The sequence below is a fragment of the Tyto alba genome, unplaced genomic scaffold, assembly GCF_018691265.1.
Source record: "Tyto alba isolate M040663 unplaced genomic scaffold, T.alba_DEE_v4.0 Super-Scaffold_19, whole genome shotgun sequence".
NCBI classification, from domain to species: domain Eukaryota; kingdom Metazoa; phylum Chordata; class Aves; order Strigiformes; family Tytonidae; genus Tyto; species Tyto alba.
In genome coordinates this window covers 6,943,703-7,205,968 of record NW_024881281.1, presented here as the reverse complement: position 1 = coordinate 7,205,968, position 262,266 = coordinate 6,943,703, and the positions used below count along the sequence as shown (strand labels likewise).

The 262,266-nt window shown below is 43.5% G+C and overlaps 16 protein-coding genes, 3 long non-coding RNA genes and 4 other non-coding genes across 32 annotated transcripts; 14 read left to right on the top strand and 9 right to left on the bottom strand.

Moving 5' to 3' along the window:
* The first annotated feature begins 1,315 nt into the window (after positions 1-1,315).
* LOC104366894 (myeloperoxidase) lies at positions 1,316-21,048 on the top strand. The gene is made up of 13 exons (XM_009973895.3): positions 1,316-1,376; positions 2,961-3,054; positions 3,968-4,143; positions 5,360-5,483; positions 6,881-7,010; positions 8,136-8,342; positions 9,352-9,667; positions 12,136-12,296; positions 14,116-14,362; positions 14,760-14,930; positions 17,152-17,389; positions 18,932-19,155; positions 20,224-21,048. Exons 1-13 carry the CDS (start codon positions 1,316-1,318, stop codon positions 20,256-20,258), a joined length of 2,184 nt encoding a protein of 727 aa, XP_009972197.3. The 3' UTR covers positions 20,259-21,048.
* A 4,866-nt stretch (positions 21,049-25,914) lies between these two features.
* Positions 25,915-32,118, top strand: LOC104366893 (1-acyl-sn-glycerol-3-phosphate acyltransferase alpha). The gene is made up of 6 exons (XM_009973894.3): positions 25,915-26,265; positions 27,608-27,741; positions 28,201-28,376; positions 28,652-28,747; positions 29,248-29,320; positions 31,626-32,118. The coding sequence occupies exons 1-6, from the start codon at positions 26,081-26,083 to the stop codon at positions 31,769-31,771; spliced, it is 810 nt and encodes a 269-aa protein (XP_009972196.1). The 5' UTR covers positions 25,915-26,080; the 3' UTR covers positions 31,772-32,118.
* Positions 32,119-32,418: 300 nt separating this feature from the next.
* Positions 32,419-48,257, bottom strand: LOC104366892 (myeloperoxidase). Its single transcript, XM_033003947.2, has 13 exons — positions 48,239-48,257; positions 47,560-47,656; positions 46,511-46,686; positions 45,751-45,874; positions 43,770-43,899; positions 41,713-41,913; positions 41,302-41,617; positions 39,978-40,138; positions 39,358-39,610; positions 36,994-37,164; positions 35,920-36,157; positions 35,192-35,409; positions 32,419-33,835 (listed from the first exon to the last, which is right to left on the bottom strand). Exons 1-13 carry the CDS (start codon positions 48,255-48,257, stop codon positions 33,795-33,797), a joined length of 2,145 nt encoding a protein of 714 aa, XP_032859838.2. The 3' UTR covers positions 32,419-33,794.
* Positions 48,258-56,662: 8,405 nt separating this feature from the next.
* On the bottom strand, positions 56,663-56,734 carry TRNAE-CUC. Its single transcript has one exon. It is a non-coding gene; the product is annotated as a tRNA-Glu (tRNA).
* Positions 56,735-62,717: 5,983 nt separating this feature from the next.
* LOC104366891 (merlin) lies at positions 62,718-87,775 on the bottom strand. 4 transcript variants are annotated; one of them, XM_042791676.1, is made up of 20 exons: positions 87,575-87,775; positions 86,455-86,552; positions 83,203-83,451; positions 81,643-81,760; positions 79,754-79,879; positions 79,266-79,388; positions 75,515-75,598; positions 74,647-74,715; positions 74,347-74,429; positions 73,031-73,106; positions 72,451-72,588; positions 70,644-70,718; positions 69,747-69,860; positions 69,186-69,308; positions 68,346-68,563; positions 67,357-67,459; positions 66,510-66,637; positions 65,753-65,903; positions 64,859-65,068; positions 62,718-63,860 (listed from the first exon to the last, which is right to left on the bottom strand). In XM_042791676.1, exons 3-20 carry the CDS (start codon positions 83,208-83,210, stop codon positions 63,825-63,827), a joined length of 1,983 nt encoding a protein of 660 aa, XP_042647610.1. In that variant the 5' UTR covers positions 83,211-83,451; positions 86,455-86,552; positions 87,575-87,775; the 3' UTR covers positions 62,718-63,824. The 4 variants fall into 4 exon arrangements, with proteins under 4 accessions (XP_042647610.1, XP_032859015.1, XP_032859008.1 ...); XM_033003124.2 differs by having other exon boundaries at positions 87,592-87,775; XM_033003117.2 differs by lacking the exon at positions 87,575-87,775 and adding an exon at positions 87,484-87,561.
* Positions 87,776-87,883: 108 nt separating this feature from the next.
* MRPS17 (mitochondrial ribosomal protein S17) lies at positions 87,884-91,418 on the top strand. 2 transcript variants are annotated; one of them, XM_033003619.2, is made up of 3 exons: positions 87,884-87,957; positions 89,264-89,410; positions 90,690-91,418. In XM_033003619.2, exons 2-3 carry the CDS (start codon positions 89,288-89,290, stop codon positions 90,978-90,980), a joined length of 414 nt encoding a protein of 137 aa, XP_032859510.1. In that variant the 5' UTR covers positions 87,884-87,957; positions 89,264-89,287; the 3' UTR covers positions 90,981-91,418. The 2 variants fall into 2 exon arrangements, with proteins under 2 accessions (XP_032859510.1, XP_032859518.1); XM_033003627.2 differs by having other exon boundaries at positions 87,895-87,976.
* Positions 91,419-93,634: 2,216 nt separating this feature from the next.
* On the top strand, positions 93,635-108,585 carry NIPSNAP2 (nipsnap homolog 2). The gene is made up of 10 exons (XM_042791705.1): positions 93,635-93,789; positions 98,134-98,273; positions 98,352-98,397; positions 101,205-101,299; positions 103,277-103,347; positions 103,751-103,891; positions 104,305-104,336; positions 105,562-105,656; positions 106,499-106,582; positions 107,381-108,585. Exons 1-10 carry the CDS (start codon positions 93,704-93,706, stop codon positions 107,443-107,445), a joined length of 855 nt encoding a protein of 284 aa, XP_042647639.1. The 5' UTR covers positions 93,635-93,703; the 3' UTR covers positions 107,446-108,585.
* A 4,077-nt stretch (positions 108,586-112,662) lies between these two features.
* On the bottom strand, positions 112,663-128,028 carry PSPH (phosphoserine phosphatase). 2 transcript variants are annotated; one of them, XM_033003585.2, is made up of 8 exons: positions 127,907-128,028; positions 124,300-124,426; positions 123,875-123,985; positions 117,701-117,859; positions 116,877-117,011; positions 115,126-115,271; positions 114,190-114,338; positions 112,663-112,849 (listed from the first exon to the last, which is right to left on the bottom strand). In XM_033003585.2, the coding sequence occupies exons 4-8, from the start codon at positions 117,838-117,840 to the stop codon at positions 112,739-112,741; spliced, it is 681 nt and encodes a 226-aa protein (XP_032859476.1). In that variant the 5' UTR covers positions 117,841-117,859; positions 123,875-123,985; positions 124,300-124,426; positions 127,907-128,028; the 3' UTR covers positions 112,663-112,738. The 2 variants fall into 2 exon arrangements, with proteins under 2 accessions (XP_032859476.1, XP_009970377.1); XM_009972075.2 differs by lacking the exons at positions 124,300-124,426; positions 127,907-128,028 and having other exon boundaries at positions 123,875-124,099.
* Positions 128,029-128,149: 121 nt separating this feature from the next.
* CCT6A (chaperonin containing TCP1 subunit 6A) lies at positions 128,150-135,782 on the top strand. Its single transcript, XM_033003300.2, has 14 exons — positions 128,150-128,369; positions 128,656-128,719; positions 130,250-130,384; positions 131,012-131,185; positions 131,346-131,449; positions 132,131-132,241; positions 132,794-132,953; positions 133,205-133,287; positions 133,697-133,793; positions 134,204-134,351; positions 134,664-134,797; positions 134,911-135,013; positions 135,164-135,236; positions 135,423-135,782. The coding sequence occupies exons 1-14, from the start codon at positions 128,236-128,238 to the stop codon at positions 135,493-135,495; spliced, it is 1,593 nt and encodes a 530-aa protein (XP_032859191.2). The 5' UTR covers positions 128,150-128,235; the 3' UTR covers positions 135,496-135,782.
* On the top strand, positions 130,748-130,879 carry LOC116964599. The gene has a single exon (XR_004408816.1). It is a non-coding gene; the product is annotated as a small nucleolar RNA SNORA22 (small nucleolar RNA).
* On the top strand, positions 131,873-132,006 carry LOC116964596. The gene has a single exon (XR_004408815.1). It is a non-coding gene; the product is annotated as a small nucleolar RNA SNORA15 (small nucleolar RNA).
* Positions 135,783-136,751: 969 nt separating the features above from the next.
* Positions 136,752-144,164, top strand: SUMF2 (sulfatase modifying factor 2). 2 transcript variants are annotated; one of them, XM_033003502.2, is made up of 9 exons: positions 136,752-136,874; positions 137,240-137,396; positions 140,109-140,223; positions 140,807-140,851; positions 141,066-141,216; positions 141,735-141,790; positions 142,224-142,308; positions 143,410-143,575; positions 143,940-144,164. In XM_033003502.2, the coding sequence occupies exons 1-9, from the start codon at positions 136,817-136,819 to the stop codon at positions 144,043-144,045; spliced, it is 939 nt and encodes a 312-aa protein (XP_032859393.2). In that variant the 5' UTR covers positions 136,752-136,816; the 3' UTR covers positions 144,046-144,164. The 2 variants fall into 2 exon arrangements, with proteins under 2 accessions (XP_032859393.2, XP_032859401.1); XM_033003510.1 differs by lacking the exon at positions 136,752-136,874 and adding an exon at positions 136,887-137,144.
* Positions 143,995-152,846, bottom strand: PHKG1 (phosphorylase kinase catalytic subunit gamma 1). 3 transcript variants are annotated; one of them, XM_042791689.1, is made up of 11 exons: positions 152,467-152,846; positions 149,818-149,951; positions 149,343-149,518; positions 148,956-149,010; positions 148,269-148,334; positions 147,894-148,057; positions 147,206-147,296; positions 146,108-146,261; positions 145,891-146,016; positions 144,981-145,272; positions 143,995-144,077 (listed from the first exon to the last, which is right to left on the bottom strand). In XM_042791689.1, exons 2-10 carry the CDS (start codon positions 149,898-149,900, stop codon positions 145,021-145,023), a joined length of 1,167 nt encoding a protein of 388 aa, XP_042647623.1. In that variant the 5' UTR covers positions 149,901-149,951; positions 152,467-152,846; the 3' UTR covers positions 143,995-144,077; positions 144,981-145,020. The 3 variants fall into 3 exon arrangements, with proteins under 3 accessions (XP_042647623.1, XP_042647624.1, XP_042647622.1); XM_042791690.1 differs by lacking the exon at positions 143,995-144,077 and adding an exon at positions 150,485-150,696 and having other exon boundaries at positions 144,957-145,272; XM_042791688.1 differs by lacking the exon at positions 143,995-144,077 and having other exon boundaries at positions 144,957-145,272.
* A 1,404-nt stretch (positions 152,847-154,250) lies between these two features.
* On the bottom strand, positions 154,251-156,768 carry CHCHD2 (coiled-coil-helix-coiled-coil-helix domain containing 2). The gene is made up of 4 exons (XM_033003596.2): positions 156,590-156,768; positions 155,815-156,061; positions 155,028-155,193; positions 154,251-154,487 (listed from the first exon to the last, which is right to left on the bottom strand). Exons 1-4 carry the CDS (start codon positions 156,637-156,639, stop codon positions 154,477-154,479), a joined length of 474 nt encoding a protein of 157 aa, XP_032859487.1. The 5' UTR covers positions 156,640-156,768; the 3' UTR covers positions 154,251-154,476.
* Positions 156,769-160,248: 3,480 nt separating this feature from the next.
* Positions 160,249-174,624, top strand: VKORC1L1 (vitamin K epoxide reductase complex subunit 1 like 1). Its single transcript, XM_033003641.2, has 3 exons — positions 160,249-160,477; positions 171,864-171,973; positions 172,683-174,624. Exons 1-3 carry the CDS (start codon positions 160,284-160,286, stop codon positions 172,907-172,909), a joined length of 531 nt encoding a protein of 176 aa, XP_032859532.2. The 5' UTR covers positions 160,249-160,283; the 3' UTR covers positions 172,910-174,624.
* A 6,226-nt stretch (positions 174,625-180,850) lies between these two features.
* On the bottom strand, positions 180,851-193,012 carry GUSB (glucuronidase beta). The gene is made up of 12 exons (XM_033003165.2): positions 192,759-193,012; positions 190,810-190,998; positions 190,172-190,353; positions 189,506-189,648; positions 188,808-188,995; positions 187,723-187,875; positions 186,614-186,792; positions 186,074-186,220; positions 184,803-184,887; positions 183,076-183,252; positions 182,365-182,500; positions 180,851-181,073 (listed from the first exon to the last, which is right to left on the bottom strand). Exons 1-12 carry the CDS (start codon positions 192,975-192,977, stop codon positions 180,916-180,918), a joined length of 1,956 nt encoding a protein of 651 aa, XP_032859056.2. The 5' UTR covers positions 192,978-193,012; the 3' UTR covers positions 180,851-180,915.
* A 1,627-nt stretch (positions 193,013-194,639) lies between these two features.
* LOC116964270 (argininosuccinate lyase) lies at positions 194,640-217,215 on the bottom strand. 2 transcript variants are annotated; one of them, XM_042791684.1, is made up of 17 exons: positions 217,209-217,215; positions 217,031-217,093; positions 201,807-202,001; positions 200,773-200,856; positions 200,389-200,445; positions 199,723-199,820; positions 198,993-199,070; positions 198,712-198,789; positions 198,245-198,297; positions 197,756-197,818; positions 197,431-197,545; positions 196,685-196,769; positions 196,454-196,513; positions 196,093-196,176; positions 195,746-195,826; positions 195,392-195,498; positions 194,640-194,882 (listed from the first exon to the last, which is right to left on the bottom strand). In XM_042791684.1, the coding sequence occupies exons 2-17, from the start codon at positions 217,040-217,042 to the stop codon at positions 194,732-194,734; spliced, it is 1,401 nt and encodes a 466-aa protein (XP_042647618.1). In that variant the 5' UTR covers positions 217,043-217,093; positions 217,209-217,215; the 3' UTR covers positions 194,640-194,731. The 2 variants fall into 2 exon arrangements, with proteins under 2 accessions (XP_042647618.1, XP_042647617.1); XM_042791683.1 differs by lacking the exons at positions 217,031-217,093; positions 217,209-217,215 and adding exons at positions 204,051-204,113; positions 204,225-204,258.
* Positions 196,458-199,732, top strand: LOC116964319. Its single transcript, XR_004408702.1, has 3 exons — positions 196,458-196,529; positions 196,679-196,780; positions 199,628-199,732. It is a non-coding gene; the product is annotated as an uncharacterized LOC116964319 (long non-coding RNA).
* On the top strand, positions 200,445-204,032 carry LOC116964322. Its single transcript, XR_004408703.2, has 3 exons — positions 200,445-200,551; positions 203,256-203,329; positions 203,925-204,032. It is a non-coding gene; the product is annotated as an uncharacterized LOC116964322 (long non-coding RNA).
* Positions 208,626-217,249, bottom strand: LOC116964386 (argininosuccinate lyase). The gene is made up of 17 exons (XM_033003938.2): positions 217,209-217,249; positions 217,031-217,093; positions 215,373-215,567; positions 214,464-214,547; positions 214,080-214,136; positions 213,414-213,511; positions 212,684-212,761; positions 212,403-212,480; positions 212,206-212,258; positions 211,778-211,840; positions 211,468-211,582; positions 210,732-210,816; positions 210,501-210,560; positions 210,140-210,223; positions 209,861-209,941; positions 209,381-209,487; positions 208,626-208,871 (listed from the first exon to the last, which is right to left on the bottom strand). The coding sequence occupies exons 2-17, from the start codon at positions 217,040-217,042 to the stop codon at positions 208,721-208,723; spliced, it is 1,401 nt and encodes a 466-aa protein (XP_032859829.2). The 5' UTR covers positions 217,043-217,093; positions 217,209-217,249; the 3' UTR covers positions 208,626-208,720.
* On the top strand, positions 210,505-213,423 carry LOC122153352. Its single transcript, XR_006165249.1, has 3 exons — positions 210,505-210,576; positions 210,726-210,827; positions 213,319-213,423. It is a non-coding gene; the product is annotated as an uncharacterized LOC122153352 (long non-coding RNA).
* Positions 217,250-221,677: 4,428 nt separating the features above from the next.
* Positions 221,678-221,748, top strand: TRNAG-GCC. The gene has a single exon. It is a non-coding gene; the product is annotated as a tRNA-Gly (tRNA).
* A 156-nt stretch (positions 221,749-221,904) lies between these two features.
* Positions 221,905-254,803, top strand: LOC104365776 (CGRP receptor component). The gene is made up of 6 exons (XM_033003610.2): positions 221,905-222,003; positions 225,561-225,597; positions 228,921-229,019; positions 232,233-232,327; positions 245,208-245,265; positions 253,520-254,803. Exons 1-6 carry the CDS (start codon positions 221,996-221,998, stop codon positions 253,661-253,663), a joined length of 441 nt encoding a protein of 146 aa, XP_032859501.1. The 5' UTR covers positions 221,905-221,995; the 3' UTR covers positions 253,664-254,803.
* Positions 254,804-262,266: the final 7,463 nt, after the last annotated feature.

The window sequence follows — 262,266 nt, the reverse complement described above, 5'->3', positions numbered from 1 at the left end:
GGTGAGATGGGGAGTGCTGAGCAGAGCAGACACTCTTTAGAGCTGGTGCCTCCATAGGTGCGTATGAAGACATCTTTTCAACCTTTAAGAGCAGCAAAGGATGAAGAGCACCATGGGGGAAGGAACCCTGTCACTGTAAGACATCCCCAGAAGGAGCCAAGACACAAACTATGGCCGCCTTACATCTCCCCCTCCTCAAAAAAAAAAAAAAAAACTGGGGAAGGTCTGCTTGAGCATCAGGCTGTGTGTCCAGATGGGTACACAGGAGCTTCCTTGCTAGAGAGCTGGGGTGGGAGGTGGGTGCTGCGCTGCCTTGGCCTCATGCACCCATGGGGGAGTTTCCAAGCCCCGTGAGTCAGCCCCGTTGGGGCACCCGCTGCAGATAACGCCCTGCTGCAGATAAAAGCGCAGGCGTGGAGCTGGCTGCCGTGAGGACAGCAGAGGATCACAGGTGAGAGCCTGGCCCGTTGCACGCTTGCTTTTGCTTTTGTGGAGCGCTTGTTTCTGTACCATGAGTGGGGAGGCTGGCGGACTGGGGAGCTGGGGCTGTGTTTGGAGCATCCAGCTGAGGTCTGTGCTTCCCATTCCTTGTGTGACCTTGCTCCAGGGCTGGCAGAGTCACCCTCTGTTTGGCACCAGCTGGTGCTTAGGGAGGATGTGGCTGGACCACATTGCTGCTGTCACCAGGGAGTCCTCCACAGGGAATGGGTTTAGGGTGGCATTTTAGGGTGGCTTCTGGGCTGCCTTTGCCAACAGCTCCGTGGTGGGTGCTAAGAACTGTGCAGTAGGCGCAGCCCACAGCTGTGAGCTCATTCTCATAGATCTAACTGATTTGGAGCAGCCTTGGGAGGTGAGGGGGTCAGCTTTGAGGAAAAACATCCCAAATTTCTATGTGTAGAGGACCTCCCATTCTGTCCTGGCTGATCCCTCTTCCCCTCCAGCTTTTGTAACCCCATGCACCAGCTCTCCCTGCACGCTCAGTGATGCTGCTCAGGCTCCCCAGCAAGCTGTCTGCCTGCAGCACTGGCAGCATGTTCTGTCCCCTGCTCCCTTTTGTGTTGCTCCCGTAGTCCCAAAGCAGTGTGTTCCCACCCGTGCCTGAGGTCCCTGGGACAGGAGGCAGCTCCCCTTCCATGTGCCACTGCAAGGACCTCCCAAGCAGCACACTTGCTCTTGGGGAGCGTTGCATTGGGAAGGGGACACTTCACAAGCTCCCTTAACACGTGCCATCAGCAGTGTGGACACTGACCTTTCCAATGCATGGTGAGATCCACAAATTCTTGGTTTTCTTCTCTTCTTGCATTTATTTGCAGGGATGAAGGCAGAAATCTTCCTGGGGTTGCTGGTGATCCAGGCATCTGTATCTTATTCCTATGGTATTGTCCTTTTTTTTTGCAAATCAAGGGCTTTTCTGAATAGGAAAGATAAAGTTAAGTCTAGAAGAGCCTGAATTATTCTATTGTAAGCAGCAAAGTCCTGAAGAGGTGTCAGAAGGAGCACAGTCAGTTTGTATCTACTGTGGCAGCAATCCTGGCTGTTTCACATCTTTCATCAGTTAATGTTCTATCTGATTTCTTCAAATCACGTTAAAGGAGAGGTCAGTTCTCAGAACTGCTCCATCCCCACAGTACAACGGTCTCCCTCCCTCCACATTGTGCAAAGCAGCGATCACAGCCTCTCCCGGAGAGCGCGGTTGAGCCCTGGCGGCTACAGTGCCAGCAGCAGGCAGTTCCCTCACTGCATTCATGCTATTTTTTATGGAGGCTGAAAACTGAACTCCTCTCTTCTCGGGGGGGCTGGTTCCTGCTCTCAAAGTGAGGAATGAATTATTGTTTCTTTCTGAAGTGAACTCACTTCAGCTGCTGCAGCGTTTGGTGAATCGGAGCTACCAGGGGCTGTGGAGTTTGGGGATGGGGCAGTCACTCTGGTCTTGTCAGTCCTGAATCACTGCTCCAAAACATATAGAGAGCTCTGCCTGTTAATTTACAATCCTTATGGAAAGCATATGCCTGGCCTTTCATTTGTCTCAAATGGTGGTCCAGGCAACAATTTTTCTTGCCAAGATTGTCAAAGAGGTGAACTCTGGTTTGATCAGGGAAGATATTTTAAAGAATATGGGGAAAAAATTGAGTTATTTATTCCCTTCATGCTGATTTCTGAAGTTTTCATCTTCCCTAGAAGCTGTAGGAAAATAGTTGAAATCAGAGAAACCGACCAGGGGCTGTCCCATCCTGTTCTGTGACCCACAACCAGCAGATAATGGGTACACAACTCATTTTTGGGAGCTTCCCGTAGCAGAAGGGTGAGCAGTGAGGGTGGCAGGAGATTGCAGAACAGACTGGAGAAAGCAGTGGGGAAATCAGACTGTATCCTTCTGCCTTGAGGTGTAGAAGGATATATATGTGCTTTGGCCAGTTGGTGCCATGTGGAAGGACCCAAACTCGCTGTTGCCATGTTGGCAACGTGGCTATAACCAACCTAGGATAAAATGTGAGGGAGTAAAGACAGTGATGAGAGAAAACAGCAGATGAGCTCTTAACTGTGGGCTTTCAATGCTTGTCATGGCAGCCAGTAAGTATCTGTACAGGCTCTCTGAAGGCAACTATGGCTGGAGGCATAGAAATAAGATGAATCACATTAATTGGGGTTGAAAAATATCTTGAAGAAATAGCAACTGCTCTCCTGTGAAATGGCAGGAGGGATGATGCCTACATCTCTCATGGTGGCTATTTAAAGCCTCCATTGATGGAGATAATATTGGAGTGAGTCTCAGACTCCCCTGAGGAATATATATACATACAGGTACCTCTCTAGAGAGCAAGCAGCAGCAATTACTTCTGGCACTGCTGTGTTAATATCCCTGGGTGCTAGAAGCATGAAGAGAACCCCACTGCAGCACAGGGATGCTCCTGGATGGGAGATAGCACTCTCACCTCTGCTCTTTCCTTTCCCATACCAAGATCTGCTGAAGGGGCTGGCGGACACATCCCTCCTGAGCAGTGTGGATGAGGCCAAGCAGCTGGTGGATGCAGCCTACAAGCACACACGCAGCCGGTGAGTCGGGGCTGGGCTCAGCTGCTGGGGTATGCTGCATTCCTGCCTGCGTGGCAGCAGCACCAGCTTCTACTCCTCAATCTGGCAGAGTGGACAAGGGTGCGAGGCACTCCGAGGCCACAGGGGGCTATAATCCAGAATTTTGCCTGCCTTCACCCTGTTTTTACACCATGTCTTCAGTCTGCTGGGTCACTGTAAGTTGTAACTTTGACCTCCATGCATGCCGTTCCTCCCAGCTCAGTATTGCTTGGCTCTGTTTCCTCCCTATCCCAGGGATACTCTGAGGAGAACTGGAGACAGCACAGGCTCCTTCTGGTTTCTAATTGTTCCCTCTTATGGAGGGAGCAAATTGCTGTAGGCTGCAGTGAGGACATTTTATGGGATCTGATAGGGGAGCCCAGTTTTTCCCACCATTTTTTGGGAGCATACAACTTCCCGGCAGCCCATACATATCCTCCATCAGTAGCCATCCTCTGATACCCCTTGCTGGCTTAGGGACCCTTGCATCTGAGAGGAGGATCCAGCAGCATTAAGACAGGGTAACTTGGAGACATTTGGGAGCTCTGAGTGGAGACTGGCACCTGCAGACATTGATGAGCTGGATAACAGCTGAGTGAGGTTTGGTTGCCTCAAGGATGTAAAAACCTACGATTTGTCTTCTGGCAGGTGGAGCTGATCAATTTAAGAGGTTCCCTGCCTACAATTCACTCTGCTCCTCTGCTAAGGGTGGCAGAAGCAGCTTTGGTCTCTTCCAGCTACTGTGCAGGGAGGAAGATGACTCTGCCCTTGTCTGCAATTCAGACTAGTATGTGCTAGGAGAGCTGGAGTGCTTGTTGCTCAGGTGTGTAACTTGCAGGACTCTTGGCTTTGCCTCATTTCAGTCCTGCAGATTTTGGTTTATCCTCCCTTGCAGCATAAAGGAGCGCCTGCAGAATGATGCCTTGGCCCCAGTAGAGCTTCTGGGATATTTCAAACAGCCAGTGGCAGGGACTCGGGCAGCTGTTCGGGCTGCAGATTACATGGAAACCACCCTGACCCTCCTCAAGGAGAAGCTGCAAAGGGCTGTGAGGGGAGACTTCAATGTCACAGGTAGGCATCTCACTTTGCTGGGAAGAAACCGGAGGAGGAAGACCTGGGGCTTGGTCACTGGGGTGTTGTGGGGCTTGGGAGGAGGGAATGAAAGGGGGTTATGATGGGCCATGACTCACATCCCTCCCACAGGACTCCAGTGAGGCAAAGCTGAGTTATTTTTCTGTGCTCTCTTTCCCATCTTAAAAAATTATTTGGGGGTTTATCAGTTAATGAAAGTGCTTTGTGTACTTCCCTGTTTCCTTCTGCGATACAGCAGTTCTTGTACCAATGGGTCAAAGCTTGTAAGACTTTGCTAGATAATATTTTTTTGCTTGAGAAGGGAATGAGCAAACACAGCAGATGTGACTCACAATAGCTCAACTCCAAGGTACATGGTTTTCCTGCCAGACTTCAGCTAGCAATAGTTCGAGTCACTGCCAGATTGTTCTGCATCAGGAACAGGATGCTGTGAGAAAGGCACAAATAGAGAATGAGAACAGCAATGTGAAAGGACATTTTGGGATGTGTCTTGAAGGAACAATGTTCTCCATGGGGTGGCAGTCCTGACCTCCCAACAAGACCAGTTTGCTGAGAGCAGAAGGCAAATTATGGGCTGTAAGAGAAACAGGTCAGGGAGGGTTCCTGCCATAAAGAGGTGAACTCATGGGGATCCTCGAGATTACAGCAAAGCACTAGCAGGACAAGACACACGTCATGGGGTGCTCCAGCATCCCTCCGGAGACTTGCCAGACCACCCCTCATCTGCTTCTTCTCCAGGCAGTTCTGAACAACAGTGATATACACTGGTGGTCACTTCACAGGGGGAAAACATTGTGTAACACACCACTAGGATAACTGTAGCTGCTAGCAATTTATGGTAGAGATAAAAATAGAGAGGAAGGGAAGGAAAAAGGATTGCTAATGCTAGAAAATCATTCTGCTGCTGCACAGGCCTAACATGTAATAATAAATGAGATTTGACCACAACTTTGTTGGGTTTAATGCTTTCCAAATCAGAAAAAGCAATCTGCTGCTCTGGAAAGCAACCTCAGCACATCTTTAAGCAGGAAGACCTTAAATGACAGCCTTTTGTGCTCTTCTGGGTGATACTGTGATAAGAGATAATTTCAAGGGTATAAGAAGGAAAACTTTTTCCTGAGCCTGGGAGGCACTGCAAACCCAGCGGGGCCAGGATGTTCCTGCGTGTTTATTCTCTGTTGTTGTTACCTGGCAGACTTGCTGACACCAGCTCAGCTGGGGATGATTTTTAAGGCAAGCGGATGTGACCAGCAGGATAAGAAAATAAATTGTGATGCTTCTCACCACTACCGAACGATCACTGGCGAGTGCAACAACAGGTGAGGGGGCTGTGTCAAGAGGAGAATGGATGGATGGGTCCTCCATCAGTAGAGCTAGACCCATGTCCCCAAGGATGATCCATGTAAGGTGCCTTCTTTAGGGTTTTACAACCTGGAGTGTTGTTCCCTAGATGTGTGGAGCTTTTAATTACTGTCTTGCTTTGAGGATTCTTAGTGTTGCACATGCACTACCTCTTTGGCAAAATGTGAATAGATCTGTATTGGGGACTGACTCTCCAGTCCAAGGTCTCTGTCATCAAGCTGCATCTTTCTTCTTTCTCCTGGGATTTGTCTGGCTTTGCCCCTTTGCAGGGTCTGGGAGGTCTTCCTGACCCAAACCCATGCTGGGACATGATCTGGCAGCCTCCCTGCCCCACATTGTGCATAGCAGAAAATCTGGTCACGTGGGCTGGGAGACAGCACCGTCTGTATGTCCTGTGGTTGGACAAATGGAGGGGCATGACTGTAATGTGAGAGACAAGGGAAGCTGTGCTAAACAGTGGAGTGTTTTAAAAGGGACAGTATAGAAGCATTTCTCATCCTTCCCCTGTTACCAAGAACCTGGTAGACAGAGCATCTCCTGGGAGCACCTCAGGCAGAGGAAGGAATTCAGATAGCTCTGCCTGCCTAGGGGAAGCTTTAGCCTTCAGATATCTGTATAAGAAGTAGGGAGAGAGCTACCTGGCTCAGTCCATTTTCAGACAACAGTGTCTTCATCCAGGAGGGGGGATCTGGGCTCTGGGATAAGGACAGGTTCATCTCACCTGAACCAGACCCTGAAGCCCTGGAGAAGGTAGGCTCAGCTGTGCTCTGTGTCCCTCCTTTGCTTGGTCCAGTGTTACACCCACGGTGTATGACAGGCAACCAGAGAACATGTTAGACATGCACTCCAAAATTAAATATGTTATTAGTCTAATAAGGGCTTTAATGGTCTAATCAAACTATAATAAACACTTAGTTCCATTACAGCATAGTAACACTCACAATCCAAATCACCTAATTTCTATCAAAGATCACCGGTAACACCATTAAATTAACAGACATAAGTCTCTGCCGCTTTTCTCTGACAGTAAGATTTCACCTTTGTTTTCCGCTCACAGTCTGAGGACAAGGGCCCTTCTTCAGGCTGGATGACACAAGGAGTCACCAGTAACATGAGTTCTTGCCTGAGAGAAGCTGAGGCTTGGTGTGTATTATTATTATTGTTGTTATTATTATTAAACCTGAGGCTTATTGATAGCACCAAACCCATAGGGCTACAGCAGCTCCCTGACCATTGTACATCACTCTGTGGTCCCATTCCAAGGTCACTGACTTTCTCCACATCCATAAGCTCTTGTCTCTGCCATGATCCTAATGATACTAATAGTTTGCTGTTCTTTCATTCGCTCTGACAGGAGAAACCCATCACTAGGAACTTCAAACAGAGCCCTGGTCAGATGGTTGCCAGCAGAATATGAGGATGGTGTGTCAGTCCCCCGTGGGTGGACAGAAGGAAAGCGTTTCTTCGGATTCCCCCTTCCACTGGTAACGTTTGTAACAGTCATCTGAAAATACAGTATCAGGGTCTAGGGATTGCCAGTCCTTGGGTAGACCACAGGCGTCAAAGTGCACATCCACCAACTGGCGTGGTGGTGATTAGGAGGAGGAAGTTAAATTCATCAACTTCAGGTTGATCATATAAGAATTTCCAGGGTGATCTAACAGAAATGCTTTCTAACTCTCATGCTTTCAGGAAAAGCAAAGGAAAATTAATCTGATCACCGCAGAAGAGCAGGATAATGAAAGAATTACATAATGTGTTCTTTTAAATTAAGTGCATTTAATCAAAATTAATTTACTCACCTTTTTTGATTTGGTTCGTGGAAGCTGGTTGCCTTCTGAAAAAGCAGTATGCCAGAGGATGAAGTGAACAAGTGAATCCCCAGAATAAGAAATGTCCAGCTAGAAATTCTGTGTGGGAGTCTGTAGGTGAGGTGATCGGTGGGGTGCATGTGGCTCTCGTGGTGCCTGGACAAACCAGGAACACTGTGATGTGGGTTCTGGTCTCTTGGGTTTGGTGCAACAGCAGCACTAATGAGGATCTCTGTGATTTTCTGGGTTGTGTGCCTTATGTTCACGCTTTCACTGTACTTCCTAACTCTGCTCTACAGCACAGTGTCAGGGCTTGAGCAGAGTTTCGACCACTTTTTCTGTAGTAATATATGAAGGAAGAACTGGTGCAGGAATTGTGATGGATGGGGAAGGGACGAGAAGGGAAGAGGAATTTGGGAGAGTGTCCAGAAGGAGTTAATTCACAGAAGTTCCCAAAGAATATTTTTTTCCACATTTCTATTTCAGAGTGGTCTTATAAAATATTTTGCCTCCCTTTTCCAGGCTATTCAGTATGGCTCTTCCTTAGCTGCTTCTATATGTCCATCAAACAATACACTTGGTCTAGAAGCTCGGAACCCTAGTTAGAGCCAGAACAATGCAATGCACAGCAACGGGGGCACTCAGTAATGCCTTCCAACTTAGATGGAGACTTGGTTTTTTTTTTTCTGTGAAGTATAAGGAACGCCTTGTGAATTTTTGCTGATGACCCTACGAACTGATGCACCCGTTCATACAAGTCACTTCCTAACTCACATGTTCTGCCTTCATCCCCTGCAGGTTCGAAAGGTGTCGAACGAAATTGCTCGCTTCCCCCCTGAGCAGCTCAGGATGGACCAGCAGAGATCACGCATGTTCATGCAGTGGGGCCAGTTTATTGACCACGACCTGGATTTCATTCCACACACCCCAGCCAGAGTCACTTTCAGTGGCAAGGTGGACTGTGCCACCAGCTGTGTCAAGGAGCCCCCCTGCTTTCCCATCAAGGTATAGCCAGCCACCATCTTACAGGGAATAGGGGGAGAGGGTATCTACTTTCCAACCAGGAGATGTTGGTGGCTCTCCCAGTCCTTGGCTATGGAGGGACATCTTCCCAGAGCAGGCCAAAGGGGTCAGCCTGTTCTCATTAAGGTGGTGGTGCTGTGTTCCAGGGACTGTCCCCAGATGACAGGCACAGGCACAGCCTGTCTTTCCCCTGTTTCCAACTATTTACTCATCTCCCTCAACAATATGGCTTTGCTTTGGAGGTATGGTACAAAGGCAACATGGGTGATGCCTGGATTATAGCAAATGTGTCAGAGGCAGGAGCTTATGGGTGTCAATACCCCAGCAAATCCATGCCCATTTGATGGTAAAATGTTCCGTAGTGCATGGGGCAAGGAAGTGATGAGCATCTCTCAACAGCAGGTAAGGCATTAACATGGCAGTCATGTTGCAGTCTTCACCCCAGTAAATGCTTAATGAGTACATGTCCACCCTGCAGCCCTGTTCTTCTGCCTTTGAAGATGTACTGCAGCTCTGGCTTTCTCCTGTACCTGTATTTCCTTTCAAGGAAAACTGTGAAGGGATGGAGCATGACTGAGTATTTGCCTGACATGTATTTGAGAATGCAGGCAGGGTCACAAGTTTTGGATGACAGCTGTCCACGAGGTTGATATAGACACTAGACTCCAACATGAGATAGAAACATCTGAGCTTTAAAGATTCAATCTAGTATGTATATGTTTGGGGGAAACACTTTAGGTACCCATAGGACTTTATGGAAATTTAGGCCTCTCTAGGCTTTCGTGCACATTTGAGACTTGGACTCCTAAAATAGGGTGAGATTGACATCTGAAATGCTTCATATCTGGAATTTATGACTGATATCATCACTATCTAGCATGGGGACTGTCTTTGAAATTACTCCTGCCTGACTTTTCTTACGGCTGTAGTATCACAGTGTAGTTTCTGCACCCCTGAACTGGTGATCAATTGTTCTTCTATCTTTCTGCAGATCCCACCCCATGATCCACGAATTAAAAACACGAAAGATTGCCTTCCTTTCTTCCGCTCAGCTTCTGCTTGTACCAGCAGCAGACCAATTCGAGATCAGATCAATGCCCTCACCTCCTTTCTTGATGGCAGCATGGTGTACGGCAGTGAAGTGCCTTTGGCCAATAAACTGAGGGATCAGACCAGCCAGCTGGGCTTGATGGCTGTTAACCAGAATTTCACTGACAGGGGGAAGGAGTATATGCCCTTTAACAGCAGACAGAAGGACCCCTGTCTTATAGTCAGCAGGGGAGCTAAAGTCCCTTGCTTTCTTGCAGGTAAGTTGGGTGCTGGCATCCATAACCCTGAAATCCATAACAAACAATTCCACCAGCTCCAGTTCCTTTCTTTAAATGTTTGTTTTTCTTATTTAAGTAGAAAATGGAGCATAGGAAAACATCATGAAAGACTGAGACAGGCTGTGCTAGGCAGGAGAAAGGTCTTCATCATCTCCAAGTCTTCTTTGTGACTGTATGCTTGGAGTGAAGCTGTCCCTTCTGTGCTCAGCAGCTCTGGTGTAGGGCCCAGAGAGTACACGGTGCTGCTGGAGGTGACCTGGGAATCGGTGCCGTGATGGAGCTGAGCAAATGCAGCAATAGCAGAATGGCCTGAAGGCAAGAGCTTGTCCATACTTGCCATTTGGTGGCTGTCTCTCTTCCACAGGGATGGTTATAGGTGTGTTGGTGCTGGGCTGGGTCACCTCTGTAAAAAGTTTGCCTGTGCTGCTGCACATTAGTGCATCTGATGCACTGTGAGAGGAGTTTAGATCCCAGATGAACTGAGAATGAGACTAGCCACAGACCAAGGTGACCTTTTAAGATGTGTCCCCACCACTGAGAAGGCTGGGAGTGCACTGGCAGCACATCAGCCAGAACATCAGCACAGTCCTTCAGTCTGTCAGGACAGCATCCTGCTCTGTTTATCATTTGTGACACTTTTGGTACCCTTTTGACCACTTCTTCAATGCAAAATAACTCATTTTGACCTGGGCAAAGCCTCCCAAAGCCATGTCTCTCATCCAGCCAAAACACTGCACAGCCACCACAACCTTCCCATCTGCTGTCTTCTCCTCCCTCCAGAACACAGAGACAAAACAAATGACCTCCTGGAGTCCTAAGCATTGCTCCTTTCTCCTTGGCCCCTGTTGGTGAGGGCCAAGATGTTGCCATGAGTGTGCAAGACCCCAGGGAACATTTCTGATACACCTTGTGAATTCATGTCTTGCTCCTTGGTCTTTTTCTTTCAGAGAGCAGGACCTGCTGGCTAACTCCTGCTGGCTCTGGACACACTGGGCTGCTCATGGCACTGCCAGAGAAAGCTTGAGATATCCTAGATCAAATATCAATAGATGTCATCAGCTGTGGAGCTGATTTCTATTTCCTTGGCCCCCTACATATCTGGCCCAAGCACCCCTGGACAACATCACCATGGTCCTTGAATATCATCAGGACCTGATGGTGAGACTGGTGGGAGAGCTCTGCTTGGTGTCATCCTCCAGCATGCTCTTTTTAAGCTCTTGATGCTTTATTTCCTTCAGCCTCCCAGACCTCTGTCTGTCCCATCTGTTGTCCCATGTCTTCAGCAGCTTCCCCAGTTCTGTATAGGCCTCTCCTTCATGAGGACCATGCAGGACCCATGGCCAAAGGCAGATGCTTCCCAGGGTGGGCTCCCAGCCCCCAAGACTCAGCAGCTAGGGGCTGCTGGAGCAGTTTCTGTTCCATAGATGAGTAAATAGCCATCAATTAATTTATAACGAACAGTTCAGGCTGGCTCGGAAGCTCCTTTGAAAATTCAATGTCTTATTTGTGACTTTTTCTGTCTCTGAGAACTGGGAAAATTTTATGTGTATAGTTGCCAAACAGGGTTCAGCTATTTCCTATTAGAGCTCTGTTGGAAGCCCTGGATGGATGTATTCTGCTTAAGGAAACCTCACAGTGCTACTTTTGTTTCTTCTGCAGTCTCTTACAGACAGCCTTTGACAGTAAATGAAAAGGGTTCTGTGCTGAATGCAAGATCAAATCCCTCTATTTACTATGGGACTAAATGCAACATATTTACTTTTCTCTGAGTGCCTCTTTATAATCTCATCACCTGCTTGCTCTTGGATTTCCTGCCCTAGGTGTTTGAAGAAGGATTTAATGTGTCATTGTGATGCCATCTGTAATTTATCCTGTCAAGTTGTGACTCATTTTGTTTTTTTTACTCACCAGAGAGCTTAACTGTAACTGTCATCTTGCTTTCAGCTGGTTTGAAGGATGGCTTCTGACTTTCAGAGCCTTCTTGGCCATCCTGACTTCCCTCTGCCCATTTTCATTTCTCTTTTGAGCTGTGAGACTGTCTCTCTGGTATGGGAGCCTGGAGAACACCTTCCTGTATTTCGCTTCTTAAGTTAAAGCTCCTAGCCTTTATTTAAAACAAACAAACAAACAAAAAACCCCAAACAAACAAACAAAAAAGAAATAACAAAAAAAAAAAAACCTTCCCCATCTCTCAGTGATGCTGAGCACAGCTATGGCTTTTGTTGCCTCAGCAGAAATTTGTCTGGTGCTCTCCAGCCCTTGGGGCCCAGACCCCGGGTTCCTTCTTCTCTTGTGTGCTTCTTACCCATCTTCTTCACAATGTAGATATTGAGACATCTAAAAGTTTCTCTGCTTCCTAATGGGGTGTTTGCCTCCTTCTGGTGGGAAGCAGCCAAGCACACGCAGATCACTGTCAGTACACATCTGCTCGTTTGTGATACTCCTAGGTGATACTCGAGCAAGCGAGATGCTGGAGCTGGCGTGCATGCACACACTCTTTTTGCGGGAGCACAACCGCCTGGCTAGAGAGTTGAAGAAACTAAATCCCCACTGGAATGGAGAGAAGCTCTACCAGGAGGCACGAAAGATTCTGGGCGCCATGATCCAGGTACCAGCCACCATGTTGCATGTCCTGGCTCTGCTGCCTTGTCTTGCAGTCTCACAGAATTAATACAGTGGGCTTTGTCTGTGTGGAATGTCCAAAGGGTGCAGTATTTTGGGGTGCGAATGAGCAAAATCTTTCTACCAGCCCCTTTTGTCCAAAGCAAAATCAAATGGAGATACGTGAAATAACAATAACAGGGGGATCCCCTGAATCTTTATATGCCTCTACTGTTAAATTTCCAAATTGCTTGATGGGTTTTTAACTGCACATTTTTGTTTGAGAAACATGGGGACAGAAAAGTCAGAGGAGAAGTTTTTCTAACCAGTGTTTGGTAGAGGATAAAAATAGTACTGAAGATCTGGATTAAAATTCCACTGGGCCGTGGGTCTCCTCCTCTCAAGAAGCCCCATGCACTGCTGGGTGCAACCAGCCATGGCATTACTCTGTCCTTACTGCTTTGGGGCAAAGAGTCCCTTGGGACTGTGCCACAGACTTTGCCCTGAATGAGATCCTAGGATCACAGAAATATTTCTGTGCTTGGAAGAGACCTCCCAAGATCTCTTGTCTAGCCTCCAGTTTGGAGCAGGACCAGTTTCAAAGACAGATGAGTTTTCATAGCCAGTAGAAAAGGCCAGCTCCTATGAGAAGACATGGGGTTCCCAAAGTCAGTGCTTAGTCATACCTAATTGGAAACCTGTCTTCTGAGTTGGCTCAACAAACAAACAAAAAGCAAGAATATCAAGAGATTTAAGGTTTTTAAACTGTCAATTTAAATATTATGGTATTATTTAATAAACATGTTGGGTAAGCCAATGTGGAGAGACCCAAACAATTATAGTAAAAGCATTGTCTCCATCATGTTTAGATCAATCGTTCCATCTTCTTGCAATTTTCAGACAATTAAGACATTTTCACCCACTGACACAACATTTATTTTTTTTTAAATTTTATTTTAAAATGTGTAGCCTCCTCAATATCCCAAAGAGGCATGAGACCAGGGTTGGAAGTCTCTACTATGGGAGGACTCACCCAGCGGCCTGTGGGTGGTGATATCACCTGTGCCAACACTGTTGACTTTTTCATTGTCATTTGAAGTATGTAGGGTGGGAGGGAGGAGGAAATGCAGTTCTATCTGACTGATGGGAAAGGCCTCTACCTATAGGATAAGGAGGGAATATCTGGGAGGATTTGGCAGGCTTTCATCTTGCTCTGACCTGTCAAGCTGTTGAGGCAGGGAGTAGCTTGTCTGGGGACACCTGAGTGCCAAGTCCTTAGCACCAACAGGCAGAGGATGAGAGTGGGTCAGACACGAGAAATGTCTGTGCTTCCTGATGTTCCTGGAGCAGTTATGTCCACTTTGGATTTTCATGCAAATTACTGCATGTTCATGCAAATCTCATCGCTGCTGGAGAGTATAGAGATCCCACCATGCATGGCTGGAAAAAGCAGGAGCCCAGGCGGTGGCCTGCAGTGCCTGTGTCTTTGACTGGAGCTGCAACAACTGTGGCATGGTACAATGGATCAGTGCAGAAGAGGCCTTGAACCAAGGCCACGGAGTTGAAGAAACAAAAATGTCACTTGACAGTGCTAGAAAGGATTGTCACTGGACTGCCAGAGGAGCTGGGTGAAGGTCTGATAAGGTGGAAGAAAGGTTGGCCCTGGAGAGTCTCTCTGCTCCCCATCTGTGCTAACAAAATTTTCTACATAAATCCCGTCAAAGTTCAGTGTGACAGCTCCTGTAGTTTGAGGCAAACAATAACTTTGCTTCCAAATAAAATGATGGCCAAGCAACTAATGAATCACTTTCCCTGTTTTCCCCTAGATTATAACCTACAGGGACTACCTGCCCCTTCTGTTGGGAACCAGTTTTCAGAGACTGATTCCTCGCTACAGGGGCTACAATGAGTCTGTGGATCCTCGAATATCAAATGTCTTCACCCTGGCTTTTCGTTTTGCTCATGCTTCAGTTCCCCCGACTGTTGACCGCTTAAATCAAAATTACAAGCCCATGGGTCCCAAACTTCAACTCAGAAATGCCTTCTTTGCTGTCTGGAGGATTGTTAAAGAAGGTAAAGCTTTTCTTGCACCTCTGCAGTGTAAGTTTATTTCATTCAGCCTTTTATGCTCTCTCCAGATGAGCTCCTGCTTCAGACAAACTTAAAGCAGTTTGTATTAAGTGTATTGAATGATCTTTACTACCAGCCAGAGTTTTTCCCAACATAGCTGTTCTCTGCAGTCAAATGCAGCCCATCTTATTATGAAGCATGCAGTCTGACTGCTTAATTGCTGTAGATTAAGAATGTTATTCAAAGTATTTTCTTCTTAATTCTTTAAGTGCAGGAAAATGGATTCTCTTGTAGTAGAAGCTTATAATTAAATATAAGCTGTGTTCAGCTCTCCTGAGGCTCTTACACACACACACTTGCCACCCTGCACTGCTCACAAAGCCCTGTGTAACCATTGCAGGTGGTATTGACCCCTTCCTCCGGAGCCTGATGGCTAATCAAGCTAAGCTGATGACACAGCAGCAAATGCTCGTGGATGATCTCCGGGATCGGATGTTTGAGCAAGTTGAAAGGATTGGGTTTGATTTAGCTTCACTTAACATGCAGCGCGGCAGAGATCATGGTCTCCCTGGTAAGTTAGCTGTGGGAGCAGAGCTTCCAAAGGAAAACAAGTGAAAACCAGGCACTCTTGTGATTGAACATTGAGAAAAATCTCTAGCTCGTGCTTGGCTAAAATTACTCTTTCCCAAACCTTTTTACCATTTCTGTACAGCCATAGGTAAGTGGATAGGAGGTTGAGTAATGAAGTCGGAGCCTGGCTGGAGCTGGTGGAGGTACACAGCCAGAAGAGCATGGGACATTGCACAGACCAGAGTCAAGTGTTCAGTAAATGACTCTTTTGTATTGTTGTTCAAATTACAACATTGGGAAAGTAGTTCAGCAACAAGTCTGCAGGACTGGAATTAGGGCCAGAAGTCCACTGTGGTTTCTCTTCAAGCATCTGTAGTGGTCCAGCCCAGCCACACGTGACTGGAAGGGCAGATCGCAATATTTGATGAAAATCTTGTCATCATTTCTCTATAAAGACTGTGTCTCAGGAGAAAAAGCATGTCAGAACCACTCTCGGAGCTCTGCAAGATGCAGAAAGGGTGTAATGACATTGCAAGATAGTCTTGGGAAATAGATTGTTGATAAGACTTTAGAAATGGCTCATGGGCGTGTCATTGCTTAACAGTGTTATTAGGCTGATGTAAGTGCCTGAAGCTGCTGTGTCAGTAATGTCCTGGGAGATGCAATAATACTCACTTTGGAACTGTGATGAAAAGCATGCTGGATTCACAGGTTTTAAGCCCAGAGAGGCTTTGCAATACATCCAGGTGTGTGGTCAGGTCACAGGTTTGCTCTGTCTTTGCTGCAGGAGAAGGTTATGATTTTTCCATGCTTTATCTGGGAACACTATTGTGCAGAACTTCATCTGAACCACAAATCCTGAATTTATAGCTTGGACTGCTGATCTGCTGCAGTGGAACTGACATGTATTTCTAGTGTGGATTTGTGTTTAGCTCCTAGCCTTTGGGTCTCAGCCCACCCTCGAGTGCTACCATACTCTTTGATTTTTAGACAACCTATGAAGGTGATGATGGTATAGCAAGATCAAAAAAAACCTTCCTAATTGTTTTTCGGATAAAGCAAATTTTCAGTCTCCTTGAATTGTTTGGTAGTGGTATCATCCAGATACCATATGCTATATCTTTTTCTCTGAATTCTCCCCATTTTTTAGACATCTTGCTCAGAGCAGAGATGCATGCTGCAGCCTCATCTCATCTCTGCATCTTACAGTTCACTGAGTTGGCAGGTAGGAGATCACATTAGTGCTTCATAGACTTTTCCTCTACATAAGCAGTCATTTATAAGACACTGAGCCGCAAATTGACTTTTGCTGGGTACATGCCCTGTCCACCAAGATGCAGAATTATGTACCCATTGTGGTCCAGTGGATTTTCAGCTGTTTACAGTACAAAAAATTTAGTCCAGCTGGCAAAGTCCAGTGGCCCTCCTCTACCTGAAATAACCTGGGCTATGTAGAGATCTCTTTGCAGTTTGAGATGGCTTGTCCCTGTGGCTAGATGGGGACACAAGTGAGACCAGCTGTGAGGAATTACTTGACCACTATCCTGTTGTACAGAAGGATCAGCATCTTGTCCAGATTCAATTTCAGTGAAGACAACATCAAGTTTTGTGAGGACATCTCTCCTGTGGTTCTGTCTGAAGGTATCTGAGACTGTATGCTCCCTGAGCTCCTTTAGGGTTCCTGGGTCACAGTGAAGATGAGGCAGCCATTAGGCATGCCCAGACCCTTCATCTGAGCACCCACAGCACACGCAGGATCAGGTGCCCGAACATAGGTCTCCTTTGCCATTTGATATCCCCTGGGGTTGCTCCTCTGGTTCTCTGCTGCAGCTTCAGCAGAGCATGGGTCTCCGGTAGTTCCTTGGTCACATCACCAGGAGGTTGTTTCAGACACACTGTGGCTCTGTGCACAAGCGCTTGTATTGCTGCTGAGTGGAACAGCAAAATGGCACTGGAAGGTGGTACAGCAACTTGTCCTAGCAGAGGTCACTTGCAAAGACATGGCCCTTCCACAAAAAGCATTGAAATTCCAGGCAGGATGAACTGGCTCTGTAGGAGTGGAAAGTCAATGGCATTAAGAGAAAAATAGAAAAATTTAGAGAAATATTTTAAATGCATTGGGACCCTACCTGTGCCCCAGCTTTAGGAAAGAGGAAAAAATCTTACCAGGAGGGGGGAAACACATTACTGATCTGTCTGCTCTGATACCCAACTACTTGCAGGTTATAACTCCTGGAGACAATTCTGTGGGCTCTCACAACCTTCCGGATTGAAGACACTTGCTCAAGTGTTGAGGAATCATGGTCTGGCAAAGAAGTTCATACGACTGTATGGGACACCAAAGAATATTGACATTTGGATTGGGGCACTCTCAGAGCCCTTTGTGAATGGAGGCAGAGTTGGGCCTCTCATGGCTTGTCTCATTGGCACCCAGTTCAGAAACATTCGTGATGGGGACAGGTGAGAGAGGAGCTGGGTATTCAAACCCCAAAGGAGAGGGAGACCAGAGTTGGTGTGTATTTCTTTACGCAGATTTGAAAACTGCTTCAGTTGTTTGTTGCTTTTTTTTCATTACTCCTCCAAATACTTCTTTCTCTTTGTGGTGGTGTTCTTATTCCCTGTCTAGATGATGGTTGAGATCTTAGGCTAAGATCCCTTCCCAGACAAGTATTTTCCCTCTCAACCCATTCACTGCCAATCACTACTTGTGCAAATTGGATTGCCCTTCTCCATGCTGATGTTTCACACCCACTGTGAATGTTTGAGCTCTTTTCCTCCTTCAGATAAGTGGTTTCAAGGAGGCCCATATTACTGTGTGTTCAAACAGCAGCTCACGCCAGCAAAAGGAAACATACAAATACCTTAACAGAAAAACAGGTACAGCTCTAAAACTCTGAAAACCATAATGGATTGACTTCACTAATTAGAAAAAAAAAGCTGTCAGGTTTAATCACCCTAAATGGCTTGCACAAACAGAAGATGCTCAGCATCTGTTCACATGGTGGCTCATGCTTTATGTAGTTTTGAAAATTTGCCTGCAGACCAAGGGATGTTGCTGAAGGACTAACACACTTTCAGGCTTTGCAGGGAGTTAAAGAGATTAATTGTTCTCTCTTGTTAAGTCACATCAACCCAAGCTGCTTCACTGGCACTGGTAGCACCCCTGTCCCCTCTCTGTGGGACTACTCCTTCTGGGCTGCTGTGCTCTGCAAACGGCAAACATCTGTCCACCTTTCTATCTCCTGGGTTTGCCATACACAGCTTTGCACCATTGCAATGTCTTAATTCACTTCTTAGGGGTCTTAGAGATAATTTTCCATTATTTCTTCTTTCCACCCCGGTTCTGAGTAGGAACCTTGTGGTCTGACATGTAGCAGTATTCGGTCTTCACTCACACAAGAATATGGGTTGGGGTTTGCTTGACAGCTGAAATCATTTGAGCAGTGTTGTGCTTTCAAAATACATGAAGGTCCCTGTACTTGCTAGAAATACTGCCTGAAACTGGGATTACAACCAGTGTTTCCAGGAAACTTTTCTGCCTAGAAAGACTTACTATGAGGTCAAAACCCAGTATTGGGAGCTTAAAGGCAAACAGTCTACTTGCACATCTAGAAACCATATTCTTATGGCAGGATGCAAGAACCCTTTTCTTTTAAGAGAGTAATTATAGGGCTGATTCTAGCATGGCAATTATGTGGATGTAACCACTGTCTCTGTACAGTATGTGCAGACTTTTCTATTTGAAAGAGGATGCCTGTGTCTCATTTGAGGGAACACAGGTCAAAGCTTTAATTCAATTGCATCTTTATTATATGTCCATGGCAGAAAAGTAAGTTAAATTATCCAGCTGGTGAGTCAGGGCTCTTGATTTAAACAACAGAAATTTAAATTTGTTCTTGGCAAAATAAATGTGTTATTGGTGTTAATGGGAAATAATGCTGCAGGAGTCTTGAATGTGAAGAAGCCAGAAGGCAAAAATCTGTTGTCATCTTTCTCCTGCAGGTTTTGGTGGGAGAACAAAGGGGTTTTCACTCCTCAGCAGCGCTCTTCACTGGCCAAAATCTCCTTGTCACGAATAATATGTGACAACACCAACATCTCTGAAGTACCAAGACGTATCTTCCAGACTAACAGATATCCATGTAGCTTTGTGAGCTGCAGCCAGATCCCAAAGTTGGACCTCAGAGCCTGGAGGTCGAAGAGGACCAAGGAAGTTACAGAGCAAGGTATAAGCTTCAAACAGCAAACAGTTCCTGCCTGCAAATATGTGAGATGACCAGACCTCGAGGCTCTGAAACAGAGCGGCCTAACACAGGTCTGAATATATGTGCTAGGTACATATCTAGTACATGTTTAGATACTCCATTTCAGCAGGTCCACTGTGAGTAGCTCCTCCAGCATGCAGATTTTCCAGCATCAGCATTGCAAGATGAAGCTAAGTGCACTGCTCTGGGATTTTTCTGATTAACAGATTTTTCAGTTTAGCTTTTCACTGTTGTTGCCCATGCTTTTCTGCATGGGAAGTGATGCCCAGACTGGGGAGGCTGGTCTGTCTTTCTAGGTTGTTGGTCTGTCTTTTGCACAGCTCTGAGCAGGCTGTTAGCACATCCTGGTCAGACCAAAAGCAGCTTTGCACTTAGAGATTCCCACTTTATGGAAGAGGTTGTGGTGTTTGATTTCTGCTGGAAAGTTTTTGCCTATATTTACAATATTTCCCTCAGCTGCCTTCAGGATTTGTAAAATTCTTGAGGTTTAATGCTTTTCTTCCAAAATGTTCTCTGATAATCCCTCTGATAATAGATGTAGGAAAGAATGTCTCTGACCTGGGAAAGGTAGGCTACTTCAGTGCCTCAGAGCCATGCCTTTTCCTAAAAAACATCATCTTTCCCTTTCTCTGACGGTCAGGCCCTGTCATGCTCTCATGACAATATCCAGGCTGTGAGAAGGAACAAATCTCTGCAACTAGCAGTAAACATTAAGAGCACAGAAAACTCAATTTGCGGTCAGCTCCTGATTTCCATGAGGATGATTAATTATATTCTCCTCAGGACTATGGGATTATCAGCTTGAAAGTGTGGCAGGGTACAACCTCATGGTGCCAGAAAAAGTGAGACCTGTAGGATCTTGTAGTCAAGGAGGGATCCCTGGAGGTCTTCAGCATAATCAGAACTAATACGAGAGTTATCTGTCCCTCTTTTCCAGCTTAAGCTGTGGAAATAAATCACACAATATAACAAGGAGCTATGGCATATCCTTTTCTCATTTGTTAACACATGGCTTTTTATGTCCTGTAGAAGCAGTATCTGGTGACTTCAATGCTGAACAGTGAGGATTCCCCAGAAGTCCAGACTTGGGAAGCTGCTGAGAAGGATTATTATTTGTTACTGTGTTTATGCTTTTACTGTCTGAAATATTTGGGCATGGTTGCTGTCATTTGCTCAATTTAGTTTGCATGAAGTCTTTCCAGTGAGATGGAGTAAAGCAACAAAAGAACCTCATTAAAAGATGTCCCAGATCTGTGCAAATCACTCAGAATCAGAAAACAAAATGAGTTACCCAGAGACTGGCTCCCAATCAAACCAGCTTCTGGCTTAGGCAATTTCACATACACTGTATTTCAGTAAGTTTCACTGTCTAAGACATGTTTTGGACCCTCCTTTCAAAGTTACCAACCTACACAGAAAGAGATTGAGGCATTAGAATGATTGCCTATTCTTGCTCTCCAATGTTTTTTGTTTTAAAAAATTATGTACTTCAGTTTCCAGAGAAATTTTACGGTGCCCTTGAGTGAAGCGGAAACAGCTGTCATGAACCCCAAATACACTTGTTTAAAATGCCATTTCAAGTTTTACTTGCATATGGAATGAAGAAATTGCCCACATGGAAGAAAGCTATTTTCTCATCATATTTTGTCCTTAGTCCAGAATGCTTAAGGCATCATCTAGTGTGACAGAAATCTGTGACAAATTATTCCTGTGGGCTAGCATGAGCCAGAGTGACCTACCCCTGGGCTGTGGAGCTGATGGGATCTGTCCTGGCAAAGACAAGAACAGTCTTAATGTACAAGAAAGTAAAAGCTAGTCTAGTTTTACTTTTACTCCAACGTTGTCCCCTCCATATCTTTTCTTGAAAGGGATCAAAACCATTTTCTCTTTCCTCTGTAGTATGCTGTGTTAATGTTGTTGATCAATAAATTGCGATTTTGAGCTGAGGCTAAAATGTTCCTTGCACTTCATAAAAGGTGCAATAACCACAGGTGAGTGGAATAGGAATATTGTACAAAGTCAATTCAAGAACCCGTGTATTTTTAACAAAGAAGGTATTTCTTGCTGAAGTCTCTGACCCATACTCCTGTGTCACATGGCACTATGAAACATTCCTCAGAGAAAGGGCCAGCACAGGATGTAGTTCCAACAAACACATGATAGTAATCTCTTCCTTATCACCCCCAAAGGGGCAGGAGCCTCTGTGAGATCCTCAGAGAAAAAGAAGAGGTATAGATACCTACTTCTGCTAGTACCAGGCCAGGGTGGAGGGGCAATGCCCAGGCTGAGTAACATCCTGGGTATGTAGGCTGATGTACATAATCCTGGACACGTTTTGAAGGCAGAAAACATGCAAACATGCCCTCGAGTGTGTTGAAGCCCACTGTTTCTTGGGTAAGTCTCTGGTGCTGAGAGCTACAAGGGAGTCAACAGATTTGATGGGTGTGAGGTGCCTGACTACATGGGGGATGTCTCAGTCTCTGTAGCTTTAGTTTTCTAGAATTAGTTGTCCAGCTATGACACCTGTACCTCCAGCATTTGTTCAGCCCCTTGGGGACAGAGGAGGTCTCATTCATGTCCTTTTGACTTCAGCAATTAACTTAAGGGGGAGAAAATGACTGGCTCAAAATCCCCCACAATCTTTCTGTGTGCATTAAGCACAGACGACCTATTTTTCCAATTTTAGCCAAGCTCATGGCTAAAATTTAGAAAATTTAATCTGTCTTGTCAAGTCAATCAAACTACTTAATCAAACCCGTGAAATGCATGTACAGCAGGATGGGGACTGTTGCCATGGGCTGCCTGGAGCCTGCCTGCGTGGGCCACTGGAACCACTGAGATGGGGAATTCAGCCTGCAGGAGCAAGAATGGGATTGTTTGCCCTGCTCAGCCCCTGCTGATAATTTCAGAAACGCAGCTCTCCCCTGGTTCTGTTGGGGCCTCTCATTCACTTTCCTTCCCACCTGCAGCCTTGCCCAGCTGTTTCAGCTCTGAGAATGGATGTTCATCCTCAGTCCAACTTGCTTAGGACCTTCTCCCAGGGATCACTGTGCTTCATTTGAGTGGAGGCCTACCGAAGTGGTCAGTGGGCTAGAGCACATGATGTACAAAGAAAGGCTGGATTTGCTCAGTGGGGAAATGGGGTGATTTCAGTCTTTGACTTCCTAACAAGTAGCTATGAAGTCAGACACTTCTCAGAGGCACACAGTGAAAGGGTAAGAGTAACAGACATGGGTTACAACAAGGGAAATTCCCATTAGACAAAGGAAAACATTATTCTCCATGACAGTGGTGCAATGCAGACACAGGAACCAGAGAGCTAGTGGGAACTCCATCATTGGAGATTCTCCAAACTTGCTAGACAAGACCCTGAGCAAGCTAATCTGGATTTGGAGTTAACCCTGCTCTGAGTAGCTGGTTGCACTGCAGACCTCCAGGGGTCCCTTCCCACCTCAATTTTTCTGTGGTTTACAGTGATAAACTGTTTTATTTTCCAGCCCACAATTCACCTGGCTGTACTTTGCACCATCCCCATGGATGCAAGTCCTATAGCACAAGCTATTCTAGACTGTTGCATCACATTTCTGTCAGGGCTGTCTGCATGCCACAGAAATCTTCATGAGTAAGGACGCATTTTCCTGCAGAAAATCTTCTTCTGTCATGAAAATTTCCAGCTATGTCTTTGCTCATAATTAGGTATCCAAAGCTGCTCTGTGCCTTGCAAAACTGAGTGATGAATGGATTTATCATGGAGCTGCAGCCAGAGCATGGTAAATACAGTTTCCTCAGTCCTGATGACCTGTCTCTTATATATTTACCCTGGAATCCCTCTGATGTTTTAAATAACAATGTTAATGCCTCTATTTAACTGGATACTAACTGCATGCACTACAAGTTGCCTTTAGTACTGTTCTCGTTTTGAAGACTAAGGGGCTGATGTGGTCCTTGGCACTCAGCAGTCCCAACACTCTGATAGCTTGTTCCAGTCTGTTTCAGTAGAGCTATTTGTGCCAGCAGTTTCCAGTGGGAATTGTTCTAATTTCAGAATCTAGTCCTTTTGTTCAGTCCTGAAATCACTGCTTTCACATTTAGAAGTCAATTGTAATCTTTAACTTAAGCAACTCTTCTCTCTCACACATTGCTGTATTGAAAACAGTCTGTTCTCTTCTGAGCCTTCATTTGCTTACTATGACCAAGTCAATTTTCTTAGTCTTTTCCCATTAGATTAGATCACCTTCCCTGCCTCCACGTCACTCTTCTGACCAATGTCTGGCTTAGCAGAATTGGTGAGTAGGAGAGTTATTAAAGCTGCATGATGAAAACTTGTGATATCAGCAAGCCCCTCTTTTCCCTATCTAAGATTCATTTAAATTGAGCCAAGGTCTGAAAAGGGTGCAAAGACCCAGGGGCAAAAGGGAGTCAACTAATCATGGCTACATTTAGTCTGGAAACTGGGAGCTTCATTAGAGCTGCAGTTTCTGAAAATACCTTGCAGGTTAGGCAAGACCCAACTGCTTTTGAAATGGAGGCATGATGGATCTAGGTGCAAGGGATCCTTCCAGCAGAATAAATTTATAGCTGAGGATTTTGGTATCTGTGGTTTTGGAGATTGAATGTTTTGTTAGATCTGAGCTGACTATCTCTCCATGGTGAGTTGGGAATGGCATAATTTTTATTATTGCTTTATGTCCTTACCTTTTCCCATGTTCATCACAGATACTTACCAGTTGTTGAAAGTCCCAAATAACCATTAGTCCATCTTCAAACTCTTATGTGTCTGACATTTTCTTGAGACTGTGTCTGTTCTCATTGCTCTAAGTGTGCAGAGTTACCTTTCTGCAGGCAACATCTTGGTGATGCCCAATCAATATTGGTTATTCCTCAGTTTGGTGGTGCCATGGAGAACCATTCCTTTCACAGCTCACCACGCTGAGGGTCTAACAGATCCTCACACTTGTAAATCTGCTTATGTGGGTCTTCTCTGGCTATGCTTTGGTTTTACCATCTGGACACCAACATTTGTGCTGGACACATTTTTCTGTCTTTTCCTCAGGTTCAGGATCTTGTGTTCTTGTAGATCAGCTGTATTTTAGGGTTGTTGTGTTCCTTTGGGCAAGTCACCAACTTGTTAAAGCTTAGTACCAGTTCAGTGGTGCACTTTATAGTGCAGAAGCATGATTTCCTTACAACCTTGATCAAGGTATCTGAAAACTGCTGTCAGTGACTTAAAATAAAGCTTTTCAGTGGTTTGTGGTGAGTTTCTATTTGCATACTTCCCTGTCCCTAGACATTCTGGGTGAGTTTTCACGTGCAGAGCTGTGTAAGATGTTCCTCTTGCATTAGGAGCCTGACAACAGCAGGCTTGATTTGACAACTACAGCTGTCCTTGCAGGAGAGCCATTCCAAGTGCCTTTCACTGGCATTACCTTTTAGGAACCTCTCTCCTGGTAGGTCAGGGTGAACTAGTTGCACATCAGACCAACATTCATCCATTTGTGAAAGGCCATAATTGATACTGATGAGATATTAAGAAGGTTAACAGGCATTGTGAAGCTAACTGTCTGCTGGATCAGACCTTGGATAAGCACAAAGCAACCATGGCTAGTCTCCAAAAGCACCAGTAAAGAGGGATCACGGTGTCTGGGTCCAGTGTGCACACATAAGGTGCTTGTCTTTTCCATGTGAGGAGGCTGTAGACAAAGCTCTTTGCTTTGGCTGCCTCTCCTGTGGTTGCAGGGAAGCCTTGGGAGAGCTGAGCAGCAAGGCCTGGAGTCACTTCTCTCCAGTTTTTGCCATGAAAGACAGGATAGAAAGGGTCCTTGGCTAAGCCAAGGGAACAGGGGGCACAGGCAATGGCTTTCGTTGTTATTATGCCTTTCCTCAGTTTCTTTATGAAATATTACTGAGGCTTGTCCATTTTACTGTTCTCAGGGATTCAAGCTTGTTCTTTAGGTTACAAGTGACAGTCAATGTCATTTTATGGGTCCTCAGACTATTCCCTTTTGAGAATCTGCAGCTTTCAGTCCTGGCTGGAACTTAATATTGTTACTCCTCTTAAGTTACAGCTGCTTGAGCAAGGCCTGTCATGCAAGTGATAAATCATGAAGGTTTTCAGATTAGTCACTGTATTTATTGCAAAGATTCTTTTCATGCAGTAGTTTTAACCTGATTTACACCTTATGCAGATGTTGTCTAAACATGTGCTTGCCTCTGGCCTTGAAAACATCAGGAATAGCTGCTCTTGCTTTGTTTATCTTTTTGTCTAGCCATGTGGCACTTCTGTCACTTTTCCCACTTTACTTGAGGAATGTCCAGTTGCTCAGCTTGGTCCCTCCCATGACTAGATGTATGGGGCAGGAGCTGGCTACTAGGATCACTGGTTTTCTCTATTTCTTCTCAATAATACTAATTTCTGATTTTCTGGACATGTTGCAGACAGCTCACTTGTTGGTGAAGTTCAATGCTTGCAGAGTGAGACAGCCTGGCATCTGTACTGTCCAACAGATCCCACTCCCTCACATTAAAGATTTTCTTAAAAGTTGTCAGGGTTCCTACACACAGAGCGCCCTGAAGGGGGGCTGTCTCTCCAAGCAGTCATTGCTCTACTGGCCCAGAGCCACACACACCCTGCCTTGCTATTGCGTGTTTGCTCCTGCTTGCCAGCCAGCTCCTACACACAGCGCTGCTGGAGTGCCCTTGCCAAACAGGCTTTCCACGGTTAGTTCAGCTCCAAGCAGCAAACACAGCCTTTCTGAAGCACTGCTCCCAAATCTTATTCCAGCTTTGTCCCACCCACGTGTAGCTGATCAAGAGAATCTGAACTCTCTTCCACAACATCAGGTGCTCAGGACTCATTTGTTCTTCTGGCTGACTCTGCACTGGAAGGATGGAGCTTTTCCTCCTTCACTACCCTTTTACTTTTCTGTTCATCATATTTCTAGTCTTTTACCAGGTGAAACCTGCATTCAGGTATTTCTGCAAGATGACCTTCTATAAGTTGTGGCTCCTCACCCTAAGCATTCTGGTTATTATGGCCAGTATTCCTCGTGGACGTAACTTGGAAAACATGAAGTAAGTTGTCTGTGGCTTCTTTCTGCTCTGGGCATTGATAGAGTCAATTCGCGCTCTGTTTTGGAGGGTCCTGGGAACTGCACTGCAGTGGGGAGGAATTATTTGTATATTGATGTGGAGACTTGACAGGCCCTGTAATTCAGAGAAGACATGTGGCTTTCAGTATTGTGTTTTAGTTGCTAATGAAATGTGGAAAGAAAGGATGTTAAAGGTCACCTAAATTTGACAAACTAGGTAATGACAGCAAACTCGATGTAATGCACAGGTGAAGTAACTTGCTGGTTTTAGTAAATGTCTCCTATCTGGTCTTCAGAGCTGTATTTCCTTATTCCATGTGGCTAATCATTCCCTTTCTAAGTTGTGTTGAGAAAGCCTCTGCAGGTGCCCTTCTCCTTCTCAACTTTATTCTGAACCAGTGCCCACGTGAACAGACACAAGCCGACATTATCAGGGTGCACTGCTGGCACCAGGATTGTCACTGGTGTCCCCATCACTGCAATTACAGCCCAGTGCCCCCAGGTCTGGCAGTCTCTGAGCCTGTCTATTTGCTGCCCATCTCCTCTCTCCATCTGTTACTGCCTCTGCAACGAGCTGCCGGACTCACTTGGAGACTGTGCAGCTGGGTGTAGACGTGATTAGCAGTAGTGGGCATTAGTAACTCGGAGTGTGGGTTGAGCGGTGGATAGAAGCTGACTGCTACACAGCAACATAGTGCTTGTAGCCTCCTGAAGTGCTGCAGTGAAAGGATTTACTACTTCATTTTTGGATGCTGCAGTGGGAGTTCGTATCTCCTAACTGACCATCAGGCTTTTTCTTTAATAAATTTTCTTCAGGTCTTGACTTTTGTGCCTGAGTTTTATTCTTTTCTTTATTTTACAGCATCTGTTAAAATTTGGCTACCAGAATTGCAGTCTAATGTCACCTAGACACAAAATCATCTCTCTTTCCACAGTCTGAGCAATAACAGAGTTAGGTGCATGTTTATTGCAGCCTGTATTCATGACTTAGCAAGGCGGGCAGGGAAGTAGAGTACAAACAGGTACTATTAATTTGGCCATTGCCTAATATTTGCCTGATCCATGGAATTGTTGTAGCTGTAGGCCATTGGTCTAATCTCGCTTGAAAAGAATCTGCTAGGTGTATTTGTCTTCTCTAATGAAATGATGAACTGAAGAGACATACTATCTGCTCTTCTTCAAGTCATGGGTCAAATCTGGGTCTGCAGAGAAACAGGCTACTCTGCGGGAGCAGTCTGTGAGATGGGCTGGTTTGGAAGAATAGTGTTTGGTCCCTTTACCCAATTTCAGTGTCTCTTTGGCTAATGCCTACTCCCCTTTTCCAGGTTTTTGCGCATGTCACTCCTGCCACTCAAATACATTTTTGGTATCAAGATAGTGGTGAAGGGAAAGGAGAACCTCAGGACTAAGAAACCTTGTGTCCTCGTGTTGAATCACCAGACCTCCCTTGACATTATCGGTATGTGGTGATCCTGCCTCCTGCTCCTGGCCCCAGTTGTCTGTAGGGGAGGGTAGTAAAAAATCCCAAGTACCACAGATAAAGGGTCTGGTATGGCTGCTACATAGCCCCGAGCCAGGGCTGATCTCAAAGGTATTAGAGCCAGTGTTGTTCCCCGGGCTATTAGAGGTATTTTCAAGATGAGTCAGCTTCATCCTTTCCAAGAGAATGGGGATGAGAGTATCAGTTGAACACAGTCCTGTCATAGCTGCTCTCATCCAGTGTTGGCTATAGTCCTCCTCTAAGTGAGCAGTTGGTCTGGAGACCCCCAGAATCCCTTTCCCAGCATGTTGCTGATCCTATGAAGCTGGATGGGTGTGGCAGGCATGGCATCTCCCAGAGCAGAGGGCTGTAGCCCAGAATCTGTAGGAAACCTCAATATAGATGACAATTCATTCTGTCCTTGTTCTCCCCTTCCAGTGATGATGGAGATGTTACCAAATCGCTGTGTGCCTATTGCAAAGAGGGAAATCCTATACATGGGCACTTTCGGTCTAGCATGCTGGCTTGCAGGACTCATTTTCATTGACCGCAAGAAGAGGGAAGAGTCTATCACTACTTTGACAGAGGTGGCACACTCTCTGCACAAAGAAAATGTGAGTGGGGAGAAGTCTGGTGAGGAACCACTGTAAAACAAGAACCTTGATGTGGTTGGAAAAGGATCTTTGTCTCTGGGCTGGGCACTGAACAGAACAAAGAGCATCTTTGGTGGGTTGAATGTGTTGTGTGTCCATAAAGTAGTTAAGTGAAGGAAGAAGTTGCCTCTGCATGGTCAGGAGCAGGCAGATCAGTCCCAGGGGAGTATGCCTGTGCAGTGGCTTAGAATAGTAATCAGAGGTCCCTTTATCTCAGTGTCTTCTCTCTCCTGCAGTTTTGCGTCTTGATCTTCCCTGAAGGAACTCGCAATCATGGTGGATCTATGTTACCCTTCAAACGTGGGGCCTTCCAGCTGGCTGTGAAAGCCCAGGTGAGACCCACCTTCCTCTTGCCCCTTGGGGTGTGGTTTGTCTACCACAGTCCACCAGCAACTGGGTCTATGTGAGTCCTGGTCCCTGGCTTCCTTTTGGATTGAGCACACATCCAGGAGCCCATGAGGAGCTTGCAGGTGGCACAGGAGGGGACTGTTTCTGGGACAAGTGGAAAACCTTCATGACTCAGCTTGGTAAAAAAGTGGAGGGGCCTTGACAAGAGCCCTGGACCTGCCCGGGGAGGGTAGTTTCTGCTGAACAGACCTCTGTACATAGTAATTTGGCAATCCATGCATTGCTGTCCTACATACAGAGATGAAAATGCAAAAACCAACCGTGAGAAGATTGGGTGATACAGTTAAATGATCTAAATATCAAAATACCTATGAGTGTCTACTGTGATGCAGACTGGGTGCAGGATTCACCTAAGAACACCAGTTCCATTCTAGGGGAAGAATGGAGAAATTTGTAGATTCACTGTAGACTGCCTTCCCTCCAGGTGCCCATTATTCCTGTAGTGATCTCTTCCTACCGTGACTTCTACAACCAGAAGGAGAAGAGATTTACACCAGGTGAGGATGACTTGGGGCAAAGAACGGACTGGGTGTTAATGTGAGCTCAGTCCTTGGAGGGAGCCAGGAGGTAGGTGGACAGAGGACCACGTGCAATGTGGAGACAGCAGTCAGACAACAGCAATTTCTGCCTTCTCATGAGGGGAGGGAATGGGAGATTTCAGGCATTACTTTGCCTCTCCCCTTGGATTTCTCACAGCTTGTCCAATACTCATTTGAGGGAACCTGAAGAAGCAGCAGAGTCCTGGGCCTGGTCAAGCCCCTGGCCCTGCCATGCTGTCCTTGGAGCTGCAGGTGCATGGAGAGTTGGAAAACAAAAACAAACACTGAGCTCTCAGCAAAAGTCACCTTGAGAGTGTGTCTTCTCCCAGTGACCATGGTTCATTCATTTATTGTGACAAAAATTTCTGCTGGACACTGATAAAATTTTATGGGGAAAAAATGATTCAAGTTTTGGGCTTCAGAAGGAAAATGCAGAAAAAAATGTTTCAAATTCCAACAGAGAAAAGTAACTCATCCTGTTTCTTCATCTCCTTTGCTGACACCCACTCCAAAATGGGCTTCTGCCACTTACCACCTTCCCCCAGGCCAGCCCCTCTGTTTCCTAAGGAGAAGATTTGCATCTGAAGTTCTCATTCCTCCAGTTGTCAGTGCCTGGGTGTAGCCTGCTCCAAGGCAGACACCTGGAAGAGAGAGTCGGTGCAAATGTTAAATGTTGCATTGTATGTTTCCACTAATCTTTCCCAGTCTATCCTCTGGGAAACACACAAAAGCCTTTTGTTACTGGAAGCTTCCTCCCCATCACATCCCTGCTCCGTTGGGCAATGAAGATACAACACTGCTCTGGGAAATCAGAGAATAACACAGTGGGGAGGAATCTCTGAGGCAGCTGAACCTTTTGCTTTAAGCAAGGCCATCTCTAAAGATAGTTGAGTTTGCTCTGTGCCTTGTCCAGCCAAGTTTGGAGTGACTCCAAGGAAGGAGATTCCACAACCTCCCTGAGTTTTTTAGGAAAGACTATTTGAAGTTGCATGTACATTTGCCTTTATAGTAACTTCAGCCTGGGAGTTTGTGGTTAGCTGACCTCTAAGCCCTTTTCAAAATTGCTGTTAAACAGCTAGGACCTTCCCTGCTGGAGAAAGAACCACAGTTAGCTTTCCCTATACCTTCCCGCTTTTCCCACCTGCAAGTTTTGCCAGGGCTGAGTCTGAAGATGTGCTACACGTGGCCAAGATTTCTGCACATTGAGCAGACTGAGCCTCAGGTCAGGACAGCTCGCCATGTCCACAAGTGGCTCTGGGCATGCTGATGAGCTTCGGGAAAGTCCAACTCTGTGTCCAGTGTGTGCACACTGTCATGCATGGAGCAAGTCTGGTGCTTGCTTGGAAGTCTGTTATTCCTGAACAGACCTGTATTTTCAGCACAGCCCCATCATCACTCATTTTTTTCTGTAGGACCAAGTGAAGCACAGTAGACTGCTGAGATACCAGGCCTATCTTTGGACGTAAAATGTGCAAGCAGAGAGCATGCCCTCTTGTTTTGTGAAGCTCTTCTCTATGTTTCTGTTTTGAGAAACTCTTCTCTATGCTTGTTTTGCCTTCCTTGCACGTCTCTGCTAGCAACACTTCCTAGCACATGTGTAAAGGCATGCAAGAGAGTTAGAAAATAACACAGACACAGCCCAGATACTCAGGTGAGTGTCTGTGCAGGCAGCATTTTGTCTCCATTGGCCAGAACAAGGGCCATTGGGTGCAAGACCAGAAGAGCATGATGACGGCTCCCCTATATGCACCAGACCATTGATTAGACACTTCCCAAGAGAAGTATGACACACGCCTTGGCCGGAGTCCTGGGTACAATTTCTCTCATCCAAAAGCATGTTACTGGGAGGAGGGACTCTGTTGATTTTGATATACATAGAGCATGGCCAGTTTGGATGTGATGTATTATAGACATCTCATTCTCTTTGCCGTGATCTAGACAGACCCTGAGGTCTTTCCACTGTAAAAACATATTTTACATGAATCATTGTGTTGGATATATTTGAGAAGAGTCTCACCTGTTTCTGTATTTATTATTTTTGCAGTCTCTGTGAATGGGAAAATCTTGGTTTGGGTTTTTGCTCTGTGCCTCTGGGACATGACTGAGTTGCTACACCACTGTTGGCATGTGAAAGAGGGCATTACCCCTAATTTCTGTCTTGTGCATTAGTTTGCACCAACCCCTTTTTATATTTTCTCCCACTCTTCTACACCACTCACATATTTTCTTCCCCCTCTCTGACCCTCCTATCTCATTCTTCCAGGAAAAAGCATCATCCAGATCCTGCCAGAAGTGGAGACCCTCAATCTGGGCCCAGACGATGTTCCCAAGCTCACTGAGCAGGTCCGTGACTCCATGCTCATCACCTATCATGAGATATCAGGCATGACGAATGGGCCTTCCCAGTAGTGATCCTATCTTCCAGCTCCAGCTGCGTGTGTAGCAGCTGAGGAGGAGGACATGGCAACAACAGGGAGGTCTAGCAGCAAAGACAACTGTGGATGGCAACCCTGACATACCAGTGACAGACAAAACATCCACAGAAGAAAATCTTGTAAGTGGAGCTGGTGAGCTGGTTGCCATATTCCTTCTGCAGAACTGTGCCACCTGTGTGGACAGACACACAGTAGGTAGCTGGACATTTCCTTGTAATTGTAACCATGAGAACTTCTCTCCAGCTGGACCCCAGGCAGAGCTGGACCCTTCCTGTTATCATCACTACATGCTTATAATCACCTTTTCCTATTCAAAACCAACAAAGTGGAGGCATTTATCCCAAGCCTGTGACCATCCTGCTTGCAGAAGTGGCTGTCTTGGGATTTGAGGGCTGCCACATTCCCCTGGAAGCATACTCAGAAGGCACTGACTCCAACCTCTTTCCATGGGAAGGACTTGGGAGGTGCCTCTGCCACAAGAGGGGAAAGCCAGGGCAGCACTGGGAGAGGGGAATTAAAGACCTTATATGTGTCTACAGGGGTTGGGGTTTGGTTTTTCTTAGCCTTCCTTTTAGGCAAAGCAAGATTTTGCTTTCAGTGGTTGGGCAGATCTTGAATATCGGAGGGGAACAAGCCTGGGGACTCCAAAACCAGAGGCGAACAGCAGAAGTGTGTTGCTTAACATCCTTCCCATGCCCTGATAACCTCATGATTTTTAACACAGCCTATATATTTTTCAACTCAAATACACTCTAGGAGCTGCAGCTCCTGTTTTCTGAATCCTGCCTGGTTTTGCCCTATCTTCTATGTGTCAGAGGACAATATCTTGCCTTCCTCTACCCAGGGTCACCACAGCCTTTCCCTGCTCCCCACGCTGGGGGCTCATGGATCAGCATGGTCCCCAAGCACCATCGCTCACCTGCGGCCCCCCGGGCCATGGGTAGGGAGCATGGGGCACTGGACTGGTACGGGCACGACTTGCCAGCACACCCCGCAATGGCAAAGTGCTGATGCTGTAGCTGTGGGATTTTACCAACCATCTTTAGTCCTCATCAGAGGCACCTACTCCACCCCCAAGCTTCACTCATGACTCTACCTTAGACTGCCACCTTCCTGCTTCCAGACCCCTCCTTCCCTCCCAGTTTTGCCAAGGAGAGATAGAAACTTAATATGATTTTTACATGTATTTATTGACTTAATAGGGTCTTGGGAGTGATCATCCCAGCCAGATTATTAATTTTTAGTTCTAATGCTTGTGGTTTACATACCAACAACCTTGTGGTTTGCTTTTTTATGCTGTTACATTTGCTATGACCCCTAGTCAGATAATGTTTTGGACACGTTTGACATACCAGAATTGGTGCCAAATGTAGATGAGTACATACAATGTATTTTATTACTGCTCAGCACACCCAAACAAATACAAGTTCACTATAGCATTTAAATAAAAGATGTCTCTAGTCTTCAAGATGCAGCGGCCATTCTCCAGTGTCTTCAGAGACTGAAATCTCACTGCTAATTAGAAACAGCCTAAACAATTTATGCTCTGGTGCAAACCAAGAAGGATTTAAGGAAAGTTTTGATGACGATTACATGAACTTGTTAATTTCTGAGTAGAAACAAAGGATAAGGAATTTGATTTTGAAATGCAAGCACACCAACCTCCAGATGTGACACCCATTCACGATGAGAAGTAAAAAATCTCCCTTGATTGTGCCTTTAGAGTCATAAAGCATCCAACACCTAGCCAAATCTTGTACACCTCTGAACACTTTTCTAGTGCAACAGACAATAAAATGTCATTACCTTTCCATGTGAAGACTTACATTACCGGAAGATTTTACAAATAAATGATACAAAAAGCACAGTACAGCAAATAAAACAGTAGACATAGTCTTGAGCTCCTCAGGGAAATCATGTGTCGAGGTTCAGACAACAGCAGTTGGCTGAGCATGATGTACAGGCAGCAGTTTCCCAAGAGCAGTTCAGTGCCACCATCAAGAGTTTCCAACGCTGGTCTGATGAGCAGGATTAGAAACTGTCAGTGAAGCAGAGAAAGCCACTGAGAGGCAGAAAGTCTTTCTGGTACACGATATTTTCCCCCACATTTTCATTTGGCTCCATAGCTTAAAATACTCACTGGTGAATGGGTAACTGAGTACCAGGTCACCCCTGCATCCTTGTACCTCCGAGATACCATGGTGCTTCCAGCCTTGTCAAAAGTCATCTCCGATGACCCAATATCAGACAGCCCTTTGGCCAAGTGCTTCTGGGGCAATTTCTTGGCATTAGAAAAGGTTAAACTTTTAGCAGTTACTGTTTAACACCCTGGGATTTCACTGTCTCTGGGTTATGCAAACACAGTTCAGCTTCCTCCCAGCCTGGTGGTAAAAGAGCCACAGAGAGTAGCTCAGCAAATTTTAGTGACCGCAAGACTAAGTTAATAAAAGAAATCAGGAAGCTTCTATTGTTTAGAAAGAAGGCAATCATCAGCTAGACTCAATTCCTAAAGAATGGGGTAAAGTCACCATAATTTAGCCTTTACATCAAGTTCAAATGTCTGTCTTAAACAACAGTGTCTCTTTCAAATACTGTTAATAGAGCTCATACAGGAGCTACATGGAGATGTTTTGTGGCCTGTGCCTTGCACAATGACAGAGTAGGTGATTCCTAGGTATTGTGATCATCTACAAGTGGGTTGCCAGAAGGAAAAAATCCAATCCAGTCCATTCTGCTCAGGTCATACCTGTCTTCTGCAAGTCTCTGCTCTCCCTACATCATTTTCAAGTGGAAGACCCCATATCAAAAGCTTGTCAGTAGGCCACAGGTAGTGTCCACATCTCTTATATGAAGACACTGTCTTTCAGGATATGGCACATCATAATCTCTGACTCTGTGTGTTAAACTACTGGTGTGTCAAACTATACAGTGTCAAAACAACTCCAGATATACCTTTAAATGCTTTAAAGCTTTGGGAGAGCAGGGGCTTGGAGCATCAGAGTAAGAATTTGGAACAGGTTGGCTAATTCTAATTGATTTCTTCAGGGACACCCTTCCTGTGAAGTAAGACTCCAGTTGTCCTGGAAAAAGGTATTTAGAGAAGGACATATTCACAAGGGCCAGAGCAGATGCCCTGGATTTTCAGGGATTTCTTGTCTAGTTGAAGAGGAAGAGGCAGGCTAGTAAGGGATAATGAAGGTGATGGATTGCAAGGAGACTAGGCTAACAGCACATCTACCTCCAGTGGTGTCTGAGTGGGGCTGAATAGATGGTCAAGGTATTTTGGGGGTTGGAATCACTGTGATGACCTTAATTCTTTTATTTCTTTAGGCATGGAAGAGTCTGACCTTGTAGGACATTTATTATTGTTGACGAACCTTAGACAACTGCTTACCTTTTGTGCCACTCTCAGGCTCATCTTTCCAGGGTGAGAGGTCAAGTGTGTCAATCTCATGGCAGTCAACAAAGTTCTCAGGATAACTGTTGACCTTGAACACATCCCTGGGTATCTTTTTGATACGAGTGTTGTCACAGATCACCCTCGACAGAGAGATTTTTCTCAGTGCATGCAACTGCTGCGGAGTAAAAACTCCCAGTTTCTCCCACCAGAATCTGCAATGATATTTTCAGAAGCGACTTATAGTCTCACTAAAGGCGTTTGGTGCTGGTTATTTTCTGAAACGGGAATCTGACCAAAGTGAGTCTCTGCTCAGAGCCACCTTGATTCATCAGGCAGCACCCTTTAGAAAGAGGTGTCTCCAGGGTGGCCAGGTCTGGATTCTCCCATCCATCTGCCATTGCAGAGAGCTTGCCTCTTCCATGAGCATCACCAGGCTGCTGGGATACAGTGACTGATCCTCCCCTTTTGTACCCTGAGACCAAATGTCAGCTCAGGCAGAGACTACTCCATGGCCTGAAGCTGGTGCTCCTCAACCACATGGGTCTGTAGGAATGGGCTACAAAAAAGAGTCTTTTGGAAATTGAGCTACAATCAAGATGTGAGCCTTGCTGGGAGCACTCACTGATGTGTTGAAGATGAGATGGATTAGCGTTGCATGGAATATCAGCATTTTTTCCCATAAAAAAATCTCATGGGGATGGTTTGCTCCGAGAGCTACTTACCTGTCGCCATCACGCAGGTTCCTGAACTGGGTGCCAATGATGCAGGCCAGGAGAGGTCCAACTCTGCCCTGGGGAACAAAGGGCTCTGCAACTGCTCCAATCCAGAGGTCAATATTGTCCGGTGTCCCATACAGCTCCATGAACTTCTTGGCCAGTTTGGAATTGCCTAGAACCTCAGATAATTCATCTACATTTTGAGGCTGGGAGAGCCCACAGAAACGCCTCCAGGCATTGTAACCTGCAAAAGCAGGAACAGCAGCTGATCAGGACCCATGTCTCCCCACCCACTGCTTAGGTTCAGGAACTAAACAGACCCCTTGGCCCATAAGAAATGTCTGCTTCTTCTCATGGCATTAAAGGATCTGGAAGACATTACTGTCTAGACAGTCGCAACAAATGCCATGTTTTCAAAGGTCCTTTTTGTATGCACACACTAAATAATTTGGGTTGTCTTTGCACATGACTACAGATTCATTGCATCCTGTTGGTTAAAACTACCGAGTGCTGAGGGTGAATGCACCAGTCCTTGCAGTTTTGGGAGTCAAAATTTCTAGGATAAAAGTCCTAGAAAAGAGCAACATTTGGTTGTGCTTAACCCAGGAGCACCTATTCTTCTCCAGTGCCTTAGGGCAATCATACCTGTGGATGCAAGCCACTTCTGCTCAGAGCTCTGAGTTGTCTGAAGACACAAAAGAAGCATTGATGGACAAAGAACAAAGCATAGATGGTCTGTTTAGCCCACATGAAAGATTAACTTGATAGTTTGTGTCTGCACCCCACATCCTCTGTCTTTGCAATACACCACTGTTTCTTCCCTTCTTTATTACATTATTCCAACTATCACCTTTGCTTTCCAAGCCTTTTGTCCTTGCCTTAAATCCCTCAGAAAAAGATCTTTATAATACAGAGACCTTTTTTTCCCCTGAGCTTGACTGTCTATCCATCCTTCGCCCTTAAATCAATATTATTTCTTCCCATTGGTGTGGAAAAATATTAGTACATTAGAGAAACTACTATAAACAGCAGAAGAAAAAGAGTATTGTTCACAGGATGTGTGGACTTGTGTCTTCTTACCTGGAAGGCCATGGTCTCTTCCCCGTTGCATGTTCAGGGCTGCTAGATCCAGACCCATTACCTCTGTCTGTTCAAAAAGGTGATTCTGGAGCTCCTCAATGAGCAGTTGATTCTGTTTCATCAGTTTTGCATGATTAGCTAAAATGCCCCGTATCAATGGGTCAATACCACCTGCATTCATTATAAATCAAGAAAAGACTTTTTGTACCAAGTTGTAGCTTCGATGGTTGCTTTTGTACAGCTGAAGCAGTGCTGCATATGATGTCTTTTCTACTCTGGACTCTGGACTTTACATAGCTCCGTATTTCCCTGTCAAAATATGCTAATGCATATGTACATAACTGCATATGTCAGTAGATGAGGCCACTCTTTAGTAACTAGACTCCCCACCCCTCTCCATCACTCAGCTTTTCCTTCTGCAGCCGTAAATCTACCTGTTGTCCACCGGGACCTCCAAGTCCCTTTCTGCAGAACAGCTCCTTAGCCTGTCAGTCCCCAGCATGTACTGACACATGGGGTTCTGTCCAAGGTTTAGGTTTTTCAATTGATTTTGTTTATAATTAACTATTAATTGACAAATACTTATTAAAACATTAAATGCAATGATAGAATAAATTAATATCTGCTTTTCTATGTCTTTTCCATAGCCATTAAGAAGATACTATTAGTAAAACACAGGAAAATTGGATGCATGTATTTTGGAATGTTTGTCGAATCATAGAATGGTTTGGGAGGGACTTTAAAGATCATCTAGTTCCAACCCCCCTGCCATGGGCAGGGACATCTTCCCCCAGACCAGGTTTGCTCAAAGCCCCATCCAACCTGGCCTTGAACCCTTCCAGGGAGGGGGCAGCCACAGCTTCTCTGGGCACCATGGGCCAGCACCTCACCCCCACACAGGGAAGAATTTCTTCCTTATATCTAATCTAAATCTACCCTCTTACAGATTAAAATCATTACCCCTTGTCCTATCCCCACACCCCCTAATAAAGAGTCCCTCCCCACCTTTCCTGTCCCCCCTTTAAGCCCTGGGAGGCCACTCTAAGGTCTCCCCGGAGCCTTCTCTTCTCCAGGCTGAACACCCCCAACTCTCTCAGCCTGGCCTCCCAGGGGAGCTGCTCCAGCCCCCCGATCATCTTCGTGGCCTCCTCTAGACCCACTCAAGCAGGTCCATGTCCTTCTGATGTTGGGGGCCCCAGAGATGAACACATCACTGCAAGGGGGGGTCTTATGAGAGCGAAGTAGAGGTGGAGAATCCCCTCCCTCGACCTACTGGCCACACTCCTCTTGATGCATCCCAGGACACGGGTGGTTTCTGGGCTGCGAGCACACTTTGCTGGCTCACAGTCAGGTTTCCATCCACTAACACCCCCAAGTCCCTCTCCACGGAGCTGCCCTCCAGCCACTCCTTGCCCAGCCTGGATTTGTGCTTGGAATTGCCCTGACCCCTGTGCAGGACCTTGCCCTTGGCCTTGCTGAACTTCATGACATTATTCAGATAACTCATTTTGGAAGAGACATTTGTCTTCCTTGGAAAGATTAATGTCTGCAGATATCAGCTGTATAAGAGCAGGATTCCACAACTCCCTTTAGAGTCGTGAAGAGAGATGGCCACAATCAGGAATCAATCATGCTGTCTTAGCTCAGTTAAACTAGATGCATCATCCTCTAGCATTGCCTATTAATTAAAGGGTGATATAATAGCTTAGGTTGACCTAAATTTTGATTGACTGACATTTGGCACTGTAAGTCTCATGCCTCTTGGAACAGCATGAGCAGTTGTACTATTCGGGTGAATGAGCAATGCTCACACTGTCGGGTCTTGCTAAGCTGAGAGGTGTATGGTAACCTGAAAAAGAGGTTTAACCTGTTACATATTCTGTTTACTTACTGGCATGTTCAGAATACGAATGCAATTATTGTGCAATGAACTGAGGAAGACATCACTGAAAAACTGCAAAAGAAGCTACAGAACTATATGTTCTGATGCAAAATCCTGCTCCAATGTAGCTGCTTCTGCGGGAGCTGGTGCTTGATAATGTTCAATGATCGGAGTGCAACAGCAGGTAATTTTTGGCAGGGCTCCTTTGCCTGGATACAATGCAGAACTAGTGTTAGGCTATGTTTGGTAACAATTCTGCAGGACTGTTCTGCTGCCTCACACTGATTTGTCTGCAACTCCTTAGGTAGACGTGTCATGAGCACCTTCCAAGCTGAATGACACTGTAATTTGTGTGAGGCCAGTTAAATAAATGGAGCTAAGACAGTTTCTGGAGTCTAGGCTCGTGTGTCTTGCCAGCTGACCTCCACCTGAGTGTCTGCTTCACAACCAGACCAGGATTGTTGGCTGCCCCATGTTCTTACCTTCCATTATAATTCTCCACGGAGCACAAAATGTTAAATGAAGAGGGACATGGGAGAATGAACCCAAAGGCTGAAAACTGTCATCCAAACGGGATACAAAAGGCTGTACTGACACATGGCCAACTCGGAAAGCCAGGGAAAAAACATTTGAGACTGTAGGATCCACATTCTCTTTGTAGCCACTGTATGAAGGGATCCACTTGCTGGTCTCCTCTGCAAGCAGAAGTGGGAGGTAATCTCTGTAAGTTATTATCTGAAAAAGCACAAAAGCAGAGCAAGTTGTCAGCAGCTGTAGCAGAAATGCCATCAAAGTCAATTGCAGAGCATGAACATGGACTGTCCATCCAGTAGCAGTGTTCATTAAGATCTTCAGAAAATAAGAGCTGTAGCAATAGCATGAATTTAGCATAATATATCAAAATTATTTAATATAATAAATCTTTGACAAATTGTTAAAATAAAAAAGCTCTGGATACCCATGCTGTCTCATATGAACCATTCTTATTCACAGTTGTCGACTCCCACAAATAAGTCCACAAGGTCTACAAAGCATGGTTTTCCTCCTTTTCCTGGAGGAAAAACCATTCCTAAGCATGCAGAAGATCAACAGTGAGCAGTACCTGGTTTATAGCAACTACAATCTTTCGACTCTCTTGGTAAAGCTTTTCTCCATCCCAATGAGGATTTAATTTCCTCAGCTCTGTAGCCAGGCGGTTGTGTTCTCGTAGAAAGACAGTGTGAAGTGCAGAAAGTCCCAGGTTTTCAGTTACTCGTTTGTCACCTACAAATGAAAATATTTTAGGAACCTTGTAAATTGCTTTTTATTTCAGCAGCAGGTTTTTGTGTTAGGACAGATGAGTAACAACTGATAGTCAGTGTTACTGGTAGTAATGCTCATGGTTAAGCTTTCTAGCAGTCATCATTCATGCCAGGCATTTCTTTTCCAGCACAGACAAAACATTCTCTGCCCAAACCACTTAGCCAAAACCATCAGAGAAGCGGCTTTGGGTAATTTAAACTACAATGCATACGGTCATGAAGCATGTAAATGTCTCATTTTGTGAAAAAGCTCATGTCTGCCTGCCTTTCATACCTCAAGGATACAATCTTCTTTTATATCAGTGATGTGAATGTTTGGTTTCCAAATTTGTCTCAGTTCACCCAAGTTGTAAACATGTCTGAGAGATCTGTGAATGTGCCTTCAGCAGAGGTGCTGAGAGAAAACTGGAGGGCATGAAGCGAAGTCCCTCTGACAGCTGATGGAAGAAGCACTAAATATCTCCTCACTCAGCAAGGACCTCTCCTCGTGTGCAGGGAATGAGAAAATAATGTGCAATGGGAACACTCTCTATTCTTATGACTGACTTTACAAGCTTCACATTTAAAAACTTCTTTTAATGTTGTGCCTATGATGGATCGTTTCTCATTTTAATAAATTCTGTGTTTTGAGTCATTAGTTTGTTTAAGTTTCAGACAATCTTCTTGATTTGTCTTTCGATGTAGGTCAGGATATTTGAAATGCTAAAAATTTAGAATGCAGTTCCAGGGAGAGTTAACTAAACTGTTAAGAGCCTTTAGTTGCTAGTATTGATTGAGTTGAAAACTGAATGGTGAATTCAGTAAGAGGGGAAAAGTCACTGAGAAGTTTTAAACACTGGTGGTTATTCTAGTGAAAATTTATCCTACCTTTGAAAAGACTTTTTAAAGGGATCATGATTTGATGTAACTCTTTTGGGGAAATTAAAACAATCATTTTCCTGTTTAATTAAACAATTATTGTTCAGTTATTATTATTTTTTAATTTGGGGGATGGTCCCCTGTCTTTCACCTTACACAATCATGTCTCGCAGCAACTCATACAAACATAAAGAGACATCAGACACCTGACCGTGATCCTTTTTGACCTTATGACTCACTGAAAACTACTTCACAGATGCACCTTACCTGCTTTAAAACAGGGAATATTCATGCTCTTGTTGGTGAGAATACAAATACTTTTAGTTTTGTTCTCAAAAGGCAGTAATTCCAGCCCTGCATCAGTAAAATTCTGGTTCACAGCCATCAAACCCAGCTGATTTGTCTGATTTCTAATACTCTTTGCCACAGAGTCTTCACTGCCATACACCATGCTGGCATCAATGAATGAGGTGATGGCATTGATCTGCTCACGAGTAAATGTCCTGGGATTGCACACTGACGCTGACTGGATGAACGGCATGCAAGAGTTTGACCTCAGCATCCGTGGGTCATCGGGGGGAAACTAAAACAAGCAAACATAAGCAATGCCTCAGAAAGTCATGTGGTTTTACTTTTACTACTTTAAGATTGCATGGGATGGAATGAAAGTCAGCATACCTTAATCGGGAAGCAAGGGGACTTGAAGGCACAGTCAGTCTCACAGTGAAGTTCCGGGTTCACTCCTGCACCACTGGAAGGGGCTAAGTCTATGTCATGGTTGACCCACTGGCCCCAGTGCATGACGACAAGAGAGAGCTCTTGATCTTGAGTGATGTTCTCATTGGCCGTGTGAGCAATTTCATTTGACACTTTTCGAACCTACAGAAAATCAAAATGAAAGCGAGTGTGACTACATACCACAGTGACTTCACCTCTCAGTATAACACCCACTATGAGATCATGCATAAGATGATCTTAGATAAGCTCGTAAGAGTTAATTATGGCATTAAACAGACCAATGTCACTCCCCAGCTCTATCAAAACAGATGTGATAAGTAGCACTCTCTTGACTCCACAATCATTCAACCAATCCCAGCTTCATGGAAGGCCACCTACGGTTGAAACTAATGTACATGTACACATCCAGAAAGTCAAGAACATGGCTGAGGAACACCCAAGCCTTATGGTTTGTATAAACATCCTGATGTATCTGTGCTGCTGTCTGCCTCACATTTCTGAAAATGTTATGTTGTCCATGCTTTTTTAGTGAGGTATTCATAAAATCATAGAATGGTTAGGATTAGAAGAGACCTTAAAGATCACATAGTTCCAACCCCTCCTGCCATGGGCAGGTATACCTTCCCCCAGATCAGGTTTGCTCAAAGCCCCGTCCAACCTGGCCTTGAACCCTTCCTGGGCAACCTGTGCCAGTGTCTCACCACCCTCACAGCAAAGAATTTCTGCTTTTTATCTAATCTAAATCTACCCTCTTACAGATTAAAATCATTACCCCTTGTCCTATCCCCACACCCCCTAATAAAGAGTCCCTCCCCACCTTTCCTGTCCCCCCTTTAAGCCCTGGGAGGCCGCTCGAAGGTCCCCCCGGAGCCTTCCCTTCTCCAGGCTGAACACCTCCAACTCTCTCAGCCCGGCCTCCCAGGGGAGCTGCTCCAGCCCCCCCAGCATCTCCGTGGCCTCCTCTGAACGCACTCGAGCAGGTCCTTGTCCTTCTGATGTTGGGGGCCCCAGAGATGTACCCAGGACTGCAGGGGGATCTCACAAAAGCAGAGCAGAGGGGGAGAATCTCCTCCCTCGACCTACTGGCCACACTTCTTTTGATGCATCCCAGGGCACGGGTGGTTTCTGGGCTGCGAGCGCACGTTGCTGGCTCACAGTCAGTTTTCCATTCACTAATACCCCCAAGTCCTTCTCTGCAGGGCTGCTCTCCAGCCACTCCTTGCCCAGCCTGGATTTGTGCTGGGGATTGCCCCAACCCATGTGCAGGACCTTGCCCTTGGCCTTGTTGAACTTCATGAGCTTTGCATGGGCCCACCTCTCCAGCCTGTCCAGGTCCCTCTGGATGGCATCCCTGCCCTCCAGTGTGTCCCTGCATCACACAGCTCAGTGTCATTGGCAAACTTGCTGAGGGTGCACTCGATCCCACCTTTGCAGGCATGTCTGCTCCTGTCCCTGCCCCAGGAGAAAGCTGTAGGCACTTCCAGAAGTCTGAGGTCTGCAGTACAGCCTCCCCTTTCAGCAGCTCTATCTGGGTGGAGGCATCAGCCACCACTGGGGAGATGGTACAGACCCCCCAGACAGAACTGCAGTCTTTGCTCTCAGACCAGTACTCACCATCCTGCCCTGAGGGTCAGGTAGGATGAGTGACCTTGGCCTGCAGAGATGGTCACAGCACGGTGCCCCGTTACTGGGTTATGTGAACTTCAAGCATCTCCATTTGGCCAGTGGTATGTCCCTCCTTCAAAGTGGTGCGCTCCCTGCATGCCCTTCCATGCAAATTGCCACACAAAACTGCACAACCTTTTTGCTCATGTCTGTCTCCAACAAAAAGTATCATCCCAAGCCATAGCTCAGAAAACAAGCCTCAAATTAGCCCCTGAGATCAGAGGACAGAATCAAACAATTTACACTCTAGATGTTGCCACTGTTTCATTTCTGATGGATGCAGTGAGGTCAGTGTCCACTCCTGTTATCTGGACAAGAATAACAATTCTCACCAGTGGGAGTGGAAATCCATTGTACAGCTTTCCTTCACTTGCTCCTCTGGGAACAGACACGCCATCTTCATACTCTGCTGGGAGCCAGCGAGCAAACGCATGGTTCGAAGCCCCCAGATGAGATTGCTTTCTGGAACATCACAGGAAGAAAAGCAAACATAGGTATTATTTCAGAAATTAACAGGCTTGTAGAAACTAACATTTTGCAGCCCTTTAATCCACATCTGATTACTTTAGTAGCAGAGGTGATAGACAGAAAACACTGAGAAGTAAATAATACCAAGATTATTACTGCAGAGAAAAATGAACAGCTTTGACATTAATAAAAGACTCTTCATATCATTATATTAATTTTATTTGGCATTTAAATCTCTGTAGCACCTCTGTCTGCACTGCTGCTCCACACAAAATCTGTCTCACAGTAGGGCCATCACCACTGATCAGGGTGGCCATGCCTTCATCCAGCTGAGGGCTGGAAGCTTCCAAGGATGAAGATTCTCCACCTCTGTGAAGCTTCCCTTCAGGAAGTTTTTTCCCCTATATCCAACACAGAACCTCTCAAACTGCAATCTGCAGCTGTGGCCACTTGTTATACTGTCTCATACTGCTCAGAAGAATTTGAATTGGTAAACTCAGCAACACTTGCTCAGAAGACCGATAATGCTGATTTAGCCAATGATCCGTGGCCCTACTACCACAGAAACACAGGTTATTTGGGTGAAACCAGTTATTGAATATCAGCCGGTGCACATCAACTTTCTGTGTTTAAGCTCTTAAATTCACAAAATCTGGGTAATACCTGCCTATACTGAAAAAGGAGTGGTATACCCAGAATTTACAGCAGTGTGCTGTGAAATAAGAGCATGCCCTAGTACAATTGCCACACCATAGCTGAAGCAATTCCATCAAATATTAAGAATCGAGTACCACCATGGCTCTTGTTTTGATTGTTATTACTGTCCTTGCAGGCATATTCTTGAAAAATATTCAAGCACTACCTCATGATGTGTGTCTCAAGCTGAGCAAGACCTTTGGAAAAATGTTAACATATCACAGAGTTCCCTCTCTTCCTAGTGCCTCATTATCTCACTAGCAGCCCACTAGACTAACAAGTCTGAGGACAACCCTACCCTAAGCCTAAAAGTCATCATGGACAGCGCTGTCCCTGGGGAGCTGGAGGATCTGGGGTCTGTGGGTGAAGCTACAGGCTGACTGTAACACTAGCACCATGAGCGTGAGCTCCCTGCACATGTGATGCAGAGCTGTGCTACATCTTCACATCTGGTACATTTGTTTCACACCAGATGCACATCAGATAAAAGTCCTACTCAGACTTGGGGGTTGCAGTTAGCACACCAGTCAGCAAATCCTGCAGAACAGTACAGCAAGCATTGACTTCCAAGTATTAGGCTAGAAATTTTTCCATCTTCTGGTCAGGAAAAAAAGCTAACAAGGAAATAAATGTATGATCCCAGGTTTGAACCAGGAAGGAAGCTATGTGCAAAAAGCCAAACTCATTTTTTCAGATTAAGGATACGCAATACCAGAAGAGATAAGAATTAAAGTCTTATTTATTTCCCATCCTTACACATCACAGCAGTAGCCACACAGATGTGTTGATAGCTGAGTATTTTCATATGAACCAGCCTGGGGAAATTACTATTATCCATACTACAAAAGAGTGGGGGGGTGATTTCCTAGACCCTCAAGCTGAGTGAGATGCTGGCTGTCACAGCCCCAAAATCTGCTTTTCTCAACTTTTAACCTCTCCCTCATCCCACCAAGTCCATTCCTTCATCCAAAGTAGCACACAGAGGGCAACAGGCATAGGTAGAAATGAAACCTCTGTTATAATCACCACTAAAATGAGCATTTCACTCTTCTTGTCCTGTTGAAATGTATTTCCACAAATGACCTTAAGACACATATCCTGGGTCAGAGTACAGACTTGAGACTCTCCTTGTCCACACACAAATCCTACCTGTTGTTGCACTCCCCAGTAATGGTCCGGTAAATGTCATGCTTTGGGCATTTAATTGAACGAATCTGATAGTCACAGCCAGTTTCTTTGGAAATCACCTCCTTCTGTTTTCTGTCTAGTAGGTCTGCAAGAGAAACCATGCAAAATAACATCTGCTCTTACTCATTTTAATTTTAGCTTCTCGGTATTCTAGGTTAACGTTTGAGTCAGCTGAGTCAGATTTGTGGATATATAACATCTGGATCTGAATTTCTAATTTGGTGCCTAAACCCTTTTGTGAATCAGCTCTCACCTCTGGGCTAAGGAAACCGGGTTGGCATAGAACAACTTTCCAGGGGAATATGGGGAGCATCATCACCAGCAACATTTTACCCTAGACTGGGAACAAAATTATGAGCATGTAGAGTGGTACAACCTGGGCAGGTGGGTGTGAGGACCAGAAGTGGTAGATGGGCTTCTGTTCTCAGCAGTCAGATTCTCCTGCCATTCAGTGCTTTTTGTCCCAGATTTATCAACACCTACTTTTAGTCTCCTTTTATCAACAAAGATATGAGATAAGCACTCCCAAAGATGATAAACAAAACAGCTAGTCTGGTCTGCCTCTGAGCATGATTAAAGTCTATTCACCTGGGACTGTTGTGGGGAAGGATTTTATCACCAGTTTATTTGAATCATGGCAGATCTGCTCTGTGACACTCCTGCTGTGGTAGATTTTCTGCTCTTAGCAGTTTGTAAGACATTTTGGTCTAAACCACATTACCTGTTACATTGAATCGCCATTTCCCAGAGAGAAGCAGCTTTATTTTGAGGAGTTTCAAAGTAGTTTCCAAGTAATCAGCAGCACGGACTGCAGATCTGGTTCTCCCTACTGGATCCTTTAAGTGCTTCAGGAAATCCATTGGGTTGGCAACCTTTTCCTCCAGTTTTCTCTTTAAACTGAACATAAAAGAGTCCTATGAAGCACCTTCTCTGTAATCAGACCTCCTCTGTCATGCTAGGCTGGGCTTACTTACACATGACAACAGTGCTGGGTCCCAGACAGGCTCTGCTCACCTAGCACAAGCTGACTGCTCACCAGCTTTGTACAACATCTCAGACAGATTTTGGCAAACAAAACATTGTAATTCCCCTCTTCAAGTTTGCATTATGTCTTTGTCACAATATATTTTGTTATATCATATGAAAAGCTAGATGAGTGGAAAACTAAGTTATTCAGTGGCTGTATAAAATTTTACATTTAGTATGTCACGATATATTCTGTGAAGAGAGAAACAAACTTGGTCCTGTTGCATCTCTTCCCAGTCCCATAGCTCTTTCTTGCATAATGAAAAACTTTCCATAGGGCGGGGCGAAAGACAGTTTTCTCCAAAGCATCCTGCTGCTTTGAATTAGCCTTTTGGGAAAATACACAGAGGGATACGTGGGGTTTGACTTTCCACTGAGACTTATTTGTGACAGGGTGCTCATCTGCACAACTGTGGTCCTTCCGGAAAGAGGCAGAACTTCAGCAGCTGGGACAGGACTCAAGATGTGTCCAGTGTGCCCATACCACTATGGACTACCAAGAGGTGCACTTGGCAGTGTAGGTGAGGAGGCAACAGCTGTGGGTGACAAAGGGTGGCCCTTGAAATGAGACAGGACACTAGAATACTGCCAAACTTGGCAAAAGCATGTCTCCAACTATGACAGGGAGAGCCCTTGAACAAAGGTGTCTCCATGATAAATACACATTGAAAAACAGAAGAAACGCACATATATTTTCTCTTATTTCCTTATAATGTTTGGGACCCTCATGCAAAAAGGACTCACCTTTCTCGGGCATGTAAATATGATGTGTCTACCAGCTGCCTGGCTTCACTAATGATGCTCAGAAGAGATGAGTCTGATAGCACCTCTAAGTCCTCTTCTAAAAAAAGAAGAAAAAGCAGAAATTGAGGATACTTTGTAATGTACACCAGGAGCTACACATCCCACCGCATCACTGGGTGCTGAGGTGCACTGATTCACTTTACACGCAGTTCCTACTGTGTGTTTAGGCTACCTGGACACCTTTATCTGCTTTTCTTGCCCATCTGCTTCATTCCATTACTGAAGTCCTGAAAGTCACAGGACAAGAAGTGATTGTAAAGCAGTAGCTTATCCATTTCACAGAACTGGCTCTGATGGCTTTGGGAGGCTTTTAGTGAGTTATTTTTCACCCTTCTTTTTGAAACTATTCTTCCCTGCAAGAAGGGAAATGCATAGTAGAAACAAAATATATGATCTCTGACTCAGTTTCCCTGTCATAAAATTATGATAATGTGCTTGGAACACCAATTGGTTAAATAGGCAGTTTCCTTAGACAAGTTTGTTAGGTATTGACTTTATTGTTAGTGGCTCAATCTATAGGGTATTTCAAATTTATATTGGAGCTGTATCTAACTAGGAACTCAAACTGATGACTCACATCTTTTCAAGCACATTAGCAGCCAAAGAAGCAGAAACTTACTGTTTGATGAGGAGTCCATTGCCCCAACTAAGCAGAGAGTAATGATGGATCCTAAGAGAGTAATTCTTGGGTTTATGCCTAGAGAGAAATGCAACATAAATCTTCTGAATGAGCAAGGCTTCACTGAAGCATCAGAAGAGACTGACAGGTTTGGTTTTAATATTTCTTTCAGGATCCAGGTATAAAATACAGCATGCCTCTGATCAGGTCTGTAACTGGGATTCTGGCTGGCGAGGGCTGTAGCTGTAGGTGTTGGCCAGACACAGGGACATCCCTGTGGTGTAGGACATTCAGTAAACTGGGCTGAGTAACTGCCAAGGAGGAGGCAGCCAAGTACAGTCCAGGCTTCAGTGATGGAGACTATTGGGAAAATGTGTTGGAAGAGAGCAATGTCCTGGTGTCCTGCCTTCAGGAGGGTCCTTCTCAGGTGGCTGGTGTAAATGAGGTTAGATCCCACAAATCCTCCTCTGGCCCCTCTGTGTTGTTACTGAGCAAAACAAGCTGCTACATCTAGCACTGGTCCTCCAGCCTTCAACCACCTCTATTAGTCTTCTTGATGCTCCCTGAAATTTGTCTCTATTGCTTTTTCAAATTAACATTATAAAAGTGTATCATCTGTTCTCATCAGTGTTATATAAAATGGCACAGTGCCTTCCCCAAAAGGAGATCTTTAGGCAGAAGGTTACAATTAGATATATTTTAAGTAATTTAGTCAACATTTTAACTAACTAGAACAGAAAAGATGGGCAAAATTTGGAAAAACTAATGAACTTCTCGTGGTGGGGCAGGTTATCTTGCATTCACAGTCTGTGGAAATTCTTCAACCATCTTCACAGGAATTGAAGGCTGATTATTCCTTTCAATCTTATGTTGCAGGGTATTGCTACTTGAGGCAGAAAAGCTGCCTTTTCTCACTTCGCAAAATAAATGTATTTCACATATGGGGGGAGAAGTAAGTATGAAGGACTACCAGCTCCTAGTGTTCTACTCTGTCTCACCTCCTTGGCCTCACCCATGGAATGCACCGACATCCACACCAGAAATAGCAAATCAGTCAAATACAAATATAAAATTAAAAAGCACTGATCTTACCTGCCATTTCTGAAGAGCTGGTGGGACTAAGAAACAAGCCAGTCTTTATAGCACCTGCACCAGGGCAGAAATTAGACTGGGCTGACCTGGGTGTGGCCAACAGGGAGAAACTGGGACCAGACTGAGCCAAGAGGAAATATCTGCTAGTTTGCTTTCCTGGATTAAGCAGAAAGGTGAACATGTCTCCATTCCTTCTGAGTAAATGTTGACTTCCTGACAAATCAGTAAAAAGGGAAAAAGAATAAAGGCACACATTTCTTTTCTGCAAATGAAAGAGATCAGCTTAATTTTATGATGATAAAAGATGATAGTGGAATTTGGCTTCTTTTTGCCTGTTGGTTGACATCTCTGATGGGTTGGGGACACAGAAATGTATCATTTTGCCAGCATGCATTCTTGGAGTTTAACAAGGTCCAAATAGAGCATATCTGAATGGCAGACCTGCCAGAACCTATATGCTGAAAAACCAAAGTTTTGTCCCATTTAAAATTGTTCAGTGAGATGATTTGTATAATTAAACAGTAGTCAGATCCTCAGTGATTTAGAAATGCATATAAAATAACTGCTGATCATCGTGGATGACAAAGACTGGACAAAGAACAAGGCAGTTGCACAGAGCAAGCTTGAGTTATCTTTAGTAAAATCATACACATAGTAATATGGACAATCACAAAGTTATATCTGTGCAAATGAGAACAGGCCAGAGGTGCAAAATGGGAAATTCCATTCCGAAATGTCTAGAAAGGAACAAAGTGTTGGGCCAGCCAAGCACTTCAGCATGGACTATGACAATACAATAGGAAAAGGGCAGTACTTCAATGGACAAAGGGGAAGGTCGTAGAAATAATTTAATTCTTTGAACATCAGTCAGGCTGATCACAAAAGAAAATGATGAATTCTTATTGACAGTCAGCCATGTAAATCTCACAAGATTAGGGAACCAATCCTTCCTACCATTTAAATATTTACATAGTTCTTATTAAGCCAAAATAAATAAAAAGAAAATATGATAAATAAACTGCTAACAAACATGTATAATTTTAACTCTGAAAAAAAGAAAAAAAAAGGTCTGTGAAGGTCAGGTTTTCAGAAACTCAGAAACTGACAATACAATGTCAATATTTCTCCTCTAAAGAGAAATTCAAAACCAAAATCAGAAGCTGGCCCCTAGTACCAGAGGTATTCTGACCATCCTGGCAGGCAATCTACCTTGCCCATCCAGCTTTCTGCCTACAAAATGTACTTAAGCAGAAGTCCAGGTACCTGAAGGGTGGTTTTGCTATTTCTTTGGTATTTGTGACATGTACCACTGCAATTACATTAGTGGCTTAGTGAGAGTCTGGTAACCCCCCAGCTGCCATTGGTACAGGGACACCATCTGCCTTCAAGGGTGCACGCTGTCATTTGCAGGTGGCTCAATGCTGCTCCCATGACTGAAGTCACCTGCCATGGAAACACTGCATTAACATTATACATGTCCTACCAATTACTCAAGCCTGGGTGTAAGTGCAGCATCCAGGGCTTTCATGTGTCCACAGGCAAGCTGTCTTATGTAACCTCCAGCTAGGATTTACAGTGTTTTGGTGCAATCTTTTGAGCTTCAAGAGAAGCCAGGGTATCCTGCCCAACAAGGCTGATGTTCATTCAGCAAAGTGTACAAGACATTTGGGCAGCCAGGGCATTAGTTATCTATTAATGAGCTGACCAAGCAGCAGATTTCTCCATCAGATCTCCTCTCTGTCTTGAGTGTTTAGAAGTTCTGTATTTCTTCTCTTTCAGGCTCTTGGTATTACTAACATTACTTCTCAGTATTACTACTCAGGCTGCAGAACTTCACCTGTAAATCCTAGTACAAATCTAGCAACCTGTAGCTACGTGACCACTGATGGTGTTTGCTAAATATATGAATAAGATTAGCTATAGCAACAAAATCATTAAACTTAAGCAACCCAAAAAAGAAAGAGCTCATTATTACATTCCTTATTTCCCATCATAATGTCAAAAAGCAACACCCTCCCCTCCCCTCCCCTTCCCCATTTAACACACCTCTGATTTTTCTGCAAGCTCTTTCAGCACTCGTTTTCACGACAGACACATTTATACTAGTAAAACACAGGTGTGAACCATGATGTCTCAAGGTTAACAGCAATTAAGGACCTAATTTAGGTCCTTAACTGCAAACATACAAAGCTCCTTCTTCACCTGCCAACGGCACATTTTTCCTATATTTCAAACTGCAGATTTATTTACATACTGCTGAGAGCCAACAGCCCATACAAGCCAAACCTGTCCTTGTCCAAAGTGCAGTGTCATGGAAGAACAACTACAGGTTTATGAAATTGTATTCAGTGCATCTTCTGCTCCAGCAGATGAAGGGCAGATAAAGGGTTCGAGTGAGCAGATTAAAACAGAAAAAAGTAAGACATCATAGGTTAGCAGCACAGAAATTGGATGGTGAATGGAGGAGGAAAAGTTCCCAGCAGTTCAGGGGTGATGTTTAATAAAACCAGTTTGTCCAGCTTTAAAAATACAAAGGCTGTAGCACTAAAAAGTAACTTTAACTCTTTATGGAGAGGGCCATCTGGTTCTATGCTCCAGGCCAAACACAGACTCCAGAGAGCAGAGGAGTTTCAGAAGATGGTGCACAGGAGAAAGCTGGTGATGAGAATACTCTGCATAGCTCATAGTCCAGCTTTCTGGAATAGCTCTGATGGACTTATGGTTTCGTCCAGGGTCTGGATACAGGCTAGCTACTGGATGCTCTCGGGGGAATATGTAAGGAGGCAACTCCAAGCAGCAGTGTGGGTTGAAAGCACATGAAAAACTGAGAAACTGTGGGCTAAGAGATTATTTCCTCTTTACTTCATCATACTACAGAGCTGTAGCTGTCCTACACAGAGCACTTTATTTCTGCCCATCAATCTACCCCCATCAGGTAACAGCTCTGGAGGAGGGGAATTGGCACACCAGGAAAGTTTCACTCTCCAGCGTTGGATGGTAACTGGTGAGGTTTGCTAAGAAAAAAACATCAGTCCCCCATCAGGAGCTGGTATCCATCTTGCACATGTGTTTGAGGGCCCCAAGCATGGTCAGCTCACTCCTGACTCTTCTCTCAGTGGGAGCTTTCACAGTACTGGTGTGGGAGTGACAGCAACAGCAAGAGACGCTCAGGAGGTAGCACCACAGGTCTTTCTAGCATCACTGACATGTTCATTACAGGGGTTTCTCCAGCTGCATGATGCCCTGGAGTGAGATTATTACCTCTCTTTGTAAACCTCCTTTAAAGACTCAACAACACCCAAGGCTATGAAGCCATCTTAGTGCAGCCCTCCATCACCTATGAAGACTACTTCATGGCCACAGTGAGGTACTTCAGGAAAGCGCAGAGTGGCTCTGCCCACCATGAAGAAATAGGTGAGCCCAACAGACTGGGCAGTGCCATTGGTGAGTACAGACTGCTTCGTGCCTCTTTCCAGAAAAGATACCCATGGGGTGACCATCCATGGCCTCCTCAGGCTGGACTGTGGGACAGCTCAAGCAATCTTGCTGTTGCTGTCACCTGTAGTGCTCTTGGTGGTCCCTAAGGTTGCAGGGCCTATGCCAGCTCACCATGACTCAGCAGGGTAGGTCATTCAGACTTAACTCTGCCTCAAGCAATAGGCACAATTCCCAGGACAGAAAAGCTGTCGAAGGCCATCTGTGACTTTATAGTACAGGGGTAGGACCCTCCGCACCCACCAGAACAAGCTATTGCACACCCATTCATGGAAAGACCTCAGCTTGCAGGGCCCAAACTTGACTCCTGTCCTGAGCAACAGCTAGCACACCTCTTCCCTATGAATAACTTTCCTTCCACAAGTGCTGGTCCCTTATTGCCCTTCCCATGGACCAAACTCCCTCTCTTCTCCATGAATAAAATCATCATCTCCTCCTCATGAACCAAACTTCTTCCTGCTGCGCCTTTTAGTAAAACCCTTCTTCTATCCCCTCCACTTTTCTTTCATACTGCGTTCCCATGCTCAGATTGGCAACTGAGAAATGGCTTCTCTGGAGTTGGAGTTGGCAGGTCTAGAAGGAGAGCTCAGCTGCCACTTATGGCGAACAGGAGGATGGTTTCTCCATTTTTCCAGTTTATGTTATCTTCCTGCTCTGGAACCAGTTCCCATCTTATCTGGAAATCTGGGACACAGCCATACACCAAAGCAGAAGCAGTTGTCAGGCCCCTAGAAAGTCACTGGGAGAATATATGGCTTCAAAAGCTCCAGAGATTTATTTAAACAAAGAGAGAGTGGAAGAAGCTTTATATACTCACTGTAGTTTTCATTGTACCATACCAGCTTGGCAACATGGGAGTAATTCGCTGCAGTGGACTCTTTTCCCTGGACTACATCTTAAATTCTAGAGAGGCTGAATACATGAATAGATGTAAAAAATTATCACAAATTTTGTGGTTTGATTCAGTGCTTAATGTGAAGGAATGTCTATATGGATAGAGCTTGCAGGGGTTCATTAGTATTCACAATGCATACGTAGTAGTCTCCTCTTGATCATCATATGCCATCACATTACAACCAATGAGAAGTTTAAGCACCGTTTTATGATCAGGACAAGGTGTCTCAATGAATGGTGGCCACTGTGTGTTGGGCCCAGCAAAGCCAGCACTCGAGCAAGGCAGTCACTATTTTCTGAAACTTGGAAGATCAAAGAGTGAAAACTTGGAAGTAGAAGCAGAGTCTGAATATTTCTTTGAAGGAGAATAAGGTCTGTCTCATGACAGACCTCATGGTTTTCTATATTGCATAATACTGAAAAGTGCCCTTTATTACAAGAGAAGAGCTGTCAGTTCTCTGTTGAACTCAGACTTTCTATAAACACATCCTGTTCTTCCTACTAGGCAAGATTGTTTTGTCTGTAAATATCACAAGAATCATAGATGAAAATAGGTGTTCACTGCTGATGACACAAGATTAGATAATAAAAAGTCAACAAAAACCCCCCACAATTCTGGGAAATATTGCAGGAATTCTGGCCAGTGCAACAAACATCTGAGTCCAGTCAGGCTGCAAGAGCTAGTTGGAGGGTACAGTCTCCTCTGGTCTCCTCCAGACCCTTTTGTCTGGGCTCCAGAGCTCTCCAGACCTCACTTTTTGCCCTCCTTCACCCCTTCAGACCTCTCAAGCTCTGGTCCCCTCCAAGCTCCTCTGTTAGGGTACCACTGCTCTCCAGGTCGCTCTGCTCCCCCTCTGGTCCTCTCCAGGTCCCTCCACTAGGATATGGACCCCCTGTCCTTTCCATATGCACTGTGGACCCCACCAGACCCCTCCTTTTGGGGTTCAGTAATGTACAGGCCTATGTGCTCTGGTCTGGTCCCTCCAAGTTCCTCCACTTGCCATCTGAAGGATGTTTGAACACTTACCCTGAAATGAAACCTCACCTCAACAGACCTCTTTGGATACCAAACGCACAGTACTTCATCCTCAGAAAGAGTAAGGAGAAATCGTTCATTCCAGACCATAGACCTCGTCTTCACTAACTGTGCCCATCAGGATGTTAGTGGCTTTCCAGCTCTGAAGTCTGTCCGCTCTTGTGACATACCCTAAGCTGAACCCCACAGGCACTTCAGGAGATCCAGGAAATGTATCTCCCAGCTCTAAACATGAACATGGTGTCTAGAAGAGGGGGAAGGAAACCTGGATAACTTAAAGGGATTAATTTCAGCTTAATCTTTCTCCTGAGTGTCTCCATAATTGACCAAAGACAGTATTCCCCCCACTCACCCCTCTCTTTAGCTCTACCACATTTGCTGGCCTTGCTCTACTCACTATCTCAGGTGTCCAGTGACGGAGCTGGTTTGAGCACCTGGTTTCCAACGCATCAATGCATCCAAGCAGGTGGCCACTCATGCCTGGGCATTCACCCAGGCCTGTGGGACTGTGCCAAAACTGACTCAGTGTCAGGACCATGCTCCTCCCTGGCCAGCGGAGGACAGAAATCAAACCACCCAGCAAGGCAGAGGCCAGGGAAGGTGGCAGTGCACAGACCCTCCTTTGAGCTGGGAGTTGAGCATGGAGGAGCAGTTCCTACACAATGAGGTTTCCATCCAAACTGCTCCCTGCTGATAAATCCTCATTGGAGAGGCGTGGGGTGGCAGTGACATAGAAAAGCTCTTGCACAGCTCTTGGGCATAACTCTGGGAACTTTGGATACCTCAGGATAGGTTACCAGATCCAGCTCCCACCCAAACCAGGGATAGGCAAGTGCTTCTAAGACTGTCTTCCAAAGAGGATATTTTTGCTCCAAAGGAGAGCCCAAGGTCACTGACAGACCTTGCTCAGCAAGTACTTCCTCTCAACAGCCACCTTTTCTTCCTTTCTCCAAATCCCCTCTTCCAAAAGCCAAAAGGCAGGTAGCAACCTGGTGAAAACCACACAAGTTTGCAACATCATGCTGCCAGCTACAGGGCAAAACACTGCCTGGTCTGTGTGTCAGATTGCCTCAGCCAAGTCTGGACCTGTTTTCCCAGAGACAAATGTATGTATATTGGGGGAAGAAGGGTATGGAGGAAGCTGGGATGTTCCCAGACTACGAAAGGAAGTTGGGGATAGTTGTCTAGGGATATGTTTCCTGTTGGATACAAGGAGATGAAATGGGACATAGATTTCCCACCATGTCCACCTCCCATGTCACCACCACTGATGATGTGACTGGTGCCCAGTTCCCTTTCCCAGCACTGCTGGGATGCTGCTTTCCATATCAGCCTTAGCTCTGTGCAAAGCAGGTGGCAGCAGTAGCCATGGTACCCATGCTCTGCAGCTGGGGCTGGGGTGACAGAACCCATCTCCAGGGTGGTATTGGGTCCTGATCTGTCCCCTGGGGCAGGGTGACAGCCACAGGCTGCTGCAGAGATCTATTAGACAAGCTGCTGTGATGGCTGAGTGATGAAGGTGTTGGACTTGAAATCCCCTGGTGTTTCCCCATGCAGGTTCAAATTTTGCTCACAGCAGGAAGTTTTACTGGTCACTCAGGAGGGACAGCAGACCCGGCACCTCTCCTTATCACAATTAGAAATATTCCAAGAGCATGTTCACCCCACGTGGCTGGGTCACCCTACTCCCTACAGCCCATCACAGCCTGGTGGCTGTCTTCCACCTCTGGTATTTTTCTGCTGGGGGGTGCGCAGCCTGATGATAGGGGGAAAAGGAGGCTGCTGCCACCCCCCCACCCCAAAATTCATCCAGCCCTGACCCGAGCTCCTGAACCAGAGGAGTTGCTTGAGGGCAATGCAGCCCCCCAGGAAAATGCTGGGGCCTGCAGTGGCTACAAGAACCTCCTTTCCCTGGCTGGGAATCCAACCCAGGCCGCGGCAGTGAGAGTGCCAAATCCTGACCACTAGACCACCAGGGATGAGATGGTGGTGATGGTGGACCTGTTGGTGGCCACCAACCAAGCCCTGATGGGACAGAGACACTTGGGCCCGACAGCCCAAGGACAGGACCAGATGGGATAGATACCACAGCCTTTCTGGGGGACTTTTCAGGGATGTCTGCTCCTTTCTGAGAGTTGTGGTATTGGGAAGACCCTCTGTGCAAGAGGCCCCCATGTCTGCCAGCCCTGGGAAGTAGTAGGTAGCTATGCTGGGATTCTGATCACCACCAAAGGCAGGTTTGGGGAGGGTAACAATGGCCAATGGTTCAAGAAAAGACTTATCAGTCCCCTGAGGGTTCACCAAGAAGGTTCAGCCCAGCTGATGATGGAGCATGGACCCCATTTGTGCTACTATACATTGCCAGGCTCGTGTGACACATCTCACTGGACACAGGCGACCCAGCTTCATGGACACAATCACCCTGACTCCCAGTGCACAGCCACAGTTTCCCTGTAGTCACCTCAGGAGAAGCAGAACAGTGTAGGTGCAGTCTGATTGTTGTCAGCAGAGCCTTCCCTGTTCAGAGGAAACAGGAGTCTGAGCCCTTGTGCTGATAGAGGCAGTGTGTTTGGAGTCACCATTCCTACTAATTTTACAATAATATTTGCATCTTGTTTTTCTAGGAGAAAACAGACAGTTGGGGCCATTTCTTGAGACTTCATCTGGGGCTGCAAAGCGTACGTGATCCTGGTTTCCAGAGTCCTTCTGAGGGAACAGAGACTTCTGCCTTCATTTACCCCACAGAAGGAAGCAGGATCTCATTAGCCAGTGTGTTCATGGAGATGTGCTGCCAGAGAGGCTGGATGGGAGTCACAGTGGCCAGCAATGCACTGGTATTGCCTGGGCATCCTGCAGCAGTAATGCTTATGAGCCCCCCACCCCAGTCCTGCATACCACACATAGCCTATTTCCTTGGCCCCATACATTTTACTTAAAAGATAAGACTTAGGAATACATTTTACTTAAGAAAAAATAAAAGAAGAAGCTAAGTCAGACTGGGGAAAAACCAAAACCAGACTTCTCCCCCACCACCTGCACTCACCTCCTAGAAAAGAGGATTTCTGATGAATAGGAAGATGTAGAGCGTGGTTCTTACCAGCATGGGCAGCACGACAGGGCGCTTGCAGAGCCCTGGATCCCTGCCCAGGGCAAGGAGCCCAAGGGAGAGCCCAGGGTTCAAGGTGACAATACAGCTGTCACCTGTCCCTGCAGCACCCAGCACAGCGAGGTTCAGACCCAAGGGGAATGAGTGCTGACCCAGCAGATGGCACCCAAGAGGGTGTCCGGTGCTGGCAGGAGCCCTGTCTGCCCCAGGCTGTGTGCAGGGAGGAGAGCCCCTACCCGAGAAACTTGGGCAGGCAGGAGGAAGCACTGCAGGGCTTCTCAGCAGATGGATAAGCCACAACAGATGGAGGCTCTGGGAATATTTCCAGAAGATGGCAGAGGGCCCGGTGCTCCTTGAATGCCCATGTATGGTTGGGAGGAGAACTAAACAGACAGAGAGAAAAATATCTCTGACTTGTAGGGATCAGTGCACACAGAGTGGGGAAACCCCCCTGTGGCTTGCCTTGTCCCATGCAGCTCCCTAAAATGGCCAGTTCAGATCCACTCTCCATATGAGAACAAAACCCAGCATGGTCGCTATGGTCCCCCCTTGCATCCCTTCCGTGACATGGTCTGGGGTTGCAGTGGGACATCTGGCATTCAGGTTCTCTGTCCCCATGACGCCCTGATCTCTGCCCAGGTTTCTCTGCAATGCCTGGTGGATCCCAGCTGCTGGCATCTTTGCCACCACCTTTCCCTGAGGAGTTGCATTGCAGTGAGCAGGAGGGCAAAGGGAGGCAGTGAGCAGCTTTGGAGGATTGCGGAGTAGGACAAGGAGAAGAGCACAGAGGAGGGTCACCCTCCCACAAGAGCTGACCTGGAGCAAAGATGGAGCCATGATGAATGCTCTGGCATATTCCAACACGCTGGCATCTCTGCCATCATGGTCAGGACTGCAGAACACACCTCCAAAAACCTGCACAGGGCCAAGCCCCCCAAGTGAGGGGCAAGACTGGGCCATGCAATGGTCATATGGGATTATGCCATCCCTTGGGCGTGTTGGGTGGGGGAAGAGGGAGATGTGCTGGGCTGAGGCATAGCCACCCTGTGCTTTCGGAAAGATATGCAGTTGTCATGGTTTTGCTTGCCCCTAAAAGCTCTAACAGAGCGTGAGCAATGGCAGCCTTGCGGTTGGGGGGGTATCAGTGTCACTCTGTGGCTTCTTAGGTCTCTATCTGGACCTGTCAGATATTCTGTCATAGACAGTAGCAGTTCCTTCCTCTGCCAACAGATCTGGGCACACCAAAAGAGGTTCACCTGAATGTCCCATAGCAGAACAGTGCGCGTCTGTGATAATAAAGGAAGGGGAGTTGAGTGACTTCCATCCTACTAAATGCAACAAGGTAGTGCTGCAGCCGAAGAGCTGCATGTTGGAGCCCAGAAGTGTGCAGGGCCATGTAGTGAGGTAGCTGTGCATGTGTAAAAACTCCCTTTCTACAGGCGCTGCTCCTTTAAAAGACAAGTCCCAGCCCCAGGAGCAGCCTTGGGGCAGCAGGGACAGCTAAAGGGACTGCTGACAAGTTGGTGAAAGTAAGTGTGAACCTGCTGCTCAGGGGTGGTTTCATTTCCTGTTTTGGTCAGTATAGCGTTCATGACAATAGGTATTTGTGAAAATTTACCTCACCTCACACAAAAGCTATTCCGATATTTCCTAGACCTGTGGCTACCATTTATTCAGCAATTCTGAGACAAAAGTGACATTAAATAACCTCAGTTACGCTTTGGAAAAGCCAAATATTCGCCTTGAAAACTGACTGATACGGCTGACCAACGTCCCTGTAAAAAGCCAGGAACTTAAATCGCTTCCGCGGCGTTTGACGGCTCCCGCCCAGGCTCCTGGACCCGCCCACCTCCCCTCAGCGCGACGCCATTTTCCTGCCCGGGCTCCTGGGAGGGAGGCGCTGGGCTTTGGTGTTCTCCCGGCTGGATCAGGGGGTCAAACAGAGGCAGCTGCAGAAGGAGGGCTGCTTGGAGGTTTAGCGCTGTCCTTCAGCCCCAGCCAGACCCCAGAGGTGGGCACCCGTGGAGGTGACCCTGCTGGTGCCACGGGGCTGCCCGTCCCCAGGATTCACCTCCTCTCATGGGGAGAATCCTCCTGCAGCCCCCAGAGCCCGTCCACCCCCCCGCCGCGCAGCAGCAACGGGCATGGCAGTCGAAGGACATTGGAGTAGAGCAGGCCTGTCAATCATTTCCTTAGAGACGGGCAGAAATTGAAAACACAGATGCTTTCGGGCAGGTATCCAGCGACCTCAGGGAGGCCGGAGCCGCCTTCATCCACCTGGTTCCCGTACAGGCTCCGGCCGCTGTTAGGACCCAGGCTGGTCAGACTAGGGGGTCATAGTAGGTTTCAAAATTCCCTCGGGCTACATAATTCTGAAACGCCACCAAATAATCGAACAGACATTTTATTTATGTTAGAAGCAACCTGATCTCGGAAGGTCACCACCCTCTCGGATCCTGCGTTGCCGGTGGCAGTCGTGGCAGTGCTCCGGTGGTGGGCGCGCGTACCTGGCTCCTTGGCACGGGGGGCTGTGCCTGCACTGCTGGCCAAAATCCCCTCTGGCCAGTGCCCAGGGGGATTCTCTGTGCTCACCATCCTCCTCAGGGACCTGACGCTTCCTTTTGCGCTGGGGAGGCGTACAGGAGGGTCCTGCCTGCTCCTCCGGCAGCATGGGGGACAGTGGTTGGGGGGGGGGACTGCGGCATTCTGCAATGCAGTGACTTCAGCTCCAGCACTGCAGGTGGCTGCAGTGAAGGAGGTGGCTGGCCACGGGGACCTCGGCATGGTTGAGGACCATCCTGATCCTCCAGTGCCCGTGGCAAAACTGTCCATCCCCAGGAACCTCCATCCCTGCCCAGAGGAGGAGACGAAGGCATCGTCTCCTTGCTGGGGCTGGGGTGATGGGGACCACCGGCACTCCAACCATTCACCTCCGCGTGCCCCCATCCTGCTGGGCATAGGCACTGGCCAGCACCGCAGGAGCTGTGCTGCAGGTAATGGCCCACGAAGGCCCCTTCCCCCTCCTCCCAGGCAGCATCCCTGCGGGAGCCGGGGAGCTCTCAGCAAGTTTAACAGGTCTATGCTTTTTTGAAATAGCATTCATAAATATATAACATGGCACCGGAAATGGGGTTCCCAGATGCTTCTGGCAGTCATGGATTAAATCCACCCAGAACGCCATTTTCAGGCTGATGATGACTATGGTGTGGCGGAATCATTAAAGGATTTTTTTTATAGCATGGGGAGCTAGTTCATACCCATGGGAATACTAAGTGTTTGTACAACAATCACTTCTCAGAGCATAGTGCTTGCACATTTTGAATCCCCGTCAAAAATTATGTCAATGTTATGAGTTCAGGCTAATGTGGGAACATAGAAACTGGGAGAGATTCCCAATGTGCAAGGCAAGGTTTCCAAGCCAGATCTTTCTGATTTGTTGTAGAATCCACCTAAGCTGCATGGCAGAGCAACATCGCAGCACCATCTGCTGCTTGCAGGTCCGCAGCCCTGCACCCCCGTCAGGTCAGGTTGGGCTTCAAACTTTCAAAGATGTTGACAACATCACCAGGTAAATACTTCTCTCTTCAGGGTGACAAATCTTGCAATTACTGATTAGAACAAGGTGTCTGTGTTCTTTTCCTTGCTATGAGGAAAAAGACAGGGCTCATGTTTCTCACACTTTCTTCAACTGAAAGACAATCTCACATCCTCAACACAGCTGTAGCTGCCTGTTTGAAGAAGTAGACAATACTGCAAGCAGGTATGAGCATCAAAAACACCAACATATAGAGTTTAATTGCTGCAAATATTTAGGTTTTAAGAAAACTAATGCCCGGGTGGCACTTCTCTTTGCAGTGCCTTCCCAGCAACAGCCCAGTGCATCTGACTTCACCTGTGGTTGTGCAAGCATTTCTCCAGCAGATCCCAGCTCCTCTTGCCCCAGCTGACCTTTCAAACACCCATACAAGTATGCAGGAACATGGTGCTGCACATGGGCAATGCACAGCAAGAACACCTGCAAGACAGCGGGCTGAGAACAGTGCATGCAGATAGGCTTCATTTTTAAGCTGGCAGCTGTGTGACCCTCTCCTTTTCTTCACTGTGATATATACAGGACCAAGTCCAAAGAAATTAATCAATCATGCACATGGAGCAGTTCTCTTCCTCTATGCCCTATACCATGACACAGCTCAGATATGACAGCAAAAGGAAGCCCCAGCACATGTGGCAGAATGAGGGTACAAGCTAAGTTACCTGTGGCAAGACATACACACACACACAAAAAAAAAAAAGAAAAAAAGAAACAGGAAAAGAAGAACCAGGGAAATTCCAGCACTCCTCCCCAACCCCAAATCTGAGAATGCCATGTTCAGAGTTCTTTTGCACTGTTTTCCTCTAGGAGCATTTCCAATCTCATCACTGTCCAGTTTCTGGCCACTGCCACCTACCCAACCTTGGGACCTTGACAGCATCTGCCTCTTCAGTCTGACACCTCTGACAGCTTCTCCATCTCACCCACGAGGCTTTTTCCAGACAGAGCAGAAACAGCCCGGGATAGCCAATAGTTTGCAAGCATCTCAGAGCTGTAAAGAGAACAAACACCCTCTCCTCTCTGCACACCAGAGGCAGAAACTGCTCTCAGGAATGTGACAGCACTGCAGGTTGCTCTTATGTGCACTTTGCCATCTAAGTGTCATGACTGGTAAAGGCCTGAAAACAGAGCTGGCCACAGCTGCTGTCCCCCAGAATGCTCTCTGTCTGTTGCAGATGTGCACAGAAGAGATTTGTATGTTTGTTCTTAGAACCTGCCTTGTTAATAATGTTGTAATATTGACAGAACATGCAGATCAAAGCAGTTACTAGCAAGTGGAAATTGAAGCTTTTATTGAATATATTTTTCTTAATCTTAGCTTTTAGAACAAGATATTTAACATTAACTTTCATTTTTATATCACATCACATGCTCAGCTGTGCTACTACTTTAGCTTCAGCTACATATTGGCTGCTTCCCCAGAAGTCCTCAAACTGAAGATTTATGGTGAAACATACACAAACGTAGACACAAAATTAGAAGATGCAAGCAGGTTTTACTAATGAGGCAGACATTTTGCTGCATGCACCTGTCCATCAGAAACAAGTCCAACTTTAGCAGACACCAATAGCATCTTTTGTCTTTGTCTAATTTGGAAGCTGTGTAACACAGAACTGGGAAACAAGGTATGCAAAGTTTGCTGGAACCACAAAAGAAACAAAGTGCTTGATCTATTCAGAAACTATAGAGAGAACAGAAGCTTTGCATTCTGGACAAAGGATTCCCCCAGGAATGAGAGGTATTTGAACATGTCCACTTCTACGTCTAGGAGTTAAAAGCTGAGATTTCTCACAGAGAAATGCTAATCCATTAAGCGAACCACGAAGTGTTTGGGGAGGAAAAGGAAAATATTTGGCAGACAAACAATAAAATGTTGAGCGGCTCTGTGGGAGTCATGTCCCATGGACCTAACCAAAACCATAATCAGTCCATTGTGTAGGTAAACATCAAGCTCATATACAACTTTTTTTCTCATCCCAAACATCTCCTGGACACTTGCTGCCTAGCGTCCTTTCTACAAAGTGGAATACCACACTGATAAGTCAGTGTGTAAAAACACCTGGAGGAAGAAGGTTTAGAGAAGTATAAAGTGTTTCTTCAAAAGTGCATAAGTAGTAAACAATACTCCTCTGGGTTTGTATGCTTACCATTGTATCCAAAGACACCAGCCATTTTACACTGGCAGTTTTAGTGCTCCCAGCTTACATTAGCTGCTTGGAAGCTGAACGGCATCGCTCTGACTATAGTACCATGTCTCTTATGCTGATACCCGTCAGACAGAGCTGCACAAGTGTCCTCCTATAGGGGCATTTTGCATCAGCCAGAAAGATGGTCACCAGGTTCTACCAGTCTGGTAAGGAAATGAGATGCTTCAAATGTAGATCACATCCGAGTCATGCTGCTGAACCTACAGGCAAATCAAATAGGAAAAATTAGTTTCATCCTGAACTCATACTTCAAGCAAAGTAACTCCCTTTCGTCCAGTTCTTCATTTACTTCCAACTCTGCAGCCTTTTGCAAGATGTCCTGCAATAGCTTTTCCTTCCTTCTTAAGCATATTTGCCTCACCCCTGCTATTTGGATTAAGTTTGTTTTAGAAGTTGCTTGTTACTTGCATTAGAAAGAGCTGCTTCCTCATCTGTTGTTACACTCAGTCGTGTTTCTTCTAGTTCTAAGCACACAACCCTGAAAATTCAGGTCTTGATTGTTATATACTAGAACCTTGAACTGACCCAAAAAATCCCCAATTTTATTCATGTAAAACAGCAAATATATCAAGCTTTCTTTATTCCCAATGCCTTGCACATTTAGCATTGCCTAGAGAAAGCTGATTTCCTTCCCACTGTTCAAGACTGCATGCCCTTACAGTTCTTCTTGAATGCATACTAGATTTTCCATTATAGTAAAATTTAAAAGCAGGTTGTTTTTCCATAAGACCGAGCTCATTAGCCCTTCAGGACTCTGACAGGGAACACACTGGAAGAGAACTGAACTGTTGGAAGTCTAGGCATTTATTGATATCTTCCTCCCTGCCCCTTAAAACCAGAAGACAGGCACAGTATATGTTTTAAGTGCTCTATACCTGGGAGCACATTCTCATTTCCAAGCCTGTATGATACAAATAAAATTTAACATAGATCCTCCTACAGCATACAGGCATCTCTGTTTCATTTACCAAGGCTTACAGCTTTGCATTCCAGATTAGATCATCTGAGAGAAAAAATGGGTGGCCTCAAGTTATAAACAGTGCTGAATAGTGTGCCAATGTAGAGGCTCCAAACTCATGCAACAGCCATGCACTGACTCATCATGTGAGAGGCTGTGACAGTGCCGGACAAAACCGGTCCCTAAAGCCTCTCTAAATGTTCAGTCAACATTTGGGAATTCACTTACAAATCTGATTACCTTTATAATCTGTTTTCTGGTTCCCGTGCCCACAGTGTTGGCAACCAAGGAATCTGCTTGAAAAGATGACTTTTCCACTGGCACTGTGTGTTGAATTTTGTTGGTACAAGGCCAGCTGCTTGTAGTATTTAACGAGTAAGCAGGGAAAGGTCTTTGAAGATTTAGATCCAATGAATCTCCAGTTTCAAAGGTTTTCATCCATGATGGAGTCTTTAAGAGAAAAGAACACATAGAATTTTAATGCCCTCTCTATATCAACACTCATTAAGCCAAAAAGAACATCAGATGCATAGTCAGAAAATAACGGCCATCTTCCCTCATGATTTTTCCAAGCCTCCCTTCTCCCTCTAAAACCATTGACTCAGAGCCATTTTTTCCTACATGTGGAACAACCTGGAAAGACAAAGCGAGCCCTATTCTTGAACTGGTTTGGCTAGAACCAAGGCTGGAGTGTTTATATACATAACAAGAAACTTACTACAAAAATCTGGGTTTAGTTCCTCACTGCTTTAAAAAATACACCAAGACTTTTATGACTTTTAGCAACCACAAAGCACATGAATGAGAATGTGATGCAAACTATGAGGAACCACATTTGAATGTGTTAAGTTCCAACTACTGTTTGCTCCAAGACCTTAAACCCTTACTTGATTTCATAATTTGTAAAATAACATTATTATTTTTTGCTTACAGTACTGGTATCCTGCCCAGGAAAAACTTCTTAGATTTTGTTTTGACATAAATTTTCCTTGTCTGCATTCACACTTTTAGTATTTTACCATCAAGGGTACTAGAGCATGTGCCTTGAACATACAGCAACTACCTTTGGCACACCCACACTATTCTCTTTTATGATTCATGCTGAAAAATGTGGCAGGTATTTAGGGTACATACATTTCCTAAGGAGCGATCCAAGGATCCCAGTACTTCATTCCAATGAGAGTAAAGCCCGGACTGTTTTTCTTCTAGTTTCAAAGCGTGAATTTCAGACTTCAGTTCTTTCAGTCGATCTTCGAATTTTCTGCTCTTTTCTAAGTAATCTAGCCTGTAGTCCACACATCAGAGACAAAGAACTTATTGTCATGACATAGCTCAACAACAGGCGTGTGTGGAAGGAGGAGAGAGGAAGTTCTTTGTTTCATTTTGTGTTTTTGATAGGCAAAATGAAGCCTGGTACACATCAGCCTGACTCCCCTGGCCCAGTGAGAAGGCGGTTCACTTCCACACTTCAGCATTCACACATTTAGTAACGTTTTACTGAGCATTCCCCTCCAGGCCAAGAGAGGCAAAGTCTCTCGATGTATTAGATCAAAGTAATGCCATACTTCAACACTAGAGGGAGGCTTTTGTCCTCTAACGTGCTGTTACTCCGTCAAAATACTTTGCCCCTGACACAACGCTCTCCAAGGCAGAAGGGTTCTGGACTTGTCATGGCTTGATGCAACCAGAACACCCTTCCTCTGTGTAAATAGCTAGTTTTACACAGACGTAATCCACACCAGCTCAGTAAAAGGCCTCCAGCCATATGTACAAGTAGGAGGCTGTCCTGAGTGATGGACTGGGATTCCCAGAGATTTTTTTTTTTTTTTCCTTTCTGTACTTTCCATTATTAACATTTTTATATTTATTTACACCATAAGAATACTGGTACCTCTCTCTCTCTATCTCAAAGGATAGTCTCTTGAGGTCAATGTCCTTCAAATCCAGCTTTATGGATCCTTTGTCAAAGTTGGCATCTCTGGTATCAGTTGGCAAGTATTGCGGGTACTTGACCGTGTGCTGAAAGAGGCAACACAAGCACTACCAGTAAAATCTGATTGATTAATTTTGGGTTTATCTGCTCAGCTTCTGCAAGAATTCCACTCTGAGCCACTTCATAAGTTACCCATGGATTCTGAGACAAATGCTCCTGCAGCCCTTCTCTTCTACCTGAGTGTCCCCAGATGAACTGTTGAAGTCTACAACCCACAGACTCAAGGGCAAAATAGTATCCTGGCTGCAATGTTCCCATCTATTTCAGCAGATAATAGAAATCCATTCTCAGCAAGACTGGAGCAGAAGAGGGAGTTGGGGTACACAGCCTTAGCTCTGCCTTCTTCCTAGAGACAGCTTCATCTGCTTTGCCTAAAGACACTTATGGACGATTCACATGCCAGAACAACACAGCTGGCTCAGTACAACCACCTCCACAAAGTATTACATGAGGCGGCACAGAGTCAGTATTAGGCATGAATGCAGGCAAGACAATCTCTGCTCCCTAAGTCCCAACACCAGTCCTGTTTTCATCTTGCCTTTCTTAACATCCTGACTTGCTGCCCTGAACAAATACAACTTCCACCCTAGCTATGCTGTGTTTAAGTACCAGTTGTTCCTATAGGTGTTTGTCCCCCAGCTGGATGCAGACATGCCACTACTCAGCTTGATGGGGGCTATAAAAATGCAATCAACATCTGACTGTCTCTGAAGATGAAGTGGTGCCCAGCAGAGCAGAAACTTACAGGATAATTAAGCCTGGTTATGTCTAAGAGTTTCTGCTTTGCTTTCCGTTCAGCCTCTCTGGCTTCATGCAGATCTTGTTTCAGATGCTCTGCTTCTTTGGCTCTGTAAGACAAATATTCTGATGTGAACGGTTGATGATTTCCAGTATAAAGCAACACATGGATTTCAGAACTGTGCACCTCACTAGCTTCCAGAAAAAGATCCATTACTGCGAGTGATTCCTTTACCCAAAGACACTTGTGGTAGGATGGTCACATAGAGAACTGGACACAGTGTGACACATGCTTTCAAAGACAAACCTGTACAAACTGATTCAATTAACATGTTTTTCCTACTCTTAATTTCCATGGGCTCAGCTGACCTGCTGATACATATTCTCCAGGCTACCAGAGATCCTCCCTGAGGTAGGGAGAGGTGCAACATATCTGCTTTTTATTTTGGCAAGCTTTTTGGCAGTATCCTAAAACAAGCAGGAGGTCCTTAATAGCAAGGTTAAACATCCTCTGTTGACACTGGTCTGTTCTGCATCTTCAGGCAGCACAGTGTTATGGAACATTCAAACACTTAGAATGGTTTATATTCCACATGAGTTTACCTGGTTTACACTTCTCCAATAATTGAAAGGGACACAAGAGATCATCACTTGGTACTAATGAAAACAGCCTTATAACTCACAGGGTATACAGACTGGTAAATTTAGATAGCTAGGTAGCCAGTGCTCTTTTGATAATGCTAAACTGAAAATACTTCTGCATTATGGATCCTTAATACTAAACATCTCTGAAGCCTTGCATCTGATCCTCTGTAATCTTGACCTGTATCACAACCCCTCGTACCAGGTAGAACAAGACACAAGGCATCTTAGTCACACTGAAGTATTGCTTTGGGAACAATCCTTCCCTCATGGGCTTAGCTCTGAGAAAAGCAGCACTCTTTCTACCCAGGTATCCCACTAGGGACCACACAACCCCACTCAAGTAAATCTAACCTCCGGTCAGACTCCTTCACCAGCTTCACTGCTATTAGCTCTGCCTCCCGCATCTTTTGCTCCATCAGGCGTTTCTCCTCCTTGGTTTTCAGAGCCGTGATCTCCAGCCTCTGTCGCTCTTGCTCAGCTTCTGCCGCGTTCTGGGCCAGCAATTTTGCCTCTTCCTCTGCAATCTGAGCTTTCTCAGCCAGCAACTCTGCTGCTTCCTGAGATCGAAGCTAAGAAGAAACAATTTTCCTTAGTTATCTGGTCTAGTATCTATAAAATCACCCCTGCAGACAGTCAGGAAGGGGACATCTTTCTCCAAAAGATCAAGTGATAAAACATTATTCCTTAAAATAAAAAGTATAGAAAATATAATTTGTAGGTGTTCCTCATCTGTTCCAGAATTCCCTAACTTCCTGACTGCCTCTCACCTCTACAAAGCAAGGAGGCAGATTTGCTTAGAGCTGGACAAAGACATCAACCAAAAATTGAAGCTGGCCCCTTCAGTTGCCAGTGCACCACGCCCCTTTCTCCCAGTTTCAGCTCCAAGGTTGCTTCCTTTCTTCCCTCTTTGCCTGAAGAAAGCTCTGTGAACCAAATACAGGGAGCAAATGGCTCACAGCAAATGGAGGTTATGGTAGATGAGAGTTTTCCCAGGTATTCCAGCACACCCTCTCCACCAGTGGTCAGAAACTCTCCAGCCTGGTCTGAGCCATAATTCCTGGCATCTCACAGAAACCGTAAGAAAAAACAAACAAGCAAACAAAACCCAAACCAAACAAACAAAAACACAGCTTCCAAACCAAGAAAGCCCATCAAGCACAAGAATATTCAGACTAATGTGCTACTACTCACCAGGGCCTCGTTGGCCTGCCTGGCTTCATCTTCCAGCTGGAAGAGACGCCTTTCCAGCTCTTCTTTGGCTCGCTCAGCTTCTTCTCGGAGCTGCTTCTCCCTGGCCAGCCTTTGATTCTCCATCTGGAAACAGAATGAGTAATACCACATTTGTGGGTTTGCAGCAGAATCTCATCTGGGCCTGAGGCAGCACAGTGAATGAATCTAACAGAGAATGGACTGCTCTCTAGCTGGTGGACTGCTATTTACCAGAGATGCAATGTTGAAGCTGCTTGCACTTTGCAGCTCTGAACTCCTCTAACAGGTAACACTGGTTATTTCAGGCTGATGCGAAAACTCTTGATCTGTTATGTACCCCAAATCTCTGCTATCACATTATTCAGTTTCACAAACATCACTTACATCTTCAGATGCTGCATACACACTAGAGCTGTTCCCACATTCAATCCTGTTGCACTTTCTCACTTCCCACACACATATTGATGCATTGAATGGGCAGCAAGGGCACCATCTGGAATAATAATCGGTGTTTCCAACAATAGAGGAGCAGAAAGAATCTACCTTTTTTCTAGCTTTTTCTTCCTTGGCTTGTGCTTTCATTTGCTGGATCTCTATTGAGTCCACTTTCCTTCTCCTCATAAATAGGTCGTGGTTTCCAATGCACAACTGCAAAATCTGCATAAGAAAAGCAAAGCAAATGCAATTTTGACGTACTTGTGCCCCAGCCAAAGGGCCAGAGCACCCCACATTGACCTCACAGGACAGACATTGACAATTCTGAGTTCAGCACAACTGCTCGCAGCTGCTTCCCCTCCAATAAAATCCGCACCCAGGGCAGGCTCATACACAGGTACATAATATTTTAGAAGAGTTCATAACACAATGAGGGGTTCCTTCTGTCTTTCTTCCCCCTCTGGTTCCATCTTCCTGAATAAGAACAAGCAATAGGTTCAGGCCAAGAGTACCCAAAATGTATCTGAGGGCATGGTTACCTGTGACGGCCCCTCGACAAGCTCACTGAGAAATGACTCAACCCCTGTGGTTGTGTTAGGAAGCAATCAGTGACGATACAATTAGCCAGTTGACTAGGTCCCTTCCTTGTCATTTCTCCCAGAAAAGGAGAGGAAGTATCTGGTTAAGAACCCACAGCAGCCAGCCAGGCAGATGCTGCAGTGGCTTTGCACCTTCCCATACGCTACATCCTCCTCTTCCAGCATCTGGATTTCCCTTTGTGATTTGTGCCTTCTTTTACATCTTGCTTTCCACTCATCATTTCTTCTTCCCAGAGAGGACAAACGTATGCACCCTGACTTCCCAGATAGAACAATCCTCAAGAAAACACATACAGAAACTTAATGCTCCCTGGCTTCTCCATAGGTTTTACAAACAATATTTCTCACTCAGGTATCAGTCAGTATTACCAGGCTCAGTTTTAAAGAAGGAAAGCAGGACACTTACCAGTTTGTTCACTTTGAGTTGAGAGGAAAAGAACTTGAAGACTTCTGCTTTTTTGTCAAGAGGTTTAATAGTTAACTATACAGGCAAAAGACAAAAACAAAGGAAACACAGTGAGAAGTATGAAAAACAAAGCTGAAAGTATTAATACTAATGCAAACTTTAGCCCATCTCCACTTGTCTCCAGGGAAGCAGTAATTTAGGCCACAAATGTGAGGAGAGTGATGCAAAAACGTTTTGCTCAAAAGAATCAGAACCAGGGTTGCTGTGACACAGATTCCGCATCTGCTCCCATAGCAGGCTATATTATTAAGATAAAGCCTCCCACAGACCCACCCCAGTCTGGATGGTGGTTTTCATAACAATACTGCCTGGGCATTGCATGGTATAAGAACACTGGAACAAGCAGTGGTTATCAGGAAAGCAGAAGACATTACTAAGAAAATGACTGCTTCTGAGGATTAAAGTCAGAGGGATGTCAAACACCTCTCTGAATACCAGGCATTGCAGGTGCACACAAAATGTATCAAGGGCCTGAAGGACTTGTTCTTCTAACCATCAGATAACAGTCCTGGAGCTCCTGCTTTCTCCCATTTTCAGTCCTTCCAGAGGACATGAAGGGCTTTCATGCTGCTGGGTCAGTACACACTGTTTCACTTCATCTGTTGTGCTCTCTTTGGGTGCACATCAAAATACAGCTCCATTCTTTAAGATCCTGTTTTCTGTGACTCATGGGTTAGCTAGCACTCTATTCCTATAATTCATTTGCAATGCAATGTATAATTTCAGGCCATCTGAGTCACCAAGATCATAATGCCCTACAGCTTGTTTCACCCCGTAGATAACAACTGATTGAATGTATTGCCCTATGAGGAGCACGGCTGCGAATGTGTCACTGAATATAGTGGAGCTTTAATATAGGGCTGCCCAATTTCCCGACAATAGGCAGTTAAAGTAGTGTATTCACAGACTAGAGGGGAAGTTTAATGTCACGAAAGGACCAAAAACTTTTTGAAGGCATAACTCCTATAGGCTGCCCTGCCCAATTTAATGTATGCACATCACACTCTGGACAGCAAATTGCATCCTTAGTGTTTTTCAAAAGGCCCAGAGAAAATGGAACAAGCTGTGCTGTCATTTGGTTGACAAATTCCAGGTATTACTGTACCAATGTAGTTTTTCTGATTATAGCCTTCCACATAGTCACATGATTTGAAATGAGACTAAATTTCACCCACTCCCCGCTGTACTTTCTACAAGTAAAAGATGGGCTCTGAACTCACAGTGAAATTGCAGTGGCTGGGTTGTGCAGAAGACTGAAATCATGCACTGACAAACTGGCAGAATTCAGGCAGAAAACCATGTATACCTCCCTCCATGTCTCCTATTGCCACTGTGCTTCAAACATCATCTACAAGAACAGCTTCTGCATGTGAAAATGGCATTAAGACTTTACAGATCATCTAATGCCCGCTGAGATAACTAAAGCAGCTAGTCACGTTGGCATTCGTAATATCTTTTTCAGAGATAACACACTTGTATTGCAAAGGACAAGCAGCAGGGAAGTAACCAGAATAGAGGGCTCCACAAGTTTGGAGAGCTCAGAGCAGCATCTGGCTCCTAGGGGAACCGAGGTTATGCAGCCCATCTGAAAGGCAGGTCTGTTGTTTTTATTTTTTTAACAAAGCTCCCTAGGATTTTCCCCTTCTCCCCCAAATTATTTAAACAGAGACAGCTTTCAGCCTGTTCCAAGAATCCCAGTCCACACCCATGCCCATATAAAAAGAATAATATATCAAAGCCATCATACCTCTTTCTCACTATAGGAAATGTTTCTGATAGCACTCCACTCAAACGACTTATTTGGAGAGAACCTGTTATTAATGCTGTAGATATGAATACCTTTGGCATCAACTCCAAGTAGGAGATCTGTATGGTTTTTATTTTGCTAAAAAACAACAGATATCAGTAAATGCCATTTAAGGTGACATTAAACAATCACAGACAAGAACCACACATTCTAATATTTATCTGTATTTTTAGGAAACTTATGTTGCCACAAAATATTATGAATGTTGTCACTGCTGGCTAATAAATCCAGTCCTCTAGGTTGACTACAGAAGCTCAAACTTTTAGTCTATTTTTCCTTCTTACTATTGTGTACCCAGAGCTACTCAAGACCTTTGCCAGATGGTAAAACATTAATCTTAAGTTTTATTCACCTACTTATTTAGCAGGCAAGTAAACCAAGTCAGGACACTCAGTACACAGCCCACCATCATCAGAGAAAAGCAGCAGTCAGGAGTCCCAGTTCCAAACTCCCTGGAGGATTTTAAAAGGACAGTACCATTACCTACAGCAATTGAAAACTGCTAAAGTAAAGCACTTACAGCAATTGGAAAATAATTGACACCATACATTTCCAAGTCTTGGGCAATTTTCAGGTAGTTCATCTCAGCTTCATCCCTAGAGAATAAAGCCATGATTATACTGGAAATTTCTTTCCAATGTTTCTCTCCTAGCTGACACCACATTTCCCACTTAAAGACAGGCAATCTGGTCCTTTGTACTTTCTTCAATTTTGTCATCTTAATCTCAACAATAGAAAAAGGGTAATAAAATCAGCATCTCTACAGAATAAAGACAGTAAAGCTGTACCTATTTTGAATCATGCATAGTGTAATCTTTATTAAAATTCAAGTCCAATCTTATCCTTGTGTTAGTTCTGCCACTCTATCATATTATGCCTTGGAGACATACCCTACCATTGTTTTCCATGACATGAGGGGATTTCCTTCAGGAAAGAGTTCATTGAGAAATGAGTCCTGAGCAAATTCTAAACAGAGCTTTTGGGCAGAGGCTAAAGAAGGGTGAGAATCTCTCCACCCACCATTCTTCTGCCTTCATGGTGAGGCATCAATAACTCTTGAGGAAAACATTCAGTAAAAATAGTGCTAAAAAGCATCTAGAACAGCCAAAGAGAAATTGAACCGAAATATTAGGAAAAGTTTCTTCTGGGTACCAACAGCTCCTACTTGTTTCACTGAATTTCCAGGCATGCTGAATGTCTTGCATTGGCTGAACGTCCACATGGACTGGCACCAAAACTTCGTTCTGGATTTGTGATGGCATGTATTTACTGTTTTGGTTCCTTGTTAAGTGCACTGACACCCTTTTGAACCATGATTTTCACAAGATATAAAATATATCAGATTAATTCTTTTTATTCTAGGGAGAGACTGGTGTGATATGGCTACAGAAAGGCAGCTGCTGCACAGGGAAGACACACCAGTAACTCCAGGTAGCTAATGGCCTTAAATTAAAAGTCTAAACTCTCAGGGATAACTGCAAATTCAACACAACTCAAACTTCCTGCAGGAACTTTTCTCTTCTGGCACACGTGAACTCTGATGAGACAGGATTCGTGTTTTAGATATGTTAGGTCATGAACCTCTGCAAGACCCCTCAGCTTCTGTTGACTTCAAAGCAAGTCCAGTTTACAAGCACTTGGAGCCCTACCCAAGACACTTTTTACCCTAGATGAGTGGGTGTCTTTATTCTTAGTTATAAATTAACCTATTAACATTACAGCTTGGAAACCAGTATTTCTTTGCTCACTCTACAAAAAAAAAAATTTTACTGAAGACAGCAAATAACCAGTTACTGAAATGTACGGGGTTTCCAAAAAATGAAATTATTTCAATACCTGGCGATACCCCTATGCTCAGCATACCAAGCCGTGATCTTTTCTTCCCACATCTCTGCTGTCAGCTGATACTGCCTGAGGACCTACAGAGAAAGGAAGGAGCTTGGTTTCCTTTGAAGATACAAATACATGTGCTGCCTCTCCCAAGCAACATGAATGCAGCAATGCCATTCACAACTCGGTCATTTTGCCAAGTTCAAGGCAGATGAAAACATTTTCTAATGCTCTGGTTAATCCCACAACAATATCTGTGTTGCAAGTAGATTCAAAGATTTGATTTTATACAGAATAAAGACTTACCCTTTTGGGTAAAAGTTCATCATGGGCTAGAAAGCCTGGCTCATGAAAATTTGGGTCGTAGTCACCATACTGTCCCAACAAAAGAAAAGATACTTCAGTTTGTTAGATACAGAATGCTGAAGAACTTGTTGCTTACATAGTTTGATGTGATCACTTGAGACAGATACTGTTTTGGTTTCCCCTGTATACAAGGTGTCACATAATAAACAGGCTCCCCTCATCTGAACTGTCCATGGAAGTTACTTCCAGCTTTTCTTCTATGTATGTGGCTCCAATACAGCCACTAAGGTGGCCTATAACCTTAGACTCTAGTCCTAGCCTGTGGCTCCCAGTAACTGCAAATATGAAGGAATGACTTCATACCCTCAGCTGAACCATGCGCTGTGTTCAGGAGCATAAGCTCACCCACTCATATAGCCTACTGTGTATCGGCTGGGCTGCTGCAGCCCTGCTAAGGATTTGTGTTCACGTCCTGCCATCGTATCAGTTTGGCTCTTGGTGCCATGAAGTGAACTATGTTCTGAAAGATATGAAAAACCATCATGTCCTTCCACTGTGAGCTCTGGTATCAGCACCTGCTGTATTCATGGACATTTTTAAAAACAATAGGAAGTAATTCTAGCTGGGAGGAAAATTACATTAAAATGTTAGGTCCAAAGAAACCCCCTAAATCACAGAAACATAGTATATAATACCAAAATCCTTGTAGTGGCATCTAAATGCTTATTTTTTCTAGCTGCGACCATACCTCCCAGGATGACCTACTTTAATAGCAAATTTTAACACTGCTGTGTTTTACATACCACCATGTATGTTGGTTAAAAAAGAAAAAGGATTGATAAAAAAAGAGGGTCTTCTATGCACAAACCTTGGCCTGAACAGCATAAGAAGCCAGTAAAACTGTTGCTTCTGGAGAACAATATATTTCCTCATTCAGTATTTGTTTCTTAACCTAAATCAAAAGAAAAAGGGAGCAAGTTAAAAAAGCTCAAAATCTGGACTTATGTCAGGCTTGAAATGAAATTAGACATGCCCAGACTATAACTTGGCATCAAACATCGCCATTATGAGTAACAGCAACAATAAAATGGCATTCAGAAACACAACAAGCCTTTACTTAACATTACATTTAATAAAAGAAAAACACAAACTTTTGAAAGTTAGTGTCTTCATTCTTAGTTCACAGAAATGCCAGTTGGCTACCTCCACACATTTATATAAGGAGTCCTGAAAAATAATGTTATAAAACACAAATTTTATTGCCTGCACATCATTCCTTTTAGCAATTCTTTTTCTTCCTGTTTTGGAAAAGTTAGCTTTAAAACAATGTAAAACATCAAATTTTCTGCTGGAAGGAACTTCTAGATGTCATCTCGTCAAAGCAGGTCCAACTAGACCAGATTGCTCAGGGCTGTCCAGCTGACTGATATTGCCAAGGACAGAGACATACTGAAAACCATAATAGTACGATCTCAAGCTTTCCAGAGAGAATAAAAGAGACCCCACAAACAGAAGCTGACTAATCAAGCAATTTATTCAATTACAGTGGTCTAAGCAAAACAAAAACATAGGGGCTTAAAAATAAAAGCCCAGTATAAATGGTAAAGATTCCTTTAACATTCTTTTCATTTTAATAATCTATGATGTTACCAAGATCAGAGGTATAATAATTTGTAAGATGTTGCTTGATCTTAAATCAGTTGTGTAATTTTTACATGAAAACCTGAAGAGGGAAGAGGAAATTAATCTTCACAAATCCTCTTCTCAGGTGTAATGTATTTAGGCTACTAACAAGCAGAAGACAAAAAAATTTGCATAACACACAGTCTTAAACATTTCCAAAAAGAAAAATTACTTAAGATAGCACTGAGCTGTCTTTACAAATACACTTTGACACTGTAGGTACTGTGAACTGAAATGAACCATCAATAAAGTTTTTCTTTTAGATTTAGCCTCTGGTGAGCACCATATATGAAGCTCAGTTATAGTACAGGGAAAATTCTTTCTAAACTGTTAAAATGGAAAGAATGAAAAGACTGAAAAGCCTTTTCTTCCAAATTGGAAAGCTCCAGCTTTCATACTCCATGGTGCAAATCATATGCTTCAGCATTTAGAACAACTTAAGATAAATCTCCCATACGTGTCTGGGGTTTCCCAATCAGCTCTTACAGGACATTTGGTTATACTTCTTTATGAAGGAGCAAATTACCTAATCTTTAAACAGACAACATTTAGCTTTGGTCATTTACATTTATTCACACATTTTGCAAAAAGCTGTTATGCCACATTAATTTAAAGGTCTGAATAGTCAGTAGAGCTGAAATCTGTAGGCATCCAGATGTCTGTACATGTTTTTCCTATTAGCATCCAGGTGTGATCTTAAGTTCTTATAGTCAGGAAACTTTGCAAGTTCAAATTTGTTTCAGTCTTGATTTTCTACTTTGGAATGAGAAGAATTTGTTAATTGCATATCTGCTAGTCAAGGCAGGTTCGAGGAGAAAAGAAAAGCGTGAAAAAAAAATCAGGATTAAAAGACTAGGAAAAGAGTTCTGCCCCTCTCATTCCTTTCCAAAATTAGCTTAAGAAACAAAGTGCCAAGTGGTTAAGGGTTCTGGATGAAGTTCTATTTAGTATATTAACCCTTGGAACAACAGCATTTTCCCATTACTCCATTAACACATCCTCCTCAGGGAACAAGTGTATTTACTGTTTGTTTACAGATACAGACTGAATTTATTCCATACATTCAATCTACCTGCACAGACACATACTGCTGAAAGCTACCAGAATAAAGCAACACACCAGAAGGCTGTAACTTGCAGCAGACACCTCAGCAACTCAGGAGAGAAGCTGGATGTCACAGACTTTGGAACAAACAGCTGACCATCCAAAATTCAATGTTTCTATATCTATTGCTACAGCTATGGCATGTTGCTGCAGCTATGGAGCCACAGCATGACTGTTCCTGATTGATGCATCTTTATTTTGATAAGGAAACATGGTACTCCAAGATTTTGCTCCTTCATCTACTTTAATGGAGCTGAAAGAACCCTAACAATATATGGGACAAAAGAAAACTGACAAATAGGAAAGCTGCCTCTACAAAGCTACTAGCATCAATGCATGTGTGGAGTTAACTTTATTGCTTTTACTGGCTTTCATCTCATGGAATTTTTTAAGAACCACCATGGTGTACAAACCAAGCTGTGTTCACAAAGCTAACTCTGCTCTTGAGCACAGTACTGCTGTCCTGCAGCTCCTCAGTAGCTGCCCCTATGGTAGAGCTAAAATGGGTTCTGTTATCGCTTATGAGGACTTGTCAGGGCTGGGGATTTATTCTGCTAGCATGAGAAGCAGGCATCCAGTTCATGGGGTAGGGAAGACAACTCAAACTGGCTTATTTGACTGGCAGAAATCGGTGCGTGCATGTCCGGACATTTCAGAAGACTACCAGTGCCATACCAAAGGAACAGCACTTCTCATCCAGGGCCTATCAGACAATATGATGATGCCTTCAGACTTTGTCTTAAAAGGACCACACATTGTGGTGAATCTTCTGTTTGAGTCATAGCTGTGTATGCTGCTCCACTCCTCTTGAAACTTGCTAGATGAACAAGCCTGTATTTCAGAATGGCTATCAAATTCTGTGATCTTTTTTGCCTACAATCCAAAATGAAGATTTAAGGACAGGTTAGGGAGCTCTTGTTTTCTAGTGATTGTGCCTTCTAGAGTCATACACAACAAGATCTCCCAGTAACCACCAGGACTATTTTTAGGAACTTGCAAGTTTTAGTTTCAGGGATAGGTTGTAGCCACAGGTGTTGTTCCATCTGCAGCTGATATGGGTGAAAAAGCTCATTGTCCTCAGCTGCTTATCACCATTTCTTCCCTCTTCTCTACCTTCACAGCTGTGACCGTAATTGCTTGTGTAGTCACTCCCTCACATAGTGTGTACATCTAATAACAGGTCTCTTCTAATTCTGCTCATTTTGAAAGAACTAGGTTAGGGCATGGTTACTCAAGAGGTTACAGGAGCAGGTTTAAGACAACAATGACAAGGAGCTGTTGAGACTCTCTTTATCCAATTTAGCTGCTGCCAGAGCAGACCAGATGACACAGTCCTCAAGGTAACTTCTGAAGCTGATAAAAATGATGGCTTCACTTTATACTTCTTAGCACTGACCAACTGGGGCAAAAGCCTTACAGTTCTCCAAGCAATGCCAGCCTTGCATGGATTTTTTTTTTTTTTTTAAACACATACTATAGGAGCAAAACAAGTCTAGAATATCCAGATGTGAAATTATTACCCAAACTGCTAGGTGTAGAAGTAATTTTACATGAAACTACAGGTCTCAGCACTTTAACTCCCATTCCTAGCACAAGCAGTGAGAGAACAAAGACATGCAGAAAGCAAACAACGTTCAGCTTACCAGTACACAAAACCACAGCAGTCAAGAGAGAAGTTTATATTTCATAAAAATTAGATCTTTACAGAGACACTGATACAGCTGAAGCCAGCAGAATTATTCTGAGACTAACAGCTGCCAACAAGATCAAAGACAATACAAAAGGACTAGGGTAAATACAGAAGGAATTCATGGTTAAAAACTGTTCCTGACCTGAAGGAAGAATAAATGCTGGGTAATTTCCTGTAATAGTTCCTCTTCTACCTTCTCTGGGTAGAATTTAGCCAAAAAATGAAAGCTAATGGGATCTTCTTTGGGGATTTCTTGATCTAAAACCTGTTTACAGATAAAATAAAATCAGCAGCAAAAATAGCACATAAGGTCTCAAGAATATTCCAGAGGAAAGTCAGAAAGCAGCCACTAATCCACTTAAAGCAGCCTTTCCGTATATTAGGAGGAAGGGCAATGCTGAGCTTAAACCTAATAGCTATCAGTGCATATAGTGGCAATTGGTGTGTGATATCTCAGTCCAAATGTGATAGAAGTAATCAGAGCAAAAAAACACAAAAAACTTTACTCTTAAAAAAATGATACCATTTAAAAGTATGAGTTGTCATGTAATACATTCCTTTAGCTCCTGTCCTAAAAGTAAATCTCTTCATATGTAGAAAATTGCCACACTTATTTTTTGTTTCCTGTACCTTTTTGTCCATCTTTAGCCAGGTGCACATTCCTTTTATTGTATACTGCAAGCCAAAGAACCAAGTCTCCCTTAAACCAAGTGCTCGGCACACCAAGTCAAACAAGTCCTTTCCCTTCCACTTCATCTAAAGGAGAAAGAAAATTAAGGAAAACAGGTATGTCTTGAATTAATTTTCTACATCTTAGTCAAGCAAACTAGTCTACCATTTGCCCTTCTACGAACTCTTATTTCACCTTAAGCTTTTCAATGAAACATGCCCACTGCTCTCTACAGCAAAGGTGCAATAGTTACAATTCTCTACCTCCTCTTCCTCTCCTCCAGAGGAACATTCACAAAGCAGCTGTGGTCATTTAATCACAGCATCAAGCACTTTGAGTACAGGGAACGAGGATTGTACTACTGATTTCCTAGGACACAGCAAGGCTTTATTAATATTTGTAAAAATCCTGTTCAATAATTTATACAAACTGGAGAAACTGAGAGAAGGCCTGGGAAAATCAAAGGAGTGTCAGGGCACAGTGTAGAAATGCCAAACAATGAAAGCAAATCCATCTTTCATATACCTCAGCTATTTCAGTGGCACAAAGCCAAATCTTTATGCTACTCTGATTTAAATGAACAGGAGCCTGTGCTCTAGAGTAATTTAGTAGCCTGGCTCCACAAAGAGCAAACTGATTAAAGGTCACAAAATTCACACACATATGCCTCTTTTTTTTTTTCACTGAAGTGGCTGCACATCTATTTCTTCTATTTGGCTACATTTTAAAAAGATTATTTTGTCTAATTGCATGGTTCAACCACTAAAAACTTTATGCCAAAAAAAATATTTAGGCAATATTTGGATAGAAAGCAGGAAATCATCCCAGCAAGAACAATATTTGGGGAGATGGAAGAGAGAGCAAAGGAAGGAATACATTAAGTTGAATTTGTTAACAAGGACTCTGATCTCTAAATCAGTTTTTCTAAATCCTTTGTTTTCAGAGCTCTGCCTGCAAGTACTATAGATCAGTAAGTCACAGAGTGCATTGCTTCTGACCAATCTATTCTGTCTGAGGGACCTCGTAAATAAAATAATAAATGCCCCACAAGACAGTCAAATCATTAGAATTGCCAGCCCCACTGGACCTGTTTTCTAACTCCTCAAAGTAACTGTGTCTTTTTTTGCTGTTGCTGGATGATTAGGAATTGATCAGGCACAGTTCTGCCTCCTCAATAGTGCAACCCAATTCCTTTAGCAATTGACCACTTGCTATATTTGCTTTCTTTCATATTTTTCTCCAGCCATGATTTCTCTATCCAATTTACTAGACAGTTGTAACTAATAGAAGAAAAGTTAGCTTTTCGATTTGATCATTTCTCTTTTCTGTCCTGAGATACAAAACAGCCATCATAGTAATTAAAGAAATAAACTGGAGTTTACAATTGGTAGATTTGAAGAGAATGTTCCAGATCAACTGAGCACAAAAGTACCACTTTAGAAATTATTTTATATGCAACATCTTAGGACCAACTCTGACCAGACTTCTTTATCCAAGATGGCAGTGTCTTAAAAAGTTGTCACAAAAAAAAAAAAAAAATTGTGGAAAAGTAGGTATACTTACAAACAAGCCCTGCATCATGTGCTGGAATGCGTATGAAGAAAGTAGGCCTATTGCTAATTTAGCTGCGTCACAATCAAATGGATTTCACAGAAACAGCTTTGAATTCTGAATAGTCAGAGTTGTTTAATAGAGGAATGCATCTGAGAGTAAGTAATCCATTGTTTATAAAAATAACAGAACAGTTTTAAGACCATCCATGAACTTATAATACAAACTTTTCAAGTTTACATGTTGCTAATACAAATATCAATCTCCATCTTTCTAGCATTCTGCTCAGGACTCTTACCTCACAGCTGAACTCCATTTCAGCATCCACTGTTACAATTTTAACTTTGAAAGTCTTTGGTTGTTTCTTCTTCAGGCCTCGGATGGACATATTTTTTAGTTTATGAGTATAGCCACACCTGAAATTGAACATGCATTACATTTAAGGCTGGAAATTCAGTAACATTTTCTTGGCTAGATTCCAAAGTAGAATGAGTCCAAACTTGCAGAATAACGTCACCTTTAAATATGCATTTTTGTGTCCAAGACAATAAGAAAGGCTGTTGAAACAAAAAATTTAGTTTGACCTTTAAATTTAGTTTGCTCCTTAAAATAAACTGTCCCGAAACATTATTCCTGTCTTTTCTCAGACCTCAGCAAACACAGGGTTCCTACAGTACTATAAAGAACATAATTCAGGCCTGATATTGCAAGATCCAGGGGACTGCCTCTCACTATGGCTGAAGACATATAGGGAAGCTCAAATCCAGCCCTCATGCTCCATACAATCACCCGTGTCCACACAATTCAGCAGTCTCTTGCCACAAAACTGCAATGGATGAATGTTTAGTTTCATAAAAGTAATACCTGGCTTTTGAATAATGCCAACAGAAAAATGACATTCCTCATACCTTTTACATAGCCAGGCAAAATACATTTTCTCAAAAGTCTCTGCAGCATATTCCAGCAGCAAATGCACCAGTTGAAGCCCCACTTGTAAAACGCACAGCAGAGCGCTACATCATGCGGAACAAAACCTTACGATATCAAATCCAACTCAATCCTTCTCCATCAGTTATGACTTCCTGAGCAACTAACCTATTGAGTTTCTTTACAACATGACACCTTAATTCCCTGAAGTGATGCAAATGCCAAAAATATATGCAGTGAAATTAAGCTAAATTTACCATGTTCTCTTCAGCATACTGATTCCCAATCATTATTTAGAACAGAAACATTCCCGGTAGAGTTCCAGAAAATTCCTTCACAAATATTCTATTCTAAAGGCAATCAACTCCATGCCCTCAAGAAAATTGATGAGACATGCAATTTCCACAGCCACAGGGGTTTTATAGATACCATTCAAATCAAACATTGAAAGTTGGGATTAAATGATAGTGTGAATCTGCACTATGCAGTTCTCAGATGTTTATTCCTGACCACAGGAAATCATCCTGTAAATTTTTCTTCTTTTTACTTTATAAAATTAGCAGCTCAGACTAGCACAATCTAGTTAGTATCTGTAAACTATATAGGTCAAGAGACTGAAGCATTCTTGGTTTCCTACAATATAAGACTATTACAGTGAGGCAGACTTCCAATCTCTTTTTAAGGAATTCCAAATTAAAGTTTAAATGGAAAGGTTCCATTTGTCTGTACCTTCCAGGATTTTATAAAGTATCTTGTCCCCTCTTGCTTCTGCTGAGCTCTAAATTAGTTTGCAAATACACTGATTATTTTCCCACTTACTTTGTACATGCCCCCTCATCCACAGCTAACTAAATAGGAGATAAAATGTATACGGAAGTTTTTATTTTCAAATTGTAGGAAAGTTGAGGCAGAGGACAGATGAGTTAGTTACCAAATCATATGGACATCAGCAGCAGAGTTGAGAACGAGTACTTGAGACAACTCAGAGTGGGGAAGAAAAGCTCAGGGGGAAATTCATCTTTCTGACACCACTGAGACCAGCTGAGGAGTCTCCTCGGTCCAGTTGGCTCTGGTAAAGCGTCTGCTGAAGTCTTGTCCTGTTTGGAGCAACACACTTCAGGAAAGATAGTGGGCTAACTGGAAAGAATCCAAAGGAAAGATCCAAGGGCTAGAAAATCATCTGTGGTAAAATGAAAGCACTGGTTAGTACAGAGAAGGGACAAGTGTGATGACACATTACAATATCTGCTCTTCATTGCCACAATGGTTAGGACAAGGAATAATAGGCTTAACTAAATTGTTGAGCAGGTCTTACACCGAGAAAAAATCACTAAGAACATTATGATGCTGGCAAAGCGTAAGATGGAATTTCTATCTTTCTGAACTTCTATCCAAAACACTGTGATACTATCCGCTCCTTCCTTAAGACCGAAGGGAACTACATGCCCTTAAAGCACTGTCCCCAAGCTGGTCCTTCTGTTGGTACATGCCACTAGTCCTAGGAGAGGCCAGTTCACATTACCGAGAATCAGTGCAAGCCAGGGCACTTCTGGGATAGGCATATCCAGAGCCCAAATCCCATCACCCCCAGGATACCCCCTTGTCCTCGGGGAATATTTTGTTTAGAAGAGTGAAAAAACAGATCTTGCCACAAAGTGTATTTTCTCCATAATTCAGGCAACACCTCAGTGCACACTACTGAGCAAAGCTCAGGTCCCTTCTATTTAACATAGAAAAGTGTTTTCAGAAGGGGAAAGGAATATTTAAAACCAAAAAATGACCATAGTAGTATGGTGTAATGTGACCACAGTAATAATGACAAAGAGAGTGCCATGTGAAGGCATCCAAAAGGGCAGTAATTATTCCAGTAATTTTTTGATCTGTAGTCAGCAAGCTGCAACACAGCTAGCAGCAAAATTATATTTTAACCTGTTATATTCCAAAGGTCTTTTCTGTCCAGTTTTCTTCAAAACCAGAGACTTACTGTAAATAACTGAAGCATGAGAACTACAAATTACTACACAATACTGGAAACAGCCCTTTTATTAGCTCTAGAAAAAACACCAATGATTGAAGACAAAGGACAAAAGTTTCATAATTCATTTCTAATATATAATTTGAAACAGTCAATTGACTTTAACAGGAACTCAGAGTTAGGGCCAGTACAGAGCATTCTCAAAGAGTTTCATATGGAAAACACTGAATAGATAATATTGAACAACTGCAGAAGAATGCAATAATTTTCTCAAAATATGACAAAAACACCAGTGCCCTTCATTTTGACTTTGAAGTTCTTTCTTTTTTTCTTGTATAACCTGCTTGAAATGACAATATAATTTGTTCAACATTTCCAATAGCATTTTTTTTCCTTTCCGGAATTTTTATTCCATGGAAAAGTACATTCTGACTCACAGCGAAAAGACATTTTTGAATATCAAATTTTCCCAAGAAATGTAAACTACATTTTAATCAATAGCACTGGTAAAGAAGTAGAAGAGGTTTTCACACTGAATAGCTTAAATGAATGTCAGATACTCACAACATAAGCAAAAGCACTTAACAGTCAAGTTTTTAGAAAAGTAACTTTTTCAAATAAGGGAAATCTTGCTGAATAAGACAATCTGGGTTTGCAATCTTTTGTTGAAATGCAAAAGCAGTAACAACATTTAACTGTGAATCATGCACAACATGTTTCAAGATAGTTTCTGTCACTGAGCTCCAGTGATTTATTTCTGCAGTTTTCACAGGGATCTAAGGTCCAGACCCAGAAGCAGCAAAATGCGATAGATCAGAGTGTGTCATAACCTTAAGAAATAACACATTAATCCAAAATAGGGCAGGGTGATAAAAGATTCCTGTCCAGACAGAATCTGGGAGCAGATAGTTCAGAAGCTGTGAATGATCTCTTCTCCTGCACCTTATGAAAACCAACAGAAAAATGACAAAAGCTTTGCTTGATAAGGGGAACAGCAGTGCAGTGATGACGAATATATTTTGCAGGAACTAAATGGTGCTGACTCTGCCTTTTACGTTCATGTCCAAGATGAAAGAATTGACATCCACTAGCTCTGACTGGATTATAGTCCTTTCCCCTCTTTGACAGGGAGAAACTGGCACCTGAGCAAAACGTGGGGGTGCAAGGGAAACTGGGAACTACAGGCAATAGCAAGAAGAACTGGCAAGGCGACTCTTGCAAGGACTGATGCTTATCTGTATCACAGTCGTGTTACACCACTGCACACTACTGAAATGGTAGAGAACCCACACATCAGATACCACTTACAGTATTAACTGAAAAGTACAGAAAGAAAATAAAATCAGCATTCCCCCAAAAAGCTCAATAAAATCACCAGAATCCAGTACATTAAAGACAGACTGAAATACATCAAACAAGCTGCAGTTAACCTTCCCGAGAGTACAATTTACTTTCAGTTTAGCAATTCCAAGGTGAGTGGATGGTTTGCAGGCTCTCTACAGGACAAAGATTTCCCTTCACATGGCACTTGCTCTCAGTGTAACCATGCATTAGTTATTAGCATCCAATCACACTTTGGTCAGCCACACACAAGTGAAAATGCATCTGTTTTCACACACACACAGAAAACCAGCAGCACACTGTAAGGTGAGATCTCTCTCTTATACCCGCAGAAGCAGTCCGCCCTCGAGGACCAGTAGAGCACAGGGGCAGCAACTGTACCATCTGCTAGCAAAGTCCTTACACAAGCTGGAAACATAAAACCCTCGGGACTGCAGTCTGGTTTAAAGAAACAAGGTTTGGAAAGTACTTTAAGAGCCACCACTAGAAGATGCTTGAAGCATCAACTACTAAAGTATATTAACATAGATACTACTACAATGTGAAAGTCTCCTGTCATTGCTGAAATATTTACTGTACCTCTTAAATGCAAATTCCTGTGATTCATTATATTTCTCCTGGTTTGTGAATTTTTATACTTAAGCTCAGAAATTAATGCAAGCAATTTGAATGTAGACAATACAGGAAAGTGCTGTGGGCTTTTTACAGTTGTTGACTCGCACTTCTGCCTGTGCTCCCTGCCCTAACCAAGTAACAATTTAAGCAAAGAATTCACAGCTTTTAAATGGGTCAGCAATATAAAGGTTTTTCTTACATCTTAATCTAAAAGTAAGTTATCTAAAGTCACCGGTTGGAATCAAGACTTACCTCACAGATCATTTTCTTAAGAAGAAAAAAATTCTTTTTAATCCAATAATCCGTATTTTTCAGCAGACATCAATATCCAGCCCTCATAAGTTCTGCCACTGAAAATAAAATTCAAGAACAACTGTTATACTTGATCCCCTTTCCTTTGTTTCCTATGAACTGCAGCATGTTAGCGCCCTCTGAAAAATCAAAGAATTGCTTTCCCAGGTGATATGAAAGGCTCTTAACCATTTCCTGCCTGTGCCAGGAAGACTCCTCCCAACTTCTCTCCACTATAATTCAAGCAATAAGGCACTAAAATAAGAGAAACAAATGTCCAAGTCAAGATCCATGGGTAAGAACTGATAATGAAATTGGAAACTATTTCAGCAGTGTGTCTCCAGCCCTACAAAGAATAGCCTGTTCTCACCATGACCAGCCACCTTAAAAAGGGAAACTGCAACCTGTTGCCCTATTAAGTAAATACAATTCCCTACCTGCCCTTTCCTGTGGTGAAAGATGATGGGACAATAATGCCTAAAAAGAATAAGCCTGAAAAGTAGGCAGCAGCCAAAATACCTGCCAGTAGAAAAAGATAAATGAACACATTTAAATAGAAAAAGGGATGGCCTCAGCCTGATGTCATAGAACAGATACCACAGGCTCTGTGAACTAACAGTGTTGTCCCAAAAATCTGGGTTCTTCTACCTAGTGTACCTCAAAGGCAATGGTGAAGTCGAGACTTTTTTTTGTCGTTATTCAGTTTGTAAATTTTTTTTAACACTTCATTTTAGATACAGATTTACAAGAACTAAATTTCTACCAGGGTACAGATAAGCAAGCACAACAGGCCAACTCTCACTTCATACAGGTTATTCGTTTTACATGGAAAACCTTCAATATTTCAAGATTTAGCTCATATATGCAACAGCAGGTGGAAGAGCACATTTCACACCACCACACAGCCAAAGAGACTGTGCTGAGTCAACTTCATCCCATGAAATTCAAGAGCGTAAAATGGTCCCTCAGCTCTCACACCTGTCTCCTTACCTCCTTCCAGCACTGCTAGACTGAGGCCTGCTACAAACTGTATCCACAACACATTGCGGCCAAACATGGCACCCCAATCACTTAATTATACCAGAAAATGAAGCTCACTTCAGCTGTGTGAGCCCACAGGAGCCAGCACAGGGCAGGTCTCCCCACAGACAGTGACCTCTTGAGGAAACAAACAGCTGCTCTCCAATCTCCTACAGCTAGAGGCCCAGGAAATAAATAAAACCTCATTCCCGTCAGCTTTAGTAATACTGCACGCTGAGGCAGCGCACGCCCAAACGTACAACACCCCCTCACCCACTTCTGAAAGAACCAAATTGCCTGCCTGCCCCTTTAAATCCTCCCCAGGAGGCTCCTCCCCTCCCCGCCGCTGGCCCCGCCCCACCGCCGCGCGGCTCTTCCGGCCACGGCCCCGCCCCTTCCGGCCCCGTTTCTTTAAGGCCCTGAGACGCGGCGGCAGTGGGGCTGGTGAGCGGGGCCTGGGCGGGTGAGCGGGGCCTGGGGGGCGGCGGTGGCAATGGGGTGTGCTTTCCGGGCGGCGCCTGACGTCTGAGCTGGGGCCCAGCACCTGACAGACAGGGCCTTCCCTTCGGCCGTGCTGGCAGTGAGGGCTGCGGAGGCCCGGGTCGGGCGGGAGGAAGGCTCTTCATCGGTCTGAGCTTCCTCTTTGCTGTGGCAGACACTCAGCCCAGCAGTCGGGCTCCTGCCTGCCTCGTAGCTCCCATGTGCGTTGTGGGTGTTGCTTATTTCGTGCACGTTTGCCTCTCTCCGGCCTGGCCACTGGCTGGTGGTGGTTAGCCCTGTTTTACAGGAGGGCCCCTCGCACTGACTCCCTCCCGCAGCCCTGTGGCTCCCACAGCTGAATCAAGGATGGTAAAAGCAACCCTGAGCATTGCTTCTTACGGATGTGTCTCTACATCCCTAAACTTTTGACGTGTTCCAACATCAAATCAAGTGTCATTTAGTCTTACAAAATGTATATATGGGGAATGAAGCAGTTGTCGGTTGTGCCTAATAGTACACAGCTGAGTGGAAGAGGAAAATGTTACTGGTCTTCATAAGCTTTAGTATCGGTTCAAGTCTTCTAATGTTTAGCTATCTATTTTGCCTATGACTCTTGTAAGAGTGGTATAGAAAGCTCTCCCTAGTTAAACAAGTAAGGTAATGGAGTATAATTACTTACAGGAAAGAACCAACACAGAAGCTGTAGGTCGTACAACTCTTTGATATGTCATTTATGCTTTGAGAAGCTTATTACCTTTGTTAGGTTTCATCAGCTCAGCTAATAATGAAATACTCGGGGCAAATGACTTTCTGAACAGAAGCTATAGGCTGCTCCCTGTTTGGGTTAACACGTCATGTACAGACCTGATTACCAGGTCTCCAGCAAAAACAGCTGCTGGAATATGAGTTAATTCATAATAACTTCAACAGCCACACATTTCTGTATTGTGTATGTGACAGCTGGTATGATTTGAAGTAATTTTGTTGACTCTGGGGGATCAGGTCTCATCCTCACACTATAAAGTCTATTTTTACTGTCATCCTGAAGTAACTCCCTGGTAATGGGACCACGTTCATATCCCTTCTTATATTGTAAAATAAGGCTGAGGTAGTACAATATACGGAGTCTTGAACTGCTTGTATCTGCCCTGTTTTTCCAGCAAAATAATGTAATTAAGATGTTAGTCTGAAATGGAAATCATAATTTTGGTATTAATCAGAAACTTTATGTTTTTTCATTAAAATAACATGTCTGCTTGCTTGTTCCCAGGCACTGGATGACCATAACCAAACAATGTCTGTACCACGTGGAGCTGTCCATGCAAAATGGATAGTAGGGAAAGTAATAGGAACCAAAATGCAGAAAACTGCCAAAGTGAGAGTGACAAGGCTTGTGCTAGATCCTTACTTACTAAAGGTAAAAACTGATTAATATCTTGTCCTGCATGGTGGTTTTTGTACTTTGTGGATGAATGTTTTATTGATTTGACACTTAGAATTTTTGATAGCTCTTTACAATGCAAAATCCTTAAGGAACTTGCATAATGATTTGGCTGTGAGGTTGACGGCAAAGGATGAAAAGCAGTGTGTTGTGAGGACACTTCACTACAAATTATTTGCTAAATGTATTTCTTTGAAGTGCTTTGTCAATGCACTTCATTTGATCTCAGCTGAGAAGGTAAGTTTTTGTTGTTTCACACTTAGATTTAATTTTTCATATTGATTTGGAGTATGCTTTGTTTTGGAAACTTGACGTTAGTTGCTTTTACAGTAAATTTTGTAGCAGTTTTTCTGTATGCATAATTGTAAGCATGCTTAGTATTTTAGTATTTGAATCTGTACCGTGATGTGCTATACAGGCTTTGTATTTATCACTTCTTGTCAATGTATGTCAAACAGGGAACTTAAAATTAGTATTTTCTCCGTATTTAGACAGGGAAACCATAGTACATGTAGGTAGAATAACTTGTCTTTGATGACCAGAAGATTAAGGAAAGAGTCAGGGTTAGATAACAGATCTTGTGGATCCCAGTCCAATACTTTATCCAGAATAGAACTGGTTAACTTCTTTCTTAAAAGATTCTTAATTCTCCTGTTCCAATAAGAATAAATACTCCATTTTTATATGAAAGAAAAAGAACTGAGCAAGAGAACTCTCAAATTATGAACTGTAAAATACTGATTTCAGGGCTGATGAATTTTAGACATATTAAGATGATAAGAATTAATACCCATTCTTGAAGTCTAGACTGAACAAGAAAGTCATTCATCTTGGAAGAGCCAAGGCAGCTGTCTTGAAAGTGGCACTGGCTGCCGCTTTCTGCCAGTGGAAAGTGGTAATGATAGGAAAGGCAATCTATGTTAAGTCAAGACCTTGTAATTATTACCTGTATCCACATTTTCACTATAAACAGCTTTTTGTACTTGGCTTTTTCTTCCCCGTCCTCTTTTCTACAGGCTTGATTAGCAACATCCTGACCAGAGAGTATGTCAGGGAAGAGTAGTGCAGTGCTTTCTTTGGAAAAACAGTAGGGTGCACAGTTACATTTCTCTTCATGATCCAAACTGAATCTCATCAAATACATATATATAAGACTTCTCTTCAGTGAAATTTAGTTTGTTTTATATTAACTATGTATTTCCCAATTGCTTAATTTTGAAAACTAATGCCAAGGTTTCCTTTTTTCCTTCTACAGTTCTTTAACAAACGAAAAACCTATTTTGCCCACGATCCATTGCAGCAGTGTGTTGTTGGAGACATTGTTCTTCTGAAAGCTTTGCCCGAGCGAAGGAGCAAACATGTGAAACATGAACTGGCTGAAATTGTTTTCAAGGTTGGAAATGTCATAGATCCAATAACAGGAAAGCCCTGTGCAGGAACCAGATTCCTTGAAAATCTGCCAGATTCAGAAAATCTGACCGAGGCAGATACTACCTACCTAAGTGAAAAACTTCAAGAACTTAAAGTTTGTTCAACAGACAAATAGTGGGGAAAAGATTTAAACAGAGGGGTTTTCAACTTGTCTCTGTCAGAGATGTTTGGGGCCCTGCTGTTGTACGTTAAATGTTTCAGTGAAATCTGTAGTCAAAATAAATAGTAAACGTTGCTTATAAGAACAGATGTTACAGATTGATAGGCACCTCAAATCTTTAAATTAAAATAGAGAAAATGTGAGTTTAGTGTTAACGCTTCATTTTGTTGCATGTAGTTTTGCCCCAAACCTTGACAGTTTCAAAAGCTGACTGCTCACTTAGAATGACTTCTGTATTGAGAAAGACAAGAATATAACTGTGTAATATTTAATTTTGGTGCAAGGATCATTATATTATTTGGTTGTTCAGTATTTCAGACAGTCTTTTGTTGTTTGTAGGATTACTTAAGATAATGCTATTAAACCTTTTGAAAGGAAGTGTAGAATTTAAAACCAGCTACCTGCATGTGTTATTTCCTCTTACCGTCTCTCATACCACATGGTAGTATTTTCTGACTTCCAAAATCTCTAGCAAAAACACAGCCACTTGCCTCTATAGTGGCAGTAAGATGAGAATAAAAACTTTGGGTAGCTTAGCATGGTTGCCTTTGTAACATTTCCGAAGGAGGTATTTAGTTCTGGGAGAGATGGATCTCTTTGAACTACCAGCAGGAAATAGAAGCTGATGAGAATACAAAGCCAAAAAAGTAGAAGTAAAGATGGTTAGACTTAGTCTCATCGGAAGAGCTAAAACTGACATATTTTAGGAGAGATACAGGTACTGATTTGCTGCGTACTTTAATATGAAACTAGGAGGCCATAGCAGTTAATGATTAAATATTACTTTATCCTAGTACAACTCTGGGGAACTTTGTGTCCTGTCTTCAGGATATCAAGGAAACTCAGAGTGTGCAGCTGTTACAGCAGCCTTGTGTTGCTGACTTTTCAGACCTAAAGGGGTATCTGCCTCAAAACCCAGCATTCCCTGTCCCTGCATGGAGGGGAGAGTGGTATATTAAAGCTATGAGAAATCTTTTTTGAAGTATCTACTAATGTCATTGGTCTTTAAGATCAGAAGCTACATGAGGTGTATCTGAACAGAGCTCCTCTAACCTAAAATGTCTTACTTCAAGAAACTGAGCCAGCTTACACTAATAAGCTATCAGTTGTGTTCTCTTCCATTGTCAGAGTGGTGTAAATCACGTGCCCTTTAACTTCCTTTACCTGCACAAAATCAGTTTCAGCTGCCTGCAAACTGCTAATAAAGTCCAGTTGAATTTGACAAATTATTTGGGCCAGGAAGAATGAGAAACTTAAATTATCTTCAGTGCTTCAAACTGAAAAATACTGCTCTGAAAGCTAGTCCTCAGGTACTGTCCTGTGTGTCAGATCAGTAAGCTGGGATGTCAGGACACCTTGATTCAAATGTCTCTGTGTAATTCAGTGTGAACATGGTCTCTGGCTTTGAGAAAGTATCTTAAACGTATGGCTGTAGGTTATTTTTGTTGATATGTTTGTTGAAGTGGTTTAGGTTTATGTAAATTACTTAGTAACTGTAGCTGGCTGATTAAGGCCCTTATCAAAGTGGAAGGAAACCTGGGCTCTGACAGCTGCTCAGGTCAATATAAAATGTGAAACTTCATCCCTAGCAGAGATTGAGAGAAATCAGACCCAACCTAGAACATGGCCCTGGGCTGTAGGAAATACACTTAAGTTGTATCCAGGAAGGCACTAAAGGAACTTGACCCTCAGTACTTGGGATATGAATGATCTAATAACAAGACATAAAACGTTTATAAGAAATAGAAAAAGTTTCCTGTTTGGGTAATGGGTTTCACCTACATCCAATTGGGGAAGTATTTCCCTGTATTTCCTGTGATTTTTCTTGAGTAGCTGTGAAAATGTCTTCTTTTTTCTAGGATTGATTCATCATGGAAGGCTGTCAGTTTTATTCAGTTTACAGCTAGGCTCTTGGAGGGTTACTTGAGAACTCAGCATGCTGTCAGATCAAAATGTGATTACATGTACATAGTCTGAAGTGTAACTTGGTTTTAAAAGGATGACAGTTGTAGGCTAAACTCCTTTTTAAAGAGGCACCTCAAAGACTGCTGTTAAAGCACATTGCGTGTGCTAGTGTCTGACTTACTCTCACAAAGTGCTGATACAAAAATCATAAAATGGCAACGGAAACTGTGTAGTGAAATAATCCAAACTTTGTATGTGCTATGTAGAAAGACAAGATTTGCTCATTAACGTGTTTTCTATGTTTATTAGCTAGTTGCTTTTAGAATTGTCCTGTAACTATTAGTCTATAAGTTTATTTTTCATTTAAAGTTATTTAAGGATCTGATGCTAGAACACACCACCAGTTTCACCAAAGTAAATAGTACTGTAGCTGGAACAGCGTGGAAAAAAAAAAATAATTAAGCTGTGTGGGTGAAAAACTTATTTGGGGAATAAGCAGCAAGTTTTTCCACATGATTCAAAACGTGCTTGGGCTCCTTCTCGGTGTTTTGCAGGCGAGACCCTAAACCAGGGCTGGGGTCTCCCCAATAGCTGCGCGGGCGGGGCGGGGAGGGGGGGGTCCGGGCTGGGGCAGGCCGCGCATGCGCACCTGCGGCTTCCCCCCCCGGGGGGGCGTGGCCCGAGGACCACCGCCCCACTCCCCCCCCCGCCCCCGGCGATTGCGCCGCAGCGCTCGGGCCCCCCCGGCCCAGGAGGGAGGCGGCCGGATCAAGATGGCGGCGCGAGTGCTGCTGCGGCGGAGCCTGGCGGGAGCCAGCGCCGTGCCGCGCCTCCCGCCCGGCGGCGGGCTGGCCCTCAGGTGAGCCCTGAGGGGGTGAGGCGGGCGGGAGAGGGAGGCTGGAGACGGAGCCGACGCCCCGCCGCCTAGATTTTTGCCCCCAACACACACCCCCCGGCACTTTCCTGACTGGAAATGGCGCCCCGCTCGCCGGGGCAGCTGACGGGTCGGGCCCGCGGCCCTCCTGTGGGGCGGGGAGTGCGACCCGCTTGGGGTATCCTTCAAGGTCATTGGCCCCAAGGCCAGCCCCTTCCCCTCCCACCCCCAAATCCGGCCCTGCGTGGGGATGGTGGCCGCGCCGCTGCCCAGCCCCGCCGAGGACCGGGTGCCCGCACCCCCCTGCCGCCTATTCCCCGGGCTCCGGCCGCACGGACGCCCCACCCTTGCCCAGGCACCCCGCGGCCACGCGTCGCCGGGTTTCGGGGTGCACAGCCACCCTGCACGCGTGTATTCCCGGTGTTGCAGTAGATGGATGCTCTGCACCCAGATATCCCTCCGGGATCCGGGTGTACAGCTACTCCACATCCCAACTCCACCAAGCAACAGGATGCGTGGCCGCCCTGCATCTGGTGTCAGGGTGCGTGGCTGCACACTCAACACCCTTCTTGGTGCCACTCCACACACACGGTGCCAGGTTGCCCCCCTGCCTAACACCCACGTTTCCCCCGGTGTTGGTGCATGACTGCACGCACCAGCATCTCCCTGCCTTCATTGATGCACAGCTACACATGGACCCCAGCACGTGTGCGCAGCCCTTGGGTGTCAGGGCACATGTACTCATACTTCCCTCAGCAGCTGGGATGTGTGTGCATGTGCATACAGCCCCCAGGTGTCAGAGCACATGCACGGACACATCCATGGAATTTTTGGGTGCCAGCACTTGCGTGCCCACAACTGATGTGTGAGGGGTCAGACGCACACACACCTCCTGGGTGGCAAGAGTGCGCACACACGTAACACAGCTCTCAGGGCACAGATGTGTACACATGTGTCTTGGGTGTAGGAAGCAAGACACACGTGCTTCCTGGGTGTTAGAGACACAGAAGCAGCCAAGCTGGCATGGGTCTACACACATTTTTTTCCTGACTCTTTGAAACGGGGAAAGCTGCTGTCTCAAGTCTCAGAATGAGCAGCAGCCCATGTGCAAGACTAAGGGCATCACTGAAAACAGCTATTTAAAACAGAAATGGGAAGAGTTGTATAGAGAATACGTTGTGAGATTTATGTGCGTGTTTTGGTGGGGTTTTTTAGTTTCAAAAAAACTTTGATATCTGTTTAGACCACAGATCAAAAACTGTAAGTTATAGACAAGTTGTTTTTCTTTCTCTTCCAGGCAGACATGGGTTTCCACAAAACCTAAATATTTGACCTGGTATCTCCCACCCAGTTTATATTTTGTGCTAAAGTAGAAGCTAAGTGGGATATAAGTGTTTTCACCATCATTTTTAATCTAAACAAGCTATTCAGTGTTATCCTTTTGTGTTCACAGCTCAATCTTTGTAGTAAGAAAGCTAAGCCCATAGGTAATGTATGTAGGCTAAGAACTTGCTAGCAAAGTCAAACAGTGCCTTAAAAGATTGCATGAAAACTCTAATAAGTATTGTTCCCAGAAAATAAAAAATTGTGAAATGTGTGATGGTAATTCTTTACAGTGTGTCTACATTTATTCTGTGTGTATATTCACATTTTCATTAGTGGTATTTGGAGTTTGGAACAATTTGGATCCAATATGTGTTTTACTTGAAACAGGTATTATAATATTGTGGGGCATAATGTTAAGAAGTTAGTTAAAAGTAGATCTTTTGGGTGATGAATTAGTTTTGAACTAATTTGTGGTTGATGCTCACAACTGGCAGTCCAGAGACATGAATTTAGTCCCTAGTCTTCCAGAGCTAATCTTGGATACATATTGCCCACACAAATGAACCAGTAATCAGTTCAGGGCTTCTTGATTTGTGATGTCTAGAATGACACCAGTAGTGTAGGACTTCTCTAAGGATATGGATTAAAAATAAGTCCATAGCATCTCAGATTGGGTGCACTGACTCTCTGTTTTAATAAACCTCAGCTGTTACCATTTTTTATTATAAGTAGAGTGTATATTTAGCTAGATAGTCATGATTAGTTAGTCATTGTTCGTGAAGAACTTTACAATTGCTGGGTAAAAGATTTTACATAAATGTAAAGTATTACTCATTTCACTGTATTGAATATTAAATATACATCCAGTTTTAGGTGGAATTTCACATTCAAGTCATGAGAGTACTAATAGCAAAGGAATTTGCTTTTCAGTATTATCCCTGTAACTCCAGCTTACTCTTGCTGCTGATAAAGCTGGTTCACAAGAAAAGCAACATGATTATTTGTCTCTTTCATCTTCAAAGTTTGCTGCAAACAATAATCCTCTTAGAAGAGTGTTCTAAGTATTAGTTTGCTAAGTCTGTTTAATAAAGGGGAGGAAATGGCAGTAGTTTACAGATCTGAATTGCAAAAATGAGCACTGCAGGACTGGGATTGAATTCTGTCTCCTAGAGCCCCATTTGCTGCCCAGTGAGCATTAGTGCTTACTTTAAGGGAGCTTTTTAGAACAACTTGAATTCATTAAGTGGGGTTTACCCCCAGTCATCTGGGACAGCTTGTGTTTCTGTGGCACTTCATGTAGATGTGACAACACAACTGCAGTCACCTGTGGCAGGCCTCCAGCTGTGGAGGAGACATCTGATCAGTAGACAAATCAGAGATACGTCTACTGCAGGCAGCTGTGTACCCTCTATTCTAGCAACAACAGCCTTATCGTGTAATGCCCTTTTAAATGCTTGTATTCGGGAATAGCTGCTTAGCTTTCAGCACAGTAACATGTTTGTGTGTTTGCCTACAGGCAAAGAAGGCACCATTTTCAATAAATACACCAATAAGGTATTTACCAATTATTCCTTAACTCTGAAGGTCATCTCACCTGCAGTTGTTGTTCTGGCTGTTACTGTTTCTTTGCTATGAAATACTTTTCCTTTCCTCCATCCTGCTTCCACAGGGTGAACCAGTTCATTATGTTATTTTCAGACATTGGGACTAAAAGGTTGATTGTTGAAAAACACTGCTAGAGTGAACTACTTCTGTGTAATACAGACAGGCATGTTCATGAAGATATTTTTCCCAAAGGAAGTTGAGATTTTCTTTCTCTGTCGTTTTTTCCTTGAATGATTGTCACAAACTTCTGATGTTTGGAAGACAGCTTTATAGCTGAAGATTAGCAGCTATCTTCTGGATCTTCTAGTCAGTAATTAAGGGTGAAAAGTTGAATTCTGAGGAAGGAAAAGGTTTACATTTCCAGCTATAATGCTGCGGATGTCAGATAAATATTTTAGTATTTTATCAGAAACCCCATATCAGAAAGAGGCAGGTTGAAGGAATTGCTTCTTATGAGAAAGACGAACAAACATTTGAGCTTGGGGTCTTCTGTCATACATTGTAGAGAATCAGTTAAATACATCAGCTTTCTTGTCTTTCTGCAGAGTTTGTGGTGATTGAGGAGTCTTCTGTCAGCTGGAAAAGAGAAGAATAATTCTTTTAACACATCGTTTTTAAAAAAGCACAATTATCAATTGTAATGTTTTGTGTACTCTCTGGTGTAAAGGGAAGTGGTATTATTTTGGAAGTGTACTTGCAGAAACTGTATAAAGGTTAGATAAAAAAAGACAGTGAAGTTGTTCTGTTTCAAAGAAGGAGAAATTGTGAATGTTGTACAAAGCATGTGGATCTGTACCCCTATATAGTTGCCAGAATTTGGAATTGAGATATTTGCATGCTGTTTGTTTCCTGACACTTGTAATTTTTCACAAATTAGACTTGCATTATACTTTTTATCTTGAAAAATGCGCTATTTAACTTCCTTTTTTAGAGCTATAGTTAAGCAACATAGGAATATATGGGAGTTACTTTCCTATTTACACTGTACAAAATTTTCCTTATGTGTAGTCTTTTTCCTCTTTTTCACTCTTGTCTGCATACATCAGGACAGACTCGGCCTTTTTGAGCAAAGGCACTTGCTTAAAAAGATAAATAGGCCACAGAAGCAGCCATCCAACCATTCCCAACCATGTGCACAAAGAATAAAAGTGGATAGCGTATGGTTAGCTGTTCAGCTCTGTATCTAGTAAAATGGTTTGTGAGAGGGTAAATCTCAGTGGGGGAAGAACTGCCTTTGCCTTGCTAGGAAGTGGCTCAGTGGAAAGGTTTAGTAACAGACATGTATGTAACTGTGTTATGATACTGTTTGCATTAAGCTTGATTGCGCCTATCTTCCCTGCTTTGTGGGCATTTTCAAGACGCGCTCAGTGACAGTATGATGTACTTGTTAATATGTAGGGGGCTGGTATCTTCAGCTAGCAGACCTCGTGAAGACAGTTGGTTAAAATCGCTATTTGTTCGCAAAGTTGATCCAAGGAAAGATGCTCACTCCAACCTTCTAGCCAAAAGAGAGACCAGCAGTCTGTATAAACTACAGAGTGAGTGATATTTTTATATTTAACATTATCATTTCTTTATTCTGTTCCTGCATTTCTCACATAATGTTGTTGTTTCAGTTCACAATGTAAAACCAGAATGTCTAGACGCCTACAACAAGCTTTGGTAAGTGTGCGTGTTATGTTTTCACATTTTAGACATGTTGATTTGATCACAAGCTGTTCCAAAAATTGGCAAATATCATAATTATTTAGAAGGGAGGTGGAAAAATTCCGCTTTTACTTTCAGGGTATGGTGTTAAATAGATCATATTATTCTTGGAGAGAGATGATGAAAGATACTTTACTCAGTTCACCCCCTGCTTTCCCTCTTGGGGGTGTCATTTTCCTAAGCAGCAATTTAGGATGTTGCCTTTTGTGAAAACATTGGTGATGTTTCTTGGAACAGCTCTCCTCCTTCCCTTAGTTGTCTTACAATTGCTGGTCCCTGTGAGTAGATCCTGGTATGCCAGCATGTCCCACTCCAGCTGCCAAGTAGTGGTTGTTTGCATACAGGAAGGAAAGGGGGAGATCACCGGTAAGTAAAACTACATGCCAGTATTAAATTGAAGTATAACTTTGAAGAGATTTTAGAAACCCAGGTGTCGACTTTCTCTCAGCTCTTCTCTATCCTTCTACAAAAGTAATGTTACTGAGATCTACTCTTAAAGAGCTATGCAAATCCTTGGATAGGATCTTTGCATTGGGGTGATATCCTCTAAAGGGAGCAGTACTGTTACGGGTTTTCCAAAAAGTTACAGCTTTGTAAAATGTATGAATTAGTAACATTTTAAATCTGCTACTTTAAGAACAAAATTGCAGAAATATTAGACCTGTTCTGCCTATGTAAACACTCCTCTGGAGCCAGAACAACTGCATTTTCAATAACTGTATGTTTAAATTTGAAAATGTAGTGAGCCTCGCATATTTTGAAACAGCAGTGCTTTCTCACTGATAGTGATCATCTTGTCAGTTAAATAAAACATTCTGAACATAATGATACCCTACTGCAACTAATTTTTTAAGTGTGGTGTATTGGTGAGAACACCAGCTGGGCTGGAGGGTGGGGAAGAAGTTTGCAACTCCCAGTTTATGTCCTCAGCTCAGTTACTGGTTGGTTGTACATCTAACATCTCCGTGCCTTCATGTGTTCAGCTTTGAAATGGGGCAAGATAACCCAAAACTGTTTTCCTTGATATACAAAGATAGAAATCCATTGGAATAACATTCAATCATAGAGTATTTTTAGCTTTTTTGCTTAAAAAAGTAAATACACAGAGAAGCACAATTAGCATTCAGCCAGCTTTCCGTTCAAGAGCTTATTATAAACATGTCCAGTTACACAGGATAACGAACCACTTCTCCTTGTTATCTCATGAGCTGCCTAAATGTGGAGGTAAACCAGAGGCATTTATTTTTAAGGAGAGAGACCACAGCTAAGAAAGAAACTGCTGACAGCAATCAGATGAAGTATGTGTAGTTAGATTTATTCTTTCCAAACCAAAGCAAATTTAAGTATTTCAGGGAAGGAGAAAACTTAAAAATGGAGCAATAAAAAACCCTAATCCTCTCTGAACTTCCCTCCTTCCTCTCCCTAAATTAAAGATGAGCAGGTTAATTCCTTATTCTGTATCAAATCAGAATAAGGATTAGTCATCATGTGTCAATAAATAAATAATGTAATTAAGACAATTATGAGAGTACTTCATGAATCACTGTGGTTAAGGACCCCTTCTGAGGAATTAGGAACAGTTATTTTTAAAAAGGAAAAAGATGATATTCATAAGGTATTCTGTGGTTGTTTTCTTCTATAATTTGCAACAAAATATATTTTAGGGTTATTGTAATAATTTAACATTCCTGTTTAAATCTACCTCTCTGGGCTCTCATTATGCTTTGCAGAAACGAACTGATGGTGAAACATCCTTGGAGAGTCAGTCTATCATGTTGTTTACACTATGTAGTGAGAAGTCTTGAGGTACAAATTGGTAATGAGATTTGCTCAAGGTTGTCTAGAAAGTCAGTGGCAGAATCAAGAGGAAAACTTGTATTTAATTACTTTCAGCCCAAGACCAGCCTACTTCCTATGATATGATATTGTGCAGAGACTCATTACCTGTGAGACAAACTGAGTAAGAGGGGTAGTTATTCAGGGAAAAATATTAAAATGCAAAGTTCAGCCAGACTAATTAACTTACTCATCAAAGTCAGTGCAATGAATGCTGTCTTAACCGAGTCAGCAATCGGTAAAACTTATAATGCTAATGTAGGCCACTTCAAAGTTTGAAAAAAATGTTAGAAATACTGGAAATAGTCAAACAGAAATTTCTTGCTGGAGACATTTTTAAGGCAGTTTCACTGTATGCTTTAATGTGTCAGTTGCCTCAAAGACCACTGTCTGAAATTGCAGAGAGTGGTAAGGCTGCACACTATGAAGTACAGTCATCACTTGATCTAGCAAAACACTTGGTTTTATTCATTCAGCTCAACAGAATTAATAGCACTGTAGTTGGTACAGAAGACTGTATTTTTCCTATTTTTGGTGTATTCTACCTCCCTTGATAAAAGTTTTTCCTAAAGCAAATCACCTATGTAGTTAGGCTGCATTTTCTGTAAGTGAGATATCCTGATACTTATTTTCCTAATATGTAGGGTAACCTTTTACGTGATAATGTATTGCATCAAAAGAATTCTACCATGCTGTGTATTTGTCATACAGTCTAAGAAATTATAACACTTACCTTAATTTTTTGTAGTGTTGTAGCTGTCTTTTCCCCTGTATAGCAGATTTTTGTATTTCAGCCTTCTCTTCTGAAAAGTAGAGCTTGTGAATTTACATACCATAATGATAAACGTATGGTGATTTGTTATACATATCAACTGTAGCCTCCCTGAAGGAAATGCAACATAGTGTCTGTATTCCTTGTTTTCAAGTCAAGAGGTGCTGCCAAAGATTCATGAAGAAAAACACTACCCATGTGCACTGGTGGGGACTTGGAACACGTGGTACGGAGAGCAAGATCAGGCTGGTAGGAGATAGAAGTACAACAGACTGTAAAACCATACAAGTGAAACGTGTGCTTGGCAGGTTTCTTCTCTTTAAATCATCTCTGTTGACAGTAAACCTTTTAGCAATGTATACAGTGAGGGTGTGTGTGCATAAATTATCAGTAGCCATATTAACATTTACAGTGCTTGCTCTATGTCTTGTTGAGTTTGACAGTAAAGCATTAATTCCTAAAATTTGTCCTACTGTTAACACACTTCCATGTTTTCCAGGTGGTAGATTAACAGTTTTGGGAAACGCTTGTAAAATGTGGTCCTGTAATATTTTGCAGGCACAGATCATGTTCCCAAATATTTAGGGTAAAGGCAAAGGCTTACAAAGACAGAATTTATCTTGCATTGGCCAGTATAAAAACTTCATTTCGACTTTCATACTGTTAATTGCTGTATGATAATGAAACGCAAATCTTCACGCCATCTGAAAAAATGATTGCATTGTAAACTCCACAATAAGCTTTACTGGAGGAAAGTAAAAGTATTTCTGTTCATGTTCATATAAAGATACTGCCTAACTATGCAGATTGAAAATATATTGGAACTAGAAATTACTGAAGAGCTGATACAGAGGTAACTACAAAAAGTCTAGTGTAGAGAGAAAACCTGAAACATTTCTTGGGCCCTGGGAAATTGAAGGAATGGGAAGCCACGAATACAGAGTGGTGTACTGATACTTGTTATGTAGGTTGTTATGTAGCTCCATTGTTAGAGCTCTGATAGTATCAATGTCATTGCTTCGTTACTGAAAAATATAAACATACTAATTCTTCCTGCATTCACAGCATATTGCAGTATTGACACTGACCAAATGCGAAGAAATAACAGTAGATAAACCAAACAATGTCTGAGAAACAATTCTAAAAGTTGGAGGGAAATTGGGGAATGAAGACAACGGAAGTGAGCATATCTTAGCCAAGTCTCATTCGTTGCTTTTGTAACTTATTAACACAGACTGTATCTGTAATTGCATCCATAGCCTGCCTTGAAAATGTTATTGCAACAGTTCTAGCAGTGTAACAAAGCAGATTATGGGGGTTGGACTTGCTCAGTACTTGTGCCCAGGCTGTGTTAATATTAGGTGGATATATGAAATTTGCCCTGGGGTAAGACAGCAGAAGCAGGTGCACTGGATGAATCTGCTATGATAGTGAAGTGCGTAAACATTAGTCTCCAGTTTGCTTTCCTGGAAAAGGCACAGGACTGCTTTAGAGGAGAGAAAATAGCTTTTGTGACTTTTGAGGTGAAATATTGTTGCCTTGCTATATCAAGTTATTGTAAATAAATCTTGTTATGATTTATTAAAGGGATTTATTATTATTTATTAAAGATAGATTGCTTTGAAAAAACTCAAATGTAGATACTTGTTCTGAAATTATTTTTATGGGGAAAATCCTAGCAAATGTAACAATTCTAGCATGTTTAGATATCTTCTTTTTTTTTTAATGTAATGTTTACATCAGAAATAACATTTGCATCATTTTTATGTCCTACAGAAAGTGCATTTATCTTTGTGTGTGCTTGAGTAATTTACTGGAATAAAAAATCTACACCTCTATTGCTCTTAGATTAAATTGGTATAAAACACATTTTTGGATTTAAGTCATCCTCTGAAATTGTATCTCAATTTCAACAACAGTCACATAAAGTCATCATCTCTTACTAGCATGGCAACAAAAAGTCCTTTTAGAAATGTCTCTGTTATCTCCAGAGCAGATTGCAAAATTTTCCAAGAGAACCCTTTTCAAAAGGCAGATGATTCCATTATTCTTAAAATGTTCAATTGTGTAGTGCTTTCTTAAATTAAAATTTATTTTTAAACCTGTTACCTGATTTCTATTTTTGTCTAATTCTCTAGTATGAAGAGCATTTTGTACTGTGATATTCCGTAAGATTTAGCACTGGTCTCTGACATCCCTGAAAAAGCTTCTTTTTTTTTGTTTCAGTTCATCTGTGGAGATATGAGGGAGGCTATCCTGCTCTCAATGAGGTCATGAGTAAACTCCGCCAAAATAAGGTAAAATGTGTTGATTTTGTGAGAATTATTTCTTCTACGCAGAAGAGAACAAAGAATAGTCAGAGCAAAACCCTGCACATTTGGATACCCACTTTTACTTCAATGTCTCATTGCTTCCTGTACAAACTTAGAACCCTCTGTGGAAAAGGGTTTATTCTCGGAAATACTGATGCTTAATACCTAAATGCTTTATGAAGCACTTACTCTTAGTGCTGTGTAAACATGCTACTTGAAATTTTCAAATATGCTGGGAGAATTCAGATGCCTTTACAATTTAAAGGATTTAAATGTCCCAAAACCCCAACGTAGCGTTAAAAAAAAAAATCTAAGCCACCATATGCTATACTGCTTTTTGTTGTTGAAAGATAATACACAGTTTGACAGCAATCACATTGTTTTTTAGGAATTCACAGAGTTTCGCAAAGAAAGAGGTAACATGCTTCTCTCACGCAAGAACCAGTTATTGTTGGAGTTTAGTTTCTGGAATGAACCTGTTCCCAGAGAGGGGCCTAATATTTATGAACTGAGATCCTATCAACTTAGAGTAAGTTTAAATTTTTAGTTTTTAAGCTCTGTGCTGTTGTAAAACGTTCAAAGCATGTTTATACAATGTAGATGGAAAACAGACCTCATCTTAAATCTGGTTCTTGTCAAAGCTGACGTCTGAGTTGTTGCTCTCAAAGTGTGGGGTCCAAAATGAAGACAGGCCCCAACAAGATACTAATATCTGCAGGGCTGAAAACCCTGTGTTTTCATTTGAAGGAAACTTCAGGCAAATGACTTAAGAAGTAATACAGTAAGTAAACGGTAATTACAGATGATTATAGTATGCTTATCACATGAAGGAAGTCATTTTGTTAATACATAGTGTTTTCTGTATGTAGATGTTGTGAAAACTGTCCACGTATTCTCCCTTTTTTTAATCTACAGTTTTAATAGTCTGTTTTGTTTTTCTAGCCTGGAACAATGATTGAATGGGGAAATTACTGGTAAGCATTGCTTTAACACTGACATTCTCCTATTTGAGAGAAGTATGTTTTAAAATCAAGTGGAAATGGCAGAATGGTACCAAAGCATTTCAGTCAATCAGTTAATGGTCTGCTTCTGTACTTATGCAACTTGTAAGACAGTTCTTTGACCCTTAATTTATCCTTTAAGGAAGGAAAGAGGAATTCAGTGTGCAAACAACATTTTGGGCTCTGTGGTTTGGCTTTCCTTCACATAACCCTTTTCAGAAAGCACTTAGTGAAGAGTGGTGGTTAACTCCTTGAGACTATGCTGGTCTTTCCCAACTTTCACAAGGCCACTAGATGCTGACTTACTCGTAGTTTAAATGGGCTAAATCTTGGCTCTTTTAATCTTCAAAAATTAAGTTGCATCTTGAAAAGCTATTTGTATGTTAATATATAGTTTAAAAGCATTTGAGACAGTCTTCTGTTGAGTATATGCTTCTGATTTTGTCTTACTTAAAACCAGGGTAAGTTTCTTTAAATTTACATTCACCGTCCTTGCAATTCTAATGGTTGATAGTTAAACAATTTGGAGTATTTTCAGGTATTTTGGCAAAGGTAATGACTTGGATTTTAGGCATGTCATTGATGTAATTTATTTAATTATAGTAATTTGAATAAAGTAAATTGAATTTAGAGTTTTTATAAAATAGGCATAACTATAGTGGTAGACAGTCTGTTTAAGAAGATGCAACAGGTTTAGAAAAGGGAGTTCAGAGAAATATTGATCTTATTTACACAACAAATCCTGGAGTGTTGCATAGGACAGCTGCATAGCAAAGGTCTATGTGAATAAAAAAGTTGTATTCCACTACCACAAAATCTGTGGTAAACAAGTGTGGCAAAGATGGTTTGACTGAAACACAAGGATTTAGTTTTAGAACAACCTGCTATAAAAATGACTTGCCAGTTTACACTGTGCCAGCAATTATCTTTATACTGAATCTAACATGGAAGAATGATTAACGCACAGTCTAGTGAAACTGTAGACCTCCAATTTTAACTCATTCTAACAAGATATATAGGTGTATTTTAATTACTTAGTGCAGAAAATCAGTATATTGCAGATATTTGTCTTAATTGCTGAAGTGTACTGCAAATGATGTTTAACATTTCGGCTTCCTTTCAACTCTGTTTTCCTTTAATTATCACTTGTTTCCTACCCAGATCTGCTGTTTTTAATGGCTGCTTTGCTCTTCTGTAGGGCTCGTGCAATTCGTTTCCGACAGGATAATAATGAAGCAGTTGGAGGATTTTTCTCACAAATTGGACAGCTGTATATGGTTCATCACCTTTGGGGTAAAATTGTGTTCCCTGCTTTTTTCCCACTGAATCAGCCCCTAACAGACAGGTGGCTTTGCCCAGGATACAAGGTTTTTACAAAAGGCAAAGAATATCTTAAAAGGGCTATTTTGGTTTACATCGACAGTGTTGATTTTCTTAATTTTTGTGTAGGTAACTTTATTCTTCAAACAAGCAAGCACAAGTGAACATTTCATGTTTTGTTTGGTTTCTGTCAACACTTTCTCATGGCCCTTTCTTACTAGGGACTATCTGTTTGCTTTCAGTAACACAAACACAAGCCATGTCCTGCTGTCTCTTTTCTCCATCCCCTTTCATGCTGAAGTCAGCTTTTTACAGTTTAGTTTCAAGCATTACATACACAGCACCTACAAAAAGGAAAGTCAAGCATTTATGTATGTTACTACATTATGGTATTTTGGCTTTCTCTGTGTGTTATTCTCCACAAATGCTTAGCTGCTTTTCACGTGTTAGAATTGTTTCAACTTGAAGAAACTCATTGTCTAATATTTATTTTAGAAAACATGCAGTATTATCTTCATATCTCAACAATTCAGAGTATTATATTCCAGCATTAGAAATCTGATACCACTGATGTAGAACTGTACTCTGTTACATTATCTGTCTTACCTGTGTCTAAGACATTCTCTCTCTTCCCCAGTTCCTTCTGTTTACGTTGGTTTGGGAGCTTCCCTTTTTGTGGAGAGCTTCTGACTTTTTTCCTTCCCAGTGTTTGCAGCCTTCTAATTACACACTAGAATACTTCTAAGGGAGCTATTCATGTGTAGGAGGAAAAGGAGTTACTTCTAAGCTTTATGCTTGCTGTTTTCCCTCACCAGCTTACAAAGATCTCCAAACCAGAGAAGATATAAGGAATGCTGCATGGCATAAACCTGGATGGGATGAACTAGTCTATTACACAGGTAACCTATTAACTTCATTGGAATGCTGGAGGTAGACTTCTGTGCATGCCATCATTTTTGTTCTTCAGTACATTGCACAATGATAAAATGTTTTGCACCTCTTGTGTGTGTCTGTCTGTATGTCAGATTTGCTACTGTAAGGGAAAGGAGGGACATTTCACTAATCTGTAAAGTGAATTTTGCAATTGATTGTATAAACTCGGGAAAGTTGCCTGATTGCTAAAAAAAAAATGCTACATTAATAGTAAATCCATATACAAGCATCTCTCCTGTAGAACAGATTGGTGTAAATGCTTAAGTTTGTGTTCAAAAATGTAGGGAGCCAATAGTGAAATGTATATTAAATTACTGCCTCCAATATTTCATGAAATACGGGAGCCTTGTTAAATGCATTCCTTTGAAAAGGGAGTTTAGACTTTGGAACTAGAAGCCAGGAGATCTTTGAGATCAAAGATAGCTTTCATAACAAAACTTGCAAAAATATGCAAAGCATGTCAGATTTTGGATCCATAGGGTACATCTCAAATGAAGTATACCAGAAAAATGTAAGATAACTTTCATTATGGGGAAAAGGAGTGGAAATATTTGTCTTCAAAGAAGGAGACAGATTATATTTAAAAAATCACTTGTTCTCAAAACTAGTATGCTTCAGTTACAGGAATGTTGGTGGTTACTGATGACTTGGCATGCACTATCTAGGAGAGTAATTTGAAGACAGTAATATCTGTTCAAACCAAGTGTGCAGAACTGCTAATGATCTCTGTTAGTGAAATTAAACCCTGTCTCAATTTTTTTCAGTGCCCCTTATTCAGGAAATGGAGTCCAGAATCATGATACCGTTGAAGATTTCTCCACTTCAGTAAAATCACTGATTTACTTGTGCCTACATAGATACAGTGACAAGTATTTGTCTTAATTTAATTTATGGTATACATTGTATATCATAGTCTGAAATATAAAAATACTGTATTGAGCTTATAAAAGAGACCTCTTTTCTTGAGAATCTAATGTCCTTTTGCTCTGACGATTGTACCAGGGAGAAAAGAAATATAGGACTGTAAATAAAAGGTTGGTTAATTGAAAACAAGTGCAAAGACATATATGAGTTCCTCTTTGAGACAGCTCATCAAGTTGAATATGGCATACAGTATTTAATATCTTCTGCTACATACAGGATGCCCAGTGTTCAGTAACCGAACATAGTGTTACAGTTGCTGTGGCCTTTGTCTAGCATTATAATGACTGCACATTTTAAAAACGAGTGTGAGAGTTCTGAAATTAGAAGCTCTGAAGCCCTCAGATAGCTCTGAAATACAAGTAGATGTTCTCGCAGGCCTGAAATCAGTAAGTAGCTCTTAATTTACAAATAGCCAGTCATTAATTGAGGATAATACTGTTTGTCAGGTGATAGCTTATGGACAGAGAATAGGGCATTCTGTTTTGCAAGACTCTAAAGCCTGTTGAAACTAATCACGCATTTGTGTAGATCCCTACACCTGAAATAAATTTTGTGAAGTATGACCTACAGTTTTCAAAGAGGTACTGACAAGACATGGTTGTCTGTTCTGCAGGGAATCGAGTTCAGATAGATACATTTAACTCTACAAATAACTTGGAAGTCTAGGAAAAGGGGTTTAATTTAGTAAGCAATCATGACTTCAGACATATGCTTGGTCGAGTGTTTCACTAACTGTACAGTAGGTACTTATGAATTGATGTGTGAAACTGGCGCATGTTGAGTCAATAGGATTGGCATAAAGCAGTGTACCATTATGTCCAGTTCTATTTTGGTTTCACTTTTAGACTAGAATGTATCAACACTTTTGGTGTCTGCAATGATGTGAACATCCTGTAAGTGAAAATAATATTCTCTCTTTAAAGTGGCTACAAGAATCAGTGTAACATACAGAATGTACAAATCAGTTACTGAATGTCCAATTTGTACATTTTAAGGAGTTTTCAGGAAGAACATACCAGTCAATAAAATCCTTTTAATTTTCACATTTTACTGGAACCCTTATATGTATTATACCACCTGTGTTTTCTCTCATCTTGCAGTATTTATTATGGAAAATTTGAATAATTGCATAGACTATTTCAGCTTAACTAATATCACTTCTCTATGTCAGGGACAGCATTTCCCATTATTTTGCTGTCCTCCTCCAAAAAGAATTTACAATATCTCCATTACATCCCATTTTGCTAAGTGTTGTAGAGGTCATAAGTGCTGTGGTGATAAATACAAAATATTTTTCCTTTCGATTTTTCTCCGTAACTTCTGCTTAATTTTTCAGATCTGATTTCTTCTTTTCTTCCCTGTGAAATACACTGCACTCTTGCCTTCGCTTGAATTTCATCTTGAACGAAGCCTATATTTGATCTGATTCTTGTCTGTTTTCGTATTTTCTTCTGTTGTCAACTGATTATGGGTTTTTACTGAGGAAAATTCTGTACTATATTGGCTTAAAGTTCTCAGCTTTACTTACTCATTGGGCATTTCAGCTGTTCCTTCTTGTAAAACAGTCATGAGCAGTACTATCATCTGGGGCTGTCATTTTTCCAGACTTTTGGAACTACTATTTAGCTGCAAAAGGAAAAAAAGGATAGCAATATCAGCTTCCAGACCTTGTTATTTTTCCCAGTATCCACCTATATTTGTTGTTCCTACTTGTCTTTGTAACATACTCCTCGTAACCAGCAATCTCAGTCAGAGACAGAAAGCGAAAAACATTTTTGGAGTTACAGGATTTTGTGGGTTCTAATGCAATCCATGTTTCTTACCTTCAGCTGGGAGCACTAGGAATTAAGTTCAGTCAGGCAGAGCTCTTGTTTAAGGACCATGAAGTTTTGCATGAATAAGAAGTCTAAGGAATAACTGGATGTTTTGCAGGGTGACATCATACGGCAGAAGTCTCTTCAGTCTTTATACACTACCTAAGATCTGAATTCCCACTAGTGTATTATGAATGTGCCTCCCATTGTTCTGAGCTTCAAACTCATGCTCTGGCTGTCCTCAGAGAGAGATTAGTTCCTGTTATCTTAGTTACAGATAACTATGTAAACTCACCAAACATAACACAGTAGATAAATAACCAATGCCAGTCTTTTCTTGCTTCTTTTTGCCAGAGCCTTTCCCAAAATTGGTTTTCACCTCTTGTGAACACTGTTGTGATTTTCCTTCTTAATTTCATGGGCAAGTCTGCCGCCTTCTTTTGACTAGCAATACTTCAGCATTTCTTAGAGCAGAATTTGTAGCATTCAGAACTCAAGTCACTTTCCAGTGGTCGGAAAGTGGGGGACAAGGCCTGGAAGAGTCTCTGGTAATTAATTACCAATTCTTGTTCCACTGTAATAAAGACACAATTAAAACTCAAGTTTAGTTGTCCTGTAGTCCTCCTAGAAAAGACTGCACACTGTTCTTCTTAGAAGTCCCCTTATGCAAATTGAATATATAACTTGAAGCAATTCTACCTCACTGAATAATTGCATTAAAATTAAAGACTTTCTGTGGAGTGGTGTGCCTCCCCATGCTGCTAGTCAGGAGGCCCACCTGAAGACTGGGTATTACTTGCCAGATGTGTGCTACTCTCCAGACTTTGCTCTACTGTGATGGGATATGTTCAGGTAAATCGGTAGCTTGATTGTAACATTAAAACTTCCCTCACGCTACTTTATTCCCTCCTATTTTTCCCAGTATTTTAAACTCGCTAAGCTAAGTAACCCTTTTGGTACCTCCTGGACCAGGTTAGGTCAGGCTCGATATTTGCCCAGGGAAAGGGGGGTGGTATTTTTTTTCAAACCAGTCAGACCTAAAGAGCTCTTGTGAAATCACTGGCACAGCGCCATGTTTCCATAGCACTCAGACTGGCAGAAGATACTGCTGTGAATGTTAACATCTCTGTGGCACGGAGCCTCCTGCGCCGTCTTCTGACTCTGACATTAGTGAAATTACATACACTTGAAGTGAAGTATGTCACACTGTTCGTGGCTGTAGCTGATTAGCTGGATGTTAGATTTGGTTTTTTTAGTGGCCTTTTAATTCAGTAGAAAACTGCAGCAAACAGAACTTCTGCTTCATAACTGTAGAATTGCAGAGGAACACACTGAGAGCAGAAAGAGTTTATACTTGTTCTACTCATGCAGTCTTGACTAAACAAAAGCATGATTGTACATGAGCTGGCCTTGGAGCTGCCTGAGATTTTTCTCAGGAAGAATTTAAAAGAGATCATCTTTAATACTCCCAGAAGAGTTCTGGTGAGCAGCCTGCCAACTACTCTCTGCCTTGGATTTTGTGAAGTTTTTTAAACTCTGTGTACAGGTATTCAGTATACCTGTTTATATGTCTGCCTTTCTCTAAAAAGCCATCAGAAGTTTGTTTCTGGATTTGTTTTCTTTTAACCCTTCTACCTCTCTAGTATTTGAATGCTGTTGTATCTTCAAGCAATTATTGCCTCAGGTTTTTTTCCAAAAACATTAAACAGCATCAGTGAGAGCTGCCATTCGTCACTCTCTGGGGCTTTGTTAACACCTCTTTCCCCTATATCCTTTCTGATGATGTCACAGAATGGGCAGAACCAGTATTTGTTGTAATTGTTGGTGATACTTAAACAATTGGACAGGAGTTCTCTCACTACACTTGAATTTAATCTTATTAAATTAAGGAGATCTGGTGCAAATTGTGAAAACCTGTGATTATCTCGTGGAGACGGTGTGAGGTTTTGGAAGGTAGGCACATCACTTGTTTTTCTTCCTATCTAGGAAATATGTGGTGGGATGAAAGAGCATTAGCACACTGACTAATCTTCAGTTTCCAGAAAATGCTGGGACTCTGTAAGCACCCAGAAGATAAGAGCCTGCACAGATTTTTTTCCAGGACAAACCATGTCATATCTACCCATCTTTCTCCTGTGCTGATATCATGTGGATGGAAGGAAGTGGAAGATGTGACATATTTTAACATCAGTAAAGCTTTTCACATTATCAGAGATGAGATTTGTCTAAATCAGGGAAATAAAAATACCATGATGTATCAGCAAAGCTGGGTGAAAAGACATACTCAGAAGAGTTGTCAGGAACTTGCTGACAAAAAGGCAGTATTTGTCAAGTGTGTTCTGTATAAGAACCCCCTTGGATCAGACACTGTAGCCACAAAAGACAAATCCTTAAGAAGCTAGGATTCAGTAGCTGAAGCTGAGAAAAGCGCTTACTTAGAACAGGTTAGACTTATTTCGAGCACAAATAGTTTAAGGGTGGTTGATCCATACTGGAGGCAGAGGAATAGACTAGATAAGTTTCTTAGTATTTTCTTAATCAGTAGACCATTTTTTTAAAAGGTTGATGAATTAGCTTCCATCTAGTTATAGGTTGATGGGGGTGGATTGTTAATAAAACAGTTAAGTAAACAACGTGACCATTTTAAAATAATCACCATTTTGGAGTTTATTTTAATGAAGTATGAGAACCACTATATCACTCGCCTTAAAAATATGCTTCTTGGATGGACACTGATGAATACTGCAGGTATCTCAGATGTGCATGCATCTCATGTCTTTCAGACTACAGGTTAAATAACAGTGATTTTGAGTAACAGATGACATCTCAGGTTCTCCTGTGGCCGTATTTTAATGAATTCAGAGATACCTAGTAATGTCTTCTATCTATCTGTTCACTGTTTAATCTAGTTCTGAGATTCTTTGGGATGGAAGGTACTTACCATACTGTTTACCTTTTATGCTAGTAGTAGTAGTTAGACTAACTTCTCATTTGTGGCCCCCTTCTTATTTTACCACCCAAAAAAAGTAGAGGCATTAGCTTCAGTGATTCTGAAACATTAAATATGCAATATTGACTAGGGACCAATCCATTAAGGTATTTTTAACTTACAGATAATTTCCTACCTTTGGTCTTCACTTGTGAGTAAATAATCAACTGAATTCTTCCACCTTGGAAAAGCTGTTTAAAAAATCTTATCATTTTCATTAAAAAATACTTGAGTAGAATGGTGCCATTTGCAACACACATTTCAGGCCAGACATTAAGGTACCCAACACCCAGAATCAGTAAAAAATCCAGAACACAACTTTGCAAACAAATATATGTTTAATTGCATTGTATAATGCATTTATAGTTGTTAAATATATTATTTTACTGTATAATTTATCGTTCTTCCAGTTCCTTTAGCAGTTCGTCAAAGTGAGTAATGTACCATTTAGCTTTTTCTTTTACTTGTTTTCTGATAACATTTCCTCCAAATCCAATGAAGCAGTCCTGGCAAAACAGAAAGAATGGGCACATATATTCTTGCAGTCCCATGTAAGGAATGGAGCTTCTCAGCAATTACGGGTTTTTTTAAGATTGCATTTTAAAATTATGGTATTCCTCCATGCCTCTTCCCCTATTTTACTTTGCATGTTCATTTTTCAAATTTATTAATAAGAACTTCATTAACATTTCATTTTGCACCACTTTTGTTATTAGATTTTTGTTCCAACAGCAAAGTTGTCTCAGTGCTTTGTAACTTCAAGATTGTTCAGGTCTGAGATTTTACTGAAAATCTGATGCAAATGTGATACAACATAAGGCCTTCCTATTCAAGAATGAGTTAACATTTGAACGTGCATGCAGCATCTCACAAGTATCCCTATACTGTTTATCTTTACTCTGTTTACCTCATTTGGTAGATACCAAAAGTAAACATTAACCATACCTTCAATCATTAACCAGGAACAATCAGCATTTCTACATCTTAGAAAACCATCTGCAGTGAAAGTGCAGTGTTTAAAATTTCCACTGCTTCTTTTCTGCCTTTAGGTAGAAAGCATTAAGCAAATACTAAGATGCTTTGGTCATGCAGATATTCAACAGTAAGGGACCAGCTGTCAGAACTCACATCAGCAGTAGCTCTTGGCATTTGTTCCTGTGCATTTCCACACACTGGGATATCTGTCCCTCAGCACTGATGAAGAAGGGGTATTGAGGTACTTTTATGTAGAAAAAATCACTAAAGGGGAGATGGAATTAAGATCTCTCCTCTGTGAAATGACCATTTATAAAAGTTGACTTTCTAGTAACTTTTTATTATTTCACCCGGTCAGGGCTGATATCTTCAAAGGTATTATCACTGCACAGTGAGATGAACCCTCTTTCTAGGCCACTATCAGCAAAATATGCACCAGATCTGTGCCAGACCTTCATGCTAAGCACCATCAATCAGTGTTCAGAACCAGGATCTTGGTAGAGTAAGACCTCTGCACAGAAGCGAGCACTTACTGTGGGGACATACAGGGGAAGGGCAGATGTGATAATATCGACTTGATTTGAGACAGATCACTAGACTGTTACACAGTCCTACTAGATCCAGACAGCATCCTGGCTTAGGGGCTGACACTCTTACTGAGATTAAATTGAGAGATATCAACCATTGCATGACACAGGTTTTTGAGAGGAAAACGACGTACACAGATCTCTTTTAGGCTGTGGGAAGTGCTAAAGATCTTCCCTGACGTCCTATAAAGAATTCAAAGCACACCTTTTTTTTTTTTTTTTTTTTTTTTCCCCAAAAGGATTTGCTCAAAAGGAATTTAGAATTCCAGTTCTTTAATACTTACAGCAGGGGGACAGGCTTCCATGTCTGTAGCTCCATCTCCAATCATAACTACTTTCTTAAAGTGGAACTGTTCCTTCAGATGAGTAATAACCTTTCCTTTCCCCCCTGATTCAGCTGTTGGTTGTGTTTCATCAAATCCTGCGTATTCTCCTAGAACACCGTGGAAGGACAAGTTAGACACACAGCATATTTTCTTGTAAATGAAGAAAGATATATGCCTATGGTCTTTACTCCAGAAAACAGCTAATTACATGCAGTCCTGTGAGCCTCACAGTAACAGCATTCCAGAAAATTAATTAGAAGGTAAGCGTAAAAACTAGGCTTCTACCCAAATCTTCAGTGGGGATACTTGCAGAGTTGAAATGCTAAGACAAAAGTAGAAACCCTGTATAGGTAGTGTTACAAATCCATTCCTAGTCACTCTGGTTCAGTCATTCTGGTGTAAACATTTCAAAAGCAGCATCCAGTATGATGTACAGACTGTGTACGAAGCACTGAGTAAGAAACAACCTCATTAACTACAGTTCTGCTTGGTTACACTAGCTTAAGGCCCAGAGCAGTTCTACTAAAGTACATCAGTCTCCATACATACCTCAAAGTCACTGAAAGTGAAGTTTGTCTCTGAAAGCAGCTAAGTGTAATAAACTCTTTTAACTTGAAGGAGCAAGAGAAAATGAAACTCTGCTGTCAGCAATTGTAACATGTTTTACCTTTGGCACAGCTTGCAATTAAAAAGTAACTACAGCTCTATTTGGTAAGTCTGGAAAATGATCTGAACTCATGTTTTTGTAATGTCATGCAATTTTCCTACTTGGAGCTAGTTGTATTGGTAACAAGGTTGTGTGCGCTGGACAGTATCTTTAGCCCAATATGTGATGGTTTGAACCAAAAAAGTGGCATTAATTAGCAGATAAAAGAGACTTTAAGAGTATCTCACCATTAAAGTAAAACTTCAGCCTGTTGGCGAAGACATTTGCTGTTGGAATGTTCAGCTGTGAGGCCACATGCTCCACGATGCTCTGAAACCCCCCAGAGACCAAAAAGACCTGGACTCCTCGCTGATGAAGCCTGCTCACCAGCTCCCTGAGAAGAAAGAGCAGTCACCAAACATGAGTGCCTAGCAGCATCTAGGGATAAGAAGGAAGTTAAAATACATCTTTTCTAAATAAGGCTGCCCATACTTTGTGTTATTCCAGCTTAGTTAGGATGTATGCTGCTTTCCAGCTCCATCTATCTCTGCTGCCCAAAGCTTTTTCTTTTTTCCCTTGCAAGTTTGTGCATATAGCTTGCTTGAAAAGAGCGGAACAAAACCATCACGTCTAGAGACAAACAGGTATTTAGTTGCTCATAAACAAACAGTCCCTAGAAATGTTTTCTTTACACTTTCATGCCGTCCACATTAGTTCCTTGAACAAATGAGAGCAGATCCAGTTCAGATTTTTTTATTACATGAAATAAAACAACAGCAAGAAAATGAATCTATAATGCAGGAAGAAGTAGAGAATGTGGGAGAGATAAAGCCACCGTGACAAAATGCAAAAGTGGGCTGAAAAGTGTGCAAAGTCTAAACAATTTCTAACTTGGAGTTGGTTCCCCAGACACTGGACATTGATGCCATCTTTAGAAGAGAGAACCAGCTACAGAAAAGGAATCAGAGAAGTTTTAAGACCCGGTTATTGTCAGCGGGGCTTGAAGGCAGCTAAAGTTTTACAGGAGTTGGCTCTAGAAGCAGGAAGATCAGCATGCAGCAATGCTGAGCTGTAGAAGTGGTAGCAGTAACAGCAGAAATGCTAAATACTGAAAAGCAAAGTGGAGGCTTAAAGCAGGCTACACAGAAAAGGAAGAAGAAAGGGAAGGAATTAAAAGGAAAGTCATGTGATTCTAAACAAGGAAACAATGTTCTCTTTGTAGTTACATCTAGCTATGCCTTCTACAGCAAAAGCTGAGAATGTGCTTCATTTCAAGGAGAAAATACAAGCACAATATCTCAAACTACTGTATGTGCTGAAAATACTTTAGACTTGGAACTGTAGCCAGACTTTGTAGTACTAAGTTTTTAGTAGAAGTTCTTTTCGATTGTTTGAAACAATCTGAATAGGGAAAAAAAATCCACCTTTTCAGTTTAAATAGTTAATGTTTATTCCAAACCCAAGGATTAATTAATACACACATATATATGTATTTCCCCTTAATGATATTTTAATACTTTTTTAGGGACTTCAGTACAGAACAGGTAGCTCTGAACAATGGATCCCCTAACCTGAGTCCAGGAGTGTGACTGCACACAGAAGTGTAAGAGAGAGGTAATATAATTCCAGACCAAGCCAGTAGTTCATACTGGGTATTAAATCTCCAGGTTCCAATACCCATCAAAAACCAGATGTGATTGAATAGATTATTTTCCACGTCCATTTATTCCTTGAGCCAGAATTTGAGCTTGCCAGCCAAAATACCAGTTAATACCCAAGACAGTTTTCTTTTTACACGGATGCTTAGCCATTTGACATGGACTCAAGCCATAAGATCCTGATACAAGCTTTGCACACAGACAACATGGAAATGGAGTAGGAAGGCAATCAAAACCAGCTCTATGCTCTTACAACCTCACTAATGTCACAGAATTTTGTTGATTTATGCCATGTTCTTTTGGAATATTTTTTTTGTTAGATCATCTGAAATTCTTCTTACCTTATTCCTGGTGTTAGCTGAGGTGGGTTGTCCGATATTAATTTCTGCACTTGCTCATAGGATGGACGTATGAGGGCTAGTCGTGCTGTTAAAGCTGCTTTGAATGTCACAGTGCCACCCATAGCTCTGCGGGTCCTAAATTGTGATCCAAAGAAACCAAAACAGTGATACTTAATGTTTCTCTCAAAAATAGTTAGTTAAAGAAGGATAGCAAAGAACAAGGTAAGAGACCATAGGTTCTAGGTTATGTTATATCTATGTGGTAATGCGAAGAATGGTACACTGAAAAGATTGGTAGGATACACTGGTAGATCTCCACAGATCAGAGCTCTTGTGAGAACCAGTGAGGCAAAGGAAACAAGCTTCATTCCCTCTGTGAGTGCATCTGAGCCACTGGGACCCATGTTCCTGAAGTGCAGCTCAGGTGCCGTTCTCCGAAATTAACAGAACTTTGGCTACAAGCTTCAATGGAAACCCCAGCATAAGAGAGGTGTTAGGAGAGTTGTCCCCTCTCCTCCATCTCATAATAAGGTTTGCTAGTGCTTAGCCAAGTTTAATGATGAGGGCTGATCTTAGTCTATCAAAGAAATTTACACTAGTGAATTTATGTCAGTATAGTTTGTTGAGTGGCTTCACAGTTCCAAAAGAAGTTACTTCATTATGCATTAATTCCACTTATTATTCCTAAAATCCTTTTTAAACTGTAATAATCTCCTATGACAGAGTTGAATTAATCCCTATCGTAAATTCATTGTCACAGATTAACCTTAGCCATGCTTATTTTTTACTACTATTCCTACAAACTATACAGCAAATATACATACATTTCTGCAACGGCATCGCCTACTCCACAGAACTTTGCAAGTTCATCAATGCCTTCTTCCCTGATGACTGTACTGTCCACATCAAAGCATACTGCATCAGCATTGCGGAAGATTTCTTTCATCTCCAAGAGGGATGCCATCCTTTTAGGAATCTTCTTACTGTGAGGGGACAAGATAAAGTCTTTCTCTGAGTGACAATACTGCACTCTGTCTTGAGCCATTGGTGCAGCTGATCTGGTTCTTGCAAGTAGGGACGAGCACAGCCTGATAGCCAGCTTTTATCAAAGCGTGTGAGCGGCGGTGGGGGTCTGGCTCGGGTGCTGATTTGCTCTCTGCTGTTGCTGCCTACTGATGTTCAATTTACGTTACAGGTGGGCTGTGGAGCGTTGGTTAGTTGCTGATTTGCTCTCTGCAGGCTCAGCCCATTGATGTTCACATGGGGTTCAAGGTTGTAATACTTGGCATTTGCTGAACCATCACGCTGCCAACTGCTATGTGGGTCTTGCAGTTCTCTCTCTTATCTTGCCCTCACTGCTCAAAAGGATCTTGATTTCTCATTAGACCCAGTCTAGTGTGTCAGATTAGTTGCTCCAGCAGATAGTGAAAGACACCCAGCCCTTAAAGGATTGCTTGATCACAGTAGACACAACTATCTTAAACTTATCAGGTTTAGGGAGTGGTTGTCCCTAAACCATGAAGGTTTAGATCCTTTTCTGTGTCCTGATTAATATAAACTAAATAGTCTCATAATCTGTGAATGTATAGAAGATTTGGCCATTAACACTGGGAATTAGTCTTTTATAAAATCCATTAAAGTCTTGGGTTTTGGGAACTTCATCTGTTAAGATGTTACATCATGACACAACTTTTTCCATAACAATGCCTGACAAAAGATTATTTTATTCCCTTTTATATCTGTCCACTTACATATGTTGAGCACTTCTGCAGATCAGAAGCACGAGATGTTAATTGAGTATTTCCTTATTCTCTACTAATCTTGTGCTTCAGCCCTTCATAAGGGAATTCAGTGTGGACTTTGCTATTTACCAATCTGTACATTTAGACAGAAATAACAGCTTTCTATCTAGCTCACTTCCCAGAGTTTTGTAAAAGAATGTGTGTGGTTTTCTCTTCTAATCTCTTAGATGTCCCTCAAAACACATCTTGCGTAATTGATCTAGGTAGCAGGTTCTCTCTTTTTCTGGGATATGGAAAAAAATAGCATCAAAAAGTATGTCGTATACATTCATTGTGTTATATACCTTCATCTTTTGTTTTCCTTTTACTAAGCTAATTTATTTTTCTCCTATATATCATGTTAATTTTGATGGTAAGAGGTCTTATACACACAGGTGCCCACAAAACATTTATTTTTTGCCCTTTTTGAACAAACTTTTCACCCCCAGATACAAAAGACATCCGGTGAAGATGAAGAAGATGATCACTATATACTGTTCTGTGGGAAAGTACAGGAGCTGATCGGTACTGAAGTAGCTCACTGCCAGACAGGAGTCAATCAGGGATCACACATGGTAAGCATCAGTGCTGTTTCCTGAGGTGACTTCTGTGTGCTCACTGAGAGATCACAGCTAAATAGTTAATGGTCAAAACAGAAAAGGAAACCTTTGGTTTTATTCCCATGACTAGTAACCATGTGGTAAATATTGGGATAGAAAAGGCTTTATGAAAAATTACCATAATCACTGAAAAAATGTATAGAACACACACTCATCTTTTACCTGTTCATGTGTATAGAATAAAAGAGAATACTCCAGTCCTTCATTGAAAGGTAAAAGTCTGTATAAATGAAGCCACCAAACCTAAGTGGTGAAACCTGTTGTGAACAGCCAAGAGCCATATTTATAATAGATAATCCCTGTTTAACAAACAGGTACATATGAAATAGCAAGAAACAGGGAGAGCAAGTCACATTAAAGGCAAAGCTATCCAAAGGCAGCCATGAAACAGTACTGTTTGAGAGTGTCGTTCTAGCTGTTCATTTTTTGGGTGTGAACACACTACTGCAGTAACCAATGTGGGTTCATGGCTTTTGCACAAGGCCAAGAAGGTGACACAGTAGCTTCCTCAGTGCTCATCTGCCTCGCAGGTGTGAGTGAGAATGGGAGAGCAGATATCACCAAGCCCATACTTCCCCCCTGTGCATTCGGTTTAGGCGTGGGCAGGTAGGACAGAGCCTGGGCTTAAGCTCCCCAGTGTGCCAGAAAGCAAAGGTGAGTGGGTACACAATAAAGAGGAGATATTCTAGAAAAGAGCTTTTACAAACTCTACTGCTGGGGAGGGCAGAAACAAGGACTGAACCATAGTTTGACAGGTCTCTACTCTTGGTACAACAGAGCTGTTTCATGCATGGACATGTTGTAAAACTCTTGTCTAGCCTTAGAAGCTTCACTAAAGAATTACTGACTGCAGACAGCATGTGGGTTTTTTATACTTTTCTATAAGGACTGCACTGTATATATAAGAAATAGTCAGATGCCACCAGCATGGCACATTAGAGAAACTTCTCTCTCTTAAATGGCCACAAACATAAAAACTTCCCTCTGACAGAGACTGGTTCTGAGCTAAGACTCAGCAGTGGGTGGACAGGTGACACGTGAATGTCAAGTTTACTTTGCGTTAGCCTTGACTTGACATTGGCTTCACAGCACTGTGTTTGTATTTTCAGTGGAAGATTTTGCTTTTCTGAGCAGGAGGGCTTTGACTTTAGAGCAGGCCTTGACAGCCATTGGCTAGATAAATTTGTGCAGTGGAATTTAAAAAAAAATCCACATCCACTAACATTTTTTAAATGGCAGGGTGTTAATTTTTTCCAGCCTACTGGAAATTATAAAGTCCACCAAAAATTCAGCCATGGGTTTGGTGCCAATTTTGAAGGCTGGACAAACTTGTTGCATCACTGTGGTGTTACATTTGCGTCACGGTGTTCTAGCACTGATTTCTTATTATGCAAAGCCATCACATTGCCTCATGCTAACCTGAGGCTGCACTGCAACATTACTACACTGTGATGCAATGCCAGTCTGTGGGGACACCACACTCTGATGTGATTTCTTGGTGAGAACCTGAAATACTTTTCTGGATACATGTCCTCAATCTCTCTGAGAAAAATGTTATTGCTAGAAACAAACATTGGGAGCGGGAAGGAAGAGACATTAACTTTTCCTTCTCTCTGGTATCCCCATTTCCCATATTCCTTATCCTTCCGGATGCTCCTTACAATGATGAGACCACTGCTGTAGAGGACTTTGCACTTTGAAGGACAAACAGACGAGTTAGATGAAGAATTACAGATACCAGCCATGGAGCCATGGTTGGAATTAACCCTGTCCTCTCTTTGTTGTGTGTAATAACTTTCAAAAGAGTTTCAAGCTGTAGCTTATAGTGCCTAGAACTGACAGGTTGGAAGGGAAGAATTGTGTTTTGAAATGCAGAAACCATCAGTAGTTCCTGATCTCCCTTGGCCTGTGACATGCTAAAATTTTTCTACTTTCTGCTTTATCTGGGCACCGAGTCCTGGAAAACACAGACCTGGTTTTGGATAATGTATCATCACACATGTTGGAGAACTTGAGATGAACTGTAAAGTAGGGAAGCTCATACAGGAGCAAAGAGGAGAACCTATGAAGGAAGCGTCAGCTATTGCAGGGAGTCTTGCTGGTGGGAAAAGCAAATTTTAGGAGTTGAGGGTTGTTCACTTGGAGTGAAATAAGGTTCTTCTGCCCTTGTTGGTAGAGCTCCAGGGGTCACCATCAGCTCCAGAAGCCAGCAAATGCCCTTCCAAAAGGTAACATGCTAATTTCAGTAACTTGTGGATTTTTTTTCCCAGCCCTAAACATAGATGAGAACATAAGGCAAGGCTATTAGTGATTGAGTAATGGGAAACCAGAGTCGGGAAAAATACAAGGAGGAGATGTTCTGCTCCTTCCCTTGTTTTCAAAATTGTCACTGGGCCATCCTGGCATGTCATCCACCAGAAAGCTGCCTAGAATTCACCTTCAGGTAAGTGTGCATAGGAAATAAGGACAGACACAGTAGCTTGTCCACAGGTAGGTGTCACTTGGAAACATAGACACAAAGAACTGAAGCTGTGTAAAACCTTCTACGACAAATCTCTAACAGCTGTAGTAAGGGAACAGCATTTTTTTATTTCAGAGTGGTACAGGCCTCTACAGCTGGCAGAGATTACTCTGAAATACAGGGCATCTGATTGCTTAAATGTGTCAATGTTTTAATGAGATGGTAAGAAAAAAGAAATTCCCACAAATAATGAGTTCTGTCTCCATAGGAAAAATGGGTAGAAAATCTCTGATCTTTCTGCTGTTGAATTTCAGATAGGTAATCTATTCCTATCCTATTATTTGCATGCTGGAAAAGCATCCAAGCAGCAAACATTTCAACAGGTCTGATAATAAAATATTGTGGGAAAAGCTGAAAAAAAGAATATGGGGAAGAGAAGAAACAATGGGCAATGAAGTGACTAGAGGAGACATAAGAAAAGAGTGACAGAGAGAGGTAGAGTGAAATTTGAGATAAATATGGAGAAAAGGGAAATCACAAGGGAAAAGTGGAATTCCCATGAGATCTTCTTGCCTCCAGACTATGAAGTATTTCATTAGGACATTTGGAAAAAAACCTGGCATTTCCACAAGAAACAGTTCTGTTGCTTAACAGAGAGGGTGGAGTCACAGAAGCAAGCACAGGAATTATGTAAGACCACATGTCAAAGGAAAACAACTGAAATCTTTACTGTTTGCTGACCCTTCAAAGAAGGGCACTTGCTGCACTGTGAGAAACTAAAACATCTGCACTATCTGCTACATATCATGCAAGAGGAACAAGTAAACGGTACTCAGAACTCCAGGTGTTCTGGGGCTGGTATATTTTGATGAGATCTTGACGAGATGTCAAAATCCTCATTGTGACTAGACTTCACTTGTTATCGTATTTCAGCTTTCAGAAGTGCTGCCGTGCTGCTACTATGCATTATGTTCACATTTATTGCTGTGAAAAAAATTAAGATTAAGTGAATCTTAATGAAATATTACCTAAAATATCTTTTTAAACAGATCACTCAGGAATATCCTATCTTGCAAAGAGTTTCTGGTGTTTGATTCTGATTCACTTTCCCATTTAGCAAGGTGGGAGTGAGCACTTCACCAAGATACACTCCAAGATACATTCCCACAGCAGAATAACATTGCATTGAACACGGAGTGAGATTAACAGAAATGCAACCACATTAAACTGTTTCTGTTGCACTAAAGGGAAACTGCTGCTTAGAGTAAGGGATTTGGGGAAAATAGTTCTTGAAACTTTTCTCAGGACCTGTTCCTACTACAGGAGTGGTCCTGCTTGTAGGAATGTTCACATGAGTATTTCCAGGGTAACAGTTTAAATAAACCACTTAATCCTCATTGTTTCTAGTCCTATGTCTGTAAAATGGGAATAATATAGTGATACAGCTTTTCTATGCTGAGGTTTAATTCTCAGTATTAGCAATATGTTTTGAAAGCTTTAGATGAAAGGGGATACATTTAAGCAGATTATATTTAAGTAAATTGCGACTGTTGTTTATATCCACTCAAGTACTACCCTTGAAAAATTCAATCCACCCACCCATAATTGTGAGTTTCTATTGTTTTCAGTGTGAGAATAAGAAGATTCAGTCGTTAACCTTAATCGTTAGTCGTTAACACTAATCTTGCTTTACACTTTCTAGTTTTCTGCTCAATTTTTAAAGGTAATAATACAAACCTGTATGCAAGTCAAGAGATAAATTGTTTGGAGCTATACACTAATATCTGAACAGCAGTGCCTAACAGTGAATTTATTTAAGCCCCTTTTAAAAAGTAGTTGAAAAGGGGTAGAAGGAACCTGATAGATGTTGACACACACCTCCCAACTCTCCAATCCCCTCTTGCCTGTCCTGACAAAATGATGATGCTTCCCCCCTGCATGATTGCATCATTCATTCATGCTGCTTTTATAAAACAGGCACCACACTGCTGCTGCATCTTGCAGGGCTGCACAGTCACAGACCCAGCAGAAGATACTTTTTCTTTTCTGTGCTAGAAAAACATGGTGTTATGGATCTGATATGCCAATTGCCTACCCCTTCCAAACTGAGAGAAAAAAACATTCCCAGTGACTTACAGTATTGTACTGGCCGTGGCTGTTGCTGCTGCTGCAAACCTCTTGGCTGCACAAGAAAAGAAGTGATCAGCTGAGACCTTCAGTCACATAAATACAACGGCACGGGCTGATCTGGAAGAAAGCCGCATTTTGTAAATCACTCTTTTATAATCTGCTGAGTAAGCCAGCCTGAATGTTTTTTTTAAATGGTTGCACACATGTAACCAGAGAAGTCCAGCTGTTCGCTGACAGGCGTAGGGGAAGAGAGGTGTAACCTTGCCTACGTCGGGGGAGGAGCCGCCCGGGCCCAGCTTGGGGCGCTCCCATCTTGGGTAGGCACGTCTTGGCAGGGAGCAGACCCCGCACAAGATGATGGGGAGCTTGTTCGCCTGTCAGCCCGCCTGTGCCACAGGCATGGAGAACAAGACGGATCTTGGCAAACTTACCTCGCTCCACGCAGAGCCCCAGCACGGGAGGGTGAGGGACAAGAGCAGAGGAGGGGCTCTGACAAGCAGCAGACAGGACTTTCTCTTGGCATGAAATCAGAGGCAAGGCAGGGACACTCTTCCTTCACTGTGGATGAGATTAAATGGTTTGTGAGTTAAAACTGCAATATTACATTTTGGCTTCAGCTGCTACTCAGTGTGCAGTGTTACACGCACAAAAAATCAAATCAAAATTTCATAAAAAGCTTTGAAGGCAAAATTAAAACTTTTGCTTACGAGAAGCCTCTGTTTTGTTTCCCCAAGTGCAATGTCAAAAGCAACAGAAAAATTTCAAAACCTGTCTGTGCTCATGTTTTGGCATCCCACAGAAGAGCTTCCCTCAGACATTACTATGGACATTGGTTAGGAAATGGGAGATTGCTAATCCAGAACTATGAAGATGGTTGGTTGGTTCAAGGTCAAGAAAACCTGATTTAGCTGATTTAGCTTCTTTCATTCACTTGTAATAGGAGTCTTATGACTGCTGTCCAGCTTGAAAGACTGTTCTGCACCACTGGATGCACCAGTCATGTTCTGAGCATGATTTCTTTTGCCATTCCGGCAATAATACCCCTCAAAATTACATGCATTGATTAAAATCAATAGCCTTGTGTGCCTCTCCTCCCATCTCTTCCTTTATGTTTTTTTAGAAGTTCTCAGTACATGACTATTTGTCAACATGAGAGTCTATTAGTAACTTCTTGTATCAGGAAAAGCTGGTACCAAGCCCCTTTGCTGCAAAACTGGTGACATGGTTCACCGTTCAGTCTGGTCCTGTTTGTTAGTTTTATCGTGGCAGGACAGTATGTTTTTAAAACAGATTTAGAAATCATTTCTGTGAATAAGGTTAAATGAAAACAGATCTTGATAAAGATGAAAGAAAACTACTTTTACTGAGAATCTCAGAGGTGTTTTTGCCAAGATAAGCAATGCATGATTTGACTAAGAGAATTACTGCTGAATATTTCATGAAGGATATTCCCTTTATTTGGCTTAGTTTAATGGACACATTGGTTTTAATTCAGTTAAATATTTTGACTTTACTCTGGTGTAATATATTGTAAATCCATTGATTCGAAAGGACAATTTATGTCTAGTAAGCATCCGCCCTGTATTTTTACTATGCATTAAAAACAAATATGCAGAACAGTTCAACAACTACGGCTAAGATTGAAAAATGAAGAAAAGCTTGTCCTGATGTCTGAAAAATGCTGCAAAATGGGGATTTAATGTGAAAATGCTAATGAGAAATATTAATATACCATAAAATAACTATCCTCTGATATGTGATCCAGCAAAGAAACACAAAGAGATCTGCCTGGAAGCTTTAAGAGGATGTTCAGGAGTGAAAAGCACAGCTCACATGGATGTGTAACTATTGATACAAGCACAGCACCAAATTCTTGTATGTGACTACAAAACCTCTCCATTTGTACAAAAAGCAGAGATCACCTACATGAAGGACTAGAATATCTTTGAAAATGGTTTTCTTTTTTTTCCTCCCCCCAAAAAGTCCATGTAAAATTAAAACTAAATTTTCCCAGAACAACTGCTTTTTTTTTTTTTTTTTTTTTTTTTACAGTAATAATTCCCCTCGCAAACCTCAACCTGCTTGGGAAATAGCCATATCACTGTCAGCAGCCAGCCCCACGCGTCACAGGTGTTTAGGATGGGTAATTTCTGCCTCTCCATGGAACATCACCCATACAGGTCACAGAACAGCATCAAGGAAAACATAAAATACAGCGTGCCTGCTGGTATGTGTATGGGTTTGACAAGGCTGCCCTCTGCTGAGAACAGTCCCGAGAGAGGATTATGGCAAAAAAAAAAAGACAAACCAAAGAAGCAAGAATAGAAAAATATTTGTGTGTGACCTGTTGGCTACAGAATCTAGGGCAGACCTGGGGATACAGGTGTTTTAACAGGGCACTGCATCTAGATACCTTAGATATCAGCACTGAAGCCTCTCAGGGCTGGGTTGGTGTGTTTTGTTTTGTTACAGTTTCAGCAGGCTGGTAGCATCCAAACAAAAGTAAAGACTAAACATTAACAGGAGAGTTCTCGAGCCAATTATAAAATGCAAAGTGTAATTTCCTGCATTTTGCAATGTTTAATGTTTATTTCTAATGACTACAGTGACAGAACTGAAAGCTCAGTCACTATACTAAAGAGTCAGCATTAAAATGTTTCACAAGACATATGCACTGCTCAGCTAAACAAAAGGGCTCCAAACTTCTGTTGTATCATGTTCAAACACCAACTCCATCTAAAACATTTAAAAAACAGAACCCCAAGCATATTAGCAGCAGCTGTCCCCTTCCGACCTGCCAAGTCAGACTGCCAGGCCATGCATGGGAGTCCTCCTGTGCAGCATGGCATTTTGCCCAGAAACCTGAGATCCTCACCCAAAGCAGCAGAGCAGATTCCCAGCCAGTGCCACAGCCTATCGGCAAAACCAGTGAGGCTGGCGAGTCTGCCCTGACACTTGACACCCACTCACTGTTTCAGTCAAGCTCCCCCAAAATGCGTGTGCAACAAAATTGTACCCAACAGCAAGCTTAGACTTTACTAAGTGGTGTGATACCATGAACAACCCATTGCGTTGCTGCTCAGTGTCGCTACAGTGGGCTGCTGAAGCCCAGCATCCAGGGCTGCAAACAGGGCTCCCTGCTGCAAAGAGTGGGACGGAGTGAGGGAGGTTTACCCTGTGCCATCCTCATGCCTGATGGATGAGCACTGGGGAGGCTGTTTTTCTTCTCTGTACCAAATACTGGGTAAATCCTGGCGTTGGGGCCAATTGTCCCTGGTTGCTGGGGGTTAGCACCCCCCAGAGCAGATGGGCTGCAGGAACACCAAAAACCGCTTGTCCTGGATCTCCCAGGCATGCCCCTGCAGCCATGGGCCATGATTATTCTGGGGGTGGGCACCTTCCTTACATAATACGTGACTATACAGGAGGGTTGTGTCACGCCTGATATTGACAATTGCTTAGATGTAGCAGATGGATGTTTGGGGCTACAAGCCCAGATGGGGCAATGTGGGAGCCAAACTTGATGCGATCTGTGCCTGTGGTGTCGGGAACCATGGCAGCAGCTCTCTTCTCAAGCTCCTCTTAAGGGAAATTGTCACTCATCCTCCATTTCAGAGCCCGCAGCCAGCGAGATGCAAATGTTTCACAGCCTCAAGGTCTGGGCTCTTACAGGCCACATAAGCCAAACACTTTCAGCACCCATCAAGGCTGCCTTGACTTCAACAGTGTTTTTCTTCCACAGGCTCCACGGGAAACCTCTGCACAGCCCCAGCAGAGATCATCCCCTGTGCTTAGAAAGCCTTGTGAAGGGCTCAGGCCCAGGAATGGCCTGGGCGTGCGGGGCTGTGCTGCGGTGCCCGGGCAGGCCCCAGCAGCACACGCAGCATCGCCTGTATGAAGAGAAGTTTTGATTAACCTCAACTCTCAATTTTTACCAGGAACCATTTTGATTATTAATCCGGTCCGCTTAACTATTAATTCCATCGATCTAATGTTAAATCCCGGAGTTTAATTATTTATTCTCACGGTTCGGCGAACCTGCCGCGGGGTGTCCGTCACATGAGTAGCTGGGATTAACGACCGAGTGACCCTGCCCGTTCCAAGTCCCTGTCCCCACACGGCGCTCCAGTCCCCCCGGCCGCCCCCCCTCAGGCGGCCGCGCTCCCGCTTCACCGCCGCGGCGGCGGGCGGGAGCGGGCCAGCGGGAGCGACAGGCGCCGTATCCAATGGAAACGCGGCCAGCGCGGCCGCGGGCCAATGGGCGCGCGCGCACCCCGGAGTGTTCTAGAAGGGGCGGACGGGGAGGCGGGGCCTGAGGCTCGCCCCGCCCCGGCCGGCCCAACGCGGAGCGGAGCGGAGCGGCGGCCATGGCGGTGAAGGCGCTCAACCCCAAGGCCGAGGTGGCCCGCGCTCAGGCGGCGCTGGCGGTGAACATCAGCGCGGCCCGCGGGCTCCAGGACGTGCTGAGGACCAACCTGGGCCCCAAGGGCACCATGAAAATGTGAGGGAACCCCCCCGCACCTCTCGTCGGGGTCGGGGTTGGGATTGGGGCGGGCGGCCATAGGGGAAGCGTGAGGAGCAAGATGGGGGGGGGGGGGGGGGGGGGGCGAGGCTCCTGTGGGACCGGGACGGTTTTCCTGCCTCCGCCATGCGGCGGGGAACAAAGGCGGGAGCCGCCCGGATCGGGTGGGGCTGAATGAATGGAGAGGGAGCGGTGCGGGCCTGGGGCCGGGCACGTGTGGCGGGGCCGGGGGTTGGGCCGCTCACCCGCCTTGTGTCGCCCGCAGGCTGGTGTCGGGAGCGGGAGACATCAAGCTGACCAAAGATGGCAACGTGCTGCTGCAGGAAATGGTGAGCTTGGCCCGGCGGGGGTGGGAACTTTGGGGAGCCGTGGGGGGACCTGGGAGGTGGGGCAGGAACCTGCTGGTATTGCTTTTGAGCGCCTGTGGCTGAGCGGGCACCGCGTCCCCAGCTGCCCCCAGCCCGCATTTCTGTGGTGTTTACCCCTGTGCATCGAGGCCAAAATGTGCCTTGGAAGGAAGGTAAAGAAGTAAGTGCAACTCGGTTGATGTTGGATGAAGTTTGTATGCCAATTTGGCAATTTAAAAGGAAGCATGAACAGTTGAAATAATGATGTTGGCGCTTTTGTCGCCTTCGGCAAGCATGCTTCTATTGTGCTTGAGCACTAAGACACCTGCGTTCACCACTGGTGCACGGCTTGCAAAGCGTTTAAATCTGGGTGATGGATGCAGCTCATAGCACTTCTAGGTCGAATCTGGGGATGCATCAGTTTCCCCACTGCAGGGGTGAAGATTACAGGAGGGTTGGTGCCGTCCCACCGCTCGCCCCATGGGCTCTCCCGTGATGGTGACTGGTGGCATGGCAGGGCCTACTGTGGGCCCTGTGTCCCCGGGCTGGTGGGGCTGAACACGGGATGTTGGTGCGTGTGGAGTATTATACTCCACTAGCTGTCTGTTGTAATTCAGCATCAAGTATTGAGATTAATATGCACAGTGATCTGGCAGATAGGAAAAAAAAATCGTTAAATCGGTTCTTTCACAGTAGAGGTAGTACTTTAAAGAAAATAACGATAAAAAGCTAAACAACCATATAAATGGTCCCACTGGATTTTATCTCACTCTAGTACAGTTACTAAGCACCAGCTTTTTCAAATGTGGATAGTGTTCTGTAGGTTCCAAGGCCTGTGTTCATAACCTATGTTAACATACTCTTCAGGCAGCTACTGGAGATGCTAAGCAATATGTGTGTTTTTTATATTAAAACTTCTGTAAGTAGCCTAAGGTCATGTGTGGTGTCTGTGAAGTTTGGCCAGACAAGCGTGATGCTTAAGGCTGGAACACCAGTTGTACTACTTAGCAGAGGAACTGGCAAGAAACAAAGTAATTGAGTGTTCTTTAGTTTCATAAGAATGAATAAAATAAACTGCCAAAGTAATAGCAAGCCAGTTAGGGTATGTGCAACACTGATCATGCAGATTCCTAAATTAGGTCTAAATACGCTGGTTCTAGTGCCAGCAACAGTCTAGTTGTGATGGTGCATCCTTTGCCTAAAGGAGAAAAGGACTCTGTCAAGCTTATAATGAGTTTAGGATTAGTTTGGCTCTTAGCACTAAACATTTTTGTGTATAGATGTATAATCTGAGGGGGGAACTAGTATTATATGGATTAATTCACTCAATTTATTATCAAAGTAATTGTTGTTGTTAATTGGCATTATTTATTGAAACCTACTGAGTTGACATGAATCATGGAAACGTCAACTAGTCCAAAAAATATTTAATTTTGTTTAGCTGATTTCAGATTGCTTTCTTCCTGTACCAGTGCAGTAAGACTTACTGCTCGGCTGCTTCTTTTTGTTTAGCAAATACAACACCCCACAGCCTCCTTGATAGCAAAAGTAGCAACGGCGCAAGATGACATCACTGGAGATGGTACCACTTCAAATGTCTTGATCATTGGAGAGCTCTTAAAGCAGGCAGATCTCTATATTTCCGAGGTATGTATGCAGTATTTCTTTTGTAGGTGAGCAAATTAAAAGCTTCATCTGAGACCATTCAACTTGTATTGTTTAATGCTTAATACTCTTAAGTCAAACATGAAAATTTATATCTGTTTCTGCTTCAAATGACTGCATCACAGAACTTGTAAAATAGGGAAGAGCTGGAGAGGAGCACTTAAAGACTTGTTCACAATCAAAACTACTTACTGTGGATACTATAGCTTTTAATAAGGTTTTATCTAATACCTCCTGTTACTTCTCTCTGTGTGAGTTAAACCACTTCTTTTACTTGTATGTTAACAAGGAGATCCTACCTGATAGTAGGTATTTTGGATACTATAAGTTGCAGAATATTTTACATTGCACAGTGAACACCCAAGTGCTCTTTGTAGTTCCCTTGGTTTCAATTCTGTGCTAGAATAATCTGTACTTTTCCTCTGCATTGGAAGGATTTGCATTCCTTTTACATGTATTCAGAAGGACAGTACATTTTCTTACCTTGTAGGATGCGTATTCCCTATGTTTTGACTTTACATGGAATGTTGAAACCACAGATTCTATTTGGGAAAAAGTACTGTTTTGTTTTCTATTGTCTAATGATTTCTCTTTCTTCCCTTGCACTAGGGTTTGCACCCTAGAATAGTAGCAGAAGGATTTGAGATTGCAAAGGAGAAGGCACTTGAAGTTTTGGAGCAGGTCAAAGTAACCAAGGAAATGGACAGGGAGACCCTTATAGATGTTGCCAGAACATCCCTCCGTACTAAAGTTCATACCGAGCTTGCTGACATCCTAACAGAGGTAAGCTTATGTGTCTCTTCTGCTTCTTTTTGTGTGAAGAGGTCCAGGTTTTAAAGTGCTGTGATTATTACTTGAGTGAAGGGTGAATGGAAAGATGTGAGCTAGTGCTTTGGAAGCCTAATGGTCCTTTTGGGCTTTTTTTCCCTCCCCTCTATTCCAGGCTGTAGTGGATTCTGTTTTGACAGTCAGAAAACCCGATGAGCCTATTGACCTCCACATGGTGGAGATTATGGAGATGAAGCACAAATCAGAAACTGACACAACGTAAGTAATGAGTATCCTCGAGCTTCAGTTTAATGGTGCCCTGAGGTTTGGCTAGTCTGTGGGTTTTTGTTTTCTTTTTAGAAGAACATGGGTGTCCTAAAGCTAACAATGGAAAAGTTTTGGGGGAAGTGGTGAAAGAAAGGCAGAAATACAGATTTCAGTCATAAATTACCTAGGTAGCAGCAATTTCCCAGTCACTGAATTTGATTCCCTGGCGAGAGATTTTTTTGAGTAGCAGAGTAATACTAGCTTAGGCTTTTATATAGCAACATTGAATAAATTGTTTTTGTAATAGTGTCTGTGACTCAGTTATGTTTTAGGCTTGTATCTGTTCATTACAAGTACAAAATAACATTCGATAAATGGAAACTCGATTGTGTTCATCTAGTTGGATATTCTGTAGGTTTTGTATTTATCTCAGTGGCATGGATGAATTCTGCACTAGCTTTCCTCAGTAGCTAATGCAGTCAGACACTATGCCAGAATAAATTCCCTTTTCACACTGATTGGGATGCTCTTTATATGAGGATGGGCGTGCCCTTGGAAGTGGGATACATAATCATTGTTTACTCCCAACACAGGCAATTCATGTTGGACCAGTTGCACTATAAATTCTCTGAATAGTTTGCATTTCCATGAAATGTGTATCTTTGACACGCAAAATGCTTTTTAATCTTTCAGACTGATTAGGGGGCTGGTTTTGGATCATGGTGCTCGTCATCCTGACATGAAGAAAAGAGTGGAAGATGCTTATGTTCTTACTTGCAATGTATCTCTAGAATATGAGAAAACGTAAGTACACAGCAACAAGGTGAGGAGCAGAAAATGTTCCTGTCTTAAAAGACTTATTTAAGGTGTGCTTAAGTAAGAATCAGAAGGACTGTACAGGCTCTTCCAGAACGAGGTGGTTAGCATAGAAGGTGGAATAGAAGAGATGATGCTCCTTCTGCAGCCCTTTTTTGGAAAAGGGAAGCTGGTGGGTGAGAGAATGTCTATGAGAGGCAGAGCCTCATAGTGATTTTTACTTTGTGTTTTGTTGAAGAAAAGCTGGAAGTACTTCCTTTCTTGAGCATAACTTTGTGTTGTCGAGCGAACATCTAAATACACTTCAGAGTTTGCTCAGTTGCAAGTGGAAAAGCTCTGAACTAGAAATCAGGAACAGCTACATGTTGCATGCTGGTTGTGGGGGTTGTTCTTGTTTGATTTGTTGTTTGGGTTTTTTTTTGTTTTTTTTGTTTGTTTTTATTAGAATGTAGCTGAGAAGATTGATTCTTTAAGCTTAAGTTTATTTTTACAGCACAGAGGATAGTTGTCTCACTGTTTTGTTTTGTTTTTCTTCTACAGAGAGGTGAGCTCTGGATTCTTCTATAAAAGTGCTGAAGAGAGAGAGAAACTAGTGAAAGCAGAAAGAAAGTTCATCGAAGACAGAGTGAACAAAATCGTAGACTTGAAAAGAAGAGTCTGTGGCGATTCAGATAAAGGATTTATTGTGATCAACCAGAAGGTGAGATGAAGGGTATAACTAACTAGAAAAAGTGATTTGAAATGCTGGCTTTCTTGGCAAGCTCTGTGGTGTTTGACTCACTTTGTACAGTTCTTCAGACAGAAATAGGTAAATTTAGGCTGATGTACTTTTGAATATATGCATACAGTTCTTACTTGAGATCTCTGAGCCTTGAGGAAGAACTTATTAATATCAGACAAGAGAGGGTGTTTTTACCTTTTTCTTTAGTCTGATGTTCACTTTGTTTCCAGGGAATTGACCCATTTTCGTTGGATGCACTTGCAAAAGAAGGAATAGTTGCTTTGCGGAGAGCTAAGAGGAGGAACATGGAAAGGTCAGTTCCTGGGGAGAGGAGTGGGTAAAATAACTTGTTCCTCCAAGCTCAAACTGAGTCAAGTCTGGCTTGAATCCAGCTTTAAGGACTTGTGCTAAAAAGTCCACTTCAATCTCTCCCTCTCTTACTGGTGTAACTTAGGGTAGTTTGTACAAGCCATAGAAGTGTCAGTTCAGCACACTGGGTGGTGCAGGAATTTGAGCTATCCATGTGCTTCAAATGTAGACACCTGTAGAGGAGTCTTAATTCTGCCAGCTTGTTTTTGCAAAGAGCTCTTTCATGAACAGAAGCAAACTGTTCCAAGCTTGGAAGTATGGTGTTCTGCATGCTTAAACACTATTGTTATGTTAGTGACTTCAGATTTTACTTAACAGAAAGCAGGTGCTAAACTGTACGTATTCTCTCTCAGACTGACCCTTGCATGTGGTGGTACTGCCATGAACTCTGTGGAGGATCTCACTCCTGACTGTCTGGGACATGCAGGGCTTGTCTACGAGTACACACTGGTGAGTACGACGAAGCGTCCAGGTGAAGGCAGAATAAATGTGCCTCACTTGATGCCAGATTTTCTTTTGCCTTGATATGTCTGTGCATGGATTTCTCTTAAGAGTTTTACGAGCTATACTGGAGCATGAATAAAGGCTGGTGGCATTTCACATCTCAGTGTCCACTTGTATGTGAACATCTACCTGGATATTTGCTCTTGTCATATTGTATTTTCCTGTTATTTCCATATTGTGCTTTTAATACCCGTAAAACAGAAAAACAGAAAGGAGGTTCTGCTTCTCATCACTTCTTGAAGTTCTCTTAGTGCAGAACGGATCTGAAAGTGTCTGTTCAGTTTTGGGGGTTTTTTTATTACATGTGTATGTTGATTAAGCAAATGTATGACATGAATACATAACCCTGTTTACAGGGTGAAGAGAAATACACCTTCATTGAGAAATGTGACAACCCCCGCTCTGTTACCCTGTTGATCAGGGGACCCAATAAGCATACGCTCACACAAATCAAGGATGCAGTAAGAGATGGTCTGCGTGCTGTTAAAAACGCTATTGAGGATGGTAAGTCTCTGCTCTATTTAGTGATGTTAAGGATCTTCTGGTGAAACTCCTCTCAAAATTAGTGAATTTTGCATTGGCTTCCTTGGTATCCAGTGCAGTCAGACACCAAGCTAAGGGTATTTCAATGTGAAGTGCTTTTAGTTACTGTTATTTCACCTTGTATTTTACAAGTCGTTGATAATTGTGTAAGTACTTAACTGATCAGATACGAGCTGTCTTTTTAAGGATGAGGGAAGAGATCAAACTACACTAAAATGAACAGTGTAAATTGGAACTTACTGTGAAGTCTCAATATCGAGTTTTGCCTTGCAGGGTGTGTGGTTCCAGGAGCAGGTGCCCTAGAAGTGGCGGTAGCTAATGCTCTTGTTAAACATAAGCCTAATGTAAAAGGAAGAGCCCAGCTTGGAGTTCAGGCTTTTGCTGATGCTCTGCTCATCATTCCTAAGGTATAAGGAGCTGCTGAATAAAGTGGCTTTAAAGCACACTAAGACCCCTTGCTTTTTCTGCTGGAGGTGCCTTTCAGTTAACAGCATGAAATAATGTCTCTGTTCTCTTCAAGGTTCTTGCTCAGAACTCTGGGTATGATCCCCAGGAAGCACTGGTGAAGGTTCAGGCAGAGCACGCAGAATCGGGGCAACTCATTGGAGTTGATCTGAACACTGGTAAGAACTGTCTAAAATAATGGGATGATGCTCTAGTAAGAAACTGTCGTGGCTCAGCTCTGAATGCAGAAAGCTTTACCTTTTTTTTCATAAAAAGCTGTGCAAAATCCCTTGGCAGATGTTATTTAAAAACTTTTACTTCTTTTGTAGGTGAGCCAATGGTAGCTGCAGCAGCTGGAATCTGGGATAATTATAATGTCAAAAAGCAACTGCTTCATTCATGGTAAATGTTACAGCATTTTCACTTTAAATAGCAAGGACTGTTTGATCATTGAAATTGGTGATAGAGTAATGTGGAATCGAGGGATCCCACATAGAGGAAGCTGTCCTGAAAGGCAGAAATGATGCTGAGTCGTCTTTGAACTATGTCAAGACCGTTATTCTAACATTATTTATTTAATATTTTTAGCACGGTGATCGCTAGCAACATTCTCTTGGTGGATGAAATTATGCGAGCTGGAATGTCCTCTCTTAAAGGCTGAACTGGATCTGCTGTTGCCGACGTGGGTCAGCTCCAGTGGTGCCCCAGGGAATGTCTAAGAAATCCCCCTGAAGGCGCTCTTTTCTTAGCCGGGGTGGATTTTCTCAGCAACGGAAGTTACTCTGCTGTAACTGCAGCCCCTCTTCAGTAAACATGGCCATGCAAAATATTAGCAGCTTGTTCAAATATTCGGCTCTCAAAATCAGTTATTTATTTTTAATTTCACTGAAGTGTACAACTGAAGTTGCTTTCCTTTTTACCCAATAAACTGTTATGTTCTGTGCTTTATATGTGTTGGTTATTTAAAACTTTACCTTCCTTGGGCCAGGAGCTCTGCAGATGCTGCTCACAGCCTGAGCAAGCAGGGGTGGGCTAGAGCTGTGCAGGTTGTGGCTCCTAGCTCTGCCAGCTGGGCTTCACTCCCCATTCCCAGGGCCCTGCCTTCCTGCTCTTGGAGTGGCTGTGAAAATATTGCTCCGGGCTCTGCTGCGGCAGGAGCAGGGGTTCAGACCTGGAATTTGTTCACTGTAAAGCTGTACTAAGACAAGTGCTTCATAGTTTTGTAGTTGCTTACAAATAAAGCTGAGTTAACTCACTGCGGAGTGAAGTGTGGGAAAAGACCTGGTGCATAGTGTTGTCCTTTATATAAAAGGATTTTTTTAAAAGATTTTTAATGCTGTTCCTGATCTGTTAAAGGATTTATGGACAACCACTACTGCACCAGGTGGTCTAGGCAGAACTGCATCCAAGCCTACCCCAGCGAGGCGGCTGGGTTTATGGGAGGGGAGCAGGCTCCTGCAGTCTTACATGATTTTCCCTAATCTTGGTTGTGCTTTTGTTAAGAGAAGGGTCCCGTGTGGCTGGATGAATGGAAAAAAAAAAAAAAAACACAAAAAAACAGCACGACCAAAAAAAACAACACCACCACACAGCCCCCCCCCTCAAAAAAAAAAAAAAGAACAAAACAAAAAAAAAAAAATTAACCCCAGAAAACTCCTTTTGCACGTGAAACGCTTCACTGCCCCAAGGCAGGGTGGGGGGTTGTTGCTGGCCCCGGTAGCAGGAGGCTCCTCGCGAGCGGAGGCGAAATTCTGTGTAACGGCCGTGTTAGGGAAGTATCCCTGCCCTTAGATAACAACCCCGCCCCTCACTAACCCTAAAACACGCGTGACCCCGCCGCGCCGCCCACGCGTGGCAGCCTGCCCGCCGCGGGGCCGGGCTGGGCCCGCCCTCCCGGGGCGCAGCGGCCCGGAAGCACTTCCGCGAGCCCGCAGCGGTTCCGGGTGGGAGCCCCGCGGAGCCGCCGCGTGCCCCGCCCGGGGATGGCGCTGGCGCTGCTGGCCTGGGGCGGGGTGCTGGGCTGCAGCCGCGCTCTGCGGGGTGAGGGCGGGAGCCGGTGCTGCTTCTGCCGCTCCCTCTGCCTTCCAAATCAGTGGGGTTCTTCCCTGCCTAGCTTCCCTTTCTTCTAACTGCAGCAAGCCATGAATTTCAAGGAGCTGCCTTGCTGATTTCACCTAACTTGAGGGCGTTCCTTTCCCGAGAGAGACACTGAAAATGGGGCTTTTAAAATATTTTAAGCTTGTTATCAAAAAAATGCAGACTTACACAAATGCTAATCATAGTTGCTTACTGTATTGCACCCTACCTCCGGTACATAAAGTGGCTTTTTTGGCAAATAATTCATACAGTCATGTGCGGTCGTGTTTAAAGATAAAAATTCTCATACCGAATTTCTTCACTTTTAGCGTTTGGAAATAATGAAGACATGGTGCAGCTGCCTGGCGGGAAGTTTCAGATGGGATTCAGTTCCCTGGAGAAGAGAAATGAAGAGGGGCCTGTCAGGGAGGTGACAGTGAAGCCATTTGCTGTCGACAAGTACCCCGTCACAAACAGGGATTTCAGGTAAGGGCGGTGATTTGGGGTTTCGGTAGCTCAGGCAACTGCGGGGAGGACATGGATGTTGGTGCTGGGTCTTTTGGGGCTGGTTCTTGTGGTCTGAAAGCCAGTGGTTGGATGCTCCCAGCACTTTCATTAGAACAAAAAAATGTGTCTGTCAGTAATAAATCACCTCTATGGGTACAAGCTGAACCATCCTTCCTGTGTAGCTTGTAAACATGCTTCTTCCCCCCTCCTTTTCTTCTTCCCCCCTCCTTTTCTTCTTCCCCCCTCCTTTTCTTCTTCCCCCCTCCTTTTCTTCTTCCCCCCTCCTTTTCTTCTTCCCCCCTCCTTTTCTTCTTCCCCCCTCCTTTTCTTCTTCCCCCCTCCTTTTCTTCTTCCCCCCTCCTTTTCTTCTTCCCCCCTCCTTTTCTTCTTCCCCCCTCCTTTTCTTCTTCCCCCCTCCTTTTCTTCTTCCCCCCTCCTTTTCTTCTTCCCCCCTCCTTTTCTTCTTCCCCCTCCTTTTCTTCTTCCCCCCTCCTTTTCTTCTTCCCCCCTCCTTTTCTTCTTCCCCCCTCCTTTTCTTCTTCCCCCCTCCTTTTCTTCTTCCCCCCTCCTTTTCTTCTTCCCCCCTCCTTTTCTTCTTCCCCCCTCCTTTTCTTCTTCCCCCCTCCTTTTCTTCTTCCCCCCTCCTTTTCTTCTTCCCCCCTCCTTTTCTTCTTCCCCCCTCCTTTTCTTCTTCCCCCCTCCTTTTCTTCTTCCCCCCTCCTTTTCTTCTTCCCCCCTCCTTTTCTTCTTCCCCCCTCCTTTTCTTCTTCCCCCCTCCTTTTCTTCTTCCCCCCTCCTTTTCTTCTTCCCCCCTCCTTTTCTTCTTCCCCCCTCCTTTTCTTCTTCCCCCCTCCTTTTCTTCTTCCCCCCTCCTTTTCTTCTTCCCCCCTCCTTTTCTTCTTCCCCCCTCCTTTTCTTCTTCCCCCCTCCTTTTCTTCTTCCCCCCTCCTTTTCTTCTTCCCCCCTCCTTTTCTTCTTCCCCCCTCCTTTTCTTCTTCCCCCCTCCTTTTCTTCTTCCCCCCTCCTTTTCTTCTTCCCCCCTCCTTTTCTTCTTCCCCCCTCCTTTTCTTCTTCCCCCCTCCTTTTCTTCTTCCCCCCTCCTTTTCTTCTTCCCCCCTCCTTTTCTTCTTCCCCCCTCCTTTTCTTCTTCCCCCCTCCTTTTCTTCTTCCCCCCTCCTTTTCTTCTTCCCCCCTCCTTTTCTTCTTCCCCCCTCCTTTTCTTCTTCCCCCCTCCTTTTCTTCTTCCCCCCTCCTTTTCTTCTTCCCCCCTCCTTTTCTTCTTCCCCCCTCCTTTTCTTCTTCCCCCCTCCTTTTCTTCTTCCCCCCTCCTTTTCTTCTTCCCCCCTCCTTTTCTTCTTCCCCCCTCCTTTTCTTCTTCCCCCCTCCTTTTCTTCTTCCCCCCTCCTTTTCTTCTTCCCCCCTCCTTTTCTTCTTCCCCCCTCCTTTTCTTCTTCCCCCCTCCTTTTCTTCTTCCCCCCTCCTTTTCTTCTTCCCCCCTCCTTTTCTTCTTCCCCCCTCCTTTTCTTCTTCCCCCCTCCTTTTCTTCTTCCCCCCTCCTTTTCTTCTTCCCCCCTCCTTTTCTTCTTCCCCCCTCCTTTTCTTCTTCCCCCCTCCTTTTCTTCTTCCCCCCTCCTTTTCTTCTTCCCCCCTCCTTTTCTTCTTCCCCCCTCCTTTTCTTCTTCCCCCCTCCTTTTCTTCTTCCCCCCTCCTTTTCTTCTTCCCCCCTCCTTTTCTTCTTCCCCCCTCCTTTTCTTCTTCCCCCCTCCTTTTCTTCTTCCCCCCTCCTTTTCTTCTTCCCCCCTCCTTTTCTTCTTCCCCCCTCCTTTTCTTCTTCCCCCCTCCTTTTCTTCTTCCCCCCTCCTTTTCTTCTTCCCCCCTCCTTTTCTTCTTCCCCCCTCCTTTTCTTCTTCCCCCCTCCTTTTCTTCTTCCCCCCTCCTTTTCTTCTTCCCCCCTCCTTTTCTTCTTCCCCCCTCCTTTTCTTCTCTTTTCCATGCAAACACACTTTTTCATGTGTCTTTTTCTTACTAATAGGGCTGTACAGCTTCAGGTTTCAGGTTCCTATAGGTTCAATATCCATTTGTAAACACCTGACTATTCCATGTATTTTATAGAATCCCTTGTACAGAGCACTGATAAATGCACTGGTGGAAATGGAAATGCCTTTATTTGCCTGGCTGAGCCCTTGTTGGTTAAAAAGAGCCAACGCTTCCACACACCAGTAACTGCCCAGCAACACACAGTAATGACAATTACTGCAATTTAGGCGATTGGGGAACAAATGGGACAGAAGGAGGGTGAGATTATTCAGCAGTATGTGACATTCTTTTGCATTTTGGGGACATATAACTAACAGCAGCCATAGGTTTTAGTGGCTTTTAAGGGATTTTTGATCTGTGCAATTTTTACGTTTTATGGAAGACCAGAGTGCAAGGTGAGTTTACCTGCATATGTAACATAAAACCTATCAGATCTGTGAACAGATGCAAATTGGACTGCTTTATCTGTTAACTCTATATCAAACCAACTTGAACTGTGCTGGGGAGGAGCTGGGACTCTGCAGATGGGGTGTCTGTAGGTCGTGTACGTTTTGCCTTGCTCTGAACTTGTTGCATGTGCAGATTGCTGTATTTGGTCATGCGACTCCTGAAGAACTCCTACCCAGACCCCTGAGTGTGTTGTGTTTATGCCAGGGAGTTTGTTAGAGAAAAGAAATACAAAACAGAAGCAGAAGCATTTGGCTGGAGCTTTGTCTTTGAGGATTTCGTATCTGAAGAGCTGAAAAAAAAAGTCACCCAAAAACTGGAGGTAAATCTAAATCCCATGGGGATGAATTTCAGTGATGTTGATGGAGATGGTATGTCTGATCACCCCCCTGTCTGACCTCTCTGTTTTAAGTTAAAAAAAAAAGAAACAGGAGAAGAGACTCTTGCCGGTATTGCCTTTCCACTGAGTAGCAGCTACCTCTCAGTGCAGAGCCTGGCCATTTTGCAGTGTTTTTTCTTTAGTCTTGGGTTGTTTTGCTTCGGAAACTAACAGCAGGGTTGAGTCTGGCTTGATTTGCATCCTCTGCAAACACTGTCAGACTTGACTCGTGAAATGCTCCAGCGAGCTGGGAGAGAGCAAAGCGCATTTCAAAGTACTTTATTAATCAAACTTTAAAATAGAAAAACTAAACAGCATGGATCTCTTGATCCATTTTCACTTTTAAAAGCAGACACCTTTATTCTGTTGGAAAGCATTATCAAAATGCCTGTGAAAACCCAGCTCAAACTGCAGCGTTTAACCACTTCCAGACTTACAAGCACTTTTCATTACACACACTGCTGTAGGATGGTGGTGGGGATGTGTCACCAGTTCAGCTTTAATCTGGTGTTGCTTCTTTTCCCAGTCTGCCCCTTGGTGGCTGCCCATCGAGAAGGCTTTTTGGCGACAGGTGAGTAAAAATCAAGTGCAGTGAGTCCTCTCTGTGCTGGGAGCATGAAGGTGTTAGTGTGTGTGCTGAACCTTGTTGACTGAAAATAGAGGAAAAAAAGCAGCATTTCTGGTTGCTGCACATTCCCTGCCTTGGCCTGTTCTGTCCTTTAGTCCCTTTTTAATTGAAAAGTTTATAAAATCAATTAAAACCTTTTTGATGCAATTCTTCCCAGCCCTCGGGTCCTGGCTCCAGCATAAAGGACAGGCTGGATTATCCGGTGCTGCACGTGAGCTGGAACGACGCGCGAGCGTTCTGTGCCTGGAAAGGGAAGAGGCTCCTGGCAGAGGAGGAGTGGGAATTTGCTGCCAGGGGAGGACTGGAGCGTATGTACCACAAGCTCTGACCTTTTTGCAAACTGAGGCACTGAGTAATGTTAGTTCTACCAGTTCTAAACCTCTATCCAGGGATGTTTTCAGAGGCTAATCTGGGGGGGCTGAACCACCTTTTTTGGCCTAGGAATCAAAATAGTAATAATATAGGGAGAAATGGCTTGTCTGTGGTCTTAATGTTTGGGGCAAGGAGTGACCCACCTGTCTCCACACATTGATGGTGGCATAAAGCAGGCGCTGGGATGACTGGGGGGACCATGGGACTCCCTGGTGTGAGTGATGGGAAAGTTGTTCTTGAAAGATGAGTAAATGGGAAGCTGTTGCTGATTCCCATCTCTCCTTCCCTCCCTGGCAGTGTCTGTAGGGATTAGACCGTCAAGCTGCATTCATATAACCACTGTCAGTGTCCTGAGCTGAGCAGAAAAGGACAGTCATAAAAGCTTGGTTAAAAATAGGCAAATGCAGAGGCTGGAGTGACACAGGGGTAATAGGTGTCTCTTCCTCTTTGGCAGAAAGGGTGTATCCCTGGGGAAACAAGTTTCAGCCGAACCGTACAAATCTGTGGCAGGTAAGGTCCTAAAAATCATCCCATCTATGCTGAGCTCTTCTGAGGGCGGCATTTAACTCGCCCGCAGAGTGTGCGTGGCTGCCTGAGCAGGCTGCATGGTCCTGGGAAGCAATGCAGACTTACTGCAGGTTACCAAAATTCAGCTCCTGGTGCATTAGCCAAAATATCCTTAGAGGGAGCAAATGCAGCCCAGCTTCCCTTGGGAAATCAGGATTTCAATGCTTCCAGAAATTTGTACATAAGTTTGTCTGAAAAGGAGGTTGAGAGAACTTTAGATAATTGATCTCCTCTCTCAGACAGAAATGCTGCATAGAGTTAAATTTACAACAGAGAGTTATTTCCATTATTTAAGAGTAACACAGTCCTGTGAAGAGCAGCACTTTGTGTCATCTCCACGGCAGGTCTTTGCTCAGAGTTATCTTTCTTCCCACAGGGTGATTTCCCAAGGGTCGACACAGCTGAAGATGGTTATCACGGCGTCTCGCCAGTGGCAGCATTCCCTCCTCAGAACAACTATGGTATGGAGTGGGCATCCCTGCCCTGGTTTTGGGGATGGCATCTGCTTCCTAAATTAACACTAATTATAAAAGCCTGTAGTTGTGGCAGACTTGCTGTCATGGTTTGGGCTGGAATAGAGTTAATGTTTCTTTTTGGTAACTAGAATAGTGCTGTGTTTTGGATTCAGCATTGGGTTAGGTATGAGAAGAATGCTGATAGCACACTGATGTTTTTGGCTGCTGCTGAGATTTCAAGGACTCTCCGACTCCCCATGTCCTGCCCGTGCACAAGGGCACAAGAAGCAGCGAGGGAGCACGGCCAGAGCACCAGACCCAAATTGGACAATGAAATATTCCATATCATGTAACTTCATGCTTATAGAGGCATGCATATAGAGGAGGGGTGGTCGGGAAGGGGCTCTCTCTCACTTCCAGGATTGCGATTGCAGGATCTTGGTATTTCAGGATCGCTAGCCGGGAATGGGCTGGGTATTGGTCAGTGGGTGGTAAGAAATTGCATTGTGCATTGCCCGTTTATATTTTCTATTACTGACATTGTTTTATTACCATTATTGAACTGTTTCTATCTCAACCTGCGAGTCTCCCTTTACCCCTCCAATTCCCGCCCCCATTCCCAGGTGCGAGGGGAGGGTGGGTGAGTGGCTGTGGGGTGTTTGGCTGCTGACCAGGCTCCAACCACGACACTTTCAGAGATGATGGGGGATCATGTCAGCATCTTGATAGAATAACCGAGCCCAGCAAAAGCATTGATGGTTGTTACTGAAGTTGGCTGATGTGTACCTGGTACACTTCAATCCATCAAACCAGCCCTTGCTTTTAATTAGAAGCTGGTTATTTTGCACTTCAGTGTGATTTACCTGAAAATCCTAAGCATGTTGTTTTCACGGCAGCAGATGGGAAACAAGACACATTAAAGGTCCAGTTGTAAACTGGGGCTGATTTGAAATACTGTAAAGAGCTCCTGGTTCCCAGTCTCACCATTAAACCACATCCCTGCAGTGATGCTTTGAATGTTGCACCCCCTTCCCATACACCAAAGTGCTTTTGCAGCCCTTGTGAATGTGTTCTCATAATCCTGATGCAAAACCTTCTGTGTTTCAGGGCTCTATGACCTGCTGGGTAACACCTGGGAGTGGACTGCATCGGAGTACCTGACTCCGGGGCCGTCATCGAGGCAGCGTGCTCAGAACATGCAGGTCCTGAGAGGTGCCTCATGGATTGACACCGCAGATGGATCTGCAAACCATAAAGCTCGTGTTACTACCAGGTAGGTCTGGGCAATGCCCAGGTGCTGTTCTGCAAAGATTTCTTCTGGCTTGGTTGTAGAAGAGGAGGGGGTTTATCTTAAAATATATTTGTCTCTTCCTACACAGTTTTTCTGAGAAGCAGTTAGTAAAACATAGTGCAAATACTGCTAAAAATTTTACTGCTATAAATATATTCCTAATTGTTTCTCAAATCATGTGTATTTTCCATCAAGTGTTTAGAATTAAATGCTTTTCTTTAAGTTATTCAAGGGAAGTGGAAGATGTTTCTAGTCTGTTACATTAAATGATGTAAGTGGTCACATCAAATTATGTAAGCATTAATTACGAAGTATCCCTAATTTTGAGTCTTTTTTTCCCTGTGAGAATGGGGAACACACCAGACTCAGCCTCTGACAACCTCAGCTTCCGCTGTGCTGCCGACGTCCCGCCTGTCAGGGCTGAGAAAAGCCGGACCAAACCCGAGCTCTGAGGTCACCAGGGAAGACTGGAAGGCATTTTCTCCTGTGGAGATGAACAGTAACCTCCAGCAGTCACTTTCATTAAACCCAGGCACTTTTAAAAATTAAAAATAAATACTTTCAGCTAAGACTCCTTTCTGCATGGGGACGTCTGGGCAGGAGCAGTGATTGGGAAGGGCAGGCAGGGTGGTTTGTCTCTAACGTCCTTTTCATGTGGTGGATATTACAGCTTTCCTGCTGGTGTCCATTTGCAATAAGCAGAGGGGTGCATGTATGTGGGACCAGGCCAGAGCTGCTCTGACCTCCAGCGCCAGCAAACACCCACAGCCCCCTTGGGACCGCCAGCATGGCGCTGCCGTGAGGGGCAGCTGCTGGGGGGGAGTGATGGGGCACGTCCCTGGAAGGGGGACTCGTACATCAGTCCCCGTCTCCTTGGGAAGTCCCAGCTTTGTACCATCTGCTGAGCCTTCCCAGAAGTAAAACAAAGCACCTTTATTGACCCTTAAGCAGTGGCAAAATGATGAGCGCGCTCATTTTTAAGTGCACAGATAACACAACCCAGTGACCTACCTCTCCCAGGTTATAATCAGCATAAAGGCTACAAACCAACTGTGCACAAGCTCTGTCACCAAACCTGATGGGACCCGGAGCCCTGAGGACATGGGTGGGTGAGGACACCCCTCCGGGCACTGCTCATCCCTCTTCCACCCACAATTGCCCCCAAAAGGTTCCTGCTCCAGTGCGGGGTGAGCGGTCCCTGGTGGGAGCTGTGGCTAATTCCATCTCTGTTAGAGGTGGCTTCTCCAAACCCATCCCTTACAGCAGGACGTAACCCGGGGGTAAGTCACAGCTGTCTGCTGGCTTTGCATTTGCACTTGACATGAGGCCAGCCATATCTCTAAGAAAAAGCAAAAGAAATCAGTTGGTTTTCAAAGATTTTACTTGCCTTACTTCTTGAGCAAACTCATCAGCTTACGCAGCGGCGATCAAAACAGCCCTTCCTCGGCTGCCAGGGTCAGCAAAATGGCCTTGCAGGTGTTCTCGAAGAGGGCGGCTCTGTTCTGCGCCTCCCCCTTCTTCACCCAGTGCCGGTAGGTCCTGAAGGCACAGGCGTCGATCAGCTTGCGGATGGGCTTCAGGGCGTACGGGTCCCGCACCACCAGCTCCCTGGTGACCGACTTGACCAGCCGGTACTGGTAGTAAATACGGACCGATGCCAGGACGGTCAGGCAGATCACCTGCAGCACGAAGGGAACAGGCTGGAATTTGTGGTCAGTCCCAAAATGGGACCAGCCCAGCCCCAACGCATCCCACATGGCTGTTACCCATGTGGAGGGGTCGGGAGGGAGCCCAACTCCTGGCGCAGGTATTGAGTCCCGTGTGAGCAGTACGGGCTTTTTCCAAATGGGCCCTTAACATCAAAACCACAGGTCAGTCCTAAATGTGTCACCTAACACCGCTACGGGTACCTTTGAACTGCCCTAAGGGCTGACTATAGGGGAGGGAAAGGATTTCTTTATCAACTTTTGCATCATTTGATGCAGTCATGTTATGTCACACTCATCAATTTCCCCTTAGAAGGGGAATTTTTAATTTTTTCAAACTATTTGCAGGGGAGGCAGGCTTTTTCCTTATTTAACCCTCTTCTGTTTAAAAGCCCTTAGGAAGTACCAGAAAGTAAGCGAAATAGTGCTTGGAGAAGGGTCTCCACCCAGGCTGCCACATCCTGCCAAAGCCCAGGTCCACCAGCCTTCTTGAACTCTCAGTTTCTCCCAGTTCAGCTGGGAAACTCATCCCACTGCTCAGCTCCTGAGTCCCGGGTTGGGGTGCTGAGACACCTCTGTACCCCACCTCACCTTGAATTTCCGGAAAGGGCTGAAGTGCCGAACCTCCTCCACGTCGTACTGCTGGAAGAAGGGGTGGGCCAGTGCCTCGCCGGCTGTGTACCGCTGCCGTGGGTCCACCACCAGGAACCGGGAGATCTGTAGGAAGGCACCAGATCAACCTGGGGTATCCCTGGTGTCTGCAAACCAACCTCCCCCCACCAAGGTTTTCCCGTCCCCAAACACCTACCAGGTCCTTAACAGTGTCCGAGCGGTCGTCCCACTCTGGGGAGCCGAACTGGTAGTCCCCATTCATGATCATCCGTAGCATCAGCATCTGCTTGCGATGCCAGAAGGGAGGCGAGCCGGCCAGCAAGGTGTACATGATCACCCCGGTGCTCCACCTGCGGGCAGCCCAGCCAGACCCTCCAGCCCCAGGCAGCACCCCGGGGGTACCCGGCCAGACCCACGCCCCAAGGACGGCTCGGTGCCTCCCCACAACCAGGATATGCTGGGCTACATGTGGCTTTGCCTCCCTGGAAAACCAGGAGGAAACTGCCCTGCATGGTGTCTGATGAGGGCGGCTGAGCTCACTGCTGAGGCTCGTTAGCTCTGATGGGTAATAAGGAGCGGGGGGCTGCCCTGCTGGGGAGGGGTTTGGGGTTTCTGAGTTGAGCTGCTTTTCTGGATCCTGCAGGAGGAAGCTGTGAGCTGGAGGTATTTGCCTTTCTTGGGTTTCTTTAGGGGATGGAGAAGGTCTGGGAGGGTGGGACACTGATGCCAGTGAGTCTGGATGCTCTGGGCCTGTGTCAGCTAAGGCCATGGCGTGCAAAGTGTCCTGATGTGGTAGTTAACGGAGGTATCTTTAAACTGAAAAAGGGATGAAGTGCTCTGGTGTGTTTCAAGCGGTTGGTTACACCTCTGCTTCAGACCTGAGCCTGAAGCCCCCAGAGATGGTGGCAAAGTCCCTGCGGGGCTCTAATGGGCTCTCCTGAGCTGGCTACTCTCTCAGTGGCTCCCTTGCGTTCATGTCTTGCTACAGGGTGTGTTTAAAAAGCCCTGTGTCTTAGAGACCAGCCGGAGTTGATTTTTATGAACAGAAAATTTCCCCCCTTCCTGATAGGGCAAAACAGGGAGTTGGGCTTGTCCTCAAGCTGCTTCTTCCCCAGCTCTGTGCCAGAGCCTCCTGGTCACCAGGACAGCCCCTGAGGTTGTCTTTCGGTGCGTAATTTAATTCCTTACAAACACTCAAATGAGTCCCCATGTGCACAACTCTCACTGTTCCTCAAACCACGTGTGTTTTGGGAGCAGCCCGAGGGGTAAGGTGGGAGGCAGGCATCTCACTCACATGTCAACCTCTTTCCCGTAGCCTTGGTGCTCGTCGTCCATGGAGCACTGCAGGATCTCAGGGGCCAGGTAGCCAGGTGTGCCACAGATCTCTGCGAACACAGGGCAGAGCACCCTCCTGAGCTGCCCAGGAGGGTTTGTGCCATCCCCACCCACCCCCGAGCAGTCAATGACGGGGAGTCTGGATCCAGATGGGATCTTTGAAGTGATGAGCTCACAGAGAGGAACTGCAACTCGTGTACATCTTGCTGGTGACTTGTCTTGGTGAATTATAGTGGCTAAAAAGTGAGTGAAGAGAGAGGATGCTGGTGGGAGGGGATGCCTGTTGTTGGTTATGTGGGCCTTTGCAGGGTAGGAGTTAGGAAAAACCCTTAATGTTGGGCAGTAAATGGATGGAGGTAATGAGGAACAATTGGAGGAAAAAAGAAGTGAAAAGACTAGGAAGATTTTCCTATTGGGCAGCAATTCCTTCACAGCAAGGAGAATGGTGTGGAGGCTGTGTGCAGGCAAAGCCTGGCTCATGAATGAGCAGGAGGGTACTCCAAGGTGGCAGTCTGCACCCACAGCACCAAGACTGGCCCCAAGGAGACAACGGGGCTGGAGAGACTGCACCGACTCGCTGTGGGCACTGCAGCAACAGGGTGGCCACGGGCCAGCCCGGCATCTCCCACACCTCACTGTCCTCCTACCTTTGAGCTTCTCGTTCTCATGCAGCTGGCAGGAAAAGCCAAAGTCCGTCAGCTTAATGTTCATGTCATCATCCAGGAGGATGTTCTCTGGCTTCAGGTCCCGGTGGACGATGTTGATGGAGTGGAGGTACTGGATCACTTCCAGCAGCGCGCGCATGATCTTCCTGGGGGTGGGTGACAGCATTTCTCCTAGCCTCAACGCCCACCGGCACTGCGCTCCCGGGGATGGGGACAAGGACAGGGACCACACCACTTATCCCCTATGTCTGAGCGCAGGGGCACAGCCCGGGGTGCTGTGCCCAGCGTCACGGTCATCCTCTGAACCCACACTCTGCTTTTCCAACATGATTTTCAGCCATCTGCATCTGGTCTTACCTGGTTTCCTTCTCGCTCAAGGTGACTTTCTCAGTGAGGTAGTCAAAGAGCTCCCCTCTCTTCATCCTGCACATGGGAGGGAAAACAGAGGCAGGCAGCGGCTGAGCTGCAATGGCAAACCTGCCCCGAGCCCCTGGGGAGGATCGCTTGAGGGTTGCTGCCCCTTAACAGCCCAGGGCACCCATTGCAAAAGATGATGAGCCAACTTGTTAATAAAAAGGAGTAAAAATGCCTCTATCTTGCCACAAAGCATCAGGCAGGAGGAGGAAAGGCTGTCCCTGGAGAGGGTAGGTTTCAGATGGGACAGGGACAAGGCTCTCCTGGTGCCAATCCCCTTCGCTGACATCCATCATGCTGCCCCAGTATCAGGAGTTGGGGCGTCACATGCACCCTGGTCCCACTGGGCATATAAATAACCCACAGGGATGCCTGATGGCTCCCACCAAAGGTTACGGGGAAACCTGAGCAGTGCTGAGCCGCTGACAGAGCGGAAACACTGGTGGTGGCAAAACTGCAATGAGCTGGCTCATAGCAACCAAGGTTCATTTCTACCTTAAGCAAGAGCTGGTTGTCCCCCAGCTTTACCCCCCACTCGGGCCATAAAAATCTGGGGCGAGTGTTGGTTGGTGGCCATCTGCAGAGTGAGAATGGGCTTGGGGAGATGGTGATGGGAAATCTGGTACTCACAGGTCAAACACCAAGAAGAAGAAGGTGCTGGATTCATAGCTGTCCTTCAGCTGGACTGCAATAAAACACAGGGGCTGTGAGCACGGAGTATAGCATGTTCCTGTCCATTAATGGACTAAAAATTGCTGATCTAACTGTTAATTGAATTAATGAGGAGTTGATCTTCACTAGTGTTTTGGTTGGAAGACAACCTGGGCAGTGTGGGCACTGCTGGCACGTGTGCGGAGGTAGCACAAACGATGCTCTAAGCAGGTACCCTGTGTCGTGTTAGGACCATCGGAGGTCTGACCCTCCAGGAATGTCACCCCAAAAACCCTTCCTGGGAACACCTTGAAGAATAAATGGGGCAGAAAGCCCCCTTGCCCTGATGCTCAGAGCCTGACTTACTGACGTTGGGGTGGCCTGAGACTTTCCGGAGAATGTCGATCTCTTTAGTGGTGGCTTCTCGCAGTTCCTGTACCTCCTTGGGGGATATGTTACCTGCCGTGATGTCGATAATCTTCACAGCATATTCCTGCTGGGTGGTTTTGTGAATGCACCGACGGACGACGCTGCTCACCCCCCTGTCAGGGACAACACAGACAAGATGGGGGTTTCCATTCCTTCTCGTCCAGCCCGACTTTGCGGCTGTGCCACTGCCACCTGGGCTGGTTGGTATTTTCATGCACGAATGAGTCTCACTCGTTACCCTGTCTTGGTGGGACGGAAGATTTTGAGCTGATGGAAAGTGCTGCTTCATGCTATTTTTAACCCCATGCCATTATGGGCCCTGTTCGTATCAGATTGCCAGGGGATACTGTTCCTATCAGGTACTGGTGTGTGTGAAACCACACTTTGCTGTGGTTTCAAAAATAAGCTTTACCTGCCCAAAATCTCCTTTGGCTCATATTTTTCATAAAACTCCTTGGATGAGTTCCAGTCCGGTAGATCCTCTTCCTTGGTCATCTCTGGCTCCTGTCTGGCTGCACTTTGGGCTCGTTTGCTGGCAGAAAGGGGCTGCAAGGAGAAAAGAGCAAGGATGGGTACTCACTGCACCCAGGGCAGGAGCAGGGACCTGCCCCACCCTTGATTCCCCCCCAGAGGCGAAAACATTGAGCTGGAGGAGAAGGGAAGAAGAGGAGGATGATCCTAGATCACAGACCAAAGGGGATGTTTCACTGGTTGGAAAAGCAAAGCTTTGCCCTTGGGACCCTGTGGAGATCCCACTGAGAACAGGAGGAACACCGCTGGATCTCCTGTAGCCTGGCTGTCCCCAGGGGCAGAAGCAGCCTGGCTGAGGCCACGGCTTTGGGAAGTACTGGAGCACCTCAAAACCTCATCCCTTCCTGCTGAGCACCCACACCCAGCTTGCAGGGCCTCATCCTCCAGCTCCTACCACGGGCTAAGGCTACACCATGCTTCTCCCAATTCCTCCCATCTGGGTAAGCAATTTAACTAATTTTTTCGAGTCTGCCATCAAAGCCGTGCAGGGAGAGCACAGGGACAGTGCTGGCAGGGGAGGCAGCAGCTGAGCTGCACCTTAAGCTCACCTGGGTGCAAAAGCGTACGGTAGCAAGGCAGTGCTGGCAAGGCAGGTCCAAAGGTCCCCAGCAGCAGCAGCCTCCAGAAATGTCACCCCACGCTGACAACACCCAAAGACCCCTGTGAAGCCTTGAAATCTGCCTTGTTTTTGGTTTTTTTTTTATTTATTCTTTTTTTCCTAATTATTTTTAAGATGACAAAGTTGTCTGGAATGGTTTGGCTGAGAACAAGAAGGAAAAAAAAAATGGTGTTTAAAGTGAACCAAAAAGGACTAAGGAGGGAAGATGGGATGGGAAGGGTTGGTGAAGCAGCGTGGGGGGCTCAGTGGGTCGGGGTGCAGGCAGGGGACCGGGTGTCTGGGGACAGCCAGTGCCATGTGGGGTCAGCCAGGGCCAGGCCAGCCTGAGGACAGTGTACACACGTACAGCTGCCAGCAGTCTCCTAAACTCCCAAAAGGCTTTTGTTCCGTTTATTTTTTCCATTTTGGGGGGGGGTTTCTTTGGTGTGTGCTACCACTGCTGGAGGAGGAGCGGCATAACAAGATTTTGATAGAGGGGGGAAAAAAAATCAGTAGTCCTGATTCCTAATTTTCACCGGCATTTCCCTTTAAGCCCTGGGAACTGGACGTCCTCAGCTTGTTCCTGCACCTGGCATTGCTGAAACACTGACTGTCCGGGGCCAGCTGCTTCACAAAAGTACATGGAGACCAAGCAGTTAGCATGGAAAGCAGCTCCTATAAGCTTGGGCAGCAAAACTGTCACTTTGAGGTGACAGTTTGTGGCTGGGGGAAGGATAATTGGTGGTCAGTAAAGCCCTGATACTGCAGGTTTTCCTTTGCCCTTCTCTCTGAGGCAGCAGTAACTCTGTCAGGACGCTCCCAGGCAGGTTTGCATCTCTAAATACATTTAAATCTTATTAAAGTGTATCTGTCCTGACCTGGTTATCAGGAGTGATGCTGTGTTTCAGGTGTCTGTCTGCTGCTGGGAGGGACATCTAACGAGGGCTGAAACATTTCTAAACAGCCATGAGTTGGATTTAATTTATATAATTTTAGCTGTTGGAAATACTGCAAACCAAGTCAGGGCTGAAGTTATAAATGAAAGGCAGAATAGGGAGTAGGGAAAAGAAAATTTCTCCAAGGTGGGGGAGAATCAACAACTGTTGGGTTTTTTTTGTTGTTGTTTTTTTTGTTTTGTTTTGGTTTTTTTTTATGGAAGCTGAAAATCAAAGTCCTGGGGGTTGGTGGTGAAGGAAGGACTGGAGGCTGTGGAGCATTGCCAGAAGCCCGGGTCTGTGTGCTGCCTTCTGGGAGGGAAGAGCCCAGGAATTCGTTTAAAACATCCTGATTTTATATAAGCAGCTGGTACAGAGCACTAACAGGATAAGCCGGTTTTATTATCAGAGCTCTACGAGCTCCATGGGGGGAAAGGGGGTCGGGGTGAGGAGAGGTTTCTGTCTTGGAGCAGAGACGGGGGAAAGCAAACCAGGACATTGCCGCCCGGCGTGTTGCTGTGAATCAGGGCTTTAAGTGTTTGCCTTGGTAAATATTCAATAACATGCAACTATTTATTGAGATAAAAGTGGAAAGCCCCAGCTAAAGTCAGCTTTTAGGTCAGCACGGGAGTGCCCACCCCCCCCCGCCCCCCCAAACCCCGCAGCAGCAACCCCGGCGGAGCCCACCCCCCCACCCCCCCACACACACACCACCCCCTCCCCGGGAGGGTGTTTCTGCCCCGGAATCTCCCGCTTGGGCGAGCAAAACCGAGCAAGGAGCCAGCGCAGCTCCGGGGCAACCAGCAAATAAGACACAAAAGCAGAAAAAAAAAAAAACAACATACAACCAAACAAACAAATCATGCTTAATCCTAAAAGCAAGCTTTCCGGGGTCGCTAAACACCCCCGCCGGGTCCGAAATCCTCCCCGCCCTACGAGCACCGTCTCCTGAAGCCGGTTCCCTCCCCAGGCGGGGCTCCGGGCCGGGCGGCCTCACCTGGCTGCGGGCAGCCGGGCCCCGGCACCGCGGATCCGGCCGGGCCGGGCCGAGCCCTGGGCGCTGCGGGGCGGCCGCTCGCTCGGGGCTGCCCCGTTCCGCTCCTGCCGAGCCAAAAATAAACCGCCGAGAGACTTGGCGGGCGCGTTGGGCCGCGGCTGGAAGCGAGCGGCTCCGCGGCCGTGGGTGATGGGGGGAGCCGTGGGTGTGGGGGTGTGTGTGTGGGGGGGGAGCGGAAGATCCGCGCAGCAGCGCGGAGGTTCGGGGACTTCCTCCGAGGCACCGCCAGCCTTTAACCCTTCCCTGCGCGGGGCTGGCGCAGCCCCGGAGGTAAAGGGTCGGTTTGGGGTCGTGTCCGAGCCGCCGATGCTGCCTCTGTGTGGGCGTGTTTGGCTCGCCCGGATCCCTGCGTGGTCGGGTCCCTCCTCCCGGCTTTCTTGCGTGGGTTGTTGCTTTTCAACCACCGCGAGTTGCAAACTGCTCTACCGGCCGCGCTGTGCTTTCTTTCCCCAAAGTCGAAAGTGCATCTCCCTGCCTGCTCCTGAAAAGCGTTTTAGGGATGTTTGCTGCAAACTCCGCAGCAGCCCAGCGTGGGCATTTCTGACCCAAACCGCTTTTATTTCTTTTCACCAGGACAGTGAAACACCTGGCAACCAAGAGGCGAGCTCGATCAGTAAAGCTGCTCGTGTCACCAGCAAAGGTAGCCAGCCGTGCTCTCATCCCCCACGCCTGAGGCAACCCTTCCCCATTTTGAATACTTATTTTATCTTTTCACTTTCAGGATCTGCAGATGAGAATTGAAGACTTTTAGGAACAGGCAGAACCAACAGTGCTAAAGCAGTTCAGGAAAAACAGGGCATGCCATGAGAGTATTTCTAAAGTATTAGACTTTTTTAGTGTGAGGTTATTCCCTGCCACACTCCCCCCAGTACTTGCAATCACTTTGCTGTGCAGGGTTTACAGCGCAGCTGGGTGCTGGCTCTGTGGGCTCCAGGGATTTTAGCAGGGCATGAGCTGGCTGCTCCCTCTCATGGAAAAAGGAGGGTTTGCACTTTGCATCAGTAAATACTTTTTAAATGGCGATTATTTTTTCCTTCATGTGGCAGCAGGAGCTTTGTCACTTGCCTGAGGCAGGTGCGAGGAGGAAAAGGCCACACCGTCTGCGAGCAGCCAGGCCCCATCTCACATTTCAGTGCACAACTCCTGTCACAAGATGGAGAAAGAAAAAAGCCTCCAGCCCTGGCTTGTGTTATTGGGAACTGCGAGTCCCACTGCAAGACTGTGTTATCTTAGAAGTGCACAGCTGCCTGATAGTGCATAGGCTTGAGCAGCTAACGGCCTAGCACCAAGATCCTCTCTGAGCAGAGGGAAGGTATTTCTCAGAATCTCTTGAATCCAAATACAGAGCTTGTTTTTAAGAATATGACAGGATTCCCTTAAGGAAGTGAGACCTGCTGCATGCAAAATAGTGTGGAGTCAGACACAGCCTTCCTTGTCGCTGCATATTTTAGTCAGCAGAAGTTGCCCATGGGGTTCAAATGCTCAAGCAGGAGACGTCTGGCAAGCAGAGCTAACCGCTGGGCTACAAACACTCAACTCCTGTAGCTCCGGCCCTTCGGGCACCAGCCCTGCCAAGAACACAGAAGCCTGCCAAAATCAGTTCTCACCTGTTTGCCCTTCAAATGCAACTCCCAAGTCCACTAAAGCAAGGCATTTCTGGAGAGAGAAGTTTATTTATACACCATATCACTTACATTCAACACAATAATTCAACACAACTCAAATTAGCTCATTTTGCTTTATTGTTCATTCTTCCATTTTGTGCTAAATTAATTTGCTGCTGTAAATTGTATCACATCTGTAGCGGCTATGGCAGGAATCAAGCCACAGGAAGGACAATAGTGTGAATATATGAACTAACAATATATCAGACAGATTTATTACTGAAGCTTTTTTGCATTCATAGGTCAGTACTTGTAAGATGGTCTTCAGCAACCTTGCTCTGAAGGCTTAGGCTAAACCTGTAAGGTAAGAGGTTATCACAGTTAATCACACTGTTTTGTATCCCTAAATGGCAGGTGCCCTTCCTTGCTCTAAGGCAGACATATGTTAGGGTGTTCCTTCTCCCCTCATCTATTCGCTGGGATGTGTTGAACCACAGACTTCAGCAGTGCACCCCGACGCCAGCGTTCAAGTCTCCTTCCTCCCAGGTCAGGACGCTTTGTCAGTTGTGCCAGGCAGGTGCTTGCTGCAGGCCAGCACTGCCTGCTGCTTCTCCAAGCATGCTGCTGCCCCCCTCCTGAACAGTTAGCTTCAACCACTGCACCAGCACAAAAAGCTGCAGGAATTCATACACTGTCCACCCCCTCACCTCCAGCTATACGTACAGGATCGAAACAGGAAGACAAACAGAACAGCAACTTAGTTTAACTGACTTCAGTGTATGTGCTCTGTATCAATCCCCATTCTTTACTGGATGGATTGAAAAAAACCAGGACATTCCCATGATAATTTTACCAATTAGCTCATACAGTAGTGGTCTGGTAGCACTGTCCACTTACCATTAGCAAACCTGCACTGCTTCAGCACTTCACTGAAGCCCTCGCACAGCTTGAGGTCAGTCTGGTTCTGCGCACACTCCAGGAATTGTTTCATTTCATACTGGCAAGGAGCAAACTGCGACTGCTGCTGCTGCTGCTGGTAGGCAGGCTGAGCTGCCTGGGGCTCCTGAAATGGCAGACACCTCCATAAGTGCCCTTTAAACAGTTCCAGCCTATGCAGCCGCACCACCACAGTACTGCTTGCTGTGTATTTCCTCCTCATGTTTTAGTCAAAATGTTGTGTGACTTTTTAAATGGAAAACAAATAATGGGCTGAAGTACAAAATAAGTTTCCAGCAGTGGCATGACACATTCTGAACAGTTTTGTAAGTTACAAACACTTGGGTAACTTTGGATACACTTAAATAACTCTGAATAGCGTCTGGGCAAGGTAACAGCATTATCTTAATGTCTGAGCAGCACAAAAAGATCTTGCAGTAGACCTTACCATCCTCAAAGCTGCAACACACTGAAGTCCTGGCTAAATCAGAGGGATACCACAGCAGAAAACAACACTAATGCCCTACCACAAGCACGTATCACTCATGCGTCTCTCTGAACTACTTTTAAGATACTTGTGGCAATTGTGGTAGTTACCTTGGAGACCGAGTTGCTCAAGCTACCCCAACTTCCCCAACTGTGATCTGTGTGGTCTTTACATCTATAGCAACTACCTCAGCCTATACATAACTGATGTCCCTAGTTAACTGCACCTCATTAGTTGGCATCCAGTTACGCTTTCTCTTACCTGATAAGTAATATCAGGCCTCGCAGCTTCAGAGCCGCTTCCTCCACCAAACCCTCCTGTAAGAGCATGACCTATGGTATGGCCTACAGCAGAGCCTACAGCAACTCCAGCAGCAGTTGTAGCCATCTGGGCCATCAGACCAGGCTGCTTCGGTGCAGGAGCAGCCACAGCAGAAGCTGGTGCCGCTGCTGGGACGGGTGCCCGAGCAGCAGGCGCCGGTGATGCAGCTCTCATTTGCGGTGCCCGACTGCAAGGACATAAAGAGAAACCACAGGTCATCCCTCCAAAGTCACACCAGGCAGAGGCCGGCTGCAGGGCACGAACATTTGCAATTTCTCCTTGTTACCCCCTGCACATTGATGGCAAAGATTCAGTGTTCCGGTGAGTGATTTATGCACAACGGGGCCTGATTTACAGGCTTCTTTTTGGCTGTTTTGAAGACAAGCAACACCCTCACACCCTAAAGCACTGCGCTATTTGGCGGGAGATGAAACAGAAGCCAAAAGGAGCTGACTGAATAGGGCCTTAGCGCTCAGGCACTGGATGGCCGGGCCCTGCCGCCCAGCGAGCGCTGAGGAGATCCCCTTCCACCCCCGCAAAGCGCCCAACCCCGCTCCGCTAACCGAGCTCAAAGCAGCCGGGCCGTCCCCCGCCGCCATGTCCGCTACCCCCACGCTGGTGCGTCACCCAACCTCGGAATGGCGGCGAGACCTCTGCCGCCAGCGGCCCACGCGGGGGTGGGGAAGGAGGAGGATGAGGAGGGAAGGGGCCTCACCTGGCGGGGGGCGCCACGCGGGACGTGCGGCTGCGGCCGCCCCTCGGCATGGCGGCGGGCGAGTTTCGCTGAGGCGAGGAAGAGGAGCTGAGGAAGGACCCGGCCGCGCGCCGTCCACCGCCGCCGATGAAGGTCACCCGACACCCGGCCGCACGCGTCGCGCGTCACTGCCGGCGCGCTGCGCGGGGAGGCGGGGCGTGATGCGGCCACGCCCCCACCTTGAGGCACCGCCCCGCGGTGGGAGACGGCGGCCTGAGGGAGTGATGGTGGCGGGTGGCTCTGTGGGGGGGAAAAAACAAACAAAAAAAAAAAAGATCAACCATTAAACTGCGTTTAAACGGGCGCCTGCCCTGGGAGAGTCGCGCTCTCGGGAGAAGCGGAGCGAGGCACCGTGAAGGGGCTTCCAAAAGCCCCTTCAGTCTTCTGCAGAATTGCTGGGTTTCACCCAAAACGCTGGGATTCACCCCCTTCCTACCCCAAAAAGGAGACAGGGCCCCTCCTGCCCCCTCAGCCCCATGCACGAGACCATCTGCACGGGCTGGCATGTGCTTATCGGGTTTGTGTTTCAAGACACTGTCAGTATTTTGAGGAATGTCTTTATAAGTTAATTTATTAATGTATTAACTTGTTATTTTTCTACACAGCAGCTCTAAGATACATCTTGACAATGCCATGGTCGCCAGTCACTCCAGCAAGGCTTGACCCTGTCTTGGCTGTCTGCAGGGTTCTGCACCCCTGATTAGGGGTTTGGAAGGTGGCTGCTTTTTGGGGGGGAAGAAAAAAGAAAAAAAGGCTAGGAAGTTTGGAGACAGGTGGTGAAAGGCAGCTTGAAAAGGCTGGTATTGCATAGCCTAGGGAAAGAAACACAATAAAAATAGCAAATGGAAGAGAATAAATAAAAGTCTGGTCTTCTGTGTATTCACAATACTAGATCCAGATCTGTTAAAATCAAGTGCACTTACTGCACTTTGTTAAATAGAGAGAGTTCTTTAGGCAAAACACAAAACATTTCTGGAACTTTCTATGAGTTATTAACCTTAGCAGAGCTTTTGAAAAGAATGAATCGTTCTATAAGTATAAAGATGAGGACATAAGTTACATCATATAACTTGGAATATAATTAAAATATAGTCCCTAGAGTTTACTACCTAAATCCAGATATACCAGAGTTAAAACTGTTCTGAAATCTGATCCCTATTTACTCAGTTAATAGAACACAAGTTACTTGTTCACCTTGATCTAAAACCCCATTGAAAATAATGAAAAGAGTCCAGGTGACTAACATACACAGGATTAGACCTAATGAGTTAATAAACTCTCAAATTAGGCTCAACACAAAGTGTTCAAACACCATTTCCCATTATAAGCAAGCACCTCACTTCTTTTCCTTAGAGTATGTATACACACATTCATCCCCAAATGCAATCGTCACCCTGCAACATTATCACTTCATTATAAAGATGTTATCACGACAGAAAATTTCTTGTTCACAATTTCTTCAGTTGTAAGGGAAGTAGCTGTGTAAGACCAGGCATTTCAACATCTTGTCTGTAAGAGGATGTAACTATTGTCGGATGAAGGAAGTGTGAATATTGTGAGTTTATATAGCAGTGGTAATCCAAAAGCACGGCTTGGGTCTGAAAAAAGTTGCTGTCAAAATTATTAGGAGACAAATATACAGTATATTGTAGTCAGAACAGCAGCATCCATGTAAGTTCAGACTGCTGGTGTTACTGCAGGAGCTCGTCCCTGCACGCATCTTCTCTGTTATTTTTTACTCTTGGCATCTCACCATTTTGGCTGCTTCCTCAGCAGCTCTGGGTTTGGGGTTTTGTCAAATGTCTGTGAAGCATTATGAGCTTTGCACTCCAGACAGACAGTAATTCACTTCAGATCTGGCACTTTCCCTCCTGCAGTTGGCCCCGGGAGCCCACAGTTAGCTCTTGGAGCAAGGCAGGACGGCTCAGAGCCGGGCAGGGCAGAGCGCAGCCCCGCTCCTCCATCCGTGGCTGCCAGCCTGAGCGATGCGCCAGGGCCCGGCATCCCATGGTGTCCGTTTGGTTGACAAAAAGGAAAAGCTTTGATGAGACCTCATCTTATTTAAGGCCCAAGATATAAACATATGAAATAGGGTGTTTTACTTCATCTTTAGTACATCTGCTATTTTTTTCAGTTGCTTCTTCTAGGTCATTTACCTTCCTTTCCCATTGTCTCTCTCCTCTTGTTCCCACTGACAGCAGAAGGCACAGTGTAGAGAGCAGGAGATTTTTAATTTGGTTTATACGCTATGTAGAGTTCAAAAACCTAATTTCTTAATTAATGGTTTTCTCAATTCTTTTTAATTAACAGTTTTCAATTTCCCTTTTTTTGCTGGCAGAGGGATTCTTTCTGGGTGCTGAAGTAATTTTGCAACACGTCTCTCTGAATTTGTTTTGTTTTACAGAACAATGAAAGCACAGATGGCATAACTGGTGGTATGAATGCTGACATTGTGTTTTGTTCTCCTGCCTTCCTTGAGAAAACTCAGAGCTTCATTTTGTACCAACTCGCTCTTCCATCTGCTAATGTCCAGCAATAAAGTGTGTGCAAGGAAATGGGGAAGGAGAACAAGTGGGTGGTGGCCATCCTCAAAGTAAGGCAGTAATGGTAGTTATGGCAGGTATTTACAGTAAGCAAAGATTATTTTATCTTCAGCTACTAGGTGACTTGTGTTGGTAGACAGAGATATTATCTGGCTCCTTAAACTATAGCCAGACAGGTATCGATGCTACTTTTGATAGAAACTGGAGACATACAAAAGAAAGAAGATCCGGCCTTGATTGTCTTTAGTTGTGTCCATCTAATTCTGGCGAGCTCTATTGACTCACAGGTCTGTTGCCTTTATTTAGAGGTGTGATATGAATGTGATCCTAGATCTGGGAAATAGATGACAAAATCCTGTTGCTCAAGTGCAAAGTGTATTCTTCCAGAGAGGAGGCTGAGCGAAGCTTGAGGGGATCCACTGACAGCTGCTCCAGAGCCAGGCAGAGCACCAGGCTATGGTATGAGCTAGAAAAAACCAAACTTTTAATGTGTTTTTCCTATCACTTGTCCAAATTATGCACCCCAGGAAGGCTCAGGGTAAACTCTGGGAATGTAGCAGGCCCTCAGCAAGGTCCTTCTGCATAGGAGGCACCAGGTGGGCTTTATGTGTCTGCAGGCTGTGGCAGTTTGGCTCATTCTCTCAAAAATAATGGAAAAAAACCTGGAGCACTCACTGGAGTACCTGTCCAAGGGACACACGTCGCCGTAGCCATAGTGAAGGGTCACGTCAGCCCCGAGGGCCGCGTCAGCCGTGCCGGGTGCCGTAGCACTCCCCGGAACAGCCCAACTCTGAGCAAAAAGAGGGAAAAACTAATTTTCCTGTTGGAATTGGCCGGGGGGACGCGGGCAGCGCGGGCCGGGGCTCCCTGCAGTGTCGCCTGACGGCCGCCAGGCGGCGCCGTGACACACCACCCCCCCACACCGGGCCACGCCCCCCCGCCGCCGATCCGGCCTGACGTGACGTCGTCGCGGAGCGCCACGTCCGGCGCGGGCGGCGTGGGCGGGGCGGGAGGGACGCGCCCGCCCCGCCAGCCAATGGGGTGTGGGCGCGCGTGCGCGGCTGGTCGGCGCCGGGCGCGCGTCGCGGGCTGAGGCGGAGGGAGGGGGTAAGATGGCGACGCCCGTCCTGCTGCGAGTGTCGGTGCCGCGCTGGGAGCGGGTGGCCCGTTCCGCCGTGTGCGCGGCCGGCATCCTGCTCTCCCTCTACGCCTGCCACCTGGAGCGGGAGAAGGGCCGCGATCTCCACTACCAGGCCCTGTGCGACCTCAGCGAGCGGGTCCGCTGCTCCGCCGCCATCACCTCCAGGTGAGGCGGGGATGGGACCCGCCGCCGCCGCCTCAGGCCGCCGCGGGGAGAAGGGGCTGCGGGCGCGGGGAGCGGCGGGGCCGGGTCCCGGAGCGCTGCCTACGGTGTCTCGGAGGCTGCGGCGGGGACTGTTGGGCGTCCGGGCCGGGTCTGTGGGGCGGGCGGCGGGAGCCTGTGGCCTCGTCCGGGGAGCGTTTCCCCGGGGCGTAGAGGGGGCTGGGCGGGTGGGCCTGTGCTGCAGGCCGTAGGGCGGGCAGGCCGAGGAGGGGGGTGTCAGAGGTCCCGGTTTAGGCAACCTCTTCGCTGAAGGGCTGGTGTGGGAACGGCTTTTTTTCTGGATCACTGCTGGCTGGAGGGTGAGGCACCAGCAATTTCTGTTGTAATCAATGGCAATTAGCTAGAGTGACAGGCATTTTAATGGCAAAGGCATGTTAGAGTAAAATGCTGTCGGTGTGATTAGTGGTTAAGGCCAACATAAACATGTGCAGCTGTAGATGATTGGGTTTGGGTTGTTTTAATTGGAGTATCTGAATTGCATTTTCATTATAATGTCACCTGGCAGCACAGAAGATTGCTTTTGTGATACAGAGGAGGTGTTTAATTCAAGAGAGGTTTGTATGCCTCAGCAGCAAAATCCCAGTCCAAATCCTGATTTATTTTACAGCCTTTCTGTCAGTAATTACTTTCACAGTTGTTTTCTAAAGGCCAGTGGCTCTTACTTGTGCTAGGAGAGTTGATGTATAAATTTTACTATCCTGCGAATTTGACTTGTTGTCAAGTAACTAGTTGATTGAATCACAATAATGAAAACACTTAACGTGTTATATAGTTACAAGTGCTACCAGTATAAACATGTTACATGAAATACTTTCAGGTGTAATTTGGCCAAGAAACTCTACTAAAAGCATATTCTCAAGTATTTAAACTAAAGAAATAAGGTGATTTGTCCATCAATCTCAAAATTACTCTGTGCATATATATATATGTGTATGTATAAAGATGTGCAAAGGTATCCACAAATAAGGAGCTGGGAAGAGGAGGGCTTTGATTCTTCAGCAAATGTATGTATTAAATTCTTTTTTTTTTTTATGAGAATTTTGTTATTGTCATGTTAGTGTCCTCAGCTGAATAAGTACATGAGGTTTTGTTTGTTTTTTTTTTTCCTCTCAGTGTAACCTGCATAAAAGCTGTCACAGTTTTTATAAAGGTACTTGCTGTATTATCATAACAAGCCAGTGGGGGAGAATATGCCCATATTTTGTCAAGGTAGAAGCTGGTTAAATTGTTTAGGCAAAACATACAGGAAACTCTCATTCTTAAAACCACTTCTGTGGTGACAGAAGTGGGACTGTGTTATGTTACAAAGAGATGTGTATCTACACATGTCTGAAAGGAGGCTCTTGTGGTTGAATGAAGGCTTTAACTCTACTTTTCTGTCTGTCATCAGATAATCTTTGGTTTGTGAAGGTGTTTGTTCACGTCTATTTGAGAAGTGTCCTGAAATGAGAAATTTCCGTCTGAACAGGAAGATTTCAGTAAGCTTGCCAGATAACTTAAATTTATAAATTAAAATTATTCATAGGCTACTTGAGATTAAACCATATGAGTATTGTCAGTAATCTAAATTTTACCACAGCTATAGAGCTAAAAAGAGAATAGCAGGGATTTAAGTACGTAAATAGCCTCTGTTGTAGTCTGTTCCTGTATAGAATTGGTCCTTCATTAGCTTTCTATTATAACTGCAAATGCTGCTATTGAGATAGGGAATTTGAAGTAGTTTTAATGCATGCTTACTAAATGCTTTTAAGAAGTAAAATAATTCCAATTATTTCTTTAGGTTTTTCTAGTTATGGACTAATGCTTGATAATTATAGTGTTCATTAGTGATGTTGAGTATGCCATGGTAAAACCTGTAAATAATTTAATGCAGGAATTCTATCTGATAATATGAACAGTTTAGGTATAAAACCAACTAAAATCTCACTAGCAGTTGCTAGGAGAACCGTGCTTAGAGACTGAAGTATTACAAATGTCAGGATAGCTCATGATAATTAGAGCAGGTGGTAAAAGGAGTTTGTGGAAAAGGAGTGTACAAGTTCTGTTCAGTCAAACCATATTTGGAGAAGAATGCGCTTTTAACGCTGTACAGGACACAGACAAAAAAGGAGTATTGCTTTAAAACTAAGATGAGAGGGCAAGCTATTAAACTTTGAAGTAAGAATAACATTGAAAGAAATTAATCTTATTTTTCATGTTGCCACAGCTCCCCATTCATCAGTCGTTTTCTTTTTCTCTCTCTGATTGAATGCCCTTGTTATTACTGTTTCACCAAAGTTTCTCTGAAGCTTGATTTCTAAAAGGAACTTCTAAGTGGATTTCACTGGAATAGAATTTCAGATACTGTTCCAGTGTTTTCACATGTGCTACATTAACTTCCATATGTTTCTTTTCTCATTAAGCTATTACACTGGCAATCACAGATTATTTGATTAGCTGATTAGGAGAGTTAACTCTACAGTTAAATGTGTGACAGACTTGTACTTTGTGGCTTTTACCAGCTTCTAGAGTACAACAATGAGAACAGAAATGTTGTAAAGGTTACCAGCATGCAGAGGGAGGAGCATGGAAAATCTTATATCAGAGACTGACTCATCCAGAAGATTATGTTGGAAAGATAGCTTCCTAGTATCCCTTATTCGAAATATTAATGGTCAGCATATTTCAAGCTTTTGTCATGGGGAAAGTTCATGCAATAGTTTAAAAAGAAAAGCAGCTAAGGACTGTATAATAAGAGAAAGTATCGGGGAAATACCTGACATTTTCATTTGACAAATGTTGTAGATGTTTTAAGTGAATTGCTCTCTTATATTTGAGAATAATTAAGTTGCAGATGGCTTGCTTTATAGTGAAACTGGCTAATAGCAGCTCCTGAAAAATCCTTTTGCTTTTGCTGTTACAATAGTTTCACAGAGGGAATTAAACTAGTAGGTTTCAAGCAATATGGATAGTGGTATGGCTTGAAATAAACTGCGGCATTTAAGTAGCAATGCAGAGACCCTGAGCTTTTTGCATTATTGTGTTGTGTCCTGGGAGACTTTTGGGTCTTCTGATATGTTTCTGCTTTCTGTCTTGATTAATTTAAGGTTCTTGCAGAACAGATTGGTGGATGGCCCTTTTCGAAGGAAGTTTTGTAGCTTGGTATGTGTTATTGCTGTAACAACCTTAATACAGACTTAAGATCGCTGGCATGAATGACCAAAGGGCACATGTCACTGTATATCTTTAGCAATATTTGCAGCTGCGTAAGTGAAGAGGTTTGGAAATAGTCAATATTGATCTAGGTTAACATCTTTAGCTGACTTACTGAAGAAGTTCTAGAATCAAAATAAGATTTTGAGAATCTGTATTCGTCTGCATATAATTTGATAGATGACATATTTTAGGGATTCCCGGTTCTAATGTGCAAGGTATTGGATTGTCATCTTGTCTTTGAGCCTCTCTGAAATGCCTATTCTGAAAAAGTCTAATATGCATGTCTGCTTTCTGTCTTCTAGTGAATGCAAGAAAATAATCATCTGGTAGTTCTTGAAAATGTACAGTTATAAAATTTTGCATGTTATGGACAGATCTGTGCAGACATGCAGTTGTTTTACTGGATTTGCAAACAGTGGCCTGTGACAACTGTAGCATTATTGTATTGTTCGGCTCACCTGCATAAATCATTTTAAGCAGTGAATTTGGACATGTGTAAAGGCGATGTTTGAAATGCTTAGTCTTGTGACGCAGTACTTCTATGCTATGTTGTGTGAGTAAAATTAAGCTGGTGTAGAGCTTATTCCTCTGCAGAGTGGGTGTGCAATTATGCTCTTAAGATACTGCAGTTAAAACTTTGACCAGTGCTGTTTTTTCAGTGAAGCTCACCTTGCTAGATCTATTGTTCTGGTGCATCTGTATAGAGAGCAGACTGTAACAGAGATCAAGTTGGCAAGAACAACCCCATTATCTAAGGAAATGGGACATGGAAGAAAACTTCTCTGACCTCCTTCCTAACCTGATGTTTATATTGCAGGTTCCCATTCAGTTCTGTTGTGGGGCAGTTCCTGTAAACTTGATGTCTATCAAGTTTGCTTGATTCCAGCCAGGTTAAGAACATTATATAGCAGTTATCTTTCATATTAATGGTAAGTTTCTGATGTCCCAGCATTTTTTTTTTTATTGCTGTACCTGCAAGCAAACATTCAGATATGTTTGAGGTTGACAACTGCAGTTAGTGACTGATGGAAGGTGAGAAATGGTAAAAGTAGCTTTATGTACATAGTGGGAATAGCTTGTCTAGTGTCTTCTTGAGAACCAGTGCACACAAATGAGGGCCATGTGCTTTTTTGAGATTTTACTAGTTTTGCAAGTCTCTGCTCTTTTCTAGACAGTATTATCTTTACCCTGAGCCAAGTTAATTGTTTGTATTAGGCATCTTTGATTCTGTATAGAAAAAGGTAGAAAGGTTTTGATTAAACTGCTGAAGGGCAGTATGTGGAGCAGCTGGTGGTTATTCAACAGGAATTATATTTGTTGTTCTTGGGCTACCAAAGTAGTTTACATGAAAATGCTTCCTGAGACTCAGCTATATCTGTCCTATAATTTAAAATTGGTGGTGGTTCATTTCTTAGCATTGCGATTTGTTAGACAGCAGATGTAACGGTGTTGCTTCAGTTATTCTGTGGCAAGGCTTCATTATTTGCTGTCTGAGGGAAGGTTTGAAGATCTCTAGTTTGTTGATTGGTCAGGGGGAGATCAGTGTAGACAGAATCCATCTAGTATGTCAGGCACTTTGCTTCAGCAGGATTTGGAGTGCTGCAGGTTCAAGATAATGGTGAACTGGCATAGCTGTAGCTAGATGAGTATGATACAAGTTTTACAGTTAAGGATGCTGAGCCAAAAAAGTGTGAACAACTTGAGTCCAGGAAAGGTATTATTCTGCTTTTTAGCCGGGTTTTAGAGAAGATTTTGGGTTTGTGTGTTAATTATTTTATAATTTTTATTATGGTAAAAATTAACAAAGGATATGGGTTACTAAAGTTTTATAGAAACAGATTCAGTGCCAAATGGGAGGGGAGAGTGATTCAAAGTAATACTTCTGCTGAAAGGAAAAAAAAAAACCTGCTGTGTGAGCTATGGTTATCTGTCACATTTGGTCTGCCAGGCAGCATGTGTGCATATAGGACTCAGACAGAACTGATAGATAATTGACTTGATTGGGGAGGCAGGGTGCAGGGGCTGGAGAGTGTGGGCAGAGAGGTTATCTGGAGGTTATTCCGTGTGTTGGGGAAGGAAGGTATTTCAGGAACATTTGTAGAAAACCACCTTCACTAGTTCTAAAGCAGGTTGTTTTTCTCATATTTTTAACAGAAAATTCATGACTTAATACTTGAGACTGGTATAATACATAGTGGCTGAGGCATATATTTTATAAAATACAGCAGTACCCTAGCTACGTGTGTATTTTTTTGGGTTTTTTTTTTCCAACCTTAAGGTATGTACATGAACACATGTATTTTTGCTTTTCATAAATATATAATTTGTAGCTTGACTGGAATTTGCAATAGGGCTGAGAATTATTTTGCCTGATGCAAAGCAAATTTAACAAAATGCCTATAGTTCAAATTCAGGCTTCATTTATGCTAGTTTAATAGAATTGATTATGTAGAAGGAATACAGTGCCATTGGCTTATAGCTTGAATAACCAGTGCTTCTGTAAAGACTGCTATAAAATAATTAACCACTATCTGCCTGAGATTTTGCAGATCTAGACAATTAGATTTTTTTGGACTTCTGAGGTAGAGCTGAAGGATATATAGAACAAAATCTCATTTGTTTATGGTAAATACTGCTAATAGAGTTAAACATAAAATCAGATATATCTGAATTTTTGAGCACTCTTGGCAAGTTTACAAATGGGAATTTTTAATCTCCTGTCTTTCTCATGGCTTCTAATTGAAGGCTTTTACTTAATTTATTAAAACTGTTAAAGTGGCCTAAGCAACCGTCTAATCCAAAATCTAGTGAAGCTGTAAAGAAGCTGCAACTAAAGTTTCTTCACATTACTAAGTATTAACATGCTCCACATCCTCTGGCCTTTGTATGAGCTTTTCACTGAAGGAGATGTGTGAGCATAGGCCAGCTGTACTCCCTTCCTGGGAACTTTCATTCTCTATAATAATTTATTTCAGGAGTCAGATGCCACTTAAGGAAATGTGCACATCACTTGTCATGTGTAAGCTTTTTAAAGAAAATTATATTTATTGTTTCCTTGTGATTACAAAGTTTCAAAATGGTGCTTGCTGTTGATAACAAAATAATGCTTATGGGATGAAAAATAATCCTGAAATGAGAGGCTTTAATCTACTACTACTCAGAAAACAAAACTGGAGTTTTTTACTTATAGTTATCTGAAAATACAATTTTTTTCATTATTATTATTGTTCGTCCTTTTCATTGTAGCAAACCTAAAAAATTGAGAAACGTGTGTTGGAAAACCAGCTATTACACAAATGCATATATGATTCAAAATCTGAGAACATTCTGCCATTTAATAATCTGGTCTCCTGAAGGTTTTGATATATTTTCAACTAGATATTTAGGAGACTAGAATGTGAACTGGGAAATATGTGTGCTTCATACGGGGCATCTGCTATTCCCTGATGTCAGGGATGTGATGCTGAAGCTAGCTGGACTTGACCTGATCTAGTATGGCTATTTTAATGTTAAAATGAATATACAGTGGCTAGTTGTTTTCTTGACATGAGAACTAAGGATTGCCAAGTGAAGTTGAGGTGAGGTGATTCTGGCATTCATTACCAGAGGATGTTGTGTAGGTCAAAAGTATGTGGTCAGAAAGCACCTAGGTACATTCAGGAAGGCCTTGAGGCAGGCTACTAAGGATATTGATGCAAGTAGATGCAGTCCAGAAGCTTCTTAAGCTGATTCTTGACTTAATTATAATTGAGGTCAATGAGACCATCTTGGGGAATGATCTCTTTATAAAAGCCCTTAAAAACAGAGATGCAGGTTAACTGTCAGAATTGAGGTGCTTGGCTAGAAAAAAGTGTAGCATTTCTTACAGAGGGTGGATGAGATAATGACTCTTGGCTAAATACACACTACTTGTTTGTTTGACTAGATATGTTTGGCAGGCTTACAATTGTGTTGCTTTTTGAACTAATACTGATAATTTACAGCTTTTAACTTGTTAAACACGGGGGTTGTTTACTTGTCCTTTAAAATGACTGAGATACTGGTGTCCAGCATGAAGTTCTCTTGGTTGCCTTTCTGCCAGTGGTATTGTCTCTGCTAAATTATGTTAAAATGTTTGGAGTTAAAGTGTACCACCATAATATGCTTTTCTGGAACATGGACGATGTTCGTAATTTGCAAAAGAGGTAATGATTTAACAGTATAAGATTTTATTGGAGATAGTCACTTGTAGCTCAAAATGACCTCAGTTCTTGTCTTCCTGTTAAGAAGTGTCAAGTGCATGTAAATACTGCTTTAAACTTCTAAAAATGCAAAACTTTTGAGCTTTGTTAAATATCACAAATCAAAAGGGACACTGTTTAGAGGGTGGGTAATAATTTTCAAGACTTCCTTTTGATAAAAGGAAATGCACATTGGACTAAAAGTCTCTGTAGTATTCAGTTTTAGATGTTAGGAAACTACATTAACAGTTCTAAACACTTTGTCTTGGATTTCTTGAATCACTATTCTGGAAACTATATTAAAGAACATTCAAAGTTGTACCTGCATATGAGAAGTGAAGCAAGCTGCCATCTTGAATAGAGAGGGAATTTAAGTTGCTTGAAACATACAGGAAGATGTCTTAAAGATGTATTTTAAAGCTTCCTTTAAGCTAGTTCAGATTTATGATTTTTTTTTTAATAGGAGTGAAACTCGGGTGTGGCAAAAGTAGTCTTGCCACATGTGTTTGTCATAGTGCTCTGAATCATGCAAGGTGACTTCAGCGTGATTTTCACAACAGAACATTTGACTGCCTCTGGGATGGTGGGGCTACAAGTCATTACCAGGAAAAAGTTGGTGATGTTGGATTATACTTTCATCCTGGTGTCCAAACAAATCTTTACTTAGTGTAGTTCATTTTACTTAGCATTCTGTGTCCAAAAAATTGATCAGAGTTAACAATAGCTCTTGTAAATTATAAGAAAGGCAAGTTCCGTGAAGAACTTCTGATCAGTGTATAGGCCTTTTTACTGATGGTTTATTACTTGGAATTTATTCTGTTGTTAGGACTGCATTCTTTCTTCCTGCTATTTGTTTGCTGTATGGGTTTTTTTTCAGAGTTATCATAACTCTGGTGTGATTTGCATGCTTTTGATGTGAGAAGGAAGATTATCATAGTCAGCCTTCCTCCTTCCTCCAGTTGCTTGCAAAAGTGCTTGGTTCATTGTGCGTTTTAGTGGGTTTTGGGACCTTCTTGTTAGAATTAGATGATTTAGCCTCTTCAGTAGTTAAATTAGATGGAAATAGAAATACATAGAGTCTAAATATTTTGCTTTTCAGTTTCATGCAGAAAATTTCCTCACACTTCAAACCTTATAAGACTGGAAAAAAGTGTTTTGTCTTAAACCACGTGCTTCTTAGTTGTCTTGAAGCGTGTGGAATAATGTGCGAGATTAGAGCTGTACTCCATGGACTGAAATTTAATACTTGATGTACTTAAAACTGCTACAAGGCCAACAAGATACTTAATGAATTGTTGCATGTGGAAAAAGCTTTCACTGTGCTCTGATCTTCTTGCAGCTATGAACAGATCACTTGGGGACAGTGACTGTCAGGAAGGGCTTGAACTCTTTATCTTTGCATTAGCAACATTTTATTCACTTGCAGAATAAAATGCAGATTCTGTAGTATAAAGTTTCTGATGTTTAAAGCTTGAGTTTGCTCTCAAACACGACAGGATCTAATGAGCATCAGAAGTGAGAGCACATAGCTAGGGCAGGGAGAGGGTAGGAGTTCAGCATCCTGCAGTTACTTTTAGCTAGACTGATTTTGAACCACAAATTTAGGCATGCTTTGAGTTACGCTGTTTAGTCTGTCAGTAAGGAAAAGCCCGAGTGTGTTCGAATAGAGTTTAATGTCACCCTACAAAAAAGTATCAGCTGGAGACTAGAACAATAAATTGTGACTGTGGATAGTAAGCTGAAGCATCTGTAAAAGTGGTAATACAGAAAAATAAAAATAGACTATTAAATGCAAAATGATGATACCTTTAATATATTTGCCTGGCTCTTTAATACTGCGTTTGGTAGCTGGACAACATGAGGCAATTGTTACACATGCTGTGGCCATCTTATCAAAGTAAGCCTAAAAAGTAAACAGTCTTCACTTAAAATGTAGATAACTTTCAGTGTGTGTGAGGAAAGCCTTGTCATAGCTGAGATTCTTTGGAACTTGGAGTATTTATTTATAATGTTTGCTTATGTATTCTTGTATGGCATTTGGTCTTTTTAAAAATCCCTTCTTCCTGGAAGTTCTGCTCTTGCATCTCTGCAGCTGCTTTTTCCAGATCTTTGGTACCCATCCTTGAGGCTGCTTTGCCCACAAACTATGCTGTACACTAACTGGGACTGTTTGGCTTCATATGCCGTGGGGACCGGGTGTCACCAGCCTTGTCCCCCACAGTTGGCAGAGCCCCAAACTTGCACTGGGGTGACTGCAGGGAGCAAGGCAGTATTGCACTGCTCCTTCCGACAATTAACTTTGTGTCTTTCTGACCATTTCGCAGCTCTGGGATGTGATGCCTTGTCCCTGTGGTAAAGTGTCACTCTTTTCTGTGCTGGCTTGAAGCTTTATATTTGCACATTCACTTCAGATGTTTACAATATTTGAGACCAAACTAACTGAAAGTATGTTGTTTTTTTTTGTTTTGTTTTGTTTTTTTTACTGTTTATGTAGTAAACATGCTTTCTAGGAATTAGTACCTAATTCTTTGCTCAGTTTTTTGGGGAGAAGAGCAAAGGACTTGGGTAAAATAGTTAATTACAGACAGTTACTAAGTTTGAATTGAAATGATTAATTCAAATATGTTTTGAAAATATTGCACAAATGGCTGTGAGATTGTGAAGTATTTTGGAGATGGTATAAAATGGTACTTATCGTAGTACCTTTCGCATGTGAGGAAACTGCTTGTAATGTGGTGGTAGCCCTTGACTGGTCTCAGATGTATGGTGAGGTATATTGGCAACACTTCTGTAGTGTGCAGAGAACAAACCTATGCTGTGTCTTGATTTAGTAGAACCATTGCCTCTAGCACAACAAACTATTAAGAAACTGCACTTCTGTTAGCATAAATGCAGCATGCTAGCATTTCTACTGCAGCAGCAGTGAGGAATTGCACTTTTTTTACATAGTTATGTGACAGATAACCTGATAATGTGAACTGAGCCTTACATTTATGTAGTGCTTGACTTGATGCTCCAAAGACATGCTGACAGATATTCTAATGTTCTCTTATAAGTGAATGAAGATGCACGTTGAGCTATGTGGTAACTTCTCCTCATATTTTGAAGTGGCACTAATAAATATGGTCTAAGCTTTACTTTTACAAATAATGGTGTGATCTGCATTAGGGCATCAAATTAATGGTTTCTAGCACAAATACATTTGTTAATTCAATATTTTATCCCCCTTATTGTAGGGCATGTGCTGCTTTCTACTTTATCACTAAAATGTTATACTCACTTTGTGGTTAAGGTGCTAGTTCCAAATGTCACACTCTAACAAATGAGGTCTGTGAGTGTTGTTATGGTACCATCCCAAGCTTGTCTGCGTGACAGATTTGGGTTCCTCCTAAGGTGTTAGACTGATCTGGAGCAGCTGAAGTGTAAACATATGCTCTGATTTGCTTGCTCTGATGCCAGCAAGGTAAGTGCTGGTGGAGCTGGTAGAAACTAGCTACCACGTTGTACCATTTTCCCTCAGCTGTGTGGTGAGCATGTGTCAAACTTACTGTGGCGGAGAAAACTGCTAGACCTATCATTGGAGGAAGTAAGTATTTATTTGAAAAGAGCTTTAAAGTACAGCCCTAAGAAGCAGACATGGTTTTTGGTGAAGCTGCAACTGTGTGAACTTGGTAGTTTCTGGGTGTGTCAATAAACTTCAATCAGCAACGTATGGGATAAAGTTGTACCTAGTGTACCCCTCGTCACAAGCTGCTTGGTGTTCTACGATAACCCTGAACTTCATATAGGACCACAGTGGTCATGCTGGAATATATGTGTTTTGGGGTTTTTTTCCCCAACAGTGATGAATTGAAAATACTGATGTAAAGCAATGGGTACCCAAATATAAGTTAATTAGTTTCACTGTTTTACAGATGGAGTCGAGGATTCGGTCTGTTGGGTTCCATCTTTGGAAAGGACAGTGCAGTAAATCAGTCAAACAGTGTTTTTGGACTCGTGTTTTATATACTACAAATGCTACTTGGTAAGTATTAATTCAGTTTAAAGCCTAAAGTATATAACAAGTCTGTGGTGATAAGAGGAGTGAGTTACACATTGAGCAATCTGCAAGAAACCAGATAAATGCATGTGATTTTTATCCTTTTTTTTATGCACCAGTGAAATGATACATCTGTCCAAAGGGCTTAAAACCCCAACTGATAACAAGAGCAATTGCATTTTCTCCTGCTATGCTATTAATACAATAAGCATCAAGACAGTTGCTGCACTGATATTTTCACTTAAATATATTTAGCATTGGATTGCACAATAGAAAAGAGAGGAAATAAAAATGGAATTTACAAGTTTTGCAGGAGTAATAGAGATAGCTAGCAAAAAGAGTGCATGAACTGTGATGTGTATATATTTATTTGTAACTATGGTCTGCTTTAAAGCTATTAATATTGATAGACATAACTTGACCAACCTGTAACTTTCCCATAACTCAGGAATACGGAAGATGGTAAATACTACACATACTTCTTATCAAAGGACTGTCGTACAGAACCTAGAAGCTCCCCTCCAAATAGCGATTTGTCAGCCATCTTGAACTCATGGTATTTTAAACAGACTTTTATGTAATAATACAAACTTGCTGAGTAGCCTTCAGTTTGAATTAGAGTGCTTAGGCTTTTTGCTTTGTGTGGAAGGGGGGAATGAGAGCAGCAGTAGTAACTTTCTCTCTTTTGTTGCAGGTATGACAGCAAGTGCAGTAGCAGCTCTAATCCTCATGACATCCTCCATAGTGTCTGTAGTAGGGTCATTGTACTTGGCATACATTCTGTACTTCGTGCTGAAGGAATTTTGCATTGTCTGCGTCATCACATATTTGCTGAACTTCATTCTCTTTATCATCAACTACAAACGACTAGTTTATTTGAACGAGGCCTGGAAACGGCAACTCCAACCCAAACAGGAATAATGCCTGTTTGAACTTTTGACTGACAGTCTGAAGACCCAACTTCCATTAAGTTTATTTTGCAGTAATTTTTTTATTCTCCATATCAGACACTTTCCCCAAGAATCATAACTGAATTTTTAATTATAAATTTGAAGGGGCCCTAGATAATTTTTTTTGGTGCAAATCTTCAATTTGTATGTGGTAATGAAAGAAAGCTCTAATACAATCAAAGACAAGCTTTAACTTTACTTTGAAGGATTCTTAGCCACAGCAAAATTTAGACTCTGTCTCTTCCCCCTCCGCTTGTGAAGTGGGTAACACTTGCTATAAAGTGTCCTGTATATAAATTCAGGTATAACAAGATGTGGTCATGACATTAAATATTCTAGACTAGCATTACCATATTTAATGTTGCCATGTTTACAGTATGTATATTACTTTTTTTTTTTAGCTGATGGAGTTAGATTTGACTAGGACTTATACTGTAAATAAAATTAGAAATATTGGTTTCATCCCTGGAGAACTCACTGTACAACCAGTTTTCTTAGCCTAGGAGCTGTCAGAGTGTTCAGCTAATAGTCAACTGACATGATGGAAGAAGTGACCTCTATAGAGAACACCGTGTTGCTGCACTCACTGCTAGTGCTTTCACAAGAATGATAGTTGGGTTTTGTTCCATTTTTACTTTTTTTTTTTTTATCTCCAGTAATGAAAGTGGAATTAAAGCTGAAACCTGAAGTATATTCATTAAATCACAACTTCATTAATTTCTGTGCAGAATGAAAATAGCCTAATGTGGTCGATAGAAAGCTGCCACCAGGATATTGTATGAAGATTGGGGGTTGGTGTATCAGAGTGTTCTTTGAAAGGACTTAATTTCCATGCAGAGCTGTTTTATTTGTAAACTGTGGTCAGACAGCTAGTATTACTAATGTTTGATGTTATATGAATGCTGCAGTATAGAATTGAAATTTGCAGTGAAAACCACTGACTGAGTGGGGTAATCAAGTAGTGCACTGAAGAAACAGATAATTGATCTTCATCAGGGTCTTTGGTTTGTTCTATATTGGGAAATGAACTTTAGGCCTGACACACATAAGATCCCTTGGAAGGGCAACATGTTTAGTGATATAAGTAAGTAAATGTGCTCCTGAAAATGAAATAGGATATTGTGCTATCATTGCTCTTTCTAATAACTAATTGGAAAAAAAAATAAACTGCAGTTTTAAACATAGGAACAAAATTGTAAATGTTGTTTCTGCACTCAGTATTCTAAGGCTGAATGTTAAAAGTGCCTTCTGTCTTAAACCAAATACTTTGTGTTGATCTTGGCAGGCAGAAGTGTCCTTGCTTTAAAAATGAACAAACAAAAATCCCAGCAAACTTGTTGGAGATAGGGAAGTATTAAGAGATCTATTTTAGTTTTTAGACTGAGAAGTGGTAGCAATATTGTTTCAGTTAAATTGATGTGATGGAAGGTTGATGATGTGGTTCAGGAAAGTAGAATACTTGTGTTTCAGACTCTGTGATACCAAAATGTATAGGTTCAGCTACTTTCTGTAATTGGTGCTGTGTTGCTTTTTGCCCTTGTCAGCTTCTAAAGGTGAAAAATTACACCTGTGTACCCATTAATGGTACTTATGCTCTGGGGCCCCCAACATAAGAAGGACATAGACCTGCTTGAGTGGGTCCAGAGGCCACAAAGATGCTCAGGGGCCTGGAGCAGCTCCCCTGGGAGGCCAGGCTGAGAGAGTTAGGGGTGTTCAGCCTGGAGAAGAGAAGGCTCCGGGGAGACCTTCGAGCGGCCTCCCAGGGCTTAAAGGGGGGACAGGAGAGGTGGGGAGAGACTCTGTCAGGGAGTGTAGGGATAGGACAAGGGGTAATGGTTTTAAACTGAGAGGGTAGATTTAGATTAGATATAAAGAAGAAATTCTTCACTGTGAGGGTAGTGAGACACTGGACCAGGTTGCCCCGAGAAGCTGTGGCTGCCCCTTCCCTGGAAAGGTTCAAGGCCAAGTTGGATGGGGCTTGGAGAAACCTGGTCTAGTGGAAGGTGTCCCTGCCTGTGGCAGGGGGGTTGGAACTGGATGATCTTTGAGGTCCCTTCCAACCCAACCCATTCAATGATTCTGTGATTCATTTATTTAAGGAATTAGTTTAACTAATTTTAGGATTTTTTTTTCTTAAACATGAATGTCAGAGAGACACTTGTGTTGTATGGCTAAGTGGATTATAAACACTAAGTTACGGAGGATAAAATTGACTGTGAAACATGCAGTGTTCCGTAGAGAAAATTTTTAGATTGAATTCACAAAATATTATTTAAGTTACTGAAGTAATTTTCTGGTTTGTATCAAGGATGTAGGTGGAAACTGCTTTTATGTATAGAGTTATGTGGTATGAGTAACATCTGTTGCATGTAACACTAAATTACTTGTCCCTCTTGTCTAATGGTTTTAGACAATTCATTAAATTCATTTTGTATTGACCAGAGTATAGTTAAAGCTTGTCTTGATGTTTAGTTCTGTCTCTCAAATGCCTTGAACTTTGATATGAGGGGGGTGAATGATGTAAACTGGTCCCTCAAGGTTTTGCTTTGTTCTCTTATAAGCCTTGAGGCAACATCGCTGTTTAATATGTTGTATAGATTTATTTTGATGCATTCCTGTGATCTACACTAAGGCATCTTTTTCATCCAAGGAAGTGGTGAACACATGCTGCCTGAAATGGTTAGTCACAGTGCTAATATCTCAGAACAAGCAGCAATGGAGACAAGTATAATCAATGATTACTTGGTCCAATTTCTGGGTGTAGTACACACCAAAAAGGAAAAAAAAAAAAAAAAAATAGGAAAAAGGCCCCATCAGCTGAAAGTATAGGTGTTGACTAACTTCACTGTGTCTTGTGCTTGTCTGTGTGGGCATAGTCTGTTAATTCAGTTTGTTTAGTACAATTGTTTAGGGCCAGATTTTCAGCAGTTGTCTGCAGTCCTTGTTTGTGTGCACATAGAGATCAAATGGAAATTGAGTTTGATCTCTGGAAGAATTTGCAGCTACACTTTGTGCACAAACTTGCAAATCTGATCCTTAATTGTGAACTCTCTTGTCTTGTGTGCTTTTCTTGCAGTTACTTTTTACTGGAAGTGATTTGCTAGAAATGGCCCTAACTCTTCTGATTTCTCTCTTGTACTTCGGAAATGCAGTTGGCCTGAATAAAGGGCAAAATAATATTAGAAGTAGAAATTTGGACCTTTTTGCTCCCAGCTCTTTGAGTCTTTCCTCATTGATCCCAATGATAGAGACAGCATATTTCTTCCAGTAAAATGGCTCAGGTTACAATTAGTAATGCAATGGAAATGAGAGGAGTGCTTCATGCAACTGCCCCTCTGCCTCCCCCCAGCCAAAACAAATGTCATGTAAAATACATAGTTTATACTAATTTGACCCTTACAAATCTGAAGGCAAATTCTGAGAAATCTTGAGGATACAAGAATATGGGTAGAAGCTAATAAATAATACCTGGTCTGGCAGAGGGACAGGGGGGCATTACACAGATGCTGGTTGTGGTTTCAACACTCATGAGAACAGAAATACTAACAGTGATTCTGAATTTGGGCTCTTCTTCCCCCTCCTTGGCTCTCAGAAATTCTGCCAGGAGGGCACAATGGGAAAGGCAAAAAATCCTCATTCAAAACCTACTTAGGAATTAAACATTCCTGAAATCATCTTACTGTAAGGTACTTGCTACTCTTAAGGCCAACGAAGAATTCAAGTCTTGTTTAGGAAATGAATGTTCTTGGAAGTCTCTTACTGTAAAGTGTTTGCAACGCTACGGCCAATGAAACATTCCCTACCACCTTTGATATCTAAAGTGACAACAAATCTGTCTTACTAGGACATTTGTGCATAGTTGCGTTGGGTTTGTGTGGTGGCATTTTGGTAGTGGGGAAGTGGGCTACAGGGGTGGCCCTTGTGAGAAACTTCTCGAAGCTCCCCCGGCTCCAAGTCGGACCTGCCTCTGGCCAAGGCTGTGCCAACTGGCAGTGGTGGCTGCGCCTCTGGAATAATGTATTTAAGAAGGGGAACTTGCAGAACTGATTATTCCACTAACATTTTTCAGTCCATGTTTTGCCCCTTGCGTCTCCCAGTTATTAGACTTACCTGAACTTCCTCAGGCCCCATGTTGGGCACCAAAAAGGACCGTTGTGGTTTAGGCCTAGGGAGCAACAAAATGCCATGTGGCTGCTCACTCACTCCTCTCCTCCCTGGCAGGATGGGGAGGAGGAAATATAACAAAAGGCTCAGGGGTCAAGACAAGGACAGGGAGAGATCACTCACCAGTTGTGGTGATGGGCAAAAGATAGACTCGATTTGAGAAAAAAAAAAAAAAAAAATCAATTTAGTTTGAACACCACCACCACTACTAATTTACCAATCTGTGTAGGATAGTGAGAAATACAACCACATCTTAAGAACACCTTCCTCCTACCCTTCCCTTCTTGAGCTCATCTTTGCTCCCAGTTTCTCTACCTCCTCCCTGAATAGGGTTGCAATCATTTTGTCACCTGTGTTCCTTCTTCCTCCATGGGAGGATTCCTCACCATCTTCGCCTGCTCTGCAGTGGGGTCCCTCCCACAAGAGACAGTTCTCCAAGAACTTCTCTGACCTGAGTCCTTCCTGGAGGGCTGCAGCTCTTTATGAACTGCTCCAGCGTGGGTCCCTGCTGTGGGCTGCAGTCCTCCCAGCAACAGACTGCTCCAGCACACACTGCCTTCAGAGTCCCGGCCTCCTTTGGGCATCCACCTACTCTGGTGTGGTGTCCTCCACAGGCTGCCCGTCGGCATCTGTTCCACCAGTGACATCCATGAGCTGCATGGGGGTGGCCCTGCTGTCAGCACAGGCTGCAGGGGGGGTGTTTCTGCTCCAGCACACCTCCCCTGCTCCTCCACTGACCTCAGTGTCTGCAGATGTGTTTCCCTCACCCCTACCTCCCTCTCCACTACATGTTCCCTTTCTTAAATACATTCTCCCAGAGGCGCAGCCACCATCGCTAACTGGCTCAGCCTTGGCCAGTGACAGGTCTGACTTGGAGCCAGGGGAGCTTTGAGAAGGTTCGTGCAGGGGCCACCACTGTAGCCACCTCCCCTGCTGCCAAAACCCCACCACACAAACCCAGCACTGTACTGTAGCACACATTTGTCTTCTGCTGTACAGAGTCTTGATTGTTCAAAATGGGTGAGGTGCTTCAGGCAGCAGTCGATGCTCCTAATTTATATGGGCTAAAGTCAGATCTAATAGCTTTGGTTCTGCCAATGTTGTTTAAACGTGATCTAGACAAAATTCGTCCAGAAAAGATGAAGTATTCTGTTACCATAAAACTGTATTAAGCATGGCCTAAATATTAGGTGTTTGTTCTGTATAGTATGTTCCATCAACTATTTATTACTAGTGCTTTAAACTTCAAATTAAACATCCATTTAATTGGAGTCACTGGGCAGATGTTCCTTTTATCAGTATAGGTTGAGAAATTCTCTATTGGAGGTTTAGGATACAATTTTGCTAACAGGTAAAACAATGTAAATATGTACGAATTCTATTTGTTGCACATAACTTTTTGGTATAAAAAAAAATAAATGTAGAAATTACCTGTGGATGTCTTGCTGCAATCATTCTTGTGCTGCATTCGTGCAGTCCAAACATAAGAGCTTGAATGAACCCAATCAGAGGCCTTTTTGGACTTGATCTGAGCCTTAGAAACTGTTTTTAAAGTCAGTACTGTAATGCTGTTTCTAGAAATGTATCAAGTTGTGATTTTTTTTTTTGTTTGTTTTTTTTTCAAATACATTGTGTGTTAGTGAAGGGTTAAAGCACTTGATTCCCCAGAGATACCAGTTCGTAGAATTTCTGCAGCTTCACGGTGTCTTGCTGAATGTTGTGTGCACATGGGTGTGTAAAGGTTGAGCTGCATTGACTTGAGGCTTTAACTGTTTACAGGTCTTTAAGCAACATGCAAAAAAACCCCGTTAAATATGTTATTTTTATCACTTCCTGCTTTCTTTGGTTCTGTAGGTCTGCTTTAACTCCAACAAGATCACAGAGTATCTGGAATCTGCTGTATGTTTTCCTGGATTTGGGGGGTGGGGGAGGGAGGGAGCTTTTGAGAGGGGTTGGATAGGCAGCTTGGGTTTCCAATTGCACTGAGCTGTTAAGTACAAGCAGGAACTAAGACTCTGAAATGTGTGCTTATCATACGTGTGGATATTAAACTTTGCATCTGTTTTGTTGGATTGAATTGAAGTAACAGCTTTCTCTTCTGCAACCGCAAGCCCTGTGTATTATCATAGGGGTCTGAGCCCTAGTTTGTAATGAGTTAACAATGTCAAATCTTTATCTGTATTTGATGTGGCAGCTGTTGGTATGTCAAGTCTGTTGAAATGGGGAAGAAAATGATTCTTAAAAAAACCTTATGTCTAGAGATCGAGAAGTTTAAATTACTTTTGAACGCTGATAGTGAGCTTAAATATGGCATTCACTCTTCTGATGTGGTACATTTGAGCAAGTGTCTTTTTACTGTGGATAGACTTTTATATTCCAGGGCTTTAGTTACATAGAAAAACTGTAGACCTAACACAGTATAAGGAATGCTGATAGTACATTTCTTCTTTTCCCCTAAAAAGTCAAAAATTATTTTTAAGTCTGCAGTAAACATATATGTCCTTATTCTGCATGTGTCAGTATGGAAGGTGGTGTCAGTTTGTAATGTACTACATCTAAAGGAAAGAGAATTTGGCCATCACACAACATAAGAGCAAATATTTTCTTTATATTGGGAGATGTTTTGGTCACTTTCTTGCAATACTAGCAGAAGAGCATTGCAGAAAAAGTAGTCATAGCAACAGTTTCACACAGTATCTGTGAATCAGAATAATGAAACTACATAATTGTGCCAACTTCCAAAATTCAGTAGGCAGCCTCCAATTCTGTGGTTCTGCCATGGGTGACGCTGCTCTTGGGACAACCCTGGGATGTTGCAACAAGAAGTTTGCAAACTAAGTGTTCTGTGTTCTCCGTTCTTCTGTGAGTATTAGCATAATGTATTACAGTCTAAAGCCTGGCCTTTTGTGTCCTCTAAGACTGGTGTGCAGCCTGAAAGGGACACTACTACACTACATTACTGTCTAAAGTAGCATGTGCACATTAATTTACACATCGCCCTACCCCTGAATGCTTCAAGCCAGTATCAAAAAAGTTTAGAACAAACTTACTCTCTAGACTACTGTTACTGTAGTGCATAGTGACAATTTAATATGAAGGAAGCCTTTCGATGCTGGAAGGTAAAACCGCATCTAATAGCGGCAGTTCTAGTACTGTGAGTAAAATAAATAGTTTTGAACAAAGTCCAGTTGATGTAGTACCTACCTATCTTACATATTCCACATTGCTGCTGTAGTATGAATTCCATACTGTATTGGAGTATGTTGGGTATCTTCACAGAAGCCGTGGTTCATACGCTTCCCAAATACTGTGAACTCTGAGTTTCTTAGCCAGCCACATACATTCTGTCCAGCCAGAGAAGCTATATAAATCGTGCTCTTCGGTAATCCTGTGGACAACTTGCTGTGATCTGAGTAGTGGAACTGTTAGGGGAGTATAACGGGAAAACCTCATTTGCAGTGGAGGCATGTGATGTTCCTTTAGAGTAGCTTGGATTTTTTAAGTCTTCAGCATTGATTTGTATTTTTTTTTTTTTTTACCATAAGCAGATACCTCAGTTACCTCAGTCAGGATCTCCTAACTTCAGCTCCCTGAAACTCTGAATATTAATTTTACTACCTGAAGACAGGGAGCCTACAGACATGGCTAAGCATAGGAAACTAGTATTTCTAATCTGCTTTGTATCATAGTAATGTCTTCGGTGGACTAGAAATTGTATTAGACTTGCAAGACTCGAGTCAGGCATAAATATTATTTAAACACAAATTTAATGAACAAGTTCAGCACAGTACCCAGCTATTATACCTTTTGATTTCATTTTAGAAAGAGGGTATGTGATTTTATTATAGGAGGAAGACAGCTTGATTCATTTGCAATCTTCCAGTATCTTTCTCTAAGAACAAATGCAGCTGATTTGGGCTGTCGTTGGCGGGTAAATATTCCTTTCTTGTTCCCCAACACACGTGTGGTCCCTGTAGAGAAGTTATAAAATAAAGCAAGTATATATAAAACACTCTTCTATCATCTCCTGTGAACTGTTACAGTGTATGTAGTAAATCAGGTTAGGTGGAAGAGACCTATGCACTTTCTTCTACACAGTCAGGTACAACAGGGAACTTGGCAAATTTAACTTGTGTCATCTTGGCAGGATTAATTGATGTAACTGAGCAATATAGCTGCAATTCATTGTATTTACAGCTGGTAAATTTATGACAGTTAATTCAGGTGTGCCCATTAACTTGATCAGTATTATATTTACAGAAGATATTCCTTCTGCCATTAGTTCCACCTTGAAATTTGATGGTGAAAGTGTTGATTACTAACTATTGAACTATACTGTCTTTTAGTAGTGTCTATATCCTTTTTGCCTATTTTAGTTTTCATAGGAAACTAAAAAAGATGATCACAACATGTAGAGAGACTGGAACTGCGTATGTGTATGTGAACTTGCCTACATATTCTCCATCCTCTTATTTGAAACTGATACTACTTTTTTGACTGCTTCTCTGCGATGACTTAGCTTTCTAATGCCTATATTGGTGCTTTACATATTATTCTTAATGTTGTTGTTTCTCTGCCTGAAATAAACACTGACTGTTCACCACCCTAACACACTGCAGGTGGCATATGCATAACTGGTTCCTTACTAGGTCTCATTTTGAGTTGTAATCATTTAATTTCTGGGTGACTGTCTGCACTGTAAATTAAGTAATGCCCAATACTTTGCGAATGGACTTACCATTTATTAATAGTGGACGGAATGTCACGATGGACTGTTGTCTATCAGTGTGGCATCTGGTCCTCTATTGCTAAACCTCAATACCAAGTTAGTAATACATTATTTAAGGTGCTCTGTTACTAAGGGCAGTTGTAGATGAAATGTGAAGCAAGTGAGACACATCCCTAACAGCTGACTGAAGCTCTGAATTGAAGATGACCAAGAAATAGAAGTAATCTGGGTCTGCTCACAAGCTTCCCTTGTATTCTGCCCTGGCACACTGTCTCATGTTCTGGGTAGCATGTTTGCAGATGGGACACCTAGGAGCTCAAGCTGGAGAGAGAGGATGCATTAAATACAGGCAAGACCTTCCCTCTTAGCTCTCATCATGATGGACTTTGTCACAGAAGCCAGCTATGCTCTACCTTGGTAAGCAGAGGGCCCTTTTGTCCTATCCTACGGCACAATATTCTTTTCTGTGTCATAAACAATTTTAAACTTGCAGGGAGGACAGACAGTTGTTTAGAATATAAATATAATCTTACCTTGATTAGTCATGAAATCAGCAAAATTCCATATGAGCTCCCCAATCACATACTCTTTCCTCTTTTTGTCAAAAACAGAATGGTACTCTCTTAGCATAGCTTTCTGATATTCCTCGCTGAACATAAGGGGTGGATCCTACAGCCAGGAAAAAGAGGTGGCCTTGAATGAAGGTGACAGTTAATCCCGTGTTAACTTCCTATTTACTGGGGACCCACTTCCTGAAGACAAGCTTTACAATTGCTTGGCCTTTTCCTTGCTGTTGCATTAACAATGGCTATTTAGTGATGATTAGCAACTACTGAAATTCCAAGGGAAAACACACATAAAATACAAACATAATGCCAGATATCCTTAGGGGGAGTCCATGGTTTTGCTTGGTAATAGTGTTTTGTCATGATAAATATAGGAGGGCCACCCCCTTCTGTGCAGGATAGCGTCATGAAATCAATGTCTGGTCTCCAGTGTTGTATCTTCTGATTAAGCATTTTTTACAAATGCCAAAGAAGAGATTTCAGAGTGCTCAGTGCTTTTAGTCAAAGGTCTTACTCAGTGGCAAAATCACAATCCTGGAGTCTTTTTGACATTTATAATCTATTGCATCTCAAAACTAAGTAGTCAGGTTCAATGATACCCATCTCTTCTAATCAAATTTTGCTGTCCCTGTAAGAGCAGCAGCACCTTTTTCCATATAGGGCATCTGTAACACTTACACTGTGAAGTCCAGGAACTGAGTCTGCTCCATATTCACTCTGGATAATGGGTTTTTGGTAGGTTTTATACCAGTTCTCAAACTGTGTTGTGAGTTGTAGTGGAATAACTTCCAGATGGCCTGGGTCATGATACCAGGAGAAGTAGCTGTTTACGCAAATTACATCCACGTAAGGAGCCTACAGAAAACAAGGTGAGAGTGTTTTGTCACAGACCTCAGAGTAGACAACCTTCACTCATCAAGCTAAATGCTCCTTTTGGTTCATTTCATTGAATCCAGTTTTATTACACGTAGAAGAAAAGTCTTTCCCCCCATCACTCAGGCCCTCCCAACATGACATCCTTCCCAGTAGAAAAGCAGGATAAATTTAATAAGCTAATAGCATATTAATTTGGCATTTTTCTTATAGACTTAGGAAGTCACAGCAAAGAGACAAGATCAACCCATTTCATCCTCAGGTTTGTTAGAAGTTTTTAAGTTTCCAAGATCTCTCTGGCTTGCTGGTACATTTAGATGTACTTTTTGAGTATTGGAATGTGATTATAAACTTAGTGGTCAAATATTTTGACTAGCAACTAAATTTGTGCATCAATGGTGCAATACTAAGACTAAGCATTCTGCAAGTTATATGCCATTTCTACCACATGGACAGTATGATAAAAGGGCACAAAGCCCACTAAAGATTAAGTGATGTTGTATGTAACTTGTTCAATGTTCTCTTAACATGTTTTGTAATAAAAAGAAAAAAGTTCTAATATCACATCAGTGTATGAGATCTGTTCTTTGGTTTTGTTCTCTTGTGTCTGCTCATGGGGATGGGATGTCAGAGTCTGTGTGAGCATGTCTGATGAAACAGCAATATCCAAGAGCAGATCCCTGCTGGGCTCCTTCGAAACTAAGGCCAGCAGTTTTATTTTCATGGGTTGGGGAGGAACAGACCTCTCAGTTACAGAAGGCCATTCCTGACAATTGTAGGACAGCTTGAAAGAAATACAAAGAGTAATCTGTAACAGGGATGTGGTGGTATCATGTATCTGCAAACTCACCTGCTAGAAGTGTCGTACAGTAGTGACAAGTACTGTAAAGCCATCTTGAAAAATTAAGAATTATATAGGAACTATCTCAGAAACAAATTTATGTGTTAAAGATCCTTGGTTCATACCATGGCCATCTTAAGGCACAGATATCCAAGAAAAGTGCATTTTAGCTATTTATACAGCTCTAGGACTTATAATTAAAGCTGGAAGAGCTTTTAGATTATTCAATGTTAACAGACTACTGCCAAAGAAGATCTAGAGCAGCTTAAAGCAGGAATTAAAGCAAAGCTTCCTTCCTTTAGACTTCCACAAGGGCTGTTAGCATTTTAAAGAGGTTTAAGCTTTGGTTTAATTGCAAATGAAAATCCTGAGCATTAGTAAACACAGTCCATGGAATAGCAAAGCAATGCAATGTTAATGGAATCCAGGGATCTGATCCTGCATACTTCACCCAGGACAAAGAACTGTTCTTCTCTCTTACAGATACTTTTTTTTTTTTTGAGCTGGACTACAACTGTAGGATAAGGTGCTTTGTACTAGAAACAAAAATGTAGGTTTTCTTCTGCTTCTCCCTGTTAAATACCTCCAGTAAACTTGGGGAGGTGGGGGGGAAAGGACCATAAAACAAATGACAAGAAGAGGAAATGTAGTGTATGAATTCAAGAAAAGCTAAAATATAAAGTAAACTTACACCATGATCAAGAGCGTAATTAGCATCTGTCACAAAGGTTACTGGTCTGGAGGGATCGAGAGCTTTAGTGTGAGCTATCACTGTCCTGTTTGCAAACAGTAAAGCAAGAGTTCAACAGCATGGAGAAGTACAGCCCCATTTCCCCAATTGCGTTGTCCTTCCACCCCCAACTTGACATTTGGAGCTGCTTTTTTTGTCTACTTTTTTTTGTCTGCTAAATCTAGCAGACAGAGTATTTTTAATTAAAACCTGCAGGATACTTAGTGATCATCTGCTATAAAATGCCTGCAATTCTAGCCAGTTCTGTAGGAGTATATCATGGCAAGGAGACTAGCTGTCACAAAGTTGGTTGCTATCCCACCTGAAAAAAGACCAGAGTGGCCGTATACCAAACACGGGCATGTTAATTTGTTTGCTGGTGCCGGCAGCTTAGAAGTTGGAGAAGGGACAGTGAGTTTGAAGACAAAAAAAGTAAGAAGGGTAATGGAAAGTTTCTGAACAACTCCTGGGATGTGTTCCTGCAAAAGCACAAGGCCCTGGCCCCATGCCACAGCAGGCAGAGCAGTCACAGGTTGGCTGCTTTTGAGGAAACTGAATGAGAGGAATGAGACAGAGAATGGGACGGTCAAACTCTGCTGTGACCTTGACAGTGCAGGAGGGTGTCAGATTATTCTGAAGAATGAAACTTCACAGTTACCTCTTAATGCACTTACAGCTACTAGGGACAGTTTGCTACCCCATTAGAGAGATGACTCTTGGCTATCCAAAGCTTAGATCTCTTTAAAAATAAAACCAAGGGGTCTGAAGCAGTGGCTTTGAAGTGGGGTGTCACAATACCCTGCAAACCAAGTAACTAGCACTAATTGAAGAACCTTGCCTTCAGAATTAAATGCCAATTATTGTATAGCTTTGCTGTGATGCTCAAAGAATTTAGCACTCATCTTCCCTTGGTAACAAGGAATATCCCGATCCTGTCAGGTCTGCTTTTGCTTGACCCTCACATCAAGAAGAGATGCTCAGACCAAATGGACTCACGGTAACTTTGCAGAGCCTTACTGGTTCAGAAACAACAGGTTGAGAATGTTGTATGGTTCTGAGCATCAGTTCAATACATGGAGCAATTACACTTTTAGTTTGTATTTGCAGGTACTGTTTCAGGATTCCCCAAAAATGCTTGCCATCTCTTTACTGCTTCTCTGTGCCATCCCAAAAGAAGATGCATCACCTGTCAAGATTCAAGCCTCAGCTATCTGTAAAAGTTATGCACTTACTTGAAGTAGTAAGCTGCTGGGGGCAGCTCTGATGCTGGTTCATTGGCTACTGACCACATTACAACTGACGGCCTGTTCTTATCCCTGCGGATCAGCTCCTCCATCACAACAAGATGATGCTGCAAGGACTTGTTCCCGAAGCTCTCTCTTAAAGACAAAAGAAAGCGAGACCTGGTGAGGTGAAGGTATAAAATCCCTCCCCTTTGCCTTTCCCTGTGAAAACTCAAATCTCTGGGGTGTATAAGCACAGCTGAGCCTTGACACTGAATATGGCTTCTGCCCTACTTCCCTAAAGCCTGCTGCACAGTTCAGGGCCATGGTTTGGGCTCATTAATCGAGCCAGACAAAATGACACGGCCATGTGGCAAAACGCCCTCCAGTTGCCCAACCTCACTAGGCACACATGGCACAACAGGCTGATTTCCAAAGAGAACAAAGTACTTCCATTATCAGGACAACGGGTGCTGTGGGACGGGAGAGGACTCTATGGCAGGGATGGACATAGAAAGAAGGGGAAGGGTCCTTGGAGCGATTGCTTACAGCATTTTAATCCCCACTCCTGGGCACTCGTCGATCACCACAATGCCGTAGGCATCGCACAGGTCCATGATCTCCTCAGCGTAGGGGTAGTGGCTGGTGCGGAAAGAGTTTGCCCCGAGCCAGCGCAGCAGGTTGAAGTCCTTCATGACCAGGGGCCAGTCAAAGCCTTTGCCACGGATCTGGAGGGGTGGAGAGAGACATCACACCCTGTCACACAGCTGGGCTGGGGCTTCTCCTCACACGTTAGCTGGGCACCACTGCCTCCCTGCTCACTACCAGGGGGTGTCCAGACTCGGGTACCATTTCTAGCTGACTGCTCCACCTCTCCGTGCACTGTTTGCCTTTCTGAGGGGCACTGCTACATGCACACTCAGACCCCGGGCGCCTGGAGAAGCAGTGGGGGACAACAGTTGCAGCCAAGCTGTCGGCACTGCTGCTGCCCGCCATTTCGGGGAGGTGCCCTGCCCTGCCCGGGCCACCCTCTCCCTCCCTTTCACAGGTGTCACCCACGAAGTGGGCTGGGGGAGGACGAGGTGAAGCAGGACCGCGGACCGGCGGGCCCCCGCCCCTGAGGAGAGAGAGCCTGCGCCCGCCGCCCCTGAGGTGAGCAGCTTGGCGGGCAGCTCGGGGAGGGACAGGGCGGGCGGCTCGGGCAGGACGGGACACGGGGCGGGGTGGGGCGGCTCAGCCCAGCGGGGCCGGGGCCTCTGGCGCGGCTGCGGGGCCTCCGTGCGGCCGGGCTGCGCCTCCGCCGCCGCTCAGGCCTCCCGGCCGCAGGCTCCGCTCCCCGCACTTCCCCGGGTGGGGAACCTGAGAGCCGCTGACTGGAAGCCATGGCCGGGGTGGGGGGTGGGGGGTCGTTAAGCTCCTCTGCCAGCACGAGCCCATAAGCCTTGAGAGGGATGTTACCACTATGGCAGGGCTGAGCATGCTATCTCCTTACCGCTGACAAAAGCTCACCCCAAGCCCCGCCAAGAGCCCCCAGCCTGGGAGAAGGATGTGAGGAAACGGCCCCTTTGAGCAGAGAGGGGATGCGAGAGCGGGTGCTGCCTCAGCAGCATGAAGCGAGGTGCCAATAGGTGCCCCCGCCACGGGTACCACACACTTACGTCTGCGTCTTCGTGCTTGTTGACACCGTGGAAGTAGAAGGGCCTGCCGTTGATGAGGAACTGCGTGCTGGTGACGTGGACAGTGCGGATGCCGACCGGGAGTGTGTACACATCCTCCAGCAATGCCCCATTCGCCTGCGCCTGCATTTTCACCTGGATTTCCAAGGGGGAGATGCAAGTGACTTGCTGGGCTTCTCAAGGATGCCCTGTCCTCCCTCCCCCTTGCCTGTAAGAGCTATCTTGACCTCCCATCCGTTTCCTAGCCCTGCCTCAGCACACAGCCTGCTCTTCATTGCTGCTTGGGCTACCTCTTGTGGTTGTCAGGGAAGGAGCAAGGTCTGACTAAATAGAAAATAGAAATCCAAGCTGGGAAAGTTGAAGGATGAAGAATGAACCCTGGATGACCCTTCTGGGGCTTGTTCACCCCAAGAGCTTCAGTTTCTTTTCCCCTTACTTATCCAGTCCACTTCATCCCCCCAGGCAAGGCAGCAGTACACCTCTTCTGCCCTGCACCTTGATACCAGGCGATGACTGAAATGTCATCTGCTCACAAGAGATGTAAGCCTTGAGCCCCTGGAAACTCACAGCAGCTCATCTGCCCTAATTTCTGTATCTAAACATCACTACTCATCCTTAACACACATGAATTCTTCCAGGCTCATGCTACTGAAGCTAAACTCCTGTCTTGCAAAGTGGGAAGAAAGCTCATTGCATGGCAAAGCATGTGGAGGAGGTTAGCAGCCTGCTCCTCAGAGACTCTACTCTCAGCTTTCACAATATCTCCTCCCTTATATTGTCTCAAACGGACCTTTTGTAAGCAATGGATTAGGCCCTAAATGTGAAGGGCAAGTATCTCAGAGTGCATGCATGCACTGCAGGCATGCCCTTCTCACTGACAGACCTTTCAGTTCAGCACGCAGGAAGCTGGCAAAGCTTGATTTGATTACTGTGTAATTAGCAATGCCACTCTGGTCACGTGAACAGGATCCGTGGGAGAAGATGAGTAGAAAAGATGGGCCATATGGCAGTTCCTTAACCCTATTAGACAGTCAGAGGCACACAGAAACAAGAAATGTCACTGTTACCTCTAAGGAGTAGCGGTACCCAGGGTTCTCATGCATCAGGTAAGGCCACCAAAGATTTGGGTTCAGGACTTTCAGCTCCCCAGCTGACCTGTCACCTGTAGCAACCACTTTCCCCTCTTGGTCACGTAAACTCAGGGACAAAGAATAGAGTGTGCTGCCAACAACTGACACCTGATATTGCACCATTGCTGTTTCAAAGGAAACAAAAGACAATCAGAGACTGTCACAAAAGGAAAAATACATGCATCCAATCTTGGAGGGTTTTCACATACAGCAGCGTTAAAAAGTGAAGGAGATGTAGAACAACAGAGTGGCATAAATTGAATGTAAGAAGCATGACCTGTCTGTTTTGAGGTCCAGAAGCTTCCAGCAAGATTTGTGTATCATACAACTCTGTTACTTAGAGATAATCTGCTTTAAGTGGCAGGAAGACTGCCCTTACTGAGAAATTCTACTACTAGAAAAACCTGATCATCCTTCCACTTTAACAGCAGTCTCTTGCAAGCACTCCTTTTCTTTCTTATTGCTTCTGAACTCATTACCATATTCTTGCAGCTAAGCTGTGCAATAGACCAGCTCAGGTTCAAGAGAAAGCCACTACAAAACAAATTCAATCAGATTTTTGCAGGATATTTTCTCTGCTGCCCTTATCATCTATTTGGGGCCTGAGGTAACTGCTGTAATTGTTCTGGACCTACCAACACTCTCAGATGAAGTAGTTGTCACAGTAATATCATCTATGTAGACAGAAGGAGTGGTGTAAAGCACAACCGGGCGATGGATTCCAGCATAATTAAAGAAATCAAACCTGATGTTCTGTACAAAATAGTTCTTGGGATACCTGGGTGAGCAAGATAGGAAAAATGGCTGCGTTATGTTTCATTACACAAGAACTGAAAGCAGCATATGGATGCTAGCAATGTAAAGTAGTCACATAATAACAGATGCTAGCTGGTAAAACAATCTTTACAACAGGATGGATCTATCATTCAGTAGTGCTACTGGTGCTACACTGAAGGGGACTACAGTTAACAAACATCTAGTGCACTGAATATTTTCGATCCTTCAGGAAAGCTGGTACTTGCAGTTTCCACCTGAATCCAACCTTCTCAAACCTGTCATTGATTCAACTTGGTGAATCACTTAATCTTACTTCCCTGTGTATAAAACAGATGCAATAACTCAGTGCAGACTCCTCATAACACCAAAGCTTAGCTCTTCCCTGCTTGACTGATGAATTTCGGCATAAATACAATTCCATGCTTCTGTAAGTTGCTTGGAGGGTCTTATGAACCAGCAGCTGAATAAATTCCCATTCTCTCATCCCTGAGATAAGCTCAGAGTACAGCACTTTAGCAACTCACCTTGTTTTGTCATTCATGTACTGAATTGACCCTGGAGGCAAAGTGTGGGGTGTCAGAGTGTTGTTGAGCGCGACAGTGATGCGGCAGGCGATCCCTGGGCTGCCCTTTACAATGCTGCTTATATCTGCTTCAAAAGGGAGGTGTCCCCCTTCGTGCTCCACCACTTGCACTCCGTTGACCCACTGCAAGAGATGACACCCGTGAGCTCAAGCAGTGGTATTACTGGTTTTTATGGTAAGCATAGCAGGGAGAAGGGAAGGAGCCCAGCAAAGGGCAGTTGGGATTTCCAGTAACACTGAACCTTATTTTGGGCTCTTACTCCTTGAGGGGTCAATCTAACAGCCCTTCCTGTGCTGGGAGCTAGGTCTGGATCACATACAAACAAGTGTCACTGAGAGACACGGTTTTGGGCAGATCCTGGAGCAAGGAAATGTTTTAGTTACTAGTCCTATTAATGGAGGATCAGATAAGAGAGGTGTGGGAAGCATGGCCAAGTTCTTGGTTGGAGGAAAACAGCCAAGAGTTAAGAAAATAGCAAACTGATACAAAATCTACACAGAGATTTGTTTGCTGAAGAAGTCACAGGACAGATTTTAGTGCAGCACGATTTTGGAAACACACGGACCCATGCAACATACCACAATGGAGTAGTAATGGGCACTACCAAAACGGAGCACCACTCTGGTGTTGAGGTCATCCTGAAGCCAGCGGAGAGGAATCAGCACCTCTTTCTCATACCAAACCCAGCCGATGTAATTCTCCAAGCTGGGGTCTTGAGTGATATCGTTGAAGCTGGCAGGCACTGGCATATCAATCACGGGACCAGACTGGCAGGAATTGCACAGAAAGGGAAGGAACAGATCATTTTAAAAAAGAAAGTTTACTGTCTTGGCTGTCCAACCTGTACTGCTGGAGGTATACCCTCCACTGACAGCCCTACAACCCCTTTGCCAAGTGGAAACACTTGGGAAAACCTGTTTAGAAACTGGTATGTTCCGTCACAGGTCCTATATAAGTCCTACTTAACACCAAGCCCAGGAACCTGCCTGTTCCTACAGGAAGAGACTGCTCATATCTTTTTCCACTTCTTATTTTATTAATGGCTCTGGTATAGCACAATCAGAAAAGTGGGGGGGGAAAAAACTAATGCCCAGATTGTTGTTTCAGCCTGGGGTTTCCTACAAACTGCAGCTTTCCTGCATGGCTCTAGCTGTTTGGTGAGCAATGCTGGTGTTGTGGTGTCAGTTCCCTGGTGCAGGGTGCTGCTTGTCAGGCTAAGAGCTGTAGTAAAAGGGTGGCAAGAGTCACAGATATTTGGGGCCAGATCCCCCAAGGAAGGTCTGTGGAGACTGTTTGAGATGAGTCCAGCCTTTCTCACTCCCTGAAAGCACCATAGATTCCTTAGGATTCTGGTAAAGTCAATTCACTTGCTTATTTTAAATATAAGGATTATAGGCAGGCAGTGCTGTAATATGTTTAACATTGAAGTAACCAGACGCTATTGCAAAATAGAGCTGTTCATTTTTAGCACCTGCTGTGCTCATGACGTTGCATAAATGAGTGCTGCAGCAGCTTCCCCTTTCCTAAGGAAGTCTTTCCATGGAGTGTGGAACAAGGAAGGTCTGGTTGCCCAGGGGTGAGCATCATGTGTGTGGCTGACTCAGCACTGAACTGTAACCGCACTGCAGAGAAACTCAAAGCCTTTATTAGACATCAGAAAATCCTAGCAGGAAAATCCTTGGATGGTAAAGTGGATTGTCTAGTATCTGATACAGGATAACCTTTGACTGAGATGGCCATAATGTGTGTCTCCTTTAGGGAGATTCTCTGATGTCTAAAGTAGGTTGAGCGTATACACCTACGCCTCCCTTGGGGGGGGGGGGGCATAGTCCAGGATTCCTCTCCTCTGGCTGTCTCTTTTTTCAAAACTTCTAGCAGCATAGTGTCTTCCAGGTCTTCTCTTCTGAAATTTGGCGAAACATTGGCCAAAGGGCTAGAATAGAAATCATAAAGGCCATCTACACTTTATGCATAGAATACATAGCTTCTTTCTTGTAGGTAATTGTGTTAATTTCATAATGGATTTCAGTTACAGTAGAACTTGTTTATCTGCACTCGGCTATTTTGGAATAAATAATTCAAGAGTGCCCTTTCCAGGCATGTTTTTGTTTATTCTATGCTGCTGACTACAGGTAAATGTTGTGCAACACCAGCCTTGGTTTTGCAGCACAGGGATTTCCACGACAGCTAAAGGTGGCTGTAGTTCATTCAAATGCTTTCTGGCTTCTGGGCTGAAGCAGGATAATCAGAGGCTGCAGTTCGGTCGGTCGGGAATTAAAAATACTCTTCAGAACAACCTCTGCGTAGCAGTAAGATGCTTAGCGCGGGGCGGGGGGGGGCAACGAGCAGCCCCTCCGCAAGCCTGGCGGGGACGGAAGGGGGAAACGGTGCTCTCGGGAGAGGAAGGCAGCCTGGCTGCCAGGGGGGCCCTGCCCGGGACAAGAGCACCCCGCTGCCGCACCGCCCTGCCCCGGGGCAGGGGCAGCCCCCGCCCGCGCCCCGCGCCCCGCGCCCGGCCCCGCGGTACCTGCCGGAGCGGCTGCCGGTACCAGCGCTGCACGAAGCCGGCGTCCCTGCCCGGCGAGAAGTCGGCGCGGAAGCTCCAGAGGCCGCCGAGCTCCCTCCGCTCCCGGGAAGGGGTGTCCCGGGGGTAGAGCATGCCGCCCGCCCGGGCCGCCGACAGCAGCAGCGGCAGGAGCAGGCGGCAGCCCCCCGCCACGCCGCCGCCCGACGCTCCGGCCGCCATCTTGGTTGTGGGCAGTGCCCGGGGGCGGGGCCGCGGGGCCCTGCACGGCCCGAGCCGGGTCCCGCTGCCCCCGCACCGCCGCGCAGGCGCCTGCGGGCAAAGCCGTCCGTGGCCTGGCGTGAAAACACTTCCAGGGCTTGCGCTGGATTTCCGGGGAGGGGGTGGTTTTCTTTTATTTATTTACTTGCTTACTGACTTTTATGTATTTTTCAGAGTCACTTGTTGGAGCAGGAGGGCAAGAAGTTACTGGAAGTGGCAAAGAACACTGACAGCATCTTGAGGACAGGCAGGAGGGTGATCTCTACATCAGAAAACCCCCTCTGGGCTTCTCTGTGAAGCATGGTAACGTTTCCGACTCAGACCACGTCCCTCAGAACTTCATGAGGAATAAAGCAGGATGGAGAAAAGTAGCACAGGGGCAGGGGTGGAAGGAAATGCCATCAGATTGGTTTTAATTTTATAGTACATTTATTTGTAGTCTGTGTTTGTTTCCTGGATGAGAACACGTACCTCTTTGCACAAGAAGCAGTTGTCAGTCATGCTGTATCTAATTCAATTACAGAAGTAATAGCTTAGTTCATTGCAGATGAATGAAAGGCTTGGTGACACATAAGAGTATCAGAAAGGTCAATGGTAAAATGGAAGAGTACCAGTAATTATGAACTATTTATTTAAGCAAGAGATTGTGATGTGATAATCTGCTAAAACCACCTTTTCAATCAGCAGGGCCCCACATTACATAGCACTGGCCCCCCGAGATGCTGGACAGTGGCAGCTGGGAACAAGTGAAAGTCTGGTTGGCAGAGACTTGTGAAGGTACTGACCAGGAATGAGAAAATAGGGAAGAAGCTTATGTGAGGAAAGAAAAGAACTATGAGCTGGGGAGGAGGAAATAATCCTTTCTTCTGCATCTGCTGGTGTGGGCTGTTGCTGTCACATCTCCACCTGAATTAAGTGTGCATAATTGATTTCCCTGCCACAGCTAACTTAGCTGGAAGGTGGGACAAATGTACTAAACCAGAGAAACATGGCAGTAAGCAGTAGGGGAGTCAGGAACTTCCTGGCACTTCATTCCTCAAGTAAGACTTTTCCTGGTCTTTGTTCTGATTTTATATAAGGACAGAAGGGAAGATGGTAAATTATTTTTGTAAGAGTCAATAGCAGTGCAATGCTAGGGATATTTTTTTCTAAAGTACTCTGACCCAGCTAGCTTGGAGGCAAATCAGGGCGTGTGTCATGCAGAGGAAGGAGCTGGACCTGGGACGATGCAACCCTGTGCTTCAGTGTACACCACAGCCAAAGGTGGTTTTTCGATTTGTAAGTTGACCTGCCTAAGGCTATGCAAGTTCCAGAGCCAGGTGGAGAAGAGACTTTTTTCCTGCCAGAAGGCAGGCAGGGAAGCAGTCTTAGGAGAAGGTGGTAGCTGAAAATATGGCATGTGTTGTAGATGTTGTACCAAGTGTCTCTGTGGACATGCACAAGCCTCCAGCAACACCTGCAGTGACACTCGTGCTGCTCTCCATTTACTAGCCAGCTACAACTTGACATCAAATAACCCAACTCCTCTGCCAGGTTCACACACCAATGAACATTTCCCCAAGTCTCACAAGGGATGAGGAAGCCCAGCTCAATCTTGCTGCTAAGAACGACACAAACCAGGAGTTTCATTGAACTACATACACCACAGTGTTTATTAACTTCAGGTTAGCGTGATGGGCATGCAACGCTGCCTCTCTGGGATATCCCCCCACCCTTTAAGCTTGTTCCTTCAGCCTCCTCAGCAACTCCCTGAGCTGCTCGATCTGGGCAGACACGCTGCTCTTGGCGGTGCCGCCCATGGCTGTGTACTGCTCCACGCTGTTGACAACGTTGAAGACCTGGGAGACATCGCTGCCAAACAGGGGGCTGGGGATGCAAAGAAAAGAGGTGGCAGTGAGAGTGCTGGGTGCTGTTGGCTGGCTTTACATGCTCACTGCCTGCAGGGAGGGGGAGGGAGTGGAAACAGAGCGTTTTTCCAAGGGGAAAGGCCTCCTGCAGTCCTGCTTCTGCACTTCTAGTGCCAGACAATAGCTGCTTGTGGCCAACCAAAGAGTTGGCTCCAAGGGGAGAATGAGGAAGTTTGGAGCCAATCTCTTTCTGGAGGCTTGGTGCCTCCAGGTCAGCGCGTGAGTTTTTTCCACCCTCTCCCACTAGCAGGTGCCCATGTCCTGCTGGAGCCAATGGTAGTGACGTTGTGCCCCTTCAGTGTTCTCGGGCACAGCAGTAGCAGCACTGATATTCAGGCCAGGAGGATTTTGGGGTGCTGTCTGGCTCAGGCATGCTGGGGAAGGGCACCACGCAAAGAAGCCCCACACAAAGGGAGGCCGATACCTGCCTGTTGAGGGAAGTCATGGTACAGTAATAGTGATACAAACCTGATGCTCTTCAGGTCATCCAGGCTGAGATTATTGATGGTGATGCCTTTAGACTCGGCGAGGTGGACGGCCTTCCCAGAGGCAACGTGGGCTTGTCTGAATGGCATCTGCAGTGAGAAGCAGAGGCCGCAGTCAGTGACCAGGCAACTGGGGTGTTTTTCAAAGTAAAAAATGGATGTGCTGTCTTTTTTGGTTGGCTTGATTTCACTTAGGGCAATGCCATGTGAATCCAGGTTTGTTGACCCAGACTGATCATCACCTGGGGACAGAACAGAAGGCCTCATCTCAGGCCCTCGCTGAGCAGTATTCTGCATCCAAAGGAATCACAACTCCAAGTCTCCCACTAATACTTACTCCTTTACGAACCAAGTAGAGAGCCAGGTCAGTAGACAGCATTTCAGGGCTCAGCGCCTTCTCCATGTTCTCTTTGTTGATCTGCAGAAGGAGGGTCAGAAGGAGACATTATCATCACCTCCTTCTCCTGGACGTGCTAGTGGTCACAGTGAGGGGACTTAATCTGGAAGGAACCGGGCTCTAAAAAGATCCCATAACCCTCTGAATAGCTGACATTGGGAGCCATAATGAGCAGCATGGGTGAGCCACTGAAGAGTCTTTGTCTTAGGACCAGTCTAGTGCTCTTTTACCCATCTTGCAGATGGCGTTCCCCAATCATGCTCAATAGTGAGAGACTGAAGCCTTACCTGGAGGGTAGAAATCACTCCACTGGCAACCTGGAGCACAGCATTCAGGGTGTCCACAACATCAAAGACAGCCTCCTTGTCCTCCTGCGTTAGCACAGGGATGGAAATTGCTCTAAGTCAAGCTGATGCAGCCCAAGAGCCCAACAGCCTGAGCAGCCCAGCCAGCAGAGCAGGCACATCATCCCAGGGGCTCCTGCTACGGCTGGGGTGTCAATGGCCACATGCCGTGCCTCAGCCCCTTTCTCTGTATCCTGCACACAAGCAGGGTCTGTGCAGGGAAATGTGGTGGCAAGACTGCTCAAGGGCAGAAGATGGCTGTGTCTGCTCAGAGAGGTGGTGTGAAAAGTAACATCTGTTTTACCTGCAGATCCTTGTTGTAGGTGCTTGGGAGCCCTTTGAGAACCATGAGAATAGCAGCCAACTGCAGAGAGAAACAGGTGAGAAAGTTAGCTACAGGAGGAGAAGCACAGTGCCCCAGCAGAGGTTGAGGGCCTCAGCTGGGCACATTGATTTACACAGAGGCAAGAAGGAACAATCTTCAGCCCCAGTATGAGCAGTTTCCCCATCAAACTTCTTTCTTTGGCAGGCTCACCCGTCCAAACACTCGTCCAGCTTTGCTGCGGATCAGTTCCAGGCTGTCGGGATTCTTCTTCTGAGGCATCAGGCTGCTGCCAGTGCTGAAGGAAAGGTGTGTGGAGTGTAACGGTGAGCAAGACCCCAGCCCGTACAGACACAGGTCACGCAGCATACCGACCCAGCCCTCCAAAAGCAAGACATCTGTCCCCTTACTCTGGATACCACTTTAGGGTGCAGGAAAGCAGTGAACTGTGTGTGCTGAGTTTCTCATGTTTCCCACAGCAAAGCCTTTGGTTTAGCAGTCCTGCCTGGAGCTAACATGCTGTCTCACCGCTCAAAAAGGAAGCAAAAGGAGGCTTCCCCCCATGCCCCTCCAGAGGTGATATCAGCAGGGCAGCCTCAGTGTTGCTGTGGCCTCAGAGAGGGAGGGCTGTGGTTGTGCCGCCCTGAGACAGGAAATCTGTTAGGATTGCAAATCTGCCTGGTCAGGGAAGGGCTTTGGCAGGCATTCCCAGCAGATGAGGAAGTTCTCTCTGCCAGCAGTTGCTGGGGAGGAGCGTCTGCTGAATGCAGACTTGGTTAAGTTATGGGGATCAGAAATAAGTGATTGCTCCTGAGGAGTGTTCACCCTGAGGCTGCCTTTCTGCCAGCCTTTTAATGCTGTGTGTGCAGCAGGGAGACCCCAACCACTGTCTCATTCTCTCAGGAGGGGATAGCTGAGGAGGAGTGGCTGAGTGATCAGCTCCCTGTCCATATACCTACCTATAAGCATCAGAGAGGGTCAGAAATCCAAACTCGCTGGTACTGTAGATGATGAGATCTTCAGCCATCTTGCTAAGGTGGATCATCAGCAGGGTGGCAACAGAGAGGAATTCCACTGCAGAGAGGGCAGGAAATGAGGAGATGAAAAGGGTGCTCATTTGCTTGACAACACAGGTCACAGCTTGACACCCTGACAGGTTTAAACACGAGCAAACAGATTTTCTGTATAATTACTCCCTAGTGAGGGATTTCAATTCCCTTAAAGGAGGTTAACTGGTAAGATCTCAGAAGCCTTCTTCTGACAGTGATGGGAAGATGTGCTTACCCACAAAGTCTCTCTCACTAATGGCATCCATGCTGTTCAGGCTGATGGAAGCAAAGTCCAGCTCTGTAAGGAAGGTGATGGACAGAGGCAGTCAGGCTTGGCGTGTCTGGAGCATGAATGCAGGAGGTTGCCCCAGCATGCAGGTGACTGAGCCCTTGAGTTGCCCCAGGAAAACAGACATGCTTAGTGGGATCTTTATTATTACCCCAGGCAGCCACTGTGCAGCAGAGGTGGTTCTGTTTGTGTTCGCACCTTACAGGCACCTGCTGTGTCTCTACAGTAAAAAGCCACCTGGTTTACTGAGTCATTAGGAACTGCCTCCCACCTTTGTCACTGAGTATCAGATCATATTCTTTTTTTATTTATTACCCTCCTTCCCCATGTTAAGGTGGTGCAACACATCCAAAGTAACATCAGGATAATGTGTCAAAGCTTCCCCAACTCCTATATGGGTAGTCCTGTGCCTCTCAGCCATAGGGAGACATTTACCACTACGCAGAAGCTCTCTATCAATTTCCAGTGGGTTGCCAGCCAGAGCACCGCTGCAAGGGGAGAAAGAAACAGAGGTCATGCATGATATCCTGCATACCCTAACCAAAACTGAGCTGTAGCAGGCAGTGATGACACTTCTCAGAATATTTCCCTCCCCCAGTTCATTTTGGCATCACAGTGTGGCCTGAGTCTCAGCAAACTGAACTCTGGAGTAAACCAGTTCTCTTCCAAAGAGGAATGTTTGCTTGAGGAAAGCCTTATAGTTCCTAACTTCAAGAAGGGAGAAGAACAGTATCTCTGGGGAGAGTCTTCTCTTTGGTGAGAGAAGCAAGGCTTGTGCTCTAACAACTCTGCAGTGCATACGGTATACAAACCCCAGTGGTTCAGGGGATGTAAAGATCTGCCTCTTAGCCACTTTACAGAGCAAAGTGACACCCAAGGATTACGCAGAAAGTAAACGTTACCTTCCCAAAGGCAAGACATTGATCCTCCTCTTCACCTCTCCAAGGCGCTCAGAATCACGGGTCAGAGCAACAGCATGGCTATGAAAGGACATGAGAGATGAAGCATGTTAAGTCAGAAAATGTAATGTTCCTTCTCAAACAGTATGCTGCCATGGCTTCAGGGATCCCCTCTCAAACAGAAGAGGCTTGAAATGGAGCCTAGGCACTAAGGCCCTTTGATGTGTAACAGCTAGCAGCCGTGAAAGATTCTTGATGTTACCCCAAGTGTGAAAGGTGGTTACCTGAGCAAGAACTGGCTCCATCTGATGGGCTGAGCTTTCTGCAGGTGGGTGTAGCCAGGCAAGATAACATCAATTTCTCTGCATGTGAAAGGAGAGAAAGAGGTGAGCAGCAGCTGTCAGGATAGAAGGCAGTGGCAGGTACACCCCAGGGTTTTCTACCCGGGTCACAAAGAGAACATCTTTAGCCTGTGTTGTGCTCAGATTGGTCCATCTCTTCCTCTCCCTGCCACCTTTCGACCTAAGCACACTGAGTTTCGATCTCCCAGTCATCCAGTGTGGTGTGTCTGCCCTAGGCCACCCTGGAAAATTGCCTGGTACAGTAATCCCTCTGTAGCAGGCAAAGATTCCCCAGTCCACCACCAGTTTGCAGTGTGGAGTGTGAGGAGGAGAGTTAGACAGGGCATGAACACAGATGAGCTTTTCTTGTAGGTAGCAACTTGAAAGACGTTCAACTTCCCCACTCCTTCAGATGAGTTTGGTGCCTTCTAAAGCCTGGTGTGGACCTCCCACCTCAACACCTTGGCTGAGATATACTGGGGGAAGAGGACGGTCTCTGAGACATGAACTGCAGAGGAAGGGAGCTGTTCTCTTTCCCTGTGCCACCACACACTGCCTGTCTGTAATGTCCTCTGCAGGAAGCCCTGCTGCTGCCCTGACTGCGGTCAAAGAACAAGCCTAGATGTCTCCTGCCCCTGCAAGGCCCAGGCTGTGGATATGGAAAAGGACTTACATGGCAGCACGTTCCACCAGGGTCTTAATGAGCTGCAGGAGGTGAGTAGAGATGACAGAGAGGGAATTCCTCATGAACAGCTTCAAGTCAGTCACAACCTATATGAAATTGGCCACGGTCAGACAAAGCACAATGTGACATACTTAATGACCAAATATTATTTAGCAGAAGCCTTGGCAGAGTTATCCCTTCCTTGTGCTATGTGATGGGAAGGGATATCTTCCTTTTACCAGATGCATCCCTGGTCACGGATTTGTGAAAGCTACTGTATCTTGCTTTCCATGAACAGAAACAAAGGCCATTTTTTCAGTGGGTATCTCAGGTATTGTCAACTTGGGATCAGAAAATTCCCAACCAACACATAGTCAGTCATCAATAGAAGGACTAATCCTGAAAGATGCATGGCAGCCAGCCAGTAATGTCATGATTTCTGCAGTCTTTCAGAGTGGTATCAGTGGAAGTTTGTGGCCTTTTACCACCAGGAAGGAATCCTGCAAGCCCATTCCCCTGTGTGGGTGAGTCACTGCAGCATCACTAGTTTAAAGCCCTAAGGAGTACGTGCTGGAGAGTGTCAGGGTATGCGAAAATGGGATAAAGGAATTTCATTAAGGAACTGAGATGGGGGAGGAATACAGAAGGAGGAAAAACAACCAGTTCTGTACACACCTGATCATTCCTGCTTCTTCCAGTGTGCAGCTTTCCAGCTATGTCTCCAATCAGCTCCTGAGGACAAGAGGAGGATTTCTATCAGTGTCTCTGTATTCTAAGCCGGAGACTCTGCATGAGCAGACCTCCTCCCTGCCTGGAAGGGACTCAGCTCCAGCATCCTGTGAGTAGCCAGGAGATCTCCTCTGGGGAAGGGCAAGTTTGGGTTCTGTGCTTGTACAATGCCTCTTCCACAAAAGGGTCTTGGGGACACTTGATTGTGCACCTGGGGTTTCAGTGCCACAAGGTCCAGAGGAATTTCACAGAGGGACAGAGGCATGTGCACTTAACATCAGGCAGAGCTAGCTACAGAGGGATGGGAACAAGAGGTTAGAGGATCCAAACCTTTAGTCTGCGTTCGTTGGCAGTGTGAATATCCTCATCACTTTGGGTCACCACAAAGACTCCTTTAGACCATTCCTCAGAGATCTACAAACAGCAGCAGAAACACCAGTCAGCCACTACGGTTACCCTGCTGCACGTGGGGGCTGTAAGTGTCCCCAGCAAATACCAACTTCTGCCATCCCAATGGAGATCAAGGTGTTGAGCCTCACGTGGCATTCAGGCCAAGGCTGGCTGCTCGCTGTATCCTGATATTCTATACTGCACTTGGTGGGATTCCTCTCTACGTATAATGATCCTGCAGTGTTATGGCTATAGGAGGATTTAAGCATTGCAACAAAAGGGTGAGCTGAAACGCCAGTGATTGCTTTAGCATTGTCCGCAAAGATTTTCCTATACAAACATTGTATAGAGTCACCATTGTCTATGGTGGGTGAGCAACAACAATGGATATTTTTAAAAAAGTGCTTAGCTGCTGACTTCTCTTCACCCCTATACAATGCTATGCATTGCCTCCTACTAACTCGGGCAGCCAGACTCAAAAGGATCCCAAGTGCCAGCAGAAAAAGAATATTCCTAATTCATACTGAAACAATTCCTGGTGAATGTTCAGTCTGAAGAGGATGGGCGGGCAGATCACACTGAGCACACCTCACCGAGGCACTGGGGCTGCTATAATGAGCATTGACAATGTGCTCATCGGGGCTTCAGGCTCTCGCTGGGGGCTTGTCAGCTGCTTCACGTTCTACTGCTGGGTGTTGGTGCCTTTAGTGGGATGCGATTTGAGCATCGAGCCCCTGCCCAGAATGTCTCCAGGAGTACCAAGGGCAATACACCTGGGCCTGTCATGTCTATGATTTAGGACAGCAGTCCGTTTCAGGAAAGCACTTCAGTACATGCCTAGCTCTAAGGAATAGAGCACGAGGACATTTAAAGATGCTTTTTAGAACAGCAACTCAGGGAGGCTATTACAAAATCTGTCAGATAAGGGGCCATTCATTTCAGCATGCATGACAGTTTTTGAAGGAAATAAATACCTTTTCCAGGCCACTCAGGATCTTCTCCAGCTCAGCTTTCGATAGGATGCCAGCTTTCTCCAAGGCTTTGGCATAAGCCATGCTCCCCTGTATATCAACTTCAGACAGTCTCTGATCATAGCTAATGGAAGCATTGAGCATCTCCATGACTGGATCGGTACTTCCACTGAACCTTCCTCCCCAAAGTTTACCCCCCTGAGAGAGAGCAAGAAGCGAATTAAAAGACACCTAATAACTTCAGTGAAGTTCCTATGCATTATGTAATATCCAATGATCTGTTTATCCAGTGTAGGGGCCATGCTCAGCTAAGTCCTTTCAGTGCGGTTGTACTAACCAGAAAAGTTCCTGGACTTTAAGACCTTTGGCAAGTAGCTGAAGAGGTGGAGAACATGTCACTGTCACTAGCATTTAGCCCTTAAGCTGTGAGTTCTGGCTCAGGAATCCTCCAAAATACTTTACCTATGCAGGGAGTCCTTGAAATTAATATTAGGTCAAGACCAGCATGTATTTCTCTTTTGAGCTGCAGGTCAACAACCCTTTGATAGCCTTTTAAAGAGGGGAAAAGGTAAAGCAGTCAGTGGGGAATATAATGAAAGCTAGTATCCTCCAAGTCCTTGTTGTGCTGCTGAGCTAGCAGAGAGATTTTTTGATTGACAAAGAGATGTGGGCCAGCACAAGCCACATTATGAAGGGTTTGAAGTTACTGCTTAAAGCATCTCCAGAGTCCATGATGTGCTTGTAAGCTTTGGCATAAAATTAGCCTAAAACTGGTTAAGGTTCAGACTGTAGAAAGAGTGGTCTGGGTACCTTTCAGCATCAGGACTGTTCAGAAAAACAAATAAACAAAAAGGTTTTAAACCAAAAGTTGTTTTTTCACCCAAAACAAAATTCATATAGTAACCTCACACACTTTAATGTCTCATGTACATAACTACTGCACTGGGTGACCCAAGACAGGTACACAATTCCAGCTATGCATCACAGCAGGTTGCATGTAAGCTTTTTTCACTGGTGATTCAGCAGTTGCATGGATTCGCTAGCTAAGAGCCATATATGTCACTTGATTAGAAGTTTTTTGCTTGACCAGGTAGGACACCCCCCGAAGCCCTAACTCTGGCAAACTTGCACCAAAATGGATAGAAATTTTACTTGTGTAGAGATGCTACAACTTATCCAAGATTTCAAAAGCAACTTTCCAGTGCTAGTAGGCACAAGAAAGAAATTGGAAGACATTTAAAGGGAGGGCCTAAATACAACTGTCATTGCAGAGAAGATAATTTTTAATCTACTTGATTTTTTTCAACAGCCCTCTCAAATCTCTGCTCATGCTGTACACTTTAACTACCATGGACAGCAAGAAGCTGGCAGGACAATTGCCAGCTAATTTGTGCCAGGGCTTTATCAGTCACACAAAGCACTGTTGAGTAACCTTAGAAACTTTTTCCTTAGTGACTGTCTCCATGGCTCTGCCGATCCCTGCTGAAACAACGTGCCCAGAGGACAGCAGGAGAGAGCCTATAAAGGTAAGAGTATAGGCATGTGCTTTTCAATATCTTTAAGGCAGTTTTGTCAGAAAGCTGAGGGAGGCACAGGGGGGGAAATCCAAATAGAAAAAAAGTGTTAGAGGTCCTCAGCATACATCTGGTGCCCACAGGAGCATGACATAGGGGATGCTAAATTAAAGGCCAGTACCAGAGGCTAAGCACTCGAATGAGGAACAGGTATACCTATGTATAACTTCAGTATTATGGGTCTCCTTCAAAGTAAGAAGGGGTCAGCAGAAGCATTGCAACAAATACATTTGCAATCAGGAAATCAAAACTGAAAGATTAACTTTAACTGGCTCCAGGACTCTGGTTAGAAAAGTGGCTAGTACAGTCTGACAGCTGATTGACACTTGTTTGTAACCCAGAGCAGAGAAGGCCAGGGTTGTAGTAGCCACTTGGAAGGCAGAAGGCATGACTCACTAAGATGTCTAGTCACGTCTCCCCTACCAGGCACAGAAACTGAAAATGCAGCTTTTGTACAGAGAAGTGTTTACACAAGCTGCTGTAAAGTATCTGCTGCCTAAACACAATTTGTCAGGAATGAACTGCATCGGTTATTAGTCTCTCCCAGGTACGGGAAGGAACCTGAAGGCAATGGCAGGCTGCTCAGCCGGGACTTAAACTTTAACTCAGTTGAGCCCACATCTGCCAGAGCACCCCGAGACCACCCCGCCGGAGAAGCAAAGTTCACCCTCACCTCGGCTGCCATCTCGGACGACGTTTTGCTGGTTTGCGCGGCGATCCCGGCAACTGGTGCAACCTGTGGAACAGCGAGGTGAGGCTCGGCTCTGCCGCCGGTCCCGGTGCCGGTCCCGGTCCCGGTGCCGGCGGGGTCCCCGCTGCCCACCCGGCCCCTCCGGGCCCCGCTCACCTGCTCCGTAGCGCAGCCCCGGCCGGTCGCTCGCTGCTCCCCGGCCCCTCCGCCCCGCTTTTACCCGTCTCGGCGCGGGGCCGGCCCCGCTCCCCTCGCCCCGCCCCGCCGCACAGGCTGTTTCTGCTTTGTCGGAGGGAGGGTACAGCTCTGCCGTGGCTTTTTTTTTTTTTTTTTTTTTCCTCTCTGAGTGCTGTCAGAGGCTTTTGAAGGGAATGCAGAAAGTGCATCCCAGTTTTCTTGTCCCCCTTTGGGCTTTTCTGCCCTTTAACCAGCCCTGTTGTCACAGGACCGTAGGATAATTCAGGTAGGAAGGGACCTAATCCAGCTGTCTTTCCTCTGTTCTTCTCTGTCCCGCTGTTCATCCCCTTTCTGAGTTGAAGATGAAGTCTAGGGCACAATGGGATCGCATGACTAGGGCGTGCTGCTTTCTGTAGCAGAAAGGACACGGGCAGAGTGGCATGGCTAGCATCAGGCAGCCACTTGCTACCCAGCCTGAAAGAGCTTTTACATCTGGGTTTCCAGTGTGCTGCCTTCAGTATCAGTCCAGAACAAGGCTCAAACTCTGTATCCGGCCTCATAGCCAACTATTAATTCACTGCTTCTCAAACATTTCCCCATATGATAAATTTTTTCTGGGGTGATGTCCCTGTTCCCTTTCAGACTTTCAGGCTTGCAGATGCACAGAGCATCATGCTGTCTACACTGAGAAAACCTCTGAACCATTTTGTTGCCAGGATCCTTCCTCTTCTGAAGTCACTCATTTTTAATGCTTCTCTTGTTGTGTTCATCTTTTATGAATTTCTGTCCTTATTCTAAGCTTTGATAGGAGGTTGATGAGGATTTGGAAAAATAGTAAGCTCTAGATTTACATCCAGAATGATTCATATGCAAGGAGAGGCTTTACCTTGTGGTGTTTGTGATATGGGCTCCAGATTGACTATGTGGAACATGCATAACCTATTCAAAGATTGATCTCACTCAGAGACCAATTGTAACCTGCAGGGCTAGAAAATGGAAGATGGGATCTCTGAGGCACTTTCAGAGTTGCCCTGAATCTACTTTGCTATTTGTGTTTTCACATCATTAACCCTATGTATGTGTGGTACGTGAAAGCTTTGGTTTCTAAATATTACCTGTATTTAAACAGTTACATGGTTAAATATACCAGTGAAAGCTCCAGTTTCTGTTCCATTAGTTCCAGGCCTCTTTGTAATTTTTTTCTACCTATCTGTATGTGCATCTGTCTGTAGCATGAGGAATAGAAATGTTTGAAGAATCACAGTGAAGTTAGTTTGGGTTGCCCCTGGCAAAGAGGAGTCCAGTCTAGATGGACACGTTTGGATATTGCTGTCTCAAATTCATCCATGGTGCCTGCAGGGGACGTTGCAGTCATGCAGTGCATCTGTTCTCACAACTCTCTTGTGGTGGCAGAGAAATGTTATTAGCTCAGCTTCTTCAATAGAGAGCTAGGGGATAAAAAGACCAGGCACAGGGAATTGTTTAGGAGACAAAATATTCAGCAGAATTTTTCCAGAGTATAAAAGCAGGTTAGAGATCGTTTCCTTGGGGGTACCCAGAGAACAATTTACTACTTTTTGTAATGTTTCAAGAGCTCTTCTGTAGGTTTGTTATCTGCTTGGGTGTCAGATCAGTTACATAGCCATCTGCTGAGAGTTTCAGTAGTTCATGATCAGCCTACATGAATTCTTGGCTTAAGTCCCTTCCTGTGGTCTGTATTGGAGCAGGGATTTAAGAGCAAGTCCAGAGTAGTGTCCAAGTCACCAATCCTTCTGTTTATCTAGGTCTTCCTGTGGTAAGGGACAGGGCTTTAAAAACCCAGATCACAATGAGTCATAGTATGGTGATGGTGAAAACCTGAAGATACGGTGGAGCACACACTCTTATAATATCTGTGGAGCTTCAGAGACCTCCACAGGTTCCTCCCAATGTAAATTACTTCACAATTTTAAGAAAAGGGCAGGTGGGTGGAAAGTACCAGTGATTATGAAGTACTCATTTAAGTAGGAGACTGAGATGTGATAATCTCCTAAGACCTCCCTTTTCCTTTCAGTTTGGCAGGGCCCTGCATCACTCAGCACTGGCCATGAGGAACAATGCCAGATGTTCACTGCTGGGAGTGAGAGAAAATCTATTCAGCTGAGGTCTCTGGAGGCACTGATCAGGAGCTAGAAGGTACAAATAAGGAAAGAGAGGGGAGTGGCACAGATCAAGAAAGCTTATGGGAGAAAAAGGAACTGTGAGGTGAAGATATAGAGATATTCCTTCTTCTGACTCTGTATGTATTGGGTATTGGTGTCACCTCTCTTTCTTGACCCTTTCTGCCATCAGCTAAGTGTGCATAAGTGATTTCCTGGCCACAGATAACCTATCTGGGGAGGGAGACACAAGTGCCAAAACAGAAATTCAGTGGGAAATAAGAGCAAACACAAAGGAAGTTTATGGAGTGGGGATTGAAATGTGCAGTTCTTTAAATGTCAGCAGAATAGATCAGCCTTATGGTTGGAGTAAAGGGGGACTGAGGGTGAGGGGAAGTGTTGAAGAAAGTTAAGTTTTCTGTTGCTGGTTCTTCTCCCACGTGTTTAAAGCACAAATGCTACAAAGGTAGGGTGAAAGCACTTTGTGTCTGCTGGAGTACTTCGTTAATGGCAGGAGATATAGCTCATGGCAGTTTGTACTGTCTGTGCTGCAGCCCTTAACCTAAACGTGGTGAGGCAATGCCTGTGATAATTGCCATTACCTATGTGAGTTACAAAGTCTTGCAGTACTGAGTCAATAATGTGTTGCTGCATCAGCATGGCGGGCAGGGTGCTGAGCAAACTACCATCTTTAAAATCCTGTGACAGAAAATAAATTGTCCGTGACAAAACTAGTGCTACTGAGCTGTGGGTGCCAGGTTCAAGCTGGTTTAGTGTTTAATGAAAATTGCCCCACCTTCCCTGTAGACAACTGTTCTTTCTCTACCTTTTGAATCAGGTAGCAGACATATTCCATCTAGAAATGACTGCAGAACAATAGTGGGGAATAATGTTTCAAGTGCTGCTTTAATCAAATATTTTCACTCTCTGAAAGACACAAGCTTGCTGCATTCTCATTCCCCAAGTAAGGCTTTTCCTGGTCTTTGTTGTGATTATATATTTGTAAGGACGGAAGGGAGACAGTATAAGATTTGTAAGAGGCAGCCAGCCATGCCAGTCTCTTTTCAAGCATTCTTCCCCAGCCAGCTTGTCCTGGGTCACACACAGGAAAAAACTTGACTTGGGATTGTGCAGCCCCTGTGCTTTGGAAGAAACCAGAGCCAAAGGTGGTTTTGTGATGGGCTGGGATGACCTGTGAGTTGACCTGCTGGCCAAGTTCTGCCTAAGACTATGCAAATTCCAGTGTCAGGTGGTAAGGAGCCTTCTTTTGGCCATTTAATCCCTCCTGCCAGAAGGCAGGCAGGAAAGCATACTCCTATGAGGAGGGCAGTCATAGCTGGAGATGGGGTATGTGTTGCAGATGCAGTACCAGGTGCACTCTATGCACACCCACAAGCTCCCCTCAGCACACTGTGTAGCCTGCTCTGTCACTGCTGGATCCACCCTTGTGCTGCATAGAATCATACAGTCACTGAGGTTGGAAAAGACCCTTAAGACCATTAAGTCCAACCATTAACCTAGCACTGTCAAGCCCACCACTAAACCATGTCCCTAAGCACCATATCTACACAACTTTTAAATACATTCAGGGATGGTGAATCAACCACTTCCCTGGGCAGACCGTTCCAGTGCTTGACAGCCCTTTCAGTGAATATATTTTTCCTAATATCCAGTCTAAACCTCACCAGATGCAACTCGAGGCCATTTCCGCTCATCCTATCACTTGTTACTTGGGAGAAGAGACCAGCACCTACCTCCCACTCTTCTTTGGGGTAGTTGTCGAGAGCAATAAGAACTCTCCTGAGCTTCCTTTACTCCAGACTACAACCCCAGTCCCCTCAGCTGCTCCTCATAAGACTTATTTTCTAGACCCTTCAGCAGCTTCATTGCTCATCTTTGGACATGCTCCAGCACTTCATTGTCTTCCTTGTAGTGAGGGGCCCAAAACTGAACACAGTATTTGAGGTGTGGTCTCATCAGTGTCAAGTATAAGGGGATGCTCACTTTCCTAGAGCACTACTCTCCCTTCCAATACATACATTTTCAGGTCTCTTGAATAAAGACATTCCTGCTGCTCTCTACCTATAAATCCCCAAGAGCTTGAACACCCCATAGCCAGCTCTAAGGCCAGGGAGGGGAGAGTCCCTGTTATTTCACACCAGTGAACATCTCCCCAAGCCTCACAAGGGATGAGGAAGCTCAACTCAATCTTGCTGCTAAGAAGAAAGACACAAAACAGGAGTTTCATTGAACTACATACACCACAGTATTTATTAACTCTAGATTAGTGTGATAGGCACACAATGCTGCATCCACGGGATAATATCTCCCCACACTTTAAGCTTGTTCCTTCAGCTTCTTCAGCAACTCCCTGAGCTGCTCGATCTGGGCAGACACGCTGCTCTTGGCGGTGCCGCCCATGGCTGTGTACTGCTCCACGCTGTTGACAACGTTGAAGACCTGGGAGACATCGCTGCCAAACAGGGGGCTGGGGATGCAAAGAAAAGAGGTGGCAGTGAGAGTGCTGGGTGCTGTTGGCTGGCTTTACATGCTCACTGCCTGCAGGGAGGGGGAGGGAGTGGAAACAGAGCGTTTTTCCAAGGGGAAAGGCCTCCTGCAGTCCTGCTTCTGCACTTCTAGTGCCAGACAATAGCTGCTTGTGGCCAACCAAAGAGTCGGCTCCAAGGGGAGAATGAGGAAGTTTGGAGCCAATCTCTTTCTGGAGGCTTGGTGCCTCCAGGTCAGCGCGTGAGTTTTTTCCACCCTCTCCCACTAGCAGGTGCCCATGTCCTGCTGGAGCCAATGGTAGTGACGTTGTGTCCCTTCAGTGTTCTCGGGCACAGCAGTAGCAGCACTGATATTCAGGCCAGGAGGATTTTGGGGTGCTGTCTGGCTCAGGCATGCTGGGGAAGGGCACCACGCAAAGAAGCCCCACACAAAGGGAGGCCGATACCTGCCTGTTGAGGGAAGTCATGGTACAGTAATAGTGATACAAACCTGATGCTCTTCAGGTCATCCAGGCTGAGATTATTGATGGTGATGCCTTTAGACTCGGCGAGGTGGACGGCCTTCCCAGAGGCAACGTGGGCTTGTCTGAATGGCATCTGCAGTGAGAAGCAGAGGCCGCAGTCAGTGACCAGGCAACTGGGGTGTTTTTCAAAGTAAAAAATGGATGTGCTGTCTGTTTTGGTTGGCTTGATTTCACTTAGGGCAATGCCATGTGAATCCAGGTTTTCTGGAGTGTGGTGAGGGGAGGTATTAGGAGGTAAAACTCTACATGTAAATTACTATCAAATCCACCGGGTAGCATTTCCACTAATTGGGATATATGTAAAGAATGTGTTTCCAGCTTTCATGTTTGTTGACCCAGAATGATCATCACCCAGGGACAGAACAGAAGGCCTGATCTCAGGCTCTCCCTGAGCAGTATTCTGCATCCAGAGGAATCACAGCTCTCAGTCTTCCACTAATACTTACTCCTTTATGAACCAAGTAGAGAGCCAGATCGGAAGACAGGATCTCAGGGGTCAGCGCCTTCTCCATGTTCTCTTTGTTGATCTGCAGAAACGAGGGCCAGAGGGAGACATCATCATCAGTGTTTCATTAGGGTTATGTTAGCTGACATTGGGAGCCATAATGAGCAGCATGGGTGAGCCACTGAAGAGTCTTTGTCTTAGGACCAGTCTAGTGCTCTTTTACCCGTCTTGCAGATGGCGTGCCCCAATCATGCTCAATAGTGAGAGACTGAAGCCTTACCTGGAGGGTAGAAATCACTCCACTGGCAACCTGGAGCACAGCATTCAGGGTGTCCACAACATCAAAGACAGCCTCCTTGTCCTCCTGCGTTAGCACAGGGATGGAAATTGCTCTAAGTCAAGCTGATGCAGCCCAAGAGCCCAACAGCCTGAGCAGCCCAGCCAGCAGAGCAGGCACATCATCCCAGGGGCTCCTGCTACGGCTGGGGTGTCAATGGCCACATGCCGTGCCTCAGCCCCTTTCTCTGTATCCTGCACACAAGCAGGGTCTGTGCAGGGAAATGCGGTGGCAAGACTGCTCAAGGGCAGAAGATGGCTGTGTCTGCTCAGAGAGGTGGTGTGAAAAGTAACATCTGTTTTACCTGCAGATCCTTGTTGTAGGTGCTTGGGAGCCCTTTGAGAACCATGAGAATAGCAGCCAACTGCAGAGAGAAACAGGTGAGAAAGTTAGCTACAGGAGGAGAAGCACAGTGCCCCAGCAGAGGTTGAGGGCCTCAGCTGGGCACATTGCTTTACACAGAGGCAAGAAGGAACAATCTTCAGCCCCAGTATGAGCAGTTTCCCCATCAAACTTCTTTCTTTGGCAGGCTCACCCGTCCAAACACTCGTCCAGCTTTGCTGCGGATCAGTTCCAGGCTGTCGGGATTCTTCTTCTGAGGCATCAGGCTGCTGCCAGTGCTGAAGGAAAGGTGTGTGGAGTGTAACGGTGAGCAAGACCCCAGCCCGTACAGACACGGGTCACGCATCATACCGACCCAGCCCTCCAAAAGCAAGACATCTGTCCCCCTACTCTGGACACCACTTTAGGGTGCAGGAAAGCAGTGAACTGCGTGTGCTGAGTTTCTCATGTTTCCCACAGCAAAGCCTTTGCTTTTGCAGTCCTGCCCGGAGCTAACATGCTGTCTCACCGCTCAAAAAGGAAGCAAAAGGAGGCTTCCCCCCATGCCCCTCCAGAGGTGATATCAGCAGGGCAGCCTCAGTGTTGCTGTGACCTCAGAGAGGGAGGGCTGTGGTTGTGCCGCCCTGAGACAGGAAATCTGTTAGGATTGCAAATCTGCCTGGTCAGGGAAGGGCTTTGGCAGGCATTCCCAGCAGATGAGGAAGTTCTCTCTGCCAGCAGTTGCTGGGGAGGAGCGTCTGCTGAATGCAGACTTGGTTAAGTTATGGGGATCAGAAATAAGTGATTGCTCCTGAGGAGTGTTCACCCTGAGGCTGCCTTTCTGCCAGCCTTTTAATGCTGTGTGTGCAGCAGGGAGACCCCAACCACTGTCTCATTCTCTCAGGAGGGGATAGCTGAGGGTAATTACTCCCCAAAGACCAGAAACCTACCAGTAGGTATCAGAGAGGGTCAGAAATCCAAACTCGCTGGTACTGTAGATGATGAGATCTTCAGCCATCTTGCTAAGGTGGATCATCAGCAGGGTGGCAACAGAGAGGAATTCCACTGCAGAGAGGGCAGGAAATGAGGAGATGAAAAAGGTGCTCGTTTGCTTGATAACCCAGGGAGCCCTGACTGGAGAATTTGGAGTTGCTTCCTAGTGAGGGATTTCAGTCCCGTTTTTAAAGGATGTTAACTGTGAATATATCATATTCCTGCTTCTAAAATAGTGGTGGGAAGATGTGATTGCATTGTGCTTACCCACAAAATCTCTCTCGCTAACGGCATCCATGCTGTTCAGGCTGATGGAAGCAAAGTCCAGCTCTGTAAGGAAGGTGATGGACAGAGGCAGTCAGGCTTTGCATGTCTGGAGCCTGAATGCAGGAGGTTCCCCAGCATGCAGGTGACTGAGCCCTCGAGTAGTCCCAGGAAAATAAACATGCTTAAGTGTTACACTGACTGAGGTTTTTGTTATTAGCCCCAGGCAGCCACTGTGCAGCAGAGGTGGCTCTACCTGCTGCGAACTCACAGGCACTGCCTGTCTCTTTGCAGTAAAAAGCCTTGTAAAAGAAAGGCTTTGACTCCAGAACAGTACATTTCTGTGCCATTGGGAGCCATGTATCAATGCTTCCCTCCCTCCAAGGTCTTACAAGCAGTCCTGTGCCACTCAATCATAGGGAGACATTTACCACTACGCAGAAGCTCTCTATCAATTTCCAGTGGGTTGCCAGCCAGAGCACCGCTGCCAGGGGAGAAAGAAACAGAAGTCATGCATGATATCCTCCATATCCCAATCAAAACTGAGCTCTAGGAAGCAGGGAAGACACCTTTGAAGACTTTGCAGAGGAAAGCAAGACCTAGTGATTACACAAACGGTAGACCTTACCTTCCCAAAGGCAAGACATTGATCCTCCTCTTCACCTCTCCAAGGCGCTCAGAATCACGGGTCAGAGCAACAGCATGGCTATGAAAGGACATGAGAGATGAAGCATGTTAAGTCAGAAAATGTAATGTTCCTTCTCAAACAGTATGCTGCCATGGCTTCAGGGATCCCCTCTCAAACAGAAGAGGCTTGAAATGGAGCCTAGGCACTAAGGCCCTTTGATGTGTAACAGCTAGCAGCCATGAAAGATTCTTGATGTTACCCCAAGTGTGAAAGGTGGTTACCTGAGCAAGAACTGGCTCCATCTGATGGGCTGAGCTTTCTGCAGGTGGGTGTAGCCAGGCAAGATAACATCAATTTCTCTGCATGTGAAAGGAGAGAAAGAGGTGAGCAGCAGCTGTCAGGATAGAAGGCAGTGGCAGGTACACCCCAGGGTTTTCTACCCGGGTCACAAAGAGAACATCTTTAGCCTGTGTTGTGCTTAGATTGGTCCATCTCTTCCTCTCCCTGCCACCTTTCGACCTAAGCACACTGAGTTTCGATCTCCCAGTCATCCAGTGTGGTGTGTCTGCCCTAGGCCACCCTGGAAAATTGCCTGGTACAGTAATCCCTCTGTAGCAGGCAAAGATTCCCCAGTCCACCACCAGTATGCAGTGTGGAGTGTGAGGAGGAGAGTTAGACAGGGCATGAACACAGATGAGCTTTTCTTGTAGGTAGCAACTTGAAAGACGTTCAACTTCCCCACTCCTTCAGATGAGTTTGGTGCCTTCTAAAGCCTGGTGTGGACCTCCCACCTCAACACCTTGGCTGAGATATACTGGGGGAAGAGGACGGTCTCTGAGACATGAACTGCAGAGGAAGGGAGCTGTTCTCTTTCCCTGTGCCACCACACACTGCCTGTCTGTAATGTCCTCTGCAGGAAGCCCTGCTGCTGCCCTGACTGCGGTCAAAGAACAAGCCTAGATGTCTCCTGCCCCTGCAAGGCCCAGGCTGTGGATATGGAAAAGGACTTACATGGCAGCACGTTCCACCAGGGTCCTAATGAGCTGCAGGAGGTGAGTAGAGATGACAGAGAGGGAATTCTTCATGAACAGCTTCAAGTCAGTCACAACCTATATGAAATTGGCCACGGTCAGACAAAGCACAGTGTGACATACTTAATGACCAAATATTATTTAGCAGACGCCTTGGCAGAGTTATCCCTTCCTTGTGCTATGTGATGGGAAGGGATATTTTCCTTTTACCAGATGCATCCCTGGTCACAGATTTGTGAAAGCTACTGTATCTTGCTTTCCATGAACAGAATCAAAGCCCATTTTTTCAGTGGGTATCTCAGGTATTGTTGACTTGGGATCAGAAAATTCCCAACCAACACATAGTCAGTCATCAATAGAAGGACTAATCCTGAAAGATGCATGGCAGCCAGCCAGTAATGTCATGATTTCTGCAGTCTTTCAGAGTGGTATCAGTGGAAGTTTGTGGCCTTTTACCACCAGGAAGGAATCCTGCAAGCCCATTCCCCTGTGTGGGTGAGTCACTGCAGCATCACTAGTTTAAAGCCCTGAGGAGTACGTGCTGGAGAGTGTCAGGGTATGCGAAAATGGGATAAAGGAATTTCATTAAGGAACTGAGATGGGGGAGGAATACAGAAGGAGGAAAAACAACCAGTTCTGTACACACCTGATCATTCCTGCTTCTTCCAGTGTGCAGCTTTCCAGCTACGTCTCCAATCAGCTCCTGAGGACAAGAGGAGGATTTCTATCAGTGTCTCTGTATTCTAAGCCGGAGACTCTGCATGAGCAGACCTCCTCCCTGCCTGGAAGGGACTCAGCTCCAGCATCCTGTGAGTAGCCAGGAGATCTCCTCTGGGGAAGGGCAAGTTTGGGTTCTGTGCTTGTACAATGCCTCTTCCACAAAAGGGTCTTGGGGACACTTGATTGTGCACCTGGGGTTTCAGTGCCACAAGGTCCAGAGGAATTTCACAGAGGGACAGAGGCGTGTGCACTTAACATCAGGCAGAGCTAGCTACAGAGGGATGGGAACAAGAGGTTAGAGGATCCAAACCTTTAGTCTGCGTTCGTTGGCAGTGTGAATATCCTCATCACTTTGGGTCACCACAAAGACTCCTTTAGACCATTCCTCAGAGATCTACAAACAGCAGCAGAAACACCAGTCAGCCACTATGGTTACCCTGCTGCACGTGGGGGCTGTAAGTGTCCCCAGCAAATACCAACTTCTGCCATCCCAATGGAGATCAAGGTGTTGAGCCTCACGTGGCATTCAGGCCAAGGCTGGCTGCTCGCTGTATCCTGATATTCTATACTGCACTTGGTGGGATTCCTCTCTACACATGATGATCCTGCAGTGTTATGGCTATAGGAGGATTTAAGCATTGCAACAAAAGGGTGAGCTGAAACGCCAGTGATTGCTTTAGCATTGTCCGCAAAGATTTTCCTATACAAACATTGTATAGAGTCACCATTGTCTATGGTGGGTGAGCAACAACAATGGATATTTTTAAAAAAGTGCTTAGCTGCTGACTTCTCTTCACCCCTATACAATGCTATGCATTGCCTCCTACTAACTCGGGCAGCCAGACTCAAAAGGATCCCAAGTGCCAGCAGAAAAAGAATATTCCTAATTCATACTGAAACAATTCCTGGTGAATGTTCAGTCTGAAGAGGATGGGCGGGCAGATCACACTGAGCACACCTCACCGAGGCACTGGGGCTGCTGTAATGAGCATTGACAATGTGCTCATCGGGGCTTCAGGCTCTCGCTGGGGGCTTGTCAGCTGCTTCACGTTCTACTGCTGGGTGTTGGTGCCTTTAGTGGGATGCGATTTGAGCATCGAGCCCCTGCCCAGAATGTCTCCAGGAGTACCAAGGGCAACTCAGGGAGTCTACTACAGATAATGTCAGAAATGTAGCCATTCGTTCCAGCACACGTAACAGATGTGAAGGAAATAAATACCTTTTCCAGGCCACTCAGAATCTTCTCCAGCTCAGTTTTAGATAGGATGCCAGCTTTCTCCAAGGCTTTGGCATAAGCCATGCTCCCCTGGATATCAACTTCAGAAAGTCTCTGATCATAGCTAATGGAAGAGCTGAGCATCTCCATGACTGGATCTGTACTTCCAACAAACCTTCCTCCCAACATTTTATCACCCTGAAAGTAATGAAATTAAGAGACATGTTCAGAAGACTTACCAAAATGTCCCCTAAAAAGTAGTTAATATCCATCCCACTCCTTATCCAAGTAAAACTGAAGCAATGCTCAGCTATGTCCTTTCAGTGTGGTAGCACTAACCAGAAAAGCTCCTGGACTTTTAAGACTTTTGGCAAGTAGCTGAAGAGGTGGAGAACATGTCACTCTCACTAGCATTTAGCCCTAGTCAACTCTGGCTCAGGAATCCTCCAAGATACTTTACTCCAGCAGGACTCCAGAGGGACTATGTTCTGACTGCAAAAACAAATATCAGGGCATATGGTGCAAGACCAGCATGGATCTTTAAAGGCAGCTACTGATCACTGACCCTTTGATAGTCTCCTAATAGGGAAAAAGATGGAGTCAGGCATATAGTGAAAGCTACCTACTAGTGTCTACTTTATAGATACTATGTAGATACTAGTATATAGTATCTATATAGATATATGTAGATATCTATATATACTGTAGATATTAGTATAGTATCTAGATACTAGTAGATAGCTTTCACTATATTTCTGACTAGTAGGTACTAGAAAGTATCTGCTGGTAGTTGAAATAATATTTTTGAAAAACCCACTCTTTTAGGAAGACCATAAAAAAATATTCAATTGACAAAGAGCTGTGGGCCAGCAAAGGCCACATCCCCTAAAACACTCCTGTGCCTATGAAGTTACCATTTGATGCATCTCCAGAGTCCCTGAGGTTCTTGTAAGCTTTGGCATAAAATTAGCATAAAACTGGTTAAGATGCAGACTCCAGAAAGGGAGCTCTGGGTAACTGTCAGCATTACAAATGTTCAGGGGAAAAAGAAACGGAAAGAAAAAGACAGCAATAGCCACGACTCCCAACTCCTGTTCGGAAGGTCCGTGAGCTACCATGGACAGCGGGCGGGGCCGGGGGCCCCAGCGGCCCTTTCCCCAGCGGTGCCGGGAGCCGCCAGCGGAGAGCCTGCGGAGGTCAGGGTGCGGGCACGGGGTGCTGGAGATCTCTTTTTGAAGCAGCTTTGTCAGTAGGAGCTGCAGCGGTGGATGTGTGTGTGGGGGGGAAATCGGAGTTGAAAAAGCAAAGTTTTGCAGCTCCTGGCTGGGAAACCAGGCCCCTGAGGTGAGCGGTAGAGGGGATGGGGCGCTTGGGGATGGGAGCCGAGCGCTCGGATGAAGAAGAGGTACCTGAGTATTTGTTTGAGGTATCTAAGTATATCTTCGCTACCGTGGGTTTTCACGAGAATCAGAGATGGGCTGTCAGAAATATTGCAGCGAATGTGCTCGCTGTCCCCTTCTCCCCTTAAACCCCGGTAAAACAAACCAATTAAAGAGAAGCACCCGAAGGAGCGTGGGAGGCTGCGGGGCTGGGGATATCGCACCCACGTCTGCCAGAGCACCCCGAGACCACCCCGCCGGAGAAGCAAAGTTCCCCCTCACCTCGGCTGCCATCTCGGACGACGTTTTGCTGGTTTGCGCGGCGATCCCGGCAACTGGTGCAACCTGTGGAACAGCGAGGTGAGGCTCGGCTCTGCCGCCGGTCCCGGTGCCGGTCCCGGTCCCGGTGCCGGTCGGCGGGGTCCCCGCTGCCCACCCGGCCCCTCCGGGCCCCGCTCACCTGCTCCGTAGCGCAGCCCCGGGCGGTCGCTCGCTGCTCCCCGGCCCCTCCGCCCCGCTTTTACCCGTCTCGGCGCGGGGCCGGCGGCTCGTCCCGTCCCGTCCCGCCCCGGCGGGGCGGGGTGTCCCCGGGGCCGGCCCCGCTCCCGTCCCCCCCTCGGCCCCCTTCGCCCTTCCCACCCCTCTCCTGCCTCCGGCCCCCGCTCGACCAGCGCATGATTAGCAAGTCAGGGCGAGAAGTTTTCTCTGGAGGTAGGGTTGCTGCAAGGAGGAGGGTTGGAAGAGTTGCTTGTTAGTGAAGGTGTTGGTGTAGCTTTAGGCAGTGCTTCTGCAGTGCCAGAAGGTGTTTTTGTGGACAGGTCAGCTCCTTTTCTGGGATACCCTTGTACTGAAGGAGTCACATCACTCTGTCACACCCCTCTAATGAGTAGTCTTTGATATGAATGTAATTGATACGATGGCTGGATCATCATTGCTCTGTCCCCATTGCCACCCCAGCAAACACACAAGAATTAAATAAATGGGAGCACGTTGTTCTTTCCCATTTCTCTGTGGATGAGTCCTGTCACCCCACTTGTAGGGATGCTGCAGCTCCAGCTTTGGGGCTTCCCGGCTGTCACCAGTGGCACGGGGTCACTCTTGCCAGGAGGCTCCTGTCGGCCTCAGACTGTGGGCTGTGAGGTTGTGTTCTGCAGCCTTGGCAAATAGCCTGTATCTTGAATTCATCAAACCCTAAATATCATTGAAGTAAAGAACTGGTTTAAAATACAAGAGAGCTTTGGGAGCAGCAAGTCACAAAGCTATAGCTTGGCACCAGTTTCTCATTAACTTCTCAGACACAAAGCATTTCTCTGCAGCTACACCACAGAAAGCTGAACGCTTGCTGGTTTGCCTTACTGAATGTGCTACTACAGTATAGTATTTCTCTATCTACATGGTCCAAACCTTTCTCAGAGCTCAGGAAACATACTCCAACTTTCCTGTCCACATTTTGCTGTGTTATTTTCTTCCCTTTAACCGACCCTCTTGTCTTTTTTCTACCGTTCTCTCAGTTCTGCAGTTTACCTCCTTTCCTGTTTACACTAGGACATTTACACTATGAAATAGTGTTTGATCATTTTGTGATCGTGTTCCATCCTCCTCTGAAATCCCTCATTTTTACCACTTTTCTTGCCTTGTTCACCCTTTAGGAGTGTCCTTGTCCTTACTCTGGGCTTTAACAGGAGATTGCTGATATGTTGGGAAAATAGTAAGAAAATAACCAGAGTGAATTTTTGTTAATAAGATCTTATTAATCTATGTCTGATTATACATGTGGTAAGGGCGCGTGCTTTCACATGGGATCTGTCAGCAGTATCGCTGTGTGTTTAGCAAACTTCATAGGGATTAGTTTGCTTGTAGTATGCTGCTTCACTCCTGTCCCAGTTTGTATCTAGGAGATTATTAATTCTCTCTTTTCCCATTTTTAGATGAAACAGGCAATAACTATCCTTTCTGTGTAATAAGCAATGTAGAATATAGAGTAATATTTTTATAATAAAAATGGAAGTGAAACTGTAAATCCAAGCAGAAGCCATGAATGTAAAAATGAACATCAAAGAAATAGGATTTTTTAAAGATGCTTGGAGCTGGAGAGTTTAACTTTTTTTGAGGAGAAAACAGTGAAATAGCTTTGCAAAATAGGTTTCTTAATGCACACTGAAATGTATTCTTATTACTGGCTTCTCTATCTGTTCTGGTTTGGATGGTTCTCTACTTCCCATCATCTTCTTTCAGTAATTTATTTGCTTAGTGCAATAGAAAGATTAACCCCACAAATCCCCACCCCACAGTTAAATAGTAAGGCAGGCCTGAGGAGAAGGTCTTCCACTTATTTTCCCTTCTGGCACAGCAAATGGCACATCGTACATACATTAATATGCCCAGCTACACCCTTTACCAAGCTGACATACAGTGAAGCAGCACTGGAGAGTAAATTGCCCATTTTGAAGCATGGAGAAGTTTAATTAAATATAGTTTAATGTCCTCAAAGATTTTAACTTTATTTGTACTTGCTTTTGTAATCAGTCACGGCATTACTATTTCTTTCAGAGAGTGCTTTTTGTTGGAAGAGTGCAATATTTGGGGACTGCAGCTCTGAAGGAGTGCCTTAGTGGTTTCTAGAAATACACTTTTCATAATGGGACTTATTTTCATAAGTGAGTCCAGTGAAGAAAAAGGACAGCATAAGCTGCTACCGTGCACTTTCTTTAAAAACATTATTTTTTAACTGTCATTTTGGTTTAGAAAAAGAAAAAAAAGCTCTATGGACTGAAAGTGCTAGTCAAATGCACTGTCAGCTAGAGAGATGTGAAGTGGTGCTGACATTTTTTGTTAAAAAAAACCCCAACTTTGTTTAATGAATTTTGAATGTAAAAGAAAAAAAGACACTATAGGGTGATCAGCGAAATGCTGAATACAGTAAACATCTTTCATGACAAAGAATACAAATACCCTGCAGATCTGCTTTCAATAGCAATTACTAGGCCCCCTGCTTTCAATAGTTAATACCGAGGCCCCTCTCTCACCGAGCCTTAGTGGTAACAATCACAAGCCAATGCTTAAAATGTTGACATGCTAAGCACATTTAGAAAAACCTATGTCTGCATTCCCTATGGATGGTGTAGCATAACTGTCTAACACCTAAAGTGCAGCAATTAAAAACAAAGTGAACTGAGCTAACCACCTCATCTCCCGAAAAGCTGTATGTAAAGGGAATGAGTTCTCTCCTAGATATTCCCCTTCCCCTTGCATGATGTCACTGGACCTGTACCTGTTCCATATATGCATTTACACCCTTAACAGGAACAGGTTGTATGTTGTAACTGGAAAATATTTAGGTAGAATATTAGAAAAGCAATTGAAAACTGTTGAGAGAGACATTTGTGTTATGCTCTTTCATTCCTGCTTCTGGGATCAGGCATCATCATCATGGATTGTAAAAAAGTATATCAGCAAAGGTCTGGAACTAAACTTTTGGAGAAACAGTGAAAATTAAGATGAAAAGTTGGTGCTGGGGGAGAGATATCAAGAGGAGATGCAAAGGAGAAATAAAATTAATATGCTGAAGATTCTGAACCCGTATCTAAAGAGGGTGATGAGAGGCAGGCAAGGATAGTAGATTTCTGGAACAAAACTCTGAAATTCGATTGTCTGGAAATACCATCTTTTCAAATGAAAGCTGACATCCTTTCTCTTCTTGTCCTCCCTTTAGCCTGGCTGGGAGCTGGTGTACAGACAGTTTCATGTGCAGGTTTTGGAACATGGCAGAGAAGTTACAGAGCATTTGCTGTGCCGGTTTTGGCCAATTTACAAGGTCAGTTAATCCTGACATGAAAAAGTACAGCATCTATTACATCCTATCCACTGAGTCAGACCAACAGCTTTCAGTCTGCTGTTTGAAGACCTTTCTCCGGGCTCTTTTCCCATAGGACTTCATGGCAAATGATTCTGGAGTATAAATGAATTTCTATCTATAGTACAATCTGTGTGTGACGGGGTCCACATGTCCACTGAAACTTTTTTAGTTCAACTGAAAAGGGATGAAAAAACTTTACAGCAGGCTTTTGAACTTTGCCCAGAGCTGAGGTATCTGATGATGATGGTTCTTGGAAAGCTGGGAGCTGTTTGTTGCCCACTGCCCTGGCACTGAGGACTGTTCCTGAAGCGCTGCGATTTACTCATGTTATTTGGAACTGGTTGAGCATTTTCAATACCCCAAGGAGAAGTAAAGTCCCAAAGTGAGAGTGGACTTTCTTCTGGCTTGATTTAGGAGAGAAAAGTGGCTGGTGGATTTTGTGCTAGCATTGCAAGCTGGAGGTTGTGGGCACAAGAAGTCTAACACATTTGGTTCCCTAGATTGCTCTCACAGCCCTGCTGCAAATGAGCAAGTATATGTGACCCCTTAGGGAGTTAGTGTTGTTGTGTTTGTATATAAACCTTTTCCTGAGAGATAATGGCAAAATAAATTAATGTTTCCCTGGCTCTCAGTGTCGGAGTCAGACAATTTTCTTTCCTATAGCCAGTAGGATTTTCAACTATTTGCACTCACTGAGGTGTTTTCACTTCTCTCAAGAATTAAAAGGGCTCTTGCAAAATTTCATAGCACATAGATTAAATGGGAAAGAATCACAGTTTTGGTAGGAAAAGACATATGATGCTGATGAGGCTGGTAAGACGTATGTACAGGTGCTTTAAAAGATGACAGAACTATTACACATGTAACTCAAGCTTACAGTGTTCTGTTTGCACATGGCTAGAGATTTGATTTGGAAGGGCCTCTCCAATATTATTTTCCCCTCGTCATACTTAACAGTGGCTAACTGTTAGAAGGGTTGCAGCGCACATTTCACCAAAAATAGCCTTTTTTCTTGTAGTTTTCTGCCTAGAAGAGCTACAGCCCGGGGGGCGCGGACGCACTTCCTATCACTGGCATTGGTGGTTCAGTGGTAGAATTCTCGCCTGCCACGCGGGAGGCCCGGGTTCGATTCCCGGCCAATGCAGTGTCTTTTTTTTTTTTGTTGTTGTTGTTTTCTCCTCTCTCTTCCCCTCCCCCCCGCCCCTTTTTTTCTTCTCATTTCTCCTTCCTTTTCCGCTTCCGTCCCGGCCGCCAAAACTTCTTCCAGCTCCACCCCGGCTTTCCCCGCACTCCCCTCGCCGCCGCCGGGCGGGCTGCGGGTGCCTGCCGGCAAAGCGCAGTTCCTCGGCGAGGCGGCGGCCCCAGCGCCGGCTGCGCTCGGGGCGGACAAGATGGAGGTGTAAGGGGAGGCGGGGAGGGCGGGGGGCCGGGCGGCTGCCGTCTTTCACCCCGAGCTGTGACCCTTCCGTGGCAGCAGCGGGGGCTTTGGGGCCGGGGGGTGTGCGGGGTACATCCGTATGGGCCTGCCCGCGCTGTGTGTGGGGGGGTACATCCGTGTGGGCCCTCCTGTGGGGTGTGTGCGTGGAGGGGGTACATCTGCGTGGGCTTGCCCGTGGTAGGTGTGTGTGTATCTGTAAGGGCCTGCCCGCTGCATGTGTGTGGGGGGGCTAGATCTATATGGACATACCTGCAGCGTGGGTGTGTATCTATACGGGTCTGCCTGACGTGTGTATGTAAGTAAGTATATACGTATGGGCCTGCCTGTGGTGTGTGAGTGGTATATTGGGCCTTTAACACCCCTGTAGCCAGCAGTGTGTTCAGGCATTCAGATGAGAAACTGAGGGGGGGTTTGTTTGCTCTAAAAATCTTGCTGAAGCATGTGTTTGTTTGGACAAAAGGTGTCGTGGCTCAGCTTGAATCCCACTCTCTGTCCCCATCTTCCCTGCCCTCCTGTCTCCTCGTTCTCTCTTCCCTGTTCTGCCCTGGGAGAGTTGAAACATGAATTATTTCTGCAGTTTCTGGGAGGGCGTTATTCCTGTGAGTGTCACATAGATGACTTATTCTAGGAGCTGAATATGCTGGAGAAGGAGAAAACCTAGTGACTGTGTGCCAGCAGTTTCAAACACAAGAGGCGAGTCAAAACTTTGGCTCGCCGATAATTTGAGGCAGTTACACCAGCCAGCCCCTAAGCTGCTGTCCCAGGGAGCAAGTTTTGTTGCCTTCCTACACTGACAGCACTATGCGTGTTTCTGTCTTGTTAGTATCACCGGGGCACAAAACAATCGGTTTTGACCTATTTTGAAGCCTAGAAACTCATTCTCGTGAGTTCTGTGGAGCCCCTTACATTGTGCGGTTATATATGTGTGCGTGGCACTGGTTTCTAATGAATAAAGGCATGGAGGATGCCAGTCCCGAGGGATGTATGTCAGCATCCACCAAAGTCAGCTGAGCTACTGCAGTCTGTGTTTTCCATGGATGCTTTATTATCTTTAAATCTTCTATATTACTATATATATTATCATTAATTCTTTTATATGTAATTCAAAAGCAGAGAACAAATAAGACACATCTATTGAAATACGGGTTTGTATTACGTTAGCCTTAATATGAGTAGCAGCCTGCAGAGAAATGACCTGTTCCTGCTGTTGTATACTGAAAAATGCTGTGAAACATACGCCGGCTCAAAGTTGCTTTTGCATGTGAGGAAGGATAGGATTTGCCCTGCTGAGAAAGATGCTTTTGATACCATTACTAGTATATCTGTGATGCTGCTTATATACCCACTTGTTTTTTATTGCCTTGAGTAGCACAATTTACTTTACTACAGGTGCTACCTTTTTAAGCACCAAGAGGGAGGTGCATCAGAGGTAGAAGACCTGGGGGCTGAAGTCCCGAGCTGTGGGTGGGTGTCAGTTGCATTGGTATGGAACAACTTACTCCATTTTGCACTTGAATTGCTGTTGGAATTTAATGTTCCTAATCTTGTACTTCCTGCCTGATGGCCTTCATAGAAGGAAGCTCTGCAACTAGGAAAACCTCTCTTAAGTTCTTACCATGTCAGAAGTGTCTGTTACTAGAGAAAAGAATCCTCCATAAAACATTGTGGTTTAAATATGCAGCATATTCTAAGCAGAAGACTTAAAAACATGAAGTGTCAGTGATATTTTTAGAGGGTGTGATGCCATATACTGAGATATTTTTTGATATATGCAGAAGACCTCAATAATATTTTGGTTTGGACTAAAATTTGGGCAAGTATTACTTATTTAAAGATTCTAAAAAGTGTTTATATGCTGGTGTTAACATGACTTCTATTTTTTTTTTCCTTTCTGATTAAATCTTAATCTCCTAGAAATTAAACACACTAGTTGACTATTTAAACATGTACATTAGAATTATCTATAATTTTTCTGAATGTAAAATTGATAGTTGATTCATGAGAGTCAGGACTGAAGAAAACTATTGCTACTTTATAATTCTGCAAAAGTTTTTGAAACTGGTCTTGTCTGTCGGTTTATAATTCTGGTATTTCAGCACAACAAAAATTGTTGAAGATTTGAGACTGACTCATTCACTATCCATTGTTAGAAAAAAAAAATTTGTGAATGTGTTTTTGAATTAAAAAAGAAGCAATTGTCTTAATGTGACTTCAGATAGATTTTGCAACTCATTTTCGCAGTAATGTATTTATATGACCCTCTCATTTAACAGAGTAATTCCCTATATAATTATTCTATAGCATTATTATTTCTAACAAAGAATGTCTTTGATCCATAGGGATTTTTGTAGCGATAGCCTGAATGCAAACATTCTGAAGAATTGCATTTACCTAACAACAAAAGCTATATAGTTTGTAAAACATGAAAGAAAACTAATGCGTGTATGAGCTCACTTGCTGAAGTTTCACTCGAGTCAGCGAAATGGAAGTTGAAGTTCATCTCAGCGTATTTTAGAAGGTCCTTTTCATTTAAAAACAATGATAGAACCTGTGGAAGTTTGTGGACTCATTTAACTCGTTTGAAAGTGATGAACGTGACAGTTCTATTCAGACAGTTGATGGTGCTTAACAATACATTGTACCTTTTTTTTTCTTTTTTTTCATAAGCTGCTGCACAGACCTGAGAAAGGCCTTTTTTTCCTTTTGTATGGAAACTTTCTGTTGTTGTGGCTACTGACTGCTCAGCAGAATGTGTTGTTCAGGGAATGTAGGATGCTCTGCGTCAGTTTTTCTCCCTTTTTTAATTTAAAAATATAAAATTACAATACCCCGTAGTAATTGACTCAGTGCATTCAGCCTACCAGCAGTGGATGACTCGGTTAATTGGTACAGAATGAGTGGGGAAGTGCTTGGCTGGTGGAAATAGGGAAACTCGGCCTTGCCCTACTATTAAAGGAGTAGTCACATAAAGATTCAAAGAATAAATAACTCAGTACAGTATGTGTAAATGTAGTGCCATATCTGTATCTATACACACACATATGTACGTTATACTAAAAATAGTATTTTATTTTTCCATACTATTGACAAATAAATAGCGTGTGTAATCTGTATTATTCTTCCTGTCAGTCTTTATTCAAATAAAACTGGAGGCCCATTTTGTAAGGAAGAGGCAAGGCAATTTGGTTTTAGATTGTCAAATTGGGTGAGTGAATGAAATAGCGTGGCTGAGTAAAAAGATTGTTGTTTAAGTGTATTTAAGTGTATGGGGCAAATTGTGCAATATATACTGTATAGTTATGTAATAATTCTGCTAACAGTATGGAAAAATACGTTCCAGAGATGGCATCAACTTGATAACTGTAGAATCACCAAAACCAGATTTCTTGATATTTATTTTTTTTTAAAACTGTATGAAAATAGTGTCTGCTCTTTTAGAGCCTGCGTGACTCAGCAAAGAAACATTTTAAACAGTTTCACTTGGAACATAAATTAATTGTTCTCATTTTTCCTTTTAGAAAAGATGCAAATGCGGCATTGCTAAGTAACTTTGAGGTAAGTTTATCTACTTCCTGGTTTTAAACCAGCAGTTTAAAGCTGTAATCAGTCACTTTATACTTGCTTGGAAGCTGAAAATTGCCAGTGGCAATCAGTAAGACTTGTGTGTGATTTCCACGCCCTCCATTTGATTTGTTACTAAGAAAACTTTTTGAAGAAAATCTAGTTTTCTGGAAAATTATTAGTTTTCACTCATAATGGGTACTGTATTATTATTTGGTTGGTCCCAAATCTGTATAAATAGATATAAATATATTTTTCAGATAGGTGAGGAACAGATCTTTAGAATGTCAGTAACTAACTTCAGCCTTGTCATATTTACACTGTTGCTATGTGGTTAGTTTGTTGAATCGTCTTGTGCATGTTTGTATGTTATTCTCCACATCTTGATACACTTGTGTATTTGGCCAAGTGCACTGGATTCACTGGTGCTTTGTGTGATGCATGGTGCATTGAATCCAAAATCAGGAACATGGACACCTCTAACTGGGCAGCAGTGTTCAAAATATCTTTTTAAAAATTTTATTATATGATAAGCCAATACATCACCAAGTGTGTGACACACTGATTGCTGGAGTCTTTTTAATACTGCAAATAAAAATTCTTGCAGAAAAAATCAAATGTTTCTCACAGATGGTTGCTGCTAGAATCAATGTTTCATATTTAACTCTAACCTTGTGGTGTGCAGTGTCATCTGAGAACCTGTAACTCATTAATGCTTACTTTTATTAAAGCCAGTGCTATTAGAAATGCAGTCTTACACCTCTGAATGTTTAACAGTATTTTTTTAAAGATCTTGGGGCATTTCCAAAGCAGGTAAGTACGTAACCAGGAGGCAGTTTGCTGATCTGACATGTGTTACTCAGGATAAACACTCCTAGAAGCCACTGAGGTGCCTTGATCTGGTGTCACGGGGAAGCTACAGTGACCTGTCATAACAAACTGTGAATATTGGCATACAAATAATAAAAAACCCCCCTTATTTTCTAATGTAGACAAGTTCTGAATCATTTTCCACTCTTAGAGGGATTGTTTTAGAGAGAAAGAAATGTAGGGTTCTTGTTGGTTTAACTTCAGCCAGGTAATGGAAAGATTTCAGTGCTTTGTTTATAAATGTAAAATTTTTAGAGGTTTTAATAACCCAGTTCTTTGTTTACATTGCTTTTTTGCCAAAGCTTGAAAGTTGCACAGCTGTTTCATCCTATTCTGAAGTAAATCTTAAAATGTTTTATCTGGAGCTGAATCTGTCTGTGTACAGCAGAGCAACCATCTTTGTAACAAGGTACTTGGAAAGAACTGTTTTGCCTGAGAAATAGATGATACTGTGTCAGCTGAACTAGTATTAAGTGTCTGTTAAAAACATGTACTATTGCGGTACAGAAAATAGCAAGTATTTCAGAGATTATTTATTGAAAAGTCATCTCTGCTTCCTTCTTTGCTGGGATATTTGTTGGAATCTAGGTATTACTGCCTGCTGAGATTCAAGTAGTGGTGTCAGTCATGTTATGTAAAATCTACAGGTGTCCTAAAGGTATGGTCCAGAATAGGGAGAATTGCAGAATCCGATCTTCATGCTCTTCAGTCAGAACTTTCTTCAGCTGAGTCTTTCTGTTGGTGAATGTACTATGTGTGTTGAAAAAGAGCAAAAGGAAGTGGAAAATGAAGTTACTGATGAGAGTGCTAATTTCTCATTTCCCTTTCACAGCACAGTTGTCCTCCATGCAGCTTTTCAATTCTTTGCAGGAAGGGATTTGCAGTGTCTGCAGCTATAGCCTTTTGGGGCATGGCTTTACACTGGTCTTCAAAGTACTGATATCCCCAAAACTACCGATCTCTTTCTGTTTGCTCACTTTCCAGTTGCAATTTGACTGACATAGCTAACATTCTCTTTCTCAAGGTAATATTTTACACCAAAAGTGGTGTTTGAAAGGAGTGTTCAGGACTGACATGTTGTATGTCCTATGCCTACATTTATTCTGTGAGTTTGGAGTTGTCATTTTCTATCTCATTGTCACTGGCTCTATTGTAATATTCATTAGATAAAAACTCATAGCTTCAATTTTGGCTTTCGTGTGAGAATTTACTACTGGTGTTTGGTACACAAGGTGTTCCTTTTTCATAGAAGATGCAGTATAAAGTAATTGCATGATTTCTAGCTGGTAATGTTCTCATTCTCACTGTTTAGAAATGTTTGTATTTTATTTCTATGGACTCGTCAGTTTATAATGCCATAGAATCTGGATCTTGAACAAGGCTAGCTAAAAATTAGGGGATAAACAGTAAGAAGTGGTCTGTTACTTTGCCGTGGTTATTGGCTCTGGATATACTGTAAAGCCTGAAGCAAAGCATCTGAAGAAAATTTAACTTAATGTGATTTAATATGGGAATAAAATAGTAACTGTGATACTGTCTCAATGTTTTGCTGCCTATCTAGCTATGATGAATAAAGATGTTGCATTGCAATGTATTTGACAAAGCACAGTTGCAAAAATCAAAACGCCTTCCTTGCCTTCAGACTTACCCTCTGAATCTCGTTCCTACATTAATATTCACTGCATCATAAATGTGAAGACAGCTTTATTACATCCTTTTCAGGAAAGTCTGCTTGTATTACACTGTTGTGATGAAATAGGGAGCTAATTTAATTCTTGTGGTTTAACATACCGTAACAGCATGCTGGTCACTGTAACATTTACTATTATGAATAACTCCACTGGAATTTACAATAGGATCACTAATCTCAGGAGCATCTATAGGTCAAGCCTTTATTTAGTTGGTTCCTGGCAGTGTGACAGTTGCAGAGTTTACTTTTTTTTTTCAGATTATGTAAAATTGCATCTCTGTGAGACAGAATATATATCCATTTTAATATTGTAGGTACATCTGTCATAACAAATCCAGTAGGGCCATAAACTTCTGTGACATTCTGCTTCAAGCATCACTCATATTTAAATAGGAGCTCTGTGCCAGTACAGGAGGGTATGACCCAACTCTGTTCAGGACATGATATAAGATAAACAAGTAAGATAGATTCATCTTGGCTGCTTCTCCTTTGGGGATCTTGGATAACATCTAGCAAGTGCTGATAATCTGTTTAAAATAGTCACAATTTTTAAAAAATAATTTACATACGTATTCATCATTCTGGTGCCAAAACATTTTTCATTTCAGCTGCTGGTATGCTCACCAAAGAAGCCACGCTTTTTCTGTTGTTGCTTGGTTGATAGGATTTTACGTTGTTCATTTATGTTTTCCTGCTGTAACATTTTTAGGTAAAATACTCTCAAATGGTCTAAACCACTTTATTTTAACCCCCACAGGTGTTCCAGTTACTTACTGATCTTAAGCAGCAGCGCAAAGAGAGTGGAAAAAACAAGCAGAGCTCTGGTCAGCAGAATCTGAACACAATCATGTATGAAGTAAGTACTACTGTGAAATTCTTTTGTAAATAAACCCAAGCTGAAGTAATTTGCATCCTTAGGTCTGTATATTAATAATTTTGTATCAAATGTCCCCTATTAAAAACACAACAAAATATTTTATTTGACACTTTTCTGTGGTCAGTTTATTCAGATTGTAGGCTAACTGGGCAGGGCAGAAGTGTGCAGCTGCTCTTATTAAGATCTATCACAAAAGAATAAAAATACCCCCATTTTTTAACTGTTTAGTTTTGTGGGTTCTTTTTTAATCTAAATATTCTATCCTTTTAAGACCCAGGGCAGAACTTGCTATCATCTGCTGAAGCGATGATAGCATGTAATCATGATTTCAAAGCTGAGGCACAGATCACATGGTATTTTTTTATTAACAGAATTAAACTAATAATTTCCAACTAAAATAGAGTTAGGTTTTTTTGCCAAAAGAATAGCAAAATCACATGTACAGATAGCAACATCAATGCCAGATTGGTAATAAATGTTTAATCTAGTGCTAGGAAGAACTTTTAAAATCATAAAATACAAATACTAATGTTTGAAATACCTCAAATTAGCAACTTTGTAACAGACTTGCAGTGTGACCTATTGTGTCTGTCAGAGAATTGTATGAGTAGCACCACAGTTGGCAGCAAGTTGAAAGCAGCTTGCCTTGCTTGCATGAGTAATCCAGTTGAGCAGGGAAACTACTCATGTGAAAAAGATTTGGCCTAGGCTTTGTTCTTGTTTTAGTTCTGGCTTTGTTTGAAAAGGTATAGAGCTGTAATTCCTAATCCTCATATTCAACAAAATAGGGGCTTACAAAAAAATCTAATTTAAATCTTCATGGAGACTAACAGTCTTCCTGTACCTCTTTGAAACAGCTGAGAAAGATCCTGTAAGTATATTTTGTCAGAGTGCAGAAAGCTTTAATTGCATTGGTTTATTGCTACGTGTTAAATACCTATAGGAAGCTCGTTTTTGTGCATGGAGTGAAGCTGGTGTAAACTCTAGGTATATTTTAAGTATATTTGACTGAAAGAAAACCAGAATTTGATTGTACAGGTTTGTCTTTGATCATGCTGAGTATGTCTTCATGAGCTGTGTGCAGGCTTGTGTCCTTTGGTGCTGAAATAACTAGATGAAGCTTGCCAAACTGGAGCTATGTTTTGCTGTATGTCTGGCATTTTAATTGTTTTGATGTTGCCAAAAAAAGACTAAACTGGAAAAGAAATTACTCCTATTAAATAATTCCATTACATGACAATATGATGATTTCATTTTAGTCGTTATTGGTGAGTAACAACTACATTCTGTCTAAAAAGGTTAGACAGAGCTTACAGAAAGGAGGGTTATCTAACACCTTATTGTGCTTTTAAATATATTTCTCAGTAGTTAAATGAAACTGGTCCTTAAGAATACCAGTGATTCATATTTCATCAACACTCTGTCTCTTAAGTAGGATGAATTATCCTGTGTTTCTGGTCTGTTTTCCTTTACTTAGCATTTTTAAATTATAACAGATTTTAATGGAAATACATTTGCATATTTTCTTATTGCCATACTGATCTTGTAGCTCATTTTTTTCCCAGTATCCATTGTTTTCTGCTCTGTGAATACTGATTCAGCTTTTTTGGCTTCTGACTTTTCAAATGTAAATATTTAGTTCAAAGATTTTATGAGAAAGAAACTCAGAGTATCACATAGAATATTATATTTTTTAATTATTATAGGTAATCTCTGTGTGTGGTATTTTACCACGTGTATCTGTATTTGCAATCCAGTTAGTGCAACGTGAGTCAGTTGTATTGATAATTTTAAGCTTTATGTATAGCTATGCAGTATCAACAGATAAAGATTTTCTTCCTTAATTCAAAACAAGCATTGATGATACTCTTAGATCTTTCAGTTGCTGATGCACACGATGCAGACAGTGCAGGGATTTCCTTGACTTTTCCACTGATGCTCGTTATTTCCAACTTTTCATTTTGGGATCTAATCCAAGCAACAAACAACATTCAGGAAGATTCTAAGCTACTTCCAGTGAAATGACAGCTGTGAATGGGAAATTGTGTGGATTTTTATCAACAAATATATTTTTTAACTTGGATCAAATTGCATTATGTATTATCTGTCTGCTAGGTGTCGTGTTGTTTTAAATAAAGCAAGCAGATATAACATTTGCTGCAAGTTAGCTGAGGTTGGTAGGTGTTTCATGTAAAAAATGGAGCAAAGATAAATTGTCTCACATCAGCTAGACATTTCTAATACTACAGTATTCTTGCAGATTTTCATGACAACTCACCAAACCTGCTTCTGTGAACTTTGAGAAAGCATTGTCAAATATGCATATAAAGGATGAAAACAACTATAGACTGGGGAGCTTAACAAGTATTTATGGGTTGGCAGTGAGAGTATCCCTGGCACTGAGCACATGAAAATTTGGCAGAAGATAACATGGTTTTAAGAATGAATAGAATTCAACTTTTCTGAAGTGTTAGTGCTTTTAAAAAACAAAAAAACAAAACAACAAAAATATCACCAAAAAACCCCATGTCTTGGGGCCTTTTAAAACTAGCTTTGTATCTGTAAATGAATGGTTCTAAAAGGAAAGTTGAATCTGAGTGATGCTATTCAGCACAGCTGTAAGTCTGTCTTGATCACAGTCTTAGCATCACCTGAGATTATTTCAAACCAAGAAAACAGATCTCTTTCACAAACAGCAGGTGTTTTTTTAGTAGACAGAGCTAAAACTCACTCCTTTCCTGTACTCATCAACATGCGATTTTGGGCTTTGAATAGATCAGATAAATGGCAGTCCAAAGCCACAGAGAGAGTAGTCAGAGCTGTAATTCTCACCTGGGTGTGTAATAAGATGACTGGGTCATGTCTATACAGAATTAATTCACTGGGGCTTTCGGGATAAGTACTAATGTAATTTCCTTTACATAAAGTTGTAGTTACGTATTGCCTGTTTCTTATTCCCTCAGCAAATATCAGTATAGACTTACTGAAGACAGAAAAATGTGGGTGATCCGTCATCTATGACAGCACTTCTCACTTTTAAAATAAAAAGCCAAATCCCAAAACCTGAACTAACTTTTCCAATTTTTCTGAGTAGTACTGAGGAGACTTTTCAAAATCAGTTTGTTTCATACACAGCTGGTAAAACAAATAGTAACTGTGAAATAACGTATACTTTCTTTTTATCCATTTTAGACACTGAAGTACATTTCAAAAACACCGTGTAGATACCAGAGTCCTGAGACTGTGCGAAATTTCCTCATAGCAATGAAAGGTCATAAGCTAACCAAGTAAGTAGAAATGTGCCTTTGAATGAAAGTATAAACTCATGGCATTGTTGAAAAACTGATCCCCATGTACACAGCATGATAATCTGTCTGGTTTTGGTCGATGTATTTTAAGCATTTTCTGCCATTATTTAAATACTCTTCCAAACATCTTTTCCTTCACTCATTAACATCTACCTGGATGAGTATGTCCTTAAGTGGGCCTGTGTTTACCAATGTGTTTCTCAAACAGATTCTTGACAGAATGTTTTTTAGCATGCTTTCACATGGTCTAAGCACAAAGTAGAATTCATCAAATGTTTTCTGAGGAAGGAGTTGTAAGTTGTAAATGGGTTTTGTACACCATAAGAGAACTGCAAAAAAAAAAGCCAACCCACCCTCAGTTTATTATCTGTCTTATTTCTGTGAACTTCCTTAAGCAAAAATGCATTCATTCCTAAGAGGCAAAAAAGGTGGCTGCATGGCAGGGAGGTAATGAGTAACTAAAATCCTTATATAGATGTATGAGAAGGAATGTTATCTGAAGTTAAGTTTTATGTGAATCTGTGAACCCCGGCTGCCACAGATCATCTTTCAGGGTTATGTTCTCTAATCAGCATTTAGCAAACTAAGATGTTCGTCTTCTCCTTTTGTGCTGTTTGTCCACTGATACTTATGTCCGCTAGGACTTCTGAGATGTACATTTCAGTTACCTAAACATTGTGTCAATCAACCTTCCCCCACTCCCTGCAGTTTCTAGTAAAGCTGAACATACAGTTTATTTTTCTTATCTTGGGAAGTCCTGCATAGAAAATAAAAGATTTCCTTCACAGTTACAAGAAGATTAAGTGGGCATTTTTCCTCTTTGGCAGTGGTGTGAAGGCCTGTTCTCAGTGCTTGAAATGCATAATTCCCTCAAACCTCTCTCGGGAGTGTGAGCGAAGCATGTTGTAAATAGTCAGACCCAAAAGAAATTGAATCAGTTGTCTACTTGCTTGGATAGTTCTAATCAGTGATGTGATTTTTAAAGCAGAAAGAGCAAAGATTTAGTTGCTTCTAAATGACTCCTTCACCATGAAGTAGTTTATGCTGTATAGACACTAACTGCATTTTTCCTTCCTGCTGGAAGGATTCCCAAGGAGTTCATGCTCTGGGAAGGAGGCTTGTACTAATAATTTGGTTCTGTCACAAAAACTGAGAGCTTCTGGAGAGTGCAGTGCTACAGGGCAAGTTTTTACCCTGTCCAAAGCATAGTAAGTTGAGTAGAAAGCAGATTGTCAGCTATTTTGTTGACTGTCAGTGCCCCCTGTCAGCAGCTCTGATCACAGTGTTGCTGTCATTGCAGACACAGGGGTGCTAGTGCTTGGAAGCTTTGTCATGGGTATTGTAACTTAGCTTGTAGCGCTTTCTTTGTAGAACTAAATTTGCCAGGTCAGTATGTCAGTGTTAGTCTTCCCGTAGTTCATTTTATATAGCAGGATACTAATTTATGTAGCGAGAAAGGTATCTTAATTATTTTCTGACATGGAGCATGAAGAAAATACTCTATTTACTGTAAAGAGCTGACAGTATGGAAATGAAAGAGAGTATCTTGAAATTGGCAGCAAACTGTTTCTCGAGTAAGTAGTGAGCATCCTTCATTTCTAGTAATGTGAAACTGTCATCCTGTTTGAAGCGAAGTAGATTTGTTCAGTCTGTACAAGGCAGCAGTTTAGGAAAGCACCAGGAGAATGCTGTATCACAGCAAAAAGCCAGCAGGAGTTAAAAGAAGCGAATGAGTTAGGTATAAGAGTCCCATTAAAAGTCAAAGGAGTTTTTCTTGTTTTAAAGCTCATTTCTAAAATTCTTTATAGTGGAATTTGACCAGGAGTTTAGGGTTAACTCTTACAAAAAGACAGGGGAGCTCTTTTATCACATTAGATACCCTGACAGCATCAGCTCCCTGGTATGAGGTCTCCAAGAGTGAAGTACTAAATGATGTTGGGTCATAACACAGAAAATTCTAGCTACAAAATCTCTGTCTCCCATAATGCCTCTCTCTTCTGTAGAAGATCTACCCGAATATTCACCTTCCTACACCTGCTTGTTCTGTGAATATCGCACTGCTGCAGAGGTTGAAATAGTTACAAGCTTCAAATTAATTTTTTTACTATTTTATTTTTTACGGATGCTAGGAGGTGCCTTTGGTTTTAGGTATCATCCTCGTTTGTCCTTTTTCTCTGAATCAGCCTAAGATAAGCAAGAGAATTATTCCTGAGTCATTTCCTTCTGCATAATGGCAGAAGGATGAGAGTGAAGAGCCAACCACTAGCCTAGATTAGAAATTTACCATATTTATGTCTTATCAGAACTCAGATTGGACTGTGTTACTTTAGTTTCTTGAGCATCCTGTACAGTTTTTACTTTGCTAATATCTTTGTCCTCTGGTAAAGAACTTGCCAGCTTTGCATTTGCCATGTACTTTATGGTGTAAGGAACAGAATTGTTGAGTGTGATCCTGGCATTTCTTCTTTCTTCTAATCTTTTCTTTCAGACACTTCAAGCTAGAAGTACCAGAGCCCATCTGGCAGCCTTTTAACACCAAAACACAGAAAGCATATGGTGTGCAATTACTATATAATGCACTTTATGTTAAACTGCTTAAAAAAGTAATGCCTCCAAGGAAATTTTGAACTACCCTTTGGTTCATAACCAAGATCATTTCAGCACTGCTGTATTGTTAAATAAATGAAGAACTAAAGGCTTTAATAATTTCCGTTCTGTGGGATGGAGGTGGTATTTGTAGAAAAGACTTCACTAGAGATTTCATTCCAGTTATCTGGTAGAGAGCTTTCTTCCCCTTTGAGAGGAAAGAACCTGCAATGTTTGCTCTCCAGGACCTTGCTTACATGATTTTGCTGTAATGACCTTTCCTCCCACAGAGAGTAATGAATTCCAGAGTCTGTCTGCTACTTCCTTTCTGGGTAAGGCATTCAAAGCTATGCTGTCTCCATTAATCTCAGAGGTGGTCATATGCTGTCTCTGTTGGTAAGAGTTTTCTGAAGGTATCTGATTTAATTTAAGGTTTATGTTAATTGGTGTCTGTCCTCAGTGAAGGCACAGCAGTGTTTTCTGTTTTCTCATTGCAAAAAGAACAAATGGTCAGAAACAGCCGGTCATCTTAGACTGCTTCCTCTGCTCTTTAAATTCCTTCTTGTGACTGTGCCTCTAATCAAGGAGGAAACAATTAACCAGGGTATTTGCGTTGTCAATTAGGCTCAGCAACTTCTTTTCTAATACAAAGATTTCAGGGCTTTGAATATAAGAAGGGTTTGCAGCTATATCTGAAAACCTGATGGAGGTAGGTAGTGTGATGACTTTCCCTACTTAGCATGTTATTGCAGCACTCAAGCACTAGGTTGTGCTAGTGTATTTGAGAATTTCAAGGTAGTGAAGAAAGACCAGACACCATCCGGAGAAGCACCAAGAATTGAGGCACATTCATTTAAAGAATAGAGCTTTTAATCAAGTGACTCCTAATTTTTCCTGCTCTCCTTCCACAAGTCTGAAATAATTACCATGCAGAAGTCATTGTTTGTCAGACTACACATGATGTCCTGAAATGTTCTGACTCCAGTTAGAGAGCTGCTAGTGTTGTGCTGGCAAATGGTGCAGTTCCTGTAGAATCACCTCAAGTCTTTTCTTTCTTTTATTGCTGATAATTGCTACTCAAAATACCAGGTTAACTGACAAGCATATCTCTTTTGCTGATACCCTTCCGTTTTGTGATGGGTTTTTCTCCTTAGTGTTAGAGGCAGAAAAAAAAAAACAAACCACAACCTTTTTAAAAGGGAAATTTAAAAAATAAATACTAACTTGTACAAACAACTTAAACCTTTCAGTGTCATTTCAGATAGCTGCTTTGCTAAATGGCGCAAATTCAAAGACTTCTAAACATATATTTCACTGATACAGCCAGTAAAGTATGGTAAAGCACAGTTTTTTCCTTGTCATCAGTTATTTTGGTAAAATTGAAACTGTAGAACTGAGATTTTTTTTTTTTTTTAAATAAAAAGCTTTGAACTGACATCGTAAATTTTATTATTACCTTGTTGAGGCCTCAAGCTCTGGCTAACTCTACAGTACAGTAAGCCATGTTGTACTTGGAAATAAAGTATGCCACTCACAGCTAATTTTCCAGTTTTAGTCCCTGGAATGGCTTCATATTTTGTAAGGTAGTGCGAATAGCATTTCATGAAAAGTATATTTATTCAGCTTGCACTCTGTAATTATGATTAAATGAAAATTGGCTCTACTTGTACTTCTTCCTGTTACTGATAGCCTATCTTAGATCTGATTTTGGAATAATCAAATTTCCAATCACTGCTTATTATTATAATTTTTAAAAATTTGACTTAAACATTACCCTTTTTGTCTTTAAATCAACACATTCAAGGCAGTGTTGAGCTGAAAATCAGCAGTACTTTTAGAAAGTATTTTCTCTCATTACTGCCAAAAACTACAACAAATGTAAACCTCTACAATATTAAAGGCTGAATGATGTACTTTGTAATTTTTGTCTCCTCCAGAGCTTTTAAAGTGAATATTCAACACCAAAGTCAGGATGGTGCTGTTTTAACAATAGTAGCAGTTAATAGTCTTTAAAAAGAGTACTGTGTTTCTTCCTGAACTGATTGGAAATTAACCTTTCCATCTGTAGCAGTGTTGCTCAATTTTTGCATTCAGATTCCATAATCAGTCCTCAGCCATTTCATCCTGGACGACTGTACTGATGTTGAAGTCCAGTGGTAACCCCTGCAGAGAATACAGCCCGCTGTGTTGCACAGGCCACGTGCAGACTGGCACTATGATTTCACAGGCCACGGCTCGGGGCTGCTCATCCATAAACCGGATCCTGTGATCTTGATTCAGGCAACATTTTACATGAGTTGCAGTGATTGACTTAAGATCGTAGGATTTTACTTGCTTAAGTATTTTTAGCTAATAATAAAATACACAGTTGTGTACACTGCAGTTACTTTATGGTTTTCTTAGCAACTAAACATACATTCCTGAGGATAAATTTGCCTCTGTACAGTCACAGATGTTCTAGGGATTTTTTTAGCTCCGTGTGCTGTATCTTAGCACTAATACTGTTTTTTTCTTACCTATGCCTATAGATCTCTTAATAGAGAAACAAAATGTGCGCGCATATGTATATATTTACGTATAGTCTAGGAGGTTAGTAGCTAAAAAATGGGCAATACCAAGACACATAACATGAGGTCTTGGTTAAAATACAAATGCTGCAAATATTTGGCTCACTCCTGCCAGAATATAGTACCTTTTGTCTTAATTTGCACAACAGTATGTAACTGGTTTTATTGTTTTTTAGAATCTGTGAATTGATTATGCACTGTAGCAATGTGCTGACCATTCTGTCTACCCAGTTATGCAGTATGATCTTGAACAAAAGACAGTGATTTTTTTTGTCTTCTAGGAGAACATTTTTTTTTTATTATGGAGGATTACACTGTTATAATCCTACATCCGCACCTCCTACAATATACACTCTCCCCTCAAGTGCAGACCTTAAACCCATTTTGTTCTCCCATAACTGCACACATTTTTGTCTCCCACAGCCTGAGCTTTATACGTCCCAAAGCCCACTCCACATCATTTTGCCCTCAGCTGGAAATGCTGATCTTGGCTCTAGCTGAGTCTCAGCTACTGCTGGATATGGCCTAGAAGTGGGGAGGCACTGCTCAGCCTAATGGCACTAATTGCCATTTTGGGATTTCTCGTTAGGCAAGTCCTGTAAGAGTGTGCATAACGGACGATTAACTCTGATTAGTGGAATCTTGCTTTTATGTGAGAAAATGGCTTTCAGCCATCACTCATCTTTTGTATGTATTCTTCTCTTGAACGAGCAGCTTTCATGTTCCAAACAGTGTTACGGAAATCCAGGCAGTCCAGAGAAAATACAAAGACTGACATTTTTTGAGGCAATTAAGCTGAAAATATTCTTCACCTTCTGTTTAGATGAATGAGACAGTTATCCTTTTTAGTTAATGAGTGTGAGTATAAACATGCATGCTGTAGAAAGTGCAAAGATGGATTCATCTGAGTTGGAAAAAGTTTGGTTCATTCTTTAGATGTAATGGAGCATGAACTAAATTTGGATTTACCATGTTTGTGCCCATGCAAAATCCTGCAGTCAGCACTGATACTGATGCACGTTCAGGCTTGCAGCATTTGCCTTCCTTAAAGCTTATTTCTGATGGAATTGTGGGCATTCAGTTTCTAATTGGTGTATGTGCTAGCAAGAAATCCCAGGTACACGGAGATTCTGATCCTAAGAGCCAATTTTTGGTATCAATGTTAGAAAAAGTCAGTGCAGTGGGTACAGAGCTCCAATTCATACTGCATGCAGTGATACACTTCTTACTGCTAGTGTTGATGGCTGAGTAATCCAGTTTTCTGTTGCAACATTGAACTTTGGAGGCATTTTTTTGAGTGTTTGCTTCAAGGGGATGCTAAGAATAATAACCTTCTGGTCGCTCCACTTGTTACAAGTAGGAAGGTCAGAAGTTGCACTCAGGGAGAAGGGCTGGGACCAAAACATCAGAAGGGTCCCCTGAGCTGGGCGTGGAGTGCATGCCTGTATTCTGTACAAACCGCAGGGAGAGCTGCTGATGTGGACCTCCTGAGTAAGCAGAGGTAACTGTTCATGTCTTGCACACATGCATGCTTGGTATTTCTTAAATAATCTTAGCAGCTGGATATTTACCAAACAGAAACAAAAAGATAAAATATTACTGTTCAGTGTTGCAGGAGGAGCATATCTACCCATATTGGTATCCAGTGTACCCGTACTAGCATCAACATACTTGTCCAAATGTCTTCAATTACAGTCAGTTATCCCTTTGCCATCTTGCACTATTTTGCTAAAATAAAATAACTTACATCTTCATTATCAGAATTATGTTTAGGTTGATCAGCAAATAACTGGCTAGTTAGCAGTTTTCCAATGACTGTTACTGAATAGTTGATCTGTGTCTTTGGATTCAATCTATGTAAGTAAAACAAATATATTGCTTAAATCATATAATGTTAACATGTCTAAAGATTATTATTTTTTAGTGTTAATTAGTTAAATTAATTTAAAACCCCCATAACACTACACAGGCACTTTCAGATAAAATTTATGTAGCTTTTGGTTTTTTTGCACCCTGCTGTTAATTCCTTTTTGATGTTCTGAGTAGTTTTTCCAGTAGGGAGCTTTGCAGATCAAAAACAGGCATGACATTTTTCAGATAACACATTTTAATGACTTGCAAATTATCTCCCATTCTTCTGTACAGATTTTTAAAACTGCAGATACTATGAATGATACCATCTTTGCTGAAATAATGTTTCTGAGATCTGTTGGTCCTGATTGTGAAACTTCTATCTGTTCCCTAATGAGTTATAGTAATGTTAATGGTTTATAAACAAAAAATCTTTGAGAGGTGAACTTCTGCATTGTGTCCTGTATTTCTTGTCTTCAGGAAACATGAAGAGTTTCACTAATTGATTGTTTTAGTCATGATGTATAATTGGTTTTAATTTATTTCTGTTGTTACCTGCTCTGCCAGTAATCTTTATGTGATAAACGTGATGGAGCTCTACCTGTTTTAAAATAGCGCTGGCTAAATAAGATTTACATTCTTTAGCACAGGCATGATATGGCTTTGGCTATTTTTTGGCTATTCGATCCTTTTTATTTGGCTCTGAAGTTTTGTCAGCAACAAATTTCAAAGATATTACTTTGAAAAACAAGAATATGAGAAAATGTATCTACTGTGTTCTTTTGTAAAAGTCAAATAGCATGTTTTGTCTGGAGATGTGGTAGAGCTATAGAATTGAATTGGGATATGTCTTGCTGCGAAAGTGAAGAAAGACTTGTTTGAAAGGGCTCTGATCTCAGAAGTGACATGTGAGTGCACGGTGCAGTGAGAACCTTGTACGAATTCATTAAACCGTGAATGTGAAATCTGTCTTTGTAAGTAAGGCTTTGGGAGCAGGGAGAAGTGTTTTACAAGTAGATATCCTCATAGCTCTCCTGTGAGAGCTGAAAATGTTGTCTCTGTTTTAGATGTCTGGAAACTGAGGCACAGACATGTGCTTGGCCAGGGATCATAAAGCAAATAACATTGAAAGCCAGGACCAGAGTGCCAGGTTCTGCGCCTCCGTCAAGTGCTCCGGGCACTGAACCAGGCAGTTTCCTAGCATTTGAGGAAAAAGCACTAAATCTTTCATATATTCATTCAGATGAATTGGCCAGATTTTTGTATGCTGCAGATGTTATCAAATATTCTTTACCCAGCTCTGTTAGGACTTCGGCTTTTATGGCAGTGATGTCTTTCACTACAGTTTTACAAGGGTTGGGTGTTTTTCTCATTGATTCCTTAAATGACCTGCTCTCGAGTTTAATTCTGGTCTAAAAGATTTCAGTACTTGTCTCCCATCAATATTAAGGTTTTATTTCTGTCCTTTTGTTACTTATGACAGTAGTAAATAGCAGCACTTATAAATACTTTATCTTTTTGACAATAAAGCAGCCAACAGTGGTGCTCTCAGTTCAGTGTTAAAATCAGCCATGCTCTTAATAGTCACTTGTTGTAAACATTAAGCTACCAAGTAGATAAAAGTGATTAGCATGGGAAAATAAAGGTGTATTCACCGATTCCCACTGATGGAAACATATCTGGCTTTCATCCTTGATTCTCCAAAGCCAAACTGCTCTAATAAATCTGGCTAACCAAGCTAATTCTGATTCCTTTTTGTCATCTGTAAAATCACAGCATTCAGAATTTCAGACCAAATCCTATGCTGCCAAGGAGTTAATAGGAGAGAGAGAAAAAATAACAGCTATTCTGCGGGAGGGAGGAGAGAACCTAGTCACTACAGTGGAAATAGCCTTTAAATACCATTTTATACCAGAATTGACACAAAGGACTTTCTCCTCAGCATCCTCCTGTATTTTTTCAGTCTGGATGCACCTTACAGTTCATGAATACAAGGACAGATTCTTTTCAGGGCACTACAAAATCTCCAAGAGGAAGGAGAAGGTCTGGCCAGGGGCCATGACCACACAGTCCTTTTCAGCATTATTTAGTGGAGCCTTCAGAGAATATAGCAATGTCTGCTGCAATGTACTGTCTCAAGGGCCTTTCCTTTTCTCCTCCCACGCCACATCTCTTCCCCATTCTTACACCTCCAAAACCCAATGCCTTTAAAGCAGTCACCAATTAATCGTTCCCTTTCAGTGTTACTGTCTGTAAAATAGGAATAGTGATCGCTACTACTTTGTACAAGATACACAAATAAGTGTGGGCAAGCTGGAGGAACTAATTTGATAACTGCTGTTTTTTAGAAAACACATTTGCTTTCAGAACATATTTAGGGACCTTTTTTTAAGGAGTAAGTTGATGGCCCTGCTTGGAAGGGCAAATGCTGATGTGCAGGTAGAAATATCTTCCTATTCTTCAGCAAAAATAACTTTTTTGCTGTGAAATCTGAAATCGATGTGAAATCTGCCACACTTGTTGGCATTTATCCAGGTGCCAAATGTCACCTTATTGCAAGCTTCTGCTGAAAACTGAGAAAAATCTTCTGATGTGGTTCTGTAGAAGTAGAAAAGATTAAAAGGATAGGATGGTACCCAAAATGTTTGAACTCATTTTTTAAACAGACATTTTGAACCGTTTTGTGGTTGATTTAAAATGGAGGGTTTTTTTCTTCTGTATGAAGTTCTAATTCCTTATCCCCTTATCCAATTTTGAAATTTAGAGAAGAAAACAGGTAAGTTTGTTAAGTAAATGTAAATTCAAGATGTTGAAATGTGTATGCTTTTTAATGGTAGATGAATATGTAGGAGGATTTCTTGGAGCTTGTGCTTTTGAGTTGTTAATATTTCACAAATGCTGCATTTTAAACTTGCAGGCTTTTCTTTTGAAGTTGAAAGTCATGATTAGAATTATTTTCCAGCATTGTATAAAAATGGTGGCAGAATGGTTTAGGGACTAGGTGGAACGATTAAAAACTTTTATTTTTTTAGGATTTTGGTTTTGTCACCAGCAGGCTGAGTCTGAAAACAACAGTCAGCGTGTCATCTCTTTGAAGCTGTTTTCTGTTCTTTGTGGCTATGAATACACATCACAAAACCCTCTGGTATAATGAAGCTCAGTGTTCAGTATCAGCAAAGCTGCTGTCTTCACTGAGCCACGGTCTCCTGTAGCCCATCACTAAGTCACTTGCAGTCGTGGACATTTTAGCTGAAGAGGGTCTATTAGATCATCCAATCTGTGGTAATACAGGATTTTTCCTTCAGGAGACATCAGCCAGGAAAATGTTACGCTAGTGCTGCTTGTTTGGTGGATAAATGAAGGGCCTTATTCTCTTTGGGTGTCAGCTGCCTGCAGCTTTAAGTAGTAAATTCAGTCTCTTGACGTGTACACGTGTGTGCATGTACACACCAGATCATTGCATCGCCTGTCAAAGGCTTCTCATGAGGAGTGTAAGCACCTTGGTCTTTGAACATGTACTGGTGCTCATACGTGAATGATTAAGTATTGAAGTGCCTGGCAGTGTTACAAGCTGTTAGCTGGTGTTAGATTTCAAGGGCAGCCAGTGTCAGAGGCCATTTGAAATGGGTCAGTATCTCTGAAATATCTCCAGACATGTAGACATTGACCTGTTGGTTGTAAATGCCAGCACGGGAGAGCTTGAGGCTGTGAATTACAGCATCTGTGTTCTCCCGAAAGCTACCAACAGGCCCAATAAATCGGGGGGAAACTCTTCAGAATTAGTTTAAAAATGCATTAAAGATGCCCATTAAGTAATAATAAATTCCAAGTTTTAGTTCTTCAAAATCATAGTTTACTACTGTATCACAGACTTGAAGATCATGCATGTTAACTGTCGCTTCTCACTTAAACACATGAAAGTGAGTAAGAGGTGCTGCATAAACATAGATGGCTGCTAGGAGAGGCTGTATGTCAGGTAATAATCATTCAAGATTTTTTTTTTCCCCAAAAAATGTCCTTTCAAGTTCCTTTCCTTGTGGTATGTATTATTATTATACTTTAATTGTATGTTTTTCTTATAAAAGTGCATTTGTTACTGTTTCATACACCCTTTTAAACATCTATTGTATCTTTAGAAGTGGTGTATTATTGTGCTTTTCAGCTCCAAAACACAAAGATCAGCTCAGATCATTAGCCATGTTGCTATTATGTTGTTTTGAGCTTCTGAAATTAATGTAATATGCATTACTGACATATGACAGCTATTTTTACTTTTTTTTTCAGAATTATTTGTATTTAAGTAGGGTATAAAATCAATAATTTTTAGCTGCAGAGCTCTTGCCTAAATGTTTTGGTTTGCATTTAATGAACATACTTGTTTGATTACATCTTAAAAAAACAATACAAAACAAAACAAAATCCAACAAACAGATATTTTAAAACGTTGATGAAATTTTCTCTTCTGTACTCCTTCTTTTCTATTTTAATGATCAAAGTATTTTAGTGGATATTTGTGAGCTCTTGTGATTTCTTGATGAAAAAGCGGAGCTAGTAGCTATTCAGTTAAAATGAATCCAGAAAAGCAGTGAGGCTGGGTGAGCTTAATGATGATTCTGAATGCATCAGGGATTTTGCCACTGGCTTCCGTGGTCCTAAACTGTATCCCTGAATATTAGTGTATTGTGTTTGAGTACCAACATCAGAAAAGTTTTACTGACTTCTCCTCCTTGTAGGCAGAGGAGAATAGAATTTGAATTATTAACAATGCAGGTACAACATGATTCATATCTAAAATCAAAACAAAAGAAGCTAATACTGATTGAAGTGCTTTTGTGCTGAAGGCACAGGACTCCAAATCTGAATTCTTTGAATGGTCTGAGTGAATTGCTTTCTGTCTGCCTTAGAGTATGGACAGGTCATCAGAAGCATTTCAGTTATTATAAATTAATGAATTACTACTTGTCTTTTAAACCACAGTAAGTGACCATACGTTTACAACTCAGGCACTGATTGAGGGTGGTGGTAGGTTTTTTTGATGTTTTCTGTATCTTTGCTACCTTTCTGCTTGTGATCATGCCAGTCTTTGTGGGATTGTGCAGTGAATTATGTCAAAAACAACCTAGGAAAAAGAGGTTGGTTATCTTCACAGTCCAGCTCAGTTCCCCATCTGGTTTACTGCATGGTGCCCAGCAGTTGTGGAAACACAATGAAAAGGTAGATTTGCATGGGAACAGAGATGAAGATATATTTTTGCCCAAAGATACATGTGTGAAATATGGCCTCAGCCCACTGTAATAATGTATGAAAAAATGCACTGGCTTAAACCATGTGGGTTGCAGACACATGTTTAAACACTTGTACATGTGACAAGTGGTTTCAAGCTGATTTTTTTTTTTTTTAACTTCGCATTTGCAATGGACTAAAGAATAAACAAGTTATTGCCATTTGGCTGGTGGATTGTAACTTCTTAGGTATGATAATTGTTCTTGTGGTTATGTGTTTGTAGCAAAAGAGTCTGTGATCTCTGAGTTGTTTATCATTTCTGTACAGCATTTAACAAAGCAACAGTGCATGTTAATTAATGCTTGTACGGTAATGATCTAAGGGTCTTTGCCTTGCCTCCTTAGACTAGAAGTGGCAAAAGCAGTATATCTAAACACACAAGAAAGTACTGTATTTAAAATATCCAAATTATCATGATGATTAAACCACATTGCAAACCCAGTCAGAATTGTTCTTGGCAGTGGTGTTTCATCCCTAAGTTAACAGGAATGTATTTGCATCTTACCAGTTATTTGAGGGAATCCTCAAATTATATAGTAATGCGGATTGTTCTACGCTTTGCTTTTAAACAGGGCAGAAAAGCTTCAGTTGCTTAACCACAGGCCTGTGACGGCAGTTGAAATACAGCTGGTAAGTAGCAATGCTCCTGACTGCTCAAAGCTTAAATGAAAGCAGCTTTAACCTTGAAGATCAACTGAATAATTACTTTCTTATGGTCAGTGATTGAATGTATCCCTTTATGCACATCTCTACATCCATGGTTTGAAATCCACTCTTGTTTCCTCTCTGAGACCTCCTTAGAGACTTGCCCATCTTTCTCTCAGACATATTCTCCACCTCTGTCTGCTTTAATGTCACCTATTGAAAATGCACATTGCAGTCATTAAAGGTTAGTTACAGTATTGCAACTAAGAATATATTTAACCCGAGTCTTTTTGCTGCTGCTCAGGAATCAAGTACTTTGCTTTTTGACAGTTGTGATGACACGGTTGTTTTGATGGCACGGTTTTATGTTGTAGTAAAACCAAACACACTAAAAAGGAATGAGTAATGAAGGATACAGAATTTTGAGCAGTGGTGCAGAATGAGAAATGGATATAAATGTACTTTCTCATGGAAGGTAGCCATTGTCAATCTGTTAAGCATAATTCTGTTGTAGAGAGGGATTGTCACTAAATAGAAATAGATGGTTACATTCTCTGAAGTATCTCCTTAGGAATACAAAATCCCATGGTAATAGAGATTACTATACTAAGGATATTCTTTTAATAAAGATCTGTTATGTTAAGAACATCTGTTCACAATCTTATCCTTAAATCAAACTGTGTAGTAACAGGATCTTATTTTGCTGCAAAAAAGGGAAGGATTAAAGAGGTACCAGTAGGACTATTTTTCTTTTGTAGCCAAAGAGTAGACATTATAATGCTGAAGGCATCTCATAACAGAATGCTTCTAGCTGAGGAATTAATACTCTGGTTTGTGATTGAAGAGATCAGTGTCGATCATCAACCCAACCAAAAGCACTAGGGTTTCATGAGTTTTGCTTAGGAAGTTAGTCATAGGCAATGATGTAGAGCCTATCTCATACCTTTGTTAGCTTCATGTGCTTAGATACAGATTTGTCATATTCCCCTATGGGCCATAAACGGTCTTTTTTACCCCTTCTTTAAATGCAGTTAATCTTTTGCTGCTTTCAGGTAACTGTGTGGTTTTTTCTGTTTTTTTCCATCCTCCCTTCATTGCCCTACCTAGTTCCTCATTATTTTATCTATACATAAAATACTGAAAATAGTTTTGCTCCTGTGTCATGTTTGAAGTCCAGGAGGTAAGTATAAGAAATTTGGATCTTTATATTAGAAGTCAGGTTTCTGTACAAACCTTGGAATATCTAAGTTAGATAAGACTCATTGCTAAAACTGACTTTAGTTTAGTGTCAGTCCATTATTGATATGTAACCCTTCTCTAAGGATCAGAAGCAACTTGTGAAAAATGTAATATTCATACATTTAGGGACTAGCCTGAATTTGTATTGTCATGGCAGTATTGGGGATGCAGTTTCTTCTGTTCCATTGCGATGCCCCTGTAATTCCCAGGGAAAGTTTCTCCAAAACTAGTATTACAGTAATCTAAGTTGACTGAATCGTTAGCACGCTGTTAAATTAAGCCTCCCCAAAATTGTAGCACATTTACTCTTTCATCAAAGCACATCAAGTCTTTTCAACTCAATAACTGCTAGGAAACTGCAGACCATTTCTGTTAGTGAAGTACAGAGATTAGAAGCCATAGCAAGGAAATGATTTTGCTGTTCGATTGCTGTCTTGAATAATTTTGGGTTTTGGTAAGGACAGGGGAAAGAGATTGTAGCAGTGTAGTGTCTTTGAAGACACAAAACCTGTGTCGTCTTTGAGCATCTTTGAGTATAAAATAATGCTGAGCAGGGGAGGCTACCAGCATTTTCTTCTTTGATGTTGGTGGGGAGATTACCCGTACACATATTTCATGCAATCAAGTCAATGCACAGCAGTAGAGGGAAGCGAATACTAGATCTAAAATTGCCTCGATTCTCTTTCATTGGACTTGCCCCTGCCATTCAATAGCTTTTGGGTTGCTACTGGAATGGAATCAGAAATAAATGATGGTGAGAACTTCTGACTACTTCATATAATATAGGCAAATCAATCTTATTTTTTATAAAGCTTTAAACAAAATGCTAAACAAGCGATATTTCTGTCTCACTTGCTCAGATAGTTTTGATGTCTCAAACTTTTGCTCAGTGCTACCTGTCCATGGAGTGGAGTCAAATTTGCCTAAGAGGCCTTTAATAGCTGATGTGAAAGGACAGTTATATTTACTACTGCTTACTGCTTTTTTTGTCTTTTCAGCTTTTTGGTTTTTTACTTTCTCTCTATAAAATTCCCTGTCTTTAGTTGTATACAAACAATAAATCAATTCTGATAAAACTATACTTAAGCTAAAAAGCAAATTTATGTTGTGATCTTTTGATCTCAAGTTCTTTTGTAAGTCTTTATGCATAAATTGCTGTAATTGTTCATATTTGTCTTTTTTGGACTGTGTGCCAGGATTTCTTTTCAAACAACAATAGCAACAAAAGGAGCATGAAATTCTAATTCATATCCCACAGGGTAAAACACTGTACGCATTGCAGCTATCTTGACCTCCTGTTTTAATCTTTAACATATGTTGTTCCCGGCTCAGTGATTCACAAAGGAGGAAAAAAAAAATACCAGTGACGTTGATCTAACCATGACAGTGGTGCAGCTTTACTTAATGCTGAACCATGATGGGTTTGAAGATTAAGCATCTCTGTTTCTAATGAACAAATTGCTCCACATTCTCCTCTCTGAATAGAAAAGTAGATTTTAATTCTGTGCTTTTGAAAACTAAATTTCCATCTCTGACAGCTTCATACCTCGTGATATGTCCTCTGCATAACCAGCCTGGCAGATTCTTTTATTGTTGAATAGAAAATAATAATGTAAAGTATTTTTCTGGAAAATGGGAGACGTTAGAGGATTTAAACATTTTATTTTCTCAACAATATATTTTGCTTTCCACTTTGCATACTTGGTTAATTATCTCTGAGGGACATTAATCCAAACATTCAGTCTTCTTTTTTTTATGTGCTTTTCTTCTATTAGCATGTTGGTGATGAACAATTTCAAATTACTGCTCAAAGGAAGAAATAGCAGTCATTTTCTCATAAAATATGTACCTCCTACACTGGAGTTAAATTGTGTGCTTGATAGCTTTGGAAGTGATCAGAACCCTTATTTCCTTTTTCCTTTTTTACTGTAGCTTCCTGATTATTTTTTTAAATAGAATTCTTAGCTTATTATTCAAATAAACAATAGCTTTTAACTCACAGGTTGTTCTGATCTGTGATGCTGAGGTTTGTTACCAATCAAATATTACTTATCCTTGAGACAGTTTCTCAGTTCTTTCAGAACTTTTTAGCGTTCTTCTGTGTGGCTTTATTTATTTTTCAACATTTGCAGAATATTGTCATGTCTCAGGAGGCTAAATGAAATAGTGTTGAAAGCTTAAAGGAAGCACAGTGAGGATGATGAAGTCTCGTATACTTTGCTTTTACTTGGATAAGCACAAAAAGTAAGGTATGGTTATAACAAGGGAAAGCATGTTCCTAAAATGTTTGTCCTTGTTTCATCAAGTGAAAAAAAAATCTAGACAAGTATGCATGTGTATGTATATGTCTGTGTTCATATTTTGTGCTTACATGTGTACATGTCACTATGAACATACATATTTGCACATTTATGAATAAACACTTCAATCTTTGAAATTATCTTGATAGGCTAGCTGTTATTTTCTGATTTGCCTTCTTGATAAAATCTTTAAAAGCTTCTGAAAATTACTTTCTGACATGTGAATTTATCAGCAGGTTTTAATGTGACTTACTGCTTAATGTAATTCTATTACTACATTCTGATTTGGTAATTATGGTTGTTTTGTTCCTCTGAGAAATTCATACATAGTGCTCAATTTAAAAAAGCTACTGTTAAAAAGTGCAGCTGGAGAGGCTGCATGGTAGTAAAATATTCCACATACACATTTGTTTAATAAGCACAGCTCTGGTTCCTGGTAGTGGTTACATTACTGAGCAAGGCATCTGCCAGTGTTTAATTCTGCAGTTGGTGAGCTATTTGTCTTTTCATTCTCTTGTAGCAAGATTCAGTGATGGATGTTGGGTGCATTTTGCTGTGTCAGAAAGCCCGTGCATAGGTGTATCTGGAGAGTCAGAACATAATTGGCATCCTTTTCTTATCCATGTATTCTCCATTTAGTAAATGTTTGCCTAATTTAATATTAAAGTCCAGTTAAGCTAGCTGGACCTCTTGAATACTTGGAATGAAGTCAATACATAAGCTGTGGCTTAGCAGGTGAAAAATCAGTTATTAGTCTTGTAAATAAATGTAGCATTGCTCTCAAAGGCGAGCAGTACTGTGGGTTCAGCTGCCATCTGAATATTTTGTATATATTCCACAGTTCTGAAGATCTGGCTGTTTTTATCTGTACATTTATCACTAAACTAAGAAGCAACTCTAGGTACTCAGGCTTGAAAAATACATACTAGCTGCAGGGGGAACATGCCTCCATTTTCTTAGCTGTAAGAAAGTTATGCCAATTAAGTTACCAAATAAAGTTTTCCTGCTTCCTTCCTTGATTCCTTCTTTGGTCATCTTGTAGATTATATTTAGAGGATTAGCTGGGAGGGGGAATGAAATGTGAAAATTGCTTACTGTATGAATATATTGCAGTGATAGTTTATTTCACTCAAACTAGTAACAGTTTTAGAAGTTATTATTGAGGCCTGACTTGACTGAGTTGATCTTGATGACATAGTTGCATTTCATAGAAAATATATACTGTATATATGTAGGAATGACATTGATATACTCTGACATTTGCTACAAAAGCACTGTAGTTTATTTTGTGATAGTATAGACTTGAATGCTTGAATGCTGAAAAGCAGTAATGGCTTGGGAATTGCTTATTATGAGAAGCAGCATAGCTGACATGGCTTACTGTCTTTCCCTTGTGTTCGTTTAAAGAAAATCCTTGCTCTCAGCCCTGAGAAGGAGGCATGCTTGTCTTGCTGCACATCAGGGTGCTTTTTATCTATAAATTGTGTTACTGTTACTTGCCCAAATCCCTGATTATTGAAAGTACACTGTTCAGTGGAGCTTTGGTCAGCGATACCCAGCACTTTGCACATGGCATCATCTGTGAGGATAATGTGTTTCCATTTGGTGTGTGTGGCACAGCCAATGTAAACTTCTTATGTCATATGCTTATTAGAAACATTTACATTTTTGGGGTTTTTTTTTGTATAAACTTTGCATTCCTGACTGCTTGTGGTTTGAATCTCTTGCTTGAGCAGTTTCAGCCAATTGCAAGTTAGAGGTTAGCAAGGCTTTTTGATAGATGTTTTTTCATATATTGGTAAAATTCTTACTGGAAAAGAAGGTGCCTGTTTCTTTTTGCCTCTTATGCTTTTTCTTACACACAATTTCTCTTCTGAGCATCATAATATTATTTCCCAGTACTATTAGTAGCAAAGGTATTTTGTTTTATAGTTGTAAATCAGAAGACTGTGTGAACATCTGTTGAATCTAGAATAGGTGCCTCTGAGTGACCCTTCTTTTTCCCTTGATATTTGTTTTCCTTTAGGACAGTTCCATTGCTCTCTGTGCTTAATTTTTGAATTTTTGCTTTTGGCGTGCTTCTTTGCAGCTACCTAATTGCTTTTAAGTTGCTGTTCAGGCTGTTTCCCTGAAGAGTGAAAAAAATTGATTTTTATAGCTTACGCTTTTGATCCTTTGAACTCTTGAATAGTATCACAACGAAATAGTGCTGAAGCATCAGCTTGAATAATAAGCTGTCCGTCCTGCTAAATGTAGATTTTTGTCTATCAGTAGTTCCCGGGGTGAGAGCTGGCAGTGAGAATGCATGGAGGCACAGAGAGGTGAACCCTTGATGAATTTGCTGCAGTAGTTTATGGAATTACCGCTTCCCACTGGCAGAGGCTACAGATCTGTCAGCAGGAGGGAATTTGGAGCTACATTACCCACTTCTCAGTGCAGTATCTGGCATCTTTCTTTAAAGATGCTTTTCTCAACAGTTTAATGAGGCATCACTTACAGCTCCAAAGCATCTGAAACATGAGACACTATTTTCATTCATCAACTTTCTTGTAATGTGTGATTTCTTAAACTGCCAGAGCAATTACCAGAGCTCATCTGTCAATGTCCCGAGTTGTATCTGCAGTTTGTCAGTCTTGCAGGCTTCCATGTTCAGCCAGTACAAATGACATCAACATGATTGTGCATATTGGGAGTTGGGTCATTCCTCATTTGGCACTAAGGAGCACATAAGAAACAGTGATAAGACACTCGTGTAAGAATATTCTGCCTACAGAAGTTGAGAAAAGTTGATGCTGATCAAATCCGGGTGTATAACTCTGGCTGCCTGAAGCAAACACCTAAAGGAGAAAGTATTTGGAGAATAAAGGAAAATTAGATACATAGGGATAAAATTTAAATGGGAAAGAGAGGTGAACTTCATGTGATCCAGTAAACCAAATCTGAACTAGGCAAGGTGCCATTTTTCTGGAGATCGGAAAGCACTGGGATGGTCACGAATGCAGGAGACATTGGCCACCAAGAGATAAATCATTCTTTCTGCCTTAAGTGATACTGCCTGTCCAAAGGCTGTGGGCTTTTTCTTTGTATGGTTCCTGCTTCTATGGGGCTGTCACCTTTAAAATTCAATGTAACAGTAATTAATAACACTGTAATCCAGTCTAAAAGCTAGGCTGATAATCCTCTACGAAATCGAATAGCACAGGTCATCTGTAGAGTAATGGCTTTGTCAGCAGTACTGACAACAACCAAGAGCTCATGTACACTCTGTAACATACTTTATTGTATAAAGTTGATGCTCCAAGGCATGCTAGTCAAGCTGCTGAGATGATCTCCTCTGAAATGCAGCCTAGCAGGCAATTATCTGGTACCACTTCAGTAGCTGCAGCAGTTGCTTACATTGAAGGGTAACATTAGGAGGATTTTCAGTATATTTTAATGCATAGTGTATAGTATAGCAGCTGGTGGTAATGAGAGCTAGGGCTGTTTTCCAAGCCAGGGTCCTACAGTTCTTGAACTAACTGTACTTGGAAAGCTGCTCCACAGAGAAATGCATCCTTTGATCAGGATGTCCCCAGAAACAGTCATTTACAAATGGATATTCACCGCCTGCCTTTTGCTACATGAGTGGATTCTAGTGTGCTCGCTTGCCTCTCATCAAGGATCTGTGGATAATGGCTGATGAAAGACGATCAGATTGTGCAAAGAGGGCTCATAGGACATTGAAGGGAAAAAAAAGTTAATTGAATATACCACTCAGCTTTTTAGAAGGCAAGATGCATCTGAATAGCTGACAATTTATAGCTAGAACTGATTAAACCTGCGTTGACTTGGAACTATAATTAATATAAATCACCCCTCTTCAAAGGACACTTTAAAGGACTTTGTATAAAAAAGAAAATCTCAAACTCCGCAATCCTAATTGGTTTCATTTGCGTTTGAAGAGTTCTTTTGGCTTGCTTTTCCAGTCCTCTCACAAGCTTTTCCTTTTAACAGCTGCCTATAAATTAGGGCAGTTGTTTATACTGGTAGCAGTGATGTAAGAGTTCCCACAGCTCTACGGTGAGAGTAGGTCCCTAATTAACCTTACAGAATTTTATTGTTGATTCATGACAGCATGTTTTGTGATGCTCAGAGCTTTTATATGCCTTTATATTCAGGAATCTCACAATCCAAGCAAATTCCAATAAAATATAGCTACTGTAGGATTAGATGACTTCTTTTATGCCCTGATTACTTATAGTCTAGGTGCTGGATAAGATATCAAGGTTCAGGTAACCACTCTCGGTTTATCTCATTTCAGTTCTCACATGAAAGCGTAAGAGCTTAGGAAAATAGGTCGAGAAGGTGGGTCCGTACATGAGCTGAATGAAAAGCCTGGCTCAGGATGCTGATGTGTAGGTTGAGAGAGGCTTTAGGAGAAGTCAGGGAGGAAACCGTGTTCTGAGTGTGTTGTTTTCTTTGTTGTAAAGAAAGCAGGGTCTCATTATGGAGTGCCAATTGTAGTGGGTAACAATGGAGCTCTTCTTTCTTTTTTTTAATATTGTAAGAATTCTACTTTGCAGAATGCTTTTGTAATGAGCTCAGACTATGTCTTACATCCATTGAGAATAGTATTTCCCAATTAGTTGAGTCCTTCTGTTTGGAAACAAGGTAGGAAGTATGGATTTAATTATTACAATGAATTGTTTTTTGACCTGCAGATGGTAGAAGAAAGTGAGGAAAGGCTAACAGAAGAGCAAATTGAGTCACTTCTCCAGACAGTCACCAGTATTCTTCCAGGGGATCCAGAAGAACAACAGAGAGACTCGGCAATGGCAACCGAAGACAAAGGTGACCAAGCATAGGAGGCATCTAGACCAAAGCTGGCAACAGTGTCAGCAGAAGAGAATCAGCTAATGTTTTTCTGGTTTTTTTACTTAATACCAGTTTAATCTTGTATTGGACATCATTGTAAAATATGTTACAATTTTTATTACTCAGAGGTGATGAGGGAAGCAATTGTTTACAAGAAAGCATGGAAAAGGACACTATTGTTTCAGCATTTTGTCATAAACAGGGATGGTAGTAACAGAGTTTGTAATGCAGCAGTCTGAAAAATTATGAGGCACAGAATCTGAAGCTTTTGTATTTTTTCCATTACCCATGTAACAGCTGTACATTTGAATAGGCTTATATACAGCTGGCTGTGTTTTAATTATCACAGCAGTACTATAATTACAATTGCTTTCATATGGTTTTGCATTGCCCAACTGGTTTTCAGAATACGGTCTACAATACAAAGCCAACTTCTGGAGCAGTTTGTGAAAAGGGCTGTTTTCAGTGATCAGAACATAGAGAAATGTACAAGAACTGCTTGGAATCTGGCCAGACAATTTAAAGTAGGCTGTTGGCATCATGGAAGCGAGAGGACCTGTAGGTAGGGTAACTCTTCTCAAGGGTGTCTGACAGTCCGTACTTGACAAAAGAGAGATGCAGATCATCAGCTAAATCAATGTATTGCCACTGAAATCAGCTGAGTTGGACCAGTTTACAGCAGTTGAGGCTCTGGACTCAAATGTTAAGGCTCTTAGTAATACAAACAGAAGAACATTTAGGCATGAGGTGTATACTTTCCCCTTGAATGTTTGTTCCAGTGTTTATATATCGACAGGTCGGTCTTGTGAACATGCTGTTAACTGTGGAATAAATGAATGAGTCAACACTGAAGTGAAGTCATAATCTGGTTTAGAAGAATGAGAATCAGTCCTGGTTGAAGCAGACTTTTCTGTGTACTGAGCTTTTGTCTGATTAAAGATTTCAGGATCAAGTATTTAATGTTAAAAACATTGATGATTATAATAAATCTTTTGTGTATATATACCTATATATACATAAAGTCATGAGTTACACACAGCACTAGTTTTATACTATGACTGCAGGCCATTCTTTTATAATTATTGTAATGTACTGGAAATAAAAATAAAGTTTGAAGTACATCCTGGAAATTTTGTGGTTTATAGACAAGGTATAAGACCTTGAATCAGAATGTCTGACTTTTTTTTCCCTACTTCTGTCATGGTTTTATTTTGTGTTTTTATGCAAAGAATTTATACTTTCTGAGCTTTAGTTGTGCTGTATATGAAAGGGAGTGATAACTTCCAGTGTCAGGGGGATTTATGATATGCTTTGCCATGGTATTTTAAGCTTCTTTGATGTTTGGAGAGGAAAGGAAATTATTGGAAAATATATTTGTTACCACTTAGAGACAATTTATCTTGTATTAAATGCATTCCAAGGCTGGAGACTAAAGATACATTTTGACTGGGTAAATGTAGTGTTAGAGGGGGAAAGTCCTTGGTGGTTTTTGTCATACATCAGTGTATATTTTTCTCTCTAAATGTGCAACAAAACAAAAGAGATAAGTAGGTCATATTACAGAATGACATACGATTAATTTTAAAATTAGCATTTTTACTCTTAGGAGTAAAGGTGCTGTTTGACATGCTGTGGCCTTGGGCTGCAAGTGTTTACATTTTTATCCATCTCTTTCTAAAATTAAGTTACTGAAGCATGTCCTAAACTTATGAAAAGCAGATGGAACCAGATCGCAAATATCTTTAGCTAGCAAGAATATTTTAACAGATCTCTGAAGTTGGATGTTCCATCTTGGGAATTGCTAATTTGTTATCATAATGGATTTCTGCCAGCATCCATGTTGTCTTCTGTTGTATGTGCATTGTACAAAATACAAGAACTCGTTGACTTGCTATTGTATTTAACCTTTTTATCAAAATCAATTCCAGATGGATACATATATTAAACTTGTGCAAATGCATGGATAGCTTGTTCAGTCTCAGTTAAGATATGTAAGCTATAATTTCCATAAAATGCAATAGTAAGTAACATTTGAAGAGATACGGAATTTTGACATCTGTGTTACATCAGGAAATAATTTTTAAATCTACTCGCTGTGGTCTCTGGCTGTGTAAGTACAGGTGAGGATTTACTCTGGCTCTGAGAGCAGGTTTCGTGTTGTGTTGTTTACTCTTGGGTGTGCTCTTTGGCAGCCCGAGACTCAGAAATGGTTTATGGAAAGCAAATGTCATCTTGCTGATGTGATACCATTTTTCCGGTGTCCTGTGTATTACATAGAAGATCTGCCTGTCTCCCAAGGCTGCTTTTTGTTTTCGTAACCCCTTAGTTACCTAACACAATAAATGTACTCTGCTAGTTCTTTTGAAGGGGACAAGATGGCACGAAGGGAGCGGCACTGATGCATCGTGTGCAAGAAAGCACATGTGCGTATTGAGCGCTTAAAAGCTCAGTCTGTACTTTTGAGAATAAAAGGGCAGAGTACTTGGCACTTGCTGAATATTTCAGAAGTGCATATTCTTTTTAGCTTTCTCATTTATTCTGTGTTCCTCACTTCTGCATCCGCGGATCTCGGCAGGTTGACAGCTCTGCTTAGGGCAGCTCTTGTGCAGTCGGTGCCCCTCTGGGAGAAAGGGGGAACGAGCTGCCAGAATTTACCTGAGATTTCAAGCTGTTTGTGGGGTGCTGTGGCTTCTCTTTTCATAAATTCAAGCCCAAGCAGGGCAGCTCTCTTTAGGACTGTTTGACAGTCCTCGCTGGAGAGGTTTTATTAGCAAGAAGTTTTGGTTTATGGGAGGAGAAAGAGCTGCCACTCCTACCTGTCTGTGTTCGGGTGCTGGGAAAGGGAAATGGGTACATTGGCAACAGACGTCTGCACAGAGTTTTGTAGAAGATAGAGGAAATCCCTGCTGATGGGCTGAGCAGCTTCAGTGATGGTCACACTGTGGCAGGGCCGTGTATGAGGCTGTTGCCCACCACTGAAATGCAAAATTTGACAAGCTCTCCTTTTCTTGCAGGGACCAAAATTTTGTTCGTCTGTATTTGTGTGTCATATTTACTAGATAAATGTGTGTAGTCTGAATTAGAAAAAACAAACCCCAAAGGTTTGGAGTTCTGGTTTTCTGAAGCAGGTTTTCATCTGAAGGTTATCTTTAAACATGGAAGTAGTGCATGGAAATGGCATTCAAGCCTAAGGTGTCAGTGTGCTGAAAGGGTTAAATAACATCTACAGAGTTTCCTGAAGTTTAAAGTGTTCATACAAATGTTAAAAAGATCCTGTCACAAACAGTTCTGTACATAACTTTTTCCTTGCTAAAATCTCTAGTAGACAATCTATTGCTTTTGAAGTCACCCAAACCAGGCTGACTTACACCGGTAGAGAAATCATGCCCTAAAATAATTAACGAGTCACATCAGGGTACAGCATCAGGGGTGGATGTCTGCAGCTGCTGTAGCCCTAGCAGACCCCTGACACATGAAGAATAATCCAACTGGCCATAGTTTTGAAACTGTCATACCTTAGTAAAAATAAAGTTAAGAAATTTAACTAGAGTGCAGCAGAGTTGTTTCAGACCCAAGTCAGCAAGTGCCCTGGAGCAAATTCCTGCTGGTCCCAGACCTGTCTTGGAGGCTGAGCTGGGAGGGAGCAGGGAGAGCTGCAGGCCGCTTAATTTGTGCTTTGCTTTTTGTCCTGCTTGAAAGTGTGTTCTCCCAACTGATAATTGAAGGAGGAAGACCTGGCTGACCCTGTTTGGGCTGGGGAGGTTGGACGAGGTGATCTCCAGAGCTCCCGTCCAGCCTCAGTGTTTCTGTCAGTCTGCTTCCCCTTCCTCCCGCTGTGGACTCGCCATGGGTTTGTTTGCTTGTTCAGCGCAGAGACAAAAGCTGCTCTTGTTAACAGCTGAGATGCAGCAAATTGCGGGTTTCTCCCTTGTCCCCCTTTCCATCCATGCCTCGTGCAGCGTGGCCCCTTTGCAGGTGGGTGCTTGGGGCTCTGACACAGTCCAAACACTTTATTTCTGCGATGTTGACAAAGAGGGAAGGGGACAATCTTGCAGGGATCGCAGCAGGGTTTTGTGTTGTGCCTGCGGTTTCATCAGTTGCTTAAGGCTGAAATGGGATTTATGAAGTTGCTCTGCACTAGCAATGTGTCCTGCCCATTGCAGCTACGACTGACAGTGCATTGAGTCTGTTCCAAAAGAGGCTCCTCTGGTATGAAGGATATGTCCTTCATATGGTGTTTCAGCGTGATCTTAACCACAGTTTTCTCATGAGTTTTGCTTAATGTTACTCCATGGGCCAAAGTAATCTGTGATGCCTCTCCACTGCCTTAAATCTGCCCTGAAATACAGCACCATTCACTCATTCATGCTGGCTGTGCTTGGCCCCTCCAAGTCAAGCCACGTGTGAATTAACCCAGCCCAAACTGGGATTATTCTGGATCCCAGTTTTGAAACACAAAAATTTTTCTGTATTGTATTTCCTATGACTAAACTTTTTATTGCCTCTGCCTCCCTGGGGTTGCAGCTCTTTGACACCACAGTGTGTGAACAGCATGTTCTGTATTCCAGATAATGCTTCACTTCACTTCCTAGGCATGAAGTCTGCTTCCCCGTGTTCAGACACAGGCTTCGAAAGCATCGGTCTCAACTGGGAGCTACTGTTGTTCGAGCGACTCCTGAAACACTTTGGGCTTTGGCAGGGGGAAAGGGGAGTTGGGGGAGCCTGTATACACCTCAGCCTGGCCAAGATGGGGCTTTTCCCTTCATCTGCTACCCATAACCAGCCTTTTCCAGCCTGTTCCTGGTACCAGCTCCCACAGCAAAGGGGATACCAGGCTGTTTCAGAAGTCAGACTGAAGAAGGAGCATGAAGATCTTTTGTGCCTGAAAACTTGCCTGTTTTTTCCCAGTTGTACCAGCTGGTCTAAATAACAGATAGTGTCTTGCCCCCTGAGCTTTTCCTCACTGATAAAAACATGTGCAGTTATGAAATGTTCCTGGTAATTGAGAAGGACTTACAGAAATATCTCTGCTGACTCCTCTCCAGCACAGGCAGGCAATGCTCACAAGTTAACCACCCAGCAAGCAGCAGCAGCTGCCTCTTCGTGCTCTGACCTACAAAAATAAAACCTTACATTTAAATCTGAGTGACAACTATTGTCCTTTTAGGATGGCACAGGGACCAGGCAGGCACTAATACTCAGCTCCTGCTGCTTCCAGAGGTCAGTTCTTTGTTGTCGGAGATTTTTTTTTCACTCCCCACAGATGAACAGCACTGGGGTGGAAGATGCAGAGCGAAGAGCTGGCGTGGCAGGACGGGTGGTGGCTGTCCTGGCAATGGGAGATGCCCATGGAAGGCTGCATGGAGCAGCGAGGGGACTGCCACCTTGAGAGCTCTCCATCGGGTCTCCAACACCTCCCAACCAGCGAAAGGAGAGGAGAGGTATATAGGGCCTTTGGAGCCAGACTGAGTCAGCAAATGCCAGCTCTGCCACCAGCCTGTGGCCTCACATAAGTTGTTTTTCTTCTCTCTGCCTTGATTTCTTCTTTGGCCAAAGGCCGTTATTTTAGGGTCCCCGAGGTGAGCGATCGACTGGGCACAGCCGGGGCTGTCGCTCGGGGCTTGAGGAGAGGCTGACACCAGGAGCACTGCCCAAGGGCTTGTTTAACATCTTTGTGCATCCTGACAGATAAAGGAGCCTTTTGTATTAACATCTAGGAGCAGATGAGGAGGCTGCAGCCCTCTGCTTTCCCTGCGCTTTGGGACCAGCACCTGGGTGTCCATGACACGGTGCAGGGGGGTCCTCCTGGGCACGGGGGTGTCCACTTCTTGCAGCAATCCCAACGTGCCTATGTACTTGTATATCGTGGTGAACGCTTGGAGGTTGCTCGTTACAAAGAGCCAAGTTAGGAATTTCATAAGGTGAGGAGTTGCCAGACACCACAGCCTTGCACCCTGGAGAATTACCCCACCATGAAAGCATGTCCTGCATACACTGCACATCATTCTCATCGCTTGTAGCAGAGGTAAGGGGGAGCTGAGCTGTGTGATTAAATGACTTTATAATTAAAACATCTGTGCTCTTGAATTGGGCACAAGATCAAGTCTGAGGATAAGGCTGAGCTGAGCCATGAAGCCAAAGGCGTGTTCCCTTGCGGGTGGGCTGCCAGGCTGGGTCCCCTTCAGCAGGGGATAGTCATGCTTTCTGGAAAAGCAGTTCATGTAATTTATTTAATGGCAATCAGAGTGTTGTGTTTATGCAGAAAACCTATATTACACAGGTTCCTCTTGTGTTTACGGTGCAATCACGGGAGCAGATCCTGAGCTGGAGTACATGGATGTTGCTCTCCCGACCTCAGCACCAAGACAGCAACATGTGCAGGAGCATCCTGTGACTGGAGAAAAACATGGAGAGGGCAACACTTGGTGTTATCCCAGCAAGAGAGTTTTCAAAGGGCAACTTGGGGACACCGAAACTGGCCTTTCTGCTTCAGCAAGGTGTTGGTGTTGATAGGGAAGACTTAGTTTGTGTCCTGAAGTGAACGCTGCGGTAGAGCTGATGGGGACATGGGCAGGGACAGGGGAAGAGCGGGGCAGGGAGCTGGAAAACCACCAAAGGACAAATGAGCGCCGTACCTCCTCCTTGCCTGTGAGACCAATGCCTTCATCTGGGCGGTGAGATCCTGCCCTAAGGACACTGGTTCCTCACCACCAGCTTGATAACCCAACCCTCCCCATGCCGCACTGAGTGATCAGGGACTGGGATCCCTGTTCCCAGGTGAGATCTTGTAAAATGGGGGGGGGGGAGGCTTGGGTCAAGGCAGGCAGAGAACTGGTTGTCCTTGGGATGTTAAAGCTCTTTAAAGTATTTCAGCAGCAGCTTGGATGAATCCAACCCCCTCACACACCCCCAGATGAGCCCAGGGAATTCTCTAAAGAAGCCCAAGGTACTTTTTAAAACCATGAATGATATTTTATAACCTTCCCAGAGAGAGGAAGGTCATGTTACCCCCCTTTTCCAAAGGGCTCCTATGGAGGCGCAGTTTGGGATCCAGCCAGCATCCTGGAGGGAGTTGATGGCAGCATTGTTTAGGTTGGAGCTGCTGAAGACGTTGACAGAGAAAATATTTTCTGTTCCCACAGAAAGAAATCCTGCTGCAAAGTTTTTATTGAGCAAAAAGAAATGCTTGTGCTGAAAAAATCAGAGCTGTGGCCAAAGCACAACTAAAATGCAATGAGCACTTAGGAAACATTTGTTAAGCCCCAAGAACTTTTGCTTGCCATGAGCAAGAGTCTCCCTGCACATGTTGCTTAAATTAATTTCCCTCTGCATTAAGGATCTTTATTTTATTAACTTTAGTGTTTATAAAAACAACCATTAAAGGTAGCAGAGATGCTGTTAAATTTTAAAGCTAATTAAAATAAAGCCAGCCAATAAAGCCAGCCTGAGAACCAGCCAAACAGGGTGAGAGAACATCTGAAAAGAGATGGGAAAGCCAAAAAATCATCCGGAAGGACTTGATGCAAATAGTGAAGCTGGGAAGAGAGCTGCAGGGAGGGCCAGGGATGCTGCAAACAGTCCCAGCGGGGCCCAGTGCCCGGCAGGAGCTGCGGCTGCACTGGCTGCTACACGATGGATTAAAGAGCATCCTCCAAACGGCTCTCGCAGCATCTCTGCCTCACTCAGCCTGGGCAGGCAGGTGGGTGATGCTTCAGGGGAGCACCCAGCCGGTGCTGAAAGCTGTGGGGGAGGCAGTGCCTGGGTGCAGGAGGGTGGCAGTGGTGGCACCGGTCCCTTCGGTCACCTCGGATGAGCTTCGGCACTGAGCGCAGCTTGCTGCTGTGTGAAGCTGCTCTTGTTTGTGAATCTCACCCCTTGTCTTCCTTCTAGTGGGCAGCTTCACCACCCGACCCCCTGCGTGCAATTAGTGCTTGGTGCCACTGAGCTCCCGCTCAGTGCCCTGCCAAGCTGTGAGAGAAAAGCTGGCAGGAATCGCCCACCCCTATTCTTTTATGGGACCAAGCAGAAACTTCATTGTTCATTTAAAAAAAAAAAAAAAAAAAAAAAAAAAGAAGAATTTAAAAGAAAAAAACCCACTGAACCCATCTGTTTTCTTGAGAAGCACTGCACCTCTCCCTGCAAAAAAATCACAGATGCCCCATCGCTTCCCAGCCAGATGTGGCCACGGGATGGTGATGTCTGTTGTGAGCTGGAGCAGCAGTGGGGCCGTGAAGTGGGGCTTCAGCCTGGGATATCAGCACAGGGGGACAGGGATGAGCTCAAACCATCGGTCCCAGCTGGAAATGACTAACTGGGCATCTTCACCGCTGCTCCCATTGGCTTCGGGTGCTGCAGCACGTTAGGGATCTGGTACATTTGTGTTTCTGAAGCAGGGTGATTCCTCCTGCCAGGTTTGCTCTTTATGCACTGGCTGGCTTTTTCCTCTTAAAAGGTACAGAATTAAAATACACGTCAACTGCTGCTCCTGGAGCTTGGGGTGTTTTTACAGCTCCTCTGCAGCATTTGCTCTGCTGTGTTCTCAGGGTGGAGGAGCTGGCAGAGGAGCAGTTTCTCGCTGGGCTCTGTCTTGGCC

Excerpts from the sequence above, each read along its gene's own strand:
- LOC104365776 (XM_033003610.2), top strand. Across the intron at positions 225,598-228,920 it reads CATTGCTAAGTAACTTTGAG|GTGTTCCAGTTACTTACTGA; the intron begins GTAAGTTTATCT and ends TAACCCCCACAG. Across the intron at positions 232,328-245,207 it reads AAAGGTCATAAGCTAACCAA|GGCAGAAAAGCTTCAGTTGC; the intron begins GTAAGTAGAAAT and ends GCTTTTAAACAG.
- LOC104366891 (XM_042791676.1), bottom strand. Across the intron at positions 73,107-74,346 it reads GAGCATAGGGGTATCGCCAG|GGATGAAGCTGAGATGAACT; the intron begins GTATTGAAATAA and ends TTTATTCTCTAG. Across the intron at positions 68,564-69,185 it reads GGCAGGCCAACGAGGCCCTG|CTTCGATCTCAGGAAGCAGC; the intron begins GTGAGTAGTAGC and ends GTTTCTTCTTAG.
- VKORC1L1 (XM_033003641.2), top strand. The coding sequence starts at position 160,284 with ATGGCGACGCCCGTCCTGCTGCGAGTGTCGGTGCCGCGCTGGGAGCGG. Across the intron at positions 160,478-171,863 it reads TCCGCCGCCATCACCTCCAG|ATGGAGTCGAGGATTCGGTC; the intron begins GTGAGGCGGGGA and ends ACTGTTTTACAG. Across the intron at positions 171,974-172,682 it reads TATACTACAAATGCTACTTG|GTATGACAGCAAGTGCAGTA; the intron begins GTAAGTATTAAT and ends CTTTTGTTGCAG.
- NIPSNAP2 (XM_042791705.1), top strand. The coding sequence starts at position 93,704 with ATGGCGGCGCGAGTGCTGCTGCGGCGGAGCCTGGCGGGAGCCAGCGCC. Across the intron at positions 104,337-105,561 it reads ATTGAATGGGGAAATTACTG|GGCTCGTGCAATTCGTTTCC; the intron begins GTAAGCATTGCT and ends GCTCTTCTGTAG. Across the intron at positions 106,583-107,380 it reads TGAACTAGTCTATTACACAG|TGCCCCTTATTCAGGAAATG; the intron begins GTAACCTATTAA and ends AATTTTTTTCAG.
- CHCHD2 (XM_033003596.2), bottom strand. The coding sequence starts at position 156,639 with ATGCCGAGGGGCGGCCGCAGCCGCACGTCCCGCGTGGCGCCCCCCGCC. Across the intron at positions 156,062-156,589 it reads CGCGTGGCGCCCCCCGCCAG|TCGGGCACCGCAAATGAGAG; the intron begins GTGAGGCCCCTT and ends ATGTCCTTGCAG. Across the intron at positions 155,194-155,814 it reads GGCCTGATATTACTTATCAG|GAGCCCCAGGCAGCTCAGCC; the intron begins GTAAGAGAAAGC and ends CTGCCATTTCAG.
- PSPH (XM_033003585.2), bottom strand. The coding sequence starts at position 117,840 with ATGGCATCCCTCTTGGAGATGAAAGAAATCTTCCGCAATGCTGATGCA. Across the intron at positions 115,272-116,876 it reads CAGCTAACACCAGGAATAAG|GGAGCTGGTGAGCAGGCTTC; the intron begins GTAAGAAGAATT and ends CTTTCTTCTCAG. Across the intron at positions 112,850-114,189 it reads TGGAAGCCTGTCCCCCTGCT|GACTGCTTCATTGGATTTGG; the intron begins GTAAGTATTAAA and ends CTGTTTTGCCAG.
- GUSB (XM_033003165.2), bottom strand. The coding sequence starts at position 192,977 with ATGGCGGCCGGAGCGTCGGGCGGCGGCGTGGCGGGGGGCTGCCGCCTG. Across the intron at positions 189,649-190,171 it reads TACATGAATGACAAAACAAG|GTATCCCAAGAACTATTTTG; the intron begins GTGAGTTGCTAA and ends TTGCTCACCCAG. Across the intron at positions 186,793-187,722 it reads ACAAGCACGAAGACGCAGAC|ATCCGTGGCAAAGGCTTTGA; the intron begins GTAAGTGTGTGG and ends CCACCCCTCCAG.
- LOC104366894 (XM_009973895.3), top strand. The coding sequence starts at position 1,316 with ATGAAGGCAGAAATCTTCCTGGGGTTGCTGGTGATCCAGGCATCTGTA. Across the intron at positions 7,011-8,135 it reads TCGGATTCCCCCTTCCACTG|GTTCGAAAGGTGTCGAACGA; the intron begins GTAACGTTTGTA and ends CATCCCCTGCAG. Across the intron at positions 14,931-17,151 it reads CAGAGATCATGGTCTCCCTG|GTTATAACTCCTGGAGACAA; the intron begins GTAAGTTAGCTG and ends AACTACTTGCAG.
- LOC116964386 (XM_033003938.2), bottom strand. Across the intron at positions 211,583-211,777 it reads TAGCGAGAGAGATTTTGTGG|TGGAATTCCTCTCTGTTGCC; the intron begins GTAAGCACAATG and ends CCCTCTCTGCAG. Across the intron at positions 210,817-211,467 it reads ACCCTCTCTGATACCTACTG|CACTGGCAGCAGCCTGATGC; the intron begins GTAGGTTTCTGG and ends CCTTTCCTTCAG.
- LOC104366892 (XM_033003947.2), bottom strand. Across the intron at positions 45,875-46,510 it reads ATGGCGATTCAATGTAACAG|ACCTACTAGACAGAAAACAG; the intron begins GTAATGTGGTTT and ends TTTCTCTTGCAG. Across the intron at positions 39,611-39,977 it reads TTGTAGTTGCTATAAACCAG|ATAATAACTTACAGAGATTA; the intron begins GTACTGCTCACT and ends GTGCTTTTTCAG.
- MRPS17 (XM_033003619.2), top strand. The coding sequence starts at position 89,288 with ATGTCTGTACCACGTGGAGCTGTCCATGCAAAATGGATAGTAGGGAAA. Across the intron at positions 89,411-90,689 it reads TAGATCCTTACTTACTAAAG|TTCTTTAACAAACGAAAAAC; the intron begins GTAAAAACTGAT and ends TTCCTTCTACAG.
- SUMF2 (XM_033003502.2), top strand. The coding sequence starts at position 136,817 with ATGGCGCTGGCGCTGCTGGCCTGGGGCGGGGTGCTGGGCTGCAGCCGC. Across the intron at positions 137,397-140,108 it reads GTCACAAACAGGGATTTCAG|GGAGTTTGTTAGAGAAAAGA; the intron begins GTAAGGGCGGTG and ends TGTTTATGCCAG. Across the intron at positions 143,576-143,939 it reads AAAGCTCGTGTTACTACCAG|AATGGGGAACACACCAGACT; the intron begins GTAGGTCTGGGC and ends TTTCCCTGTGAG.
- LOC104366893 (XM_009973894.3), top strand. The coding sequence starts at position 26,081 with ATGGAGCTTTTCCTCCTTCACTACCCTTTTACTTTTCTGTTCATCATA. Across the intron at positions 27,742-28,200 it reads GACCTCCCTTGACATTATCG|TGATGATGGAGATGTTACCA; the intron begins GTATGTGGTGAT and ends CTCCCCTTCCAG. Across the intron at positions 28,377-28,651 it reads ACTCTCTGCACAAAGAAAAT|TTTTGCGTCTTGATCTTCCC; the intron begins GTGAGTGGGGAG and ends TCTCTCCTGCAG.
- PHKG1 (XM_042791689.1), bottom strand. The coding sequence starts at position 149,900 with ATGACCAAGGAAGAGGATCTACCGGACTGGAACTCATCCAAGGAGTTT. Across the intron at positions 149,519-149,817 it reads CCAAAGGAGATTTTGGGCAG|GGGGGTGAGCAGCGTCGTCC; the intron begins GTAAAGCTTATT and ends TGTCCCTGACAG. Across the intron at positions 148,058-148,268 it reads TTGAGCGAGAAGGAAACCAG|GAAGATCATGCGCGCGCTGC; the intron begins GTAAGACCAGAT and ends ACCCACCCCCAG.
- CCT6A (XM_033003300.2), top strand. The coding sequence starts at position 128,236 with ATGGCGGTGAAGGCGCTCAACCCCAAGGCCGAGGTGGCCCGCGCTCAG. Across the intron at positions 134,352-134,663 it reads TAAAAACGCTATTGAGGATG|GGTGTGTGGTTCCAGGAGCA; the intron begins GTAAGTCTCTGC and ends TTTGCCTTGCAG. Across the intron at positions 135,237-135,422 it reads AAGCAACTGCTTCATTCATG|CACGGTGATCGCTAGCAACA; the intron begins GTAAATGTTACA and ends TAATATTTTTAG.
- LOC116964270 (XM_042791684.1), bottom strand. Across the intron at positions 198,790-198,992 it reads TGGAGCCAGTTCTTGCTCAG|CCATGCTGTTGCTCTGACCC; the intron begins GTAACCACCTTT and ends GTCCTTTCATAG. Across the intron at positions 198,298-198,711 it reads AATGTCTTGCCTTTGGGAAG|CGGTGCTCTGGCTGGCAACC; the intron begins GTAACGTTTACT and ends CTCCCCTTGCAG.